The 271,469-nt window shown below is 47.3% G+C and overlaps 6 protein-coding genes and 1 long non-coding RNA gene across 15 annotated transcripts; 3 read left to right on the top strand and 4 right to left on the bottom strand.

Moving 5' to 3' along the window:
- The first annotated feature begins 18,686 nt into the window (after positions 1 to 18,686).
- On the top strand, positions 18,687 to 26,436 carry CRYBA1 (crystallin beta A1). Its single transcript, XM_029082695.2, has 5 exons — positions 18,687 to 18,748; positions 20,382 to 20,500; positions 23,757 to 23,898; positions 25,586 to 25,728; positions 26,167 to 26,436. The coding sequence occupies exons 1-5, from the start codon at positions 18,704 to 18,706 to the stop codon at positions 26,312 to 26,314; spliced, it is 597 nt and encodes a 198-aa protein (XP_028938528.1). The 5' UTR covers positions 18,687 to 18,703; the 3' UTR covers positions 26,315 to 26,436.
- An 894-nt stretch (positions 26,437 to 27,330) lies between these two features.
- Positions 27,331 to 57,661, bottom strand: NUFIP2 (nuclear FMR1 interacting protein 2). 2 transcript variants are annotated; one of them, XM_029082693.2, is made up of 5 exons: positions 57,103 to 57,661; positions 48,623 to 50,341; positions 39,478 to 39,510; positions 36,565 to 36,619; positions 27,331 to 28,221 (listed from the first exon to the last, which is right to left on the bottom strand). In XM_029082693.2, the coding sequence occupies exons 1-4, from the start codon at positions 57,380 to 57,382 to the stop codon at positions 36,567 to 36,569; spliced, it is 2,085 nt and encodes a 694-aa protein (XP_028938526.1). In that variant the 5' UTR covers positions 57,383 to 57,661; the 3' UTR covers positions 27,331 to 28,221; positions 36,565 to 36,566. The 2 variants fall into 2 exon arrangements, with proteins under 2 accessions (XP_028938526.1, XP_001510455.1); XM_001510405.5 differs by lacking the exon at positions 27,331 to 28,221 and having other exon boundaries at positions 36,026 to 36,619.
- Positions 57,662 to 101,132: 43,471 nt separating this feature from the next.
- On the top strand, positions 101,133 to 229,655 carry TAOK1 (TAO kinase 1). 3 transcript variants are annotated; one of them, XM_001510546.4, is made up of 21 exons: positions 101,133 to 101,687; positions 108,918 to 109,035; positions 164,482 to 164,709; positions 171,282 to 171,353; positions 175,852 to 175,953; positions 181,421 to 181,466; positions 182,249 to 182,345; positions 183,351 to 183,464; positions 185,187 to 185,278; positions 189,624 to 189,717; positions 192,098 to 192,179; positions 197,346 to 197,513; positions 199,230 to 199,433; positions 200,836 to 200,970; positions 202,727 to 202,963; positions 203,521 to 203,649; positions 209,076 to 209,279; positions 210,205 to 210,444; positions 214,506 to 214,718; positions 216,090 to 216,272; positions 220,482 to 229,655. In XM_001510546.4, the coding sequence occupies exons 3-21, from the start codon at positions 164,578 to 164,580 to the stop codon at positions 220,941 to 220,943; spliced, it is 3,006 nt and encodes a 1,001-aa protein (XP_001510596.1). In that variant the 5' UTR covers positions 101,133 to 101,687; positions 108,918 to 109,035; positions 164,482 to 164,577; the 3' UTR covers positions 220,944 to 229,655. The 3 variants fall into 3 exon arrangements, with proteins under 3 accessions (XP_001510596.1, XP_028938079.1, XP_007670753.2); XM_029082246.2 differs by lacking the exon at positions 108,918 to 109,035; XM_007672563.3 differs by lacking the exons at positions 101,133 to 101,687; positions 108,918 to 109,035; positions 164,482 to 164,709 and adding an exon at positions 167,200 to 167,291.
- Positions 229,656 to 231,868: 2,213 nt separating this feature from the next.
- Positions 231,869 to 238,237, bottom strand: LOC120638913. Its single transcript, XR_005660956.1, has 2 exons — positions 238,083 to 238,237; positions 231,869 to 232,787 (listed from the first exon to the last, which is right to left on the bottom strand). It is a non-coding gene; the product is annotated as an uncharacterized LOC120638913 (long non-coding RNA).
- On the bottom strand, positions 233,049 to 238,031 carry ABHD15 (abhydrolase domain containing 15). Its single transcript, XM_029081909.1, has 2 exons — positions 236,734 to 238,031; positions 233,049 to 234,142 (listed from the first exon to the last, which is right to left on the bottom strand). The coding sequence occupies exons 1-2, from the start codon at positions 237,582 to 237,584 to the stop codon at positions 233,617 to 233,619; spliced, it is 1,377 nt and encodes a 458-aa protein (XP_028937742.1). The 5' UTR covers positions 237,585 to 238,031; the 3' UTR covers positions 233,049 to 233,616.
- Positions 238,238 to 238,307: 70 nt separating the features above from the next.
- Positions 238,308 to 248,933, top strand: TP53I13 (tumor protein p53 inducible protein 13). 5 transcript variants are annotated; one of them, XM_029081915.1, is made up of 7 exons: positions 238,308 to 238,343; positions 245,945 to 246,010; positions 246,988 to 247,038; positions 247,328 to 247,456; positions 247,541 to 247,717; positions 247,817 to 248,381; positions 248,474 to 248,933. In XM_029081915.1, the coding sequence occupies exons 5-7, from the start codon at positions 247,577 to 247,579 to the stop codon at positions 248,584 to 248,586; spliced, it is 819 nt and encodes a 272-aa protein (XP_028937748.1). In that variant the 5' UTR covers positions 238,308 to 238,343; positions 245,945 to 246,010; positions 246,988 to 247,038; positions 247,328 to 247,456; positions 247,541 to 247,576; the 3' UTR covers positions 248,587 to 248,933. The 5 variants fall into 5 exon arrangements, with proteins under 5 accessions (XP_028937748.1, XP_028937744.1, XP_028937745.1 ...); XM_029081911.1 differs by lacking the exon at positions 238,308 to 238,343 and adding an exon at positions 243,572 to 243,663; XM_029081912.1 differs by lacking the exons at positions 238,308 to 238,343; positions 245,945 to 246,010 and adding an exon at positions 243,572 to 243,663.
- A 49-nt stretch (positions 248,934 to 248,982) lies between these two features.
- On the bottom strand, positions 248,983 to 270,127 carry GIT1 (GIT ArfGAP 1). 2 transcript variants are annotated; one of them, XM_029081906.2, is made up of 20 exons: positions 270,004 to 270,127; positions 259,259 to 259,392; positions 258,762 to 258,874; positions 258,426 to 258,531; positions 257,947 to 258,164; positions 257,568 to 257,662; positions 257,054 to 257,096; positions 255,873 to 255,899; positions 255,578 to 255,626; positions 255,182 to 255,254; positions 254,102 to 254,199; positions 253,377 to 253,488; positions 252,989 to 253,122; positions 252,706 to 252,858; positions 252,400 to 252,624; positions 252,257 to 252,310; positions 251,786 to 251,859; positions 250,708 to 250,890; positions 250,477 to 250,540; positions 248,983 to 250,294 (listed from the first exon to the last, which is right to left on the bottom strand). In XM_029081906.2, exons 1-20 carry the CDS (start codon positions 270,053 to 270,055, stop codon positions 250,082 to 250,084), a joined length of 2,220 nt encoding a protein of 739 aa, XP_028937739.1. In that variant the 5' UTR covers positions 270,056 to 270,127; the 3' UTR covers positions 248,983 to 250,081. The 2 variants fall into 2 exon arrangements, with proteins under 2 accessions (XP_028937739.1, XP_028937738.1); XM_029081905.2 differs by lacking the exon at positions 255,873 to 255,899 and adding an exon at positions 252,078 to 252,164.
- Positions 270,128 to 271,469: the final 1,342 nt, after the last annotated feature.

Here is a 271,469-nt window from a genome sequence, read left to right as displayed (position 1 = left end):
CCTGGGGACTCTGGCCAAAGAGGGCTTGGGGGCTCGGCTGCACTTTCAGGCATCACTAGAGAAGCAGCTCGGCTTAGTGGATAGATAATAATAATAATAATGTTGGTATTTGTTATGCGCTTACTATGTGCAAAGCATTGTTCTAAGCCCTGGGGGGATACAAGGTGATCAGATTGTCCCTCATGGGGCTCACAGTCTTCATCCCCATTTTACAGATGAGGTCACTGAGGCCCAGAGAAGTGAAGTGACTTGCCCAAAGTCACACAGCTGACAAGTGGCAGAGTTGGGATCAGAATCCCTGACCCCTGACTCACAAGCCCGGGCTCTTTCCACTGAGCCACACTGCTTCTCTAAGATAGAGAACCGGCCGGGGAATCAGAAGGACCTGGGTTCTAATCCCATCGCCGCTACGTGTCTGCCGGGTGACCTGGAGGAGGTCACTTCACTTCTCTGAGACTCAGTTCCCTCATCTGTAAAATGGGGGTGAAGAGTGTGAACCCCATGTGGGACAGGGATTGTGCCCAACCTGATTAACTTGTATCTACCCCAGTGTTTAGAACAGTGCTTGACACAGAGTAAGCACTTAACGAGTACCATTATTTTTTTTTTAATTTATCAGAGCCCTCCTTGCCCTGGCCAGGATGGGCACATTATTATTATTATTAGAGTCAGGTTTACTGGCCAGGGTGACTGTAAGCTCGTTGTGGGCAGGGAATATGACTGTTTATTGTTGTATTGTACTTTCTCAAGTGCTTAGTACAGTGCTCTGCAAACAGTAAGCACTCAATAAATACAATTGAATGAATGAGGACCAGAAACGAGAGTGCCCTAGTCAGGGCGGGCACCAGGGTCCCACTGCATTAACTAGGGTGAACATGAAGACTTGGCAAGCATTGGGGAGCTGCCAGGGACAGTTAACAACTTGTGTGCATGCGTGCCTACAGAAAGCACAGACCCATAAAAACTCTACCACAATGATTCCCTACCCCTCCTTGTGTCTCATAAATTCCAGCTAAGCAGGATCCTGGTGCTTCCAGAAAGGATTATGAAACCCACTGAAAGATGGTCAAGGTAGCAGCTCACCATCTCCTCTGAGGCTGGCAACAATTTGTGCCTGGGGAGTAATCAGGCTGAAGGTGAAACTCTGGGCTAGAAAATCAGGTGAGCTCGTTGTTTGGCAGGTAGAATGGAACCAGGAAGTGATCAGTCGATCAATCGTATTTATTGAGCACTTACTGCTAGGGCGAGTATAATATAGCAGAGTTGGTAAATGCATTCCTTGTCTACTAGGAGCTTACAGTTTAGAGGGGGAGAAAGACATATAAATAAATTATGGATATGAATAAATTATGCATAAGTGCTGTGGGGGCTCTTCTCTAAGAAACTGGAATTTTTCTTAGCCAAACTGTAGCTTAGGCCATTCTATCAGAACTAGTAATAGTACCAGCAGAAGAAGAAGAAACTTCCCTACCCTTTCCTACTTGGCTGTAAACGCTTTTCATATCCCATCTCCACTACTGCATCGGCCTCTTTGCTGACCTCTCTACCTCCAGCCTCTCCAGGCTGTACTTCACTCTACATACTCGTAGAACTGCATCTAAGCAAGAAATAATTCCTCGGTTTTCCATTTCCACAGAGAACTGAGAGGAAATGGATTTATATCACAAAAAAAGATTTGGGTTAGACAAATGGAAAAATTCAGAGGGCTTTAAAAAAAGGTATTTGTTAAGTGTTTACTCTGTGCCAGGCACTGTGCTAGGTGCTGGGATGGATACCAGATCATCGGAATGGAGCAGTGTCCTTTGGAAGCCCAGGAAGCATGTGTCTTAAGGAAACCGGGACCGAGCATGCGCGTGGGAGAGAAAAGGGGAAAAAAAAACTATTTAAAACCAGCGTTACTGTCTGCGGCTCCATCTGTGCCTGACGCCCAGACCTGTCACTCAGCAGGCTGACAAGGTTGGAAAGAGAACAAACTTGGGAAAAGGAGAAAAAAAGGCAGATCTCAGAGGAAACCGGCGCAAAACCTAAAATTAACTGAAACGACCTTCATGCCTGCTTTAGAGTTAGATTCCTGAAGGAATCAAAACACTTTCATTTCTCTGATGGTCCCTGGCTCCATCTTTGCCTGATCCAAGCACCGCCTTCCCTCCAAACTCTGCTGCCGCTGCCTCCACCGCTGATTTCCACTGTTTCTCCTCAGGAGACTGAGGTGCCGAGGTCAGTAGGAGGGCTCTGCCAACTCTCTGAAAGGTCAAGGAGCTCAATCCCCTCCGCTCCCTGCCCCCCCTTCTCCATCCAGGTCCATAGAAACATCCAAGGAGATTATCCCAGCCCCCCTGAGGTTGGCAGACCCCCTCACAATCCTGTTAGAGCGAGAGCAGGGGAAAGAGAAGAGGCAAAGGGGGCAAGAAAGAGGGGGACAGTAAATGAAGGCTGGGGGTGGGGGGGAAGGGGAGTGAGAGTCTCCGCTAATGATGGAACCATGGACACACACCTGCCCTGAGGAAATGGAGTGGAGAAATGAAATGGAGGAGAAGAAGGAAGTGAAGGAAAAGGAGGAAGAGGAAGAAGAGGAGGAGAAGGAGCTGTCATGGAAAGCAATGTGTGGTGTTGTGGAAAGAGCACAGAGCAGGGAATCAGAAGGCCCGGATTTTAGTCCTGGCTCTGTCATTGTCCTGCTGGGTGACCTTGATCAAGTTGCTTAACCTCTCTGGCCTGTTTCCTCCTCTCTAAAACAGGGATAAGATAGACTGTGAACTCCATATGGAACAGGAACTGTGTCCAATCTGATGGCCTTGTCTCTATCCCAAGACTTAGCGCATCGTAAGCAGTTTACGCATGCCATCATTAATCAAAAGGAAACAGGCAGTAGGAGGGATTGTGGTTAGATTATGGAAGGATTTCCAGAGTGAGTCACTCGAATGGGGGGGTTTGAAGCGGGTGGTGCCATCTCCTGCCCTGGAGAATCAATCAATCAATCAACGGTATTTATCAAACATTTAGAAAAGCAGCGTGACCAAGTGGAAAGAGCATTAGGAGTCAGAGGACCTGGGTTCTAATCCCAGCTCTGCCATTTGTCTGCTGTGTGACCTTTGGCAAGTCACTTCACTTCTCTGTGCCTCATTTACTTCCATCGGTAAAATGGGGATGAAGATTGTGAGCTCTGTACAGGAGAGGGACCATGCTCAACCTGATCATTTTGTAGCTACCCCAGCGCTTAGTTCAGTGCCTGGAGCTCGGGAGATTACCGTATAACTTTAAGAAGATGGGAAACACCCACCATCTAGGCTGAGAGTGGACTGCCTTGCCTGGAATCAGGTAGAGGATGGATAGGACCTCGGGATTCAAAGGTCAACAACTCCAGGGGGGGCAGGCAGTAGGAAGCGGAGAACATGGATCTGTAAAACGTGGATTAAGACTGTGAGCCCCATGTGGGACACGGACTGTGTCCAACTCGATTAGCTTATATCTACTCCAGCGCTTAGTACTGTGCCTGGCACTTAGTAAGCGCTATAACAAATGCCATAAAATAAATCTGGTCCTAGTGATAAACTCAGGAGATGCTGGAGGAAAAGTAGATCTCTTTGCCGCCTAGTGGCTTCCACGGGGGTGGCTGCCTAGGTTTTCTGCACAGCTATGTGGGAGGCAGAGAGGATGGGGCAGAGATTAGTCTTCTCGTTGTACAGAGATACAAGGCTCAGAAAGGTCAGATGACTTTCCAAGGTCACACAGCAGTAGGAGAGGGGGAGGCAGAGGCGCAGACAGGGCTGCAGCGAGGTCTCCCACGGCCTCCCCCAGGCCTCCAGGTTTCCTCTCTCCCTCTGGTGGTCTGCCAACCCCCCCACCGGGCCCCTGCATTGGCTCCTCCTTTTACTCCCTGCTCAGTAGTCCCAGTTCTGACTTGGCTCAGGGAGGAGAGTCCCCAGCAAGCTCTGCAGCCCAGATCTCAAACCTAGCCCTCTCCCTGCCCCCATGAGCAATATCTCCCCCAAACCCCCCAGCTCTTCCCTTCATTCCTCCCCCTTCAAACCCCCCACCCCCACCAGTCCCGCTCCTTTCTGTTGGGAAGTTCTTTGTTGGGTCTAACCTTAATCTCTCCTGCTGCACTGCCAGGATCAGAAGTGTACTTGGGAGGGATAGAGTTGGCTAGAGACGATGGGCATCCCAGCAGGTCAGGGTAGAATGAAGAGGCTCCAAACCCCACCTTTCCTGCTGCCTGGATTTTACGAGCTTAGTGGGGAAGGGGATGTTGGAGTCAGGGACCTGATGGCCAGGCCGGGGTTGGGGGTGTTCTTAGGCTGGAAAGGATGACCACGCATCCAGTTTTAGCATGGCTTAGAACATAGAACACAGGCTTGGGAGTCAGAAGGACCTGGGATCTAATCCCTGTTCCATTACTTGTCTGCTGTGTGACCGTGGGCAAGCCACTCAACTCCTCTGGCCTCAGTTACCTCATCTGTAAAAGGGGATTAAGACCGTGAGCCCCATTAAGATCTGATTAGCTTGTATCTATCCCAGCACTTAGCACAGCTCCTGATACCTAGTAAGCACTTAACAAATACCAGTAAAAATAAAGCTGGCTTGCCCCAGGCTGGTACAGAGAAGACACCTTTCTGCCCAGTATTTTTACATTTAGATGCCTAGCAAATAAATAGGTTCTGCTAATTCCCACAAAGATGTGTTTCATGTGTGTCCTTATATGACAGAAGTTATGACTGTGGTACAACGAAAGTGAGAGTGGTTGTCTTTTTTCATCATAAACCAAAAGGACTCACGAATGTGGTCTGGAGCAGCATAAATAGACACACTAGTTGTTCTTACAGAATAAATACACAGTGGTTTTTATTTTCAGTCATGTTAATAGCCACTCCTGCCCCTGCTCCTGCCCCAGCTCCTCCAGATTCTGGGAGGGTCAGGTGTGGCTGGACCAGGCTGGGAGAAGACTAGACTGGCCTCTACCGTGGCTTCTACCAGCCCTGCCCCACCTTGCCCTGCCCTGCAAGCAACCCTGGGGAACTAAACTGACTCAGCATCAACTGCCAGTCAGTTAATCTTATATATTGAGCGCTTACTGTGTGCAGAACACTGTACTAAGCGCTTGAGAGAGTACAATACAACAATATTACAGACACATTCCCTGGTGCCTAGGACCTAGGACCAGGGAAGCAGAATGGCTTAGTGGAAAGAGCATGGGCTTGGGAGTCAGAGGACATGGGTTCTAAACCTGGCTCTGCCACTTGTCTGCTGTGTGATCTTGGGCAGGCCACTTTCCTTCTCTGTGCCTCAGTTACCTCATCTGTAAAATGGGCATTGAGACTGTGAGTCTCAGATGGGAAAACGTGATTACCTTGCATTTACCTCCATGCTTAGAACAGTGCTGGGCACATAGTAAGTGCTTAAAAAATACCATAATTATTCATTTTTATTATTGTACCTGGCCCTGGGCTGCAGGTTCCTTCTGGCCCTGTCAGCTAAGGGATACACGTGTGTGCATGCACGCACACACACAAATGCACACACACAAATGCACACACACACAAAAGAACCCCCCCCACCCCCTGCAGAGTGAAAACCTGATCCCTGAACAGAATGCGGGGGAGGGAGCCGACCAGGCAGTTTCAGATTATTTCTAGCCCAGTCCTTAGGGACAGAGCGCGAGGGGCCAGAGGGGTTGGGTTGCAGCCCTCTTTAGGAGTCTCCCCAACCCCGTATCTACCCGCAGCCTTTGTTCTCCCAGCAAGAACAAACATAACCCTAGCCCAGGAACTAACTGTCCTGACAGCAGGAGGGCTGAAGGCTAGATCTTGAAAGACTTATTTGTAATAACACCTGTCTCCCCCTCTAGTCTGTTGGCTTGTCATGGTCAGGAAATGTGTCTGCCAACCCTGTTGTACTGTACTCTCCCAAGCACGTGTACAGTGCTGTGCCCATAGTAAGCGCTCAACAGATCCCATTGATGCTGACGACTTTGAGGTTGTCACCCCACCCCCCGGCTTCTGCCAAGGGCCTGGCTAGAAGCCCTCCCAGAAAATCCATCCTCAATCCTCATGACCCTGGCCCAGGCCCTCTGGGGGAGTAAGTGGCAGGGGGAGAGAGGGCAAGCCTCTAGACCAGGGCCAAAGCCTCTATTCTGGAGGCCACTGAGACCTGCTGCTCTCCTTTGTTTTCTGGGTAACCTGGCATTCTGGATTTCCGCTGCCTTGGATCCATCAGTGTCTTTACCTGCGCCTCACACACACACACACACACTCACACACGCACATACTGGCATGCACTCACATGCACATGAACCCACAGGGTGACTCCCATTTGTAAAAAGACACATGAACACGCTTAGATCCAGATACTACACACAGACTCTTCAAAAACTTTGAAAGAATTGGGACATTAAAAGACAAAAGTAAATATGTCCAGGGGCTGCAAATAACAAACCCATCAGCACAACAGGGGGACAGTCTTTGTGTGTTCACAGAGCGGCCAGGGCCGTGGGAGACCCACATCCTTCTTTTCAGCTCAGGCAGCCATGGATCCATTTTGCCGTCAGCAGCATTGTCTTTGGATACAAAGGACACATATGGATCTATGCAATGCCATTTACACTTTTATGCACACACATCTGAACAGACACACACAGATGCCAACACCCGAAGACAGATGTTCTTTCAGAAACAGAATCCTTCAAACTCAAAAGGACACAGATATATCATTTGAAACCTGTGAACGTACACAGTCACACCCAAACCTAGAGGCACAAAGCTAGATACACTGTGATCCAAAGGCACCCACAAACACACTCTCACATACATAGATTCATGCACAAAGACACACTGAGATAGAATCTTAGAAACACATTTCACTGAACTTCTCTGTGCCTCAGTTTCCTAAAATGGGGATTAAATCCTACTCCCTCCTGCTTAGTCAGTGAAGCCCACATGGGACAGGGACTGGGTCCTACATGATTGTCTTGTACCTATCCAGAGCTTATTATAGGGCTTCCCATATAGTAAGGGCTTAACATGTACTAGCCCATTGTTGGGCAGGGATTGTCTCTGTTGCCGAATTGTACATTCCAAGCACTTAGTACAGTGCTCAGCACATAGTAAGCACTCAATAAATACGATTGAATACGATTGAATGAGTGAATGAATATTATTAGTAATAGTTGTTCTAAGGCTATATAGAGACAAATATGTCTCTCTCTATATATCTGTCCTTTCTCTTCGAAGATGTTACTGACAGTAAGATTGCGTGTGTGTGTGTGTGTGTGTGTGTGTGTGTGCGCGCGCGTGATTGAGAGGCCTGTTGGAAGGAGATTGGGGCTGGGAATCAGGTGACTTGGGTTCTAATCCCGGCTCTGCCACTTGCCTGCTATGTGACCTTGGGTAAGTCACTTATATTTATCTCTGCCTCATTTTCCTCATCTGTAAGATTAAATGTCTTTTCCTTCCCCATTTGGCTGCAAGCTCCTTGTGGGTCAGGAACTGTGTCTGATCTGATGGTATCGTTTACTATGCCCATGAAAATCTAATAGGGCACTGTTTTCAACTCTTGGCCGTTCAAGGGGAGCATTGCATTACTAAGTAGGACCACTGGTGCTGCTACTTTAATAATAATAATAATAATTTTGGTACTTGTTATGTGCTTACTATGCACTGTTCTAAACACTGGGGTAGATACAAGTTAATCGGGCTGGACACAGTCTCTATCCCACATAGTGCTCACACTTCTAATCTGAGGGTCAGAGAAGTTAAGTGATTTGCCCAAGGTCACACAGCAGACAAGTGACTGAGTCAGGATTAGAATCCAGGTCCTTTGATTCCCAGGTCTGTGCTCTATTCTACAGAAGACCAGAGAGGCACAGCCTACGTTTCACGGAGCTTTAACTCAGAGCTGCGGGAAAGAGAAAGTTCAAACTATAGGCAGTAGGAATGCACTTCCTGTGCTTTAGCAGCACTGGGGATGGTCTGGGCTGAGCCATCCACAATCTCTTGCCCTGTCCCCCGAGCTCCGCGCACGTGATCATGAAACAGAAATCCTCATCTCCTAATCCTCACCCATTTCACTGTCATCATCAGTGGTATTTACTGAGCCCTTATGATGTGCAGAGCACTGTACTAAACCTTTGTGAGAGAACAATGGAGCTGACAGACATGCTCCCTGGCCACAACGAGCTTACAGTCTTTAGGGGATTAAAAGCTCTTTGAAAGCCACTCTATTGCATCATATTCTCTCCCCAGCACTTGGTCCAGTGCCCTGCACACAGTGAGCACTTAATAAGTACCATGGATTGATTGGGTAATCAAATATGCACTTATGTACATATCTTTAAATTATATATTATGTTATTCACATATTAGTATCTGTCTCCCCCTCTAGACTGTAAACTCATAATGGGCAGGGAACATGTCTGCTAACTCTGTCATATCGTACTCTCCCAAGAGCTTAGTCCAAGGCTCTGCACAAGTTGAGCACTTAAAAAATACCACTGATTGATTAGGTAATCAAATCTGTACTTATGTACGCGTCTTTATACATCATGTGTACACGAGAAGCAGCTTGGCTCAGTGGAAAGAGCCCGGGCTTGGGAGTCAAAGGTCTTGGCTCTGCCGCTTGCTCACTTCTCTGTGCCTCAGTTACCTCATCTGTAAAATGGGGATTAAAAACTGGGAGCCCCACTTGGGACAATCTGATTGCCTTGTACCCCCCAGCAATTAGAACAGTGCTTTGCACACAGTAAATGCTTAATAAATACCACATTTATTTATTTTTTTATCTCCCCTCCCTTTCCCTCTGCTCCTCCCCCTCTCCCTTCCCCTCCCCTTAGCACTGTGCTCATTTGTATATATTTTTATTACCCTATTTATTTTGTTAATGAGGTGTACATCCCCTTGATTCTATTTATTGCTATTAAGTTGTCTTGTTTTTGTCCGTCTGTCTCCCCGATTAGACTGTAAGCCCGTCACTGGGCAGGGATTGTCTCTATCTGTTGCCGAATTGTATACTCCAGTATTAGTCCAGGGCTCTGCACATAATAAGCGCTCAATAAATACTATTGAATGAATGAATGTTCTAAATTACTTATCTTAGTGTCGGTCTCCCCCTCCAGACTCCAAGCTCCTTACGGGCAGGGAATGTGACCAGTAACTTTGTTGTATTGTAATAATAATGTTGGTATTTGTTAAGCGCTTACTATGTGCAGAGCACTGTTCTAAGTGCTGGAGTAGATACAGGGTAATCAGGTTGTCCCACATGAGGCTCAAAGTTAATCCCCATTTTACAGATGAGGTAACTGAGGCACAGAGAAGTGAAGTGACTTGCCCACAGTCACCCAAGCTGACAAGTGGCAGAGCCAGGAGTCAAACTCATGACCTCTGACTCCGAAGCCCAGACTCTTTCCACTGAGCCACGATGCTATTGTACCCTCTCGAGGGCTTAGTACAGTGCTCTGCGCCAAGTAAGGCTCAATTAATACCACTGAGGGATTGACAGGTCGATTCAGAGACAAGAAAATACACACAATCCCAAGGAGCCAGGCGGGAGCCTCCGTGTTTGGAGTTAGCTCGTCCTCTGGTGGTCAGAGTTCTGAATAGCGTCCTGTTGCCTGCCAGGGCTAACATCATCGTCCCCAAAAGGAAATAAATACCCTTTATCGTGAAAAAATTGCATTTATCAAGCGCTTACTACGTGCCACGCATTGTGCTAAGCTCTGGGAAAATGCAAGACATGCAGATCGGATACAGCCTCTGTCTGACAAGGGGCTCAAAGTCAGTGCTTAGGACAGTGCCCAGTGCTTAGAGCGGTGCCAGGCAGGTAGTAAATGCTTAATAATAATAATAACAATAATAATGTTGGTGTTTGTTAAGCGCTTACTATGTGCAGAACACTGTTCTAAGAGCTGGGGGAGATACAGGGTGATCGGTTGTCCCATGGGAGGCTCACAGTTAACCCCCATTTTACAGATGAGGTAACTGAGGCACAGAGAAGTGACTTGCCCACAGTCACACAGCTGACAAGTGGCAGAGCCGGGATTCGAACCCGTGACTTTCGACTCCCAAGCCCAGGCTCTTTCCACTGAGCCACGCTGCTTAACGTTGGTATTTGTTAACCAAATACCAACATTATAATAACCAAATACCAAATTTGTTAAGTGGCTTAACAAATACCACTTTAAAAAAAAAAAGAAAGAGAGCAGATGTTGAATCTCCATATTACAGGTGAGGAAATTGAGGCACAAAGAAGTCAAGGGCTTACAGCAAGCAAGTGGCAGAGCCTTCACCCCATTCCAGTTGGAGGCTGAAACAATCTCTTCACCAGCCTCCTTGCCTCCAGCCTTATAATAATAATAATGTGGGTATTTGTTAAGCGCTTACTATGTGCCGAGAACTGTTCTAAGCCCTGGGGAAGATACAGGTTAATCAGGTTGTCCCACGTGAGGCTCACAGTTAATCCCCATTTTACAGATGAGGTAACTGAGGCACAGAGAAGTTAAGTGACTTGCCCACAGTCACACAGCTGACAAGTGGCAGATCTGGGATTCGAACCCATGACCTCTGACTCCCAAGCCCGGGCTCTTTCCACTGAGCCATGCTGCTTCTCCTAATCCCCCTGGGTCTCTGAGTGGTGATTTCTCTGGCCTGGAAAGTCCTGGGCCCCCAAATCCAGAAATGAAATCTCCGTTACCCACTTTTCTCCGATGCCCGATGATTCCACCGAATCAACATTCTGCCAGGGCACAATCCCATAGCATCCCCAGAGGGGCCCGGCAGGACGAAAGAAAGAGCAACTGTTGGCCCTGATAGGGCCAGACAGGGCTGAGGGTGCTTCAGAGAATCCAGACTGGGAAGGATAAGGGAGGGGAGCAGAGCCCCAAGGCCATGTTCGGGAGGCTTTCATCCCCAATTGCCTCCAAAATGCCCCTACCTGGTCCCAAGCACCAGTCCTTCTACTTATGGCCCCATCTCCAAGGACAGGGGAAGTCTTGGATAATAATAATAATAATAACAACTGTGGTATCTGTTAAGCACTTACCATGTGCCATGGTAAACTTGGTAAGCTTGGTAAGCTTGACTGCTGTGTGACCTTAGATAAGTCACTTCACTTCTCTGTGCCTCAGCTACCTCATCTATAAAATGGGGATTGAGACTGTGAGCCCTGCTTGGGACAGGGACTGTGTCCACTTATCATCTTCATTCAATACAATCAGGTTGAGACTAGTGCCTGTCCCACATGGGACTCACAATCTAAAGGGGAGGGAGGACAGGTTTCCCCATTTTATAGAGGTGGAAACCAAGGCAGAGAAAAGTTAACTGAATTGCCCAACCTTTTGCCCAACCTTACAGAGTAGGCCAAAGGCAGAGCCAGGACTTGAATCCAGGTCCTCTGACTCCCAGGCCTGTGCTCTCTCTGCTAAGCCACATTGCTAGGAGAGGGGACAAGGGAATAAAACCTCCACCTGTGGGGTAGGAAAGGAGGAGGCAGAGCAGAGGGATGGATACGATGACCTCTCTCACAATGTTTTTTCTCTGATTTCCCCTATGGTCTGGAAAGAGATCCAGTCTCCCCACCCCACCACCTCCAATCCCATCAACCAACTTTGCCATAAACTCTGAGGGGAGGGATTAGAAACCCCTCTTCCTCCTCCCCAACCTCCCTGCCTCTACCTGCAAGATGGCACCCTCAAACTAGTGGTACACTCCAGTCCTCAGCGCCAACCTACTCCCCTTACCTCCAGACTGTAAATGCACTGAGGGCTGTTAGATTGCTCTATTGTACTCTCCCAAGTGTTTTGTAAAATGCTCTGCACACAGTAACCACTCAATACATTTGATTGACTGACTGAACCTCAATCCCATCCTCCTTCTGGGCTGGAATGCCCTCCTCCTTCATAAACAACAGGCCACCTCTCTCCCCACCTTCAAAACCCTCCTAAAATCACATCTCCTCCAAGAGACCTTCCCTAAGCCTAATTTCCCCTATCAGCCCTCCCCTCACCATCTCCTATTCATTCAATCATATTTATTGAGTGCTTACTGTGTGCAGAGCACTGTACTAAGCGCTTGGAAAGTATAATTCAGTAAGAAATAAAGACAATCCCTACCCAACAACAGGCTCACAGTCTAGAACGGGGGAGACAGACAATAAAACAAGTAAACAGGCCCTTGGTTGTGTATCCCTTAAACACTTTGTTACTCAGCCCGACCCCACAGGATTTAAAACGTATCCTTATACTCTACTATTCCCCATCTTCAGTTTATTTTAATGTCTGTCTACCACTGTAGACTGCATGCTCCTTGTGGTCAGGAATCTTGTGTACCAATTCTATTATACTGTATTTTCCCAAGTGCTTAGTATAGGGTTCTGCACACAATAAGGGCTCAATAAATATCACTGATTGAATAAATGAAGGAAATCAGGACCTCTTAGTTGTTGCTCCTGGACCCAAGGGGTTCTTGACTCCGAACCAGCTACCTTGATTTCCCCCCTGTAATCCACTCCTAGGGAGAGGAAGGGGCAGGGGACAGGCAGGAAAGTCCTAGAGGCAGATAAAGACCCCAGCCAGCGCTCAGGTGGACGGTGGGGAGCGGGGGAGGGAGGAGAGGGATGGCAAACGCTGGGCAGGCACTTTGTTTTGTAGCTACACAACAAAGAGCCCAGTGAGGCTGCATTCCAACTCTATTGTGCTCCCAGCAAAGTGCTGACCCTTGCTGACTGACTGTTGAGGCTTCCCTCCCCCAACAGCCAGGGGCTGGGGGGACGAAAGAGGAAGGAGGGCGGAGGGAGGAAGGAGGAGGGCTAGCCAGTATCTAGCCCAGCGCTTAGTACAGCGCCTGGAACTGTAAGTGCTTAACAAACACCAAAAAAAAGAGAGAGAAGCAGGTCCCACCTGGGGCTCACAGCAGTCTAAGAAGGAGGGAGAACAGAGAACAAATAAATAAATGGTACATGTTAAGTGCTTACCATGTGCCGAGCATTGTTCTAAGCAGTGGGGTAGGTACAAAATAATCAGCTTGAACACAGTCCCTGTCCCACATGGAGCTCACACTCTTGATCCCCATTTTACAGGTGAGATAACTGTGGCACAGAGAAGTTAAGTGATTTGCCCAAGGTCACACAGCAGACAAGTGGCAGAGCCGGGATTAGAATCCAAGTCCTTCTGACTCCCAGGACAGTGCTCTAAGGAGAGAGGTCAGAACTGGAGATGGAGATGTTTGTTGAAGCTGGGGGAGCAAATGAATTGAATGATAGTTTCATTGATTTATTGATTGACCGATTGGCCCCTGGATGTGCCAGAGAACCAACCAAGGGGAGAGACTGATGTACTGTACTCTCTCAAGTGTTTAGTACTGTGCCCTGCATACAGAAAGTGCTCAATAAATACAACTGATTGACTGATTGGTTGATTGATTGAGAGAGACTGGCTTGGATGAAAAGGGCCAGAACCCCCAGCCCAGAAGCAGCATGGTCTAGTGGAAAGAGCATGGGGGTGGGAGTCAGAGTGCCTGGGTTCTAATCCCAGGTCTGCCAATTGCTTTCTGTGTGACCTTGGGTAAGTCACTTAACTTCTCTTTGCTTCAGTTCCTCAACTGTAAAATGGGGATTAAGTACCTGTTCTCTGTCTTACTAAAACTGTGATCCCCATGTAGAACAGGCACTGTGTCCAACCTAATTAACTCATACAGCACTTAGAACAGTGTTTGACACATAGTAAGCATTTAACAACTACTAAAAAAAACTAACCCACCAAGACTAAATCTTCAGTGGCATTTAACACCCGGCCCCCTACCCTGGGAGCCCCCTGTGGGACAGGGACTGTGTCCAATCTCCTTAAACTGTATCTACCCCAGCTCTGAGCACAGTGTTTGGCATAGAATAAGTGCTTAATAATACCTCAGTAATTATTCTTACAAGCGAGCACATAGCTCCAGTCAGTCCAGAGGTTGGGGGGATTTTGTCTCTTTGAAGAAATCCAGACAAGGACGCTAGTTGGGCTGAGCCAAGCCAAGCTGGGGCTCAACAGGAAACAAAAGCCTCCGAGTGGGTTGTGCTGACGGCAGCCAGGGGCAGCCTCATGCTCTGGGGATATAAAGAGGGTTGTCCAGAGCAGGCGGACACTCGATGGAGACCCCGGCTGTGCAGAGGGAGTTAGGTGAGTGTGCCTTATCTGCCATGTCCTTCAGGGCCACCCCCACCCGGGACAGAGGAGAAAAGCTTAGCCCTCTCCTCAGTTCAAGGATCTAAGTTCTCCTTTGTTTCCCTTATCTGTAATTCATTTTACTACTAATAATAATTATGGTATTTTTTAAGCGATTACTATGTGCCAGGCACCGTATTAAGCACTGGGTGAGTACGATCAAATCGGATTTGACACAGTCTCTGTCCCATAAGGGATCTTCCAGTCTTAATCCCCATATTACAGATGAGGTACTGAGGCACAGAAAAGCCTAGACCCACAGAGATGAACAGAAGAGGGAGACAGAAAAAGTGAAACAGAGAGGACGAGGAGTATAGTAGAAGCAGTAATAGTAGTAAGAATGATATTTATTAAGCACTCATTCTGTGTTGCCTATTGTCCTAAACACTGGGTAAAACACAAGATGATTTAGGTCAGATTTGGGGGACCCTAACCACTTACACTCACAACCTAAATCGGGAGACAGGGTGGGGAGCTAAGAGATTAGAGTCTGTGGGTGCTGGGGTTGGTTTAAGACAGGGGGACTGATGTCCATCAAGGACTGATGGTGTCAGGAGGATCAGCAGGGCAGGGTGGGCAGCCTTCTGATCCAGGAGGCGGACCCAGACCCAGACCCAGAAACTGTGATGGAGCAGTGTGTACGAATGTGTGGGCTAATGTGTAGGATCACAAGTGTGTGCCTGTACATGTCTAGACCCATGGGTGAATGTGTATGTGTGTTTGTGGTTCTTTCTGCCATTCAAATGTTGCTTCTCACATCACACTACGTGTGTCTCCTCCAGGGCTTAATGGGGGTGAGTCGCCTCTGCACTTTGCCATTTTCCAGTGACAGGCCTATCTGGTCCCTTCTTCCTCTCTCCCATCTTCATCATCATCATCATCATCATCATCATCATCAATGGTATTAATTAAGAGCTTAGTGTGTGCAGAGCACTATACTAAGAACTTGGGAGAGTACAATACAACAGAGTTGGTAGACACTTTCCCTGTCCTCAAGGAGCTTACCGTCTACAGACTCTCCCCTTCTTCTCTCCTTCCTCCACTTCTCCTTTTCCCTTTCTCTTCCTTTCACAAGGCAGCTAGATTGGAAGCTTCTTGGGACCAGGGAGCATGTATACTTAGTATACTGTACTCTCCCAAGTACTTAGTATAGCGCTGTATGCCCAGTAAGTGCTCAATAAAGTATGGCTTAATGGAAGGAGCTTGGGCTTGGGAGTCAGAGGTCATGGGTTCTAATGCCGGCTCCACCACTGGTCAGCTGTATGACTTTGGGCAAGTCACTTGGATTCTCTGTGCCTGTTACCTCATCTGTAAAATGGGGATTAAGACTGTGAACCCCACATGGGGCAACCTGCTTCCTTTGTATCTACCCCAATGTTTAGAACAGTGCTTGGCACATAGTAAGTGCTTAAATTTCATAATTATTATTGATCAATTGGATCAACCCTCTCCAGCTGTCATCCTGCCTCTCCTAACTAAGAGCCTCAGGATGAGTGGAATGGATTCACAGATCATCAAGTTCAGGAGTGACTCGAGTCATTTATTGAGTGTTTACTGTGTGCAGAGCACTGTAGTAAGCAACTGGTTGAGTATAATACAACAGAGTTGCTAGACACAATCTCTGTTCCCAATCTAGTAGGTGTGTTGGTTTAGGCTATAACTGCGCTTTGGTTATATGAGTTTCTGTGAGAGTTGGAAAGTGTTTGAAGTTGCTACGGAACTGCATCCCTGGTTGGGTGCAGATGAGGGCTCTGAACAGGAAGACCTGCTAACCGCTTGACCCAAGGGTGGGCTGGGCTTGTAATTAAGGTTGTGATCCTTAATTCTCACAGCAGCAGACTCTGGGCGGCCCGGCTATAGCTGAGTAATGCTAGTCCCTGCAGGATGGAGCTGGGACGGAGGTAGATTGGGAAGGGGCTGTGAATTGGAGAGAGGTAGGAATAAAGACTTGAATGAATGAAGAAAGAAGTGGTGGACGTCTGGATATGAGATAGAGACAGAAAGAGAGCAGCACAACCTAGTGGAAAGTGGGAGTCAGGACCTAGGTTCTAATCACAGCTCTGCCACTTGTCTGCTGTGTGACCTTGAGCAAATCACTTCTCTGCACCTCATTTATCTCACCTGTAAAATGGGGATTAAGACTGTGAAGCCCATGTGGGACATGGTCTATGTTTAACCTGATTAGCTTGCATCAACACCACCCTCTCTACTGAACTCAACTCACTTGCTCCCCTATCCCTTCATCAATCTTATGCCACTAACCCACATTCCGCTTCCTTTGCTCTTGTGCATGAGCCACAGAGCACCATTGGTGGAAATCTAGCTATCAGGCTGACCTCGTCCACTTCAGGTTTATCCTTACATGCTTTAACTCTGCTCCTCCTCTTCCTAGCAAAATTATTTCTCCATCCTTATTAACACCCAAGCCCACTGCCCTCGCCAGTTGTTCCTGGCATTTAACTTCCTTCTCAAACTCTCTGTCCCCCTGCCTCCTCCATCTCTTGCTGCAATGACCTGGCCACCTACTTTATTGAGAAAATCAAAATTTTCAGGTGTGATCTCCCTAAAATCTCATCTGCCCCTCCCCAGTCCCTCCCTCCTCCTGGTCCTTCTTCAACTTTCCCAGAAGTATTTCAAGAGGTCTCCTACCTTCTCTCAAAATCCACCCTCTCCACCTGTGTGACCCTTTGCTCCTATCAAATCACTTGCCCCCTCCCTTCTTCCCTCCCTAACCACTATCTTCAACTGCTCACTCTAAGATGGCTTCTTCCCCACATCTTTCAAACATGTCCATGTTTCTACTATCCTAAAAAAACCCTCCCTTGACTCCATGGCTCCCTCCAGTTATTGCCCCATCTTTCTCCTACCATTCCTCTCCAAACTCCTTGAGCAAGTTGCCTATACCCACTGTCTCAAGTTCCTCTCCTCCAATTCTCTCCTTGACCCCCTCCAATCTGGCTTCTGTCCCCTTTGTTCCACAAAAACTGCCCTTTCAAGGGTTGCAAATGATCTCTTTCTTGCCAAATCGAATGGCCTCTTCTCCATCCTTATTCTTCTCAACCTCTTAGCTGCCTTCGACGCTACCTGCCATCCCCTTCTCTTAGAAACATTATCCAACCTTAGCTTCACTGACACTATCCTCTCCAGGTTCTTCTCCTATCTTTCTGCTCGCTCATTCCCAGGCTCTTTTGAGGGCTCCTCCTCTGCCTCCTATCCCCTAACTGTGGGTATTCCTGAAGATTCAGTCCTCGATCCCCTTCTATTCTCCATCTACATCCACTCCCTTGGAGAACTCATTTGCTCATACCGCTTCAACTACCACCTCTATGCAGATACAAATCTACATCTCCAGCCCTGATTACTCTCCCTCTCTTTAAGTCCCACTTTCCCTCCTGTCTTCAAGACATCTCTATTTGGATGTTCTGCTGTCACTTCAAACTAAACATGTCAAAAACAGAACTCATCTTCCCACCCAAACCCTTTCCTTCCTGACTTTGCCATAACTGTAGGCAGTACCACCACCCTTCCTGTCTCACAAACCCTTAACCGTGGCATATCCTTGACTCCTCCCTTTCATTCAACTCCCATATTCAATCTATCACTAAATCCTAACAGTTCAACCTTCACCACACAGCTAAAATCTGCCCTTTCCTCTCCACCCTGCTATCACATTAATTCGAGCATTTGTCCTATCCAGACTTGATTACTGTATCAGCCACCTTGCTGACCTCCTTGCCTCTTGCCTCTCCCCACTTCAGTCCATACTTCATTCTGCTGCCCAGATCATTTTTCTACAAAAACATTCAGTCCATGTTTCCCCACCCCTCAAGAACCTCCAGTGGTTGCCCATCCACCTCCACATCAAACAGAAACTCCTTATCATCAGCCTTAAAGCCCTCAATCATATTGCCCCCTCCTATCTCACCTTGCTATTTTCCTATTACAACTACAACCCAGCCCACACACTTCAGTCTTCCAAATCCAACCCTCTCACTGTACCTTGATCTTGTCTATCTTGCCGCCGACCTCTCACCCACATCCTGCCTCTGGCCTGGAATGTCCTCTTTCGTCATATGTGACAGTTTATTACTCTCCCTCACTTCAAGCTTTATTGAAGGCACATCTCCTCCAAGAGGTCTTCCCTGATTAGGCCTTATTTTCCTTTTCTTCTGCTCCTTCCTGCATCACCCTGACTTGCTCCATTTATTCGTCCCCCTCTCAGTACCACAGCACTTATGTACATATCTGTAATTTATTTATATAAATGTCTGTCTCCCCCTCTAGACTGTAAGTGCATTGTGGGCAGGGAATGTGTCTTTTCTATTACTATATTATACTCTCCCAGGTGCTTAATACAGTGTTCTACACACAGTAAGTGCTCAATGAAAACAATTGATTGATTGACAGAGAGTGGGGAGAAACAGAGACAGAGATGGGGGGCGCAGTGGAATTAGATCCAGGCTTTGTGCCTGACATTTGCTTTCTTTTCCAGAAACCCTTTCACCTGCCAGGATGACTCAGACAAACCCCCTGCCCGGGCCTCTGGGGCCATGGAAGGTAGCCGTCATGTTAACGAAGCCTGTGGAGAGTGTCACTGGGCGGGAGCCGGCTGGATCCACAGCTCGGGCCACCGGCTGGGCCAGCTTCATCCTGGGGGGGCGGTGGATGCCCGGAATGACAGGTGCAGGCGGCAGGGCCGCTGGCAGGGGGAAACCAGAAACCCCAGCCCCTGCACTGGGCCATTCCTGCGATGATGCTCTTGGTGCCGGGGCTCACTTCTATGGGGAGGGACAGCATGGCTTACGCATCATAAAAGGGGCTGGGTTTGGGGAGAAGGAAGGAGCAGGGAGTGAAATGATTGAATTGATGACCCTCTGAGATTCACTAGACCATAAGGGGCACCCAGATTTTAACAGGAACCTTGAGATTCAAAGACATTCTAAGCTAATTTATTTCTCCGAAATGGTTCCTCTTCTGGTCTGGTAACTACATTATGGGAGCTTGGAGAGTGATAACATCTCTCCTCCAATGAGAGCATAAAACACTTTCACCATTTTATCATTTATCTTTCCTACAGCCTTTCCCGAGATAGGGGTCGGTTTTCCCTTTCCTGGGGAGGCTCTGAGGCCCAGAAAAGCCATGAGGCTTGCCCAAGTTCACACAGCTTGTTAAGGAATGACAGAACAGGGGCTGGAACACAGATCTTTCAGCAGAGGCCTCCGACACGAAGCGATGCCACCTCTCCTGGGGGCCTCCAGACCCAGAAGGAGCCTGACAGCAGATAGAGCTTCTCTCTCCTCCTGCTTCAGAGCAGAGCACTGGAAAGGAGAGTCGTTCATACACAACCTGTCCTGCTGGATCCAAACTCACAATGAGCCGGGGGGCGGGGGTGTATGTATGCAAGGAGAAGAGGAGGAGGAGGCAGAGCAGCATCCAATAGTAGTAATAATAATAATGATGGTATTTGTTAAGCGCTTACTATGTGCTGAGCACTGTTCTATGCGCTGGGGGGATGCAAGGTAATCAGGTTGTCCCCCGGGGGGCTCACCATCTGAATCCCCATTTTACAGATGAGGTAACTGAGGCACAGAGAAGTTAAGTGACCCAAAGTCACACAGCTGACAAGTGGCGGAGCCAGGATTTGAACCCATGACCTCTGACTCCCAAGCCCGGGCTCTTTCCACGCTGTAATAGCAGCAGCAGGAGTAGTAGCTGTAAGTAGTAGGATTAACAGCAGCAGCAGCAGTAAAACTAGCCGTAGTAGGTTGGGAAGGGAAGTGAGAGGTTATAATAGTCACCTTACTGTCTCCACCATAATTAAGACTACCAAATGGGAAAGATTATTTTGCACCTTGAAGTAAGTTTGAACTCATTTTTGGAACCATCTTCCAAGGTGGGTCTCCATAGTTCAGCAGCTGCAGCAACCTGGTCACATGGATCCCCACTCTGAGAAGGTCGATTCACACCGTTTCCCAGTCTACACTGGAAACACCACTTCCCATTATAAGCCAAGAGGATTAGAACCCTCCTCAAATCTGAACTGTTTCCGCCCCTTGTGGGGCTTTCTACTCTGGCTCTTTCTGCTGCACAGACAGTAAGTGAAATCAGACTGGGGCTCGGTCAGGCCGCCCTCGGTCCCGGCCTCCGATCTCTGGCAGCGCAACCCAGCAGGCGCTGGGTTCTCTTCCAGGTCACCATCTACGACCAAGAGAACTTCCAGGGCAAAAGGATGGAGTTCACGGCCTCCTGTCCCAACGTGACCGAGTGCGGCTTTGACAACATCAGGTCCCTGAAGGTGGAATGTGGAGCGTAAGTAAAGAGCCAGTTGGCTCCCGCTGATGGAGGGGAGAGCCTGGGGCTCCGATTTTTCCCTGCTTTTGTTTTGTACTCTGGAAGCAGCATTGCCTAGTGGAAAGAGCCTGGAGTTGGAAGTCAGAGGATCCGGGTTCTGATCCTGGTTCTGCCACTTACCTGTTGTGTGACTTTGGGTAAGTCACTTAAATTCTCGGTGCCTCAGTTCCCTCATGTGAAGAATGGGGATCCAATACCTGTTCTTCCTCCTACTCAGACTGTGAACTTCATGTGGGACCTGATTATCTTGTGTCTACCCCAATGCTTAGTACAGTAATTGGTACATAATAAGTGCTTAACATATACCATTATCATTATTATTATTAAAGAAGCAAGGCTTCTTGCTGAAGAGCTGATTTTGGAGGCCCCTCCAGCATTCCTCAGACCCTTGGGGGCTCCCCAGGGGGAAGCCTCTCTGCTGGAGGGTAGTGCTTACGTAACCACCACCGGTCTGAGGGAAGTAGCCAGGCTATATTTACCCTGTGGTCTCTGTAGCCCGGCTGGCAAGATTAGGGCACTAGGCACACCATATAAGGGGCAGAGTAATCAGCTCATTGCTGGCAGATCTCAAGTCTGGTCCCTCCCTTAGTTCACCCCACAGGCGATCAGGGATCAGGGCTTACTGCAATGGAGGTGGGGAGGGATCCTTTGCTTGACAACTGGGAGTCCATAATGATGACTGATTCTGGTTGGCAGACCTTATGTCCTGGAGAGAAGGCAAAGAGGTCCCCAACAACACCGGCTTCAGTTAAAATCAGGCCTGGTTTTTTATTCTGAAAACTCCCTCTTCTCACATAAACAAGCCTTGCCACTCACCCCAATCTGGACCAGCTCATCCAGAGGCTGGCAACCCCTCTTCCCCCTGGGGAAGGGCTATGGAGAATCAATCAGTGGTATTTGGTGAGTGCTTATTTGTGCACTGTACTAAGTGCTTGGGAGAGTACAACAGAATGAGCACACACATTCCCTGCCCACAATGGGGAATGAGTCAAAGCAGCCCTCCCTGCTGCTTGCCTGGTGAGTGGGTTGTTTGCAAGCTCAGAGTGAAGTTTTACAGGCCCATGCACCTAGGTCCTTCTCCTCCTCTGTCATTTTGATACCCATTCCCGTCCTCCCTCTCCTATGATCAGACAGAGCAGGTCTGACCTCTGACCCCTGCACAGCCCCCCTAAAATCACGTTGGCCCCCAAATCGTCCTCCATTGCCCTCTTTGGACACTCTACTATAGCTTTTCTGCTCAACGTGTCCCTCCCCTTCCTCTTCTTGCCTTCTGCTCCCAGCTTCCAAGATTAAAAACCGCAGCGGGGAAGGGCATGCTCTTGCCCGGGGTTCTTCACCGACGGTCCTGCTCCTAGTCTGACCACCGGCAAAAGAGGAGAAGAAATGTTCTGGAATTGAATTTGTCCAAGGTTCAAAGGCCAGTGGAAATGGTCCTAACGTGACCTAGGGGAAAGAGTCCGGGCCTGGGAGTCAGAGGTTAAGTGACTTACCTGGTGTTGTTGGGGACACTTCGTCTTCTCTCCAGGACATAAGGTCTGCCAACCAGGATCAGTCATTATTATGGACTCCTGGTCATCATGCAAAGGATCCCTCCCCACCTTCATTGCACCCTCCCCACCTCCCTGATCGCCTGTGGGGTGAACTAATTCCTGCTCTGCCACTTGTCTGCTGTGTGACCTTGGACTAGTCACTTCACTGGGCCTCGGTTCCCTCATCTGCAAAATAGGGGTTCAATACCTGCTCTCAGTCCTAATTAGATTGTGAGCCCCATGTGGGACCTGATTATTTTGTATCTACCCCAGAACTCAGTAGAGTGCTTGACACATAGTAAATAAGCTCTTAACAAAAACTACAATTATTATTATTATCTCTGCTCAGCCTCTTTCAGCTGCCCCCTAGGGCTGAGTCCATCTCCAAGAATCCCCAGCACCCGAAAGTTTCCCCCATTAAAGCTGGGTGATGGTCAGGCCAGGCTGGATTGATGCGCAATAGCCTAGATTTGGAGGACTGAGATGATCCATTTTCCCATTTCCTAAGAGTCTGCCAGACTCTTGATTAAGGGAGAGAATAATGTCACAGATTCTGAAGAATATTGGGTGATGGAAAAGCAGGAGGCAGCTGATTAATTAATTCTGGAATCTGTTAAGCACTTACTCTGTGCCAAGCACCGTACTAAGCCCTGGGGTAGGTACAGGATAATTAGGTTCTGCATTAAGTTCACAGAGTAAATGAAGGTGAGAAAAGGTATTGAATCCCCATTTTGCAGATGAGGGAACTGAGGCACAGAGAAATGACTTGCCCAAGATCACACAGCAGATTAGTGGCAGAGACAGGATTAGAACCCAGGACCTCTGATTCCCAGGTCTGTGCTCTTTCCACTAGGCCATGCTGCTTCCCTATTTAGGCAGCTTGGATAGGGAGCCCTGGGTCAGAAGCAAACTGCCAGTGCCTTAGCAAGATGGCAGGGCAGAGGGGATTTAGTTTGTCTGGCAGCTGGGGAGTTTTAAAACTGAGAGTTATCAGGGGCTTGTTCCCTAGAGAGTAAAATGTACTCTGTGAATAGTGAGTTTTCCTGCTTTTGTTTTTCCACCAAACCGAGAGCACTTAAACCTCCAGAAACTAAAGTTTACAAGTATCAATCAGTCTTAGACTATTGCTGCAAATAATGCTAACTATTTACCAGCCTACTCTTCTCCTGGAAGCCTCGGGTGATATAATGAATGAAATCAGTACCCTCAGTTGCTCATCTGGGGCATACTACTCCTATTCCTACTAATAATAATAATGATGGTATCTATTATGCACTTACTATATGTCAAGCGCTGTTCTAAGCACTGAGGTAGATACAAGCTAAGTGGGTTGGACACAGATCCCCACGCCACGTAGGTCTCACAGTCTTAATCCCCATTTTACAGATGAGGCAACGGAGGCTCAGAGAAGAGAAGTGACTTGCCCAAGGTCACACAAAAGACAAGTGGCCGAGCAGGGATTAGAACCCAGGTCTTTCTAGCTATCAGTCCTGTGCTCTATCCACTAGGCCACGATAAGTATTTGCTTTAGGTGCTTAAGGGGGTGGTTATCAGCATCACCGACTGGACTCTCCACTCAGGCTTCCCGGCCCTCCTCTTCCCCTCTGGGGGGATGGTAGTTCTGGGGTTGAGGACTCTCCTCCCCAAGCTGTTTGGGTTCTGACCCTGGGCCCCTATTGTTGCAGCTGGATTGGTTTTGAACACACAAGCTTCTGCGGGCAGCAGTTTGTCCTGGAGAGAGGGGATTACCCATGCTGGGAAGCTTGGAGCGGGAGCAACGCTTACCACATCGAACGCCTGACCTCCTTCCGTCCCATCTGCTCTGCCGTGAGCCCCGTTGAGCCCATCCTGGATCCTGGGGGATGAGCTGGAGGGGAGGGAGGTTGTGGCAACTGACTGGGCGGAGCGCTGGGGGCAGACAATCACTAGAAATGAGGAGAAGAGAGGGATGAAATTGGGAAATCATTGCTCAAGCACTAGTATAAGTGCAGCTGCTGGGACCTGGAAGAGACTATGGGGAAATGGTGTGGCCTAATGGAAAGAGCACGGGTCCAGGAGTCAGTGGATGTGGGGTCTAATCCCAGCTCTGCCACTTGTCTACTGTGTGACCTGGGGCAAGTCGCATCACTTTTCTGTGCCTCCGTTTCCTCAGCTGTAAAATGGGGATTAAGACTGTGAACCCTAGGTGGGACCGGGACTGTATCCAACCTGATTAACTTGTATCTATCCTAACGCTTAGTACAGTGCCTGGCACATAGTAAGAACCAAAGCCCCTCCGCTTCTCTGAGGTTGAGGGCCTGGGTTGGCTGTGCCACGAAAACTCTTGTGGACTAGAGTGGTCACCTTGAATCTCACTGAGCACAGCTGCCCAGCCACAAAGCAAGACACCCTCCTGGCTCACAATGGACATTTTTCAAGTGGTTCATAAGTCCCCAGAGGTTGTAGGCCATTAATGAAGGAGTCAAGGGAACTAATTTACCAACCAAATTTTCCTTCCATCTTAAGACTGGAAGATCTCAGGAGGCCAATCAAACCTCTCTGTCATTCAATCAAGCAATGGTATTTATTGAGTGCTTGCTGGGTGCATAACACTAAGCACTTGGGAGAGATACAACAGATTTGGCAGGCATTTTCCCTGCCCATTAGGAGCTCACAGTCTCGAATTGCTCCAAATGAGTGCTTCCTTACTCCCCCAAAAAGTCACAGCAGCAACCATCTCCTAGGCCTAATCACCACTGCAGTTAACAAGGTACAGTGGGGGAGGCTGCATTCTAGCCTAAACCCCTCCTGCCGCAACTGCGGCTTGTTTCTCTCAGCCCTTCCTCTCACCGGAGGCTCATTACAGGCAGAGAGAGTGGGACACGGCAACGTGGTTAACTCAAACCCAATTCTCCATTAATGCGGGGGAGCAGGTGGCCAGCAGCTGAGAACACCATGTGGTGATAGGTAAACCCAGCCTGGCTTGGCCAATTAGCTCTCCACCTCACCTCAGATGGCAGGTGAGCTGCTGCAGAAACAGAGCAAGGGAGAATCGAGGGGGCTAGGCTGGTTGCCCTTGGTTTGTAGACGAACTCCAACATCTGTTTAAGGATTGAGGAGAGTGGAGGACTGCAGGAGGGGATAAAGGCAATAAGCCTCTTGTCGTGGTCATTTGTTCATTCAATCATTTACTGAGTGCTTCTGTGTGCAAAGCACTGTATTAAGCACTTGGGAGTGTACAATATACAGATACATTCCCTGCCCACAATGAGTTTACAGTCTGGGGGGAGCCAGATATTAATATGAATAAGTAAATGACATATACATAAGATATATACATAAGTGCTATGGGGCTGGAAGGTGAGTGATGAATAAAGGGAACAATCCAGGTGATGCAGAAGGGAGTGGGAGAAGAGGGAAGGAGGGCTTAGTCTGGGAAGGCCTCTTGGAGAGGTACTTCAAGAACCTCAGTGATACAAGTGTTAAAGGAGGATTTCTGTGCTCATGGGGGTTTAACTCTGTTCCTCGAGTTCAGAACCATAAGGAGTCCAAGATCACCATCTTCGAGAAACAGAACTTCATTGGACGGCAGTGGGAGCTGTGTGATGACTACCCCTCACTGCAGGCCATGGGCTGGCCTAACAATGAAGTGGGCTCCATGAAGATCCAGTGTGGCGCGTGAGTGGAGGGGTCGGGGGGATGGGTTGAGGCTTCCCCCCACACCACCCTCTGCTTCCACATGCTCTGGTGCAGACCTTGTTTCCCAAGACAGAGATTTAGGGGTGGGGTACCATATCCCTGTGATCCTTCTACATAGGGTACCATTATAAGTCAATCTCCCCCAGGACAGAGTTGACAGTGTGCAAAGACATTTTAGCTGCTCTTTCTACAGACTCAGTGATTAAGTGGTCAGGCATTTTGGATATGGGGGTGTGAGTTTTAAGTGTCTTTTCCCCAAAATACTTTATTTTGAGTGAAGAGCTAAAGTAGATCAGACTCTTGACCTGAGGTCTTCTGGCAGGCTTTAGGCTTCGCAAACACCCGTGAAGAACATTCCAGCTTCATGAAGCTTGGGTTGGGGGATACCCCTCTAACCTCACTGTTCGGCTTTTCTAGTTGGGTTTGTTACCAGTATCCCGGGTATCGTGGCTACCAATATATCTTGGAGTGTGACCATCACGGAGGCGACTACAAACACTGGAGAGAGTGGGGTTCTCACGCCCAGACTTTCCAGATTCAGTCCATGCGTCGGATTCAACAGTAGAACTCCACTGCAACCCATCTGGCGGCTGTCAGACGCAGGATGGTGCTGATGACGGGACTTAAGATAAGAAATACATTATGATAGTTTGGTGTTGAGGCTGTTCATGGACCAGAAATTTTTCAACTGGAAACAGCTGCTAAAGTTGCCAATAAATATTAGAAGGAACACAAAATGCTTCTAAGATGAGTAAACTAAATTGCTGGGCAGGGGTGGGGTGAGCAGTGAGTGGGAGCCTGACTGTAAATCAACCATTGGTATTTGAGTGCTTACTCTGTGCTGAGCACTGTACTAATTGTCCTTGGGAGAGGACAATAAAGTAGAAACAAAGCCTGCCCTCTAGGAGCTTACAATTTGATAAGGGAGACAGGCATTAAAATAAAAGACAGATAGAGGAGGGAACCAAATATAAGGATGTATGCATACGTGCCATGGGCCCCTAAGCCCACTTGTTTGGTCCTGCTGCCTCCAGAGCCAGAGGAAGTTATTCATTAGCAAGTGAGATTAATGCCTCATAGACTGCATTTGTCTATACTGTCAAAGTGGGTTATTCATTAGCATGGGGAAGTACTCTGAACACCACTAAAGGTTAAACCAGTACAGATTGCAAGGAAGGTAGAGTTAACTGCAGCCTAGGCCAACCAAACTTGCTCCCCCATCCTAGAGCAGAATATTAGTAGATTCCCTCAGCCCTTCAATTCCCAACAGCCATAAATTCAACCACACTGTTCCTTCAACCAACAATTCTGATTATTAACTGTTGTGCTAGGCAGCAAAATCACACATCAGGACACATCTGTGGCCACCATACTGTTAGGCTTAGCTATATGCTCTGACACTAATAGGGCTACCTAAGGGTTATAGCCAAGACAGAATCAGTAATCCATATTGACATTTATTTATAAATGCCAGGTGGGCCAGCATATAAAGGATTGCAACCAGAGTTTTCTTCAAAATGGGATTTTGGAACACAGCTAAGAACCCAAAAGATGATGCTAAATAGAAGACACAAACACCTCAGAAACTTTAAAATTTTTATTCAACAATTTACAGCACTTGTTTCTTAATTTCTTTGATCTACAAATTTCTCAAGTTTTTTTCTGATAAAATAAGTAAATCTGGGTATAGTTGCAGAGCTGTTGGTTCAGCACAGTAAGTGAAATTCAGATAACTTTTTTCTCTTAAACACTGTGTAAGTGTGACATAAGACATCGATAAAGAAAGACTATGTCATGGAACTGACATCTTCTCCCCTTAAAAATCCATGACATCAACCTTTATCAGACACAGCTAGTAAGCATTTGGCTAAAAGATTAATCTCTGGTCACTGCTCTCCTCTGGAAAATGTTTTAACATTTCAAATGGGGTGGGGTGGTGGTGGATGGGTAGACATATGTGAACCTGTTAAGTGATTTGGTGATGAGGAAAGGCAAGACAAGAAACAAAAAACCTTTTAAACATTGAAGGTTGTCGCATACCATTATCACACTAACAACCAAGTGAATTTTCCTTTCCCCAGATGAAGAGGTAATTCAGCTCCTAAATAGGTAAATCACCCAAATTGCAGTGATCCTTAAGTCCCCAGGAGGCTGAATAAAATGAGAACTGCTGACAGATGCCGAAGAGAAGGCTGTATCCAAACAAGATATCGCCTACTAAACTCCTGCCCTTCCGCCTCTTAAGGCCATGCGTACAAGCCCACCTCAAGTTTGCAGGAGCCAGTTTATTTTTCCACGGCCATTACAGAAGGCTTCTTTTGGGTGTACGTGTGTGTGCTCTTAAACACACTAAGAGCCTTCAGAAAGTTCCGAGGCTCCCGAAGGCGTGTAAAATACACATGTGATGGCAGAGAAACAGCCCTCTTCTGTACACAGGAAAAGCTGTAAAAATAATAAGGATTTCTGCTGCACCTAAGATCATAGGAAAAAAGCGGTTAGTGATACCGACTGCCCAAAATAACCTGCTCTCCTACATGAAGGCCTCGGCTAGTTACACAACAGTCTCCTAAGGATGGTTTAACCAAACCAGTTTAGCACATTGACACGTTTTAAGCACACACAAAAAACTAAAGCTATTTAGTACATGCACTTTGCAGCAATTAGACCAGCTGAGCCCGTACTCCAACTTGCTATAAAAGGACTGTTTTGTTAGGGGATGAATTTCCCCTAACCAGTGTGTGCTCTGTCTGCACACATGTCAAGTTTTAGGGGGAGTGGGTTCAGCAACTGAACTAGTTTCAGGTCCTTCACCTCTAGTCGGACTCTCAACTAGAAGTGGCTGAAGAGGATGGAAAGGTCTAACTGCTCCCCCCTTTAAACCGATCTAATTTCTACCCCAACATCAGAAGCATTAAGCCGGCTCAAAGGCCCCACCTAGACAGTGTTCATTTCAACTCCTCCAGCTTTTTTAGAAAGACTCTTGCCCATTTGGAAGAAGCAACAGCATCAATCAGTGGTATTTAATCAATGGTATTTTTTTTTTAATCAACAGCATCCAGGGAGTTTAGAAAATTGATAATCTCCCCTATAAAGAAGCCCTTTCGGACCCAAGTTAAGTGTTTTGTTTTATGCCTAAAGCTACCGGAAGGATCAGTTTTCCTGCTTCTCAAGTTCCCACTGCCGGAGTCTTTAGCCATATCCTCAGAGTTGGTAAAAGCTCGTGACAGCACAGGATAGCAAAAAAAAAAAGAAAAAAAGGGGGGGATGTGGGCAGATAAGTCACTTGTGGCAATGAGACACAAATTAAACTTAAGACATGTGCATAGCTTTATTCATCTGCTTAAAACTAATCTTTTCACGGAGCTTCGGCAAAAACCCGAGTGTGCAAAATGCATTTCTAAAAGTAACGCAAGCAAAGCTTTCACATTGACATTCGCAGAAATACAGAGTCTAAGAAGTCACACATTAGGGAGAGGGATATGTAATGAAAAAAACAAGAATTGCACAGTTCACTATTTTGAGACAATGGTCGCAGACAAAAAGCATTTTTCTTTATTTTTATGATCAAGGTGCTTTTTTTAATTTTAAATTTTTTTTTTTAACAAAATAAAGAAAAACCTGGAGAGCTGCACCTGTGTAACGGCTCATACAGAAAACCTGAATTCTAGAGTAAAATTGGCTCCGAAACTCCCATGGTTTTATAGACAAAGCTTTTTATAACACCTTTTGTTAACAGGGAGGACAGTAAGTTGGATCTTTTTTTCCGCAAACTAAAATAGGTCACATTACTTAATAAAGATACCATATCCTGGGAAGGGAATTGGGTGGGGGAGTCTTAGAATCATTAGGGACAGCCACTAACGTGTAAAGAAAAGAATACAAATTATTGCCCCAGTCCTTAAGCAGGTCCAGATTGGAATGGGATCTTCAATCAACCTAAAGAATCTACCCTCCCTGCACCTCCCCTCCAGGACCACTACCACATACACTGAAAAGAATCATCCAGCACAGAGCTCCAACCCTGCTAAGTGATCTTTCCAACAGGTTTGTTTTTGTCTAAGATTACCCATGCAAGGCATATTGACATAAAAACAGAAAAGTGGCTAAAAATAAAGAAAATATGCTGAATAAAGGAAGCTGTTAGCTCTGCAATATTTCCATACCATATGCAAGGGCTTTAACCATTCTCCAAAAACATCTGACCAGATTGCTCTGGGCCATGTGTTCTATCCTTACTGGGGCAGGGAGTGTAGCTATTTCCCCGCCCAGTAGGTCTTAATTTAAGTTTCATTAAATTTTCTCTTCACTCCTTTCTAGGCTCAAGAAACGTTCTTGCCCCTCGCCAACTCCCACTGAAAGTCTTCAGAGGTTTTGGCAGGCACACATTTAGTTAGAAGCAAGATGCAAGCAGTCTAGACAAGCACCGCCAAAGCATGCCAGAATGTGCTGATTCTAAGACACTAATGCTGTTGGATAGAAGGGGCTCCTCCTGGGGCTTTCCTTTATCTCAGATCCATGCTCTGACTCCCCATCTCTTTTGCTGACATTGCTCAATTATGGAGGGATGCAGAGATGGAGACCAATCTTTGTCTGATGCTACTGGGTCAATTTCCAGACTTATCTCAATAGGCAACTAAAAACAGCAAGGGTGGTGACGGTTGTTTTGCGGGGGCGGGGGGCGATCTGATGGGCTAGAGGACTGGTTACATGGTTTCCTTTTTTTATGCCCAATCCATCTGAATTCTTATTTGATTGCAAAAAGCTAAGTTTTTTAAAGTCTTTGCTTTCCTATGACGGGCACGCCAAAATCCTACTTCTTTTGCTCTTTAGAACTATCTTTATCCATCTTCCTTTCCCTAGGCAAATTGACGGAAGAATAGGATTCAGTTACAGACTTGGGGAATTTGTTTGCAGTGGTGATTTTAAGCACAGTTTGCATTTCTTTGTTGAAAAGTGGTCCTTTCATCCCCCTCCTCCAGGATACAGTAACAATTTCTATTCACTCTTACAGTTAGTGGCTGTACTCCGGGAAAGGGGTTAAAGCAACCGATAAAAGTACTACGGTAATATGGTCATGTAAAAAGTGCATCACAGTCTTGATTTTCAGTTACTCATAGCAGCAGTAGCATCAATCCAAGACATGAACATTTTGTAGTTTCATTCTTATATGCAGCAATGCTTAATGAAATGTCAAGGTCACAAGCGGATGCTTCTCCAAACGGATAAGAAAAAAAATTCGACTTAAATGACAGGGGGCAACTAAAGAGACACACTATTTACATATTAAAACAACTGAACCAGTCTTGTTAAAATACTGAATCTTTACAACACCTATGGGGGAAAAAATGTATTTTAAGAATAAAGCAGAAATTCCTAAGCAGTATCCGTTTTTTGGAACCCCTTATTTAGCACCTGAGGAAAGACTTGTATGGAAAGCTAGCAGGAAACTGCAAGTTCTACACTAGTTAGTTAAGAGTTCGTAGGCTTGCAGAGTACAATGTTCATACCACAGAAAGAGGCGAAATGAAACCGACTAAAACTTTCTTTAAAATGCAACTGTACTTGTTAATAAGGCTATAGAAAAGGTATACTGCAATGTTACAAAATGGCTTTAGAGCTCAGGACACAGGTGAAGCTTTCCGATTAAGAGTAAAGGGGAAAACACACATCCCAGCACACGTGGGGTTGACATACTTTACAAGGCCTTCCATCACTTAATGCTCCCAAAATGCATGACTAATTGTTACGCTCGCATCCCTAGATACCCACATAACCACACACTCCTCCCCACCCTCTGGCACCCAACTGCTCTCCAACAGAAAAGTGTTTAAGGATGTCAAACAGGCTAAAAAGGGGCAGCGTTACCCTGGTGGCAAAAGACATTGTGCAAATTGTAATTAAGCTCAGTAATGCAGTGCAACTGAAAGGAGCCATGTGACTTTCCCAGTCTTTGTATCAGTCCAGGTTCATGGTGGGTCTGATGCACTTAACCAGAGGGTACAAACTTTTGACTCTAGGGTAATAATGTGACTTATCCTAAAACCCCTGGCTGAATGGGTCACCTTGGCTTCAGAGGGGTCATTCCAACATGTGCTTCTGAGAACTTTTAGCAGCTTTAAACCACTTTGCTCCCCCGCCCACCTCACTTGTCTTGTAAACAGCCCTTCAAAAATTACAAGAAATTAAATATGCAGGAGGGGGAAAAAAATGAAAAAAACCTAGGGTGAATCCTGAAAGCCCCAGCCCTGTACAAATTCACTGGTGCAGCACTCAGCCAGATGTAGTCTCTCTCTCTCTCACACACACACACACACACACACACAACCACTTACTGGCCACACACCCTGTCCTGCAACAGCCATGTTTGAAACAGTTCTGTCTGAATTCGGGGAATCAAGGCTTCTACTGCTAACGGCTACCAACTATTTACAAGGCAGGTTCCTAAATGGTAGCCACAGTCACAGCTTGTGGAAAGCAGCCATCTAATTCCCCTCTCCACACATACACAGGCTCGAGGACTCCCTCCTCACAGAGCTGACGGGACAGCTACAGGGGGACACTCTCTCCAGATTGCAACACAGGGTCATGCAGCGCACATTATTTGCAATTTTACACAAAATGTCTTTTCTGCACTAAAATTAAAAATTCACAGCAATTGTAAAAAGGCAAAAAGGCAGAGCACTGGATGGGTGGTTTAAAATGGGTTCATTGTCTGCCCTGGGTGACCATTTCCTGAAGGAGCATATACCTCCTTGTGGAAAGCTACACAGGTTACTCTCAGGGACTTCATTGAGATTTCTGGTGTTCCTCTCACCCCCAACCAGGACTGTGATGACTGACAGCTTTTTTTTCACCACCGAAGTTTTCAGATTTTCCATGATTGGTGACTGGCTGAATAGATGTTTCAGAGAGATAGGTAAGCTCTGAAACACCAGAGATTGGAGAAGAGAGCCCATTAGCCAGTTTGGGGTTTTGTGGGTTTTTTTTAAATAGACAACAACACACTCAAAGCAGAACTCCTGATTATTGGATGTTCTTCCCCAGGGAGGGGAAAAAAATTAGTCTGCCAGATGAGCTACTTCATAACCCTAAAGTGAAGCCAGTCACTTTGCTGGGGTGACGGAGGGAAGATGAGAGAAGCTGGATGAGTAACTTCAGTTCAGCAAAACAAGGGTGGGAGGGAAGAAAGAAAGAGGATACACACACCCCATCTCTTTTAGGGGAAAAGAAAAATGACTTAACACCTACAGGAATTTTTAAAAAATGGAGAGGAAAAGTGGCATGTGAAGCAGGAACCTACGATCAAAGTACAGATTTCAAAAGAAATCTTCACCCTCAATTAGTATCTTCATAGCTATTTAAAAAAATAGGTCACGGTTTCATTCTTAGTGCCATTTTTCAAATACTACTCTTTTTTAGGATCAAAAACCACCTGACTATGTAATGAAAACAAATGGCACAAAATAAATATACGTTCTTTCTCTGAATACCAATAACATTTTTGAGCACACATTCATCCCCCCTTTTCGATTCTATCTCCCCCCCATCATACACACACGCGCACATTTACACAAACACACCATTTTCAGTCCTTAGAATGGAGGGATAGCACCATGCATCCCTTCTAGACTGTATTTGGTTTATGCTACAGTACTAATACTCTGAGTTGAAGGAAAAAAGTCATTGTATGCAACAGTAACACATTAGCATTATTTCAGTGTACTAAATTAATTACGGTTGAATTTAAACTTTCAGAAGATTACACAAAAATCATCAGAAGACAGATTAACTCTTAAGATTTTCTTTTAATAAGTGCTCTGGAAAGAATTGTGTGTGGACTTAAGGAGAAAGACTGTAGACAAGAAGAGAGTTTTAAGTGTTACTGAACAGCACAAAGGAAGTTTATCCCATGGTCCTGCTTGTCCCCAGGCAATAAAGTCCCAAAACCCTGATACCCAGAAATACTGCTTCTATTAAAAACTGGGAAGACCAAGGCTCCCAGAAAGAGAGGCCTTAACTGCACAGTTCTATGATTCAACCAACAGAATTTTCCAAGTGGGGAAGTCAGAAGGAAATGTTTGCTCTAGAAATGGGACCTAAAAACTCAAGATGTGGAGAAAGAAGCATCCCTACCTTTATCCCCGCCAAACCCCAAAGCAGACAGAGCTAAGAGACGGGGGTCAGGTGGGAACCGAGACTGTACACTCGTTAGCTCATTATGGACAGGGAACGTGTCTGCTATCTGTTATATTGTATTCTCCCAAGCGCTTAGTACAGTGCTCTGCACATAGCAAGCACTCAATAAATACCAATGATTGACTGACTTTAAAACATGATTTTGTCTTTCGTAATTTGTTTCAGAAATTTGAAGGTTCCCTAAGCAGAATTTCCACAGTGAGTTTCACTGCTAAAGTCTGAGGGCCAGATTCTTTTTTTAAATTTTTTTTCATTTTTTGCTCTCACTCTGCTCCTGCGCCAAACCCCCGCAAAATGGTTTGGTGGGGGGGGAAACCATGCGCTAGGGCAGCTTTATATCCTAAACAAGCAAAAATGACAAAGATTTGGAATCAGGCCCTAAAATGGCAAGTGGTTGGTAACAAGGCAACAGGACACATAGCAGAACTTTAAAACCAGTAAAACAAACTGGAGACTTTTCTATCAGCCTTATAATTTTTGATTATTTTTATTTAAAAAATGTATTTAAAAAACACAGACACAGATTTTTTTTTTCACCTCAGTATTAGTTTCATTTTCCAGTTTGTTCAACGCTTTAAAGCTCGAGGATGCCTCTCCTCTTAATTGTATAAGAGGTTGAAGCATCCTAGCTTTTGGCAAGCAGGCAAGAGACTCAAAAGGATTCAAATATAACACCGGCAGACTGGATGTTTGGGGAGGTGGGAAGGGGCATATCTGTAAACATATTATACATTTGAAAATTACAATATTTGTAAAAGTGATACAGATTACAGGTGAAATGAAACTATCCTGGAACTCGCCAAACACAAGTATTTGAACCTGGACTGATACAATAAGTTTTTATATATATATATATATATATATGTATAAAAAAGCTTGTTACATAAAATGGAGTTGGCAATCTTTGTTCATTCTTTTCAAAACTAAGGGTTGAAACCAGCTTACTTAAAAAGGTATTTAGTTTCTTTATCCTACTTTGAATAAGACAGTTTTCTTCCAAAACCACCTTAAGGAAAGTCTTAATGATGAACTGAAACAAGACAACCCATGCACTTAAAAAAACAAACTGGGATATATCTAAGCAAAGAGGGTCAGCCCAAATAAGTTACTTTCTTCCCTAATGCCCTATAGGATACAGTCAAATTTTTTCAGAACTGTCAGTCTAAATGCCCCTATACGTTAACCCTTGACACACATTTCAAATTTCCAATATGATTGGTGGCCAGGACGGGGCCTTTCTCCACCACATGAACGCTTCAAATTTTCATTCCTAAAACCCCCATTTTGCTTTTGTAATAAAATATACTTTAATAGAGATATAACTAGAAGCAAAGTAGCTGAGAAGTACACCAAATGCAGTAAAATATAAAAGGGTGCCTTCCACAGGTGGATCTCACTTCCTCCCCACTGGCTGGGAGGGAACATGGAAGCTAAGGCTCCCATAGGCCTTTTCTCTGTAATGATTTCTAAGAGGGGAAAAAAAAACCAAAACCTCAAAAGGTGAGGGTGGAGGAGAGTTAGGAAGGAACGTAAATGTTTCTCTTCAGATTTTCAAGGAAAACAAGAAAGAAAAACAGCACATTTAGTGTTAGTGACAGGCTGAGCAAATCTGGACCACCTCCAATTGAGAAAGCGGGGGGTAATTCTTTTTTTGCTCCCAGTTATACAAGGACATAAAAGTGTGGGAAACAGCATGGTTTGCTGTATTAGATACCTAAACCGATTGCTTGTTCTGCACCTTGTCTTTAAAAATGACACTCGTAAATGAAATCTTCAGTTTTGAGTGTCTAATGAGTAACCGAAGCCAAGTCAATCTCTAACGCCACCAATTCAGAATTGTAGAATTATAATTTCCTCCCCACCCCCCACCCCATTTCCCACTTTACCTCCCACCTCCCCCAATACCTCCCCCTCCCCACCTTCCCAAAAGGAAAATTTTCCCCAGCACCCAGGTAGGCTGCTTTACTCCTGGCAAGACATGCGAATCATATTCTCCGGAAAAGGCAACCTTGCAAACTTCAAGGCGTTTATCCAGCATTCTCACAGGGTTTCAAAAAAAAAAAAAAAAAAAAAACCCCAACAAAAACAAAAAGAAAAAAAAAGGGAGGGGAGATGTTGAATCAAATCGTCCGGGGTTCCCTGTGATTAGTGTAGCGCTGCAGTCACAGAACAAGAAACAGGGACCTTGTAAGTGGAACTGCCTCTCCAGTGGGTCGTTTGTTGCCCAAGTTGACGACAGCAAGAATTTCAGAACCACACTTGTGAATTGAGTCTGCATTCGTTAATCACTTGCATTCACTCTTTGAAACAAAAACAAAAACTAAAACAAAAAGGGGGGGGGGAAAAATCTACTCAGTACCGGAGATTAAATAACCATGTGTAGTCTCTTGAAATATATTTTCTGATTCCTTAAGAAGTCTAATTACTTTCAGTTGCCTTTTTTATTTTAAATAACTATATATATATATTTATATATATATATTTGTATATATTATCCTGTGATTCTACTTATGGTTCCTCTGCGGCATTGAAGATCTAGAAGGAGCATAAAAGCCTCGTGTCCCTCTTGAACTGCTTTAGGCTGAAGAAAGGTTATGAACAGGCAATCTGTCCTGCTACCTTCATTGATCAGGACTATCCATGGCTTCATCATAAGTGATTATCCTTTTTGGATCTGGAGAGGAGAGGGGGAAGGAAAAAAAAAAGTCAGAGTAAAGCTTAACATGCCAACGGTAAATGAGACAATTCTCTGCTTCTGAATCCCTCTACCTCAGGAGCTGGAGCCTCATCCGCCACAACAGAAAGAACACTTAGCTGCTTGTTACCAAAATTTTCCTCTTTCTCACGAAAACTGCCACAATTTAAAAGGCAGTTTCCTCTTTGCACTGACATGTCACTGATCTACTTCCTCCACACAAAAGAGGCGTTGCAATGTTTCAATGGACTCCCAGCAACCGCACCTCTAGCCAGTGTATTCATGAGCCTAATTGACTCCATGCAGATCAGTGCTTGCTCCCACATTAGCCTCAATACGGGACTGTAGCAAATAAAGGGCACTTGGCATTCACACTGCAAGTTAAACTTCATTGTCACCAATCTGGGAAAACTTGGAAGTGGTTATTTGGATGGGACCTGGCACCCGAGATTCCAGATGTTGGTGGGGGCGGGAGGGGAGGAGTTCTTGGCAGATGTACCAAATTCATTCTAAAAAATCTTTTTTCATGTTTCCCTTGAAAACTGAGACTACTGACTTGATTCCCAACTTCCTTTGCCTTGAATCATGACATTACATGGCAATGCAATACAAAAATGTCAGCATGTTTAATAAACACACAGCACTGATATGGCCTTTATGGCAGCAAAGGCTTTTGAGCGCTTCTACTATGGACTGGATAAAACTAAGCCAAGCTACTACCCTGATAAACATTAAGCCCTCTTGAAGGTGAATTCACATTTTTAGGCTGTTTCTTCTTTCTGTACAGTGCTTAAAAACCAAATGGGGGCATTGCAACCCTGTTTGATAAACCCAAGTTTATTCAACTTTTGCTGCCCTCTTTGAATGCTGCATTACATTTAGGTTAAAAAAAATATTTGAAAGTATAGCCATGAACTGAAGCAAAGTATCATTTCAGTGCCACAGGCAAAATGAAAGAATATCTTGATCTCTCTCCTATAAGTATCTGGGATATATTAAGCAGAGAGATTCAAGTGCAGATACCTTACTGAAATGGATAAGAAATATGATGTTGTTAGATACAAATTAATGGGAATCTGGCCACGAACTGAAAAAGAACAGGGAAGACTGCAACCTCAAAACATCCAGAAATCCAAACTAGTACTCAAACAGTCCCATTGTTGGGAAGACCCCCAAGTCCCCTTGAGAAATCTTAAGAGAACATCTGAAGGTTTAAATGCCAAGCTTGATGCTGACAGAATATCTCCCAACAACCAGCTAGCATGAAGACTCTGATCTTTACCCAACATTAAGTTAATATCTACATATGGCATGAAAACACTACACCTTTCCAGAGAAAGAACTACAGGTAGTTTTCAGAGTCCCTAAACTAGGGAAGGGGTAACTAATTGTGCTAAGCCTGATCCAGCCAGAGTGGCATTTTTCAACTTTGACAACTTTCAGTCTAGGAGTTCTAGAATCTAATACATCCACACATCTGTAGCTCTCTCAACTCTGCACCAAGGGGCATGAGACCCTGAAGATAAAATCTATTATTACTCTGACTAACCCGAAGGGCAGTATAGGATCCAGGACAAATGACCTGGTGCAGGACCCTATGTGGTGGAGGAAAATGGGTGGCAATGAGAGGAGATCTACTCTGCCTCTCTGCACATCTGGCGATGGAAATGTTGGTGAAAAGGAGGAGAGAGATATCTGCTCGTTTCTCCTCTATCCCTTCTGTTCCATGTCGGCAGCTCTGAGGCCAGCAGGACTGAGGCAGAAGCAGTATCGGTTTCGAGGCAGATGCTCATTCTTAAATCACTCCTCCCACCACCCTCCTACAATCTCTGAACACCTCATCTCACACCACCTCCCCATCCACCCTCAAACGGCTCTCGATGGTCCAGGGCTCCAGTGGGCTGGTCCCCAATTTGGCTATTCTTTTACATAGGGTCACTTTGTCCTTCCAGGGGCTCACACCCAATACGACTGTAAAGTTGATACAAAACTAAATGTTTAATAAAAATACCGAAAGCCTATCTTCCGCTTTAGAAAAAAGAAGAAAAACTAGGCTATTTAAAAGCTTTTCAGTTTCTTATTGTCCGCCACAATTGATTCAGACTATTATTTCCTGGTTTAAATACAACCGCACCTCAATTATTCAGAAACCACTTTGGGGATTATTTAGGCCCTGTTGCTCCCAGCCAGTTTGGTAATTACAAGGCTTGTTCTTCATCAACAGCATTTATTAGCACCTCTATCATAGGATGCTCAGAAAGATGCCAAAAACTGCAGTAAAAAAAAAAAATTTTTTTTAAAATCAGTGACCTTTGCCACCATTGGCACTTCTGGGAAAATTTGAAAGAAGGTGCTGAAATTGTTAGATTTTGAGACCAGAGATTATCAACATTTGTGCACCCCAGGGAGTACTTCAAAGCACCGCAGGCCCCACTGCAACCACTGAGGCAGACAATGCAGTAAGCCAAGCAGGTGGGGAGGAGCAAGTGGGGAGAACCCCGCAAGCTTCAAAGCACATCAGAGGCATGTTCCGCTGGGAACGCTTTGAGCCTGGAAGACTCACAATTCCTAAGGGGGAAAAACCTCTCATCTACGCAGATAATCCAAAACTGCCTGCACTAATGGGGATAAATTCAAATAAATTCAAATTTCCTGCTTTGACGCAAACCTCAGGAATGACCTAATCTAGTCTCCATTTGCTCTTTCTCAGCCCTTCCTGTGTGGTAACAAGTACCCTGTGACGGTAAGCCTCATAGTGAAAAAGTCAGCAGAGGTACATCCAGACCCTCCAGAGAATCAATCCCCAATTCCCATTCTACTTCGTTTTTAGTCCTTACCTTGCTTCTGCAAATTCCAAATGGATTCCATTTCTGCAGAGAGAAAATACGCAAAGTGTTACTGCACACGCCCAACATATCAAGCAGAGAAATTCATGCTTTTGCGTTCACGATACAGGGTCGGAGAGCATTTCTCAACTGAAGCAAAAGACTTCAGTTTCCCTGGCGATATGATATGTATGAAGCTCTAACAAAACAAGGTAGTTATAAATGCAGTCTTTTTTTTAGATGTTATTTTTTTTTAAAGTGCTTACTATATGCCAGGTACTTTACTAAGTGGGGGATAGATACAAGCTAATCAGATCGGACACAGTCCATGTCCCACAAGGGGCTCACAGTCTGAATCCCCATTTTACAGATGAGGTAACTGAGCATAGAGAAGCGACTTGTCTGAGGTCACACAGCAGACAAGTAACTAAGCCGGGATTAGATTACGCTCTCACCGTGCCCCGTTACCCAAGTCAGAAGGTTGGAATGAGGTGCACAAAACAGCCCTTCTCTTGACTAAAGCATCAGGTGGCCAAATAAACACAAGGCATGAGTACCGCTCTTGGAGATTTCTGTGAATCGCACTCACACAAACTCCGGTCTTTATGAAAAATCTTGGGGACCCATGTCCAATATGATTTTCAAACTCCATTCTGAATATGAGCTGTTCAACGAACAGATGTTACAGCAGAATTTGATTTGAAATCATTTAAGAAACCAGCAAGTAGTTACAGGTTTCGCTTGTACAACAGAATATTTCATAGGTATCTCTTGGCTGCCTTTTAATAAAGGGCAAAGGTTCTTGAGCTTTTGAAGAAAAATCACAAGCCTTCAAGGATTGCTCCTCTAATGCTTGCTTTTTTTTTTTTAAATGGTATTTGTTAAGCACTTACTATGTGCCAGGCACTGTACTTAGCGCTGGGATAGTTACAAACTAATCATTCAGATTGGACACGATCCCTGTCCCATATGGGGCTCACAGTCTTAATCCCTGTTTTACAGATGAGGTAATTGAGCACAGAGAAGTTAGTGATCTGCACAAGGTCCCACAGCAGACAAGTGGCAGAGCCAATATTTAGAACTCAAGGGCCTCTGACTTCTGGGCCGGTGTTCTTTCCACTGGGCCACCTTGCTTCCCCTTGCCTTAGCACAGTGCTCTGCACCCAGGAGGCGTTTAATATACTAGTATTCACTTGATGGATTCTCTCGAGCTGGGCTCATTTCCTTCTCTCCATCTTTTCCTTATAGCGCCTTTTCCCAAGGCCCCTACACAACTCCTAAAGGCCTCTACAGGTCTCCCGGGGCCTTATCCCAAGAAGCACCCTGGACACACTGACACTTAATAAAAGACTCCAGGCTTGAGGACTATTCTGTGTCACAAATTAAGGACCAGTTTGCTTAAGGATACAGAGACGTATCTGGAAAAGGAATCAGATTAATGCAAATACAAATGTAGCACAATAAACAGTATAAAAGGGCTAATAGAATTTTGCAGTCAAGTGGATGATACTGTACTAGGCTAATAGAATCAACTATTTGCCAAAGCTGTCCCACAGAGGACAAAATCAAATTCTCCTTTTCCTAAAGATACAATTTAGGAAAGATATCTGACCAAAAATAATTCACCAGCACTTAAAAAATAAGATTCAGCACAAGGATTTCCAGCAGGAAAAAGGGGATTTTTCTTAACCCACCACAGTGAACAGGTACAAGTTAAACATCTGAAATAAGAGGGGCAGCACCACCCAAAAATACACAAGTATTTGACAAATTGTTCACACATAAAATGAAGGCAGAGGCAAATGCTCTGTTCAAGGCAATCACAAAAAACCAATGGGGGGAGGTATCTTTGTGACCCCAAATTATCCCCGATTGGCTTTCTCTAGGTAATTTAATCAATTCTCCTCTTGATATGGGGAGGGCGGCTTCAGGCCAGTCTCTATTACAAATACATCATGCCTTCAAGTTTCCACTCAAGTCGCTAAAACACCGAACTCATGAAGAGTTTAGATGCAAAGGCTCTAGCTGGAAACTCAACAAGTGCACAACATCTTTCCGGCTGAGCAATAAAGCAAGTGCTAGATTGATCCCCTTAATCATTGATAGTGCTACTTTCTATTTCCTCCTGTGCCTTTACTAGACTAGCTACAACCCAAATCAGGAGGTTAAGTATTTGCTATCAGAGCGAGACCAGACAGAAATTGCTCTTTGAAGGCAACGAAGCCCATCAAGAAAGTGTCAGAGCCTCCCTAGACCAACCCAAATGACACCTTTTATGCAATCCAAGAGAAAAAACTTGGTTCAGTCAGTGGTATTTACTGAGCGCTTACTAAGCGCAGAGCAATGTTTTTGATTGGCCTCAGGTGCAAACTCCCTATGCAATTTTTATAATGGCATTAATACAGCACTTATGTCCCAGACACTGTACTAAGCACTGGGGTAGATACAAGGGGGTCAGGTTGGATACAGTCCTGTCCCACATGGGGCTCATAGTCTTAATCCCCATTTCACAGATGAGGTTACTAAGGCACAAAGGAAGTCAAGTGCCTTGCCCAAGGTCACACAGCAGACAAGGGGCAGAGCCCGGATTAGAATCCAGATCCTTTCGACTCACAGGCCTGTGCGCTATCCACTAGGCCACACTGCTTCTCAGGCTGCTTCTTCCTTCTTCAGAGTTTACCTAGCAGGGTGAGAAGTATGTGTAGCGTTTGCCACACCTGAGTAGATTGATGTGTGTGACTCAGTAGTGCCAGTGGCCAGGAAATTGTGGACCAAGTGCCCAATTCAATCTGCCCTGCTTCCCTATGAATTTCAAAGAAATATCAAACCTCCCATTTGGGGCCTCTGAGTTTTCTGGGGGAAACTGCCTTCAATCAGAAATGAACCAGCTTCCCTCCTACCGTTAAGTTTTTTGTTTTTTTGTTTTTTAAAAAAGGCAGAGTCACGGCAGACGACAAAGTCAGACTTAATTTTAAGATTAAACTAGACGCATCCCTGCTTGGCTGTGTGCTGGGTGAAGTGTACCCTGCATCTGCTTTGGGATGCTCTGAAAACTATAATTCTGAAAACCAAAAAGGACATTCCTCTAACTTGCTACCCATAATTGAGAAAAAGCATAGCAGAAAACAAAAACAAATCCATAGTCTGCTCCCAGAGCGCCCAGGCAGGAAGGGCGATGTGGTTTCTGCTGCTCTTCCCAGTCGATTCCAGTTCCCCAGGCCTAGGGCGGCCCCCTCCCCAAATCCTTATATTAAGATCGAGCCTGTGGTCCACATCCAAAAATCTGACCAATTTCCAAATTCCCCAAGGTATTTCGCCTTTCTCAATGGCAGACTCCCTAATTCCTAAAGTAGTTAGCTACATCAAGTTTCTCACCTAGCCTAACACGTGCTCCTCAACAACAAAACCCACTAAAACCAGAATGGCCGATCTAAACCTAGGGATTTTTATTTTCCAGTGAATAAGAGTGACGACCCTCCCCTCTCCACTCCATTTAAGCAAAAGAAAGCCCAGGTTAGAATTTGGTAGTGCAATTGCTCCTCTGCAGCTGACAAGAACATCTGCAAAACTAAAATCAGAATTTGGTATCACTAAAGCCCCTCAAGGAAGAGAATATTTAATTCAAAGGTATTCTTTCAATTTCCAAGCCAACACCACAACCACAAAAAATTCAAAATCCTTGGCTGAGTTCTGCTGTTGTTTCTCAGCTAGAAAACCTCTAACTGAAAGCTGATGCTCAATACCACACTATCCTACTGCTTCTTCCCATGAGGGACAGGGTAGCAGCTGAGAAAAATCAACTCAAGTGGCAGGAAATAATGAACTTGTGTGGTTTTTTTTTCCCCTCTAGTTGTCATTCCTATGCAACCTAACTAGGAGACATAAATCTGGATTTCTCCAAGGTACTACGGATCACCACATCAGTTCATTTCAGATCACCCATTCACTAATTGACTCATCATTCGACCCTTCATCCGTCAAAATCCCTTTTCACAATTTGATTAGACAAAGTTGCTCCGGGCCATTTAAAGAGGCCCACAGGTTTTAGTTTGCCATAATGTTCTATACTGAAAATAAACTCTCCCACCAATGAGTCCAGGACAAGCTTGGGAGCAGGCACAAGAGAATAAACTCACCAACACCATTACTTCAAGAAGACTCCAACTCCACCAACATCAGTTGGAGCTGAACCACAAAAGACTCCGTAGACCAGAGCATAAATTGGGGAAGCCCAAAGAGCAGGTTAATTAAAAGACTGATCAATATACCAGGTAAATAAGCTTTTCCAAGAGAGCATTCTTTACCTTTTTCTTAGGCTGCTCTGCTAACCTATATCTACATATTCTCCTTCCTTCATCTGTATTAAGGCCAAGGTGGTGTGACAAAATGCATACCAAGGCCCTGGGTAAGAAAACAAAACATGGGTCCTGCCCTAGGGGGCTCACAGTAGTTTAAAAATACAACTTGGAAAGAACTGCCACATACATGTACCATTTCCAGAGCCCAGAAGCTCTGCTCCTACTTAACCTGGGTGCCAGTTTCCCCCATGGGTTGAAAAAAAATTCTGCAAAGCGAGGGTGGCAAAGTTGAAAATTAATGGAGAAGAAAAATGGCCTCCTTTCAGACTGATGCCACAAGGCTTCTGCTCTGTGAGTAGTTTGGGAGGTAGTAGCTAATTGATGTTGAAAGTCTGTTTTAGCCTATACCTAGGGTCCATTATTTTGCAAGGCCTCATATACAATTATTTCTCTATCATTACATTTACTAAGTGTTGCTTGAAAGACATTCAGGGCCCCCACAAGCCTAGGACATTTCTGGCTTGACAAGTCCAATCCTGCAAATTTCAGAAGTGTGTGTCAAACTCTGAAAAATGGGTAAGTAACCTACTTAGCAGGTACATGTTAATGAGGTTACAATTTTAGAAGTGTACTAGATTTGGGGCTCCATCAGTAACGTTTCAGGGAGCACTCAGTACTAAGGACTAGAGAAATGTGAAATTAAACTTCAAGCTTGATTACACTGTAGGACTTGAATATTTAAACTCCCATTTTTCTACCCCCTTTATGTATGACTATGAAAAAGCCACGTACAGCAAGAATCTTTTAAAGCAGCTTATCCAATCTAAAATATTTTATAAGGTGAGGTAGCTGGTTGAAAGAGTATGGGCTTGGGGATCAGTTGGTCTTGGGTTCTAGTCCCAGCTCTACTATTGGTCTGTATGACCATGAGCTACCACCCCTGTGCCTCAGTTTCCTCAGAAACTTGGAAGGAGCTTGGCCTAGTGGAAAGAGCACAGGTCTGGGAGCCAAAGGACTTGGGTTCTAATACTGACTCTGCTACATGTCTGCTGTATGAGCTTGGGCAAGTCTGTGTCTCAGTTAACCTCATCTGTAAAATGGGATTTTAATCCTGCTCCCTCCTATGCAGACTGAGCCCTACGCAGGACAGGGACTGTGTCCAACCTGGTTAACCTGTATCTACCCCAGCATTTATAACAGGGCTTGGCATACAGTAAATACCTAAGTACCATAATTATCATCACCTTTAAATTGAGAATAAGACCACCAGCTTCTCCCTACCTCTTAAATTATGAGTCTTGTATGGGACTGGAATTATGCCTGATTTTATTATCTTGTATCTATTCCAGGACTTAGCTCATGGTAAGGGCCTAATAAATATAGTACATTAGATTGTTATAGAAAGAGAAGGTCTCTTCATATTCAGTTGCTCTTCACTATTGCAAAAAGTATTTCTAATGCGGATAATTAAGTTACTTTGTGCAAGGAAATCTAATGGGTGACTACGGAAGTTACTGACAGAATACATAACTCTAGCTACTACTTAAAACCAATATTAACAGGGTATTGGTGCCTCTCTTCCATGGAACTCAAAGCAGATTCCGATAATTTTCCAATTAGCACTAAAATAGCTCTCAGCGGGGCAGATACAAGTGAATTGTATGAAGGGGATCTGGCATAACTGCATGGTACATAACAGCTGTTTCAAGAATATAAAATGTATCCTTTGCCTTAAAATCCAAATAATTCTGAGCCCCAGTCTTAAGGGCAACACAAAGATGGCCCTTTTCCTTTCTCCTACATATAGACTCAAGGGGGAATCCAATGTCCCCTCCTGCCTCAGCTGTACTGCCTGGCTTCTGGAGCTGGAAAGTGGCAAAGTGGAACTCTAATTACAAGGCCTTGAAAATGTTGTTTCTGATTTTTTTTTTGTGGTATTTCTTAAATGCCAGTCACTACACTAAGTGCTGAGACAGATACAGGTTAATCGGGACACCCACAGTCCCCATGTCCCACATATAAGGCTCAAAGTCTTAATCCCATTTTTTATAAATGAGAAGCAGAAGCAGTGTGGCCTAGTGCAAAGAGCCTGGGCTTGGGAGTCAGATATCGTGGGTTCTAATCCCGGATCTGCCACTTGTCAGCTGTGAGACTTTGGGCAAGTCACTTAACTTTTCTGTGCCTCAGTTATCTCATCTGTAAAATGGGGATTAAGACTGTGAGCCCCACATGGGACAACCTGATTACCTTGTATTTCTCCCAGTGCTTAGCACATAGTAAGCACTGCTTAACAAATACCATCATCATTATTATTAAATGAGGTTACTAAGGCAGAGAGAAGTGAAGTGATTTGCCCAAGGTCACACAGCAGACAAGGGGAGGAGCCAGGATTAGGATCCAGTTCCTCCAACTCCCAGGCCTGTGCTCTTTCCACTAAGTCACTGGTCCACAGTTGACCCAGCTTCATTGCCGGAACAGACAGGGCCCCTGGGAATTGAAAAACCTGCTAGCTAAATTCCCCAGCTCTCAAAAACCAACACCCGGAGGTGACCAGGGTGTGGTACACTCCAGGAACCAAAAGGAGCCGCTGCAGTGACTATCCCCAAAATAAGGTCACGGATAAGAGATCACAAAAGGTCCCATGAATCAGAACCGGCTTCCCAGGTCTTGTACACCCTATTCTTGCCCTGAGCCCGTAACTCAAGGTGAGCCAGTCGCAAGGAATGCTGATCACACTCTTCACAGTCCACTGGACAGAGGCTGGATCAACTGGGAGAAGTTTCCCAAATTTTTGGTGCTAATCTGTCAGGCCAAGTTTGAAGCCTCCTTCCCCTCACTAGCTGCTCACACACAGATCAGAGTGCCCCTTTCCTTTCTGGACGTAGGGACCCTCCTCCCTAAGCCTCAGCAGTCAAGCATTGACGGAGCCCAGAATTTCCAACCTGGCCCCTCTTAGAGAGGAGCCCCATGTGGGGCAGGGATTGTCTGATTTAGCTATGTTATATCTACCCCAGCGCTTAGTACAGTGTATGAAAGTGGAAAAAATACTACAGTTATGAATATGGGCAGGATTCTCTTACCTGCAAGGTTCTCACCAAGGCAGTGATTCCCAAATGGAATACTGCAAGCTAGGAACCTCCAAGAATTTAGACTGTTCCAATAAAGAGATACCTTCACAGATGATTTCCCCAGATTGATCCCTTCTCCTCCTCCCCACCCCCTAAGCCCATAACTTTCCAACAGGCCACTCTATCAGCTACCTCAGCAGCCGGGTACTTATCTGTTATTTACTTGCTTCTGCCTTGGACCTATTCATTCACTTAGGAATAAATTTCATTCATTTAGGAATGAAAGGGCGAGGGGAACTGTGGCCTACAGCTCCGGAAGGGCCTGGCAGAATCCTCTTCATGGAGGTATGGGATCCGTACAAACCATTTTTCTATGGTATTTAAGTGTTTACTGCATGCCTTCCTGAACTAAGGACTTGGATACAATATAATTTTTTTAAATGGTATTTGTTAAGCACTTACTATGTGCCAGGCACTGTATGAATTGCTGGGGTAGATACAAGATAATCACGTTGGACACAACTGAGGTCCATGGGACTCATAGACTGTGAGCCCTATTTTACAAATGAGGTAACTGAGGCACAGAAGTAAAGTGACTTGCTCAAGGTCACAAAGCAGGCTAGTGGTGGAGTCAGAATTAGAACTCAGGGTTCTCTGGCTAAGCCACACTGCTTCTCTAATTTCATTCAGTGTGACTGTGGATGAGCAGCTAGTGAACATCTTCATAAGAGACCTTTGGGTCTCTTATGACAGGGAGAGGGAGAGCAAAAAGAAGCACATTCTCCAGAATGTGGGGAGCTCTTTCTCAGGAAGTTAAGCAGCTACATACTTTTAAAATCACCTAAATCACCTGGGATTTTAGCACCGCAGGATGTTGCTCTATAGGTGAAGCTAGTTTATATATATCTACATAGACATATATAGATGTGCCAGAACCCTGGGTTTCAGCCACCTTGCCTGTCGAACACAGAGGATTTGCTCCTAGCCTGGGATTTTGGTATGTTGAATTAAAGGCAAAAATGATAGAAGACATAAGGGAAAATTGTACTGTACAAAGGAGGCAAGAGAGGAGTGGCAGTTCCATTAAGCCAATTATTTTTCCTCTCAGCTTTTTAAGAGGGCAGGAGGTGCTAGCCGGATTCCCTAAGTAAACCATATGCCTGCTGCACGTTCCTCTTAAGAGGAGAGAGATAAAGCAGGTGGGCAACTAGGCTCTGAACCACTTTATCCTCTCAACAGTCCATAGGGAAAACCTGGTAATGTTTCTCCATTGGTTGCTTACCCACTCTGATTGCCATGGAAAAGTTTTCAGCTGTTTTGCTTTCAATTCCAGCATGTCCCTGGTGGGAAGAGCAGGGGGGTGGGTATGGAGAGACCTGGGTTCTAATTCCACCTCTACCACCTGCCCACAGGGTGAATTCAAGCAAGCCACTGAACTATTCTAGGCCTCAGTTTCCTCACCTTAAAATGGGGATATAATACCCATTTTCCACCCCTCTTGGTCTGTGAACCCAGTGTGGGACAGGGGCCGTGTCTGATCAGATTATCCAGTATAGCACACCATAAATGCTTATTAATAACAATAATAATTGTTAATCGTATTTATTAAACCCTCACTATTGTGCCAAGCACTGAACTGAGCGCTGGGCTAGATCACTACATACCATTACTTACGTGATGGCCTTAAAATAATACCTAAATTGTAATCATTTTACACCTGGGGGGAGAAAGAAAGGCTTCCTCTATAAGAGCAAATTCCTTAGGGGGGGGAAAAAAAACAGACACATTTACCTTTAGTGTGATATACAATAGCAGCCCTCAGGTCAAAAGAACCCCAGCTATCTTTCCTTTCTAGGCCTCTCTGGTACCTCTGTTCTTTGGCGGAGGCTAACAAAGTGTTCGAAGGAGAGCCCAGAGGGTTGTCTATCTCATAGTCCTTCGAGAGAAACACTAAAGCACCTTGGCTACCCGGGTCTGCTTTGGGCAGATCCCCCGTGTGACTGGGCTCCGAGGAAAAGGCTTCCCCCTCACTAGTAGTCCCCGGCTTTAGAACGCTTCCTGGACCTTGGGGGCTAGTCCGTTTATCCAGCTCATAAGCCTTGGGAAACACAGGGTATTCGGGTCCTGAGGGAATTATTTCAGCACCCTGTGAAACCAAAGCGGCTGGACATTCCCCTTGAAATGTCACTTCCATCATTTTATGATCGGTGGCTTCCCCGGGGCCAGTCTCAGGGCCGGCGCTCGGGTCGTTGATGAACGACAAACCCCACTGATTCTGGAAGATATCCCCCAGATTCTGCTGATCTGTCTGAGTGGGCAGAGCCACCTGTGTCGTGCCCAAAAGCACAGTTTGCATATTTGAAGGGTAGATAAAAAGGCTAGACTTAATTTGCTCCACGGCTGCCGAGGTGATACTCGTGTCCTGGAGGACGGAGTCGACCCCAGGCACGGGTGGTACAGTACTAGCAGCGGCGGCGAGCAGTGGCTGGGTCCCGGGAGAATACAAGCTTCCGTCGGTCCCCGCTAAGACCGGCCCGTTGGAAAAAGTGGCAGAAGTAACAGACTTCATAGCGGACATGGGGACCTGGGACAGGCGGCTCGACGTCTGAGCCTGGGCCTCCCCAGTAGATGACGAAGAGGAGGATGAGGAGGACGATGGGGAGACCGATGAGCTCTGAGCTGCTTTGTTGAGGTTCTCTTTCACTTTGCTTGCATAACTGATTTTCGGAACGATCTTGGCGCTGCTGTTGTCCACTGGGAAAACCGGAGGCGGCTTAAATAGGGTCCACGAGTCCTCTTTGGAGGCCACGGCAGCTGCGTGCTTTCCCTTGGGCCGGTCCTCAAACTTTTTGCTGTTCATCCCGGGTTTGGCATCGGAGTTTTTGCGCAGGATGTCCCCAATTCCAAGCTTCCCACGGCCCAGTCCCCCAGCCCCGGGTTCGTACTTCCAGAGGGGCTTGGAACCATCCATCCGGTTTCCCTTCGGCTCGTTGTAGTCGGGCTTGAAACCGTCAAGTCCCTGCTTTAAGGAGGAAGGGGCGCCGATCTCCTGCTGCATTATTTTGTCCTGCAGTAAATTCAGATTTTCACAACCCTTGGCACTGTTGCGCCTGGCTTTCCGCTTCTTCGGGGTAGTATATCCACTCTCAGACCCACTCCCATCATTGTCTGCCCCTTTGCCTACGTAACCGTTAGTGATGTAGCTGGCGTTATTGGTCACGACGCCATTTGGAATAGATACTGCCTCGGCCTTGTCTATGGATGGGTTTTCTCTAGATTTGCTGTCGTAAGACTTTTCGTTCCTTTTGTCCATACTGTTTTTCTGAATGAAATTCTTGGTCTTAAGTCCCGCTTTTCCCAGGGTACTGGTCTTCACAGTCTGCTTTGGGTTTAAGTTAGTGTCTGCAGCTTGCTGGCTGCCGTTGAGTACCCTGGAAATAGGACTGGTGGCTTCGTCGGAGCCCAGGCTCTTGGGTACATCTCCAGCATTACCATTTATTTCGCCATAGCCTGGAGGGGGTGGTAAAAATAGAAGAGACACCAAAAATTTTTTATCATCTTAACTTTAACCGAGTGGGTCGATTCTCACAGGGAATGGAATGTTAGGCAGGGACTGTGTCTAGAACTTTATTTTGTACTCTCCCAAGTGTTTAGTACAGTGCTCTACACATAGTAAGTGTGCCAGAAGTACAATGGATTGAACATTAAAACCAGATCTAAGCTGCCACAAAAAGGCCAAAGGGAAATGTATTGCCTACTGGAAACCAGCATGGATGCTGGGGGCTATCCTGCATATGCCCCAAAGTCTCTACCCGATCAATATCAGAGGGCGGAAGAGCCAAGGAGAAGGCCAGTCAAGAGCAATCTTGCGGGAGAAGACTCAAAAGACTAATAAGAAGCTACCTACACAACTGGGTGTCTCCAAAACTCAGTCCTCTCCATTTGACTCAGGTGCATTTCTGAAAACATTCCCAGTGATTTACCATCATTACTTATACATTCTTTCCTATTTAACAGTGAGTTGAAACCCAGAAAAACTGTTCAGTCTCAGAGACAGAGCATTAGAAAACCCTACGGACTCAAAGACAGGATAGTAATTCCCAAAACAATAAAGACCACACTTCTAGATCATCTCCTGGTGGTCAGTAGTCATTTTAGGAATTCACTATTAACTTTAATAGCCTGGGCCAGTCAAATCTCAGAATCTCCCAGAACACATTTTGTGTTGGACTCCTGAGCTGTGGAAAACTTGAAGGCAAAATAAATCAATGAATGGCATTTATTGAGCACTTACCGTGTGCAGAGCACTGTAGTAAGTGCTTGGGAGAGCATGGCCTAGTGAACAGAGCACAGGCATGAAAGTTAGAAGGGCTTGGGTTCTAATCCCCGCTCCACCTCCTAATAATAATAATAACAATAATGGTATTTGTTAAGCACCTATGTGCCAGGCACTGTACTAAGTGCTGGGGTGGATGCAAGCAAATCAAGTTGGACACAGTTCCTGTCCCATGTGGAACTCACAGCCTCAATCCCCATTTTGCAAGTAGCAGAGCCAGGAATAGAACCCATGACCTTCTGACTCCCAGGCCTGTGTTCTATCCATTACACCATACTGCTTCACTTATCTGCTGTGTGACCTTGGGCAAGTTACTTAACTTCTCTGTGCCTCAGTGACCTCATCTATAAAATAGGGATTAAGACTGTGAGTCCCATGTGGGACAGGGTCAAACTGATGATCTTGTATCTACTCCAGTGCTTAGAACTGTGCTTGACATGTAGTAAGTGCATAACAAATACCATCATCATTATTATTACTACAACAGAGTTGGTATACATGTTCCCTGCCCATGAGGAACTTACTGTCAGTCTACAATCCTATTTCTATTACTGGCAGGCCAGATTTCCAAAGTTGCCATTGTTTTTACGAGATGTTCTTCCCCTTGACTCTATTTATTGCCATTGTTCTTGTCTGTCCGTCTCCCCCGATTAGACTGTAAGCCCGTCAAACGGCAGGGACTGTCTCCGTTGCCGACTTGTTCATCCCAAGCGCTTAGTACAGTGCTCTGCACATAGTAAGCGCTCAATAAATACTATTGAATGAATGAACCACCATCTTATATGGGGAGATTCATTAAAAAAAAATCACATTAAAAAGGCTCAGCTATCTTTCCATTTAAATGATGCCCACCTAACCATCCTCCCCTCTGTGTTGACTATGGGCAAAGGCTGTCTACTCCATAAGCACTTTGGTTTCATTCCCAGCCCCAGAGGACTTAAATATCTTCATACTCTACTTCCCCTATCCACAATTTACTTTAATGTCTGTCTCCCCCTGAAGATTGTAAACTCCCTCAGGGCAGGGATCTACCAACCCTGTTGGTATTTTATTTTCCCATGCCCCCCAGTACAGTGGGCTGCTCACACTAAGCACTCAAATGCCACTGAGTGAAAGAAAGCCACTTCTTGGTTATTTTTTCCCCCCCTAAAACAAACGCACTTCCATTCCACCCATCCATTATTGTAATGGCAGAGGATTTGATGGATGAAGGTAGTGGCCAATTCCTTTAGAGAAATTAGCAATTACAATTCTTAATGAAACTCATACTTTACTGGTATTTATTAAGCACTTACTATGTGCCAGGCACGGCTCTAAGCACTGAACTAGATACAAACTCATCAGATTGAACACAGTCCAGCTCCCACATGGGGCTCACAGTCTTAATTCCCATTTTACAAATTAGGTAGTTGAGGCACAGAGAAATTTAGTGACTTGCCCATGGCCACACGGCAGGTAAGTGGGGGATCCCAGACTGTAATCCGGGTCCTCTGACTGTCTGGTCTGTGTTTTTTTCATTAAGCCATAGTACTTCTCATGTACTCCAGAAGCCACCTTATTCAGTAAGCATACCACTGGGATTTCCCTAAACAAGTTTACTTAAGTTTAAGAAAGAAAGTGACCACAAATCAGATGGAACAAGTAACAATACTAAATAGCGGTATCTGTTAAGTGCTAGGCGCTGTACTAAGCACTTAGGGTTGGGGGAGGGTGTTTACAGGCGAATTGGTTTGGGCACAGTCCCTGTCCCACATCTCCAAGGCTCCAAATCTTTCTTAATCCCCATTTTAACTGGTGAGGTAACTGAGGCACAGAGAATTTGTCTGGCCCAAGGTCACACAGCAAATGGCAAATTCAGGATTAGAACCCAGGTCCTTGTGACTCCCAGGCCAGTGCTACTTCTTACTGTAAGAGTATTTATAAGGGGAATTATTTTAATTTTTTTAACCTTTTCCTTGTCTAACATTACAGAACTACAGTCCTACGGTCCTTACTGGGTGCAAGTTATTACTACGAGAGCTTTCCAGGACAAGTCCTAATATTTCAGATCATGACCTAATGGAAACAAATTGGGGCTGAAAAGTCATTTACCTGTCTCCCTTGAGATTGTAAGCTCCTTGTAGGAAGGGAACACGTCTACCAGCTGTGATAATGTTCCCTCCTAAGCACTTAATACAGTGCTCTGCACACAGTAAGCAACACCACTGATTGATTTTAGTTCAGGTTCTGTCGTGGGCCTACTGTGTCTCTCAGCATTATTTAACCCCACTGGCATTCAGCTTCTTCCACTACAAGATGGGATAAGATACCTGCTCTCCTTACTTCTTATACCACAAGCCTCATGACAGACAGGGAACTGGTCTACTCATTCTCTTTTATCTATTCCAGAGCTTAGCACAGAGCTTGACACATGGTCAGAACTTAGTAAACACCATCATCTAACATATTGATAATGGGTGAAATTGCCTGCTTTGTATCTACACTTCACTAGGATTTAAATTGGCCCAAGTGAGTTCCCTTCCTAGAAGCATTTGAATGTCCAACAGCTGTAACAGCTCAAAGCTTGAGAAACCCTGACGAAAAGACAAGCATTTTTACAGCCCAGAGGTTAACAAAGATTTGCACTCTTGATCAATTGGAGGTAATCAATAGACTGAGTACTTCAAGAAGGGACACAGTATAATGCAACAGCTGCACTCCACTGGACCAGAATAAGAATTTTGATTTTGTTAACATGGAGAATTAACTTTTTCTAAGCAGAAAATATTCTGTGACTCAGAAATCTGACATCACGACCTAATGGCACAAAATACCAGTCATGAGACCAATGTGCAACAAGAGTAAAAACACAACTGTCTTGGAATTTTTTTTTTTAAATTTGAGATGGTCAGCAGTTTTAATACCGATCCTAATTTTGAGAAGCATTCACAACTCAGCTGTATAAATTTTCCCCACGCCAACCCTTGGCATAGATTTCAGCTTGAGGGGCCTTTTATTATTTATTTTACAGCTACCAATTGAGAAAAATCTATTCAAGCACTATTAAATTATAGAAGTAAACAAAAAAGTGTTCCCAGGTGTTTACCTTGGCTAATACATTTCCAAACTTAAAACTCCATCTTAAAACACATTTGGCAGAACCTAGTCCTTTAAGTCTAAACTGTGGCCTTTGGATATTTTGGAAACTGAACCAAAGTTACTGTTTAATAATGTTCTAGGTTAGCCTCATTCAGCCCTCTCGCTCCCTCTTCTGGATAACTTCATCTAAACCTAGTTAACATGTCAGGCTTGGGCAAAAGGTTATTTTATTCTTGGTCAACAACCAACCACTATCTTTCTTCAAATTAGCCTAGTAAATTACTCCACATTAAGCTTTACGCCATTGCTGGATTTTCAAGGATAGATGCTTCCGCCGGGCAGTCTTATTTGAAATTTATTCTAAATTTAAAAACCTGGGTAACACTAGGGATGATATACAAAAAATGATTCAAAAAAGGGAGTCTCAGCTTCTCAACCACCTCAGGCGAAGTAGACTGCCTACAGTCATGCCACCTCGGGCAAGAGAGAGAGAGAGAGAAAAGTGACTGCTCAGGAAAATGGCACTGATGACTGGCTCACTCTTCCCGCCCCCGCCCCACAGGGCCCAAAACTGAGCACGCTACCTGTAAAGGGAATTACCAATCCAATACCCTGACCTCAATCAATCAATGTTAAGTACAGTACTCTGCACTCAGCAAAGAGTGCTTAGGGGAAAACAATAGCTTTGGTAGGCCCGATCCCTGCCCACAAAGAGCTTACAGCCTAAGGGGGAGACAGACATTCAAACAAATTATAGATAGGGATATGATGGGAGTAAGGAAATGTACATAATTGCTGTGGGGCCGGGGTGTACAGATCCACATGCAGAGGCAACACAGGGCATAGGGAAATCGAGGGCATATTCAAGGAAGGCCCTTTGGAGATGGGATTTTAGTTGGGTTTGAAGGTGGGGAGTGGATATGAGCTGGGAAGGAATTCCAGGTCGGGGGAGAACCTGGGCAAGGGGTTCAAGCAGTGAGCTGGGGGAGATGGAGGCACAATGAGTAGGCTGGTGTTAGAGGGGCCACGGGTGGGGGTTGGATTATAAAAGGTCAGAGAGGTAGGGCTGGAGAGGGGGGAGGGGCTGACTGACCTTCAATACAAAGTAAAATTTTATTTTCTTGGATGGAGCCACCCAAGTCACCATCTGGATAACTAGATTACTACATTTCCATTAAATTGCCCTGTAACTAAATACGGTATTTCTCACCTTTTGTCCCAATCTGATGGGTCCTATTCTGTTGACTGGCTGTTAATGGCTTATCGAGTCCCTCAGATCTTTATAATTGAGTCTCAGCTACATCAGCTTCATTGTTTACCATCTCTCAGATGTAGCTAGCCCAATCCCACCCAAGTCTTTATTTCCCTTTTCAACAGAAAAAGGGGGGGGGGTTCCTTTCATTTGGTTCCAGAGTCCCAAATCCCCTACCTTTCCTCCCTCAAAATCAAGACGAGATAAAGTCTGCGTTTAATTCAAGTGTTTTTTTCTGGGTTGAATTCAAGGGGTGTCCCTAAATCTCCCCACCAAAAAAAAAGGGGGAGGGGCCCATCCACTGTGAGTTATTTTAATTTAACTCAAACACGTCCCCTTCGAAATGACGGCAAGGCCTCAGTGATGACCGACCCTGCTGGTCAGCGCACTTTGAGAATGAAAAGCGGGGGGGTAGAAGGGGGTCTTGTTTGGAGGGTCTCCCTCCTGCCACTGGTATTTGTGGGGGGCCTTCATCGTGCGTGGAGCCCCTGGGCGGGGGAGAGGAATGAATAGGGCTGATCCCTGCCCTCGGGGGGCTTGGAGTCAGGCAGGACTGGAAGTTGGCCTGACCTGGGGTGTGAAGAGGGCCGAGGGGTGATAAAATGGAGGGGCTCCTCCTCATCTGGGGAGGGTGGGGGAAGGCCTGCTGGTCACCCCGGGGTCACCCCGGCCCACCCCGCCCCGCCGCGTGGTTTCCCGCTCCCCTCGTGTCCCGGCGACTCCCCTTCCCCCCACCCCGGGGCCGCCACCGGGTTACACAACCCCGGCCGGCGACAACCGGGAGGGAAGGGAGGGGCGGGGAGCCGCCCCGAGCGGGGGCTGCGGCGGGGAGGAAGGGGGCGGCGGGGCCGACCCCGGGAGCCTCGCCCCGCCGTCGCCCTCCCTCCGGCTCCCGCTCCCGGGCCCAAGGGCCCGGTCGGCGGGCCCTCCCGCCCGCTCGGCGGGGGCCGGTGTCGGTGACAGGAACGGCTTCCAACATGGCGGACAGGAAGCGGCCCAGCGAGGAGAGAACATTCCAGCCGCGCCGGCTCCGGGGGGGAGCGGGACGGGGGGGAGCCGGCCTGAGCCTGGGACCACCGCCTGGGGCCGGTGGGCCTCGGGACCCCCCCAGACGCACACCCACACGCGCTTGGGAGGGGGAACCCCGAGGCCACAGGTGGGCCAAGGGGGGCCGATCGGGGTGGGGGCTCCCCGGTGGCGTCCCACCCTCCTCCAGGCCCCCATCCCCGCCACCGACCCCGACGAGGTCGCCGGCTGTGGGGAGCCCTCCCGGTTGGGGTTAAAGAGAAGGGGTTCAAAGTCGGGAGAAGGGTGGGTGGAAGGAAGGGGGGAGGGTCCCCGTTGGAGAACGCGGCCCCGGGGAGGGGTGGGATGGCTCCAGGACCGGCCCCGAGCCTTTCCCGGCGGGGCGGGGGCCGGGAAGGTCACGCTGGCCTGGCCGGGCCTCTCCCGGGGTGGGGGCGGCGGAGGCGGTGGCCACTCGTCCCGCCCTCCCCAAACCCACCGGCCCTAGAGGCCTCGGAGGCTCCCCAAGCCTGCCGCCCCCCACCTCCCCTGTGTCCCCCCACCCCCAGCCCCACCTTTCCCCCTTCCCCTCCCCCAGACCTGTTTTCTTCTTCGGCGTTTCCTGGTGCTGCTGGAGGGCGTGTTTCTGCTCATGTTTCAGCGGCTTCGGCTGGGCTTTGGGGCTGCCCTCGGCTCCATGCTGCAGGTACTGGTGCGTCTGCTGGTGGTGATGGTGGTGGTTGTGGTTGTAGTAGTAATAATGGTGATGGTGGTGGTGGTGCGGCGGCGGCGGCGGCGGCGGCTGCTGCGGGTGGTGGTGCGGATGGTGGTGGGAATGGTGCTGCGGCTGAGACTGAGGCTGGCCGGGCTTCTCCTCCATTGAAAGCGGCTAGGACTCCGCCTGGCTGGGGGCTGCTGCTGCTAGGACGACTACTGCTGGGACGACTACTGCTGGGACGACTGCTGCTGCTGCTGCTGCTGCTGCTGCTGCTGCTGCTGCTGCTGCTGCTGCTGCTGCTGCTGCTGTTGCACCACCGCCGACCGGCTCCGAGGCTGCTCCCGGGGCGCACACAGTGCATCTGAGTGTGTCTCTCTCCCTTGGAGGGGTGGGGGAGGTTCTGCGCGATGGGCAGCCGGTGCCGTCCAATGGGGGGGGCCTCCGGAGGCTTTGGCCCGCCCCCTCCCGCTTCTCCGTCCCGCCCCCCGCCCCTTCCCCACCCCCCCAGCGCCACTTACCCGGTGCAACCTCACAGGGCTGGGCCTTCAACGTCAGCACTATGGCTCTCTCCCCCGGCCGCCTCTCCTTCAGGGGCCCCTCGTCGGCCAACGGCGCTTTCCACGGCGACCCCACTGGGGTGGGACCGGGCGGATTCCCTCGCCGCCGGGACCCCTCGGCCTCCGGTCCTTGCCGGTCCCCGGGACCGCTTTCCCTTCCCTCCCCCCCCCCCCCAACCATTCCCCATCGGTTCCCGGAACGGTCTGGGGCCGAGACCTAACGATCGCCGTCTCAGTGACCGGTGGGGGGACGATAAGAAGTACAAAGAAATGCCTTTTCGGAGGATCGGGGAGTTGGCCGATCCGGCGGATCTTTCTGGATTCGCATTCGGATGTTAATCTCTTCCTTCCCGCGAAGGAGATTAGGGGGTTCCACTGTGAGATGTCAGTGCTTTCTTCGGAAAGAGCACCGAGGGTTTGAAAACCGGGGCCTTTTTATTAATGGAGGGCCGGGGGGAGGAAAAATTAAAACTCCGCGGGGGAGGTCGACTTCGGGGCCACGAGAAAGCCGCAATTAGGGGAGTGTTGAAAGAGCATTAAGAGTACACGGAGCGAGAAAGGGGAATTAATAGCAACGATTGCTTACTAGGTGCCAAGGACTCTGCTAAACGCTCAGGTAGATACGATACAATCAGGCCAGATGCATCTTGCTACAAGACATAACTTGTTACAAGGTGACTGTAAGGTTCATTCATTCAACCGTATTCATCTTTTTTATTAGTTCCTTTGCATCTATTACAGATAAATGAAGGTGAAATAAAGGAATCCTGCCCTGGGAGAATCAATTTTAATAATACTCTGTTGTATCACAATCTGAGGTTCTGAAGTAAATGTGATGTCACTGATTATTCCCTAGGAAATCGGGAAGGGTCTAGCCGTGTCTGCCGCTGTTGAGGTCTCAGAAATATTCTGCCCCCGACCAAGGACTGCATCCATTTTCCCCACTAGCGGGGCCAGCTTCCAAACTGTAAAGGGTGCCTAAGGGAGGCCAACTTCCATCCGTGAAGAGGGAGTGACTCAGGGAGTAGCACACCAGGGTAGGGGGAAGGGGAAAGCCACAAGGGGCCTTCCAAAGATGGTAACTGCTACCCTTCTCGGAAATAATAATTATGGTATTTGTTAAGCCCTTACTATGTGAAGAGCACTGTTCTAAGCGCTGGGTAGATGCAGGGTAATCAGATTGTCCCTTGTAGGACTCACATTTTTTAATCCCCATTTTTACAGATGAGGTAGCTGAGGCACAGAGAAGTGAAGTGACTTGCCCAAAGTCACACAGCTGACAAGTGGCAGAGCCAGGGTTAGAACTCACGACCTCTGACTCCCAAGCCCCTGCTCTTTCCACTAAACCAAGCTGCTTCTCGTAGCCGAGCAACTTCCCTCAAAGATGGCCACGCCACTGCCCTCCTCAAAGGCGTTGTTGTAGTGTACACAGTAAGGGCTTAATAAATACGATTGAATGAATGGTGGGGTGGAAATGATCTGTTGGTGGGTCATAAATCGGGGTCTTGGAGCCAAGCTGCCCAGGACACACAGGGCATGGCCACGGAGAGTCATCTTCTGCAAAAAGTTGTGTACGACCTCATGACGTTATGTGGCATGCATGAGCAGCACGATGTGAGGGTATCAGACCATATGTGGGGGGCTCGCCCTGCCTCAGAGTGGAGGGATGTCTGAAGCTGGCCCTGCCTCCTAGCATAAAGGAACTGGATGAAAGAGTGTTGATGGCTCTGCGCTAACCATCACCACGGCAGCAAAGGGAAGTGGAGTGTATGTCCCGCTGGAGGTAGGACATCCCTTTTCCCTCTTAGCCCTGGTGTCTAAGTAATGCTCATCCCAAACGACAAGGCCCGTGGGCCCGGTGTGCAAGAATGGAGGCGATTCTCAGTGTGACCGATCCACTCAGTGGATACAGTCTCACTATCTATCGGCTTCTGACTGAAAGACAACTCTACGCATTTTTACTTGACTGCAGAATTAAATTAGAGGGGAGGATGATCCCATTTGTTCCAGCAAATTTAAAAGGGAGTTCAAATACCATGGCTTCAGGCAACCTCCTAATTCCATTCCTTGCCTGCCTAACTCCTCACAATGACAATGGGCCTAATTTCCTCAAGTGAAATTCCGGGAGGTTGAATGAGGAGAAATATTACACTCAGATGCTCTGGTAGTTGGAGTTGGTGCGGTAGCATTACTCCTGAGTATTTGGCAGATCAAATGTATCTTTTTACCAACATGGACTGCTTCTGAGCCGAAAGGAGGAGTTGTGATTCTACATATTAACATTGCATTTTCTTGATGAGACCCACTACTTCACCAGTATACCTATGGTATTTCAATGTTGGGCTTCTGAAGGCGTTTCCAATAAAGCTCATGGGATGACTGAGGAGAAGTGTTCACGCGGTAATGAGGCCGTTATCGTGGTGTGGCGTGAGTAGTATTCTCCTGAGGTGAATCAATGAAGAGAAAACAAAGTTGGTCAGTACTTGGTAGAATACTGACAGTCTCAACACCAGTTATACTTTATGCCTGAAATGTGTCTTTCCTAAAGGCAAGGGGCTGTGCTTTTGCTAGCCATCTATACCTCCATTGTAGCATATTAGTTTTAAATGAAAAATAAAAATGAATATATTCCCCCAGTTAAATCACTTTGCCCCGAGGCTGTCCCATAAATGAGGAGGGTTCAGTTGATCTCCCCCATTAGAATGTAAACCCCTTGTGGGTAGAGAATTTGTCACTCCTTCATTCTGTACTTTCCAAGAACCTAATACTGACACTGTATTAAGTGGGTGCTCAATAAATGTTCCTCCTCCTCCTCTTCCTTTTCCTCTTCTACGTGATGATGATGATGATGATGATGATGATGATGATAATTGTTGGGGTATTATTGTTAAGTGCTTCCTATGTGCTAAGTATTGGGGTAGGTACAAACCATCATCCCCCATGGGGCTCACAGTCTAAAGTAGGAGGGAGAACAGGTATTGATTCCCCATTTACAGATGAGGGAACTGAGGCACGGAGAAGTTAAGCGACTTGCCTAAGCTCCCAGAACAGGCGAGTGGCAGTGCCAGGATCAGAACCCAGGTCCTCTGACTCCCAGGCCTGTGCTCTTTCCATTAGGCTTCGCTGCTTCTCATGATCATGAGGGCATGACTACTTGAGTTTGCGCTTTGGAGAAGATGAAAGACAGGGGGTGGAATTTGATATTCAAATAAGTAGGAAACAGAGAGCACTTAACTTGATGCAAGGGAAGTCCCCAAGCACATTCCTTCCAGGGATATCACTCTTTTTTTTTTCTCAATCTTCGGCCCCAACTGTCAGTCACGCCTTTTCATGGTTCATTAGAATTTTAGCTGGCTGGTTTTACTAAGGGGCTTGTTCGTGAATCAGTTCAAGACCACAGGCTTTATAGCTATTAACCTTACCCCACACTTAAATTCACCCACATTGACTTAACAAATTAAAACCCCCAAGATAGTGTTGAGAAATATTTTTGTCGATATCAAAGTTTTATTAATAGTTGATCAGTTGGGAAGCAGCATGGCCCAGTGGAAGGAGCACAGGCCTGAGAGTCAGGGGACCTGGATTTTAATTTCAGCTCTGCCACTTGCTGGCTGCACAACCTTGGGCAAGTCACTTCTCTGTGCGTCAGTATTGGATGGGGATTCAATGCCTGTCCTCCCTCCATCTTAGGCTGTGAATCCCATGTGGGACAGGGACTGTGTCCTGATTAACCCCAGTGCTTAGAACAGTGCATGAGCATAGTAAGCGCTTAACAGATACCATTAGAAGAAAAAAATTAGACCTCTTAGAGGTAAATGCAGTTAGCTTTCTACTTTCCAAGAGCTGATAAGCAGTAAATTGTAGTATTTGTTAAGCGCTCACTATGTGTCAAGTGCTATATTAGGGGCTTGGGTAGATACAAGATAATTGTGGTATTTGTTAAACGCTTACTATGTGCCAGGCACTGTACTAAGTGTTGGGGTGGATACGAGCAAATCGAGTCAGACACAGTCCCTGTCCCATGTGGGACTCACAGTCTCAATCACCATTTTACAGACGAAGTCACCGAGGCACAGAGAAGTGAAGTGACTTGCACCAGGTTACACAGCAGACAAGTGGCAGAGCAGGCATTAGAACCCATGACCTTCTGACTCCCAGGCCTGTGCGCTCTCTATCCACAATGCCATGCTTCTTCCCTAGGAGTAAAATAATGCTTCTTTATTGATCACCCACTGAATGCAAAGAACTGTATGAAAAAGGTACAACAGAAGCACAATCCCAATCCACAAAGACCTTAAAACCACAATAGTGTATGTTAAAAACCCAAAGAAATCAAGTTTCTCTGCTTGATTTTAGACTGCAGACTAGACTCTAGACTCTAAGTTCATCTGTGGGCAGGGACTGTGTCTACCAACTCTGTGATATTTTACTCTCCCAAGTGCTCAGCAGTGCTCTGCCCACAGTAAGTGCTCAATAAATACGATTGAATGAATGAATGAATACAACTGATTGAGTATAACAGAAACATTTTCTTCATGACCCTGGGCAAGTTATTTAACTTCTCTCCACCTCAATTACCTCATCTGTAAAATGGGCATTAAGACTGCGAGCCCCATGTGGAACATGGACTGTGTCCAACCTGATTTAACTTGTATCTACCCCAGCACTTAGCAAAGGGCCTGGCACATAGTAAGTGCTTAATAAATACCATGAAAAACAACATACAGTTCAGTAAGCACTTAAAGCACTTAACAAATCCCACTAAAAAAAATGAACAATGTTGAAGGGTGTGTTTTTTTTCTGCCTCTTGTTCTGACTGACCAAAACCTTAGACAAATTATTTTGTGTCTTGATTTGCCAATTTTGAAACAGATGACAATTCTTGATGCCCAGTGGGGTACTGAGAGGGCCAAAAAGTACCTGCACGTGTTTTTGTTTTTTAGAAAGCATTACTAATTTATTATACTATTTCACTAAATCATTCTTCAAAATGTACATATTTTCACAAGCGCCTTTAAAATGGCGACTGCTTACACAACTAATGTATTTGTAGTTAGTCATTTTGGGATTTGAATATAAAGTTATGTAGTCTTTAAAATGTACTTTAAAATTTCTTACTCATAAAATGCAAATTATTTTTTACCCATTTTCAACTTCATCTTCTTTTCTTACTCATAGATTTAAATCCTTGTTTTTTTACTAAAAAGAAGTGGGGAAGCAGCTCCATTTGATGGGAACTCCCCTCTATTGTATTTCCCAGACCCCTGCTCTTTCTCATTATGAAACCAGGTAGCACCTTAGAAGTCGGTGTTGGAGAACCCATGTCTGACCTACAATAATTAACTTTCACTTTATACAAATTAAAATACGTCAAGGGCTGTAAAATGTCATTGGTGGGGGAAACTGGCCAGACTGATGATGTGGTAGACGCTTCACTCAGGAGAAGCGTTAGCTGCATCTAGAGTTTCACTTCAGCCCTGGGAGGATTTCATTCATGTTTTTTTCTGTCAGATCTTAGAATTTTGCCCGGAGACCCAGACTTCAAAAGACTTTTGAAAGAACCAATCCAATGTGGATAAATCAGGATTTATATTTTTAGTAAGCAGAGTACAGGGTCTCTCTAGGAAAGGTTTTAAAATTGGGCATTTTTACTATTTGAGAAGTGTCAACTTGTCAGAAACTAAAAGCTACTCTAATCTTTCTATGTCTGCTAAGGCAAATGAGTTTCACAGCAGTCACCTAACAAGTCACCAGAATGTTTGACTTCATCTTCCAGAATTCTGAATTTGGGGTGGGGGGCTCATCTTAAATGAGATTTCCTTCATCTTAAAATCAAGAGCACAGCCAACGATGTGCTTTGTCTTCAGGGAAACGGCCTTCCTAGGACCTAAATTCAATCGAAAGCAAAGATTGCTGAACTCTACTCCATTTTTGGCCAATGAAGCGTACCCCTTTGGGTTCTTAGAAAGATGCTTATCAAACTTCTTTGGACATTGGCAAAATTGAAATAAATACCATTTCCATTCATTTATTTTAAGTACTTCTAAGCATATGGCACTGTACACTGCACGGGGAGTATATGAATTTAAAAAGGCACGATTTCTGCCTTTACAAATCTTATATTCTGGATAAGCACAGAGATGTACCCAGACATTTGGGGTTCCGAGCTAGCCATCCAACTGTACTTCACTCTTGATTCTCCCACCTCCGGCCCTGGTCCACGCTGGTATCCTGACCTGGAACCTCCTCCCCTCTCCAAATCCGATAGATCACAGTCGTCCCTAGGTACAGAGTGTTCCTAAAATCCCACTTTCTCCAACGAATCATCAGTGGTATTCATTGAGCACTTACGCTGTGCAGAGCACTGTGCTAAGCACTTAATGATAATTGTGGTATTTATTATTAAGAAACTACTATTTGCCAGGCACTGTACTAAGCGCTGGGGTAGATACAAGCTAATCGGGTTGGACACAGTCCCCGTCTCACATAGGGCTCACAGCCTTAATCCCCCTTTTACACATGAGATAACTGAGGCAAAGAAGTTAAGTGATTTGCCCAAGGTCACACAGCCGACAAGTGGCAGAATCAGGATTAGAACTCAGGTCTTTCTGATTCCCAGGCCCGTCCTCCAGACTGTAAACTCATTGTGGGCAGGGAATGTACCTGTTTTTTGTTATATCATAGGCACCCAAGTGCTGGTTACAGTGCTCACCACACGGTAAGCGCTCAATAAATGCGATTGAATGAATACTCTATCCACTAGGCCATGCTGCTTCTGGGAGACTACAATACAATAGATTTGGTAGACACTATTCCTGAGCTCCAGGAGCTTACAGTCTAGGATAAAGTCTTCCCCAATTCCCATCTGCCAATTTACATCAGCCTAGCAGCCACCTCTAGCAGTGATGTATCTATTTTTGTCTCTCCTTTTCACTTGTGGAGAAAGGTACAATCAGTTATTCATTTGGATTATTCCATTTGTAAATATCTTTATGTCTGTTTCCCCCATTAGAAGGTAAGCTCATTGAGGGGCATGGAAGGTGTCTCCTGCTTCTTTCCCAAGTGCTTAGTTACCCCAAGTAATACCCCCAATGAGCGCTCTCTCTCTCTCTATATATATACACACACACATATACCATTACTACTGCTATAGAATAACGCATATACGACCAAAATAAAACTAAGCCAACTAGTCCTCTCAAGAGGCTCAAGTTACTGCTTCATGCTAAATGCAGAAATCACAGTGGATTGAAGGGCTTAAAAAGGAAATTTGATGACCTCTTAGTTAATATCCTTCTCTAGACTGTAGGGTCTTGTGGGCAGGGGTGTCTACGAACTCTATGGTATTGTACTCTCCCAAGTGTTTAATATAGTGCTCTCCACACAGTAAGTGCTCAATAAATACCACTGATTGATTCATTCAATGGAATTGATTGAGCACTTACTATGTGCAGAACACTGTACCCAGCACTTGGGTGCATACGATATAACAATAAAATGGCACATTCCCTGCCCACAGCGACCTTAGAGTGTGGGGGATTGATTGATATCAATTTACTATTTGCTCTAACCTTTGCATAGAGATCAAATTTTTCCTTGTATCCAGAGAATTCCAATTTTAGCAACCTTTTTATTTTTCAAATGTATATGCTAATGATCAACCCCACCTTAAGGCAAGAAAGTGTTTTGAGGTTTTCAGAAGAACCACACTCTAAAGACAAGGAATTTTGTACAAATAAGCCCTTTGGGCATTTTGTATTTTCTCAGTACTGGATTTCTGGCAAATGTCTGCCTGAGCTACAAGTGGGCTGCATCTGCCTCATCTTGCAAAAGGAAGGTGGTCTGATTTGTGAATCCCACTGCAAGATCTGTGCCACTCGGAGATCCAGGTCCCCATAAAGCTCAAAAATCCAAATACCCACTGCTGCCTCCCATACCTGTGGAAAGAGGTTTTCCTCACCACGAAGATAATTCCCGTGCTACGCCAAAAATCTCTGACCCTCCAGGGTGAATAATTAAAAAACGAGTTCATTGCCTAGAAAACACTAAAGAGGTGAGAGTGGTTCATTTATACTGTCAGGTAAACCTGGTTGCTCTGCCTTCAGGTAATGAGGAGGTTTTAGTGACTGATTCTGGGATATGCATCGCATGCGGATGCTTTTTAATGCACACATGTTCAAGTGATCACACAGAGATGGACAGCATCTGTTGCTTACTCTTGCCAGAAATATGAAACGCGCTTGCTAAAGTACAACCAGACAATCAAAAGGCCGCCATTTCCATGGAAAAAGAATGACCCTCCAGAGGGCCTGCAGTCCTCAGTCAGTCTGGCCTGAGACAAAATGACTTGGCTACGGTTTCAGAGCACCCGGATCCTCCTTGTTACTTGGCTCCGGAGTGACAATATTATTAGTGTAAGCCCCTTCACGCTCTCTTCAGACTGCTCTTCAATACTCTTTCCTAGTTCCTGCCATTCTGCAAGTAGCACTTATGTTCACATCCTTAAACTCTGTAGCTTCCTCTACCTGTAGTTAATGCTAATGTCTTTCTCCCCCTGTGATACTGCAAGCTGCTTGAGGGCAGGGAGCTGGGCTACCAACGCTATTGTTCTCTTTCAAGCCCTTAGTAAGGTGCTTTGCACAAAACAAGCAATCAGTAAATACTACTGGAGGGGTGACTGCAGGAGACCCTGTTAAACCATAGCCAGGCTGTGTTCTCCCAACCTCAGGCAAGCAACTATGAGCTACAATCTCCAATAATAAGAACTAAGAGTTTATATAGTGCTTAGTACAGTGCTCAGCACACAGTAAGTTCTCAATAAATACCAGTGATTGATGCAGCACTTTCTTCCATATAGCTCAAAGCACACTCACATTTTTATCTCGTTCATTTTCCTAGCATTCTTTTAAAGTAGGGAGGGGAAGGGATTTTTCTAAGATGCTCATTTTGTGTGAGAAGTTGAAATACAAAGAGGTTAACTGGCTTTTCCAATGTGGGCCAGTTAGTGGAGTGAGAATTAGATCCCGGGTCTCTTGCTCAGTGTAGTGGGTTGCCTTGCAGTTCCACTGATCTTGAGAACCTTTTTTTTTTTTTTGGTACTTGTTAAGTGCTTACTAGGTTACTAATGTTGGTATTTGTTAAGCGCTTACTATGTGCAGAGCACTATTCTAAGTGCTCCAGGCACTGTACTAAGCACTGGAGTAGATATAAGCTAATCAGGTTGGACACAGTCCCTGTCCCACAAAGGGCTCACAGTCTTAATCCCCATTTGATAGAGTACCTGAGGAACAGAGAAATGAAGTGACTGGCCCAAGAGCACTCAACAGACAAGTGGCAGAGTTGGGATTAGAACCCAGGTCCTCTGATGCCCAGGTCTGGCCTCTTTCCATTAGGCCACACTGTTTCTCTGGCCAATATCCTTTAGCCAATGCAAAATGATTATGCTCCATCTCAGACTTTTAATAATAATAATAATAATGGTATTTGTTAAGTACTCACTATATGCCAAGCACTGTTTGAAGCAGTGAGAGTAGATACAAGGAAATCAGGTTGTCCCACATGGGGTTCATAGTCTTAACCCCCATTTTACAGATAACTGAGGCACAGAGAAGCTAAGTGGCTTGCCCAATGTCACACAGCAGACAAGTGGCAGTGCCAGGGATTAGAACCCACATCCTCTGTCTCCCAAGCCTGTGCTCTCACCACTAAGAGTTCTCTATGAATTCACTTCTTTATGAATTAAATGTTCCACACTGCAGGTCATCATTACGAAGGGAAAGAAAATAGAGTTCCCTTTAAATTCCACCTGAAAAAAATACACAATTTGTGAAAAATACAAGTAAAGTCAGCATCTATGTAACACAAGCAATTTCATCGAGTTAAAATAGTCCCAGAAACTACATTTCCCAGCATGCAAGGTATACAGGGGCTTAAAGGAAGAGATCCAGCTGGCGCATTGCATGCTGGAATCTGTGGTCTTCACAAGATACCTCTCTAGGTTAAAAGATGAGTGGCAGCAATTTGTTCCATTTGATGCAAATTGCACTCCAAAGTGAGTCCTCAGGCCCTGGGCAGAATGCCAATGTCTTTTCCACATCCTCTCCCTCCCATCCAATATCGCCAGTTGGTGTTACCAATCAGGACAGCCCTTTGCAGCATGTGCCACGACATGGGTGTTGTTGAATGAAAGACAACATATTTCCTTAAAGGGAAACTTTCACCCCGGGCACGACTTGAGGAAGGTGAAGAATGATGAGACTTCGTTAGCATTTTCCGTTTTTCACTGCAGCTGTTGGTGAGATTTTCGGGTGGATGAAACAGATTCATCCTTTCAGACCAGCCTCTTCCAATCATTCTACATTTTGGTGGGTTTTTCAGCTTAAACATAATATAAACAATCAGTCCCTGTGTATGTGTACACGTGTGGAGTGAATACATAAAGGCCTCTCTGAGCCTCGGCTTCATCATCTGTAACGTGTCAGGATCAGTCCTTGCCCTCTCAGGCATGTGTTGTGGATTCAATAGATTACATTTGTAATGCCTCTGAGTCTCTTGGTAAAGGGTTCACCATAAATATACCGTATGTGGTTTTTAAATGAATGCCATATATTTGAAAATACACATTGCGACACCACTCAACAATCCAAGAGAGGAGATGAAGAAGAATATTGAATTTACTGAAGCTGCAGTGGGATTTAGAAGGCTAACTTTGAGTCAGGACACCCACTTTTGTGAACAATAATCTGCTGTTGAACAATAAGGACATTGCATTTGACACTTTCACCAGGAGGAAATTGTGAATTAGCAGTATAAAGAGCCAATATGATTCATCTTATGGCCAGACAGCCGGCAGGACAGAACTGATTGAGCACCGACTGCAGGAAGAGACTTGTAATTAGCCCTGCACAACTTTGGGGAGGAAGAAGACAACCTAGTCTCAATGAACTTGCAGTGTAGCCTCAGCAGGAGAGGCAGTGGCAGCATTCATTATTAATAATAATAACTGTGATATTTGTTAAAGCCCTTACTATGTGCCAAGCTCTGTACTAAGCACTAGGGTAGGTACAAGTTCATCAGGTTGGTCACAGTTCCTGTCCCCCAGTCTAAGTAGGAGGGAGAACGTTTTGCCGATGAGGGAACCAAGGCACAGAGAAGTGGAGTGACTTGCCCAAGGCCAGGCAGGCAAGCAGTGGAGCTGGGATTAGAAACCAGGTCCTTTGACTCCCAGACCCGTGTTCTTTCCACTACACCACACTGCTTCCTACTACTATGTGCACTAAGTACTGGGGGAACATACAAGAGACGTTAAATGCCTTATTACCACCCTCAAAAAGCTCATGATCCAATTATTCACTCAATAGTACCATACTAAGCATTGGGGAGAGTACAATAACTTTTATAAGCACAACTCCTGCCCTCAAGGAGCTTATAATCTTGCCGGAAAGACAGGACCTACCTCTCCTCCCTTCTCTCTTTCTACCACCCACCCCGCATGCTCCGCTCCTCTGCCGCCCACCTCCTCACCATCCCTTGGTCTCGCCTATCCCGCCGTCGACCCCTGGGCCACGTCCTCCCGCGGTCCTGGAACGCCCTCCCTCCTCGCCTCCGCCAAACTGATTCTCTTCCCCTCTTCGAAACCCTACTTAAAACTCACCTCCTCCAAGAGGCGTTCCCAGACTGAGCTCCTCGTCTCCCTCTACTCCCTCTGCCACCCCCACTTTACCTCTCCGCAGCTAAACCCTCTTTTCCCCCTTTCCCTCTGCTCCTCCACCTCTCCCTTCCCATCCCCATAGCACTGTACTCGTCTGCTCAACTGTATATATTTCCATTACCCTATTTATTCTGTTAATGAATTGTACATCGCCTTGATTCTATTTAGTTGCCATTGTTTTTACGAGATGTTCTTCCCCTTGACTCTATTTATTGCCATTGTTCTTGTCTGTCCGTCTCCCCTGATTAGACTGTAAGCCCGTCAAATGGCAGGGACCGTCTCTATCTGTTGCCGACTTGTTCATTCCAAGCGCTTAGTACAGTGCTCTGCACATAGTAAGCGCTCAATAAATACTATTGAATGAATGAATGAATGAAAGGCCCTAAAATAAATTATAGGCAGAAGAAGAGAGTTTCAGGATATGGTCATAAATGCTACTGGGAGGATGGGGGGTGTAGCCAAGGGTTTAGGTGACACAGAAGTGCTCAAGTAGCAGTAGGGAGGAAAATTGATTGTGGAGGTTAGAGATTAATCGGGAAGACCTTCTCAAGGAGATGTGATTTCAGAAGAACTTTGAGGATGGGGAGAGCAGCAGTCTCCCAGGTGTAAAGGGGAAGGTAGGTCCAGATAGGAGGCTCAGGGTGAGCAAGAGGTTGGCAGTGAGAGGAGAATGAGGTTGGCTAATGTCTAATAGGGGAGCGAGCACAAATGCAAATGCAAAGATACAATTAAACCTAAACCCAAATGACAGAACGTAACACCCCAGAAGCCAACAATAACCTCTATTTACAATGACCTATATCCTAAGGGATTATTGGAGTGACTGGACTGGACTGAGCTAGGTGGGGTGAATCTAAGGAGATATCATAAAGGTGGGTTTTTGCAGGGTTTTGAATGGCATTGTTATGGTTTGGCAATAGGGAGGTGGCGAAGGCATTCAGAGTGGGAGGAACCGAATGTGCAATGACTTGAGCAGGCAGGTTAGGCTGGAGTAAAGATTTGCTGCAGGGGTGTAGGAATAGACAAGTAAGAAATGGAGGGCCAGAGAGGGTCACACAGTGTGTGAGTGGCAGATCAGGGAATAAAGCAGGTTTACCTGAGACAAGTTTGCCTTTTCATATCCTTCTCAGTGTTCAGGAAGTCCTTGGCCACAGTAACATGTGATACTATCCACTTCACTGCTTTCAAAACTTGAAGCAGGAGCAGGGTGGAGTTGGGATTTTTCACTGAGCTACTTTCATCCTGCTGGCCAGCCTACCGGAATGCATGGGACCCATGGGATAGGGTCCTATTGTCACTTCTAGATGCCAAGATGATACGGAAGGCATTACGGTATCTGAACCTTGGCCCCTCTGATCCAGCCTGGTAAAACTTCTGTCATTACCAGCAGTACAGTGAGACCTGGACAGAGGAGAGAACAAAGGAAAACCCAACCCAAGAGGCGATGATAATGATTGTTGTGTTTGTTAAGCGCTAACTATGTGCCAGGGCACTGTTCCAAGTGTAGGGGTAGATATAAGATAATTGGGTTGGACACAGTCTGTCCCGCGATAGGGCTCACAGTCTTAATCCCCATTTTACAGATGAGAGAACTGAGGCAAAAAGAAGTGAAATGACTTGCTCAAGATCACACAGCAGACAAGTAGCGGAGCCAGGATTGGAACCCAGCTCCTTCTGACTCCCATGTGTTCTATCTTCTAGGCCACAGTGGTCATTCCTAAGCCTCCTTGCAGCCTAGCTACAAAGACTTTTCACCTGGGAAATGTCTTCAATGGCTACTTCCATGTGGAGTACAAAAGGAGCCTGAAAAGAGCTGAAAGAGCAGCATCAAATTGCTATGGCAACTAGATTTTTGCAAATAAATGAATCAGCAAATGAGAAGCTTAGATTCAGAAACCCAGTAAACATTTCTCAATCATACTCACAATATTTCCATTTCCAGATAACTCATCTAACCCTCTTTCTGCCTCCTCATCTCTCCATTGCTGACCTCTTCTTCCCATCATGAAGCCAAGGGAGAAGCTTCTCTGTGCCTCAGTTATGTCATCTGTCAAATGGGGATTAAGACTGCGAGTCCCATGTGGGTCATGGATTGTGTCCAACTTGGTTAGCTTATAACTACACCAGCGCTTGGCACAGTGCCTGGCACATGCTAAGTGTTTAACAAATACCATTTTTAAAAAAGGTCCTCTTGGGAGCATGTATCCTACCTGGCCAGCGGATCTGAAGTTTGCAGTCATGCCTTCCTGGTCTCTAGCTAGAAAAGCTGCTTGCCAGAGAGCCACCTGACTGCCTTTTGGCTAATGACTTTCTCAGGGCATAGGGAAGCCTGAGCTGCATGTGTCAAGTGTGGCAAAATGCAAATCCATCAAAAGTCCAAAGTCCCCATTAGACCCAACAAGGTCCAGGATTGCTTCAGAATAGAGGCTAATCCACACAGTCTTTCCCCTTATAGAGAAGCAGTGAGGATGAGTGGAAAGAGCAAAGACTAGGGAATCAGAGGCCCTGATTGGGCACGTTCCTTGGGACCAGAGATGACCTAGGACCACCTGGATCTTCAGGGACCTCTCCTAAAGGATCCCCAAGGTAGCCCTGGGCAGAAGCTGTTCTGATCCATACTAAAGGGTTTTGGGTAGAATCAGCCCATCTGTGGAAAGGCAGAGAACCAAACAGGCTGAAGGATGTTTAGCTCACTGCTTTCAACTCCCTGGAGGGCAACCAGCTTGTTAGAGTCAGCAGACATGAAATAGCAATTTCCCCAAAGCTAAATCTGTGTTTGTGTTGCGTCTATCCCTTTTCTCACTGAAATAGGAAATGTCCCTGGAGAGTTATCACGAATTTCTGTCCCTAGTAGGTGCCCATGGGTCTCATGAAAGGCAGAATTCTAGCAGGACTCAAGACCTTGTGGTTCACCGGGAGCAATACAAGGGGCTAAGAGCTCAGCAAAGTCCCACAATCATGAGACACATTCCCTGCCCTCAAGAAGCTTACACACTGATGAGCTGGCCAACCAACTTGTGTCCAGACAATGACTTGCCACATCACCTAATTTCTTTGCCTTTTTTTCCCCTTGTCTGCACAGGACTGAAGCTCCTCTGGCTCACATGACTGTGGTGAGCCTTGAATCATTTACATTTGTAAAGGTCATGGAGGTCCAGGAATGAAAAGAGCTACAGAAGAACCAATATTAGCACATTAGCATATCCACCTCAATTCCAAGGGGAGCCTGTGGAGGAGGCAGAGGAAGGTGAAGCCAAGGAGCACATGTCTTGGGGAAGCTGGACTCCCTACTCCCCTCCCCCGACCACTTGCATAGTCCAGTCCTGCTTTAGTAAAAGGGGCTGGGGGCAGGGAATGGAGGAAGGGGAGAGAGGACCAAGAGGCTCTTTCCCTTTCCTAGGCAACTTGCAACCTTATATTCACTTTAGGATGGGCCCAGGCTCAGTCATAGGGCAATGAGTCTTGGGAAATGGCTTGGCCTAGTGGAAAGAGTCAGGGCACCTGGGTTCTAATGCCTGCCCTGTGACCTTGGGTAAGTAAATTAATTTCTCCGTGCCTCCGTTTCCTCAAGTGTAAAAGGGGGACAAAATACCTGTTCTCCCTCCTATTTAGACTGTGAGCCCTTTGTGAGACAGAATATGTCAGTCAATCAGTGGTTTTTTCCAGCACTTACTTTGTGCAGAGCACTGTACTAAACTCTTGGGAAAGTATAATAGAGCAGTAAACAGACACATTCCCTGCCCACAAGAGTTTACAGTCTAGAAGACTGTCTAGAGCCCAGTCTGTCAGTCAATGGTATTTATTAAGTGCTTACTGTGTACTCTACTGGAGAATACAATAGAGAAATAAACAGACACATTCCCTGCCCACAAGGAACTTATGGTATAAAGTTGGCACAATCCCGGCCCCAGGCCCCTCGTCATCCTCGGGGGAGTGACCACATCGCCTCGTGGGGCCTTGGGTCCAATATGATTAACTTGCATCTACCCCAGGACTTAGTACAGTGCTTGAAACATAGTAAGTGCTTAACAGAATACTTTAAAAATAAAAAAGTGATGGTATGTATTAATCCACCAGTCAATAATATTTGGGGGGAATTTACTGTGTGCAGAGCACTGTACTGTGTGGAATACAACACTATAAAGTCAGTAGATACAATCCCCTCCTTCAAGGAGCTTACATTTACTGCATGCTGCTCAGTGGAAAGAGTACGGGCTTTGGAGTCAGGGCTCATGAGTTCAAATCCCAGGTCTGCCACTTGTTGGCTGTGTGACTGTGGGCAAGTCACTTAACTTCTCTGTGCCTCAGTTCCCTCATCTGTAAAATGGGGATTAAGACTGTGAGCCCCACGTGGGACAACCTGATTCCCCTGTGTCTACCCCAGCGCTTAGAACAGTGCTCGGCACATAGTAAGCGCTTAACAAAATACCAACACTGAGGTAGACCCAAAGTAAGCAAATAGGTCAGAGTTCCTGTCCCACATGGGCCTCACAATCTAAAAAGTGAGGGGGAAGAGGTATTTTATCCTCTCTTTTACAGATGAGGAAACTGAGGCACAGGAACAAAACTGAAGCCCAGGGACGTAAAGTGACTTGTCCAAGATCACACAACTCTCCTGATGCCCAGATGTGCGCTCTTTCCCCACTAGGCCATACAGAGACTTGCCCAAGCCTCGTTCCACACCCACAGGCCTGGACTAGAACCTAAACAGCTTCTGGGGGAGGTGGTCTAGGCAGGTGGCCTAGGGGAGGTACTGTTTGGCAGATCATCTTTGCTTTACCACATTTAGTGTTTCCATGGACACTGGCAGCCCAGCTTCTGGAACGCCCCTGGCTCCTGAAGAAATGCTAAACCAGGCTGCAGGCTGGAAGGGCCAGGAGACTGACTACAGTGATGATCCATTAGGGTGTTTCCGGCCCAACTTCCTCCAGTCCTCATAAGGACGTGGCCTATTGGTAAACTGGAGAGGGCTTCTAGATAGTCAGGGCTTGGCAGAGATATCTGTATTTATGGCAAAGGAAGGGCAGGGGTTAGGAAAAATCGCTTTTCTTCCAAGTCAGGCAGCCACCATTGGAGGAGAGAAATCCAGCAGCCCTTGGGATTGCAGAAGCAGAAAGGGCCAGGTTAGAGGGGTGGATGTTCTGTGATGCTCGGGGCCTTATCTAGGTTTCTGTGTGCCTCTGTCATCTGCCCCACCTTGCCCCTGCCCTCCACTTCCCCTAACCACCTGCCCTTAGCTCAGCAAGGCTGGGAGTAGCTGGGGTGTGGAGAAGGATTCTGCTGAGCGCCACCAGGGACCTATGAAGTCTGCTTCCCACTTAGAAGCTATAGAGCTTTGGGGAGTGCCGATACCTGGGTTTGAATTGGGCACCGGATGGACTGGATCATATGATCTACAGCATTGGTAGAGAAGCAGCGTGGCCTAGTGGGAAGAGTCCAGGACTGGGCATGAGGAGATCTGGGTTCAAATTCCACCTATGCCACTTGCCTGCCGTGTGACTTTGGGTAAATCACTCAGCTCCTCTATGCCTCAATTTCCTCAGTAAAATAATAATGTTGGTATTTATTAAGCGCTTACTATGTGCCGAGCACTGTTCTAAGCGCTGGACTGTTCTAAGCGCTGGGATGAGTAAAATGAGTATTAAATACCTGTTCTCCATCCCCCTTAGTCTGTGAGCTCCTTATGAATGGTACTGTGTCTGATCTGATTGCATAGTATCTATCACAGTGCTTGGCACAGAGTAGACACTTGACAAATACTATACTACTGTTAATCTAATCTGTATAAATATCCTGAATTATGAACAGCGCTGAAATTTAACCCAAAGATTTGCTATCTACTTTCCTATGATATTTAAGTGTTTACTATGTGTCCAAGCACTGTTCTAAGTGCTGGGCTTGATATGAGTTAATCAGATTGAACACAGTCCCTGACCCCATGAGGCTCATAACCTAAATAAGAGTGAGAACAGGTATTCAATCCCCATTTTAGAGCTGAGGAAACTGAGGCACAGAGAAGTGAAGTGACTTGCCCAAGGTCACACAGCAGACAAGTGGCAGAGCTGGCATTAAAAGTCAGGTCCTCTGACTCCCAGGCCTGTGCTCTTTCCACTAAACCATGCTGCTTCCCATCATTATTATCCATTGCCCCTGTACTAAGCCATGCTTTAAGTGCAGAGGTGTCAATCAACCAATCAATCAATGCTATTTATTGAGCACTTATTGTGTGCAGAGCACTGTACTGAGCACTTGGGAGAGTACAATACAACAGAGTTGGTAGACACATTCTCTACCTGCAGAAATCTCACAGTCTAGAGAGGGTGGCAGACATTACTAAAAATAAATAAATAATTTAGAAATATGGACATAAGTGCTGTGGAGCTGAGAGTGGGTACAAGGAGAATGATTTGGAGAAGGTCTCAAATTTGCCAACACATAATAATAATAATTATTATTATAGTGGTACTTGTTAAGTGCTTGCTGTGTGCCAAGCACTGTTCTAAACACTGGGGTAGATACCAGGTAGGCAGGTTGGACACAGTCCCTGTCCCAAATATGGCTCATATTCTTAATCCCCATTTTATAGATGAGGTAACTGAGGCCCAGAGAAGTGAAGTAACTTGCCCAAGGCCATAGAGCAGACATGTGCTGGAGCTGGGATTAGAACCTATGACCTTCTGACTCCCGGGCCCATGCTTTATCCTCTAAACCATGCTGCTTCTCCCCTGTGCAGGTTCCAGAAAGAGCAGGGGCAGGTTTAGCTGTACAGTGATGAAGCAGACCAAAAGGGTGGGTCAGATGGAGGTGGAAACCACCTGAGAGCCATTAGTTGGCAGGCAGAGAGCTGCAAAGTTTGTGTCATCTCCGAATGGGTTTGGACTTCAAAGAGCAGAGTATGACTCAAAAGTCACCAGTTGATCACCTTTGGCCTAAATCAAGCAGTGTGGCCTAGTGGAAAGAGCACGGGACTGGGAGTAATAGGACTTAGGTCCTAATCCCGGCTCCATCGCTTGTCTGCTGAGTGAATCTGGGCAAGGGACTTAACTTCTCTGTGTCTCAGTTACCACACCTGCATAATGGGGATTAGGACTGTGAGCCCTATGTGGCACAGGGAATGTGTCCAATCTGATTATTATTATTAGCTTGTATCTACCACGATGCTTAGTACAGTTCCTGTAGCTTATCAAATACCATTTTTTTAAAAATCACTAGGAGAGAAATGGGTCTCCTGTTTAGACTTGTGAGCTCCTTGAGAACAGGGATCTCATCTATTGGCTCTATTGTATTATCCTCTCCCAAGCACTTAGTACAGTGCTCCACACACAGTAAGTGTTCAAAAAATACCATTGATTGACAGTCTATTTTTAAAGCTCTCCAGGGATTCCACACCCTCCCTGGGAAGTTCATCTATCCAGACAGTCAAGAACTTCTTTCAAGCCTGGGGGAGGGTCTTCTCTTTTTCCATGAAAGCAGATCGAGGAAATGGGTTTAAAATGCAATGGGAGGGGTTTAAATTAGAAATTTAAAAGAATCAGTTCTTACAGTCTGGAGCCAAAAGAGTCTGTGATAGCCCCTCTCCTGGAGGCCTTTAAGAACCAATCATTAGTATTTTTTGAGCGCCTACTGTGTGTAGAGCACTGTTCTAAGCACTTGGGAAAGTACAAAAGAATGAGAAGTGATCCCTGCCCTCAAGGAGTTGACATTCTTCCTCCTTTTGAGAAAACTGAAGGAGGCCTTTCCTGGGGAGAGAGGAGGAAGCCAAGTTATGCAGATTGTGTTTTGGAAGAAGTGTCTTTCAGGACAATGTCTGGGTGTAGACTGCAAAACAGGATCTGTGTGAATGAGGATACTTTCTTGAATTTAAATTAGTGTCTCTATTTCCTTTAGATGACTTGCCAGAGGGAGAGGAGACTGCAAGGGCTTTTGGGTAACATATGAGCTGTTCTATGCCTCATCACTACCCGGGCTGATCATACGTAGTCTTAGAAATGGTATTTATTGAGCACCGACTAGTAATAAGTAACAAATAAATAATAAGTATAATAATAATAATAAATTTATTATTATTTAATTCCCATTTGTAAAATGGAGATTGAATACCTGTTCTCCCTTCCTCTGTGAGTGTGAGCCCCATGTAGGATGGGGTTAAATCTGACTTCCCCCAGTGCTTTATATATTGCTTGGTACCTAGCAAGTGCTTTACAATTCGCAAATTTGTTAGGATTATTACCTACTGAGTGTAACCCATAGTGTTAAGCACTTGGAAAAGTCAGTCAGTTAATTGTATTTATTAAGCTCTTACTGTGGACAGAACACTGTACTCATGGCTTGGGAAAGTACAATACAGCAATTAACAAACACATTCCCTGCCCACAAGGAGCTTACATTCTAGAGGGGGAGACAGACATTAATTTAAATACATAAATTACAGATATATACATAAGTGCTGTGGGGCTGGGGAGGGGGATAAATAAAGAGAGCCAGTCAGGGTGACTTAGAAGGGAGTGGGAGAAGAGGAAAGGAGGGCCTAATCAAGGAAGCCTCTTGGAGAAGATGTCCAAAAGCAGCAAAGCCCACATTCTGGGCCCACGAGAAGCTGACAATTTAATAATCAATCAATCAATGGTATCTATTCAGCACTTACTATGTGCAGAGCACTGTACTAAGCCCTTGGGAGAGTACAATGCAAGAGAATTAGCAGGCACGTTCGCTGCCCATAATGAGATCATAGTGGCCCCTGCAACGAGTCTATTATACTGTTCTATTGTACTCTCCCAAGCACTTAGCATAGTGCTCTGCACACAGTAAGCGCTCAATAAATACCACTGACTGACCGACTGCAGAGACATTTGACTGGAATGCTTTTCATAGTTCACCGCCTAGCGTCCGTCCAAGAATAAGTGGCTGGGAAGTCTGGGTGGCCCTTCTTGGGACAGGCTGGCCTAGACAGCTCTTAGAACAGTGCTTTGCACATAGTAAGCGCTTAAAAAATGTCATCATTATTATTCAAGAACGATCTCGTTCCTTTAGGAGAATGACTTTCCATAATCAGGGTGGATGGCCCCTGTTGAACCACTGAGAGGTGCCCCCACAGGGCAGCCAGTGTCCAAGGGAATTATCCTTTTGAAGCCCAGGAACTGTCCCCTGGCAATTACTCCTCCAACCTTTTTTTTAAATAATGGCATTTGTTAAGTGTTTACTATGTGCCAGGCACTGCACTAAGCGCCGAGGTAGATACAAGTTAATCAGATTGGACACAGTCCCTGTTCCACATACGACTCACAGTCTTAATCCCCGTTTTACAGATAAGGTAACTGAAACAGTATAATAATAATAATAATGATGATGATGATGGTATTTCTTAAGCCCTTACTATGTGTGAAGCACTGTTCTAAGTGCTGAGGGGATACAAGGTGATCAGGTTGTCCCACGTGGGGCTCACAGTCTTAATCCCCATTTTCCAGATGAGGTAACTAAGGCACAGAGAAGTTAAGTTACTTACCCAAGGTCACACAGCAGACAAGTGGCAGAGCTGGGACTAGAACCCAGGTCCTTCTGACACCCGGGCCCCTGCTCTATCCACTATACCATACTGGGAAGCACCGTGGCTAAGTGGAAAGAGCCCGGGCTTGGGAGTCAGAACTCATCGGTTCGACTTCCGGCTCTGCCACTTGGCAGCTGTGTGACTGTGGGAAAGTCACTTAAATGCTCTGTGCCTCAGTGACCTCATCTGTAAAATGGGGATTAACTGTGAGCCTCACGTGGGACAACCTGATTACCCTGTATCTCCCCCAGCGCTTAGAACAGTGCTCTGCACATAATAAGCGCTTAACAAATACTAACATTATTATTATTATACTGTTTCTATCACCTAGAGCTGAATGTATTAGGTTTAATCAATCAATCTCTCGATTGTATTTATTAAGTGCTTACTCTGTGCAGAGGATTTTACTAAATGCTTGAGAGAGTACAATACAACAGAGTTGGAGGCACATTCCCTGCCCACAATGAGCTTACTTACAGTCTAGATGGGGAGACAGACGTTTATGAATTCATTCCCTCATTCATTCCATCACATCGACTGAACGCTTACTGTGTGCAAAGCACTGTACTAAGGGCTTGGGAGAGTACACTATAACAATAAGCTGACATACTCCCTGCCCATAAGGAGTTTAATGTAAATGAAACAAATTACAGCTAGGAAATAAGTGCTGTGAGATTGAGGGAGGGGTGAATAAAGGGAGCAAATCCAAATGAAAAGGAGAACAAAAACAGGGAAGCTTCACGAGAACAAACGGATGAGAATCCAGAGAGGGGGTCAATCTGATTTACAGAGCAAATCTGCATCTCTTCAGGATCTCTTGGCCACAAACTCCAGCTCTCCTGGAGATTAACTCAAATTCCCCTTCCAAAGTCACAATAATGGGATGTGTTCATTTGTGTCAACTGCTGAAGTAGGTACAAGATAATCGTATTGGATACAAACACTTTCCCATGGACTTTAAGGGATGGCAAACTGAAATTTTAAACCTATTTTATGGATGAGAAGCTCTGAAGCAGGGCTAATCACATTGTTCCCTCGAAAAGGTCCGGATTTCACCTTCTTCCAGGGTTGAAAGCCCCATCCCTGAGCCTTTTCTCGGGAAGTAAGCTTTGCTCTCCATTTGATTGCAGTTTGATTGCAGCTTCGCCAGTTCCATTTGAAAGAGAGGTAGACCCAGCCCCTTGGGCTAGGTCCAATTGTAGGTCCCAATGTTCGAATTACCATTCAAAAGGGCATTTATGGGGAACGGGGTTGGGGCAAGGGCTGGCCTAGATCACTACTTTCCTAGACAAAACCCCCTACTCACTTTACAGAATCTGCTTCACCACAAGGGACCCACTGGGTCTAGTAATAATAATAATAATGATAATGATAGCATTTGTTAAGCACTGACTATGTGCAAAGCATTGTTCTAAGCGCTGAGGAGGATACAGCGTGGCTCAGTGGAAAGAGCCTGGGCTTCGGAGTCAGGGGTCTTGGGTTTGACTCCCGGCTCTGCCACTTGCCAGCTGTGTGACTGTGGGAAAGTCACTGAACTTCTCTGTGCCTCAGTTACCTCATCTGTAAAATGGGGATGAAGACTGTGAGCCTCACGTGGGACAACCTGATGACCCTGTATCTCCCCCAGCGCTTAGAACAGTGCTCGGCACATAGTAAGCGCTTAACAAACACCAGCAATTCGGTAACCGAGACAAGCCTTGCCCAACAACAGGCTCACAGTCTAAATGAGGGAAACGGACAACAAAACAAGTAGTCAGGCATCAATACCATCAAGATAAATAGAATCAGAGATCACATCATTAACAAAATAGAGTAATAAATAATATACACAACTATGCACCGGTGCTGTGGGGAGGGGAAAGGGGAAGAGCAGAGGGAGGGAGTAGGGGGAATGGGGAGGAGGAGCAGAGGCTACCCCAGCGCTTAGAACAGTGCTCGGCACATAGTAAGTGCTTAACAAATACCAACGTTATTATTATTATTACAAGGTGATCAGGTTGCCCCACGTGGGGCTCACAGTCTTAATCCCCATTTTACAGATGCGGTAACTGAGGCCCAGAGAAGTTAAGTGTCTACCATCAGCTCCTGCCTTTGCCTTTCAAATTGTGAGGTCCTTGTGGGCCAGAAGCCTTCCCTGAATCCTTCTCCTTGGAAAGAGCCAGGACCTAGGAGTCAGAGAACCTGAGTCCTAATCCTGACTCTGCCCCCTGTTTGCTGGGTGACCTCAGGCAGTCTCTTGACTTCTCTGGGCCTCAAGTACCTCAGCCTTAAATAGGGGATTAAATCCTCCTTAGGCTGTGAGCCTCATGTGGGACAGGAACTGTGTCCAACCTGATTAACTTGTATCTACCCTGGCTCTTAGTACAATGCTTAACACATAGTAAGTGCTTAACAATTTCCATTAAAAATAATTATTACCTTTCTGCTGTACTTAATTCAGGGCTCAGTAAGTGGGCTATAGATAATAACGATACAGAAGGGAAATCTTTTGGTTAAATGTCAGGGCTGTTAATAATTCAGGTATGTTTATACAGATCAGATTGTTTACTCTGTGCCAAGCACTGTGGGTGATACAATGCAATCAGAACAGATGCAGTGCCTTCCACAAGAGGTTCACAGTCTAAGGTGGAGGGAGAACAGGTATTTCATTCCCATTTTACAGATGAGGAAACAGAGGTATAGAGCAGATAAATGATTTACCCAAAGTCACACAGCAGGCAAGTGGCAGTCAGGTCTCCACACTCTCGGTCCTGTGCTCTTTCCACTAAGTTATACTGCTTCTCCACCCACCTACAAGCCATATTAATCCAGTGCACCCGGATGCCCGATTCAAACGCAGGTGTCCCTACTCTCCAACACCCCAAACCTAGACTCCCAGGCCAGATGAGGATCTCAAACCTTTTGCCTTCTGACAGAATTGCATCTAAATTGCCCCTGCCTATCCCTCTCTAGATCATCAGAGTAGATCCCACAATTTATCAGGGATACTTGTTCCAGAAACACCAAGACTCCTGTCTCTCTTCACTCCAGGCTTTACTTAAGTCTATTTCTCAGTCTATTTTTCTAAAATAATGATCAGTCCACATCTCCCCACTCAAGTACCTCCAGTGGTTGCCCATCCACCTCCGCCTCCGCATCACACAGAAACTCTTCACCATCGGCTTTAAAGCACTCAATCAGCTCGCCCCCTCCTATCTTATCACACTGATTTCCTACTTCAACCCAGCCTGAATGCTTTTTGTAAAAAAAAAAAAGGTATTTTTTAAGTGCTTAGTATGTGCCACGTGCTGTTCTAAGCACTGGGATAGATAAAGGTAATGTGGGTGGACACAGTCCATGTCCCGCATGGGGCTCACGATCTTAATCCCTATTTTACAGATGAGGTAACCAAGGCTCAGAGAAGTGAAATGACTTGCCCAAGGTCACATACAGATGAGTGGCAAAGTCAGGATTTGAACCTAGGTCCTTTTGACCAACCCCCCGGCCCAGGTCTGTGCTCTAACCACTAGACCATGCTGCTTCAGTCCTCTAATACCAACCTATTCACTGTACCTTGATCTTGCCCATCTCACTGATGACCGCTTGCCCTCATCCTCCCTCTAGCCTGGAACTCCCTTCTTCATTTAGGACAGACCACAACTCTCTCTACCTTCAAAGCCTTCCCCAATTAAGCCCTCATTTCTGCAACACCCTCTCCCTTCTATGTCACCTATACCCTAGGATATGTTCCCTTTAAGCATTTGATAGTCAATTCACCCTCCTAGCATTTATGTGCATATTTATAATTTATTTTAATGTCCACCTCCTCCTCTAGACTGTAAGCTCCTTGTGATCATATCTACCAACTCTGTTGTATTGTACTCTCCCAAACACTTAGTACAGTTAAAAATAATAATAATAATAATAATGGTATTTGTTAAACACTTACTATGTGCCAAGCACTGTTCTAAGCACTGGGATAGATACAAGATTATCAGGTTGTCCCACGTGGGGTTCACAGTCTTAATCCCCATTTTACAGATGAGGTAACAGGTACAGCGAAGCCAAGTGACTTGCCCAAAGTCACACAATTGACAAGTGGCGGAGCCGGGATTAGAATCCACAACCTCTGACTCCCAAGCCCATGTTCTTTCCACTAAGCCATACTGGTATACAGTACATGCTTAATAAATGCCCGATTAAGAGGCCACAAGGATATTTGTGTTTGCTTCTCCTGTAATTTGAAAATGCAAACTCCTTCTCCTCCACCCACTCTCATGGATGCAGATGCCTCACCCATAAAATGCAAGCAAAGAGAGGAGGGAGACACCCATGCCATGGCAAAGTGAGCATTCATTCATTCATTCATTCATGCATCCATTCATTCAAAAGAATGTACTGAGTGCCAACTCTAGGCAGAATACTGAACTCTACTAGGTGCCTGGGAGAGTACATTCCAAGTAGAACACCTAGTCCTTGGCTTCAAGGAGTTTACCATCTCCTGGGGGCAGTCAGGAAGGCATATTTTCTAGACTGTAAGATTGTCCTCTAGACTGTAAACTCATCAGAGGCAGGGAAGGTGTCTGCTAACTCCGTTGTACTGTACACCCCCAAGTGCTTAGTATGATGCTGCACACATAGTTAGCTTTCAATAAATACCGTCGATTGATTGATTGATTGATTGATACTGTTTACAAATCCTAAGGCAGGCAGAAAAAGCATAGATATAACTGGAAAACTGAATGAATAAAGTGCCGTAGCACCATGACTCAGCAGACCGTTGCCTTGGTAGCCGCTGCGGTCTTCACCAGACACACTAGCCAGTTATTTTTCGGGATTTTCGCTGGGCCTGTCCACTATGCAGAATTATTAAGTGGTACTTCTGTCCAAAAGCTTCACTACTGATGACCCAGTCCCAGCAAGCCCAGCTGGAGCAAGAACCTAGGTCTCTGGATTTCCAGAATGCCCCTCTTTCCACCCATCCAAAGACTGAGAATCTGTTCAGAAGAGTTGATTATAGTGCTAGTGGCTTGTACAGGCCACTTGCACTCTCTCATCCTTGCAGCATTGTTTCCTTCTGGGCTTGGCTTCACTGACTCTGTCCTCTTCTGGTTCTCCTCGTCTCTCCGGCCATTCATCCTCAGTCTCCTTCATGGGCTCTTCCTCTGCCTCCCACCCCCTAATTGTAGGGGTTCCTCAAGGTTCAGTTTTGGGTCCCCTTCTATTCTCCATCTTCACCCACTCCTTTGGAAAACTCATCCGCTCCTATGGCTTCAACTACCACCTCTATGCAGATGAGTCCCAAATCCACATCTCCAGCCCTAAATAAATTCTTTCTTCCTCCAATCTACTAAAATTGTGAAGCAGTGTTGGCTAGTGGTAACAGTGGGGACATGGGAGTTAAAGGACCTGAGCTCTAATCCCCCCTCCACTGGGTCCTTGCTCTGTGACCTTGGGTGAGTCACTTAAATTCTCTGGCCTCAGTTTCCTCATCTATAAAATGAGGATGAAATACAGAACAGGTATATCCCCTATGTAGGGCAAGGTCAGTGTCCAACCTCATTACCTTGTACCTAACCCAGCACTTAGTAAAGTTCTTCAAACAGCTGGCACTTAACAAGTACAATTATTACTGCTCTTTCCTAAACTTATGGATAATGGAAAATGAAATGTAAAACTTATGATTTGCTTATAGGTCATCAAAATGAAGCCTCTAAGGAACCCCAAATGGGCTGGGCCCCGAATCGCCCTGGGTCCTATGATTTTAACACTGGGGGCAACTGCTGCCACCATTTTAAATGGTTACAAAAATGCCCCCTGCCCTCTTCTGTACTTTCTTTCCCTCTGGCTGGATGTTTCTTTAGCCTTGGTTTGGGTAGAAGGGGAGACCATGGTGGTCTTAGAATGGAAGGATGCCAGGCTACCTTACAAGGACTGGTATTCACGGGTTGATGTCCCTACTAACATGCCCTCTCCTCTCCCCCTCCTGACACTGAAGAGGAGAGGCTTCCAACCAGCGAGGGCAGCTCTCTCCTCTGGGAAGGTCCCTTCTCAAAGCAGTAAGAGCGGCTGAGTACGGGAAGCAGCATGGCCTGGGAGCCAGAGGACCTGGGTTATAATCCCAGCTCCTCTTCTTGCCTGTTCTGTGACCTTGGGCAAGTCACTTCACTTCTATGTGCCTCAATTTCCTCAAGTGCAAAATGGGTCTTCAATACCTGTTGTCCCTTCTACTTTGAGCCCCATTTGGGTCAAGGACTGTATCTGGCCTTAGTAACTTGTATCTTCCCCAGTGCTGAGAACAGTGTTTGACACATAGTAAGCACTTAACAAATACAATTAAATAAAAGTGGGGAGTGTGAGGATGGTTAAAAAGAAGGAAGGGAGGCTGGGAGAGATGGAAATGGATCTACAGAACTGGAGAAATTCCAGAGAACAGTGATATAGGAGTCCAAAAAGTAGATTTGCCAGAACAGCTGGTTGAGGAGTTGCTGGGTGCGGTAGGGGCTGAGCATGGAAAGCAGTATGGTCTAGTGGAAAAAGCACAGATGAGGGTTCTAATCCTGCCTCTGCCACTTGTCTGCTGTGTGGTCTCTGGCAAGTCACTTCACTTCTCTGGGCCTCACTTGCCTCATCTGTAAAATGGGGATGAAGACTGGGAGCCCCGTGTGGGACAACCTGATGGTCTTGAATCTACCCCAATGCTTAGAACAGTGCTTGGAACAGAGTAAACGCTTAACAAATACCATCATTATTATTATTTTCCCCCCTAAGGGGGGGACAATGGGGAGGGAAGGGAGGAGGGGGAGAAGGAGGGAGAAGAGGAGAGAAGAGGGAGGAGGAAGAGGGGGGAGAAGAAGGGAAGGAGAAGATGGGAAGGAAAAGATGGGGCTGTGTCCCACCTGATTATCTTCTGTCTACCCCAACACTTAGTATAATGCCTGGCACATAGTAAGCGCTTAACAGGACCGCAATTATTATTCTCCCCTTCGCTCTGGTCCCGCTGCCTGAGACTCTGGATCCTGCAGCTTGCACTAGCGGCCACTAGAGGGTGCACGACGAAAAGGAGATCGGGTTCCCCAGCGAAGAATGGGCTACGATGGACTTCGAGAGGTTATCTCGTCCATCCCCCGCCTCAGGAAAGTGCATCAGACGTGAGCTCTGGCCCACATGATTTAGACATATCCTGGATTAACATGAGAAGCAGCATGGCACAGTGGATAGCGCACGGGCCTGGGAGTCAGAAGGTCACGGATTCTAATCCTGACTCCTCCACTTTTCTGAGTGGCAAGTCACTTCACTTCTCGGTGCTTAGGTTCCCTCATCTGTAAAATGGGGATTAAGACTGTGAGCCCTATGTGGGACTTCTCTGGGCCTGTTTCTTCATCTGCGACAGTAATACTGGTCTCTCTCTACCTCCCAGGGGCTTGAGAAACTCTTTGGGAAAATAACAGCATTCCACCTATTCCAGTTGCGCAGGTATAAAGGGATACGAGGCCTGGTCACTGTTCGGGTTCAAACAATGGGCTCCTTCCAGAACCTTACCTTCCTTCTGCTGCCCAGCGCAACAACAGGCTGTGAGGTTCTGCACTCGTCACCTTCCCCCCACTACAGTCTCCATACCCACAACACAGCCTCCTCCCCTCTGGTGGACCCAGAAGTCCACGAACCTGGAAAGCATTAGCTTCACCCCAAGTGCCAAGAGATTCAACATTAGTACCTAAGGGCTTTCGGACAACTGTCAGAAGGTTTCATTTTGAGTGACTGAGTCTTTTTCCATACAGCCTAGCGCTGAGGGAACTTGGTTAGGTTTAAAGTTAAAGATGGGGTGTATGGATCGTGTTAATTTTGGGGTGGGGATGATTTCATATTTGTTGATTGGATATGTCAGTCCAGGAGTGACCGGTGTTTGCTATTTGATCATTTGACAAATATCAATCCAAGGCTGTTTGGTATTTGCTACTTGATCATCTAATTTAGATAACCCGGGTGGACAGCCCTGGTCCAGACAGGGCACATAAGGCAGTTACTCTGTCACCTGAGCCCATGAAGCTGGTCTGGGCTGGTGTTAAGGTGAACCCACCCATGCTTGGACATGTTTCAAGGCAGAGGAGCCTCAGAGCATAAACTGGACTTCTTGGGCTCTTTCCACGCAGGGACAACTGTCTACTGGGAGAACCAGGAGTTGACTCGGACTCACATCTGAGGAGCATCAGCTCCCATGCCTGACTGTCCCCAGGATTGCTGAGACTACATCTCCCATCAGCCCAGGGGACAACAGAACATGTGCAGTAGCAGAACCCCGACCTGTTCCCCCTCCCGGGGGTTGGCTCACTGTGGTCTAGTTTGGCAAGCATGGAGGCTGAAGTTGGAATCAGGTTGGGTTGGATCAGGCCCTATGTTTTTGATGCCCAGATGGTAACAGGAAGAGGGGGTGAGTCAGGGAAAGCAGCCAGTTTGGGGAGTAAGAGGGGATGAGTCAGGGAAAGTGGCCAGTTTGGGGAGGAAATTGATTCTACTGGCTTCTCTGCTGTGATTGGCAGGACACAGTGACCAATCGGCTCCAAGCGTCACCATCCACAAGATCATCAACAGTATTTATTAAGTGCCTCTTCCGTGCAGAACACCATACTAAGCACTTGGGAACACATGCTAGAAGTATAAACTCAAGCATCGTAGGCTTTTACAGTCCCCATCTGGAAAATCGTAGGGCTGTTCGGGCATGTAGCTCTTGGTTGGTTTCCCCTGGAAGGGAAGGAGATGGGGCTCTTTTATAATGCTCTGGTCACGCTTGGCCCATATCACTGCCCCTCTCTGGGCCTCACCTACAAAATGACTTGGAATCCCCACCCTGCTAACCCCATCCGTCCTAGGGAGGCAGGAGGCTCCGACAGAGACTGAAAAAGAGTTCAGAGGCAAGTGAGTGCAGGGAAGCTCTAATCAGAAGGAAGTTAAGCTACCTGTGGAAAAGGGTTGTGTCTTCCAACTCCCCCACTCGCTTAGTACAGTGCTCTAGCCTCAGTCTGCACTCAAAAATTACCACTGATTGATTCACATGCAAAAGGATCCAGCCCACTGTTGATTTCCGGGGATTACCAAAGGCTCAGTTATCCAAGGGATCTGGTCTGACACTGGCTCTTTGTTCCACACAACCAACATGGGTAATAGTTACACCAATGTGCTTTTGCTGTAGCTGAACCAAAAAGGATCTCCACTGCACCAGGCAGCCTCTGACCTACCTCGCTCTCCAGAACCCGTCTTTCCCGTCTAACCTCATAACCTGTAATTAGCTGGCAACTCCACTGGGCGCAGTGATGATGGGTTTCAAGGGCCGGTCATCTCTCACCAATCCACAACTATGGGCCTTGGTGAGCCCGGCGCTGACGAAGACATCCCAAGGGTCTGTTGCTAGAGCTCTGAGGACTGCTTTAATCAGCCAGGGATGGTACTCAGATTTAACTCAGCTTTGCAGAGAAGGGGTGAAATGAACTAGCCTTCCACAGGGGTGGAGATAATAGAATGGATGGAATGAGCATTCTTGGCCACTCGCCTAAGCCGGTACCGGGCATGAATGGGTGACTCTCGACGCAAAACTTCAGGCCCAGGATGCAACTCACGCTAATGAGCTTCCTGGCTCCTGGGGTCATGTCGGTGGTATGTGTCTGGCTGGTGGGCCCTTTCTGGACCGAAAGCGTGCCAGATGGTCTCGGCTGGCAGATGTTTTCAGAGTTGTGGTATGTGCCAGGGGCTTTGGCAGGCACTTGCCTGCTGTGTGCCTGCACACACATCGTGCCAGTGCCCAGCCCTTGCCGAATGGGATGGTTGATCTAAGCTGGGTTGCTTGGTTAACGAGGCACAGCCAGTTACTTCCCACAGCTGCGGAGACCTACCCCCTCCAAGCCACCTCTCTGGGGCCACACGACCGCAGACCCAGGACCAAGGGAGGTCGAGGGGAGCCATGGCCGTAGTCTGAGGTCAAGGGGGTGTTCGTCCATTCGATGTTTGGATTGTCAGATGTTGCCAGTTCCCAGGCCACATGGCATTAGTCCTGCAGGAAAGATTTTTGCCTGGCAGACTTGGCCGGGGAGTGGGGCCGCACCCATCCTATGTATTAATTCGCCTGTAGATACATACCAGAAAACAAACCCGCCCTAAGGCGGTTCTCTCTCCCTCCCTCCGGCCTCCACCACCGGCAGGGATCACGCCTGTGAGGCTGCAGTGACTGAAGGGAGGTGTGGTGAACTGCTGACTGGTGGGTGGGGAAAGGGAATCTGTCCCTCTCGCTGCCTCAACTACTCCCATTTCTGCTCCCTCCTCCAGACTATATGTGGGGCAGCCTAGATCCCCGAATGAGCCAAAAGACCATGGCCCACTTTGCCCAAGTCAAGCTGGGCCTGAACCGATACCAGCTTTCCGTTGAGATCAGATCCGCCCAGGCCCAATTTAATTTCTGGTGGAAAGATTCCTACGTGACTGTGGAATGCTAATAATAATAATGTTGGTATTTGTTAAGCGCTTACTGAGTGCAGAGCATTCTTCTAAGTGCTGGGGTAAATACAGGGTAATCAGGTTGTCCCACGTGAGGCTCACAGTTAATCCCCATTTTACAGATGAGGTAACTGAGGCACAGAGAAGTTAAGTGTCTTGCCCACAGTCACGAAGCTGACAAGTGGCACAGGCGGGATTTGAACCCATGACCGCTGTCTCCCAAGCCCGGGCTCTTTCCACTGAGCCATGCTGCTTCTCTACTAATCATCTCATCTCTAATCACACCCAAGCTCAAAAGGCTATCCGATGCGTGTGCCCTTGGGAATTGCGTGGCTCAGTGGAAAGAGCATGGGCTTTGGAGTCAGGGCTCATGAGTTCGAATCCCAGCTCTGCCACTTGTCAGTTGTGTGATTGTGGGCAAGTCACTTATAATGTTGGTATTTGTTAAGCGCTTACTATGTGCCGAGCACTGTTCTAAGCGCTGGGGTAGACATAGGGGAATCAGGTTGTCCCACGTGGGGCTCACAGTCTTCATCCCCATTTTACAGATGAGGGAACTGAGGCGCAGAGAAGTGAAGTGACTTGCCCACAGTCACACAGCCGACAAGCGGCAGAGCTGGGATTCGAACTCATGAGCCCTGACTCCAAAGCCCGTGCTCTTTCCACTGAGCCACGCTGTCACTTAACTTCTCTGTGCCTCAGTTCCCTCATCTGTAAAAGGGGGATTAAGACTGTGAGCCCCACGTGGGACAACCTGATTCCCCTATGTCTACCCCAGTGCTTAGAACAGTGCTCGGCACATAGTAAGCGCTTAACAAATACCAACATTATTATTATTATTATTATTATTGGGCTTTGCCCACTGGCTGGATACTGAGTAGCAATAGCATTTATTAAACGCTTACCATGTGCCGAGCACTGAATTAAGTGCTGGGAGAGAATACTCAGGTGGCAATTAGACATAGTTCTGTCCCCCAGGAGGGCTTCACAGTCGAAGAGATCAAGGGTAAAGATACAATCAGGGACTTAGGCCAGCTGTACAAAATATAGGGCAAAATTGCAAGAATTTTGTTTCAAGCGATTAGAAGAGCTATGAAAATATCCTTATTTGTCCCCACCCTGAAAGAACCTAAATCTGTTTCCATGGACAGGGGAGAAGGGAGAATCCACAAATGATGTCCTGTTCCTCTAGGTGGCAGTGCTTTGGAAGTGATTTTTTTTTTTTAAGTAAGCACATGACAGTGACAGTCTGAACACAGTGGTTTCCTTTAAAAAATAAACTGCTTGAAAAACAGTCCCTACTTCCATCAGAGTTGGAAGTCCTGGTGACTGGTCCGGATAGGGAAAAAATGAGAGCCGCCCTCTGAGTTCCGAGACAGGATTGGTTGTGGGCTGCCCAGCTTGGGCCCTGGATCCGTCTAGGCGTGGCTGCCCTGTTTGACCCGCTCTAGTTACACCACCAGAGTCTACAGGAAGGTCCACCAAACCTGTCAACATTTGTCAACGTAAGAGCAACAGTGCTGTTTATAGCAAGGGGCAAGAGGTAGTCAAGGGGCCTATGATGCAGCACCGGGGATCATTCAAAATGGTCCCCATCAATTGCCTGATTTATTTTTTTTAGCTCTGAGTTCTCTCTCGAATGGTGGCCTAGATAAACCTGCATAACGTTGATCCAGAAGAGGTAGACAGCTCTCTCAGACTGATTCCCGGGTGAACAACCAAATGCCTCTTGGCCACAACTCTGACATCACTTTTGCCGCTCATCCATCATTCTTGGTTAAAATACAAAAGACTTGATGCTTTGTCAGCGGGAGTACTGTTTGGAAAACTTTGGAGTACCTTCTCCTTTAGTAGGTAGGGCTTTAGGGGAATTCAGACTGTGTGGCCTGGTGGGAAGTGCATGTGACTAGGAGGCCCAGGTGCTAATTCCAGTTCTCCCACAGACTTGCTGTGTGATCTTGGGCACTTAACCTCTCTGGGCCTCAGTTTCCTCATCTGTAAATGGGTAAACCCACCTTCTCTACCTCTCAGATTATGAGTCCGTTGCAGGACAAAGACTGTCTGATCGGATTACCTTCTAGCCTCCCTACCACTTAGCACAGAGTTTGTCCCATTTTGAGTCCTTAATAAATGCCACTAATATTATTCAAAGTCCCACCACTCCCCCATCTTGGCTTTTGTGTCAATAAAATTTATTTGGTGGCCGCATGACCCCTGTGTCAGGCAGTCGATCAATCAATCCGTAGTATGGGTTGAGCCCCTACAGGGTGCCGTGGACTAATACTAAGGACTTGGGAGAGTCTGATAGAGGGGAAACCATCTGATCCCTGCCCTCAAGGAGTGAACACTTGTATGAGAGAGACAGGTTCAAAATAATTTCTAGTTAGGAGAAAGACTGGCTGGGTTGCTGAGCCGATCATTTACCCTTCATCTGAAAGGTTTCAGCCCTGAAGACAGAGTTGGAGGGAGACGATGGACTGATAAGAACCTTGGGTGGAATGAGCTTCTAGTCTTTTTTTTGATGCTTATCAATCCCACAAGAAACCCTCTCCCTGGCTTCTGGGCTGGGAATCTGAAGGCACCAGCTTCTCACCAGCTGCCACACCTCCCTTACCTCCCTCCCACACACTACCTTGGTTTTATTCTTCCTGGTGATTAGGGAAAACTAGACGATGGAAAGTTCTGGGCACTCCTGCTTCTCCCTGGAACTTTTTTCTTCTGGTATATTATGAACCTGAACTTTGGCTTCTTGCCCCTAAGAATCTTTTATTTTCTCTAGTTCTGCCACAGGTGAGAAGCAGTGTGGTCTAGCTGATAGAGCACGGGCCTGGGAGATGCAAGGACCTGGGTTCTAATCCCAGTTCCGCCACTTGTCTGCTGGGTGACATTGGGCAAGTCACTTCCCTTCTGTGTGCCTCAGTTACCACATAAAATGGGAATTAAGACTGTGATCCCCATGTGGGCCATGGACTGTGTCTAACCTGATTAGCTTGTGTCTGCCCTAGTGCTTAGGACAGTGCCTGGCATATACGTGTCTGCTAATTCTCTTGTATTGTACTCTCCCAAGCACTTAGGACAGTGCTCTGCACATAGTAAGCGCTCAATAAATACCATAGATTAATCCCATAATTTTTTTTTTAAAAAAAGGTAATTCTGGCTTGACTGAATGTTGGAATGCCAGAGACTGAGCGAGAACATGACTACAGGTCTATAAAATTGTGGAGGGCGTGGACAAGGTGAACCCATGACTGCTGTTTACTGGATCCTCCAGCACCCGAGCCAAGGGGCACCCACTGAAGCTTGAAGGTGACAGGTTCAAGACCAAAAGAAAGTAATTTTTCCACGTGGTGGGTGGCATACAGGAGGAGTAGGGCAGGCTGCAAATCGCCATTATTTCAGGAAGCTTTTAGATGAATTCAGATGATCAGAGGAAGCCTTTAGGGATGGTAGAAGATTCATCCGTAACCACTGACCTTTATCCATCTTTCTCCTTAATCTCTCACCTTTCCAGTCCTGCCATCCCATCAGCCACCTTAGCCCTCATGGATTTTTCGCTTTATTCATTTGTTACTTGTTTTTTCACCATTATCTATGTGTCTTCTCACACTCTTAACTAAGGCACCTTCAATCATTTTCCCCTCAAAGTCCAACCCGCCCCTCAGTGATGTTGGAGTGTGGGAAACGGCCTGAATTTGGGGCAGTGCCTGCTGGGGTGAGGCTTGATGGCGTCAAGATTCTGATTGACCACCTAGGGCACCTTGCTCAGTAGGCAGACTCAGCAGAAATCCTGAAAATAGCTGGTGAGTGTGGGCAGCGGAGATTGCAGTGGCTATCGGGGCAGCTACCCCAGCAATAGCCTGCTGGTCTCTGATGCCCCTGCTCAGCCCGGCACTGTGCTCTGGCACTTTGGCCATAAATGGATTTGACTGTACAATTCTGGGTGCACTTTGCAATATGCTGCCCTCCTGCTCATCCGCCACCCCAGCAGGAACAAGACTGGCAGAGAGGCAGAGCAAGTGGCTCTCTGTAAACCACTAGCACTGTAGTCAGTTCTTTTGCACTGGTTCTTGGTCCCCAAGTGTTCTTGATCGGACTACGGCTGCTCGGAATTTTACGACAGGATACTGCATCATTCATCAGGCTACTCAGTCAGTCAGTCAATCGTATTAAGCAGCGTGGCTCAGTGGAAAAGAGCAAGGGCTTGGGAGTCAGAGGTCATGGGTTCGAATTCCGGCTCTGCCACTTGTCAGCTGTGTGACTGTGGGCAAGTCACTTAACTTCTCTGGGCCTCAGTTACCTCATCTGTAAAATGGGGATTAAGATTGTGAGCCTTATGTGGGACAGCCTGATTACCCTGTATATCCCAGCGCTTAGAACAGTGCTCTGTGCATAGTAAGTGCTTAATAAATACCAACATTATTATTATTATTATTATTATTAATTGAGGGTTTACTGTGTGCAGAGAGAGCACTGTACTAAGCACTTGGGAGAGTACAATATAACAGACACATTCTCTGCTCACAATGAGTTTACAGTTTAAAGCCGGGAGAAAGACATTAACATAAATAAATAAAATTACAGGTATGGACATAAGTGATGTGGGGCTGGGATGGGAAATCGATAAAGGGACCAAGTCAGGGTGAGGCAGAAGGGAGTGGAAGAAAAGGAAAACGGGGCTCTGTCGGGGAAGGCCTCTTGGAGGAGAGGTGCCTTCAATAGGGGTTTGAGGCAGGGAGGGTAATTGTCTTTGGATATTAAGAGGGAGGGCGTTCCGGGCCAGAGGCAGGATGTGGGCGAGAGGTCGGCGGCGAGATAGATGAGATCGAGGTAGTGAGAAGGTTAGCATTAGGAGAGCAAAATGTGCGGGCTGGGTTGTAGGAGAGTAGGGAGGTGAGGTAGGAGGGGGCAAGGTGATTGAGTGCTTTAAAACTGATGGTAATGATTTCCTCTTTGATATGGAGATGGATGGGCAACCCCTGGTGGTTCTTGAGGAGTGGGAAAGCGTATCTTGAATGTTTTTGCAGAAAAATGATCCGGGCAGCAGAGCAAAGTATGGACTGGAGTGGGGAAAAACAAGAGGCAAGGAGGTCAGCAGGGAGGCTGATACAGAAATCAAGGTGGGATAGGATAAGTGCTTGGATTAACGTGGTAGCAGTCTGGATGGAGAGGAAAGGGCACATTTTCAATAGTATTTATTGAGTGCTTCTTCTTCGTGGAGCTTGGGAGAGTTCAGCTGAGTTAGTAGACATGGCCCCTGCCCTCAAGGAGCTTACAGTTTAGTGGGGAAAATGCAGGCTAAAATAAATTACAGATAAAGGGAAGCATTAGAGTGTAAAGGTATATATGTACTTATGTGCAATGGGGGCATGTGTGTGGTTGTGTATATGCACGCACCCAAATCCTTAGGTGATGGAGAAGTGCTCAGGTGGCATTTTGGAGGATGTAAAGTGAGATGAGAGATTAATCAGGGAAAGCCTCCTGGTGGAGATGTGCTTGCAGAAGGGCCTTGGAGATGGGAAGAGAAGTGGTCTGCCAGATGTGAAGGAGGTGGGAGCTCCAAGCGGAAGGGTGGATTTAAGTGAGAGGTCAGTGGCGAGAGAGATGAGAATGAAGCACAATGAGTAAATTGTCTTGAGAGGAGGAAAGTATGTGAACAGGGGTGTGGTGGGATAAGATTGTAAACTCCTTAAGGACAGGGTGGGATCACATCTTTTACTTCTTTGGATGTTCCCTAGGCACTGAATATAGGGCTCCTACACCCAGTGGACATTCATTAAATACCGTTGATGAAATTCGGATTAAAAAAAAATGACGGGAGCACTTGCCTGAAGTAAGTTCTGTATTTGTATGGGTATTACCTTCAAATATCATAAATGCAAACTCCTGCAGTTTTCAAGTAACAACTTGGGATCAATCGTAAGTCCTGGATCTTTCTGCACCAGGGACTCGTGAGGGACTTTTTGATTTTAAATTCAGGGTTTTGGAGGTGTTGTGGACCCGATGCTGAAATAGAGGCTTCTCTGTGGAGTGCAGAGATAGGGTTGCCCCATGCAGATGTGTTCCCCTAAACATTTCGTACTAATATGCCTCTGTCCTGAGCCAAGGTGCTGGGCGGCTAAAGACACCGAAAGAGGACCGGTCCCCTCTTGGGCACTGTGCTAAAGGCAGCGCCAGTCTCTGGGCCAAACTTAGCTCCAGGAATGGGAGCTTTTTCATGACTGCTTACCAGGAAGAATCTAAAAATGCCTCAGGCCAGGCGAGACGGACATTAATTACAGGTGAGAATAGGGGAGCTAAGTGTTGGGGTTTGGGTGAAAGGGTGTGTGTGTGTGTCCATGCGAGTGTATGTCAGGGAGGTGTCAGAAAACCCCTACTCCTGCTCCTGGCTGGAGCAGTCTGTGGTCTTGTGTCCTCCAGGGCTCTCCACCTCCTCTCAGGGATGGCATCTGCCACCTGGCAGCACCTGTTCTCCCTGCATCCTTACTCAGCAGTGTCGGAAGTGGGAACGAGCCCAAGACCTGTAAGTATGACTGAACCTAGAACAGGTTACCTTGGGAGGTTGGGGAATTTCCATTTCTGGATCTCTCTCCCCACCTTCAAAACCCTTCTGAAATCACAACTCCTCCAGGAGGACTTCCCAGATTAATTTCTAAGATTCCCCCCTTTTTATAATCCCCTCAACTGCCACTTTGGTGCTGCCTAAACACAGAAGTGCTCACAACCCTCATAGCCTACTTATGTACCTACTTTATGTAGTGTATTACTTCCTCCTACCTGTAATTTCTCATAGTATCTGTCTCCCCACCTAAACAGCAAATTTCTTGAAGGCAGAGAACATGTCTACTTTTATATTGCTCGCTCCCAAGTGCTTTAGTAGAGTGCTCTGCACCCAGCAGGGACTCAATAAATACGACTGATTGACTTAAAACATAAAAGACAAACATCTATCTACCCTGGTTCTTATGAACGTTATGTAAAGGGAATGTGCCTGTTACACTGTTATGCTGTACTCTCCCAAGAGCTTAGAACAGTGCTATGCACAAGGTAAGTGCTCAATAAATATGACTGAATGAATGAAAATGACCTCTTGAAATTGCTTCCAGATCTGTGATTTGGTGAAAGGCTTAAGCCAACTGGCCAGCAACTGCTAGCTACATTTGGGGCGATCATTTCTCTGAGATCTCCTTGCAAACTTGTGACAAGACTGGATTCTTTCTGGGCCAGGGGTTCTTTTGCTCTCTCCAATACTCCAGTTCAACAGTCCTCTCCGTCTCCTTCTTTTCCTAAAATCTGGATGTCATGAAGGAAGGGGCAGAGGCAGCCAGGAACAGAACCCTCTCCAGCTCTCCTAACTTTATCCAGCCCCAAACTCATTTTTGATGCTCTAAATTGCAAGCTTATTGTGGGCAGGGAACATGTCTGCTAATTCTGTTGTACTCTCCCAAGCGCTCAGTACAGTCCTCTGTACATAGTAAGCGCTTAATAAATACCTTTGTTTGATTGACTGGTTATGCCTTTCCCTCTGCATGGAGCTCCCTCCCTCCTCAGCTTCATTAACTATGCTAACTCTGGGAAGCACCTTGGCCTAGTGGCAAAGGCATAGACCTGGGAGTTGGAAGACCTGCGTTCTAATCCCTGCTGTGAGAATTTGACAAGTCCCATAACTTCTCTGGGCCTCAGTTCCCCCATCTGCAAAATACCTGTTCCCCCTCCTACTTAGACTGTGCACCCCATATGGAATCTGATTATCTTGTATCTAATCCAGCCCTTAGTATGGGGCTTGGCACATAGTAAACACTTAATAAGTACCACTATTATCCCCTGCAGCCCAAGTCCTCCTAAAAAACCACCTCTTCCAAGAGGCATTTCCTGCTTAATCCTCCCCTCTGTGGTCAGGTCACCACATTAGTCACTTTAGCACTCGTTTGCATCTCTCTTTATTGTTGTTTTAATTGCTAACTTTTGCACTATTTACATCTGTGCTATTTTTAAAAAATCCACAGGGTGTTTGCAATCTACAGGGCAGGTGACGTCACTGTTTATTGTTGTGTTGTACTTTCCCAAGCACTCAGTACAGTGCTCTGCACACAGTAAACACTCAATAAGTAAGATTGAATGAATGAATGAATGACTCTCTGTTCCACCGCTTCTCTCATTGAACTGTACACTTGAGGACTGGGGCCATGTTGTTTCCTTGGATTCTCTAAGGGTCTGCACTCTGTGGGCACCGAATAAAAACTGTTGAGGATGACGAAGAGGCAACCGAGACTTGCATCTTGGATGTCATACCCTCTTCCAGGCCTCTGCAGACTAAAAAGTATATGTGTACATATTTATTATTCTATTTATTTTATTAATGATATATCTATAATTCTATTTATTTACATTGATGCCATTGATGCCTGCCCACTTGTTTTGTGGTCTGTCTCCCCCCTTCTAGACTGTGATCCCGCTGTTGGGAAGGGATGGTCTCTACCTGTTGCCGAATTGTACTTTCCAAGCGCTCAGTACAGTGCCCTGCACACAATAAGCGCTCCATAAATATGACTGAATCAATAAAAGGTGAGGTTTTGCTCAACTTTGAATGAAGAGTGTTTTCTAGGCCAATCACTCATTCCTGGGCTCCACTGACTGGTTGGCACCGGGAGGCACACAGTAAAGTTAAATGGGACTATTCATTAACTCCGGGGAGGATGGCCTGAGGTTTTTTTTGTTCAAGGTGAGGACCAACCAACCAATCACACCAACCTCTCAGGGGGCTAGAGAACCCCTTTCCCTATAATGTTGGTATTTGTTAAGCGCTTACTATGTGCCGAGCACTGTTCTAAGCGCTGGGGTAGCCTCTGCTCCTCCTCCCCATTCCCCCTACTCCCTCCCTCTGCTCTTCCCCTTTCCCCTCCCCACAGCACCGGTGCATAGTTGTGTATATTATTTATTACTCTATTTTGTTAATGATGTGATCTCTGATTCTATTTATCTTGATGGTATTGATGCCTGACTACTTGTTTTGTTGTCCGTTTCCCTCATTTAGACTGTGAGCCTGTTGTTGGGCAAGGCTTGTCTCGGTTACCGAATTGCTGGTGTTTGTTAAGCGCTTACTATGTGCCGAGCACTGTTCTAAGCGCTGGGGGAGATACAGGGTCATCAGGTTGTCCCACGTGAGGCTCACAGTTAATCCCCATTTTACAGATGAGGTAACTGAGGCACAGAGAAGTGAAGTGACTTGCCCACAGTCACACAGCTGACAAGTGGCAGAGCTGGGATTCGAACTCATGACCTCTGACTCCCAAGCCCGTGCTCTTTCCACTGAGCCACGCTGCTTGTACGTTTCAAGTAGTTGGTCCAGTGCTCTGCACGTTGTAAGCGCTCAATAAATACGACTGAATAAATGAACGCTTGGATGGCTTCAAATCCAACCCCAGATACCCCCCGGGGGGGTGGGGTTGGGGGGAAACCTGTCCTTTTGGGCCAAGGAGAGGAGTCCATCCGGCTCAGCACCAATGTGGGGGTTAATTAATTCAATAGTATTTGCCCCATTTACCACTTGTGGGGGTTTCATTCATTCATTCAATAGTTTTTATTGAGCACTTACTCTGTGCAGAGCACTGGACTAAGCGCTTGGAATGTACAACTGGGCAACAGATAGAGACCATTCATTCATTAGTATTTATTGAGCGCTTACTATGTGCACAGCACTGGACTACATGCTTAGAATGGACAATTGGGCAATAGAGACAATTCATTCATTCAGTAGTATTTATTGAGTTCTTACTATGTGCAGAGCACTGGACTAAGTGCTTGGAATGTAGAGAAGCAGTGTGGCTCAGTGGAAAGAGCTCGGGCTTGGGAGTCAGAGGTGATGGGTTTGAATCCCTGCTCTGGCACTTGTCAGCTGTGTGACTGTGGGCAAGTCACTTAATAATCATGTTCATATTTGTTAAGCGCTTACTATGTGCCAAGCACTGTTCTAAGTACTGGGGGAGATACAAGGAAATCAGGTTGTCCCCCGTGGGGCTCACAGTTTTAATCCCCATTTTACAGATGAGGTAACTGAGGCCCAGAGAAGTTAAGTGACTTACCCACAGTCACACAGCTGACAAGTGGCAGAGCCGGCATTCAAACCCATGACCTCTGACTCCCAAGCCCGGGCTCTTTCCACTGAGCCACGCTGCTTCTCTATGCCTCAGTTCCCTCATCTGTAAAATGGGAATTAAGACTGTGAGCCTCATGTGGGACAACCTGATTACCCTGTTATCTCCCCCAGCGCTTAGAACAGTGCTCTGCACATAGTAAGTGCTTAACATATACCAACAGCGTGGCTCGGTGGAAAGAGCCCGGGCTTGGGAGTCAGAGGTCATGGGTTCGAATCCCTGCTCTGCCACTTGGCAGCTGGGTGACTGTGGCCAAGTCACTTCACTTCTCTGGGCCCCAGTTCCCTCATCTGGAAAATGGGGATGAAGACTGGGAGCCTCACGTGGGACAACCCGATTACCCTGTATCTACCCCAGTGCTTAGAACAGTGTTCTGCACATAGTAAGCGCTTAACAAATGCCAACATTATTATAGAGAAGCAGCGTGGCTCAGTGGAAAGAGCCTGGGCTTTGGAGTCAGAGGTCATGAGTTTGACTCCTGGCTCTGCCACGTGTCAGCTGTGTGACTGTGGGCAAGTCACTTCACTTCTCTATGCCTCAGTTACCTCATCTGTAAAACGGGAATTAACTGTGAGCCTCACGTGGGACGACCCGATTACCCTGTATCTCCCCAGCGCTTAGAACAGTGCCCTGCACATAGTAACCGCTTAACAAATACCAACATTATTATAGAGAAGCAGCGCGGCTCAGTGGAAAGAGCCCGGGCTTGGGAGTCAGAGGTCATGGCTTCCAGTCCCGACTCTGCCCCTTGTCAGCTGGGTGACTGTGGGCCAGTCACTTCACTTCTCTGGGCCCCAGTTCCCTCATTTGGAAAAGGGGGATGAAGTCTGGGAGCCTCACGTGGGGCAAGCTGATGACCCTGGATCCACCCCAGCGCTTAGACCAGTGCTCTGCACATAATAATAATAATGATGTTGGTATTTGTTAAGCGCTTACTATGTGCAGAGCACTGGTCTAAGCGCTGGGGTAGACACAGGGGAATCAGGTTGTCCCACGTGGGGCTCACAGTCTTAATCCCCATTTTGCAGATGAGGTAACTGAGGCACAGAGAAGTGAAGTGACTTGCCCACAGTCATTCAGCTGACGAGGGGCAGAGTCGGGATTCGAACTCATGACCTCTGACTCCAAAGCCCGTGCTCTTTCCCCTGAGCCATGCTGCACATAGTAAGCGCTTCACAATTACCAACATTATTATTACCAACATCATATTATATGTTTATGAATGTGTTATGTTACATAACTAATATTATTCATGTATTATTAGTACCAACAGAAGAAACATAAAGAGGGGACCAGGACGGGCCTCCCCTGGCTCAGTGGGCCGCCTCGGCCTCAGCGCCGGGCGGCGGCCTGGAGGCGCGCATGCGCGCCGGGAGGTGAACCTCGCGCACACCCTCGCGCGGGGCCGGCCCCGCCGGGCGGGAAGTCTCGCGAGAGCGGCGGCCGGGAGTCGGGGTTGGGGGAGGGGGGAGGGGGGGAGCCGGGCTCGGGGAGAGCGCGAGAGGGAGGGACGGAGCGCCTGAGGCGCCGGGGGGAAAGCGGGGCCGCCGGCCGAACGACCGCTCCTCTAGCCCGGCCTGCCGGCGGCCGACCCGGGGACCCGGTCCGCCGGTCCCTCCCCCGGTCGAGAGAGCGACGAGGCGCCGTCCGTCGCGTGTCGTCCCTTTGTGCCCGCCCCTCCCCCTCGGCGGGGCCGCAGCCCCGGAGGGACCCGAGGGAAGGACGAGGCCCCGGCCGCTCCCCCTGAGGCGGCCTCGGGCGTCCGTCGCCCGTCGGTCGGTCCTTCCCCCGGCTCCTCCCCGCGCCATCTTGTCTGGTCCCGGCCGGCCGCCCGCCCCGTCGGGCCCCCCTTTGTCGCAGAGCTCGGGCTGGGCGGCTCTCCGGGGCTCCGGGAGGGGGGGGGCGGCTCGTCCCCGTGCCCCCTCCTCCTCCTCCTCGTCGTCGTCGTCGTCGTCGTCCTCCTCCTCTCCGGCGGACCGGCTCCGGGAGCCCTGCAGGGGGCTGCGCCCGCACACCCCGCCCCGGGCCTGGCGGCAGAAGGGTAAGGGATCCGCCCCGGGGGCGAAGGACGGGACCTCTTAGGGGGGGAAATTAGGACGACAGGACCCTCCCTGCCTCCCCTTGGGGGCACCCCGGCGGAGGGACGTGGGGACACCCCATCTTCGGAGTTGGGCCCACCCCGACTGGGGGACCCCAACCCCCCGTGGGCCCCATCCCCAACTTGTTTTCCGGCTCCCGCCCACCTTCCTTGGTTTTTTTCCCCCCATTTTTTCCAAGGGGGGAAGCGGGATTCCCACCCCTCCTCCCCGTCCTCCACCGCAATGCCGCAGAAGTCCAGGCTTCTTCATAGACCGGGGTGGAAATCGAAGGGAGGGAGAACAGGGAGGAGGGAATGGCGCTTCCCAAGGAAAGCTTCCTCCTTTTCCTCTCTTTTTAATCGATGAGGAGGACCGGTTTGACACCCCCCGCCCCCCTTCCCTCTCCCCAGGTCTGTCAGAGGGAAGGCCCAGGCTCCGTCTGCCTTGGGGAGGTGTTTGCTTTGGAGACAGGAGCCCCTCCCCTCGTAGGGGCTCTTTTGGATGAGTCTGGCTCCCGATATTGTTTTTCAAACACCAGGACGATGGCCTTGTGGCTGTGGCTCCTGATAGTGTTTTCCAACATCCTTGTGAGCAGGTTGGATTTAGAGCGAGAAATCATAATCGACCAATTCTCTCCCTTTGTTACAATCCCCCCGGCAACCCCCATAGGGGTGACTTTCCGTACTTCCAGAAGATTTCTCCCGAAAGATTAATAGTAATGTTGGTATTGAAGTGCTTACTAAGAACAGCGCTGTGCACAAAGCGCTGGGGGAAATATGGGCTAATCAGGCTGTCCCACGTGAGGCTCACAGTTAATCCCCATTTTCTAGATGAGGTCACTGAGGTCCAGAGAAGTGACTTGCCCACAGTCACCCAGCTGCCAAAGTGGCAGAGCCGGGATTCGAACCCATGACCTCTGACTCCCAAGCCCGGGCTCTTTCCACTGAGCCACGCTCCTTCGATTCCAGGCTGGCGTGTCGGACATTTGTACCTCCCGGGATAGTGAAAATAGTGTTCCCGAGCAGGGCAGGCGCAGGAATTTTTTATTATCCAGGTGAGCGACCCCTTCTCCTTTCGCGGTATCGGTTTGTAGACCAATTTTAGTGTTTTGCACCCTACTTTGGGGTGCCCAGTTGGACAGCCTAACAGGATCTAGATTCGTGCAGTTAAATACGTTGGTCCTTCTGTTGTGGTGGTGTTTCTTTGGCTTCTTGTCACAGTGGTTTGAAAATAAATGCTCCCCCAACTTGACCTACTTCAATCCGTTTTGTGGTAGGCCTTTCCCTTTAAGAGTAGGACAGAAATGGTTGGGGGGGAAAAAAGGAAAAATTAACCTCAAAACAGCATCATTCGGGTGGTAGGCAGGTAGGGCCTTTTATAATCTGAGTGTGATTCGTCTTGAAGGCCTTATTGTTATTTTTTTTCCCCTCTAGGAGTGCTCTATTTCTGTCATTTATCATCTAGATATCGAGCAAGGCCTAGCCCGTTTGACTTGCGTTTTAGGGAGTCTTAATGAACGGAACGAAATGTGTCTCTTGGCTTTTGGAAATGCTTTTGTATTTTTATGACAACTTCATTGGGTTTCAGGGTGGGTATACCAACCTTCGGATTAAACGTTATCGATTAAAAATGCAGCGTGTAGGTGGGATATACCGTATTGTGATTTTTTTTAATGTATCTGAGTGAAGGCTATCTTCTGGGGAAGCATTTAATTTCATTCTCCAAAATGTCTTCTGTAGTGAGCATTAGTGTACCTTGTTGAATGTTGTCGTTCAGAGGCCGGAAGAGTTTTCCTTATGTGTAATGCTCTGATGTGTTGTATCTTGCAATGGATAAACTTGTTTTCAAGACCATGACATATCAGCGTGTCTTTAGCACGGTCAATAATGACATGTTTACATCTAAAAGCCATTTCATTTTTAGATTTTTGATATAATTGTACTTCCCGTGGGATATTTTTAGCTCAAATTTGTTTTACCCGAAAGCTAGTTTGACTCCTCATTTTTATTTCATTCAGATTTTGCCTCTGTTCATATCGACTGTTGAATAGGTTCACTGCTGGTGCCCAAGGCCAGAGCTAAATAAAAACTAATGTGATCATTCGTGTTGAACATTGCTCTGGTGATGCGTATTTTCCCGGCCTTCTTTTTGTAGTGATTTTTTCCGGTATGTCAAACATATACGTGTGAATTTCTATTTCATTGTCCTAAGTGTCATATTGTAGATTTACCTCTGTGGTGCAAGTCGCGTTATAAAATCTCTTTTTTCACTTTGATTAAAAATGAGACTTCAAAGGTGTTCCACTGTCATAGTTAAACTAGAATCTAGGAGGAGTCCAGGTATTTAGATGAATGACAGACACATGGCTTTGTTGTCATCACTAGTGGGGGTCCAGATGACAGTGCACCTCCATCACATGTTCTTCATTTACTATTAATGCTCTTTTTAAGTTTTTCCTCCATATATGTAATCTGGGTTAATTGTGTCTGGGGTTATTTCCAGCTTTTATAGATGGGAGAATTTGCGAAACCTAGCTGAGTGGTGTTTTTTTTTTTTCTTTCAAAATTTTTGAAATGGATAAGAATTGCCTTTAAGGCACTGAAACATTTAGGGGCTTGTGAAACATTCAGTTTCTTTTATCGTCATGAATTCAGAAGGCTCTAAATTGAAGGCTAGAAGGGATCAATAACTATATCTACAACGTGATTGTTGCACTTCCTGTATATAGTCTTAAGGAGAACAATAGATCCAACAGTGGGTCAATAACAATGTTCTGATGCTTGGAAAGGAAAGAAAAAGACTTTTCCATGGAAATACATGGCTCATCACTGATCCTGTGTTATCATGCACTTTTAAAGGGTCAACTTCTTTTCTGTCCACCATATAACCGCAGAAATGTTTAGATGTAGTTTCTCCTTGGATCTTCCCAATAGGGCTCTCCATGACTAGCCATGGGCCCTGTACTCTAATTAATCTTGAGAATTTTTGTTGTTGATAGTTAGGCATTAATACCTAATCCCAGTTAGAGTTTTCTGGGAGCCAACTGTTGAAGCAAGATGGGCATTGTCGAGCTGCTCGAAAGAATTTGGATGCATTTCAAAATTGCCATGCGAAAGGGTATCCCGGGTGGCTGGGCCCCTGGCATTGCAAAATTTGCATTTCTAGTTTTTCCTCTGTTTTTAATCAATCAATGGTATTTATTGAGCATTTACTCTATGCAGAGCACTGTGCGAGGCACTTGGGAAAGCCCAATATGAGTAGATAGACATGGTCCCACAAGGAACTTCCAGACTAGCGGAAAGGGTTTGCTTTTTGTTAGCTATCTCTCTGCTGCAGCATGTGATCACTACTTAACTCAAACAATTTATTATTGCAGTAATTACTAATTCGAACTTGTCTATACAAGTGCTTGGGCAGAAATTAGAAGCTGTAGGTATTTGCACATTATAGTTAAACTGGAGAGCATCTTTCAGAGCCCTGGTTGAGTGAACCTCGTTTTCCACCAGCGTGTATCTTCTGGGTAGTTTACAGAATCTAGTCTTATTTATGTAAAAACCCACTCTACAGGTTGGCATTTGAAGTGTCTACATTTGCTCCTAGGTTTTCCTACTTTATACGGGGGGGAAAGGGGTTGGGGAGGGGAACATTTGGGATTTTATTTGTAAAAGCCACAAGAATTTAATGGACTTTTAGGATCGGAAATCTCTAGCCAGGCCCAGTTTCAGCAGGGTCCTGGGCTGCAGCATCTGAGATGGGTCCAGCTCTGAGCCAGTTTCAAAAGGTGAGCCCTGGCTGAAATGGAAATGACCTGGGGGCCTGTGCCCCATACATTGAATTTCCCCTTTCCTCTGTGGGCTGCTTGAATGGTAGTCCTGGGAGCCCAGGGGACAGTGTCCATAGGGAAAACCAAAAAGAGATATCAGTGCTCCCAGAGATGAGGCCCAGGCCATCTCCATTTTGACTTGACCTCAACTGTGACCCAGAGTAGCCTAGCTGCCCAGCTGCACCTCCCTCTCCTTGACTGGCAGCAGGGGGTTTGCAGAAGCACAAGATGGGCATCTAAACTGAGTCTGGGTGGAGGTGACTTTTGTACTGGCGACACCTGGCCTCACAGGGGTCAAATGAGTCCCGTGGGCTGGGCGCACTCAGGTGGGCCTCTAGTGTCGAGAAAGAACAATCGTGTTCCTCATCAGGCAAATATAATAATAATGTTGGTATTTGTTAAGCGTTTACTATGTGCCGAGCACTGTTCTAAGCGCTGGGGTAGACACAGGGGAATCAGGTTGTCCCACGTGGGGCTCACAGTCTTAATCCCCATTTTACAGATGAGGTAACTGAGGCACCAAGAAGTTAAGTGACTTGCCCAAAGCCACACAGCTGACGAGTGGCCGAGCTGGGATTTGAACCCATGACCTCTGACTCCAAAGCCCGTGCTCTTTCCACTGAGCCACGCTGCTTCTCTATTCTCTTCTGCTTCTATATTGCATAGCAATTTTAAAACTCCAGTTGAACAAAAAGCTTTTCCCAAGATTAGTGTCAAGGAGAACTTAGGCATTACTCAGGGAGTCACAGTAGATAGCAAAGAAGATAACACTAGAGAATGGAGTACAGCATATTAAAAAAACAACCCTCTAATGTTGAATTTGAATTTCTTCCAGGTCCTCTTCCTTTACCTACATTAACATGGCTCCCCCGGCCAAAAAAAAAGAGGAAGAAGTTCATTTGAGTTTAAGAAGGGTGTGTCTGTGGGTGGGTAAGGAAGCATAAAGCTGTTTAATGCATTTTTAAAAAAATTTTGCCATAATTTGAATTCTTAGATTCTCCAGGTCCATGTATAATTCCCCTCTGGGTGTTCTCTTCCAAAGCTTAGTACAGTGTTCTGGACACAGTAAACACTTAATAGATATTATTACTACTACTCGAATTGAGGATTTGTGTTCTTACCTCCCTAGGAATTTGAACCAGACTTATCTTTTAGGCTTTTCGGCTAGGGTGAATGGGAATTTTTTATTTTACAGCTCTAGTTTTTCTGTTGATCTGAGCTACCCATGCTTTGTAAAGAAAGACAGAAGGGCATTCAGTATATTAATTGGAACAATTCCACCAATTGTATTTGAAGAAAGTAGAAGGTGAACCTTTTCTTTTTCAGGCTATATTTTTATATGATGTAATTTAAACGAATTAAACTTCGTTATTATTGTGGGTAATATTTGTGGACTCTACATTTGTCACTGTTTACTCATCTAAAATTGGACATGTTGCTGTCTGATTTGAGCTCCGGTTGGCTTGGAAGTGGCCTCAGGTGGCAATTAGTTGGGAGGGTCCGAGAATAGGGAACTCCTGTCCTTGCCATGCTCCACCTTAACCCCTTCCTGTTTCCTGCGGCCCTGCCTCTGAAAGAACAGAGCTGTAGCCACAATGCAGCCCCTGCTGAGCCCTTGGGCGAGTATAAGATGACGTAAACAGGCACATTCCCTGCCCACAATGATCTTACAGTCTTGGGGTGGGGGGAGCTAGACATTAACATTTTTTTTAAAAAAAAGGTTACAGATCCGTCACTGGGCCACACATGCACTTAGGCATCACTACCCACCCATCTGCTCTCGGACACATACACCCACCCGCAAAGCTGCCAAGTCAGTCACACATGCAGCTCAGACCGATATTGACCTGTGGCGATGACCTCAGCGGGATGGAGCAGCATGATGGAGCAGGAGAAAGTGAGGGAGGATGTAGCCCCTGATTGGTCAATTTCCAGCACTGGCCCTGCTGCTCTAGGATTGTTGGCCAGTCAGTGGTCACGTCAGGAACCAGGGTCACTCTTGCATTGGTCTTTTCCTGCTACTTAGCTGCTTAGTTGGCTCTAGACAAGGACGGAATATTGATCCGAGCTCATCCCTTGCTTTCCCCTGTGTCTCAGAGGTCCCTCGGCTGCCCTTTCCATCTTGTCCGCTAATGTACACCTCTTTTACCTGTTTCAAGCATGAATCTTCTGTCATTCATTTTTGTTAATGCCCCCCCGTCCCCCCCTCCCCAGACTGTAAGCTCGTTGTGGGCAGGGAATGTGTCTATCAACTCTGTTGTACTCTCATGTCTTGTATTTGTCTTGTGTCTATGTATCTTGTATCTGATGCATAGTAAGTACTTAACAAATACCATTAAAAATGAAACAAAGAATTTCACTACACATTTTGGAAAGAAAATGCGTTAGTGGCAGTAAGAATGGCATTTATTTAGCACCTGCTATGTGCAATACATTGTACTAAGCACTTGAGGAAAGTACCACAAAAGTAAAAATACAATGAACTTATCTAATGGTTGAGACAGACCCCCCCCAATTATTTACAAATACAGGGAACTTATAATCTAATGGTTGAGACAGATACCCCCAATTATTTACAAATGGTAAGAGCAAAAAGGTCATCGAGTTAATAGAGTGAATATGCCAGGAAGAAATATCAAAATACATCAGAACAAGTAATAGAATGTACAGTTGGAAGATGCATATGCATGTTAGTGCAAATCGTGTATGCATAAATGCAGAGGATAAGTGAATTGTACATTCCAAGTGCTTAGTACAGAGCTTTGCACATAGTAAGTGCTCAATAAATACTGTTGAATAAATAAGTACATAAGTGGTAGGACTGGCTGTTGGGTTGAAACAACTCAGAGTGATGGGAATTAATTGGGAAAGACAGGCTTCCTGGAGGATGTAGGATTTTGGGAGAATTCTTTGAACATGGGAAGGTCCGACGAAGTGATTCCCAGGCTGAAAGAACATGAGCAAGGGATTGGAGGTGGGAGAGTCAGGAGCGTGGTTTATTACATGAGCTTGTAATAATAATAACTGTTACCATTATGTAATAAGCACTTAGTACTGTGCTGTGTACACAGAAAACACTCGATAGATGCCATTGGTTGACTGATAAATAATTGCAGTATTTGTTAAGCATTGCTATATACTGGGTTAAGTGCTGAGGTAGATTCAATCCAATCAGATTCAGTCCTTGTCCCACATGGAGCCCACAGTCTAACGTGGAGGGAGAACGTATATTGAATTCCCATTTTGCAGATGAAGAAACTGTCACAGAGAAATTAACAGATTTGCCCAGAAGGTCACCCAGCAAGGGAATGGCGGAGCCGGGATTAGAACTCAGGTCTCTTGACTCCCAGCCCTGTGCTCTCTCCCCTAGGCCGTGCTGCTTTTCCAATGCTGCTTGTGAGGAGCAGAGAGTGCAAGCTGGGGAATAGCGGTTGAAAAGAGTCGATAAATAAGGTTGAGAAAGCTGGTGGAGAGCCCTGAATCCAACGGTAAGGAGTTTTTGTTTGCTCTGGGGGATTGGGAGGAACAGCCATGGCAAGTTTTTGAGAAGTGGAGAGAATTATGCAGGGCAACATCGCAGGAAGATGATCCAATTAGCAGCGTAGAGGAAAGACTGGAGGGAAAAGGGAAAGAAGGTTGGGAGACCAGAGAGGAGGCTGTTTCAGTAAGCTAATGTGCTCTGGTGAGTGAGACTTAGAACTAGTTGGGGGTTTGGCTGGAGAGGAAGGAGTAGACATGGGAAATATTTTGGGCAGAATTTGGCAGTTGATTGGATGTGCGAGCTGAAAGAGAAGATTCAAGGACGACACCCAGGTTGTGAGTTTCTGAGACAGGATAGATGATGGTGCTATAGACAGAGATGAGAAAGGGGAAGGGCAGGATTTTGGTAGGGAAAATGTTAAGTTGGACATGATGAGTTTGAGGCAAGAAGGAAGGCGAGATCAGTGGTGGGAGAGGGGGCTGGTTCTGTGAATCATCTGCAAAGAGATGATAGCTGAAGCCTTGCAAGCTGAGGAGCTGCCCTAGAGGAGTGAGCATAGTATTTATTGAGTGCTGTATGCTGAGTACTATATTAAGCTTTGGTAGAGAGATTTGGTAGACACGTTCTCTGCCCACCAGGAGAAGAGTAGGGGGCCCAGTATAAGGACTTGTAGGATCCCCAAGTTAGGGAATGAGAGAGGGAAGAGGAGCCAATGAACAGGACTGAGAAAGAAGTAGGAGAACCAGGTAAATACCATGTGGACAAAACCAAAGATCTGGTCATTTTCCAAGGAGAAGGGAGGGTGGGAGTCAGAGCAATGGTGTCAAAGGCACCCTAACGGTCAGAAGTGCCGTTAGAATTAGGACGGAGTAGGCCGTGGCTATGAGAAGGTCACTGGTGACCTCGGAAAGTGTAATCCTGTCAGATTGAATGGGTCAAAAATGAGTGAAGAAGAAATTGGTGGAGAGGAAGTGAAGGCAGTGGGCTTGTATGCGCTCATTCAAGGAGGTGACCAGGACTGGAAGGAAGGAAAAGTCCAGATCGCTGCAGAGAACCGTGGAATCCAGAGAAGGCTGTTGGAGAAGTCGGCAGTTTTCTATGTACAGTGTGTGGCTCCCTGGCAAGAGGGTCATGCGATGTCAGAAGAAACAGTTGTAAAGATGCTCCCAGTGTTGATCCAGGCAAACATATTCTAAAACTCATTTTCCCGAACTGGGGGTTTGCAAGAGTGTAAGCAGAGTGAAGCAAGCCTGGCCTGGTGGATAGAGCATGGGGAGTCAGAAGGACTTAGGTTCTAATGTTGGCTCTGCCACTTGTCTGTTGTGTGACCTTGGGCAAGTCATTTCACTTCTCTGAGCCTCAGTTACCTCATTTATAAAATGGGGATTAAGACTGTGAGCCCCATGTGGGACAGGGACTGTGTCCAGTCTGATTAGCTTGTATCTACTGCAGCACTTTGTACTGTGTCTGGCACATAGTAAGCGCTTAACAAATACCACTGAAAAACAAAACAAAACCATGTTACAGGAGAATTATTGGTAACTGGATATTGTCATTCTAAGTTTATAGGCTTTGAACCTCAGCTGGCTCTTGAAATCCGGAAAAGCCTTGCCTCTTTGCCCAAACTAAACAGCTCTTTGTGTTGTAAGCTTTAGAAAACTACTTTCAAGTAAAACCTTACTAATCCATCGCCATCTGGCCAATAACAGCCCTGGAAGACTGTAGTGAAAAGCATCTTTCATCCTCATGTAGAAATGGAAATTAGTCTTACCTTGGTGATAGGAGCCATATAAATACGTAGTATTTGTAAAACGACATGAGTTTTTCTCAGGGTTTCAAGATTTTAAGTCTGGCTCTGATAGGGACAGTAAAATATGCCCACTTTCTGATTCAGTTGCTGACATTCATTCTCCATCCTCAAGAAAGATGGAATCAGTGGATCAATCAGTGATAGGTATTTTGGTGATTTCTATGTATGGAATACTACTAAGTGCTTGGGAGTCTAGAGAAATAAGTAAAGAATAGAAAAAGATGTGTGCAACTCTGAAGTTGTAAATAGCCCTTTTATTTTCTACTGTTCTATGGACATTTGTGAAATTTGTGAGTATAGTGAAATGTTTTTGTGCTATTTTAATTCATTTTACTTGTTTCTTAACAGAATGCTGTGTAATGCCAAAAAGATTTTAGTGCCTTTTTAAAATCAAATTTAGATGTATTATCTGGGGGGAAAAAAGGAAAATATTTTTTATTAACCATTGGGAGAGATGCAATCTATGTTAACATGATTTTTAGAGATAGACTCAGAGTACTATTTTGTTTCTTGACTCATAAACCTGTGTTTTATTTTGAGTTGAGCTAGTTGTCTAGCAGTGGATTAAAATTAAAAAAACCCCAAAAACTTCTGGAGAGACCCACTGCACCCAAAATCAGCATCCTGTAAAAAATACAGTTAGGTTTCTCTTTGGGGGCTGTGGGGTTTGGTGGAGGTAGGTCTTGCCTATACTGTTTATTTGTTAGGCGGCAATTTGATTATTTTAATCATTTAGGCAATTTCACTGTGCAGGTTTGATTTGAGAAAAGGCTAGCAATGGTTAATAAAGCTGTTTGAGACTGAGAACAAAAGTTAATTTTAAAATCAGTGAATATTTCCCAGAGATGATAAAATAAAATCTAGCATTTTGCAATTGTTAAAATCAGTCAGTGGAATTTGAGTGTCCTCTATGTATTAAGCACCTGGGAGAGTAGAACAGATTCGTTAGTCATGTTCCCTGCCCACAAGGAGTTTACAGTCTAGAGGGAGAGACAGACATTAAAATAGATTATGTTTATGTATGTGAGTGCTGTGAAGCTGAGGGTGGGGTGAATATCAAGTGCTTGAAGGGTACAGACGCAGTAGGGAAGCAGCATAGCGTAGTGGATAGAGCATGGGTTTGGGAATCTGAAGGTCATGAGTTCTAATCCCGACTCCACCTCTTGTCTGCTCTGTGACCTTGGGCAAGTCACTTCACTTCTCTGGACCTCAGTTACCTCATCTGTAAAATGGGGATTGCGACTGTGAGCTCCATGTGAAACAGGGACCGTGTCCAACTCGATTTGCTTATATCCACCCCAGTGCTTAGTACAGTGTCTGGCACATAGCGCTTAACAAATACTATTATTATTATTATTATGAGAGAGCAAGCAGGGGATGAGTATACTGATGTAGATGTTGGCCATTTTGTGTGCAAAGATTTTTTGCACCGACGGCACTAATGCAGCAAGGTTCCTGGTAGTTTGAACTGAGTTTATATCAGGACACTCTGATGGACAACCAACAGGACTGGGCCTCGAAAAGGTTGAGTGTGAAGAAACCATGCCAGAGGGTCTGGGGAGGTTTGGGCAGGACAGGCAGGATGAGTAGGCAGAAATCCCGGTCTGGAGAGTCGGGGAGGCCCTGGTCCCTCTGTAATTCCCCCTGGCTCAGTTCTCCCCAGTCTCACTCACTTCCCCTTTCTCCCACTCCTCTGTCTGTCTCCCCTTTCCTGCTTCCACCCGACTCCAACTACCTTGCACCACTTCTCTCTGGCCACATCTTCCTTGTTCCTTACGGCTATCGCAGTGCTACTTACCTCCTATCCTCCAAAGTGCTGGGACCCTTCCCTCCCACCTTCCTGCCTTTCTTCCCCTGCTTCCCCACTCCTCCCTATTTTCATTTTATTATTATTAATATGGCACTTGTTAAGCGCTTGCTCGGTGCCGGGCACCGTACTAAGCGCTGGGGTAGATACAAGCAAATTGGGTTAGACACAATCCCCGTCCTAGATGGGGCTCCCAGTCTCAGTCCCCATTTTCCAGATGAGGTACTGAGGCCCAGAGAAGTAAAGTGACTTGTCCAAGGTCACACAGCAGAAAAATGGTGGAGCTAGGATTAGAACCCATAACCTTCTGATTCCCAAGCTCGTGCTCAGTCCACTACGCCATGCTGCTTGTGCGGTGAAGCCAGCAGCCTAGTCTAATACTCTTAGAAAATACTGCCTTTTTTTTCTCCTGTTCGTTTACTTTTGGAGGGTGAATTATTCTCTCAAACTGATTTTTTTCTTCCTCCAGTCCACTGTGAAACAGTGGAACTTAGTGAACAACATAGCCCCAAAATTTCTGACTCTTTTAAATGAGTGACCATCTCCATTGTCTTGGAGGGTTGGTTAAACTTTCCTCAAACATCAAAATCTGGGCTTTTTGTGACTTTTAAAAAGTACATCTTCTTATGATGGGTTCTGAGTCCACATTATTAACAGAAAGGTTATTAATATTAATGAGACATGACTTATTCAGGCCAAAAATAAACACGAGGCAACTCTGAAGGTTTGAAACTTAAAATAGTTTTTGTAATTTTCTCTTTTTTTGACATGGTAATACGTTAAAGGCTCACCATCATTTTCTATTTGAACGAAACAATTGGATTAAAAGTAGCTTTTTTAACGGTGTCTCAGAATTCTGAGTTGTAAATTGAGTTCACCCTCTTTTGGTGGTATTGCAGGTTTGTGTTTTGGGGTGGAAAGCAGCAGTTCTATGTTTTTCTCTTTGAAGATTACTGAATACAATTAGCATGTCCAAAATTTGGATGGTTTAATCGGGCTTTGGAAGACATAAAGTAGACATCTTTGTCGATCGGTTACTTTGTTCCATTGTGTGATGGTGCATAATTAAAATCCATGGCACGGTGGTATGTTTTATGAATGCATTGTACTTATTGAAGTATTAGAATAGTTGATGGAATTTGAGTTAGGGGAACTCATTTCACACAAGCAGGCAGTTTTGGTATTGCAAGAGTGTTTAGAAGTGAAGCTGGAATGGAGTTTGGATAATTTTTTACAAAATATGTATTGAAATTTAATCCTCAGAAAATGGATTTATTGAAATCTTGTCATTTGTCATGCTGCTAAAGAATAGGGAGCAAAATAAACCTTAGTTTTGATCACTTTCTAATGTGGTTGTTCAGTGTATTTATATGACATTTTTAACAATACTGTCTGCTCAAGTGGCATTTTTCATCAGTGAATATCTGTGTGCTTTGCTAACATTAAATTTCACTGCACTTTAAAAATAGCTAGAGATTGTGTTCCTCTTTTTGATAGATGAAGAAACAGGTTCAGGGAGCGGTCAGTCTCAGGTTTTGTGAAACACGTGAGGCATTTTCTCATATAAAACATACCGATATATGCTTCAACTTTTTAACTATTTATAGGTTCATAATTTTCCACTTTCCTGTGAGACATTTTCCTTATGAAAGTTTTAATAGCTAGTTCTTTGAAGACGCTCAAATGCTGTAACCATACTGGGGCCTCTCAATGCGCCAGGGTGAATGAGGGAGTCGGGGTCGAGGGAGCCCTTCTTCCTTGCTCGTTTGTTCACCCAAGTGGGGGAGGTGGCCAGATCGTTCTCAGTGACTTCTAGCCTAGGCCCAAAGGCCCCCAACTTGGGTCGAGGGATTAGTGGTGCTGTCGGAGCTTTGCTCCAACTCACTCCATTGTTCCTATCCCATGCGATCATATATCCCTGACTCGCTCATGACACCAGGCCACTCCCCCATTCCTTATCCTTGTAGCTGTCCCTCACTTCCCAAGGAAGGGTTGGAAGGTGGATGAGCGGCCGTCTGGGCATCGTTGACTTCTTCCCTTGTCCCCGGTGGGGCTCTGCCAGTCGGTTCATCTGCCTAAGTGAAATCTGATTTAGTTCTCCAAGGTCCTGGGCTGAGGAGCCTGGATTCAGCTCTTCGTTCAGTGGGGCTTTAGTAGAATGAACAAATGCAGCTATTTATCATTGTGTGAAGAGAAAAGTTGCATCTCAAGAGGCAATATTCTTGATTGCTTCTGTTATGCTATTTCTCTTTTAAACAGTGGAATTTTAGCATTCTTGCTGATTTTTTATATGGCATTTGTTAAGTGTTTACTATGTGCCAGGCACTGTACTAAGCGCTGAGATAGAAGCAAATCAACTTGGACACAGTCTGTGTCCCACATGGGGCTCACAGTCTTAATCTCCATTTTACAGATGAGGTAGCTGAGGCACAGAGAAGTGAATCGATTTGTCCAGGGTCACCCAGCAAGCAAGGGGTGGAGCTGAGATTAGAACCCCGGCCCTTCTGACTCTCAGGCCTTGTGCTCTATCCACTAGGCCGCCCTGCTTCTTTATTTTTCGAGGCAGACTATACCCCAACTTGGAATTGGTAGTGTAGATTAATTGAATTACCAGTGAATTTTGATAATAGCTATAAAGATACTAGGTTATCTTAGTGGCTCTTCGTAATTGCCTTCATCAATATATTTTAAAAACATTTGATTATCCTGAACAGTAATATCCAGATGAGATCATGCATGAATTTTTTCTGTGTACGTTTGCAGTAAGTGACTAGGTATAGCTTTCTTCTGTGTCCATGTGGCCCAACCTTTAGGATCCCAAAGATTGTCCCTCCAGACAGTAATCTCATTGTGGGCAGAGAACGTATCTACCACCTCTGTTGTATTGTACCCTCCCAAATGTTTAGTACAGTGCTCTGCATTAGCATAAGCGCTCAATATATACCTTTGGTTGACAGACCTGGGAGTAAAAGTTCAGATGGGAATGCTGATGTCAACTCTCCTGATTATTGGTCATAGAGGTCTTCTATGCTTAAAACACCCTCGTGTTGTTTCCTTGATGTCAACTCTCCCAATTATCGGTCATACAGGTCTTCTGTGCTTAAAACACCCTTGTGTTGTTTCCTTCCTCAGTACTTCTGCGATTTTGCATAGACCTGGGGGAAATGGGATTAAGCAACTTCCCTCAACCTCTTTTAAACTCTACTATCCATATAAGCCTCAGGTTCCATTTTGTAAATATTGTTAGGGAAAGGAGAGTGCACCTGGATTTGGGATTCACTACTAAGAGTCTTGTGTGACTTGGAAACCTGGGGTCCGGGCCATCTCGACTCCAGCTCCTAAGCCCTGTGGCTGATTAATTAGCTAGACTGGAAGTGGGACTACCCTTCTTGTGGAGGGCTTCCTTGCATATGGGGTTGGCTTTTTGGGTTGCTAAGTATGTGTGCATAGCTCCCGACCCCTCCCCCCCAAAAAAATTAAAAAATGAAGTTGTCCAAATCCTCGAGGCTGTGAGGGTCTGCCGTGGGTGGGGAAACAGCTGATCCTAGCTAAATCAGCCAGGTTTGATTTAGCATTCTTGGGGCCTTTGGGTCCAGCTTGAGTGGACTAGATTCAAATCCAGACAATTTTGGGTGTTAGAGGACTGGGAGAATTAACATGGAAGATCACAGGCAGCCCAAGTGTTTGGGGCTCCACCACCCTGCTCTCCAAAACAGGAGAGCATGTGGTTTGTGGAAATATTTTAAGATGGAGAAAAATCTCTTGCTCTTGTTTCAGATCTGTATAGGTACAGGTAAAATAAAATATTAACATCGAGGCCAGAATGATTTAAAGCTACAGCTTTTGTGATATACCCTTGACTGTGACCAGCCTGAATCAAGCCATAGAAATTTGGCCCAACACCCGGCCTGCAGCTCTGGCTAGGCTTAGTGAGACCCAGCCTCTCTCCCGGGCGGGGCCGATGCTACGTGTGCGCCGGCGTCCCTGTGGATATTCATAATTCCAGTGAGTACACAGGGGCCGCTGTTTGTAGTTTGGCCTGTCATGTATGCGCAAAAACACCCCAACCTCCATCCTGGCCAGGAGCTGGGGTCCCCCACCCACTCTCTAGCTCAGAGGAGGTCTGAAATGGGGAGGAATGTGGGGGCTGGCCTGAGTCCAGCTTCCCCCTTCTGTCATTTCTCCTGTTTCTTTGCCAGAATTACTTTGGAGTTTGTGAAGCAGAAGTGGATGTTACTTATTTATTATCTCCCTGTAATCTCAAACACTGGCCACTAATACTGCTGTGTCAGATGGCATTGTTCATCTTTTAAAAAGTTCGGATGGCGAAGTGACCTCCCAGTACAAATCCCCAAATGAGTGTGAAATTTGCGGTGTCTTAGGCCGATGCAGAGAAAATGACTTTTCTCTTGACTAGTGAACTGCTTTCTGTTTGGGAAGCTAGGTATTTTGATGAGAGGATTTGTGTGTTTTTCATGTCCTCCTGGAGAGTATTTGCTCTCTACTAGTCTGGTGCTATCGGTAGTGGACCTCAGGCCAGCACGGCCTTCCCTCTTCTTGTCCCCCACCCTACATTTTGGGGTGGGATTGGCAAGGAAGTGAGAGGTTGTTCCTGCTCCTTGGACTCCTGCACTCACTACTGCTGCCAGCCACCACTTTGGCCAGCTGTTTTTGCTGATGCCAGATGGGGGCTGAAGTGGCCCAGAGCCCGTTTCTCCCTTGCCAAAGGACCACTTAGTGACCTAGGCTCTGGATAGCAGCCCTTGCTAGCCTAATGGTAGTCCATCCCCTGGATCTTCTCATCGGATAAGAGGTCTCCCATGGTTCTGGCAGCCTAGGTTTCATGCTTGGAGATTAGAAGAAAACTTGGTGAAAGGTGAAGCTTTCTCCTGCCCCTCCAAATATATAGTATAAAACACATGCCCCACATGTATTGGTTAATCGTTAAGATGTGCATATCTGGCAGGGCATGCTGTATGAAAGGGCCCTAATTAGAAGCTTTGGCTCATCTTTATTGCCCTGTTGCAGATTGAAGTTGGTTAAAACTCCTCTAGTCACACGGTTTAGCATTTCTTTGGATTCATACAGATATAAGAAGAGCTGACATTCTCAAAATCACCGTGAAATTATTCTTCGGTACTTGGGTGTGACTTTGGTATGTGTTCTTAAAAACAGATAGAACATGACATCATACACTACTTGTGGTATGGGGTAGTCAGCTCAGATGAATTGCTAAGGAATTCTGTTTTTTCCCAATAAATACCATCAAGATATAAAATGATTCCCCTTTCCTGAAAACATAGTTTTCTTTTGTGGTATGTAGTTATTCTTGGAACCTAACTTTCAGTTACCTTTTACTGTATGGTCGCATGATTTGAGATCATACTGTCTGTGCCTTCCTTTATTCATTCAGGCAGCTGCTGCTTTCTTGCCATGAGTATGCCAGTATACCTAACATCTTGGTTAGTTCATTGAAGAAGTAAAATTTTGAGGTCTTAGCTATTTGCAGTTGTTTTAATTTACAAGTCGTGGCTCTTGGCATTGACTAGTTGATTCTTCAGTGGTGGAAGGAAATGAAGTGGAGTCAGATGGCAGAGGGCCAACAATAATAATAATAATAATAAAAAAAGGAAATGTGATATTAAGCACTTACTGTGTGCCAAGCACTGTACTAAGGAGGTGCTGGGGTTGAGTCCCTCATGGGACTTACATTGTAAGTGGGAAGGAGAACAGATATCAAAAACACATTTTACAGATGAGAAAACTGAGGGATAGAGAAGGTAAGTGACTTGCTCAGGGTCCCACAGCAGACAAGTGGCAGAGCCAGAATTAGAACCAAATTGAGATAGGACATTTTCAGGCAGGGTAGGGCCACCTACCTCCACAGGAACCCATCTGGCTCCTTTCCCTGGCCAAGGATGAGGCTGTACTGCTTGATCAAAACAAGCCAGGTTGAGATAGAAATTTGTCTCAAGGTCATGATTGATAGCTACCAACTTGGGAAGTACTAGAGCTAGTTGCTGTGGAGAAGAAAAAACAATGTGATTCAGTCTTTTTGTAATAATTCTTTTTGCAACTTGAGTAGTAATTTATTTGGGACATAACTACATGAGTATGTAAGGGCTAATGAATGGCAGTGACATGCCATTATTGTCATACCTTTCTATGACTGGTTGAAAAAGACTTTTTTCCCTGTGGATATACGTAAATGCCTCTCATAACTATAGATGTGTTTTTAAGAGGTGGTTATTAGCGAAGGAAGCATTTGAAAACTATCGTTTTAGTGGGAAGAGAACAGTATAATAGAGTTGGTAGGCAAGTTCCCTGCCCACAAGGAGCTTACAATCTACTCTTCCAAATGTTTAGTACACTGCTCTGCCATAGTAAGCACCCAATAAATTCCACTGATTTTTAAAAAATGATATTTAAGTGTTTACTATCTGCCAGGCACTCTAGTAAGTACTTGGGGGTGGGGGGAATACAGGCAAATTGGGTTGGACACAATCCCTGTCCCACGTAGGGTCGGGGTCTCAATGCTTGGAAACACACAAAATTAAATTACAGGTAGGGAAACAACAGAATGCTTGACTATGTATATAAATGCTGTGGGGATGGGGTGAATATCAAAGGGTAGAGACTTTAAGTGCATAGGTGTTGCAGATGGGAAGGAGAATAAGACAGGGAGACAAGAGGTTAGTCAGGGAAGGCTTCCTGGATTAGTTTTGACTTTAGTAGAGCCTTGAGGATGGGAAGAGGGGTGCTTTGTCAGACATGAAAGGGAAGGGAGTTCCAGGCCAGAGGGTGGGTGTGAGCAAGGGGCCCATAGTGAGAGAGATGAGATTAACCTGCAATAAGTGGATTGATGTTATTATTCAATCAGTAGTATTTATTAAACACTTTTTGCGCAACACTTTACTAAGCTCTTGGGAGAGTACAGTGCAGCAGAGTTGGTAGACACATTCCCTGCCCAAATTGAGCTTACAGTTTAGAGTCGAATGTACAGTCCAGAGGAGTGAAGTCTTCAGGCTAGATTGTAATGGGAAAGGAGCGAGGAATACTGTAATTTATAGAGGAGGAAGAGATCTGATTGAGTTCTTTAAAGCTGATGGTGAAGAGTTTCTACTTGATGCAGAGATGGATGGGCCACCATTGGGGGAGATGGGTTCAGGATGATGTTTTTAGAAAAATAGTGTGGGCAACAGAGGGAAAAATGGACTGGAGATAAGGAGCCCACATTATTAGGGTTTAAAAGTAAATTTTTCAGGTGAGAAATCGGTGACCAAGACTGTTGCTTTATATTCTTTCCACCATCATCCCCACAAAACTTATGTACATATTTATAAATTATAATAATGTCTATTTTCCCCTCTCAACTGTAAACTCACTGGGGGCAGGGGACATGCTGTCTGCCAACCTTGTTGTATTGCACTTTCCCAAGTATTTAGTACAGTGCTGTGCACACAGTAAGCACTCCATAAATACTATTGATTGATTTTTTTTTTTGAAGGACTACTGTATTTCCTCTGTGGTCAGATTAAGAACTATCCAAATAATGGTCCCTAAGATATTTCCTGTAATAATCTCCCAAGTATTTATGGTGTCTTAACTATTCATTACTCACCAAGGAATTAATATTCCAAAAATCTGTTATGCCGTGGCATTAAATGTGAAAGATGAAGTGTAAGTATTTGCCTCAATTAGTATATTACCTCAATAACTAGACCCGGGCCCCTGTGGGATGGTAATCCTAGAGGTTTTATTGCAGAGATCCAATCAAGCTTAGCCTTCCCCACCAAAAAATAAATAAATAAAATCTAGTAGCAATCCACAGGTGTAGTAACTGAAGCTTTCTGCTGTTAAAAAGTAGGCTACTGACACATCAACATGATAGAGAAGGTTGTAAGAATCGCCATGAAGGCTATTGAGGATTATGCTTTGTGCTAATTAGGTAAGTCACTTATCCTCTCTGCCTTGTTTTCACATCTTGGAATGTTGATTTATATGTCCAACTTCAATCGTGTTTTTGGAGCGTCTATTGGGCTCAGAGCACTGTACTAACCACTTGGGAGAGTACAGTACAAGAACGTTCATTCAGTCGTATTTATTGAGTGCTTACTATGTGCAGAGCAACATAACAGACACGTTCCCTGTCCACAATGAGCTTACAGTCTAGAAGGGGAGACAGACATTAGTATAAATAATATAAACAACTTCCCACACATGTTGGGAGAATTAATTAGATGTTTCATAAAATGCGTTAGATGTGTCAGAAAAAGAAGCCTGGCAAATGTAGGTAGGCGTGTACTGGGTTCCCTGCATGGTAGGTGGTGCCCAGACACCAGAGGATTGTGGAGGACTTGGGGCATTAAATCTGCATTAGGGCTGCTAGCACAGCTTTCCCCAGACTCCTGTGTGAGCAGCGTGGCTATGGCACCGCAGAAAGAGGGAACCCACTGGAAATGTGGGGGAGGAAGGAGCATGAACATGGAAGGTAGAAATGGCGAAGTTTTTGGTTCTGAGCTCTCGACAGCCACCCACTCCAGTAGGAAATTAGGAGTCATGATCGAAAAACGGCTGGGCTGTGTTCCCTGACTTCTACCAAATATAAGGTGGTATTATTACTTTTGCTTTGATTTGCTTATTCTGCACCGAAATTCCTATTTCCAAATGTGAACTCCCTCCCACTTGGGAAGGAATAGATTGCAAGTGAGGGAGGTCCTGACTAGAATTCTAATCCCCTCTTTTCTGGATTTTACATTTCACCGATGGGGATTGGGACAGCGTGTGCCTTCCGTTGGTCTCTTCATCTGGAGCCACTTAGTGCAAATCATTCATGAATTTTCCTTTCGTGTTCGGGGCCTTATTGTGTTAAGTAGTTGAACGTAGTGTGATTGTCAGAATTTCAGAAATTAAATCAGAATTATTGTAATTTTGGGGAAGAGGGAGTGCCTAATAACAATTTTCCAGGACCCTCACTCACACCCTCTTTGCTGTACCCGAAAGCTCTCCTTAGAGTTCCAACATAATTGTTTTGTATCTGCAGCATAGAAGTCCTTACCCTGAGGAATATTTGCTGAAGTTAGAGGGTTCCATTCCAGTTTGAGAAATAGTGGCAGAAGCTTGCCTTTTCTTACCTTTTCTCTCCGAGGTGTTTCTGTAGTTATTAAAACACCAAAATAGTACTGGGATGTGTTGGGAGTGTGACATACAGGGGTCCACAGAATAATCCTTCCACTGCACTCTGTGTCTGTCAGGTCCATATTAAGCCATCTTATCCAGTTTTGGTCCCCATACTTAAAACGTTTAAAAAAGGATGTAGAGAAACCAGAGAAGCCTCAAAGGTCAATTGCTTCTGGAAAAATAAACCCTTTAGGAAAGGAATTGAGATCGCCTGCTAGTTTAGGGAAGGGAAGGATGAGGTGATCGAATAATTGTCTTCAAGTACAATAAAAGTCTATTTTCTGAGGAGGATGCTAGCCTGCTGATTCTGATGGCCATAGTTAACCAGGCAAGAAGAAATGGATTTAAATTAGAGGAGAAAGTTTGGTTGAAGCTAAGGAAGAGCTGCTTGTCTCTTAGGGTTTGAAGTCACCAGCCTGGGCTATGGAGAGATTTATGTGGAGATCCTTGGAGATCTTAAAAAAAAAAAAAATAGTCCCTCTGTCCTGGATAATTGGGTTTTTAACCTGCCAAGAGGTGGGGGACTAGGCCAAGTGACCTCTTGAGACCTCTTCCAGTTCTGACAGTCCCTCTAGGCTGTAAGGTCACTGTGGGCAGGGAATGTGTTTATTTATTGTTGCATTGTATTCTCCCAAGCACTTAGAACTACACTCAGTAAGTTCTCAATAACATGGTCTTTTTCTCATTTATTCATGTGCTTTCCTCTTCCTGTAGGTATCCCTCTCCTGTCCCCAACTTTGTTAACTTTATATTTTCTTGTCATCCAGCAAAGACAAGAAATTCCAGAATGTGCTTTCTAGTAAACTTAGGTCGTTGATATCCTCTGTGTGATAGGAGGGGGAAAAAAATAGCGCAGTTTGTTGGTGTAGATTCCATTGGAGCCATTTTGCCAATAGGTGAATTTTTCTCTGAAGCACTAAACTTTCCGCTGAGGTTGCCTGAATTTAGAGGAGGCCTCTGCGGTTTATTAGTTGTTCCTCACAGACTAGGAAAGCTGCTGTTGTTCTTGCAACATAGAGGTAGCAGTTCTCCTCCCCAAGGTCACCCACAGCTAAGCCAAGAGCTGGAGTCAGAATGGCCTTTGGCCTCTGTTGCACTGAGGACAGAATTAGCTTTAATTGTCCATGCAGGATTCAAGAATAGCTCATTATACAATTGGAAGTGCACCTGATAATAATATTAATGATGGTATTTGTTAAGCACTTACTATGTGCCAGGCATTGTTCTAAGCACCGGCATGGATATAAGCAAATCATGTTGGACACTGTCCCTGTCCCCTGTGGGACCTCACAGTCTCAATCCCTTTTTTCCAGATAAGGTAATATAGGCACAGAGAAGTGAAGTGATTTGCCCCCAAAGTCATTCATTCATTCAGTCATATTTATTGAGTGCTTACTGTGTGCAGAGCACTGTACTGAGTGCTTGGAAAGTACAATTCAGCAATAAAGAGAGACTGTACACCAGGCTTACATCTAGAAGGGGGGAGACTGACATCAAAACAAGTAAACAGGTATCAAAACAAGGTCACACAGAGACAAGTGGTGGATCTGGGATTAGAACCCATGACCTTCTGACTCCCAGGTCATGCTCTATCTACTACACCATACTGCTTCTCAAAGTTGTGTGTGTGTGTGTGTGTGTGTGTGGAGATGAAAACGCACCTGGAAGTTGGACACACCGACCTACAGTGGCTAGCCCGAATTCAGCAGCTGCTGAGAATTCTAAACCTGGTGGAATTACAACTCTGGTTATGCTTTCACATGTGGTCTTTCTTGATTCAGAAGTGGAAATGTCAGGCAGGACTTCTGGAACTGAAGTTGTTTGAACTACACCGAGTTCTTCCATAAAGTGTGTGATGATTTTGGCTTGTGCTGCCTTTCAAAGAATGAATCACCTTTTCGGCCAGAGACGTGGATCGTGATCTGCATTTCTATATTCATGTGGGTTGCTTATCAGAAACCCTTAGCAGTTCAGGAGTTCCTGACCATTCAGCTTCCACACTGCTGTCCTCCTTGAGAAGCGGAAGGCAGCTGGGGAGAGACCCAGCCCACCTTGCTTCTGGGTGCTGTAGAGGGAAGTGAAGTAGCCCTAGATAGAGAAAAGGCCTTGAGCTTCCTCTCCCCGGGACTGCACCTTCTCCAGTCTCCTCTTCCCTTGGTCTTCCTGCTGCCACCTGCACCTTTCCTTCCCTGGGGGACGGGAACTGTGTCCAAATTGATTTGCTTGTATCCACCCCAGCGCTTCATATAGTGTCTGGCACACAATAAGCACTTAACAAATACCATAATTATTATTGTTATTATTACTGCCACTGCCCCCAGCTTTCCCGAAGACAGGTTTTGTTATTTCTCAGACAGGTACAATCGATGGTCCTCAATCACTCAGTGGTATTTATTGATTGCTTACTGTGTGGAGCACACTATACTAAGTGCTTGGGAGAGGACACATAATAAAGTTGGTAGAGCAGCGTCCCTCCGCACAAGGTGCGTATGGCCGCAGGGGGCAATGGACATTAAAATAAATTACAGATAGGGGACGACACCTTGTGCCCTCATGCCGGGCCCGGTAATGCTGCACATGAGTGAACCTGGCCTGAGTTGTCAGGACTGTGTTGTGAGGACATGGAAGTTCCCTTGCATTCTGGGCAAAATGTTTAGCGAGAACACATGCTATGACAAAACTCAGAAATGTTAAAATGCATAGTTTCCCTACCTGTTTTGGCTTGGATGTTTGTTAGCCATTCGACAGGGCAAGCCTCACTACTTAAAGCGTGCCACACTGTCAGAATAAATAGTTTGTGTGCGTGCCCGTAAAGGAGGACCACAACACAAGTTTCTCTTAACACAGGCCGGATTTTACAAGAACACAACCTCTGCATTATAGGAGAATTGGGTGTACTCAAATCTCTGTTTCATCATGAGTTTTTTTTTTTAATGGTATTTAAGTGCATACTGTATACCAAGCACTGTGATAGAAGTTTATCAGGCTGGACTCAGTCTCTATCCATATGGGGGTCACAGTAAGTAGAAGCATCAGTAAATTGCTGCCTATTTTAGGAACCTGTAGTGGATACTACTAGAAAAAGTTAACTCCTGGTGCAAAAGGACCTAATTTTTAGAAAACTTTTACTCACTTGAGGGAATTTGGGTTTGCAAACACCATAGCATCCAACAGGCTTGCACTTGAAGGATGAATGTTTCCTAATTTCCTAACAATGTTCTAGATAGAATGCATTTTTGCAGAACTCAGTTTTTTGTTTAATGTTTATAAAGCTTTCAGGGTGTATCTTCCATTAAAGAGCTTTAGTTTGCTCATTATTTATGATTCACCATATGTTTTTTTCTCAACAGTAGCATGTAAGCCACCAAAGCACTTTATAAATGTTCATATTAAATATCGACTTGCTTGGACTATTATGTCAGTGTGTCCAGCAAATTTTTAGAATAAAAAATTGATGGAAGTATTTATGGAAGAAATTCCAACAGTGAATTGAATGAACTGAATGATTTAATATAGTTGTACTTTCACCATATATTAAATGAAAAAAGCTGAGAACATGATGCTTAATAAATTGTAAATTAACCTGCATATGCTGGAATTTATTTGGAAGAGTTAAGCAATTTTTTTTTAGTATTTCCATGCCACACAAGTGTGTACTTCATTCCTCTAATTTGGTTTCGAAGCAAAGGACTATCAGTGTGGGAATAAAAGTTGTTAAGCTGTCAAGGCTTCCAATTTTTCAGTTTTTCTGTTTACCATTGAGTTGTGCTTAGCCATCTAATGAATCAGCAGGAGTGTCCAAGGCATATTAAATTAATACTTTTCTGTGTCGCAGTAGTACACTCTCTGTTCTACTAATGTTGACTCATCGCTGCCCGAATCTATTTGCTTACTGTGTATATGTAGGGAATATGCCATGTAGTATTAAATCTGAAAATTCCAGGCTGATGCCTTTGAGTTACATTTTACTTCAATCAGCTGTATTTACTGAGTACTTCGTGTGTTTAGAGCAGTGTAGTAAGCACTTGGTAGGTTACAGTTCAACAGGATTGGTAGACATGATCGCTCCCTTCAAGAAGCTTGCAATCTAGTAGTGTGGGGAGATTGTCAACAAGATAGATTTGTGCACCATTTGATGTCAGACATTTACTTGAAATGAAAATTTATGGAAAATTTTATCCTGCCAAATTTTAATTCAGGACTCGAAAGCAGCACGGCTAGTGGATGGAGCACAGGCCTAAAAGTCAGAAGGATCTGGGATCTAATTCCGCCCCAACCACTTGTCTGCTGTGTGACCTTGGACAAGTCACTTCACTTCTCTGTGCCTCAGTTCACTCATCTGTAAAATGGGGACTAAGGCTGTGAGCCTTATGTAGTGTCTAGAACTTATATCTACCCCAGCACTTAGGACAGTGCCTGGCACAGTAAGTGCTTACCAAATAGTGTAAGCAAACAAAAAGAACCCCAAGTAGACGAGAAGAGATTTTAAGAGGCCTGGTAGCGTTAGCATGTTGATGAGTTTCCCTCCTGCTCCCAGAAAGGTGTGACAGCCCATGGGAATTTGAAAAGTTAAGAAAGGAGAAAATTGATGCTACTCCATATCACCTGAGGTATCGGCAACCTTTATAGCAGAGTTTTCAGTCGGCAGGGCTGAGCATTCCTTTGAAGGACCTGTGCTTGTGACCTTGGTTTCCAAAGGTGTATAGGCGTGAGCCCAAGCGTGTGGAAATTGGGAAGGGCCAGAATGTATTTGGTGGTTACTTTCAGCCAACCAGACACAAGATCCAGGGCTATTTGAAGGGCAACACAGCTAGATTTTCCCCAAAGCCATTTGCCTTTGCTGTAACCCTATCAAGAACCTAAAAGAGTTCTCGTGGACCTGTAATTCATGTCCTCATGGCCTCGTGCTGCCACCTGGATACAGTCTCTAATACTAACTGCATTGTTGGGGATGGTGGGTTGGTTCAGTACAAGCTACCCCCATTATTCACTTTGCACAAATACTATTGATCACATACCCAGATGTCATCTGGAGCCTCTTCCAAACAAGAGACAATGCCCAACACATGCCTATGCAGCATGTTCAGAAAATATCTCTGGCAGTCTCATGGATTGAATTGCGGGGAGGGGCACATTTTGCACTCACAGAGGCATGTGCACCTGCAGTATACAAAGCTAGTTAAAGGGGTGGTACCCAGAGTAGCTGGCTTTCATTAGGAAGTCTAGAGAAAACAAAACAAAAAGTCAGGTTGGTCCCAGGGGTCTATTTGCGCTGGGAAAACTGCCGCCAGCTCCGGTTTCTCCGCCTCAGAAAGTTCCTAACCAAACCACTCTGAGAAGAGCAGCTAGAATGATCACCGTGGTGGAGCAGCTTCCGAATGAGGGGACCTGGAGGGAAAAAAAATTAGGACTCCTCCGTTTGGGAAAATGAAGTCAGAGAGGGGACCCTGGAGGAAGTTTACCAAGCCCTGAGGGGTTTGGAAAGGATGAACCTGGAATTATTGTTGTCCAGATCCTGTTAACACCAGGAATAAGGGGGACCTATTGAGATTTGAAGGGGGTGGGTTAAAAGCAAATGGACAATCTGTCTCGCAGGCAGTGAGCAAGCAGAAAATATCAATAGGTCCAAGAGCGTCTTGGACATTCCCGGATGGTAGATTTGGGGGTTTGAATAGAAGCGGATGGCCTAGGCTTGCTTGTATTTTCTGCCAAAGCCAAAAAATTCTAAAATTATTTACCTACATTTTCTTCCCTAATTATACATCATTTAAATAATATAGTCATTCCAAAAGTAGTCATATTTGCGAACAAGTGGCATGGGAGGTTAGTAGAGGGGAAAAATCAAGGGATACAGAGGGGTATTATATATCCATCTATTAGTGGTATTTATTAAACACTCACTGCAGGCAGAGCACTGTTCTAAGCGCTTGGGAAAGTACAGTACAACAGGGTTAGCAAATATTCCCTGCCCACAACGGGTTTACAATGTAGCTTACAGTATATCCTTCACGGTTACAAATTCCAGGTATTAGCACACTGGTTCACCAAGCATCCTTTGCTACCATTGTCAAACACAGAATCTCAGACCAGATGGACCATCCGATGTTGCCCCAGTGGAGCGCAACATAGAATCAGCCCTTCCTGGCAGAGGAACTTGGCTTTTTGGCCCCAGCCTGCCCTGTCCAAGGTGTCACCATTGAGACCCCAGGACCTTTGGGCCCAGCTTGTGGACAAAATGGAGAGGCTCCCCTCTGCCCATAGGAAGGAGGAGGCCAAATAAAATGAGCATCTGCATTTTCCTAAGTGGAGAATGTGAGCATCTAAAAACCTGAAAATATACAGTCTTCTGGCTCTGCCTTCTAGGTCGTGACAGGGAAGTCTTAGCACAACACCTAGCAGACATGTAAAGGAGGCATGCAGGCAAAAGAAAAATCAATTGGGGGTTTAGGAAAGGAATTGCATTTTTCAGTTCCTATCAGGCATGGATTAAGGAAGGGGTTTCCCAAATTGCGCTCTGAAAAACTGTGGCCTTTGTTGAGCACAACAGGAGCAGGGGGACTGAAAAGAGTTGCCCGTAGCCACTTGGAGCCAAGCCTGGGCCCTCCAACCCTTTTCTCCGGGTTGGCAGAGCAGCTGGTAGCCGAGAAACAGCGGGCCTACTGGAAAGAGCTCTGGTCTGGGAGTTGGGAAATCTGGGTTCTAATCCTGGCTCTCCCACCTGCCTGTTGTGTGACTGTAGGCAAGTCACTAAATTTCTCTGCCTCAGTTGCTTAATCTGTTAAAAAGATTAGATATGAATTCTTTCTCGCCCTTAGACTGAGAGCCCCGTTTTAGGCCAGGTACTGTGTCTAAACTTGTATCTACCTCAGCGCTTAGTTCAGTTCTTGGCACACAGTAAACACCTCATGCCACATTTGTGTTACATTATTTGTGTTGTTGTTATTTTCCTGGTCAAAGCTTGCAGGTGAAGCATGGGGACTCATTCCTTGTTTGTGAATAAAATTCTTGTTGTTAACTATAAAACCAGATAAGCAGCTTTGGGTAAACTATTTTTAGACTGTAAGCCCCCGATTAGACTGTAAGCCCGTCAAAGGGCAGAGACGGTCTCTGTTACCGATTTGTACATTCCAAGTGCTTAGTACAGTGCTCTGCACATATTAAGCGCTCAATAAATACTATTGAATGAATTAACTCTGCCTCCATCTTGAAATGTTAGTACAGTGATTTTATTTGTGTCAGATGTGTGATCTAGTAAGATGTGTGATCTAGTAACTCCATACCAAAGAGAAGTAAGCACAGTCTTGATTTTTGAGTTGTAGTGACAGTCATGCCTGTTGTCTTAAAGCATAAAAATAATAGTAATGGTAAGCACTTACTGTGTGTTACTACTGTACAAAGAATTGGGGTAAATACAAGATAATCAGGTTGGATGTAGTCCCTCTCTCAAATGGAGATCACAGACTGAGGGAGGGAGAACAGATATTTAAATCCCCAATTTACAGATGACAGAACAGACCCAGAGAAGTACAAGTGACCTGCCCCAGATCGCACAGCAGCAGGCAAGTTGCAGAATCAGGATTAGAACCCAGGTCCCCTGCCTCCCAGGTCCATGGTCTTTTGAGTAGGGCACACATCCAGTGATCACTGAGACTTGAGTGACTGGAACAGATTTAGTTTCTTGTTCACTAGTAACTCGAGTACAACAGGGGCCCGTAAAATGATGTCAGACCTGCAACCGTCTTGTAAGGTTTCATTCCTATCACACAAAAGGAAGGGTGTGTTAAGAATGCCCCGATATTTGTTCAATATTGAATAGGGACTAAAATTTTGGAATAACTTAATGATCTCCAAAAGTGGGCGTGACCAGATGAAATCATGGGAAAGTGGTCATCTCACATCTCTGTTTCCTGCTCATTTCCAGTTTGCCTTAGATCTCCTCTTACTTGCACTTCTGGAGTCTCCCTTTCCTTCCGTAAGAAGAGATGATATAAGTTTGTTGAGTCTTTCCCGGTTGCTAGGTTGAGGATTTTCCACTGGTAGAAAGATCTGCTCTGAGGAAGTTCTTCACAAGTGGTGTCTCACAGGAGGCTTCCAGGTGTACCCAAAGAATTGGGCTGGAACCCCAACTTTGATTTCACCACCCAATCAATCATATTTATTGTGCTTACTCTGCAAAGGGCACCATATTAAGCATTTGGAAGAGGATAGTAATAAGAGACACATTCCCTACCGACAGTGAGCTTACAGTCTAGAAGGGGAGACGGACATTAATATAAGTAAATAAATTACAGTCGTGTACATAAGTGCTGTGGGGCTGGGAGGGGGGATAAATAAAGGGAGCAAGTCAGGGCGATGTAGAAGGGAGTGTGGAAGAAAAGGAAAAGAGGGCTTAGGAAAGGCCTCCTATGTTTCTCTTCTATGCCGGAGCACAGTCCATCATCCTGGTTCAAATCAAGGGTGCTGATGGTGCCCATACTGGAGACCCAACCACCACAAGACAGAAGTGGATTGTAAGGAACTCTTCTTCGCTCCCCTGACACTGGGGTTGGGGGAGGGCAGTGGTGGCAGGCTGGCTGCAAGTGGGGGGTCCCCATTAACCCCTCCCCCTGGACCGGGTATGTGCCAGAGCCAAAATATTAAGGCTCTTTGCTCCCAGGTGTCTATAGGGAGAGAGTGAGCAACGATCTAAAGAAAACAGTCATTTTTTAAAAGTCAGAAGGATTTATAAGTGGCATAATAGCAAATTTAGAATTAACTGATGTCTGGTTTTGATTAAAGTTAACTGCTATATTTTATGTAGCCATGTCAACTGATCAAGTAAATCAAAAAGCTGGTATTTTGAGCAGAGTGACTTGAGGTTTTAAACCAAGGTATGTAATTGGAAGATGAACTTTGTAACTCATGTTAGACTTTAGCAAATGTCATTTTATTTGAACTGTCCTTTAATTTGTTTCCCTAACCAAATAGCCAGCAGCGGCAAAGATGAAACAGCTCCCCCCAAACTGAAAATGTAGCCAGCAGCAATTGTTGACCCCAGTTTGATGGCCAATAATCACAGTGGCCTTTGAAGCAATGTGGTTTAATGAAAAGAGCACAGGCCTGGGAGTCAGCAGGACCTGGGCTCTAATCCCGGTTCCACCACTTGTCTGCTGTGTGACTGTGGGTAAGTCACTTCACTTGTCTGTGCCTTGGTTCCCCAATCTACAAAATGGGGAGTCAGTACCCGTTCTCCCTCCTGCTTAGACTGTGAGCCCTATGTGAGACCTGGTTATCTTGTATCTACCCCAGTGCTTAGCAAGTCCTTAACAAATACAATTATTATTATTATTATTGTTACCAAGTCCTTACTGGAGTATGTATAAAATAATTAAATTGGCACAATCCATGTTCTATTTGGGGCTCACCGTCAGAAATGGGGAGAGCAGATATTTTCTTCCTATTTTCAGATGGGGAAAATTAAGACACAGGAAGATCACTTGACTTGTCCAGGGTCACGCAGCAAGCCGGTGATGGAGCTGAGACTAGAATCGGTTGTGTGCTATTTCCAAGAGGTCTTACGTGGATCAGTGGAAAGAGTCTGGGCTTGGGAGTCAGAGGTCATGGGTTCGAATTCTGGCTCTGCTACTTGTCAGCTGTGTGACTGTGGGCAAGTCACTTCTGTGTGCCTCAGTTACCTCATCTGTAAAATGGGGATTCACTGTGAGCCTCTCATGGGACAACCTGATTACCCTTTATCTACCCCAGTGCTTAGAACAGTGCTCTGCACATAGTAATCGCTTAAATGCCAACATCATTATTATTATTATTATTATTCTTGTTGCTTTAGTCACCCTTCTTTGAAAGTATGCAGGAAGTGATCGGAGTTGACTGAGAATTGTGGAAGTGAGACCTTCTTGGTAAATACCTCGCCCCTAGTGGAAACTGTAAGCAGAAGTACATTAGTTGATCTCATGTCATGAGGAATAAAAAGGTGAACGCATTCTAAGGTTGTTGAACTGCCGAGCATTTGAAAGCAACTTTACTTATTAAAAAGGCCAAAGCACTTGTCGTTCTGCCACATGTGAAAATTGTAGACTTCTTTTTAGTTGGAGAGACATTTTCCAAGAAATAATACTGCTAGTTCTCACATAGAAAACACTTAATTGTTGATTTTATTTGTCGAGAATGCCTGTGATTAATTCATCATAATGAGCTCCCTCCTTCGGAACTCTCGAGGGCAACCCAACCGCCGCTGGGAATGGTGGAGCAGAAAACAATCTTAACCGCCCCTCCGGTCACTATTAAGGCAGCCTTGTCATGAGGTGGCGTCCAATCCACTCCTTCCCACTGCTGAAATGTGGATAGAGGAGCATCGGGGTGGCAGAGACCCCCAGATTAGCAGGAGTCTCTACCTACTTTCCCCATCTCCATTCAGACTCCCAAAAAGCACAATATGCCCTCTCTGCGGCACTCCTGCAAGATGCCACAGAGTGCCCCAGTGCCGAGTAACACAGAGATCACTTTCTGCGCTTCGGTCAATAAATGGCATTTATTGAGTGCTTACTGTGTGCAGAGCGCTGTCCCTTTTTGTCTCCATGAGGCAGGGCTCCACAAGTACATTCATATGTTCATCAGTGGCAATTATAAATCAAGGTTGGTCCCATGTTTAATTTCTATTAGCTAATCACAGTCATTTCTGTGCGTATAACATGCAGAACTTTTTTCAAGGGCTGGGAAGGATGCAAGCTCACTGATTCAGACATGTTCCCAGTCCCCAAAGGGGCCTCAGTCCAAAGGGAGGTAGGACAGGCAATGAGAAAAAATCAAGCAGAGAATCAAAATAACAGGATAAAGTCTAACAATCCAAAGCCCAAACCTAAAAATGGTGATAATGTTGGTACTTGTTAAGTGCTTATTATGTGCAGAGCACTGTTCTAAGCGCTGGGGTAGATAGAGGGTAATCAGGTTGTCCCACGTGAGGCTCACAGTCTTCATCCCCATTTTCCAGATGAGGGAACTGAGGCACAGAGAAGTTAAATGACTTGCCCACAGTCTCACAGCTGACAAGTGGCGGACCTGGGATTTGAACCCATGACCTCTGACTCCCAAGCCCATGCTCTTTCCACTGAGCCACGCTGCTTCTCATTCTCATGGTAATTTGTTCATTCGTAGAGGGTATAGTTCCTTGGGTCCTCTCTGCTCCACTCCTGGCAGTCTCCAGGTTCAGAGGGTTGTCATCATCATCAATGGTATTTATAATTATAATAATAATTATTATGGTTTTTGTTAAATGCTCACTATGTGCCAGGCACCGTACTAAGTGCTGGGGTGGATACAAGTAAATCGGGTTGGACACAGTCCCGGTCCCGCACAGGGCTCACAGTCTTCACCCCCCACTTTACAGATGAAGGAGCTGAGTCACAGTGAAGTGAAGTGGCTTGCCTAAGGCCACAGAGCAGACAAGTGGTGGATCCAGGATTAGGACCCTTGACCCTCTGACTCCCAGGCCTGTGCTCTATCCACTACTCCATGCTGCTGCTCTCAGCAGCGTTTTTTGAGCACTTACTATGTACAGAGCACTGTACTAAGTGCTTGGGCGAGTACAGTATAACAGAGTTAGTAGACTTGCTCTCTACCCTTCTTACAGTCTAGAAGGATCACAAACCTGACAACGTTTTAAATGGAATGAGGGTGATTCCTCCTGTCCAGAGCTCCATTGCCCTGGCAGACTGCAGGGGAGGAGACTCTGGGCCACAGGTGCCATGCATCTCCCCACCCTCTGTTCTTATGGGTCAGGGGATGGGAGGGAGAGGGAGGCAGGTAGATTTTGCTCCTGGAGATCTCAAGGGGAGGAGGGGTCCTGCCCCTTCCAACCCCGGGAGCCCCAGTGGTTAAGAGACAGAGTATTAAGGTAAAGCAGCAATCCATGAGGTTTGGTGGAGCAATGTTTTTGTTTAGTGAACTAAGCCAGTGTTTATTGAGCTTTGTCTCTAAGCACCTAGCAAGTTTTATATTCTTGGGAGTAGAATCATTCAAGGAAGTGGATTGGCAGCACTTAAAGATAAGCAGGGATGGATAACCCCAGTCTTGGATGTGAAGGTGTAGGTTTGGGGTGGGTGAATCCTCCTGATGGAACCCAGCTTGCCCTCCAGCCCGTCCTTGGTGTCACTGCAGGGACAGAGAAAGACCCTCAGACTCATGGGCTACCCTGGGGATGCCATCTCTGCCCCCGGAAAGGTTGGCATGGTGGCCAGTGTGGTATTGGCCTCCAGCCTCATGCCAAGCCTTGGGTTCCCTTGCTGCTATTGCTGCCGAAATACAGCCCAAAGTATCAATAGTGGCAGCAGCAGTTGAGAGGCACAATATGCAGCCTGGTGGAAAGAGCAAGGGCCTGCCTGGGAGTCAGAAGGATCGGGGTTCTGATCCTTGCTCTGCCACTTGTCTGCTGGGTGACCTTGGGCAAGAAATTTAATTTCTCTGTGCCGTAGTTTCCTCATCTATATAATGGAGACCAAGACTATGAGCCCTACATGGGACAGGGACTGTGTCCAATCTGATTAGCTTGCATCTACCCCAGCACTTAGTGTAATAAATGCTTGACACCATTAAAAAATACCGTTACTAATAATGATACTAATAATGCAATCTGGAGTGCTGTTGGGCTGGCTATACTGCTTCTGGACCACCTCAGAGAGCTCTCTCTCTCCCCACCTCGGGGACTCTTCCTGAGCCCAGAGGAGGGGAGACTGGAAGCCACCTCCTATCCCTGTCTCTGGGTGACTTCTGAGATAGGGTCAGTGCAGGGTTGCTAAACCGCAGCTCTTTTTGCGTTGCCCTGTGGCTGGTGCATATATGTGGTGTTTGCTGCCCTAGTGGGCTGAAGCATGCCACCACCCCACCCTGCTCATAATAAATATTGTTGGTATTTGTTAAGCGCTTACTGTGTGTCGAGCACTGTTCTAAGCGCTGGGGTAGATACAGGCTAATCGGGTTGTTCCACGTGAGGCTCTCAGTCTTAATCCCCATTTTACAGATGAGAACTGAGGTACCGAGAAGTTAAGTGACTTACCCAAAGTCACCCAGCTGACAGGTGGAGGAGCTGGGATTAGAGCCCATGATTTCTGACTCCTAAACCCGTGCTCTTTCTGCTGAGCCATGCTGCTTCTCATGCGGGGCCTGGCCTGTTCCTGCTGGCTCGCCCCCGCCTCATCTTTCTGCGAAAACCAATATTGGTTATATATGAACCTGTTCCACCAACTCCCCCTGCCCCGGCCCCCCTGCTCTCCCCTCTGATTGTCCAGGAGCGTTATGTTTTGGCTGGATTGGAGGTGTGTGCCCTGGAGCAGGAGTGGGGGGGGAATAGATGGAGGAAGGGCCGTTCCAGACCCCTTTCTACACCTCTTCCTGTGCTGGATCCGGGCTGACTGCCCTGCTTTCAGTCAGTAATCTCTCCCAGTTACATTACGCTACACCACCACCATGACGTCTGAAATGGTTGTTGCCAAAATTCAGGACACCCAGTTCCCCCAAAGTGTGGGCATTATGTGCCTGCAGAACTTTACCCTCTTATCTGACCCCCCCACACAAACTGATCGTTGAACATCTTGCTGCCCAGTATCAATAAGTAGTATCTATGGGGCAATGTATGCAGAACACTGTACTAAGCCCTTGGGAGAATAGAATAAAGATAGTAGAAATAGCTCCGTATCCAAGTTAGTGGTGTCAGACCAACATTCCTGAATTCACTAACAAAGCTCTAGCCAAAATGTACAGTGAAAACACGTGTCATGGTAGGAGAGAGTGTTTACAGCCGTAATTTAAGCAATTTAGGCAAAGCGTTGTATAAATCCTAAAGTAGTTAATTGTGTAGTTCTAAGTTTACTTTTTTCTAGGCTTAAATGTGAATGACATCTGTTTATTTCCTTCTGAGTAACTTCTTCAAGGACCAAATACTTTTCCATGTAATTGAATAAAGAGGGAGACATTTGCTAAAATAACATGGTTAGAACAAGGTGGGAGGAGTTAAATATCTAAAAAAATCCATTGCTAAGACTTCTAAGTACACCTAAGGTGAGATTTTTCAGGATTAAATAACAAATTTGGTATTACCCTGGTGAGGTTTTCCTCCTTTCTGTCCTGCTGCAAGGTTTTGACTACACTGCATTTCTTGTGAGTACTTCCACCCAAGGTTAGCCATGGCGGCTAGCCTTCAGAAATGAAAGCAAGCTAAGGCTAATATGCATTGGCATCTCCTGGGAAGGTTTAATGGGGAAGGAAGGTGGTTAAAGCCAATGGCTAAAAGGAGAATTTGGGATTGATTAAAAATCTGAGTGGGATTTTTAGTGTAACTCATATCTCAGCCAGGGTGAGTGAATGAATTGTATCGTGCAAGGTGGTGTTTCCAGTGAAATTAAGTTCATTCTTATTAAAACAAACAAACAAACAAAAATTAGTGGCGCTGTTTGTGCCTCAACTGATTTTGGGAAGATGGAGACAGATGCTGCCTTTCCCTCTCACCCCCCCCCCCCCCCAACACACACACACCCACACACACCCACGCTCCCCCCCCCCCCCCCAAATACCTCTCAGCTCCAACCAGTTTATACTCGTACACGTGCTCACCATGGAGTGGACCAGAAGAGGAAGTGAGAGTCGACACAAATTCCACCTGCTCTTTTGCTCAGAAGCTGCAGTGGTGAGCTGGGCCTCTACCTCCGGGCACGTTGGGTTAGACACAAGCTAATCAGATTGGATGCGATCCATGTGCCACATGGAGCTCACCCCTTTAATTCCTATTTTACAGATGAGGTAACTGAGGTCCAGAGAAGTGAAGTGACAAATGGCGGAGCCAGGATCAGGAACATTGGTGCCCACACTGCTGCTGCTGCCGCACGCTCCACTTCTTTCCATCCCCCCCCGGAAGGCAGAAATCTAGGGAACCATCAGTGGAAGGCTGTGCCAGGAGTGGCTGCAGTTTCTCTTTTTTCCTTCTGCCACTGAGTTTAAGGGTTTCCTGAGGTTTTTGTCCCGTGGGAACCCATCAAAAATTGGGGCATAGAAGAATGTCTCCCCCCTGCTGGAGCAGTGATGCAGGGAGAGACTGTTACTATCTGAACACCCTTTGGAGGGATGGGAGAAAGTGGTAGGTCATACAGGCAAACATACTCTGTATGCTGCAAAAAAATCTAAAATCTTAGCTCCTAGTATTATATTTTCTTCTTAATTCATAATGTATTTGATCTGTTTCATTATGTACAGAATATAAATACTTAAAGGGTTGAAAGAAGTGACAACATATTTTTTCCTTGCTAAAGCTAGAAGGAAACCTTCAGAGATGTAATCATTTTCCACGTGCTTACAAAGGAGTTTATAAAAGCATTTTAAGGCAAAGATACAGCCTTAGATATTTTTGTTATAACCTATAGCTTGGGAGGGGAATAAGAAAAGAAATCTGGTTGCAATTTTACACTGAGGTGTTATTCCAGGTTTATTTTGCTTTATATTTTAAAAGTAACCAAGGGGTCTCTAAAATTGTTGTCAAATAGCATTCCCAAGTTTCACCTTTTACATGAACGTCTGACAGAGATGCTGGCTGAAACTTTAACTTCACATAACATACATTTGTAAAGTAAAAGTAAAAAAATTATTCATTTGGGGCCTCTTATGCAGTACTTGAAAGTGGTTGTAGATTTAATATTGTATTCTGGCAGCAAACTTACACATTTAAGTGGTGTCAAAATTTCTGTTACAACCCTCATTTCAGAGGGTTGTAAATGTGGCTGTAAAAATTCCCTCTGGGCTGAAACTTGGCATACATTGTTTCATTTGGGATCAGATTTGTTGTGAAATTTGGTGTAAACAATATATTTGGCCATTTAAAAATTCCTTTTATGCTTTAGCTGCTGCAGTGCAGCACATCCATGTGTCTTGAATTGAAAAATCCACTAAATGGGCATCAGATCAGTTGAGAGGTGTGTTTCTGACTGCCTTGGTTGTGTTTGTGAAATACTCTGAAGTATTCATCCAGGCCATTCAACAATCTTCTTAAAATTTATCCCAAATTCTTTGGAATAATAGCCTTCTGTCATTAGGCCAAAAAGTAATTATGGTATTTGTTAAGTGCTTACTATGTGCCGGGCACTGTACTAAGCACTGGGGTGGATACAGCAAATTAGGTTAGACACAGTCCCTAGGTCATGCGGGGTGCTCACTCTCAATCCCCATTTTCCAGATGAAGTAACCGAGGCACAAAGAAGTGAAGTGAGCTGCCCAAGACCACACAGCAAAGTGGCGGAGTCGGAATTAGAGCTCATGACTTTCTGACTTCAAGGCCCATGATCTATCCACTATGCTGTGCTGCTTCTCACTACGCCATAGCTGCTTCTCTTAGTATATAATAATTCCAGTATTTATTAAGCGCTTATTATATGGAAAGCATTGAGATAGATGCAAAATTATCAGGTTAGACATAGTCCCTGCCTCACAGGCCTCACATTTGAAGTAGAACATCTTTTTAATCCCCATTTTACAGATGAGGCAATCAAGTCACAGAGAATTTAAGCAACTTGCCCACAGCCCCACTCAGGCAAGTGGCAGAGTCGGAATTAGAGCTCAGATCCTCTGAATCCCAGGCCTTTGCTCTTTCCACACTAGACCACACTTTTATAATCAATCCAGCGGTATTTATTGACCACATACTGTGTGCAGAGAACTGCAGTAAGCGCTTGGGAAAATACAGCAGAGTTGGTAGACACAGTGACACAATCTAGAGTCTACAGACCCATCAAGAAAAAAAATTCAAAGTCTAAATTAGTGTAGTAATCAGGACTGTTTCTTGAGAACAGAGCTCATTCTCTGTTTTCAACAGATCATAAATAGCAAATGCAAATGACTCACTGCAAGGAAGGGGTAGTTGGGAGGTAAGAATGTAGATCTTGTCGCTGCTGCCGGGTTGCTTGTGGATACTTTTGTTAAGGTATTTTAACTGGCATGTAGATATACTTTTTGAGCATTTTCCTGGTAACCTTGCATAAGAGTTATTTTCAAGAAGCTTTTGATCATGAGTTTGGTATCAAGAAGGATTTTGCAACTTTTCCAAGGGAATGTTCCTGTAGGCAAAGTTGATTACATGTACAAATAATGTTTTTTAAAATGTGTGTCAAGGAATCTTTCCTATTTTCTACTTCCTTATCAGTGGTTCATTAGGCCCTCATGGTTTCTTCTTTTCCAACACTCCATTCTTTTGTAGGCTTACTCCACCTGCTTATTTCAAGGTATTGAAGGTGATCAACTGTTATAAATTCTTAGCCAGGAATTTTACAGACCTAGTTATGAATATGTTTGCGGTTAGCTGCTCCTTTTTGGATTCTAGGTTCCAGTGTTAATGTTATTAGATTTTCAGAGTTTTTGGAGATATTTGGAGAGAAGCAGCATGAGCTAGTGGAAAGAGCACGAGCCTGTGAGTCAGAGGATATGGGGTCCAATCCTGGCTCTGCCACATGTCTGCTGTGTGACCTTGGGCAAGTCACTTCACTTAGTTATCTCACCTGTAAAATAGGGATTAGGATTGTGAGCCCCATGTGAGACAGTCTCATTACCTTGTACCTGCCCAATGCTTAGAACAGTGCTTGGCGCATAGTAAGTGCTTAACAGATAACGAAAATTATTAAATTATTATTGAGGTCGGTTGGGGGAGGAGTAGGTTAGGGAAGAGAAGGCCTCTCCAGTGATCTAAGAGACCAGGTTTCTTGGGACAAGGAATCGGGCCCAGGGCATAAGCCATCCGTCCTTCAGGAGGGTCCCAGTCAAGACCTCGTTCACATTTTCCTGCCCCCATCTGCTGGGGCACCCGAGTGGAGTGCCATCATTCAGGGAGGGCTGAGGAAGAATGGGGGAACGGAGGGCAAATTCAGGGTAGGAAGATGCTTCGAATGGGAGATGGTGGGAATGGAGTGACACGGGGTAGGGACGTTGATTTCTCAGCAGTAAGCTGATGGATTTGGGAATGGGGCTTATGAATCCTGGGTCCTCTGGTATTTAGTATACACCATACCCCTAGGTTATACGTGTTGCGGGGTAGCTGTAAAGGGTGCTACACCTTCACTGGTAATTTTTTTTTACCCTTCCCCCCCAAAAAAGTAAACTTGGTGTGATAATGAATTTTGTTTATCACGTTTTGTGTGAAGAAGTGTTTCCTTTTCATTTTTAACCTGCCACTCAGAATACTAATGGGTAAGCCATTTATGATTGAAAGCAGGTTTGAGAGGAAAAAAGCCATTCATCTGGCCTCCGAAAGACTCTCAGTGACTGCAGATGTGGTCGATCTCTGTATTGGCCTGTGTGTAGAGCAGTAGGTTGCCAGGCACAAGGAGAGCCAAAGTTCCAGCCACTCTTGCTGACAGTTATCTTACATGCGGGACACTTGCTAATGATATCCCTTTTGCTTTAGAGAACCATCGATTTAGGACACATTAAAACTCATGGGAAAATGCTGTTTTTATTAGCAATCCTTAAACTCACAAATATTTCACTCTAGAAGCCCCACTATTTCATTTTTTGATTCTGTATTTAGCTGAGCACCAATATTTCACATTAGCTCTCTCACATGATGTGATGTGTCCTTGCCAGTCATCTTACACCCCCAACTCTAGGCTTTTATTCCACATCTACTTATTTTCCTGTTTTCCACCAGGAAAGCCCATATTTTGAGCCATAGATATTTTGAGCCATAGATATGAGAGTCTGAATTTAGTACAGTCAGATATTATGGGAAAGCAGAAACTTTTCCTAACTTTTGAATTGGGTGTCCTGTAGATAAAAAGAATACTTTTAGGGAACTTTTCCCTTTTAAAAAAACAAAGAAATCTCCAGTTTTTCTTCCACCTGTCTCTTGTTAATTTGTAAAACAGTCATTTATTTCTCATAAAGTTTTGTTGACTCACCGTTGACTCCATACCATCACTTTAAAGTAAGTAAAAGATGCACAAGTGATTTATGTGCATGAGACCAAGACCACTGAATTGTTGGTGCTGGTTTTATTCTTACTCATGTTTGTCTCCACCTCTAGACCTTAAGCACTTATGGGCAGGGAACATGTCTGCTAAATCTGTTGTATTGGGCTTTCCTAGTACAGAGCTCTGCATATAGTAAGTGGTCAATAAATACCATTGATTAATTGGAGGGGAGAAGCAGTTCAAGTCAGACTTTGATTTTTAAAAAATCAAGTGTCCTTTTGCAAACTGTAGAGATTTCAGTTAAAATACAAGTTGGAAATTGCTAAGATTTGTCTTTGTGACCATATGTCATTTTTCTTTGGGAAAAAAATATGTAGGCATGAAAACTCTACATTTATAACCGACCCACATAATTTGGGGAACTCCCTCAGGGTCAGAGCTAAAAGTGTCCCCCAGTAACACCAGAAAGAGGTTATAGATGTCTCGATAACCCAAGAATGGACATGATTCTAAATTTATAGTAGAACATTTCACAATAAAAAGAAGGTAAGAAATAGTGGAACATTATAGCCATTTTTTTTAAAAAAATGGTTGATTTTGAAGTGAAGTAGCTCACCTTTTCTGATTGCTTGTGAAAGAAATTCCAAGCTAGTTTGAGAAAATGGAAAAAAATTGGCCCTTTAAAACAATGCTATTCATATCCCATTTATGCCTGACATACTTCTTAGAGGTTATGACATTTGCACATTAACTTTTCTGTTCATGTGATTGCTGCCAGTTCTCTACCTCTCCACCCTCTTAAATCTATGACCTCTCTGTTATATTTTCTCTTGCCATTTTAAGCCATAGTTTTTTCTGTTGGAGAAATAATTTTGTTCAGGGAACAAGCATTAGTTACAGCAAGCACTATTGCTTTTAGAAGTTCTGTAACCTAAAATTAAATGATTTTCTAAAGGGTGAGGTGTACTGAACACTAGTCGTTAGGAAGGGATCAAAATGAATTTCAAAAAATATGAGAAAGGCATCAAGAGACTGTAGAGAGCAAGTAATTTAAATCTAAATTGAACAACAAATACCAAATACCATTAACAAATGCCATTAAAAAAAAGTTTGAGCAATTATATACCACTGGTTTTGCAAATGAAGTGGCTGAGGTGGGAGGCTTTCAATAAGTACTGTTGGTAAAAGCTAGCAAATGATAGTTTTTTTTTGTGTTTTTTTAAATGGTATTTGTTAAGCGCTTACTGTGTGCCACGCATTGTACTAATCACTGGAGTAGATACAAGATAATCAGGTTGGACACAGTCCTTGTCCCACTTGGGGCTCACGGTCTTAGTCCCCATTTTACAGATGAGGTAATGGAGGCCCAGAGAAATGAAGTGACTTACCCAGGGTCACCTTGGGGAAGTCACTTCACTAGAGAAGCAGCATGGCTCAGTGGAAAGAGCCCGGGCTTGGGAGTTAGAGGTCATGGGTTCTAATCCCGGCTCTGCCGCTTGTCAGCTGTGTGATCTTCGGCAAGTCACTTAACTTCTCTGGGCCACAGTTAACTCCTGTAAAATGGGGATAAAGGCTGTTAGCCCTAAGTGGGACAACCAACCGGATAACTTTGTATCTACCCCAGAGCTTAGAACAGTGCTTGGCACATAGTAAGTGCTTAACAAATACCAACATAATTATTATTATTATTCTCTGGGCCTATGTTGCCTCATCTGTAAAATGGGGATTGAGATTGTGAGCCCCACATGGGACAGGGACTGTAGCCAACCTGATTTGTTTGTATCCACCCCAGTGCTTAGTACAGTGCCTGGCACGTAGGAACTGCTTAATACATACTACAGTTATTATTATTAAAGGCCATTGGCTGGTTTCAGATCTGCCAAGGACAAAGCAAGGGGGAAAAAAGGGAGCCCTCAAAAGTGTCAGCATTGAGCAGGGCTGAGTTTTGGCAAAGAAGGAAACATGAGGGGAGAGGAGCAGGAAGGAGCTCATTCCGATTTCCTGGCCCTGAGGAGACCCGCCGTCCACCAATAAGAGGAGAGCCCTAAGGGAATGTGGCCTTGGCTGCTGAAGCAGGGGTGGGGTGGGGCACATACCAGAGGGAGCCAGCTTGCCAGAGAGAGAAATGAGGTCATCGGTGGCAACCTGGCAACCACATTTTTTTTTTTGGAGCCTTGGATCCAGCTCTCCACCCCTTCAGTCAGCTCCTTTGTCCTCTCTGCCTGTTGCCTGGGGTTGCTCCTATTCTGCTAGAAAGCTGTCAGTGCTCAGGCCCGTTCACTTGAATGCTTCTCCCATAGGGGTGAAAGCAGTCGCTTCCTGTTTTTCTAATTTTTTTCATCATGCGACCGTGACATATTATACCCCTCTTTCTCCTGCCCCATTGCAGTTTATTATTTTTAATTGTACTACTGTTATGCACCACTTTATCCCCTCCCCCTGACCTCCATTTTGCAAATGCAATAGGTACATTAGGGTGGTTCTTAGAAAATAGTTATTTTCCCCCCGTGCATTGCTTGGGATCTGTATTGAAATATGAAAGTTTGGGACAGTTAAGCACCATAATGTAAAATCCAGAATTATCACGATAGACAAGAAGGATGATCTAAGAATAGTAAATGTAAAAAATTGGACTGCTCTTTCCTTTAACATTCTAGTCATGAAATTTAAGAAATTAGACATTGCAGAGGCCATCCGTGTAATCTTAGGTCTCTTTGAGCAATTATCTCCTAATTCTAAGCTACATAAAACATCGTCTAGGCCATGGGATTTTTAAAAAAGTCAAATCAATTATGATAGAAAGGGAAGTAGAATGTGTTCCACTTTGAACATATTTCTTTCAGTTTGTCTTGGAGTAAAATCACAGTGCATTTAAACATTTGCTTCTGACATAGATTTCTTGTTCTATTTCTTGCTATTTTTTATTTCTATCACTTTTATTTATGAGAATACTTTGAGAAGGCAGCAAGAAGGAATTAAGCTTTCTTACATTCAAGAAATCCAAGTCAGTTCAATTTAACTTCCTCCAAACTTATGGTGAGTTGATTTTCAAATCAGTTTATTTGCGAGGTAAATAAGTTGTGCCCCTGTGAACCTACTGATGAAAATTGGTAGTTTCTGTCAAATATGATCCTTTAGTGTATTGAGAAAATCCCTACCAGAGGTTTTTGTGAGAACTCACTAGGGAAGTGTTTTTTCCACAAGACCTTAGAGAGAACAAAGGCAGTGCTTGTCTTCCAACTTATCCTCTCCCCACATATTAGTTAACAAGTTATTCTGCTCAGTCATGTGGCATTAGGAGAGCTAAATAACCAATTGGAGCCTGTCTTGAGCTGGATCAATCACTTTCTTTTGAGGGTAGTATTGGTATGCTGGTAGAAATGTTCACCTGAAACAGATTGTGCACTGTGTGGACGGACCCTCAGAGCACGGACCCCCCAGCAGAGCACTCGGGGCCCTGGGATCCCGGCGGAAAGATGTCACGTTCCTTCAGGAGAGGGTGAGTCTGCTATGAGAGAGTCCAGGGGCTTGTCTGAGGACTTAATGGATCCACTCCTGGAGGGAGCGGGACCGATCCCTTCCTGGATCTTCCCACCCAGCTCAGGCTATCGATTTAGAAAGATTGTTTTCTTTCCGCTTTGTCATTTGCACTTGAAGAAGCTGGTTCATTTTTACAAGGCTACTGAAAAAAATCTCTAATAATAATAAAAATTGCCATATATAATTTTCTTGGGCCACAGTCCTTGGATCAGACTGGCTCAGGACATTCCCTAGTGGTCTAGCATTCATTCATTCATTAATTCATTCTATCATATTTATTGAGCGCTTACCATGTGTAAAGCACTATACCAAGTGCTTGGGAGAGTACAATATAACAACAAACTCATTCCATGCCCACAGCGAGCTCACTGTCTAGAGTCCAGCAGTCGAGCAGGCCTAATCAACGCTTATATTTCTGTGAGTCAGACGATGTTAATGAGCAGATCTCTATTCCAGTATACTGCCAAGCATAAACGCCTTACTGAGTTATTTAGACTGCTTTGCCTCACATGCTAAAGGCAGTGATCACTTCTCAGAATAAAGCCCCAAAGTATAAATACATTTGTGAACCATCACTCACCTCCCTCTTGCACCTGATCTCTGTGATTTCTTTCCTCTTGGCACCTCTTCCCTAGGAGTAGGGTTCCTCCTCTCTGTCTATAGGAAATAGTGGAGGGTAAAAAAAATGAATAAACCCCAATTTCCCCAAGAATTTACTGTATTCTTTTGAGTTAACTATGGCCATAATCCCCTTGCTTCCAGTATGTTTTTGAACATTTCCCTTGTTGTCTCTTCTCAAAGCGTGACCCATCACAAATGTGTTTGACCCAGGTTAAATCGATCTCTAATATCTGGGAACTAAACTGTTTTTATTCTGGTATTTGCTAAGCATGTACTATGTTTCAAGCCCTGTTCTAAGTGCTTGGGTTCTTGATGGAATTCCCTAACAAACCATAACCATCCTTTCCTTCAAAGCTGTCCCCCCAAAATCACCCCCTCCAAGAGGCAGTCTCTGGCACATTCCTTCTGGCTTGCAGGGTTCATGTCCTCCAACTTCATTGTATTGTGCTTTCCCAAATGCTTAGTACAGTGGTGCACACAGTAAGTGCTCAGTAAAAACCATTGATTAATTGGAAAAGCTGGGGATGGTAAATTGTTATTGACAATGGGGTCAAGATGGTCAAAAACTCACAATTTTTCCACCCCTCTAAGCTTCCTTTGATGCCCTTTTTGGAAACTCAACTCTGAGCTAAGTAGATTGTTGATCTGCTCCAGCATTACATTTCTTTTGATCTTGTATCTTTAGGAAATCCAAATAACATTAAAGCTCCTTTAACCAGCAGCTATAACTTTTTCCTTCCACCATGTCCTTTCAGAGCCTATAAGCATATATTTCTGCACCAGTTTTGAAGACCAGGGAAAAAGGCAGACCCAAGCTTTGTGATTTCTGTTTAGTCTTCCATTTTCGAAGCCTGTCAAATTCTGTACCTTACAGATAATTGAGCCACTATCGGGTAATTTCAGGTCTTGTTCATGCTTTAGGAATTTACAGTAGCGTCAGGATTTTGTAAAACAGCTAAATGCAAGGATGAAAGGATAAGTGTAACTGTTTGAACTACATCTAAGTGTTGTTCCCAAATAGCTCCCTTCTCAGTGATTTCACTTCTGTAGCATAGGTAAATTGTTGTGATGGCAAAGGAAAGAAAAGAAACGAAACACACTCCCCACCCAACATTGCAGATGCTGAACTGTTATCATTAGCAGTGCTCTGCAGTTATCTTTAATACCAAATTGCATTTACCCAGCAGAGCTGAGAACAGAATATTCTCTGTGCTGCCAGAATGCAATTAGGGAACAGTCTTCTCACATGCATGCCCGTATGGGTTCCGTGTGCTACGCTACCAAAGAAACCACTGGTGTAAATGTGTGTGGTGTCAAATGGATATTTCTGGCCCTGTATATGTTAGTGATTTCTGCGAGGATTTTTCAGAAAAGCAGTATTGTATAGGAAATGGCTAGGTGGACCAAATTGTGTTGACTTAAATTTTTCATATGTAGATGATGCAGCCTATTATCAAGGCAGCTTTCAGCTGTAATGATTTTAATTTTTGCTACATTTAAGGTTCCTTTCTTGCTTTTTCCTCATCTATACAAAGTTATCTATTCACCCTGCCCACCGGAGAAATGTATGTTGGAGATAGAAGAGGAAGTGCCAAGAGGCAGGGAAAGGTTGAGGACGGGCACCCGAAAAGTTGGGCCGACCAAAAATGTGTGCCAGCCACTCAAGGGAGAAGGCTGAGCTCCTGAGCCACATGAAGTTCATGACCTTCTTAGGTCTTGAGTTCAGGGCTCTACCTGCTTCCCTCTCTCCCTCCCTCAGCAAGGAGGAAGAGAAGTGGGCTTGGCGAAACTCCATGAACCCCGCAATTGAAAGCTTCCTCAGGTGGGTCTTTCTCTGTTTTCCGATGGAATGCTTAGGGATTGCTGCACCAGTTCTGGGACGTAAACCAGATCCAAACAGAGCACGGGCCTGTAAACCAGAGGATGGGGATTCTAATCCCGGCTCTGCCACTTGTCTGCTGTGTGATTTAACTTCTTGGTGCCTCAGTTACTTCATCTGTAAAATGGGGATTAAGACTGTGAGCTCCATGTGGGACAGGGACTGTGTCCAACCTGATTACCTTGTATCTACCTCAGTGCTTAGAACGGTGCTTGGCACATAATAAGCGCTTAACAAATAGCACAGTTGCTGTTATTTTGATTATTAGAAGGAGCATGGATTTTTCCTATTTTGTAGTGGATTTATACATTGGAGATAATTTGGGGAAAGACAGGATCCTTCCCTGAAGACGTAGATCCTCCCCAGCACATCGATTGTCTTTTTCACAAAGCTCAGCGTGCTGGGCAGGGCATGTATGCACTGGGGGAAGGAGCTGGGGCCTGTTCCAACTTGGGGTGGAACGAGGTGAAGCTGGAGGTAGAGTTCTAAAGGGATGGGCGCCGGGGCCCAAGTCTGTAGGCCTGGATCGGACTGACACAAAGCTGAACCTAGTTGGGTTCAAGGACACCTCTGGGGCCTCCTTAGCTCCTTGTTTGGAGCCCAGAGAAGGTCAGGGTGTGGGAGGGGCTGGTTTGTTTTGACTCTGGGCCCGTCAGTGTCTCGACTGTGTCGTGCCTTAGGATCTGGGTGCGGTGCTCTGCCCTGCCCTGCCCCCTGGAAATCCTGCTCAGAGATGCTGTGCTCAAAATGAAACGTCGGCACCCGTGACTACCTGTGTGTGACTACCCGCGTGGGGTAGTAAAATGTCTCCTCTCCACCCCCTCAGCCACCAAGGAGAGATGGCCAAGGTCATCTCAGGTCGGGCTGTCGGCACCCGTGACTACCTGTGTGTGACTACCCGCGTGGGGTAGTAAAATGTCTCCTCTCCACCCCCTCAGCCACCAAGGAGAGATGGCCAAGGTCATCTCAGGTCGGGCTGGAACGCGGAACAATCGTGAACACTGTTGCTTGGGAGTAGAACTCAAGAGACGTGGATTTTGGGCCCATTCAGGGCTCAAGGAGGAAAGGCGAGCATTCCCCGGCACAGAGGCAAAGATCCACTTCCCAACTAGCACCCCGGTTTTTATTACTTTGTTCCCCCCGCCCCACCTCCTCTGCCAACCTATATCCTTTTTATTTCACCCATGAACAATCTTCCATTCCCTCACTGGTTCTTATTTATTCCTGGTTTAAATTACCTTGCAAGCAAAGTGTTTCATTCAGACTGTTCCAATTAAAATTTTTGAAAGCAAGAATCTATTTTGCTCACTTGATCAAACCAGTAATTTAAAAAGCTTCCCTAGATCACAGATCAGTTGATAACATTTACATTAAAAAATATTTGTTTCAATTTGGAGTTTGCAGAGAAAGCGAAAGACATAGCTCAGTGACAGGCTACAGGCCAGTTTCAGGGCTGGGGCAGTAAGGTGAAATTTCACTTAAATAAGGTTCCGTGATTTTCAAAGTGATGGCAAGCTAACCTCATAATGTTTGGAATGGAGGATGAGTAGTTGTGAGACAGTATTGCTTCAATTAGCAACTCTGACCGTCTAGTGTTGGTGAGATGGGTTTGAATGTCATATCTTCTGGGTGTTTAGCCGTCATGATGGTGATAATGATGGGAGCTCCCATCAAGAATGCCAGTCCTGAGATTTCAGGCCCCCGAATGTGTATGGAGGATTTGATTCTAGTGCTGGTGGTTTGCTCAGCACCATTCACCCTCTCTCATCCCTGCCTCCACTCCCCACTTTTCCCCACTGGTCCTCAGAGTGCATCGAATGAGGGTGGGGTGCAGCCCGTTTCTATGGGCAAAAACCCATCTCTAGCCAAGGTGACGGCAGTAAGATGATGTTGCTCCCTAAGCCCGTTGTGGGCAGGGAATATGTTTATTGTTGTATTGTCTCCCGAGCGCTTAGTACAGTGCCGTGCACATAGTAACTGCTCAGTAAATACTAGACCATTCAGTTGGAGAGGCCATGTACATTTTAAATGTTCAGCGCAAGGCGCAGTGAGGCCTAGTGGATAGAGCACAGGCCTTGGAATCAGAAGGACCTGGGTTCCAATTCCGCCTCTGGTGGCTTGTATGTGACCTTGGGCAAGTCACTTCACTTCTCTGTGCCTCAGTTCCCTCATCTGTAAAATGGGGATTAAGACTGTGAACCCCATGTGGGACATGGACTGAGTCCAACCTAATTAGCTTGTATGAACTCCAAGTGCTCAGTACAGTGACTGGCACATTGTAAATGCTTAAATACAATTTTAAAAACCCAGCAAAACAAGTAGGGGCTATGCCCACAGGCATGTGCTTGTCACATAATAAGCGCTCAACAACTACCGTAATTATTATAAACCTGTGTTAATATTATAACGGCATCTTATTTTAATGTTGAGTGACGTGCACTTATAGTGGAACCTAGCAAAGTGGAAACCAAGCAGATGGATGAAGATGTGTGGGCAGTTGGAATTTGTAGTATGGAAGCATTGAATGTTATTCAACATCCCCCCTGCTGCCACTTCAGTGGCACCTTAGCACTTGGGGAGTCACACCCCCACTGTATTTATATGTTCATATCCTCATACTCTACTGCTTCCCTTCTATCTATAATTCATTGTAGCGTCTGTCTCTCCTGATAGATTGTAAGCTCTTTGAAGGGAGTGATCATGACTGCTCATTCTGTTAGACTCTCCCAAGCGCATTATACAGTGGTTCTGTACACCATGGGTGTTCAATAGATACTTTTGATAGAAGATAATCAGAGGACAGGATTGGAATTTGCCAGGTTCTAACTTTGTTTAATGTGCCGTAGCCTTAAACGATCACAATCGTCTTCCCCTGGCACTCCTAACTCTGACGTAGTTTGGATCCAAAAACTGCGAAGAGAAAATGTGTAGTGTAGTGAAAGATTTAGGAACAGTAAAGTATTTGCAGAAGACAGGGATGAGTGGGAAGTGACTGCCGTTAATTATTGTTCCTCTGAATTTGTCGTCTCGGGCTTAAAGAATTAGCCTTTGGAGATCTTGGGCTTGGAAAACAGTGTGTTCAGTTTCATACCTAAGTATAGCAGAGGGTACTTCGAGAATGCATGATTTCACTATGGGATATGGATAGGACACTCTTAGGAGATTAGGGAACATTCCTCCCACCACCCCCACCCACCAGGGTGGAACGTAATGTGATGTCAGAAGAAACGGTTGAATGTATGCACGCCTCAGTCAAGGCGGGCTAATTCCAGGTTTGTCAGGGACGTAACTCCCGTGGAATTGGAGAACTAAGTGTACCACCAGCCGAGCCATCACAAGTCCAGACGTATGGCTTCTCTTTCCCCTCTGCTTGGCCTAGTGGATAGAGTGTGGGCCTGGGAGTCAGAAAGACCTGGGTTCTACTCCTGGTTCCACCTCTTGTCTACTGAGTGACCTTGGGCTAGTCACTTCACTTCTCTGTGCCTGTTACCTCATCTGAAAAATGGGTATTAAGATTGTGATCCCCATGTGGAGAAGCAGCATGGCTCAGTGGAAAGAGCACGGGCTTTAGAGTCAGGGCTCATGAGTTCGAATCCCAGCTCTGCCACTTGTCGGCTGTGTGACTGTGGGCAAGTCACTTAACTTCTCTGTGCCTCAGTTCCCTCATCTGTAAAATGGGGATTAAGACTGTGAGCCCCACGTGGGACAACCTGATTCCCCTATGTTTACCCCAGCGCTTAGAACAGTGCTCGGCACATAGTAAGCGCTTAACAAATACCAACATTATTATTAGTATTATTATTATGTGGGACAGGGACTATGTCCAACCTTATTAGCTGGTATCTACCCCAGAATTTAGAAAAGTGCTTAATGCATAGTAAGCACTTAACAAATACAGTTAATTTTTTTTTTTTAAACCTGGGGACAGCACCGACATTTCCTTGCCAGTATTACAAATTTACATAGATTTGGGGACCAGAGGAGGGATTCATTTCTGACCTTACATCCCGCCACCTGTCCTTGGTCATAAGGTCAAAGCCATCCTTGGTCATAGGGTCAAAACAATAATTACAGTCCTGGCCGGGGACTCTTGATCTGATTATCTTGTATCTTATCTACCCTTGGGGAAGCAGCATGGCTCAATGGAATGCAGAGTGGAAAGAGCATGGGCAGGGGAGTCAGAGGACCTGGTGCTGCCTCTGTTACTTGCCAGCTGTGTGACCTTGGACAAGTCAGTTCACTTCTCTGTGCCTCAGTTTCCTCATCTGTAAAATGGGGATTAAATACCTGTTTTCCCTCTTATTTAGGCTGTGATCCACAGGCAGGGTCTGTGTCCAACCTGAATAACTTATCTATCCCCACACTTGGTATTGTGCTTAGCTCCATTCTTTTCACAGCATAAGAGTGTAATAAGTGCCATTAAATTTTTTTTCCAAAATATGAAGGTGGGTAAAAGAAAATTGGCCTCAGTTCCCTAAAGCAGTTTCCAGGAAAGAAGTATTTAAAAGCATGTTTATAAATTTTGAGTAGACCTCTTAGTTAATTTTGTTAATTTTAGTGCTGAGAAAAAATGGTTCATGAAGAAAAAGATTAAACTTTGTTTTCTTTGTTCTTGTTCCAAAGTGTTGAAATTTGCAGGTCTTTTAATAAGAATAATTTGCAAATTTCCAAGAGCTTTATAAACATATCAAGAAAAACTGCTTTGGTTTGGGGGAAAAAAAAGATGGCTTTGCCACAGACTCTTCCTAGAAAATGACCTGATGTGGGTTCTTGGCTGTTATGAATATTAAAGTTTGCAAAAATCATTCGCCAGCATAAAAGCGGAATGAGAGTATGGATGGAGTCTCTAGGCGAACACAACAGAGGAGCCTCCATCCTGAGACTTCAGGACTGCAGCCTGTCTGCTCAAAGTGCCCAGCTTTGGGCAGCTCCATTTCCACTCTTTTGTCTCTTGCCAGATGTGGGCTGCTGGGGCACAGAGTGCCAGGAGCAACAAGACAGGCACTTTGTTGAGCACTTTGATTTTTCCAAAGCTCTTTCCCTTCAGTTATGTCATTTTTTCCTCCCTCAAAATATCCTTCTGGGGAAGGGAACGGTGAGCTTTCTCCCCCTCTTTCGGACTTGCCCTGGGGTACACAGCTGGTTGGTGGCCCAGATCTCCTGACTCCTAGACTCATGCTCATTCATGCCCTCACTGCCCATTACTGATTACTCATTTTCTCCTGATTCCACTTCCCCAATTCTAGTGAGGGACATTAAACCCCAGGAAAATAATTGGTCGGCCAAGTGAGGACAGTGTAGTGTCTTCTATTTAATCTCCCCCCCCACCCCCGGCCCCAACCACCACCATTCTGAACTGAGACAACCTGAATTAATTGTTATTTTCCACAAGCCAGTTATTCATCCGGGACCAGATAGGCATTTTTGCCCTTGTTTGAAATCCTACACTTGTGCTAGTGAATCATCAGTTGACTTAACTGATGCCTTATTTGCACTCTTAGGTCAAGCTTTCCATCTTCCATGGTGTGAGAGTGAAGCACACCCTTTTATGATTGAAATGTTCTCCGGTATGTATATATATGGAATACAGCTAAAATTCAAATCAGATATGTGTTTGGGAGTCTCATGGTTGTTCTTAACTACCATTCATTCATTCATTGTATTTATTGAGCACTTACTGTGTACAGAGCACTGTACTAAACACTTGGAAAGTACAATTCAGCAACAGAGGCAATCCATACCCAACAATGGGCCTGGATACATTTAAAAAAAATAAGTTTGTGTTTACTATGTGCATGGCACTGTTCTAAGCACTGGGGTAGATACAAGATAATAAATTTGAACACAGTCCTTGTACCACATGGGACTTACAGTTTTAATCCCCATTTTACAGATGAGGTAATTGAGGCACAAAAAAGTGACATATCTTGCCAAAGGTCAAACAGCAGGCAAGTGGCAGAGGCATGATTAGAACCCAGGTCCCCTGACTCCCAGGCCCTTATTCTTTCCCTGAGGCCATGCTACTTCCCATTGTACATTTAGCAGAAAATAATTTCTTTAGGGATGAGCTAGAATCTACTCTGTTCAAGAACCAGAAACCCAAGTAAAACATTTTAGTTTGTGTGTAAACACTGTAATACAATTCATTTTTCCATTCGTGTGTTTTGATCCTCAGTGGAAGTTGCTGTGTTTTGTGAAGAATTATATTTTGGTCAGCCCTCCTTTTAGGTTTCTTTGGTAGTGAAAGCTAAGGCTAAGGTTTTATCTGGGGGTGCCTCTTAATCAGAGGGACCCAGGCCCAAGTTTATCCACTTCACTTTAAAGGGAGATGATCTTAATGATTTTCCCTATTCCCTAGCTCTGGTGTTAAATTTCAGTTAATCGGCACATTCTCCTTCTCCTCAGAGACTTGCATTACTCCTGTAGAGAGACACGCAGACATTTTTGCTTGGTTCAAGGACAGAGAGCTGGAGGCTCCTCTGGTGGGGGAGTGTCCAAATTGTGGGTTAGTTGAAACACCAGGATTAGGGCCAGGAGCCCTTCCTGAGCTCAGGGAGGGGTGGTCCCAAAAGGCCGCCACTTGTGGGGGGCGGGGGGGGGGAGGAGTTTCCGAGCTAGGACAACTGCTGGGTGGAGACGCAGACAGACAGAAACAGAGAAAGTCAAGGGAAGGAGTAGATGGGGAGGATCGGGCTGGGGGTGGAGGGGTGTTGAGGAGAGGGGTAGATAAGGAGGGCTTCGGCTAGGTAGCACTTTACTCCATGCAGCTGTGTGACTTTGGACAAGTCACTTAAATTCCCTGTGCTTCGGTTACCTCCTCTGTAAGATGAGGTTGAAGGCAGTGAGCCCCACGTGGGACAACCTGATCACCTTGTATCCTCCCCAGCGCTTAGAACAGTGCTTTGCACATAGTAAGCGCTTAACAAATGCCATCATTATTATTATTATTTCACATTTAAATCCTTGTATAGGAGATGGGCCTGCATTACTGCCCTCTGGTCATCCTGGCTGGCTTCTAGAATCAGCACTACTTGCTGGCTGGCCTTTCTGGGCAGGGAGACAAGAGGGTGTGGCAAAGGGGAATGGGCTTCGTCCTTGTTGTAGGAGTCCACTCCGGCTGGACAGGCACAGATGGGGACTACAGAGGGTTGGGATAGGCCAAGAATTTTCAAGTGTGTGCAGGGCTGCCTCACTGAGTCTGTCAGCTTCTTAACAAGGTTTCCCCGATGCTGGCAGTGATAAAAACAGGGAAAGCTATGATTCTTTTAAATACTTTAGCCTGGCCTGGTAATCAGAGAACCTGGTTTTTAATCCCAGTTTTGCCATTTGTCTGCAGTGTGACCTTGGACAAGTCACTTGACTTCTCTTTGCCTCTGTTCCCTCATCTGCAAAATGGGGATTCAATACCTGTGCTCCCTTTTACTTAGACTGTGAGCCCCAAGTGGGACATGATTATCTTATTAGCAAATGGTAGCCCAGTGCTTAGTTCAGTTTACCTTGGCACCAGGTAAAAGCTGGACAATTATTATTATTACTACTACTAAAGGAAGATGCTGGCTATCAAAAGGAAGACAATGCAACAGACCACACTTGGGATTCAGTATCTTCCCATTTAGGTTTCTTTCTTGGAAGAAATTTGTGGGGTCTCAAAGATGACAAAGATACCTTGTATTTAATAAGATCGTATTAAGCAGCAATAGAAGAGACCTTTTAGATAACTAGTCTTAAAATGAACATGGAGGTTTTGAGGCAGCAAGGCTGTCTTAGCATTGACAAACCCCTTTCAGTGCCATGGAACATGACCAAAAGAATTAAGGATGCAATTTAGCAAAGAGGTGTTGAATGCAGATTTAGGCTGGGAAATAACCAGTTTCCTTTGAGTTCTGCAGGCCTCCATAATCAGACTCCTTTGATTATACTTCAGTTTTGATTCATTCTTTTCATTGTCGTATTTATTGAGCACTTACTATGTGCAAAGCACTGTACTAAGTGCTTGGGAGAGTACACTAGAACAATAAACAGATTCATTCCCTGCCCACAATGAGCTCTTTTCCAAGACTAGAAAAAATTCAGTCTCCTTTCAGTAACTCTATATACATTAAACTATTTCTACTCCTTTGTGACTATATGCCTTCTAGATTCCGTACTGCTTTCATGTCTGTTAGATAAATGCAGGGATTCCCCTGCCCCTCTTACGTTTGGCGGCGAGAGATGAGCTTTATGACTTGTGGCTGCTGGGGGGGAATTGAGGCAGCCTTGCCTCTGGGGCAGTAGCAGTGATGGGGAGGAGAGGCTGGGACCTTTTGTACTGGGGCCACCCATGGGCCCCCCCCACCTTCCATCCTCCAGTTAGGCCTGTATGGAGGGGAGGGGGATATGGGTCTAGGTCTGGCTAAAGTCTAGTAGAGCCCAAAGAGAAGCCCATTTGGCCTGCTGAGGCTTGAAAATGGGACTGAAAAATATGCAAGAGCGCTTCCTCTCTTAATTCGCCTTAAACGCTTTTGAAAACAAAACAGAAAAAACAAGAAACTATTTGTTCTGAAGAAAATAAGAAAGCTTTGTTGGATTCCTGGTCAGGGAACCTTGAAACTGATTTTTTTTTCTTTAACCCCCTAAACTGCTTCGGGGGGAGAGGAGGAGGGCAGAGGGGAGAAGGAATTGGAGGTGGATCTGTAAATTGAAATGGAGTATAGGTTGTCTTTATTCATTCAATCATATTTATTAATCGCTTACTGTGTGCAAAGCACTGTACTAAGCGTGTGGGAGAATACAATATAACAGACACATTCCCTGCCCACAACAAACTTACAGTCTAGAGGGCAGCTCCAGAGCATGAGAGAGTCAAATAGGGCTGTGGATTTTACACTGGGATTATCAATCAATCGGAGCACCTCACTAAGTGCTCGGGAGAGTCCAGTATAGCAGAGTTGATAGGCACAGTCCCTGCCCACAATGAGTTTATGGTTTAGGGCAGTGTGCAAAAGCAGTGGAAAGTAAATCTGTTTTACCCAAAGAGGAAGTGGAGTCAGGGTTCCAGTCAATCAGTCGATGCTATTTATTCCATACCCCTTCCAGTTGAAAAAACAGCTTCTGTCTTTCTAACCCCCCCCCCCCAAAAAAAATCAGTTTGAATCCGTGTAGGAGAAACATCTGTGTAAAAGCAAAGATGACGTGTATAGTAAAACTTTATATAACGGGAGTTACTCTTGAACAACAGTGTTATGTAAGTCATTTGAGTCAGTGAGAATTAGGAATTGCATTATCAAGGTTTCATATTTTTCACAATTAAACTGTTTTGACATGTATTTAATAGCATCGTAGTTTGAAATGGAAATTATTTGTGCTACCATTTTTATAGTCACAAGGTTTGAAAGAAAATTAAAAACCATACGAAAATAAATAACTTTACCTTAATAATGAACATAAAGCTCCTTAATACCGAAACACTGCTTTGCACAGTAAACATTACATTCTGTGCTTTTGATGCCTTGTATTTTCTGCAGTTTGATTGTCATGCTTCCTCTGATTTTCTGCTCTTGGCGTAATCCTATTCTGTTAGGATAGTTCTGACATCAAAAAGGGTCAGAAAGCCATCAGCTCTGTAACACAGGAGAAGCCTCTACTGAAAGCCAATCCCTACATCCGGGTTTCCAACTCTAATTTTAGATTGCCAAGGCCCCATGATAGTCGAGAAATGGGTGGGTGTCAACCACCTTATCTTAAAATCGTGATCTGCAAAACTATTACGTAAGGATCTGCTGAATAGGTATTCTCCCCCCCCCCCCCCCCAGCAAATTAGCCAGAAGGAAACATGCAGAGTTTTAAATAACCTTCAAATGAGTAAGAATTGTATAATTCTGTTTTTCTTAAAGGATGACAAAGAAAGTGTAAATGGCTAGAACTATATTGCTGTGATATTTCATCAGATCAGATTAGTATTTGATAAACGTATATAAAAATTAAACACTTTCTATGATTGTGCGTTTTTCTAGTACAGATCACGGAGTTGCTTTTTTTTTTTTAGCATTTTGTTTAGGAGAGTAATTAGCTTTAAGTCATACATTTTAAAAATCATGTTTTCTCCTGCCAACAGAGTAAAGGACAAGTATCACGCCAGCTCTGTATAAGTGGATATTTATTTTAATGGTTTATCTGTTGGTTAAAAAGCTTGCCTTGCTGGTGCCTTTTCTCAAGGAAACTCTAAATCACTCCAAGCAGAAACATAGAAGCTGGTTTGGGGAGAGTGGGGGAAAAAATCCAGTGTAATCCGCTTCAGCTGTGTGGATGTGTAGGGTGTTTTTTCTCTCCCTGAAGAGGACATGTGACTTTTGACCAAACTGTCTGGTTCCAAGCCTCGACCCTCTGATTAACAGATGTAGGGAAAAGGGCATTGTGGGATTGCAGCAGTTGCTTTGGAACAACAATGTTCTTTTTGTCAGAATCTGATGCTTCTTAAAAGATGGAACAAAATGACATCATCACCGTTGATCCAAGTAGCATTCCTTCAGTAATACTGAGTGCGCTGTGATGATCAGTTCCCTTCCCCCATCTTTTCTCGGTTTCCTTGCTGACTGATGTTATTGTACATTGTTCAGCTCCCTATAAATGTAAAACAGTTGTCTTTTAACCTTAGCAGTCCGGTTTATGGTAGAGTTGGAGAAAGATATTGGTTGGCCAGTTTTCCTCCTACTTGCCACAGGTCTGTTAGAGCTCAAGTCTTTCGGTGTGAGCTCTTTCACCCAGCTCCAAAATGTGAATTCAGCAAAAGCGAATAGTCACCAGATTAAACTGTGGGATGAGCGCCATCTCAGCCCTGGGCTTGGATTGTTTCCAGCCACTTTGCTGACTGGAGCCAATAAAACCGGATTTTCCTATCCATGTGGGTGTTCCAGTTCCCAACTGGAATCTCACCTGACCTCTAGTCCCTAGTCCCCATTTTACATCCTATGATGAAGGATTTTGAGATGTCTTACTCTCTCTTTTTTTTAAAATGTTGCATGAACCTTTAAAAAAAATGACCAAGATGGGTGTCTGCTCTTATGTGCACACCAAGAATTTAAATACCATTGTAATGTTAGTATTTATTTCGATTTTTTTATTCTTAATTTTTATTCTTATTTTATTCTTTATCTTTTTTCTTCTATTATTTACTCTTATTGTGTATTTCTTTATTCCTGTGAGGTGTTCCAGTTCCCTTTTAATACAGAAGAACCAGAGAATTCATTATATGCCATCCTAAATGTATCTGAAATGGCTTCTGGCTAAGCATGAAATTACAGGTTTTTTTAAAAAGTGTATCTAGGACAGTTACTTCAATCTGGTTTTTGAGTGGTCACTGTATGCAGATCACTCTTGGGAGAGTACAAACAACCCAGTTGGTAGTCATGTGCCCAGTTCACAAGATGCTTACAGTTAAGAGTGGGGAGAGAGACATTAAAGTAAATTATGGATATGTACATAAGTGCTGTGGGGCTGAGGGTAGGGTGAATTTCCTCCATAATGTGGTAGTTATATTTTTGAAGAGGCTCATGTTGTGGGGAGATCACATTATTAGCCATTGATTTAATGAGAATTAATGGCTATGGGGTAGATTGTTCAAAGATTTTCCTTGCCTAACATTTTTCAGTGCAAATATTAATATTATAATTGAGTCGACTAGCAAAATGGTTTACACCCTTGTCACTTATTGAGAAAACCCAAGGTACACGAAGTGTTGTATACAGTATAATAAAGATCTAGATCTGAAAAGATCTAGCAGCATCCAACCTTGAACAAAGCCACATGTTTGCACACAGTCAGCTTTTCTCCATTGACGCTACCTGTGGATTATATCCAGAGCAGATCTGTATTGTGGGAAGAACATTCCCTAATAATTCTATCATGTTGTATACAAATTGTATAATACTGCGAGTGCTCTGATATAGCAGAAATGAGTTCTTTTTGTCATATATCTTTTTGGGTTTTTTAATTGGTATTTCGTAATCAGTTACTATGTGTCAGGCACTAAATTAAGAACTGGGGTAGATTTGGCTCATCAGGTTAGACGCAGTCCATATCCCAAACAGGGCTCACAGTATTAATTCCCATTTTACAGATGAGGTAACTGAGGCACAGAGAAGTGAAGTGATTTGCCCAAGGTCACACAGCAGACGTGTCTGGCGCATAGTAAGCTTTTAACAAATGTTATTTTAAAATAAAAGGAAGTGCACAGGCAGCACAGAGGGAGGGAAGTAGTTGGAAATGAGGGAAGTCAGGGAAGGCCTCTTGGAGGAGATTTGATTTCAGTAAGGCTTTGAAGGTGGGGAGAGAGGTGGTCTGTCAGACCTGAAAGGGGTGGGAGTTCCAAGCCAGAGGGAGGATATGAGCAAGGGGTTGTTGGCGAGAAAGACGAGATTGAAGTACAGTGAGCTGGTTGGCATTGGAGAAGTGAAGAGTGTGGGCCCAGTTGAATTGAAGGATTAGTAGTGAGTAGAAGCCGGGGAGAGCTGATTGAGTTGAAAACTGACAAGAATCCAGTTTGCTGCTGCTGGGGAAGCAAAATTCTGCATGGTTGCATATATAAAACTGCTAATTTTATTGTATTTTCTTTTGGAAGTGCTCCTAGGCTGAGGAGGAGGTGGGGAAAGAGAAGGCAATGGTGTGAGAGAGCGTAGTAATGCAGCAGAACATTGAGCAACACCAGAGGGAAAGGTGCTGCATATTACCCGATTTTCATGAGTAATGCACGTTTGTCCTGATTTGTCACCTTTTCTTTGCAGAGACATTTACTTTAGGAAGATAAAAAACACAAACCTCGACTGGATAAAACAAAACAAGTAAATGAACATGTTCTTTTGGCCAAGTCACTTTAGTTATTCATCTGTGGATCTCATTTTAGAGATGTAAACTGTTGAGAGATACTTAACCCTCATCATCATTTAGTGAACGCTCATCATTTAGTGAACGCCTATTTGCTATTTGTATATAATAGATGCTCGGGAAGATAAAGTAGACAAAGACACAGTCCCTGCCCTCGAGGAACTTGCGGTACTTGGTCAAATAGAAGAAAGGAATAAGCGAGGCAGGCGCATGCATCCTTTCTATCTCCCCCTCTAGACTCCAAGCTCATTGTGGGCAGGGAATGGTGTTTGCCAAATCCATTCATTCATTCGATTGCATTTACCAACCGCTGTGTGCGGAGCACTATACTAAGTGCTTGGGAGAGTACAATACAAGAGTAAACAGTCACATTTCCTGCCCACATCCGATGTGTTGTGCTCTTCCACCCGTACAGTGCAAATAGTTTGTGCTCAATAAATACCTGTTGATGACAAGATGATGATCCCCTGCACTCTTCTCACCTCCCGCCACCTCACCTTGACTTCCTTCCACTACTCTCTTCATTTCACCCTCTTTCTACCTCCAGCACACTGAAAATCAATCAGTAGAATTTATGGGGCACCAAGGTAAGCAGAACACTCTAAAAACACTTCGAGGAGAGAATGGAGGAATTAGTGAAATCCCTGCCCTGAAGGAGCTGACATTCTAGTTGAGAAAGCCAGAGAGAGACACTAAATTATAGGTAGGAGGAAGCAATAGAGAATAAAGATGAGATAAGATAAGGGTATAAGATAAGAGCTGTAAATACCCAACTGTTTGAGTGACACAAAAGTGCTTAAGTAGCCTTTGGGGGGATGTGGAGTGAGTAGATGCAGAATTAATCAGGGAAGGCCCCCAGGGGGTATGATCACCATAACTCGGGATCAGGAAGAGTCAGACACCAGTTGATTCCAGTCCTCCCTCTAGTCTGGTGGTTGCCTGGCTCTAGTATAGACTGAAAGGGATGTTGCTTCTGCCCAACATCTCATTTAGTCAGTGGAATTTATTGAGCACTTATTGGGTATAGAGCACTGGACTAAGCTCTTGGGAGAGTACAGTTCAACAGCGATGGGAGACACGTTCCCCACCCACAAAGAGTTTACAGTCTAGATGGGGAGTCAGACTGGATCCACCTCTTTCTGATCACCCAAACTCCTACCACTCCAACCACAAGGCCTGATCTTAACTGTGGCTAGACGATTATATTATCAGCCTTCTTGCTCATTTCCCAGCCTCCGGCCTTTCCCTGCTGCAGTTTATGCCCCAGGCCACTGCACCGGCCCTCCTCGATCTTGGGCCTGAAGGGTCACTTGGCCCAAATCTGCCTTTTCCTGAAAGCCCTCCACTCATCTCCTGTGTCTCTTCAAGTCAAACAAGAACTTATCACAATCATCTAAAAGCTGACTCTCCACCTACCGATCCCACCATACCTATCTGCTCTCTTCTCCCTACTCCATTCCTTTCTTCTTCTTTCCTTGTGGTATTTCGTAAGCACTTACTATGTGCCAGACACTGTACTAAGCACTGGGATAGATACAAGCTAATCAGATTGGACACGGTACCACAGTCTTAACCCCCATTTTACAGATAAGGTAATTAAGGCACAGAAGATTTAAGTGACTTGCTCAAGATTCATTCATTCATTCAATAGTATATATTGAGTGCTTACTGTGTGCATAGCACTGTACTAAGCACTTGGGCAGCGAAACAGAATAAAACAAAAACAAGACAGTGGTGGAGTCAGAGTTAGAACTCAGGCCTTTCTGACTCTTGGGCATATGTTGTATCCACTAGGCCATACTGCTTCCCCTTGCTCACACTGTTCTTCTGGCTCAAGAACCACCTCCCCTTTCCAGTCTACAGATCACAGGGCTCTCCCCAGAATCAAAGCCCTTCTAAAATCCCAACTCCTCCAAAAGCCAAACAGTAAATCAGTTAATTGTATTTATTAAGCGCATACTCTGTGCAGAGCATTGTATGAAGTGCTGGGGCAGTATAGTATAACAGATTTGTAGACATCTTCCCTGCCCACAAAGAGTAGCCAACTCTCTAGCACTTATGAACTTATTTGTAGCCATCGTCAGCACTCGTGTATATTTTTTTATCAGTTATTTGTTTGGATTACTCTAGCTTTTATGTTTACCTCCTCTGTTCGCTCACATGCACATACTTATTCACTTATTCATTTGGATTACTGTCATTTTTAAAGTGTTTCCCCCATTCGAGTGTAAGATTCTTGAGTGTTGGGAATTCCATTACTTTATTCTGAATTTCCAAATCATGTACTATAATACACTACCCCAATTGGGCACTCAATAAATAATAACTGTACCACTGCTACTGCCATTCAGTCAATCAGTCAGCCGTATTAATTGTACAGTTACTGTGTGCAGAGCACTGTACTAAGCACCTGGGAGAGTATACAGAGTTGATAGGTGTGTTTACTGCCCATAATGAGCTTACCCAAGTTTACCTTCTTCCTCAATCCACTCGCAGGGGGTTGCCAGCAGGCTGATGCATAGTGGTAAGTGCTTAGTTCTGTGTTCTGAGATAGTGCTCAGTGAATACAGTTGATTAATTTGTGAGGGTTTTGGTTGTCAGCCAGCAAGTCATATTTAAGGAGTGCTTACCGTGTGCAGAATACTGTCGCAAGCGCTGGGAAGAGTGCAATATAACAATGATCAGGCACATTCCCTGCCCACAAGCAGCTTACAGTCTAGAAAGGGAGACAGACGATACTGTAAATAAATAAATTACCGATATGGACACTAGTGCTGTGGGGCTGGGAATGAGGATGGATAAAGTGAACAAGTCAGGGCAATGCAGAAAGGAGTGGGTACTACAGTGCTGGGCGTTTGGTTCAGGGTACCTTATGCTGGGCAGATTCTATTCAAAGCAGCTCCAGACAGCAGCTCCCTTTTAGCATAGAGGTTGGGGAAAGGCTGCAGAAAGAACCTCCCCACCCCCAACATCACACCCCTGGGCTGCTCCCAGACCGCTTGTTGGACACTGACTAAAATAGGCTAGGCAAAGAAGGAGCAAAGTGTTAGCCAAGTGGGGGAACATTTTTAAGGCGGGTAGTGGGGGGGAAGGGGAGGAAATCTCCCAAGTAAGAGTTAGTTAAGACCAAAAGAGGTAGAAAGTGTTTAATTTAGCAGACTGCCGGGTAATTAGATTTTCACAGTTGCTAGCATCTGAACCCTTAGCCCTTAAGGGAAAGACCTCTGGATGCATCCATCACAAGGTGCATCATGTGACACCCCCTCCCCCTCGCAGGAGACCTTTGTAGTTGCAAGTTTAGGTTAAATGGATTATTGGTGTGCATTAGCAAGGAAATGTAAAATACTGGCATTTTAAGTAGTTTTCACTTGGTGTGCTGTGTTGATTGTCAAGCAATATGAGAAGCATTAGGAAATGTCTTATTTAGCAGAGTAGTTTTTTTTTTACGGGAAAAGCAGCATGACCTAATGGAAAGAGCACCGGTTCTGGGAGTCAGAAGATGTGGATTGTAATGCGGGTTCTGCCACTTACCTGCTGTGTGACCTTGGGCAAGCCACTTAACCTCTCCGTTCCTCAGTTTCCCTCATCTAAAAAATGGGGATTCAATACCCCTTCTCCCACCTACTTAAACTGCAAGCCCCATGCAGAACCTGATTATCTTCTATCTTCCTCAACAGTTAGTACAATGCTTGGCACATAGTAAACGCTTAACAAAACCCACTATTATTATTGTTATTGTAGGAGAATAAAAGAGTTATGATTATTTACCAAATAAAAAAATATTTAAGAAAGGGAGTGGTGAAAACAGATCAGGTCCTTATTATCTTTTCTTTTTCCACTAGAACAAGGGTTGTTTTTCAACATAAAGAATTTTTGAATCATAGAAGGAAATAAATACCTATTATCCACTTAGAGGGTTCGTGGTTAGAGCAGTTGTTGAAAAATGTACTCTGATTTTTGGGAAGGTCTGATAATGTAGTAAGCCAGTCTGGGGTCAGTTTGTGGAGGCATTGCTCCTCCTGTTCCACGTCATGTACTGAATGTCCCAATTCTCCCACGACCAATTTAATGCCAGCACAGTTTTCATGCAGAAAAATGTCAAATCTCAAATTGGCCTCATTTCTCTACCTGTAAACAGACTTACCTTCTAATTCTCACTACTTTCTTTTATCCAAAATCTATGCAGTTAATCAGGTTCATAATTTCGTTAATAAAAGAATGTCCTGCTTTTTAAATGATTTAAATGTAAATTGGGGGCAGGGGCAAGAGAAGGATAAGAAGAAATAAATTGCTTTGGAAATACTTTCAATCAAGCAATCGTTTATTGAGTATTCCTGCATGCAGAGCACTGTACTAAGCACTTGGGAGAGTACAATTATAACAGAGTTGGTAGGTGTGTTCCCTGCCCACAAGAGTTTACAGTCTAGAGGGGGAGACAGACTTTAATATAAATACATTATGGATATATACATAAGTGCTGTGGGGCTGAGAAATGGGTGAATAAAGGGTGCAAATCCAAGGCAAGGGCGATGCAGAAGGGGTGAAAGAAGACCAAATGAGGACCTTGTATGGGAAGGCCTCTTGGAGGAGGTGTGCCTTGAATAAGGTTTCGAAAATGGGGAGAGTGATTTTGTAGGGTGTAACTGGAGTTTTTGTGTATGACTGCTATTAGCAGTATTTGGTATTACCAAAGTGTTAGTGAGATTCTTTGCCTGGGGTTGTAAAATATGTGTATGTTAGCACGTGCATGTGTGTAGTAATTTGATGTTTGTTACCAGCCTTTGTAATTCTTAATATTCCCTCCACCCTCTCTGTGTTATTTACAGGTGTCCATGCAAAAGAGGCTTCATTCATACAGATGAACGAAGGGTTGAGGCAGCAGTGTAAACCCAGATAGTCAGCGGGCTCGCTGCCCCAGCAGGATGCCATCAACTAGCCGAGCAGGCAGCCTGAAGGATCCTGAAATTGCAGAGCTCTTCTTCAAAGAAGATCCCGAAAAGCTCTTCACAGACCTCCGAGAAATAGGCCATGGAAGCTTTGGAGCAGTCTATTTTGTGAGTAATAAATCCATCCACACATTCAATCTACCATTTCTTCTCTGTTATTTTATGAATGCAAGTGAAGAGGGTAAGAACCATCTTAGGAAAGGTTGGAGGAATTTGTTTTAGTTAAAGTTCTGTTGCTCTTTTTTTTTTTTAACTAAGAGTTTTAAGATGTCATAGTAAGTTAAGTCAGCGGTCGATACTGGCCACTCACCTGTCAAGTCTCCGGGAAAGCTCAACATGGAGATTCAAGGTCTGTTTTGAGAACCTGACAATGTGTATAGCATTGGAATGTGGCCAAACCAAGGTGGAAGTCTCCTAGAATAGGCCAAACACACAAAAACTTCTTCATTTTTTCCTTGAGGCCTGATTTGCAGCTAATACCAGGCATTATATGTCACTTTCTTCTTTAAATGACAAGTCGATCAAGAGGGGTGGCCTGATGCACTTGTCTTATTCTCAAGGTATTTGTGACCACATTTATAATTTTATTCATTAAGCTGGTTTAGAGCAAGGATGTGCTCGAAAACTTTTCAGCACAACCTGGATGCCACTCCGGTGAACAAATTGGGAATGATTTCTTCACTTTTCTCCTTGCTCACAGCTTGCTCACAGAGAATAGAATTGAAGTTCTGTTATGAGAAGTAAAATGCTACAAAAACAATTTACTTAATCCAAATATCTCCTATTTGAAAGGGAACCTTTATATTTTTGCCATAAGAGTGATCTCATGCGGAGATTCCTACTTTGAACTGCCCCTCTGTGGACCATAGAGTAATCATTGCTATTTAAATTACATCAGAGGATTTCAACCCCAGGCACAAGTTCCACTGGAGGACACTTGAGGGTATTATTGGGTGTGGGGTCACTGAGACTGTGGCAGGAGCAGTTTCTACTGCTGGGCTGCTTCTCGTTGGGCTCCCTGACAAGGAAAATTCACCAGGGACTCCAGCTTGAAGCAACCTCCATTGCAAAAGCAGCTTGGCCTACTGGGAAGATCATTCCAGGCCTTCAAGGGACCTGGTTTCTAATCCTGATTCCGCCACCTGCCTGCTGTGTGACTTTGGACAAGTCACTGAACTTCTCTGGGATTCATTTCCTGTTCTCCCTTCCCCAAAGACCCATGAGCAACAGGCACTGGTTCTGACTGGATTATCTTGTATGAACCCCAGCACTTTGTGCAGTGCTTGGTGTATAATATAAGAGTTTAGCAAATGCTGCTATTATTATTATTATTATTGTTATTTTTATGCAGCAGTCCTGCAGCTCCATTGGAAGCACAAGTTATGGGTAGTTGGTGCTATCTCAGCAGCAGGTGTGGCTTCTACTCACCTGCTTTGGCTGTAATTTTTCCGCTGTGGGTGTGAGGAGCAGGGGGATGTCTGGAAAAGCCAGGCATAAGGGGAGGACTCTGCAGATGAAACCATGAAGGGTACAGATCCTCAAAAAACCATCCTTGAATGGCCCCCAGTCACTTGGTTTCTTCGATTTAATGAGGCCCCTGGAATTTTAGCTGCTCTTATAGGAGGCCTTCAAAAGGCCTCCTGGATCTTCAGCTTTCAACTGCCCACCAGATAAAAAGAGTATGTTCTGTATCTTTGAGCCTCAGACTTGATGAATGTCATTAATGACCACTATCAAGTTTATTTCCCCCTGTAGACTTCCACCATTCTTTACTATTTTCCTAAATTGTATCCATCTTCATTTTATTTTTGGTTTTAGATTCTTTGGCCCATTTTAGTTGTGTTTTCTTTCCAAAAAATGTCTTACTGAAGGATGTCCTTTCAAACTAATCTGCAAATCACTTTTTGTATGTCAGTACCCTTAGGGTACGAGAGGATATTTTTTTCCTAGTCTAAAATGCAAATAAATTTGGCAATTTGGAATATTGAGCAACACCTATGTGTTTTATCTTGCCACTTCTTTACTTAAATGTTTACGAAGTTACTCTGCTAAACTGAACTCCGTATTCAGTAATGAAGGGAAGCATTTTTTTTGTCGTCATTCCCTTATACTCTGAGCTTCTGATGCCTTTTGGGAATCAGGTCGATCTCTTTTCATTCAATAGTATTTATTGAGCGTTTACTATGTGCAGAGCATTGTACTAAGCTCTTGGAATGTACAAATCGGTAACATATAGAGACAGTCCCTGCCCGTTGTGCCAGCACTACCCTCCGTTCCTTTTTAGTCACCTGCAAGTGGCCTTCTAAGTCCTCGGGAGTCCCACATTCAGATTTAGAGTCACAATGACAGCTAACGTATGAATGTTATTTTATAATATGACAGTTGCCTATGCTATCTTGAGTGGCTGAGTAGGAATGATGCGTATTCTACACCACAATGGTTATCTTGGGCTTTGCTGTACTCCTTCCCATCTCTTCTGTTGGAAAATTTGTGGTCAGCTTACACTGCATTCTGATGGCAACTGTCTGCAACTGTCTTCAACTGTAAGCCCTCTTGAAGGGTTGCATTGTTACAGACTAGCCCCTTTGAAGGTGCCTGTTGCCGTTTTGGCTCTCGATAAATATTAATTGGTAATGAGGGTTTGTGGTTCAGATACCAGGGTATTACGTTTTATCATGGCCTGTTTTAAGGTAATTCCTTTTCCCAGGACTGGGCACAATCTCTAAATTCCTTTTAATCATTCTAAAGAAATCATGATAAAAATAACTGTCAAGTGAGGTGTGAAAAGTTTGGTACTATAGTATAATCCTACTTTACTCAACTCCTTGTTATTGCAGGATATCAGTTGCCTTCTAAAGAATGGTTCCTAAATCAGGATAAATTTGCTCTACGCTCATTTATGAGGCCACTAGTAATTCTTTGAAGCCTGTTAACTTCATATTTTGTAGTTTTCTCAGAATAGGGTTTTGAAAATTTCAATTATTTAATAGGATTTTTCCATCAACCCTCACCCTACACCCATATTCAAATTCATTTCTTAATTTACCAGTCTCAGCTATAGCTTGAGATTCAATTTATTCTTGAGGAAACTAGATCTTCCAAAAAAAATTCAGTTTTTTTTTTGCCAGTAGAAACATAGTTACTCCTGTTTAGTAGTGACCTTAGTCTTCAGTTTTCAAGATAAAAGAATTACTAATTTAAAGCTAAGTGTGTGGCTTAAAAAGACAATACATTTTCTTCGCCTATAGATTGAGCAAGCATGAAAACTTGGTTTTAACAGAGTCTAGTTCTTACGCCTCTGCTTTCTGCCCATTTCCTTTGGTATCCTCCTTGATACACAGTCAGATGTCAGAGAAGAATGTGGCACAGTATTCTAGGGAAACAATCAGAAATAACTGGACCTTGTTATTCTTTGTAGTTATGTTCTTAGTGTAAATGCCACTGTTAGAATCAGGGAAGGAGGAAGGGGGGAAAATAGTATATTTAATATAAAAATTAATTGGATATCAGAATGGTGTTCTTCAGCCCAAGTTGTCGGTAACTCTTGAAAGCATAATGGAGTGTTTAGTACCCAATAGATGAAGAGGTGCCCTATTTTTATGATATTTTGTATTGGCAGAGCTTTGTCATTTAAGGTCTACTTTGTTTAGTAAATCACAACCTGAGAATTAATGATAGTTAGGGTCATAACTTAGGGAATAACTGGAATTGAGACCAGTTTCCTTGGCGTGGAAAAGAGCAAGGAGGAAGAATACTGGAATTCAGATGGCTGGTCCATGGATTATTCATGATCATCAAAAAATAAATTGGACTGTAACCAAGTGTGAATATAGAGGTTCCTCTTTCAATAGTGAAACTTCTGTCACATAAATTAGCCAGCATTAAAACTTTGAGCCCAGGTCTGTGCATCCAGTACTGAAGGATGCATTTTTATTCATGAGAACATTCACTTTAAAAGAAAACTTGATGAAGTTGATTTAATAACTCAGAGAAAAGCCATTTTGATCACTTTTGGCGCAAGAAAAGGTCATTTGTACATTTACCTCGATTTGCAGTTCTGTGGCAGCAGCTTGTTTTGTAAAATTGATTTAGATCCCAGCAGTGGCAGGTGCATCAAATTAAGCCGCCCCCATGATTTAATGACATTTAGTGATAAAGTATCAGGCTGCCCTCACTCTGAGATCCTTTAGAAAAGTCTTCATATTTTCTGATGCTTGATTATTGTATTTCAATGCATGTTGCTTGAAAAATGATTCAAAAAGTATAATGCCAAACTCATCACGATCATGGAGCCATGAGTGTTTCTTCAAATTACACCTCAGGGTCTCCCTCGGTTTCTTTCAACTAATCTTAACATAGAGGACAAGATTTTCTCCCAGCCCGTCGTCACGTCCACTTCATTGACTAGAAGGATCACTCCCCCGTGAAAAAAATGGTCTCCTGGGTTTGAGTCTTCTGCTTTTAATAATACACTTTGGCCTTGCCAGAGCGAAACAAAAAAGTATGGACTCGTCACCACTCCAGCCTGTTCTGTGCAGTTTTAACAGGATGTCGTTTGGTCAAGTGATCACCCCAAAGTGTGTGCATGACCATGTCGCATTTCCAACTGCAGGCTACCATCCGAAGCGTCATCAGCCTTATAGTGTAGCTCCTGCCTCAGGGAAGTTGGAGAATCAATCAGTCAACCCACAGCTGTAACTAAACCAGAGAGTCTCATGTAGCAGCGGAGGATACTACCTCTAGATAATCAAGTTGATAAAGGATCTTATTTAATTTCCCGATATCCTTAAATAGAACCACCATGATGGGGGCAAGTCGATCAGAGGATAAGAAAGTAGTTTAGTCAAATGGAGGGAAAACTTGTCTGAGATCGCGAAACTGAATTTTTCTAGTCTTGGGGCCCCAGTTGTCAAGTGTTACAGGCACCGAGACTATGACCAAGTCTTGGAAACATTCTGGGCCAGGTTTAAAATTGGGAATATAAATTCCTGCCCTCTACCTTACTCACAAGGGTGTATGAATCATTTTGAATTCACCCAGATATCTTTAGTCCTTTCCCTCTTTAATAGTCCTTAATATCATCATGTGTGAATAAAGCAGAGGGCTTGAGTCCACCCAAACGCGTGGCACATAGTAAGCACTTAACAAATACCATCGTTATTAAGGCAGGATGATAGAGGCAATTGGAAAATATTGGGAAGTGGAAAATACATCATATGTGGAGACATCAGGAGAGCATCTTTGATTACAGTGCCCTTAAATTAAGAAACTGCCTTATATTTAGCAGTTGGTGAATGCGGGCCAGAGATAGGGATTGGAAAGGCAAGGGCATGTGACTTTTAAAAACTCTTCTAGAAACCCAGGGCCAACACTGAAGCATAGTCCCCCTCCTCTTTATGACCATTGCCCTGTGATTACTTGTTGGGGAATGGTGATTCCATCTTGTCCAACTGCAGCCATCATTTCCACTCCCCACCTTCATTTTCTTTCCCCTCACCTCTCTTGGGGCTACTCTCTACCCCACTGGTTGTTGAATTTGCAGGTGGACTAGTTTATACCACTCTCAGCGTCCTGCCCGAAATGAGCACTGCCCATTGGGCCCTGTTAAACAACCTTCAGTCTTCTTTCCTAAGCCCCTAGAGTTAAAAATAGCTTGATTTCTACATTATCTGCTGAGAGAAGTTTGGATTATTTTTAGCACTTGGAGTCTCTGAGCAGGACGAGGTTAGGTTTGCGGTTGGCAGTTGGGGAACAGAAGACAATGTCCTTGCCTTGAGTTATCCTGAAGCAAGGCCCATATTTAGAGTGGTTTTTGTTCACATTAATCAACCAATCATACTTATTGGGTGCTTACTGTGTGCAGAACACAGTATTAGATGCCTGGGAGAGTACAATATAGCCATATAACACACACAATCCTTGCCCACAATAAACATAGCAGTTTTCAACTTGATCATTGGGAAACAGGAAATATTAAAGTTACATAATGTTGAGTACAGTAGGAAAACTCTGGACCCCCACCAGTACCCATATGCCATACCATACCCTTATAATCTCTTCCGAGATTAAAAAACCCAGTAGGTGCTCAGGGGTGTGTTGATGGAGAAGCAATGTGTCCTAATGGATAGAGCCTGGTCCCAGGAGCCAGAGGACCTAGGTTCTTATCCCAGCTCCACCACTTGTCTGCTGTGTGACCTTGGGCAAGTCACTTCACCTCTCTGTGCCTCAGCTACCTCATCTTTAAAATGGGGATTAAGACGTGACATGGACTGTGTCCAACCTAATTATCTGCACTCTTATCTCTGTCTCTGCCTTAGTACAGTGCCTGGCACATTGTAAGCGCTTAACAAATACCATTAAAAAAGAGTGCAGCAGAAGGAAAAAAAAACTTCTGGGCTAGCAAAGGATAGTAGAGGAATCATTCTTTAGAGCTGCTCTACCACCATCTAATAACTGTTCCATCCCTCAGCTCTGATTTGCAGGCTCACTATTGTTGAGGAATCTTTCCAACTCTTCCCCTCACTCCTTCTTACTTCTCCAGTGTTTCACTTAGATTCAGAGCCAGAATCTGACAGTTCTGTGACCTCTTTATGGTGGGGGCCTGGGGGAGTACAGGAACATTAATTTTTTTATATTAGCAATTTATATTATAAAATACTGACTTTTTTTCAATGTTACAGGCACGTGATGTGCGCACCAATGAAGTGGTGGCCATCAAGAAGATGTCTTATAGCGGAAAACAGTCGAATGAGGTATGTGAAATATTTATTAAGCAGATGTGCAGATTGGTATATAATTGTTGACTACAGTGAACTTAGATGGAATTATCAGTGAAACCTTAAAAAGAGAGATGCATTACTCTTTCTACAGAAACGGTTCATTGGAGCTCATTTGACACGTTTTGTAGCATTAAATGAGTTCTCCAGACACTCATGTTATTGGGAATTTTATCATATGTGGAAAAAAACACCCAGAGGATGAATTGAAGTTCGGATTCTCTCAGAGTAGATGGGCAAATATTCCCAAAATCTGGTTACGGGGCAAAGTTTTAAGGAGCAGGCAGTGATATAAGGGAAACAGTGTGACCTAGTGGAACGAGCATGGGTCTGGGAGTCAGAAGACTGGGATTCTTCCCAGCTCTCTCATCTGACCTTCTGGGTGATCTTAGGCAGGTCACTTAACCTCTACTTCAATTTCCCCATTTCTCATTCTTCCTCTCTTAAGATTCTGTGCCCCATGGGGACAGGGACTTTGTTCACTCTGATTATCTTGTATCTACCCCAGAGTCTAGCACCTAAGTATTTTCCAAAATAAATGAACCAGAGGGGCACGATTTCCATCCACTAAAGATGCCTAATTTTCTGGAAAAACTGAAGCCAAGGAGAAAGAAAAACTGGGGGGAATAGACACTCCTTTTTTCCTTTCCAAATTTAAATATTTTATGGCTTTAAGCCCACCACATGAATTACATAGTTAACTTAGAGTTGTACTGTGTGATCTCCTTGTGAAAATACAAAGCTTAGATGCCTCAGCTTTATTAGAAGAATAAGCCAAAGGAATATGTAATTGCCACATTGTCCACCTTAGGGAGCTCCCAAGGGCCCAGGCCCATATCCCCAGGACCCATCGAGGGAAGCCCAGGCTGCCACGGTCTCCCCGGGATCTGTGGTAGAATGTGCCTTGCTGCCTGGATAGAATCTTTCCTGTAAGGCCTTGGTCCACCCTGAGCGCGCTGCCGTGGGTTTGAAGTAGACTCGGCCTGGTCTTTTCCAGACTGCCTGCCCCGATCTGACTGCGTTTAATCGGATTACCCTGCATCTATCCCAGCGGTTAGAAACGGCGCTCGGCACATAAGTGCTTAACCAATAGACAGTTTATATTATCTGAGCTGGATGTCCATGCCCGCGGTCCCCCCGTGTTCCTGTAGCCGGGATCGATCATATTTGCCACCCTGAACCCATAATAGCCCAAATCACCACCTAATTTGGGGACCCATTAATAAGACTCTTCTGAAGTGGCCTATGCTGTAGCTGATTTGGTGGTATTCTCGCTGGTCACAACAGAGCCACCCCTGCACAGCCACCCTTCTCCCCTTGGCCTCAGCCCTTCTGGGCGCACGCTTTCTCCCGCCCCACACCTCTCATCTCCCATCCCAGGCATCCTTCCCTGATACCTTAAATTCTGTTCAGCCCCTTGACAGCACTGACGGCTCTTTTCCGGGGACACAGAATTCAGTGTCTGAATCCCATACTCCACACTGGGAACAGGGAGATCAAGACTGTGAGCACCGCGTGAGATATGGACTGGTGCAACCCAAATAGCTCACATCTGCCTTGATGTTTAGTACAGTACCTGGCGTGTAGTAAGCGCTTAACAGATACCATTGAAAAGAAAACAAATGTCTGGCCTCCAATCCCAGGTTTCTATCTAGGGGGTGGAAAGGGATCCCTAACTTTTCCACAGCCTCAAGTGGCTGGAGGAACTGTCCCAAGGGCAATGGTTGGGGGGAGGTGGCAGTAGCCCAGCAGGCCACTAGGCAAATGACAAATGCTCCAATTCATCTTGATCAGCGCCTCCAAATAAAAAAAAAAAAATTGTTTCTGTCTTTCACCTTCCATTTCAAGTTCTGATTGGGGGGCGAGAGGGAGGACAGCAAATGGAGCAGCACCTTTACCTTATTGCCCAAGCTTAGGGACTTGTGAGGAATGAAAGCAGTGAGCCCTTTTGAGACCACTGCTTTGTGATCGCCTTCCTGTAGAATTTAATAAAAGCAGATTAGAGTTAAAATGCAACCTTTTCCCCTCAACTCATTCTCCCGAAGAGTTTTGTTTGAGAGCCCAAGCAAGTGCACAATAGAAAAAGCAATATGCTGTTGGAAAAGCTAAGCAGGGTTTTGGGCTGAGGCTGAAAATTTTCAAGAGTATTAATAAGAAGCAGGAGGGGGAAAGGCATCAACCCGGCTCCAGTTTAGTTTCTAGATAATCGCTGAAAGTATCAGATTTCCCAAAATGTTCTGATTGTATTTGGATCTTTGAAAAATCAAATAGTTTGGCATTAAATGTTTTATTTATCACAGTTTGTGACCAGATATTGGATTTTTTGCATGGTCTTCCCAGGGAAAGGTGAGAATTTCCCTATTTGAGGTTTACACTGTGACGGAGATAGTTGACTCTGGGAATTATCCTGAACTGGCTAATGGAGAGTAATCAAATGGTGGTAAACTCTGAGACCAGCCCTAATTTTCAGTGATTTTGGGTGATCCTTGTTACTCTTAGGCTTGGCATATTACCTGCAATAATAAGGATTATGCCTATAGACACTCTGTGGTTACTGAAACACTTTCCAGCTGTAAAAGCTGCATGGATGTTAATAGCTTGGGATCCCTTTCTATCAACCACTCTTAAATCCAAAAGTTATTTTACTTTTTGTGGGCTTCCTTTTCGCTGTCTGTTATTGTGGCAATATTCAGTATGCTTATGTGGATACTGATAAAAAGGGCAATTTGAACCCACTTCTTTTCTGGGTGTTTTATTTACCATGGACTATAAATAAGCTATTTTAAGAGAGAAACTCTAGCAGGGCCACCTTAGGAAATAGGTTTTGCTTTTTCTCCATTGGTGTTTAGTGCTTGCAATATTTTTAAACTTTAACATGCTTTTTTCCCTCAAATTTCTGCCTTGGGTTGTAGGTTATAGGAGTAGTTTCTTGCCCAAGTGTGTTTCTAAGGGGTTCTCTTTTGGGAACTGAGCTATGCAACCTACCTGGTACAGCTTTTCTTGTCAGCTACTGAATTTGTACTTCTTCACTTATGATTGAGTCACTTTGCTGGGATTGGTGGCAGCTCTCTAAAAGCAGAGAGCAGTTTCACAAATTGGAGTATTCCATGTGCTCTGTGTGTCTTCTGGTCTAGCCTTGCTTTGGCTGGTTGCAGTTTTACCATATGTGGAAGTGTAGGCTCAGTTGAATATTCTCCAGTGTATTTAAAAAGAAGAATATGGAATTGATGAGGGACGGTGGAGGCGGGTCAAGGGAAGGACAAGAAAACCCTTGTTAAACAGAACCTGAATTCCTTCGTGTATCTTTTTTTGGATAATAAGGTGCTAGGAGGTGGTTGTTGATGTGACAGGTAGAAATGAATGGATTTTTAAAACTTTAATCATCATGATGACGTGAAGATATTTTTGTGTTATATATCTTATACATTTTTGCCCTGAAATAGTAAATATCACAAGTTGCAGTCTCCTGATGAGTCTGGTTTGGGTAAAACAAGCAATCTGGGGGGGGATATATTTTCTAGTCCTCTGTATTTAACATCTCATATAGAGTGTACCTTTTTATGCTGTGTTGTTTTTTTTTAAACAAAAAAGCTAGAAGCATGCTTCACTGATTGCTTTATCCAACTCAGTAAGTACTACAGTGTAGGATTTTGACATCTTTAAGTTCTGGATACACAGATTCCATAACTAGTATAACAGGAAAATGTAATGAAAAATGCAGCCAAACTTTTTGAGTGGTGGACCAAGGTTACTATGAAGTCTATGATTAGGGTTGGTTTGTTATGTTCCCTGACAAAATTTACTGCTAAAGGTGTTAACGGAATGTGTAAAGAAATGTTTTTCATGTTTCATGTCTGCAAATTTCTCCGTGTCCAAATTTCATTTAAGTGCTTATGTAGTGTGAAATTCAATGTCTTGGGATTCATTAGCATTCCAGTGTGACTAGACTGGGAGCTTGTAAATCACTGGAGGAATTCCTTCATTTGGTGAAGACTTTTGGTTATAGAAGGTTTTGAGTGGTGTTTTGTCCTAGAGAGTTTAACTAGGGTTATTGGGCTGTATTTGGAAGGAAGGCCTGGGCCCTACACCTTATTTGTCATTTCTGATTATTTTTTTTTAAGGGGGGGTGGGCATCCCTGCATGAGTGACTCTCTGGCTGCTCAGAACTGTAATTAATGGTCAGAATGATGAGTTCTAATCTTCTTCACCACATGATTCTATCACAAAGTCAGTTGTATGGCAACACAGCTGGCACTCAACATTCTGGCCTTAAATTATAGTCTCAAGTGACACTGTGTTTTCTCATGCCAACACATCCTTTTTTGTTCCTGTGAGATTTTATCTGTCTTCTAGCTGATAATTGATCCATGAAATTTAATCCTGGTAAAATATTGTATTGTGGACAAAGATAAGTTGCCTTCCAAAGTGAGGAAAAGCAGCAATTCATATGTTTCTCCCTGTTCTTTTTTAACAGAAATGGCAGGATATTATTAAGGAAGTCAAGTTCCTGCAAAGAATAAAACATCCCAACAGTATAGAATACAAAGGCTGCTATTTGCGGGAGCACACAGCATGGGTAAGGACCTGCTCTTCATGGCACTTTAAAAGGTGTTTTAGTTAAGAGTGAAACATGTCAATGGTATAAACCATTTCGTGACAAGGACCTGATATCCCTGGTTCATATTGCTGCTGAACTCATTGACCTTCAGTTCTGAGATCTTACATATGTGTTATAAACAATTCATTCAATAGTATAAACAATGAAGCTCAAACTTCGTTTTGAATAGTACCTTATACCTCAACACATTTATTGCTTGTCAAATGCCCTGTTTCAAAAATCACTGATCTATAAAATGCGTACCCCTTTATAGCATGGAACACACCCTCTACTAATTACAAGTGATGAGGCTCTACCTCAGTAGTACAAAAGCACCATTTTAAGGTGGTAAAACATAGTTTGATTCTTAATGTTAATTTTGACTCGTTAAGCTACTTTTCCCTAACTGCATTGGCGGCCTCTATTCTACCTCTTGAGATCTGGTCCCTACCTTCTAAGATTTGATGTACTGTAAAGGTAGAGGGATTGGTTAGTCAAGTTATAGCGCATGCTTTTCAAAACATATTTAAGTGCAATTTGCAGCATAGAAGAAATTGTTTTCATCACCTTTTTGGGTATTAGATTAAGCTGGCTGTTTATAACTGCAATGTATATGTCATTTTTTATTACGCATTGTATATAAAATCAGCATTTTGTGAAAAAGTGTTTACACTATTTAAAAAGACATTTAATGATCAGAAGTATCGTTGAGTATTCATATATATGAATGTTCCAGTGTTAAATATATGCTTAGGTTTATTCCCCTGTAGCCAGTTAATTTTTAAGGGTGAAGATGATATATGTTTTCCTTTAACTCTTTAACATGTATTAAGCATTTAATAAATCTATAAATTATGTAAAGTTAAAGACTGTCTTGTAAATAGTTCCTTGTTGGGGTGGAAGGGGCAATGTGTGTGTTTGTTGGTGGTGGGGAGAAGCCAATGAATATAGAACAGCATGGCCTAAGGGCCAGAGCATAGGCTTGGGAGTGAGAGGATGTGGGTTCTAGTCCTGGTTCCGCCACTTGTATGCTGTGTGACTCTGGGCAAGTCACTTCACTTTTATGTGCCTGTTACCTCATCTGTAAAATGGGGATTAAAACTGAGAGCCCCATGTGGAACATGGATTATGTCCAACCCGATTACCTTGTACCTAACCCAGGGCTTGAAACAGTGCCTGACACATAGTAAGCGCTTAACAAATGCTATTATTATTATTATTATTATAAAAGCATCAAGACAGTCCCTGGGAGGGAGATAGGAAGGACATAGGAGTCCTGAGAAGGTCCGGGGGCGGTAGGGGGAGTCCAGTGAGGTATTAGAGAAAAATGAAGAGGGCAAATTAGAATGGCCAGCTGAACGAGAAGCTGGCAGATGCAGAAAGTAAAATCCAAGTCTATAAACGTTCCACACTTGTACTAGAAGTCTAAAATATAAAGAGGGATAAGTTGCAATGCTTGATGGCTAGTGAAATTATTGGAATATCTGAGCCTTCTAAGAGGGAAGGAAACCAAGGTGATAGGTACTGGCAGGCCTTAGACTCTATAGTAAAGACAAGAATGGGTATGCAGGCAAGAGGTATAGAGTTATGTATAAGGGCCAATGCAAACAATAATAACATACAAATCTTATCCGACAAGAGGCGTGTCATAGAATCTCTTTGGCTAAAATTCCAAACCCAAACAAAAATAATGTAGTAGAACGATTGTATCAACTACCTAAACAGGATGAAGAAATTGAACAAGGAAATGTTAGATGAGATTGGGGAAGCTGTCTAACTAACTAGGGCAGGCAGTAACATTGGGAGATTTCAGTTACCCTCACATGGGTTGGCTGAATAACTCGTCAGAACAAGAAGTGCAGGTTAGGTTTTTTTTTTTAATAGAGTAAATAACTTTTGGAACTAATTCTAGAAGCCACAGGAGTAGGTATATATGGTTGACTTACTAAGGAATAGTAAACGATTCATTCATTCAGTCGTATTTATTGAGCGCTTACTGTGTGCAAAGCACTGTACTAAACGCTTGGGAGAGTACAGTACAACAACAAACAGACACAGTCCCTGCCCATAATGAGCTCACAGTCTAAAGGGGGAGACAGGCATTAATATACATAAATAAATTACAGGCATAAACATAGTAAATAATTTGTGGATATATACATACACACTACTGTTACACAATTACATTGATCAGTTTTGCTTTGAAGGAAAGGCCAAACAAAACCAATACAAGTATATTCAATTTTAGAAAAATGAACCATAATAAAATTTTTACTGTAGAGAAAAATTAAAATTAAAGAGAAGCTGTGTGGCCTCCTGGAAAGAGCACGGGCCTAGAAGTCAGAGGACCTACATTCTAATCTCGACACTGCCACTTGCCGCGGTGTGACTTTAGGCAAGTCACTTAACTTCTCTGTGCTTCAGTTACCTCATGTGTAAAATGGGATTTTAAAACTGTGAGCCCCATGTGGGACATTGACTGTGTCCAACCTGATTATTTTGTATCTACCTCCAGTGCTTAGTACAGTGTCTGGCTCATGGTAAACACTGAACAAATACCATAAAAAATTTGAACCAAGTAGATTTTTTTAAAAAGAGCAACTTAAAAGAAGCCCAGAGGTAAATTTTAAACACTACATTGAGGCCCATCCCAAATATCTGAGAACAAAAAACATGGCCATTCCCAAAAGGGGGGGAAGTTAGGGTGAGGAGAGCAGCAAGTTTAACACTGCATAGCATGGCAGGTCAGGTTCAACAAATATTTAGGTAGATGAAAGCGTAGTTTAACAAGCCCTGGCAGTGGAAGCCGAGGGAACATTGAAAGATTCTTCAAATTCATCCAAAAAAGGAGCTGGCCATAAGATCAACTGGGGTCCTTGATCAGCGTGATAGGAAAGATATACTGAGGGATGAATTGGGGATAGCCAAGAGGCTCACCAAAATTTCTGGTTTAGTCTTAACTGAGGAAGAAGTTAGTGAGAGCCCCACACCCATGTTGTTTCTTGTAAGCCAACAGTCCAGAAGAACTGGTTCAGATTGTGGTGAGCCTACACGATGTTTTTGGCCAATTGATAAATAAATTACCAGTACTGGTTGGCATTCATGAGACATCTGAAAAGAACAGTATGGGGAGATTGAAGGATTCTTGGCAAGAATGCGTAAACTGTCATTACAAGTGTCCCCTGTCCTGGAGGATGGTCCGATCACCATTAAACGCCCATTCATAAGAATGGTTCTAGTGGTGACCCTTGGAATTATAGACCAGTGAGTCTCACTTCTATTTCTGGCAAATTTGTAGAGTCTATAATCAAGTTTAGCAACAGAGTACTTGGACAGAAACAGACTGCCGGGGAAAAGACAGTCTGGATTCAGTAAAGGGAAACTGTTTCACAATTTTGTCAGAAGTCTTTGAAAAGGTCAACAAGCAGGAGGGTAGAAGGAAACAAGTTTATGAAATATATTTAGGTTTTCATAAGGCCTTTAGCAAAATTCCACGCCTTTGACCAGGTTCCACACTTTAAACAAATCCCGAGTAATCATGAGATTAGAGAAACTACTCTGTCATGGATAGAAACCTGGCAAAAAGATAAGAAATGTAGAGTAGGGATAAATGCCCCTTTTTCCAGCATTAAAAGGTATAGCTATTTAGGTCAACAGGCAGTAACATTTACTGAGTGCTTAAAATGTGGGAAGCAGTGTACTAAGCACTGTAATATTACGAATTACATGTATTGTGTAGTGTATTGCATGTAGGTTAATTCACATGCTCTCCCCATTCCTCACACTCTAATAGGTGAGGTTATGGGGTGGGAAGGAGGCGTTTCAAATAAGAAAAAGAGGCAAAATTGACCAATCGAACAGTTTCAACAAAAAATTGTAGCAAAATGTGATAATCCTCAGATACCTCTCACCACTGGCAAATGGGTTTAAGTTATTTGAAAGACAGGCTTCTTCCCAGTGCTTGGGCAGTCCCACACAGGCACAGGGCACCAATGTTCACAGATAGTAGATGAGTTTGTGGGGAGGCTCCTGCCCCCCTTCACTTCAGGGTTCCCCAGTGATCATTATTAGGACCGCTTGTTTAGTAAATTTGAAAATGATCAAAAAGTGGGTGCACAGTAAAGTCTCCAGTTTTCAGATGTCACTGAGCTCTCCTGGCTAGTGAAATGCCATAAAAATAGGAGTAAACTGCAAGAAGATCTTGAGCTGGTTGGTTGGGTGGGAACATGGCAGATAAATTTGAGCAAGAGCAGAGTAAACCTCCTAGAGAAAAGTAAAGCAAAAACTGTAGGTTGTGAACTCAGTCGTGACTTTAAAAAAAGTCTTAATTTTTGTCAACTGTTGCTCCAAATCCCTGGTCCAGGGTTTGTTGGGGTCCCGTAAAATGCCAGGCATTCTCTATCAAGGTATTCATTGAGCACTTACTATGTGCAGAGCAGTGTACTAAATGCTTGGGAGTTTCAGGAGGCTTATTGAAAACAGCCTCACCTGGAGTAATTTGCAGGTTTCAGTTCACTGCATATTAAGAAGCACATGATAGAGCTGTACAAGATAATGCACGGAACACTGACATGATCGCGGAGTGGGGAAAAGGGTCTAAGAGAAGATGAGGATTTTGAAACTTACAAAATCATGGAGGTCAGTCAGTCGTATTTATTGAGCGCTTACTCTGTGGGCAGGGCAAGAAGCAGTAGTAGTCGATATTAAGCACTTGCTGTGTGCCGAGTGCTGTACTGAGGGCTGGGGAAAAAATGCACAGGTGACAATCAGGCAGTCCCACAACACTTGGACCCATTGAAGGGTGGACTGCTCAAAATACACAAAAGGAAACACCTTTTCACAGAGTGGTAAGCATATGGTGTATGTTACCACTCTCCGGAGGCTGGGCGAGCCAAAAATAGCAAAGAGTTGTTCAAGGATGATATGGGTGAATTCCTGGATGAGAGTTTCATGATAGGTTACTGGGGGAAAGCTAGAACTATACAGGGAAGTCAGTCGCATAATTATTGAGTGCTTACAATGGGCAGAGTGCTCTGCTGAGCGCATGGGAGAGTACAGTATAGCAATATAACAGACATTCCCTGCCAACAGAGAGCGTACAGTTTAGAGGGGGAGACAGACATTAGTATGAATAAAGTTAAGGGAGAAGTTAAGCATGTTGGATTTTAACCATTAGGCCGGATTTTGAGGGTGACTCCCGTCAAACATTTTCTCTGGACAACCCATTGGTGGGTTTCGGAAGCACGTTCCTGGGGTGGATAAATTTCAGTATATAGACCCAATAATGGCATTGTTTATTTTCTTATCCCTTTTAGGGACAGATTGTGGTTTCAATACAAGCTTGCAAAAGACCCATAATTGGTCAGGGCCAAGGGCAGATTTGTTTTTAAGGGTTTTTAAGATAATTTTTCTGTTTAATGTTTGTATTATTTTTCTTTCCATGCAGCTTGTAATGGAATATTGTTTAGGATCAGCCTCTGACTTACTAGAAGGTAAGTCTCCTATGTTTAAGATACACACTTTTAAGATGTAAAGATTTTGCTGTAGATTTCAGAAGTAGGTGAAGATTTAATTTTGCAAAATGAAAACTTTGGAACTTTTGTAGAGTATGAGTTTTTTCCTCCACCGGATTTCAGTAAGTATGCCACTATTAACCTGGAAGTTGATGGTTTTCTAGACTTCATAGTGGGCTATGCTGGCACAGTTTACCCACAAGATTTGGGGGTTTTCAAATTTTGGGGGCTGGAAAGTATTGGACATAGTATTGGAGGTTCTTGAGTACGGCTGGCATTCTTCATAACTAGCTGTGTTGTTGCAGTCAGGGTGTTCTAACAGTGGGCTGCAGAAGGGAGAAGAGGGCAACTGCATTTTTAAATAATATTTTCATATTCAATTTTGGGGAAAGCTTGCTGTTAATATGCAGAATCAATTCTGCACCTTGAGAATGGAATGAGCAGTGTGGCTGTGTGTGTGTTTGGAAGTGCTGGATGGTTGGGCGGCAGGCAAGGAGAGAAAAGAGTGGACATGATCCCAAATCTACCCCGAGAATCTGCTGTGGAGATTCCATGTATGGGTAATTGGAAGTGTATTGTACTATAACTGTACTACAGCATGGGGGAAAGCAGAATTTTTTTGTTGTTGCTTCCAAATGTACAGACTCCTCCTTCACACCAGACAGTTTACATCTCTCATTCTAAAAGCTTTGTGAAAATATGTAGGCCTTGTGAATTGCATTATTTCTTTTGCTAATTAGTATCAAATAAACTCTTTTTAGTTCACAAAAAGCCATTACAAGAAGTGGAAATAGCAGCAATTACACATGGTGCTCTCCAGGGATTAGCCTACTTACATTCTCACAACATGATCCATAGGTAAGAGCTTTGAAAATGATTGCACAGGTAATTAGCTTGTTGAATTTATTGAGGCCAGATCAGTCTCGCAATGAATATGTTTATCTGGGAGGGAAGGGAGGAGGAAGACCGTTAGTGACCATGCCCCAGAATTTGTAATTGTGCACAGGCTATAATATGTAGCTGTGGTGTCTCTCCTCACTTGCTTTTGCATCTCATATCTAAAAAACTGCTAGCAACAACTGCAATCTGCTAGGGTTTTAAGCATGATGAAGTAGGATTTCATTTACGATGTTTCCTAATAGTGTAGTATAGTGGCCCAAGCTGCCAAGAAATAACTGAATAACTAAATAGTTGTTGGATTTCTAGTAACCTTGGTTTATGTTAGTTCTCGTTCCCTCATAACTTCATTGTTTCCCTTTGAAGTCACTGTGGAGTAGTTTTCATTCTTAATTTTGATATTTAAAATATTTCAGAGTTACATTATGCATAGAATGTACATAATTTCATTATGTTGGCATGACAGCTTGCTTTCAAATTGTGCCTTTCCAGAGGTTTAAATTTAAAAATGACTCTGGAGGTAAGTTTGGGGCTAATAATGGATTAGTCTGTTAGAGGATTTAGCCTCTTTGTGGAAATCTGGGAATATCTGAAAGGTCAAAAGTAATGAAATGATTGCTTTACTTTTGTTTTTCCACTTCACCCACACATGCTCATTACAAATTTGGGTTTTTCAGAAACCCAGGAGTTGATTTCAAGTAACAATTCATTCTCTCATCATTAACTGGCCTAATACTTGGAAACTCGCAATATAGACCACAACCTGCAATTAAGTGATTTTCTAAAGTTAAATTTTCTTCTTTGAATTTTTCTTTTCCTTCTCATTTCTAAAAATTGTTTAACCCTTTTTCCTTCTAGATATTTTTCTTCCTAATCTGGAATCTTTATTGAGAATTCATTTTGGATTCTCATCATCATCTCAAAAAAGGAAGATCTGTAATTTTTATTTTTGTGTTCCTTAACCAGAGATATCAAAGCAGGAAATATCCTCCTGACAGAACCAGGCCAGGTGAAACTTGCTGATTTTGGATCTGCTTCCATAGCATCTCCTGCCAATTCTTTTGTGGGGACGCCATATTGGTAAGGAAATTTCTTAAGTGTCCAGGACAACCAAAACCAAATTTGTCACCTTGTCAAAGTTAACTCAGTGTGGGGTTATTTCATTTGTGGGGGGCAGGCATAATGTATTTTTTGTTTGTTTCTGGATTTGTAAATGTTGGGTCAATTTGTTTGCATTGTAGAGATTAAAATAATGCCTAATAATAATAATGTTGGTAATGCCTCTTTCCACCCAGTTTATTCACATGTTGCTCTTCCTTTTCTCTCATGCTCTCTGCTTCTGACCATTCCAGGGATTAAGCAGGAGAAGAGAAAAATCATGAAAGTCAAGCCAGTCAGTTTTGCTTCTCGTTAGCAGTTCTGTTGAAATGATTGATAAGTTAGGAGGTCAGAATTCTTCTTAAAAGTGAGGATCGTGATTTTTGGGGGACTTGATTTATCCATGGTCACCAACCCTGTTCCTCATTACTTCCAGAATTGGGAGTTAATTATTCATTAATTGTTATGGTCTATACTTCTCTATCAGTACTGTGTTTTTTTTATTATGCTGTAAGATTCATGTACTGAATGAGAGAGTCTTTTCCACAGCCATTTCAAAGTGAAATGTTAAACCCAGAGTTGCAGATGTTAGCATGCTTGAAAGCCAAAGGCCGATAGTCATTTTGGGGTAGTAGAGACAAAGAAGGCAGATTTTAGTTTTTTGCTACCTTTATAGTACAGATAGTGTTACTAGTAAAACATTTTGTGGAGAGGATAATTTTTGTTCCTACATGGAAGGCTGCAGTCAGCTGTGTGAAACGTGATACAGATGCACTTCAGATAGAATCTGTGTGCTTTATTTCATACATGTCTGATTACTCACTATAGAAGGTCGGAGGACTAATTTCATACTTCATTAACACGGAAACAACAAATGTTTCTTAATTTCGTATTGCTATAGTATTAGAACCTTCTTAGTGTGAATCACTTTAATTGCCACCCAAGCCAGCCAAGAAATGTACTCTGAGTTCACTGAAAAATTGTTCTTAATTACCTTGAGACGGTCTTTAAATAAATGAAGTATATTTTTCTGTCATGAGAAAGGCCAGAATGGCTGAACAAAAGTCATCATGTGGTATGGTTTTGTTTTTCTAACATGCATTTACCACCCAATCTGTGATGGATACAAACTGTATGTCAGTTTTGCCTCACTATCAGAATTTTAACCCCGTGAAAACAAAAGCCAAGTAGCCCGGGTTACCAAGCAGGAGTGTGCAGTCCTGGGAGCTGCAAATTATAAAAGCACACAGGCTTGTTGAGAGTTTTTTTGCAAGCTTGCAGGATGCTGCCTGTAGAGGACAGTGATTGGGATGATTTCAACAGTGAATCCTCAGACCAAACCCCAAGATATTTCCTATGAACTCTCTTATGGTTTTTGTAGCATGCTTAATTTTTTTCTACAGTGTGTTTTTAGTTCTCATTTTGGATAGAGTGCTGTTGAAGAATTAGGAGGCACTCATTCCACAGTGTCTGTCCGTTGAGAGAGAAGTCGGTGTGATCTTCAAAGAACTGTTTTGCGTTGGTCAAGGGATGAGTACTAGAGCATGAGTTTCTTTGGGAATCCATAAAAGAACTGACTGTAATTCTCATATTCAGCAAATGGATTAAATTTCAATATATAATCTCTACAGAGGATATTATATAGTGAAATGTTCATGGATATGTATAGATTTTTTAAAAATAGATTAACGTTTTGTATTTTAGGATGGCCCCAGAAGTAATTTTAGCCATGGATGAAGGGCAGTATGACGGCAAAGTAGATGTATGGTCCCTTGGAATAACATGTATTGAGTTAGGTAAGCCATGCCTTTCGTCACTATGTGTGAGGTTTTTGTAAAAGATGCTCTCTCTCCATTCCCTCTCCCCCTGAATATAGCTCATTTTTTCACCAACTGTTCAAAACCATGAATACAGTTCCTGTTGGGATGCTGGGTAAGGTTTTCTCTTTCATTTCTTGGTATGGGAGTTAATGACAAGGTTAACCCAAGAGCATGGTGAATATGAGTTTATATTCATGCTATGTGGCTCTAAATTTGTCTTATCTTAAAAGTGAGCTGTGCAAAAGCTCTCTAAGGTTTTCATACAGGTTAGACACCCATCAGCCTTTGCTATTTACTTATTTGATTCAAGTTAGCAGATGGGTCAGGCCACTGGGTCTGTCTCCCCTAGCACTGGCCCCTGTTGTTAATCCTGCCCCGTGTGCCGTATCCACTCTGGTCTGGGGTCTCCCCCCAACCCCCCTAAAAACACAAAAATCACATGGTGCTTATTGGAGATGGGGAAGTGACACCGTGACCCAGGCAAGCTGGTCTGCTGTGTGGCCTTGGGCAAGTCACTTAACTTCTGTGTGCTTCAGTTACCTCATCTGTAAAATGGGGATTGCCACAAATAGGTCATGGACTGTGTCCCACCTGATGAGCTTGTATCTACCCCAGTGCTTAGTCCAGTGCCTGGCACAGAGTAAACATGTAACAGATACCATAAAAAAATGAAAAATTAACCAGCCTATGTGTCTGCCACCTCCACTCTTTGTGGGTGCTGGTTCATGACCAGGGACATGAGCAACTGTGTGGGCAGGAAATTTTATTTTTGCCTCTTCCCCTCTTCAGTTTCTTTTCCAAGATTTTTCTAAAGGATTTCATTCAATGAGAACCACTTAGTTTCTGAATAGGAGCATTTGGTTCTGGGGGAGAAGCATTTGGGAATGCTTCGCAGAGAATGCTAAAGACAAGAATGACTTAATTTAAAAGCGAAATAGCTAATTAAAAATAATCAGCGTAATGGGCCTGTGGTAGGCAATCAACATTCTGAAAATCAAACTTTAGCTTAGTAGGAAATTGTACAGCTGTGTCCGACACGCCAGCAATAGATTCCATGGGAAGTGTTCGAATAATCCAGTTTTACAGTGATTATTTTGCCTTGCCATCTCCCCCAACATACTTAAAAAAGACCACCATATCCCATGCTGATCAGTGTGAATTTTTTTTTAAGAATTCACAATATTTGATGATATAAACACTTTAACATCTGAATTAGTAAAATCTCCAAATGATTTATCCCTGTGAAAGAGGGAGAAAACCGGGGTGAAATAAACAACTGCTAGGGAGTCAAAACCATTCCAATGCTGACCGAGTTCTTCCGAACTTTTGGGTTTGGGATGGATCAGTCGTGGCCCGGATTCTTCTGGAGACTGCAGGGAGAAGGAAGTTCTCCTATCATTGGCAGGGAATCTTGAGGAGAAAGGAAGGTTAAGTTCCAGTTTTGCAAGCCTTAAAATTGGTTTTGTGGTTGGAATTCTGGTTGGTCCAGGACCTTCCAAGGACCCATCACCCCACAGAACAGAGTCCATCTGCCCACATTTCTTCAAGCCAAGGTGACAGTAGGACCGAGCAGACTCACTGCCCCACCAAAACAGAACTGGGCAGGACTAGTACTTACCCGAAGTGTAAAGAACCAAAAAGACATCTTAATAATAGTAATAATAATAAAAATATAATGCTGGTGCTTGTTAAGTGCTTACTATGTGCCAAGCACTGTTCTAAGTACTGGGTTAGATACAAGTTAACCAGGTTGGACACAGTCCCTGTGCAACATGGAGCTCATACTCTTAATTCCCGTTTTACAAATGGGGATGTAGCTCAGTGGTAGAGTGCATGCTTCACATCTGTGAGGCCACAAGTTCAATCCCTGGCATCTCCACTCTTCCTCTAGACTTGTAAGCTCGTTGTGGGCAGGGAATGTGTCCGTTTACTGTTGTATTATGCTTTCCCAAATGCTTATTACAGTGCTCTGCACACAGTAAGCGCTCAATGAATACAATTGAATGACTGAATACAGGTGAGAAGTAAAGTGACTTGCTCCAGGTCACACATCAAACATGTGGTGGAGACAGGATTAGAACCCAGGTCCTTCTGACTCCCAGGCCCGTGCTCTCTCTGCTAAGCCGTGCTGCTTCTCATAACATTTGTGACTGCCTGACAAGCAAGGGAAATAAACTTATTTGCCCCCCCAAATAGGTCAGGATTGTTTCCACGATCAAAATCTCCATTTTCCTCAGTCCCAGTCCCCATAAACCACGTGTCTATCTAAGTTGATACTGATTGTCTCAAAGAAACCTGTGTCAGCATCTCCCACCATACAACTCCCCCATTTAGATGGAATTTCTGTTGAGTTCACTGGAGACCCTGGGCAGGGGTGGAAGGTGAGTGGCAAGAGAATTTAAAGGTTGTCAGCATTTCCTGCTGGACATATTTCAGTTGTTAATGGACATACATGAGCCTTTCTTAGATACTGAAATCACAAGCCTTTTCTTGCAACTCAACTGAGAATACCCTAATGGTTCTGTCAGATATCATTACTGTGTTTTAAGCCTTAATTGATTAAAAAGCACTTTCATTGGTGGAACTGCTCAGGAACCCATTAATCTGTGTGAACCTCAGTTTAGATGCAACTGTTATTTAGCCTTTCAAACCATCAACTTAGTTTTACTCTAGTACATATTGTAGACTTTCTTCAGAGTAAAATTTTTATTCTGGCAACAAGGCAACTTCAGGGGGTGTGGCTCCCTTGACATAATCACATTTGGAATTTGGCTCATTCTAATTGTGCTTCAGGAATGTATTTAACTCATGGTCACCCATCTCCCTTTGCTTTTTTTTTTTTCCACACCAAATTTTTGGGTGAAGTGTTATATCCTCAAGCATATATCTGTGACTCAGTTTAGCTAAGAGGTGAGCCTAGAGGTATGATGTCTTGTTTAGCCCTTCACTCTTGGAGGAAACCTACAATTCTCTCATCCAGGTTAAAATAATCAAGGAAAGGATTAGTGATTCAGGAAGATCATTTTTTCTAAATGGATTCTTTCATTATTCAAATCAACTTTGTTCTTGATTTTGGTAGCATTCAGCCCCATGTAGTTTGGACCCTGACTACTTTAAAGGCCACTTTTCTTTTAATCCCCATATCAGTTGGAATGAGATGACCCAGAGCATTAATATTAAGGTGCTTGTTGAGAACTTACTTTGTGCCAAAGCTCACTATTAACAGCTGAAATAGAACATAATCAGATGGGACACAGTCCCTGTCCCACATGGAGCTCATACTATAAGTAGGAGCGAGTGGGATTCAATCCCCATTTTACAAGTGAGGGAACCAAGGTGCGGTGAAGTAAAGTGACTTACTCAAGGTCACTCAACAGATAAGTGATGAAGTTGCAAGTAGAACCCAGGTCCTCTAACTCCTAGGTCCATGCTCTTTCCATTAGGTTATGCTGCTGCTTTGGAGTCACTCGTGAAAAGTCAAAAAATTTTAGAAATCAAATACATTTTAAGAAAGATGAAATGATTTTCTGAATCTTTGGGAGCCCCTCAGCACTAAGTCCTGAGAGTGCACTAATTTTAACCAGTCAACAGATGTGATCTACCATTTTGTCAACAGATTTGCATTTTGATTTGGAGTCCAGGGGAAAGGGACCAAAAAATACTTGAAACATGGAAAAAATGGATCCTGTTCTCAAACATTTTTAATTAGTGTCCTCCTGAAGTACATATTAGAAGAACATTTGTCTCGGGATTTTTTTAGAAAGCACCAGGTCTTTCAGGTTTTGCCCACGTTAAACCTTTCAGAAGAGTCTTAGATTCCATTGTTCCAGTTATATCCTCTTTCCTGTTTATTAAAGTTTCATGTTATTTTAAAGGAGTAATGCAAACCTAAGGGAAGGGAAACTTGAGAATCACAGTCTCAAGATAATAAAGAACTGGCTTCCATTGACCAAGCTCGGTTACAAATATGGTTGAAATGGCTTTTGTAACGAACAATGCCCTCTACCTTCAAGATTTATTAGTAATTATTCTAGTTTTGGCACGTACGCCTTCAGTTGAGTACAAGGGGTTTTTTTTACTTACTGTTAGGTAAGAAATCTCCTCTGAGGTTATCTGCGGGGCTTGAAGGACTTCGAAGGTTGGGAGGAGTTTATTTTTTGGAGAGTTGGAAAGTATGGAAGAAGCATAAGCTGGCCAGCATATCCTACTGCTGGATAGGAATTGGGTGCTGAACTTGCCGAGAAATTCCAAAGAATGGGAGCGAATTAAAAGGGAGGGAGGGAACTGCCATTTTATTACGAAAATATTATTTTCTTTACAGCGGAAAGGAAGCCTCCTTTGTTTAATATGAATGCAATGAGTGCCTTATACCACATAGCGCAGAATGAATCCCCTACACTACAGTCTAATGAATGGTGAGTAGCGCTGAGTGGCATGATGCTGAAAATCGGTATAAATGAAAAATATTTCGTCATGTTGTGTTCTCCAAATGACTTGTGGCTGGCAAGGAATTTTTAAAGAGATATTGAAATAGGTGCACTGGATCTTTGCTTGATTCAAAGATGCATTTTTTGTTTTAAAAGCTTTTTATATCGTGTCAGACTAGAAACAAAGTACAGATGTTACAGTAAAAGCCTAACAGTTTTCTGAGTGGTGCAAGGTATTTTTTCTTTTCTTTGGTGATCATAATTAAACATTAAAATTCAGTTTGCAGAGACTTTTTTTGAAGACTGATTGTAGTTAGCAGTGCTAGCAGTAAGAGTAATGGTATTTACTGAGCATTTAGTGACTTTAACATGTTGTACTAAGTATTTGGGAAAGGGCCACAGAAGCCAAACCCCCCCATTTCCTTTCCACAAGAAGAGACTACTCTTCAAGGGGTTTTTTTAAATTATTATTTTTGAATGGTATTTGTTAAGTGCTTATTATGTGCCAGGCACTGTGCTAAGGGTTACAAGCTAATCAGGTTGGACATAGTCTGTGTCCCACATGGGACTCAGTCATAATCCCCACTTTACAGATGAGGTCACTGAGACACAGAGAAGTTAAAGGTGAACAAAAAGGACAAAATGTTTTGAATCAACCAAAAGCAGATTCCTTAAATTAGCATAGGCTTTTTTTTTATCCATTTGAATTATGAACTAGGGAACAAATCATTCTAACTGTAATCCTGACATTTGGGTTTTTACAGATTGCTGTGCCCTTCATTTTCCCAGAACCTCCTAGAGCAGATCTAATTTGGTTCACTCATGTTTAGAAATTCGTGGAGAAGAACAGATTGACTATCTTAGAAAGCAATGATTTCATTAATGAGAGAAACTTTTAACAAAACCTCAAATATATTTTTATTGTAGAGAGAGGAGAAAAGTATATCAGCAAACTTAAAAAAGTCCAATATCACTTTGATCTTGTATTACTATTATTTTGGATATTCCATAGGTAAGAGCATCTTCTTGAAACATTTCAGATGTGTTCCTCTTTTTTGATTTTGGGACCTCCCTGGACCCAAATCCAGGGGGAAAACAAGTCACAAGCCTTCCCTCTGGCCTCTTTGTGGGAAGGTTTCTTTGCTCACTTGACAGTAAACTCCTTGAAGGCAGGGCTTGTATCTGCCAATTATATCTATATTTATATTAAGGTCTGTCTCCCCTGCTAGACTGTAAGCTTCTTATGTGCGGAGAATGTATCTACTAACTCTGTTATATTGTACTCTCCCAAATGCTTAGTACAGTGCTTTACAGTAGATATCCAATAAATATCGGATTGATTTAACTCATTTGTATTGCATTCTCCCAAACGGTTATTACAATGCTTTCCATAGAATAAGCACCCAATAAATTCCATTGATTGATTGACTGCCCAACCTCAACAAAGAAGTTTTGTGAATTTGCTGTGAACTGTGATATTTAGGAGAGAGAGGAGAAAAGTGGGAAACAGGGAAAAAGGGAAGGGGGAAGAAAGTGGGGGAGAGAGCATCCTTGCACTGGATCGACAGAGTCGGCATTTATGACAGTGCTTCTCTGTTGCTCATGAACATCACAGTTCATAACAAGTTCCCCAGACTTCTTTCCTGGGTTTGGACAAATCAATCAATGGTATTTATTGAGCACTTACTGTGTGCAGAGCACTGTACTAAGCATTTGGGAGAGCGCATTTGAATTGTTAGGCACAATACCTGCCCTCAAGTAACTTAGAATCTAGCATCGGAAATAGTCTTTAAATATGAGGGACGCAACTGACTATAAAGGTGGAAGGTGGTTGGGGAAAAAGATAAGTGAGGAAAAGAAAGGCAAAAAATTAGAGGATGGTTATTCAAAATTATAATGTAAAAGAAGAGTAAACTCACGTATGATGATAAACATCTGAAGGAGGAATAGCTTACTGCAAAGGATAGCATTCCTAGAACAAGCAGTGGCTGTTGTGAATTCATAATAGTTCCACCGTAACGCATCTTTTCACTACGTGCTTTGAATAGAACATGGTAGCAGAATTAGGAAATGTTCTTTTGACTACTCACATCAGAAGAAGTAGTAGTACGGTGAAGTCACAGGGCAAGTCCTAAAACACAGGTTTTCTTCACCACAGCATTTGTCAAGGATGCAGTTATCTCATTCTAGAGACCTGACTTCCTTGCTTGAGGTGCTGGGATCATCTGAGGTTAATTACGATGGCTTCTTTTATGAACTATGTGTGCGGCAGGTTCATGTTGTATATTTGTCCATGTTTTAATGCCTCAGTTTGGGGATTATATCACAGTGAATAGCATTTTCAGCTCACACTTTTCTCTTGCAATAGGTCTGATTATTTTCGCAACTTCGTAGATTCTTGCCTCCAGAAAATTCCTCAAGATCGGCCAACTTCAGAGGAACTTCTAAAGGTCAGTTTTCTTTTTTCACTGATAATGTTTTGTAAAATATCCCATATTTTTATTATCTCCCAGTTCTCTAGACGGGGGGTAAAAAAAGCTAGAGTGATTATCACTAATACTCCTCTTGAGAATTATCCAACTATTTGGCTCAGTCTTTCATGCATTCCTAGCCTTACCACCCACCATTTTTCTTCCAGCGGATGAGTTGATCAGATTATCTTTGGTAGTTCTTAACCTCAGTACCCAAAATGCTTATACATGCTGGCCGTCAACTGTGTTTTCTGTCGTCCACCTGACTACATTTGGGTTGATGTCATTCATTTTGATTTAATGAAAGATCTTCCTTTATTTTTTATTCTTGTTTTTTGAAATTTAATGATAATAATAGTGATATTTGTTAAATACGGCACTAAACACTCGGCTAAATACATGCTAATCAGATCTGGCTCTGGGTCCCACATGGGGCTCACAGTGTTTGTAGGAGGGAAAGCAGGTATTGAATCTCCATTTTTTACAGATGGAGAAACTGAGGCACTGAGAAGTTAAGTAACTCACCCAAGGTCACACAGAAGGCAAGAAGCAGAGTCTAGGATTCAAAGCCAGGTCCTCTGATTCCCAGACCTATGCTTTTTCCACTAAGCCATGCTGCTGAGTGCTCCTTTAGAGATAGTAAGACTTTCATACTGATTAACTGGGCCTTAATATGACAGAGAAGAAAGGAAAAAAACTAGAACAGTTTTTGCCTTATTGATACAGAAAACCCTTACATACCGGAAGTGATGGGGCCAGATTTATTTTAGATGACCGTTAAAAGTTTCTGGACAGACAAGAAGCCGAGGATACTGAAGTCTCATTTTCCTCTCTAGGGTTGGAAACAGGACTTAGGTATCCCCTTGCCCCCCTGCAGTCCTGGATTTCAGGAGTCACGCTGAAAGGAAGCCCCCACCCCTCAAGGTCTTGAGCAGCAGAGATGCAGGAGAGCCCCTGGGCCCGTTCCAAGGTCAGGCACAGGAGACCGTTCTTAGTTCAGGAGTCTGGGCTCATGGAAGGTGCCAAACTTCCATTTCCAGCACGAGATATGGAGTCCAGACAAATCCCCCAGGTTGGAAATAGGATCTAGGGGTCCCTTCTTTTCCCTAATGCCCAAGATTTGGGGTGGCCATGAGCTAAATATAATTCATTCCCTGCTCAGAGTGTGATTTGGGCTGAGTTATCCAGGGCTGCAGGGAGGAAGGGGTTGCTTGTGTTCTGTTTCATCCCAAGGAGCAATCTATGGGACCCCAAAGACTCCACTCTAGCCTAACAATTGAATCCCTACCTCCTTTTCTCTGCAAACCCAGACTGTCAGGAGCGAGGTTATTTTTAGCCAGTCTCCCTTCAGAATTCAGGCTGTTAGGAGGCAGGAGGAGGATGCCTGGCTGCATCAAGTAAACTCCTGCATATCTGAAGAAAATTAGGGTATTTGATATTCAGAAATATGGGTGTTTACCATATTATGCTGCAGGATTTTTAGTATGGTAGTAAAAGTTTATTCTTCTCCTTTGACAATTTTACCTGCATTTCTTAGCCTTAGGAGGGAAAGATATAAATTTAATCAACAAAATAAGGTGGCTTTAAGTCCCCTTTCCAGCCTGGAGAAGAATTTGAACAATCAATTTTGGGCTTGGCTTTCTTGTAAATGGCAAAGCCATCATGTCTCGTGTTTTACTTTAGTTCTGATGAATTATGTATTAATGTTACCCGATACCTTAATATTGAAACTGGAAGTCAAGATCAGTTTGAGAGGCAGTTACTCCAAGCCATCCGTTTCAGAAGCCACCAAACTTGGCGGCCCTTAAAACTGGCTCTTAATGGCTGAGTGTTGGTAGACAATTACCTGGTGCTCACCAGTTGCCAAATTTGGTTTGTGACCCCGTGTTGGTGGTGGTCTAGAGAATGGGTGGCCTGTGCCTCCTGTTTGGCCCTTTAAACTGCCACTCCCTCAGGCTAGGCCTGGGGTGTTGGGACCCCTGACCCCCTGGCTGGAGAGCTGGGTCTGGGGAGGGGAATGATGAAGGAGCAGTTCAACTGCTCCTTGCCTCTGCCAGTGAATAAACACCATCTTGAATTCACCTAACTTCTTCTGAAGAACTTTGACATTTACCCTCACAAGAGGGATAATTGTCCTCATTTTACAGACAATAATAATAATGATGTTGGTATTTGTTAAGCGCTTACTATGTGCCAAGCACTGTTCTAAGAGCTGGGGTAGATACAAGGTAATCAGGTTGTCTCAGGTGGGTCTCACAGTCTTCATCCCCATTTTGCAGATGAGGTAACTGAGGCACAGGGAAGTTAAGTGGCTTACCCAAGATCACACAGCTGAAAAGCGGCGGAGCCAGCATTAGAACCCATGACCTCGGACTCCCAAGCCCTGGCTCTTTCCACTAAGCCATGCTGCTTCTCTAAGAAAGCCAGTAGCGTTGCCAAGTGGAAAGAGAACAGGCCTGGGAGTGAGAGGACTTGGGTTCTAATCTTGACTCTGCTCCTGGCCTGTTGCATGACCATGGGCAAGACGCTTCATTTCTCTCTGCCTCAGTTTCCTCACCTGTAAAATGGGGATTCAGTACTGTTCCCTCTGCCATTTTGACTTTGAGCCCCATGTGGGACAGGATCTGTCTGACCTGATTATCTTGTGTATCTACTCCAGCGCCTCGTACAGTGCATGGCACATAGTAAGTGCTTAATAAAATACTATTACTATCTGAAGTACCAAGTAGCTTTGTGAAATGAAAGTGTATCCGGGATTACCAGGATGCGCATCCTTATCCTATTGATATACCAGTCTTCTGATAGGACATGGTTTGAGGGTCATTTGTGAATGTGTGTGAATCTCCTAAGGGATTGTAGGCCTATTCTTTTCCATATTCATTAGCGTTTTCATTCAAGAAGTAAACATAATTATATCCTTCCAAAGGCGTAAATAGTCTATTTATACACCACCATATTTTCAGTGGTGCATGACAATTTGAAAATGAAACTCTTCTATTATGGAGAATATATATATACTCTCCTTAGGGGAAGGGAGGGGGGAGAGAGAGAATATGTGTGTGAATGTGTGTTTGTGTGTGTTCAGAGACAGTTGAGTAGGTTTTGAGAGGCAATAATAAATGGAGGGTTTTCATAATTTCATTATGGCCTGTGTACTTTCTTGATTTATTGCTATAGCACACCTTAAATCCAGGATTTGAAAATGTCCAGTGAAACTCTATGCCATGTTTACCACAGCAATTAAACAAGGAGCAACAGGTCTAGAAGTCAGATTAACCTGCATTCTAATCCCAGTTTTGCCATTTGCCTGTTCTGTATTGCTTAACTTCGCTGTGCCGTAGTTGCCAAATCTGTCCAATGGGGATTCAGTATCTGCTCTCCCTCCTACTTAGACCGTGAGACCCATGTAGGACGGGGATTGTGCCCTGTAAGATTATCTTGTATCTACCCCAGCAATTAGTATAGTGCTTGGCATAGAGTAAGCGCCTAATATAACCTAAGGGTCTATATGGATATTTACATCAGTGTTTCTCAGATAGGCATGTGCAGCCTAACCTGAGGGGATGAGGAAGGAGAAAAAAAAGCCTCAAATTTCAGGACGCACTTGAATCTCTCTTGAAAATGAGTGGTATTGTGAGATTTTCTAGCCTTTAGGGCCTTAAAGAGATTTTGGCACCCCTCTTCTTACCTAGCACCCCATCTATCACGTGGTCACAACTGGAACGAACTACCAAGTGCGAAAACATTGTTATGCCCATCCTAACTGCCTAACAGAGAAGGGATCTAACGTGCAAAGGACTCAATTTTCCTTGATATTCAAAAAATACATTTCCGTCATGGTAGAAATAATAGCATTTGTTTAACGCTAATTGTATGCGGAGCACTGTACTAACCTCTGGGAGAGAATACCCAAGTGGGCTGTATGCCTGTCAAAGAGCAGGGACTGTCTCTGTTACTGATTTGTACATTCCAAGTGCTTAGTACAATGCTTTGCACATAGTAAGCGCTCAATAAATACTATTGAATGAATGAATTGATTAGATGTAGTCCTTTTCCTTCAGGGGGCTCAAAGGCATAGGCACCAAGTTTTCATTTTGAGCATGGGGTTAAACTTGGGAGGGGCTTCAAGGAGCCACACCCCTTATTCTGGACTCCTTTGGACTTGAGTGTGAAGCACAAAAAAACAACTGGATGTCAGGGTCGGGCTGGTTAGACAGAACCTGCTGTGGATTCCAGAACTAGGGGTTGTCCTGGTTCTGGCCCTTTAGCCCAGTGAGTGCAAGTGGAGGCCAAGGCTGGCCCCAGGGTCTTCTGCTCTCTTAAGTCTCCCTGGCTGGACACTGGAGAGGGGAAACTGCAGTCCAAGCCCAAAGTCTGGCATGGAGAAGATGAGCCTCCCACACTAACCCCCCACAGCCCACTGGGCTCCAGGCCCAGGCTGAAGGGGAGCAGAGCCTCTGTCTACTCCCTCCAAGCAGACTAGTTATGGCTGCCTGCCCTGCCAGGAAGCTGTGTGGGGAAGCGAAGGCGTCTCTCTATCCTTCCAAATTCCAGGGGCCGACGCTCCCCTTCCCCTCTATTGGCCCATCTCTCTCTAGCCAGCCAAATGCCTGCCATCTCTATTCAGATTAGGGCAGGGTTCACTCAGAGTTGGCGGTGCCACCCACCATATAGACAGTACTGCTTTTTGAGACGCCAAAGCCTTTCTTGAGGTCTGGTTCTTTTTAGGGGTTTCAAGCACATCAACCTATTTTATTGTAGTTGTATAACAAAAATGATTTGCTTTTGACGATGCTTCATGTGGTTACAGTGACATCCTTGCAGTAAGGTGGGCTTTGTGGGTGGTGGAAAGGCTATGTAGGGCCTGCCTGCCACAGTAACTGTTGTGCTTTGAATGAGAGGTCCTTCAGCCTTACTGTGAGGCGCACGTTCCCTTTCAGAGTTATTAGGACCACACTGCCAAAACTACATCATGGTTTCTTTAAAATAAGAAAAGGACTGTAAGCTTATCATGGGCAGGAGGCGTGACTACCAACTCTCATATTGTTATATCGTACTCTACCGAGTGCTTAGTACAGTGCTCTGCACACAGCGCTAAATAAATGCAGTTGGTTATTTGAAACATTATTTTCTTTCTTCTTCTAGCACATGTTTGTTCTCCGGGAGCGTCCTGAAACAGTGTTAATAGATCTCATTCAGAGAACAAAGGATGCAGTAAGAGAACTAGACAATCTGCAGTATCGCAAAATGAAGAAACTCCTTTTCCAAGAGGCACATAATGGACCTGCAGTGGAAGCACAGGAAGAGGAAGAGGTGAAAAGAACTATGAAATATCCTTGTTCTTGGGGTATCATCCTGCTGATGGTGACTTGCTCTTTAATCCTGGTGAATTAACCATTCCTCCCTTTCCAAAACTGTACAATTGTAAGTAGCAGTCGCAAAAGTGTTATTAAAACAGAAACCAGATAATTTTCTTCCTTGGATGGGCCAAATATGCTCCCTCTGACATTCTTGGACTGTTCTGGAAAAGTAGCCCAAGGCTTGCCACCTGCCTGAGGCATTGGTGGACCAACTTTTCACCTCACATTTATCAAATATTTTAGGTTCCTACAATGGAGTCAAAATCTTCATCTTCAATTTAAAATTGAATTTCATGGCCTGCCCCATTTTGCTCCCCAAGTTTTTGTTTTTTTTTGATAGTTGCTTTCCTCCCCTTTAGGATGCTAGTAAAATTGTTCCAAAGTAGCGCCCATGTCAAACCGGTTTTGTCTGGTTTTGACTATGTCTTTTTAAGCATAAAAATGCGTAAAGTGAGTGGCTACACTTAGAATTCAGGAGCACAGGCCTCTTGCCTTATACGTTATTTGTGCATTGGTGTTTGTGAGAAGATTTGCTCAGAACTCTCAAGAGTATGCGAAATATTTAAAAGAGTTGGCAGGTTTAACAGATTATAGTTCAGTTAAATACTTTGTCATTGGCAAAGTGGTGGACCAAGATAAGAAAACTTTCATCTGACCCATTGAGGTGCATACCAGTGATTTTGACTTAACGGTGTATTGGGTGCATGGTTTGTTCTACCCAGTTTTTACAGAACCAGGTCTGGCTTCAGGTGGCGAGTGAGGCTGCCACCTCAGGGGATCCCATCGAGAGGCGGCTGCCATTGAAAATTAGAAATTAACCAGCTTCTGTCCACCTGAGCAGATAGCAACCTCTGGGTTATCAGCGGTGTGGGAAGAGAGCTCAATGGCTTGTGAAGAAGTGGGGGGGTGACAGGGGTTTCCCTGGAGAAACAGTTGCTCTAGGTTCAGGAGGACTTCCGAATGACATCATGATGCTGTGCTCTATGCCCGGAGAAATGTGGGGAGAATGGAACGTAATGGCCTCCTAGGGAACAGGAAGGGCTAGCCATTTTTTCTCCACCTCAGGGCAGGAAACTGTCTAAAGCCAGCCCTGCACAAAACTAGGCTATAAACAGCGCTACTGGGATATGGGAGTCTAGGTTCAAGTGGGCTTGGAAACAATAATCAAACACAATCTGTTTTTCCTCTGCAGTTTAATTCAAAAACTTGTTGCTGCATTGTTATTGATCATTGTACTCCACAAGAGGCATGAGTAGACTGTTTTAATAGGGCTGGAAATCCTACTCTGGAGATCTTATTTTTGGAAAATGAGTTGAGGGGGCAGCCTTCACAGTACTGCTTTGGAAAGAATGGGAATATCTCTCTTGCCAGGGAAGAGTAGCCATTGGAAGCGATATTCTGGAAGAAAAGGAGTTAGGGACAGGCATTTTGGTGGAAGAAAGAGGGTGTTGGTAAAAAAAAAAGCAAGGATACAGGATATTGGGAAATGAAAGAGGAACAGAAGAGGAGAGGAAACATGAGCTATACAAAATCTGGGGGGGTGGATATTGTTAGGCATTAGTAAGTTCATATATAACAGCAATCCTGAGTTTCTCTGGAAAGCTCTCTAATGGGCATTCTGTATGGGGCAAAATGTAAAAATTTCTGTTTCAACACTTACCCTTTTTAGGAACAAGATCATGGTGTTGGCCGGACAGGAACCGTGAATAGTGTTGGAAGTAATCAGTCCATTCCAAGTATGTCTATCAGTGCCAGTAGCCAAAGCAGTAGTGTGAACAGTCTTCCAGATGCCTCAGATGACAAGAGTGAGCTAGACATGATGGAGGGGGACCACACAGTGATGTCTAACAGCTCTGTCATCCATTTAAAACCGGTGAGTGTTTGGGTTTCACCAAAACTTATGGCTAGAGAGCCGGGGAGCAATTTGAGTTAGTGATGAGTTTCAGTACTAGGTTAAAAAAAAAAAAAAGTGTGCGCGTCTTTGCAGCTACCTTTCCAAAGTTGGAAATGTGGGGACTAACTGGCCATTCTGGAACATCTGCCTTTGAAAAGAAGCAGCGTGGCTTAATGGAAAGAGCATGGGCTTGGGAGTCAGAGGTCGTGGGTTCCAATCCCAGCTTTGCCACTTGTCAGGTGTGTGACTTTGGGCAAGTCACTCAACCTCTCTGTGCCTCAGTTACCTCATCTGTAAAATGGGGATTAAGACTGAGAGTCCCACCTAGGACAACCTGATAACCTTGTGTCTCCCCCAGCACTTAGTACAGTGCCTGGCACATAGCAAGCACTTTAAAAAATTACATTAAGAAAAATCCCGCCCTGTTTACCATGGCAAAAACTGGCTTGGGGAAGGTGAGCTTCTCTTTTGCTACTTGGCGGTGTATCATCAGGTGTTGTTGGATCCGTGGCAGTTAAACAAACTACTCCCAAAGCCACTTATCTCTCACTTAAACTGTGTGTTCAGGTAATGAACCAAGACACACAGGGAAACAGATATTTTCTGAGCTTGGCATTCCTCTCTAACCACCTCTTCAACTCATCTTGAAAGACTGATTAAAATAAGAACATAACAAAAAACCCTTTAAGCCGTGTTCTCAACAGGGGTCGTGGTAGGAATGGTGAAGCAATTACATTTCTGCCAGTGATGAGAGCAGCTACAGGTTTTATTATCGGATACAGAATAATCAGATGCCTTCCTCACACATTTGGTTAACATAACGGCATGTTTAATTACCATGTACCTCATGATGACTCACAAATTTAAAATATGAAGAATAGACCATGATTGAGTACTGCTGTGACTAGTGACCTTTCTCTTATGGTATCTTGAAAAGTATCCTAATTTGGGGGAGTATGTTAAAAATCGCATATTCTCCCTTATCGTTTGATCATCTCCATGTCCTGCATTTAATGTTTCACATTATGAGGAAATATGAAATGTCAATTTTAGTAAGTCACCAATGAAATGTTATCATTCCTCAATCCTCAGCTGAGTTTTTGTGTTGCAATCGTAAGTGTGTGGTCCTGTTGACCTGAGTTGCCCGTCAGGATGCAATTTTGGGTCTCTGGATTTCTTAAAATCTCCGCTTATAAATGAAAATCATTTGAAAGGCAGGTTAATTCAGTCCTTACATTGTAAGCTCCTGGAGGGCAAGAACTATAACTTTGTCTTCTAATATATGTTCCCAAGCATGAAATGTGGTACACTCAGTACTGCTGTTGTTGGGGTACTGAGATTATTTATCAAATGTGATGTTGCCGTTATTCCTATTTGTCAGGAGGAAGAGAATTACAGAGAAGAGGCAGATCCTAGAACAAGAGCATCAGAGCCACAGTCTCCTCCCCAAGTGTCTCGCCACAAGTCCCATTATCGCAATCGAGAACACTTCGCTACAATTCGCACAGCATCACTGGTATGTATTTTTCCTGCTCCTTTCAGGTTTACACTATAGACATATAAGCTCACTGTGGACAGGGAACATGTCTACCAACTCTCTAGTGTTGTACTCTCCCAAGTGCTTAGTACAGTGTTACTAAATACCATTGATTGATTGACTGATTGATCACCCCAGTTTGGTGGGGGTGGAGGAGAAAGCCATTACAGCAATTTTCAGTCTTCCTAGAACTGAGCTGTCTACTTTCCATTGTCCCTTAGCAATGGCTTGCAGGGCACTCATTCTCTGTTTTTGTTTGCTGTCTCTCCCACATGGATATTTCAGCATCCCATGGATTTCCTTCTGAGTGCCTCTGTGGGGACAAGTCCTAGGGTTTGGTAAAGATGTTGAGGGGGTATTGAGTCCAGGCTTCTCAGCCTGTTATGCCATTACAACTGCTGATGCTTCACAACACTCCTAAGTGCTTTTGGTTCAAGCCCCTTAGTTAAACCATTGTATTCCCTTAGTAAGAAAGGATGATGCTAGTTTGCTTCAGGTTACAATAGAGAGACCAGACAATTTTAGGGTTATTCCTACAAAGCTTTGCTTTATCCTTCTGTCTCAGTTCTCCAACCCACTGTATGAATTCTGTTGATTCAGGATATTTCCTAGAAAGAAGCTAAAAAGCATTAATCTGTGAGACTTAAAACTTATCAATCATTGGTGCTTATTATACTGTACTAAGCGCCTGGGAGAGTATAATCCAACAGAGTTATTGGCACGTTCCCTGCTCAAAAGGAGCTAACTGTCGAGGGGCGTAACGGATTATCTTATTTTTCCCATGACAGCCTCTTTTTCATCATTTTTGTTGTCAAATTTGGTTAAGCCAGTGCCTTACCATTGACATAAAGGAAATATTAGGAATAAACTAGACAGAGTTACTCCAGTTTTGCAAATGAGGGTTGTTTCACAGGATTTAAAAAAATCCAATTTGCCTTCTGCCTAAATAGGAACACTCTTGGTAAAAATAAATGATATCAGATAGTCGAGTTGGCCATTTTAAAGGGCTTAGGTGAGCCAGATACCACATTTTGTTTTGCCACTTGAATTGGAACTATATTTTACTGTTGGTTTATGTTGTTAATTCACGTTCCACTTACGGTTTTGTAATTCTTTATTTTATTTTATTTTATGTTGCCATATGGCTGCAAAGCCAGTTCTTTCCCATCTTGCATTCACGGCATTTATTTTCCTCCAAATCTACATGATCTAGCACTTGGCTTTCAAATTTTTTTCCTGATATTCTGCTCCCTGATTCATTTCATTTTGAGTTCTAATCCTTGTCAGAAAAGAACTATCCATTATGCCCTTCTTAGTGTCGCTATCAAATTTGCTTTCCATAAGGGATGTGTTTAGGGTTTTTAATACCCAAGACCCATGTGGCATACTGCATTCCCTCTTGGAGCATGTGACTATCCCGACCTATGTACTTTTTCCATTGGCCTGGGGTATTCAGTGCTGGAGGAGCAGAATTCTGCCATCCTCAACCTGGGTCTAGTGTTTCCTTACAAAAATATGTAATTGCTCTATATTTTATCTTCCAAGTCTTCGAAGAAATACCTGATACTTTATTGATCCTTGAGGAATTTCATTTAGTCTACCCAGCTTGTCCATTTCTCCTGGAATAAGATGTTCCATCCTGCTGGGTCCCATTTGGGGGTAAAATGTGAAAAAGCACACGGAGAAGTAAACTTAGCTCTGTTTTTCCACACTCTCCATTGTGGCGGCCCTCTAGGTTACCAGGCAAATGCAAGAGCACGAGCAAGATTCAGAGCTTAGAGAACAGATGTCAGGCTATAAACGCATGAGGCGGCAGCACCAAAAGCAGCTTATGGCACTGGAGAATAAGCTCAAGGCTGAGATGGATGAACACCGCCTCAGGTTGGACAAAGATCTTGAAACACAGCGCAACAACTTTGCTGCAGAAATGGAGAAGCTAATTAAGAAACACCAAGCAGCTATGGAGAAGGAGGTAGGTAAACAAAGATTGTGATGGGATACCACCGTGCCCCCTCTCCCCCACCAATTCTCCTTCCTTCTCCTTCCTTTGTGCTGTTTGGTAACAGATCAAGCATAAAAAAGTGGGAGCAGTTTCCTTTGAATTCTCTCCTACAATTCTTTGTCTGTGCAGTTTGAGGCAATAAGCAATGCTGGAGGGTAATGTTTAATGGGGAGGAATGAAATTTTTTTTCTGAGGCTCTGCCCAGGCCCCTCAGGGCAGGAGAGTTGGAAACTGCAGGCTTATCAGCTTTGGGGGACACCTTGCCTGAGGAGAGGTTCATTTGCATGGCCTGTCAATCACTCTTGGAGCACCCCACTCACCTGATGACATCTGGACCTGAGCCAGTTCCCGGAGAGGACTGGGACAAAGGGGATTTCAGCCAATTGGCTTTTAGCCACTTGGCTCACAAACGTTATTTAAATTGAGAGTTCAATCCGAGTTGAAGAGTAGTTAGAAAACAAGAGACTTTAAGCAAATAGCCATGTCAACTGATTTTTTTTTTTCTTTCATTTTTGAATTTTCCGTAGGCTAAGTTGATGGCCAATGAAGAGAAGAAGTTTCAGCAGCATATTCAGGCACAACAGAAAAAAGAACTGAATAGCTTTTTGGAGTCTCAGAAGAGAGAATACAAACTCCGTAAAGAACAACTTAAGGAGGTACTGCATCTTTTAGGGGAGTCATTAAGGGAGACTAAGCTCTTGACTGCTTGTTGATTACATCCAACAGCATCCCACAATTTCTCTTTAACTCTGTAAGCCAGGGCAAGCAGATTTACTTGGTTCTGTAAAGCCATTTCCTCACTATGATATCAGTCTGTGGGAAGCACTGTTTGAAACTGAATTTTCAATGTAGACCAAGATTATACTGGTGACCACTGCCTAGTAGCTGTTTAACTCTGGAAAAAGCTAAAGCTTCCATACATAGTTTCTTACTGCAGTCATCTAACAAACAGGCCTTTTGTAAGATTCCACCCCAAAAGGGAACACTTCACAGCTTCCCTTGAGTAATCAGGACTTTTTTTTCCTAATAATGTGATTCCAGAACTCTACCTAGTTCTGGCTCAGATGCCACAGAAGCATGTATAGTCTCTGTAAATGCGGGACAACTTAATGTTTCCATTTTAAACCTCTTGTATGCCCTCGAATCATTTTGTTGTAGAGGTAAATTAATCTGTCCTGTTAGAATCGTGAGGAAGTTTCAGTCTAACTCAAGATATCATTGGAATGATTCATTGGAAATTTGGTCTTAGAAAAATTGGATGAAAGTTCTGCTCTAATGCAGTAGTATTCTTAAAGAACTTATTGTTACGTGGAAGTCACATTGCAGGACTTAGGCCTTAACAGATGCCTTACCCATGGATGCAACCATTTCAGTCAGTGGTATTTATTAAGCATTTACTGTGTGCAGAGCTCTGTACTAAACACTTGGGAGAGTACACTACAGTGGAGTAGGTAGACCCGGTCCCTGGCCAAAAAGAGCTTTCTTCCTACATCTACTCTCCAAAGCCACCGTGAATTGGATTATACCCAGAACAGGCTCACATTGAGAAAAAATGTTCCATAGTTCTCAGTCGCATTCTATTCAAATTATGTAAGGCAAGCACAAGTTATTGGAGACCTGACTTGCATATAGTAGTTCTCCATATTCAAAGAAGACCCTACTGGCAGTGAAAGTTACTTATCACTGCGTGGGTGACTGAAAAGGCACTGAGGCTGTCACTTGCTTTGTTATGTTTGATTGCAGCCCCTGGCACTGTTTTCTCTTATACTTCCTTGTCTCTGGTTCCTTAAAAGCTTTGCTCATAAAGAGCCATTCCTCACTCCTTCCCTGATAGCCGTTTACCACACTGGTCTGTCTTTGGCAGTGGATTTTCAGTTTTCAACTGGGATGCAGCAATACCTTGAGATATTAGGGTGGATTGAGAGCAGCTGATCACAGACTGAATTAGTCAGCAGTGAAGTGTTGTTATTAGGAAGCCAACATGGGGTGGAATTTATTAACCAGTGAATGACATTTTAACTCCAGAACTTGAGAAGCAGCATGGCCTAGTGGAAAGAGCCCAGTCCTGGGAGTCAGAGACCTGTGTTCTAATCCCAGCTCTGCCATTTGTCTGCTGTGTGACCTTGGACAAGTCACTTCACTTCCTCTGTGCTTCAGTTACTTCATCTTTGAAATGGGGATCAAGACTGAGCCTCATGGGGTACATGAACTATATCCAACCTGATTAGCTTGTATAATAATGTTGGTATTTATTAAGCGCTTACTATGTGCCGAGCACTGTTCTAAGCGCTGGGGTAGACACAGGGGAATCACGATGTCCCATGTGGGGCTCACAGTCTTAATCCCCATTTTACAGATGAGGTAACTGAGGCACAGAGAAGTTAAGTGACTTGCCCACAGTCACACAGCTGACAAGTGGCAGAGCTGGGATTCAAACTCATGACCTCTGACTCCAAAGCCCATGCTCTTTCCACTGAGCCATGCTGCTTCTCTACTACCGCCAGGGCTTAGTACAGTGCCTGGCACAAAGTAAGTGCTTAATAAATACCATTATAAAAAAATAACTCTCCATAGACCCTGTGGACTCTGCATTTGAAAGATCCTCGTTAAGTATTCTGTCCAGTTTTGATCACTGGACTCCATTTTGACTGTGGAGAAATTGGAAAGGGCCTAGTTTAGGATTGGGCAAAGTAAGACCTGCCAGATCTTACTTGACTTCCAAGCTAGTCGAGTCCGCCCACGATGACTCCTAACTGGCCTCAAGTAGGTGCAGATGCAGTTGTGACCTCCCAGCAGACTGGCATATACAGTGGCACACGGAAGTCATCATCTGAAACCGCAGCTGATGGGAACAGCCACAGGCAGAAGTGGTGGGATTTATAGTTGCCCGTGTCCACCATATCCTCTGCCTGCCAACTGACAGGCTTAGAAAAGGTGACCCTTGGGCTTTAAGTGAAGTCTTGGTTAATAGGGTGTTAAAATGCTAGAATAGATTGCCACAGGAGGCTAAGGGATCCTCCTCCGTTGGAGAGCTTGCAAAAAAGTCTGGAGAACAGTCCATCATAGGTGGCTAAGTTAGGCCACTGTCTGAGATAGGGGACTGTCCCAGATGATCTCTTCAAGTGCTAAGCGTTCTAGGACTCATCAGGAGCCAGCCAATTAATGCGACACATTTCCTTGGGGCTGAAATATGTTGGCCATTTCATTTTGATCACTTACTGGATACCAAGAGTGACTTGTCTTATGCTTTCGAGTCATCTCTGGCCCATAGCGACACCATGGACACATCTCTCCCAGAACACCCCAGCTCTATCTGCAGTTGTTCTGGTAGTATATCCATGGAGTTTTCTTGATAAAAATACGGAAGTGGTTTACTGTTGCCTCCTTCCGCGCAGTAAACTTGAGTCTCTGTCCTCAAGTCTCTCCCATGCCGCTGCTGCCCAGCACAGGGAAGTTTTGACTTGTAGCAGATTGCCTCTGCTTGATTCTCCCTCCTGCTGGAAACTCTCCTGATGTGACCCTGAAATGGGCTTACAGTGTCTAGAAGGATGTTAACTGCAAAAAAGCATCCTCCCATATATTGTGAGTGACCTCTCTCATTATAAAATAGACAGTTCTCTTGTCAGTCTAAACTGCAAACTCTTCATGGGCAGGGAATGTGCTTACCAACTCTGTTGTATTATTCTGTCCCAAGCATTTAATAGAGTGCTCTGCACATGGTAAGTCCTCAATAAATGCCACTGATTGATTGATAAGGGAACTGGTCTCTGGTAAGGCTGTGAATAATATTGACCCCTTTCCAATCAGTTGGTAGTGTTTATCAAGCATTTACCAGGTGCAGAGCACTCTCCTAAGTACTTGAAAGAGTCCAGTAGAGTTAGAAGACATAATCTCTACCTTCAAGTGACTTACAATCTAGTGGACTGGAAAAATTCCTATGTACAAATCCTGCCCATCAGGCAGATTTTAAAGTATCTTGGTGATTGTAGGGTTTTAATTGGTGCAGCCATGGGCTACGTGTCCTACGTGGGACAACTTTCTGAGAATGGTCAAGGTCAGTTTCTGACCTGAACTTTTAAGCATCTGTAGTGAAGAATTCCTTTCAACCTTGAGCTGAGAGATAATTCAGTTACCGAGGTCCTGATAAGTAAAAAGAATTCTGATTGAAGTTCAAAAACTATTTTGCTCAAATATTGAAATAGTGAATGAGGTCACCGTTAAATGTAAAATAAATTACTCTTACAGGCGTGATGGGCTTTTGGAGGGAGTTTAATGGGAATTTGACAATATAAAATCATCTTTTATTAAGGGGTTATCTATTTCGAATTTTGTGAGATTATTTTTCATTCTCTTTTCAGCTATTTAAGGTGATTATCATGTCCACAGTTTAGTTTTGTCTTTTAGAAACCAGAATTTTTTATTGTTGCCAACGCTTTGCTATTTACCTGCTTTTTACTTCTGCTAATAATAATAATAATAACGATATGTGGTGTTTGTTAAGCCCATAATTATGTGCCAAACAATGTGCTAGATAAAGAGTAATTCATTGAGAGACAATCCCTGACCTACATGAGGCTGAGAGATGAGGAAACCAAGGCACCAAGAAACAGCATGGCCTAGTGAGTTAGAGCCCAGGCCTGGGAGTCAGAAGGACCTGGGTTCTAATCCTAGCTGCGCCACTTGTCTGCTGTGTGACCTTGAGCAAGTCATTTAACTTCTCTGGCCCTCACTTACCTCATCTGTAAAATGGGGATTAAGACTGGGAGCCCCATGTGGGACATGGACTGTGTCCAACCTGATTAGCTTGTATCTACCCCAGTGTTTAGTACAGTTCCTGGTACTTGTTAAGCACTGAACAGATACCATTAAAAAAAACCCCAGTAAACTGAGCAGTTAAGCAACTTGCCCAAATTCTCACAGCAGGCAAGTGGCGCAGCTAGGATTAGAACTCAAGTCCCAACATAAGCCTTGTGTTCTTTACCCTAGTTCTTGGGGTAAAATGCTTTAAACTCAGTTCATTTCTTATGTGAATTTTATTTTGAGTTCTATGATATTGTCTTGACTGCATGATACATTGAGTTTTTAATAATTTAATTGCAAAACAGTATAGGTGACTTTTAAGAATGGAATCATGTTGTGCACAATGACACCCTAATGTTTTTCTATGCATCCACTGCAAATTACTCCTGCCCAAGGTGGAAGGTGTTGGCTGAGTCACGGACAGGGTAACACGGGGCCCAAGCAGTCAAGTTGGCAACCAGCTCAATTGTGTGGGCCCCATGTTTTCTCAGCTGGTTGGCAGCTGCAGTAGTTTGCCACTAAATGGAGACTTTCACCCTCTCTCAGCAATCCTAATTTTTCTGTTATTGGAGTTTTCTCAATTTGGGCCAGATATTACTTTCATCAAATTTGAAGGAAATCCTCATACCATCGGTGGTTGTAAAATCACTGTAAGATTACTCTGAGGAGTGGGGAAGCACTGCTCCTTTTGAAGCCGTAGAGACTAGGAAGCAGGGCTGCAGACCTCAAGAAATTTGGCTTTTATCAATCAAGGTATTTATTGAGCACTTACTGTGTGCAGAGCACTGGACTAAGCACTTGAGAGACTGCAACATAAAGTTGGTAGACACGTTCCCTGTCCACACAAGCTTGCAGTCTAGAGGGAGAGACGGACATTAGTATAAATAAATAAATTACGGACATATACGTAAGTGCTGGAGGGGTGAATAAAGGGCGCCAATCCATGTAGAAGGGGGATGCAGAAAGGAGTGGGAGAAGAGGAAGTGAGGACCTAATTAGGGAGGAGATGTACCTTCAATAAAGCTTTCAAGCATCTGAAAAGAAGGGCCATGCTAGGTGTTTTGTGCAACCTGCTTCTGTAGCCCACAGGGGTGTGATTATCCCATTTTTCAGGCCTGAAAATGATCTTATTCCAGAGATGTCACGCCAGCTCCCCGAAAGAATTCTTTTTAGTTCCCAATCACAGGAGGGCAACAGGGTAAAAACATCTATTCAGACTGAGGGATAACTGGCTCATTTGGGGCCTTAATTTCTCTTATGCTGCTTTTCTGTTTTCTCTCAGGAACTGAATGAAAACCAGAGCACCCCGAAGAAAGAAAAGCAAGAGTGGCTCTCGAAGCAGAAGGAGAACATCCAACATTTCCAAGCAGAAGAGGAAGCCAACCTTCTACGGCGCCAGAGGCAATACCTGGAGCTGGAATGCCGTCGGTTCAAGAGACGGATGCTCCTTGGTCGCCATAACCTTGAGCAGGACCTTGTCAGGGAGGTAGGTTTGGTAGGAAGTTCAGTACCCATCAGAACTCTGGAAGGAAAGACAATGGCAATTATTCAGTGCTTATTATGTGCTAAGCACTAAGGTAGATATCAGTCTCCATCCCAGATGGAGTGTATAAAAGACAAAGAAAATAACAGAACTTCTGCTACCTCTTGGGCCTAAAATGTGCATCAAAAAATTGAAGGTTGTGCCAGGTCTAGGGTGTTTGTTAAAATCCAGCAGAATCCTTTTAATTTGCTTTGGCTGCCAATTTCCTCATTAATTACCAGGGGCCCCTGTATGTGGAGAGATTCATTTTCATTCTGTGAAATGGTGTAAAAAATATGCTTTGTGTAAAGCCAGAGTGCCTTAAACCTGTTAATGTAATTGACAGATGTAAGAGCAAGAAACAATCTAAAAGACTTTACAGTGAAAAAATTTTACTGCCCCATGTCAGTTTATACCTGGCCTAGAGAAGTAGCGTGGCCTACTGGAAAAAGTATGGGCCTGGGAGTCAGAGGCCCTGTGTTCTAAGCCCTGCTCTAACACTGGTCTCCTGTGTGACCTTGGGCAAGTCTGTCATCTTCTCTGTGCCTCAGTTACTTCATCTGTAAAATGGGAGTTAAAACTGTGAGCCCCATGTGGGATATGGACAGTGTCCAATCTGATGAGCTTATATCTGCCCCAGCAGTAAAAACAGTGCTTGGCACATAGTAAGGACTTAATAAGTAGCATCATTATTAATAATTTTATTACTCCTGCTCCGTAGAGGGAATTGTCAAGGCCAGGTCTTCGGGTTTGCCATTTTACCAATATGGAGTCAGAGTAGTGAAATCTATCCAGTCCAGGCTGTTTCTTGGGGCGGGGGTTGGGGGGAAGGTCTCAACCATGCGCTGCAACGACGAACGCCAACACCTTTCTCGGTCTCCTGGATTAGGAGTTGAATAAAAGGCAGACCCAGAAGGACTTGGAGCACGCCATGCTGCTGCGACAGCACGAGTCCATGCAAGAACTGGAGTTCCGCCATCTCAATACAATCCAGAAGATGCGCTGTGAGCTGATCAGATTGCAGCACCAAACCGAGCTCACCAACCAGCTGGAGTACAATAAGCGGCGAGAGCGTGAGCTGAGGCGTAAGCATGTAATGGAAGTCCGACAGCAGCCCAAGAGCCTGAAGGTAATCCCGGAGCCCCTGGGCGTGCTTGACAACAGGGTGGGGGAACGGGCCAGAACTTCAACAGACCTCCATCTCTCGGGACTTACGAGACTCCAGGCCCCTGACCTAGAATAAAACGAACGATCTTCTGTTGGGTTTTCAGGGGAATTTCTATTTGTGGGTGAACGCTGAGTGCCTCCGCTTGAAAGCTTATGTTTTTGTCTGTAGGCAAGATGGGGAGCAGGAGGGGACGAGTGGGATATTGCTAAGCGTGGGCAGAGGCAGTGAAAAATTTGGGGAAGCGGGGAATGCAGATTTTGTTTTTAAACCTAATGTTGGAACCAACATGAAGTTAGGTCCCATTCTTTGGTGGAAAACATAAGGTGTGGAAGTTGTGCTGCTGTAGTTTGTACATTATTATTCTTGGTTTAAATTGAGATCCAGGCAAACAGGAAAGGGGAGATCCTCTTGCCCAAGGCAAGTGCACTGAATGGCAGTGTACCTCTACGCTCCCTCCACCTTTGCTGCCTTGCAGAGGAGCCCGCACAAACCCCCGTTGTGCCCTTCCGGCAGGGACAGATGGGCGCATGGCAGAGGAGGTGGGTGGCAGAGGTTTATTCTTCGTGTTCCAGGCTATTTTGATGATCGGAGGCTGAGTAGGGACCGGATTGACGTCCAATTGACTTCTGCTAGTAAAACGTTCACCGAAAGCTGACGGCTCATGAAAGAGAGAATAGTATTTTTTCCATTGGATAGCATTCGTGTGTTCAAATCAGCAATCCATAGCCCCGTTTATGAATTGGACGGTGACTCTCTTATAGTCTATAGCTGCCCTCTAGACTGTAAGCTTATTGGGGGCAGGGAATGTGTCTGTTGTTATATTGTACTCTCCCAAGCGCTTTGTACACTGCTTTGCACACAACACTCAATAAATATGATTGATTGAATAAATGAATGCCCTAAGTTTAGGCAAATGGAAGTGGCTGCTGAATTGTTTGGTCCTTACAAAGTGACCCTGAATCATATTTTTTTTTTTCTTCTGGAACAGTAAGCTACCCCACACCAAAAATTTTGATATGCTGTTTTTCCAAAAGGGGCAGCTGCCTCTGCTCACCTCTTAACTCTGTTCCATTCCTATCGGAATGGGATTTAGACTGTGAACCCCACGTGGGACAGCCCGAATACCTTGTATCTACCCCAGTGTTTAGACCGGTGCTTGGCACATAAAAAGCACTCATTTATTATTTCGGAGGACTTGGGGCGCTCGGGCCCGAGAGTTCCTTAGGCCCTTGGGCCTCTGGCAAGGAGGGAACCTTTTTTCTCATTTCCTTGTCCGTTGGTCCAGTGTCGTTTAGTCCAGTGTTCTCTGTTCTCACTAAAAGGAAGCAGATGTACGCTGCTTGGCTTGGCTGTTCAACGAAGGCTTCCCCCCAGAGAGTGAGGCTTTCACAACACAATGTCCATTATTTGTTGGTTTTCTAAAATCGGCAACAACTGGACGATCATCTAAATTTTAAATATCTGATTTGTACTTTGCTTTCACCGTCACCCTCTCCCTCCCCTCTCAATTTGGGGAAGGAGAGGTCAGAATGTGATTGTCAGAGGTGACAGAGAACCTTTCCCTCTCTCTTTTGTTTCTTGATAAAGCCTTTCAGATTGGAGGCAGTAAACAGGGACTGGTCTCTAAGTGATACTTTGAGAAAGTGAAGAGAAAAGCTTCATTGTTCATTAGTCACATCCAGCTCTCTTGTAGAAGCATGAAATCGCTAAACACCTCCCTCTAATAAGAAAAATGGATTCCTGGTTTTCCCGAGATGAAATCGCTCTATTAATTTATCACGGTGGGTCAGGGGGGCCGCGGGGGCGGAAATTGGCATTTTTCTGTCTAGGATATGCCCTCTTTATTAGGGCAGACAGGGCAGAGCTGAGTGATATATACGCAGCCTTATACCACTTGAAAACCAGACCCCTCTGCCATTTCTCCTAGAATTTTTAAAGGACAAACCCAGAGGTCATAATAATGCAAACTGCTTGGTTTGGGGTATAGAGCCAGGGTTATGCTTGGTGCCCTCTGGACTTGAAGCTCAAGTAGAAGAAGGGAAGCATCAGAACTCCTGCTGAGCAGGCTTGCAGCTCCTCTGCTAGCCTCTCTCCCCAGCTGCTGATTGAGTGATGTCACCATCTTGCCCAAGAGGAGCTGCCCCGGCTCACTTCCCCCTAGGCTCTCTCTTAGGCCAAGTACTGGGAAGTTTGTTTTTGGGTGGTTGGGTTTTTTTCCCTTAGCAATCCCTTGCAAATTTCCTGTTTTTTAAGCAATCTTACTCCATTTGGTCTGGTTCTACAGTTAGGTCTATATGTAGCCAGCTCTGCTGGTCTCCTAGAGGCAGACCTCTTACTGGCTATGACTGGGAGGACTTCTAAGACCAAACTTACTGATGCCTGGAGCAAGGGTCAAGCCTGGCCTCCATCACATTGAGTTTCCATTTGGCTATAGGAAATTGTCAAGTTCTCAGGAAAGATGGCCATGATCGAGTGCCACAGGGAGAGGGCAGAAAGTCAGGAAAGAATAGAATGCATTCAGTAGGTGTTCAGTAATTACCATCAACATCGTCGTCGTCATCGGTCTTATTTAGTGAGCACTAACTGTGTGCAGAGTACTGAACTGAGCGCTTGGGAGAGTACAGTACAACAGAGTTGGCATTCACATGCCCTGCCCACAACAAGCTTACAGTCTAGAGGGGGACTGCTGGTTCTGCGGCTGCTGCTGTTACTAGTATTGCTAGTGACATCACAAATACCAACATTATTATTGTCATGCTTCAGGTCATGCTGGTGAAGCTTGAGCCAACCAGATTGTGTCTGCCAAGTTTTCAACAGTCATCTAAAATAGAGCCCCATTGGAAAGTCAGATTACCAGGCCTTAAAATTTAAAAGCAAAAATTTCTCCAAGCATCACCTTAAAATGGCAGCATAAGATGATGCAACCTTTATCTCTACATAAGAAGCAGCTTCTCATTCCCCTCTCCCCCCACAACAAAATGGGTTTAGAACCCTTACCATTTGAAGACAAACATTTCCAGTTTGATGCCTAAAATGGGGGAGGTGGCCAGGTGTCTTGAGACACCCTGGACCCAGTCAAGTTTGACCTTTGCCAGCTTAACCTCGCCTTGGGGCTCAGAACCACCCCGTGAGCAGGACTCTTCTGCTGTGAGATTTACAGATTGGAGCAGCTCTTTGAGGTGGTTGCTGTTTTTCCTGGGGCCAAAAAAGCAAGCCATAGGTGACCACCATGGATTATGAAATTGAACTCAGAATGCCACATTGAAGAGCATGGAAGTCTAGCTGGGTGAATACTACCCGACACTTCCAGAAGTTGTCTGTTGTCTCCAGCTGGGGACAGAGATAGGGTACAGAGCTGAGAGAGAATACCCCAGGCTGCTTTGCTGACTGCAGGTTTGATTTAAGGCCACAAGAGGTTCTGGGGCAAAGGTGTACACCTAAGATTTGTCTCAAAGGGAGCAGATCTCGATGCTCATATTTCTTGTTCACGAGTGGATTTGCTACTTTTGGCCCATAGCTACGCTTGTAGTCATCAAGCGAGATGATAGCAATTCACTGCCATCCTGGCAGTGCTGCCGAGAGAATCCTGTGATAAATGAGGCCCTTTGTACATTTAACCATATTTAAGTTGGAGCTTTGTTATGAAAATGCCTAAATTCCAATTGTTTTTGCCTAGAGACAGAGAGCTGACAGGGCCGTGGCAATGTGCTATGTCTGTGTGTGTGCTCTGTCTGTGTGTGTGTGTATGTGCGTGTGCACGCATTTATGTGTTTCCTTCCTACAGTCATAATTTCATATAGGTTAGTAGTGTTTTGCATTAATTCTTATGGGATGAGTACCTCAAGCAGTCCAGATAGATAGCCAGGAAGAAAAACATCACCTGGATCTTCCCAAACTCCCTTTGCCTCTGTCGTTGACAAAAGACTAGGCTGGATGGACCATTAGACTGACCCACTGATGCCAGTTCTGTGTGTGTGTGCGTGTGTGTATTGTGATTCATCCTTTCCTTTTTCTTCCCCTAGTCAAAAGAGCTGCAAATAAAGAAGCAGTTCCAGGATACGTGTAAAATCCAAACCAGACAGTACAAAGCGCTGAGAAACCACCTGCTGGAGACGACACCAAAGAGCGAGCACAAAGCTGTTCTGAAGCGGCTCAAGGAGGAGCAGACCCGCAAGCTGGCCATCCTGGCCGAGCAGTATGATCACAGCATCAATGAAATGCTCTCCACCCAAGCTGTGAGTTGCTTTTTGGGGTCTAGAGAGGCCGGGCTAGGATCATCCCCTTAGAGAAATTCGAGGCTTATCGCAGGCCAGTTGAGCCCTCCTCAGACTGCAGCCCGCTTTCTGCTCCCCAAGTTGTCAAGGGGATGTTCGAAAGTGCCCCGTGTCCCTTTCTCTCCCCCGACCCCACGGCACAAATCCATTATCAAGTCCCTTTCTGGCCCTCTTCCTCAGATCTCTGCCCCTTGCTTAATTGCCCACTGAAGGTGAGTCTGCTTCTCAATTCACACCTTACAAAATTTGGGTGAGGTTCACCTCACACATGGAACTCTCAAAAGTGCCTCTCAGCTTTGAAAGTGTTGGGGACAGGTCACCTCCTAAACGAAGAAAAAAATGGAGTTCCGGGACCTGGCATTTAATCTGGTCTGCCTTTTGCCAAAATTCCTTTCTATCTGTACTTTCCTTTCCAGCTGGAAGCTTCTTTGTGCGAGGAATAATAAGATAGTGTTTGAAGAGTACTTTTTTGGTTCCAGCTATAAGATTTGTATCTTTTTTGATGGGTCTGTAAAAATAGAAATTTTTTTCATCATTAATACTGGGCAAGTGAAATTGACAACAGTGACTTCATACTAGATTGAGCTTGAGGTGCCGCTTTCTAAATTATATACCCAGTGGAAGGGCTTTTCCTTCAAAGAGCAGAATAGCTACAGGAGGTTGGGAGCAGAAAGAAAACGGGGTGAATTCCTCTTTCTTTCAGGTCCCATACCCCTGGGAAATGAACGCTCTTCTTCTATGGTGTCTGAGATACAGAGATAGGGAAAATGTCTGTTTTTCCTTTGGGCAGGATTGGCAATGAAATCATTGAGAATGACCCAGGGCCATAGCTATTTCATTCCCACTACCGCCCATTATGCATCCCAAACTGTCTTGCTGGCTGAAAGCCAACTGTCTCCCTGCTGGGTCAGCCTCACCTCGACTCCCTCGGTGGATCCCATCTGCCTCTCTAAGATAAGGGCATCCACCCTGAGGGGTGTAATTTGAGGGCAAGGGTGCATTGAGTCACTGGAAGGTTAAACCGTCATCATTTGAAGGCAAGACAGCTTCTTTCAAGTGATGTTCCTTCTGGTGAGAGCCGTGAAGACGTTTTCACCATTTAGTCAGTCTCCACGTTTTTCTCAAGTGAATCGAGGCTGTAGCTTGTAGCAGCTATGTTGTCTCACTGCCTACAGCACCAGCTGTTAGGCCTGCCCCATTCAGAGATGCAAATAGCAAGGGAGCACAAGTGTACGGCCTAGAAAACAACCCAGCCTTCCCCCACCTCCTCCGCTGGCATGTCTTGAGTGGCTACCCCATGGTAAGATGGGTCTATTGTCTAATCCCTCCCAGCTGCGTTTGGATGAGGCACAGGAAGCAGAGTGCCAGGTTTTGAAGATGCAGCTGCAGCAGGAACTGGAGTTGCTGAATGCATATCAGAGCAAAATCAAGATGCAGGCTGAGGCCCAGCATGACCGAGAGCTCCGGGACCTCGAACAGAGGGTCTCCCTCCGCAGAGCCCTCCTGGAGCAAAAGGTAAGGCCAGAAAGAATGAATACTGAATGCATTTGACATGCCCCTCCCCTCTTCAAAACAGTGAGCAAGTAATATCTTTGGCATGGCTAGCAGAGGTGAGGGCCGGCTCATCGCCAGAAGAGAAGTTGCCAGGGTATGAGTGTCTTCATTTCTGAGGAAGGGGAAGAAGGCTAGTGGAGAAATTGGATGCTCTTCTTGTCAGTTCTATGAGACAGCTGGTCTCGGAGGCTCAGCGGAGAGGACTTTGTTTTACCCAGAGGCAGTTTCCAAGTCCTTCTGTGGTATTGATTGATTGTATAAAAAGGGATAACCTGGAGGCATTAAGGTAACCTTAAGCCCTGTGACTCTGATTATATCTGTGCCAGCACCCTGGTAAGCATTCCGACGTAGGTTTGAGAGGCGGTTGGGACGTCAAAACAGAGAAATGAAGTTGTTCTGTCACCGAAAGACAAATCAGATTGTAACTGGGCGAGCGAGCCATTCCAAGAGCTGCCTGGTGTAATGCTCCAAAGCGCCAATCAGCTCCCAGTTACTTCTGCCAGAATGCAAGAGTGCCGAGTCAGAGCTGTTTTATGAGTCGAATGTTCCCCGATAGGTCCGTGCTGGGGTCTCCAGGGATGTGAAGAAGCCGATTCAGGGACCACTGGGTTTCCTCTGTGGCCTGGTCGCAAACCGGTTATTGGAAAAATACTCCCGGTTTTCCTCAATTCCTTATTGATAGCATCTGTTTCAACACTAAGTGCCACAGCAGCTAGCTGTCAGTCAGGGAAATCGAAAAAAATTTAGTCCTGCTGACTAGCAGCCATCTTTATTTCCTGGACCCTGTGACTAGGATTCATGGGTTCATTCATTCGCTTTTACTGAACATCTACTGTGTGCAGAGCACTGAGAGAGTACAGTGAGAGTAACTGTCAAGGTCTCTCTCTACCTTTGACCACAAACTCACAATCCAGATGGGGAGACCTGCGTGGGAGAGATTGGGGAACGAGAATAGAAACATAGCTACAGTTGAGAAAAACAAGGAAGAAAGTAGCACATAAAATAAACACAATGAGCAGATATTTTCTTCCTCTCAGGAGCTCGAGTAAAATCAAGTGATTGAATTTTTGAAGTTTCTCAAATGATCACCGCCTTTCTGTCTTGACGGTCTTTCTTGCCAACTCCTTCCAGAGGGCAGTTGGCATCAGCCACTAAGCCTCAATCACCTTTATTAAAGTTTTTCATTCAGAATGGGAAAGCCCGAAGCAAATTCCCATCCTAAGAAGCCCGTTTTTCCCATGCAATGAATAAATTAGTAGATCCAGGACCTTTGTCTGACAAGCCTTCACAAGCCATGTAAACAGTAGGCATTTGCAAAGTTCTTTTGTTTAATATTTTGTTTAATTTTTTTTTAGGGGGTTGGTTTGTGGGGGGTTTTGTTGTTTTTTTAAGTCCCTGGAAAATTGTAAAAGAGGCAACCTTAAACAGTTCACTCTGACCCAATCTTGAAGAGACTTGGGGAACGAGAATAGAAACATAGCTACAGTCGAGAAAAACAAGAAAGAAAGCAGCACATAAAGTAGACACAATAAGTAGATATTTTCTTCCTCTCAGGAGCTTGATTAAAATCAAGTGATTGAATTTTTGAAGTGTCTCAAATGATCACCGCCTTTCTGTCTTGATGTGAGACGGAGAGACTCACACTGAAAATTCTGGAGTTGGATGTGTAGCGTCACCTAGTGGTACCAGGTCTGATCTCTGTTGTTGATTTTAATCAACTATTGTCTTCCTTTCAGTGAAGGAATGACAAACCCAAATTTTTTATGCTGCATTAGGAATAATTTACTGAAATTGGCAGAAATAAAGAGACCTTAAAAATACTGAGAGAAGGATCCAGATGATCAAAAAACTCTCCAATTGTGGGGTGCGGGGACGGAGAGGACTATCCCTGCTTTTAAGCAGCCCTTGTTTTTTTTTTTTTTTTAAGGCAACTTTCTCCCTTTAATACCTGACCAGGTGGTGCTCTGGTCAGTTGACAGTAATCTAAAACAGCTCTAATGTACCATATCCACCCCTGTTACTAACCAGCAAAGAGAAGCCTGGACTGAATAAACAGAGAGGCCACCTGGTCCCAGCTATCAGTTGAATTGGCTTTTCAAACAAAGGGTGCCCACCTGGAAGATAAGCAGAGGCCAGACTAAAATGGACACTAGTTGTTTGTTGGAGGATGATGGTTTCTGCAGCCGAAGTGTCTTTAAACCTTTAACAGTTTGGAGGGTTCACTCAGGCTTTTGGATGTGACTGCAGGCTCGGTACGTGTATGAATTTGAATTCTCATTTTTCCTATACTTCATTTAGAATCAACTCTCCCATCCTTAACCCAATAACCAGCCATACACACACCCATACATAGATTTGTACCATTAGCAGGGCCATCTTCTGTGGCTAAGCAACACAGGAAGATACCGTGGTCAGGTGGAAAGAGTTCTGCCACTGACCTATGCAGAACAATACTGCTGGTAGGGGAAGGGTGGAAACAAGGAAAAATGAAGATATGTGCATATAGCTCAACGGAGATTTTTATATCTCTTTCTCATGTATTATTTGCAAGTAATCTAGCGGCCTCTTTCCAGGAGACGTTATAAGGTTGCGGAAACCTGAATTTTAGTTTGTTTTGAACTCCAAGGATCCTACCAAAGGCAGTATGAAGTAGTCTGCCCATAATCATCCCCATGTTTCAAAGCATTCTATTACTAATGGCAGAACCACAGCATTCTAAAGTTGGCAGGGCCTTGGAAAGGCAGACTACACTGTCTCCTCCTCCTCCCCCCTCCCCCCCAATTCTCCTGCAAGCATAATCTCAGGGTGCATGGGAAATACAGAAACAGTTGCTCAACAGATGGCCAGTTTCTGTACCTGCTTTTTTAGTTTAGAGAAAGAAAATGCCTTCTGAAAGGCCAGTAACTTTAATTACAATCTATCGTATGTATTGTGGCTTACTATATGAGAGCACTGTACTAAGCGCTTGGGAGAGTACAATACAGCAGAATTAGGAGAAAAATTCCTTGCCCAAAATGAATTTACAGTCTACAAGCCTTCAAAAATGTTGTTTCTGAATTTTTTTTTAAATGGTATTTAAGCACTAGGTTTGATACAGGCTAATCAGGTGGGACATGGTCCATGTTGCATATGGGGCTCACAGTCTTAATCCCCATTTTCAGATGAGCTAACTGAGGCAGGGAGAAGTTAAGTGACTGGCTCAAGATGACACAGCAGAGAAGTGGCAGAGCTGGGATTAGAACCCAGGTCCCCGCAGCTGGGGTTAAAGTTGATGGTCAAGCTGGTTTTATTTTTGAGGCAAATCAGGGAGGAGACCACATAAATCTAGCTCTTTGCCTTCTTATCAATGGGCATTAGGTATGTTGGCGCCAGGAAAATAGGTGGTGGTTGATTCTCTAAACCATTACATTGGGTAATTTAACTGCAGGTTACCCTCAAAACCATCCCCAAATCAGACCATTTACTCTTCTTCCATCTTGAACTTCTTTAAAATGAAAGGGGCTCTCTGGTTTTAGCTTTTAGTGGAAACTAAGAGAATGCAGGTTTCAGAAGCTTGGCATGGTTTAGGGGAGGGTGAATCCTGGTCCACAGCTGGGCACCAGACACGTGACACATGGATGAGGGAGGCCTTTGGCGGTGTGCAAGGAGCTGCCCACTGGGCAGTCCCTATCTACTTCCCTGCTGGGCTCACTGCAGCTCCTGTACATTTGCAGCCCAGGCCTGGGGCACAAATCAGGTATATTGAGGGAAGGAATGCATGCAGCAGAAGAATGGCTGAACTGGCAGGCGGAAAGTGGGTGTACGGCCTCAGTTCTTGTCCACACGTGTCTAGTGGAGCCAGCCCAGTGGCCCCCAAGATAGCCGGGCTCAGTTAATCTTTGTGCCCCTCGGGAAACAGAGGAGTTTCCCTTTTTCCAGATCGTCGGTTTCCCTGTGCCCAATTCAACGCCTCCTTGAAAGGGGCCGCCGTCCCTCTGATCACCTGACCCCGGTGGTCGCCCTCCTTCCTCACCCCATGGCCTCGCCTCACGAGAACTTGCTTCCGCCACCAGTTCCAGTTAAGGCAGTATCCCTTCCTCCCTCCCTGGGAAGCGGAGAAGCTCTCCCAGCATCATCTCAACGGTCTCGCCTTTCCACAAATTGTTTCTTCTTTTTCTTTCCCCCTGCCAGATTGAGGAGGAGATGTTGGCTTTGCAGAACGAGCGCACGGAGCGGATCCGGAGTCTGCTAGAGCGTCAAGCCAGAGAAATTGAAGCTTTTGACTCTGAGAGCATGAGGCTAGGTTTTAGTAACATGGTCCTGTCTAATCTCTCCCCCGAGGCGTTCAGCCACAGCTACCCGGGAGCTTCTGGTTGGTCCCACAATCCTACTGGGGGCCCGGGGCCTCACTGGGGTCATCCCATGGGTGGCCCACCGCAGGCCTGGGGCCATCCGGTGCAAGGTGGCCCCCAGCCATGGGGTCACCCCTCAGGGCCCATGCAAGGGGCACCTCGAGGTAGCGCCATGGGGGTCCGCAACAGCCCCCAGGCTCTGAGGCGGACGGCTTCCGGGGGACGGACAGAGCAGGGCATGAGCAGGAGCACAAGCGTTACTTCACAAATATCCAATGGTTCACACATGTCTTATACATAACTTAAACAATAATTGAGCGTGGCAATTCCACTGGAGCTGTCTGCCAAAAGAAACTGCCTACAGACATCATCCCAGCAGCCTCCTCACTTTGGTACTGCAGTGTGGAAGCTGAGTGCACATGGTATATTTTATTCATTTTGTCAAGCGTTTCGTTTGTGTTTACTAATTGGTGGGATGTCATAGTATTTGGCTGCCGGGTTTTTTTATTTTTCCTCTGGGGAGACTTGGAGAGTGGGGCCCAGGGTGAGGGAGGTGGGATGGGAAGGGAAGGGAGAAGGGGGCTGTAGTAGAAAAGTAATCTCTTCTGCAAGCGGAGAGAGGAATTGGCTAGCAGGAACACTAAACAGGCTGAACGGCTCTTGGAGCGGGCTCGCGTGGCCGGCCCCTCACCCCTACCCCTTGAGCCTCTTGAACCGTAGAGGCTTATGGCCGCCCTCCCCCCCGTCCCTTCCCCCAGGTACTCCCACGACCCACCCCCCGGGTGGGCAGGGTGGACTGAAACTGAGCTCGCATGAGGCACGACAGACTCCCCTCCCCACTTTCTTCTTTGGTTAAGCTGGTCCGGCTTTAAGGTCTTGCCTCGAGCAGGGAGAGGGCTGAGGATCCCAGAAGGTTGGCCGTTTTCAGGTGTGGGAGTGACTTTGCATGATGCTTTTTTCCCCGAGAGCCGCTTGAGCTTGTCCGTGCCACTGTTCGTCTAGGTGTACTCTCTCTGTGGTACGGAGATGAATTTGCTCGTGCAGTTCACACACCCTTTTCAGGGGAATTGCATAGGCAAATCTGTTTGCTTCCAAGGAGAAGTCCAGAAGCCACAAAAACTCCAGCGGGTGTCTCTGCTCCTCCGAAAGTCGGCCTCATGGTTGTGTGCCACAGCAGCAAAGCGAGGAGGCAGGGTGTATAAATACCACACTCATGTTGCTCATACTTTGACATCTCATCATAGCTAAGCACCGGAGGAACTCAGAACACCCTCCCTAATATTTTTGCTCTGTTATTAAAAGACACCAAGCCAATGCAGATCCAGTGCCGGAGGTGTTTGAAGGATGCCATAATTTGCAAACTGCCATCTCTTGGACTTTTCATTACACTACACATCCATCAATTTGATTTTTCTCTCACCCCTCACCCCCTCTTTTGGCTTGTTGCAATTTCCTGTTTACATGTAGTGTAGCCAATTGTTTAAAATGTTTTAGTTGCCATAGTGTCCCTGGAGTCGCCGAGCCAATGACTTGACCAGCTGCTGACTAACCCACATCACCACTGTCGGTTCTGCTGCATGTGCGGCCCCCCTTTTGCCTTGCTGTTTTGGTTGCTGCGATACTTTCTACAACCTTCTAGTTCAGCGAGACTTTGTGATGGTTGGCAGCGTGTTCACACCACACCATAGGAAAACACCACTTCTCGAGGTCTTTAGCCCAGTGTTGCTGTACTACTGAAAGGGAACCGGGAAGTTTGGCTTTTTGGGAATGAATCAGTAAATTATAGTGGTCAGGGAGTCTGTTGACAAAAATCAAGTGTGTTTGTGTTGGTTTCTTTTTTTTTCTTTTTTTTTTTGGATGATGATGATGGTGAAAAGGATCAGCTAAATGCTGAGCCAGAAGCTCCCATGCCCATCCTTCAGGGTCAGCGAGGGGAGAGTTCAGAACTAGCCAGCCCTAGGGAGTTAAAGCCAACGGGGGTCAGATTTGGCTGGAGGTAAAGATGCCCTTTCCTTTCCCCCCAGGCAGGTTAGAGGTCCTGGTACGCTGTTCTCCTCCCTTTTCCCCGACTGCCCCCAAGAGAGCACGGGCGACAAGCGCCCTGACAATTTAGCTGTCCGATATCTCCTTCCCCTCCCACCTCCCCAAAGGCAGGCTTTCTGAAGGAAGCCAGGCCAGTGCGAACTCTGTACTTGAACCCAACTAAACGATCGCTATTGAGATGGTTGGTTTCCTCAGCCGAATTAAAGGCCTCACCCCAGCAACCTGGTGGCAGGCCAGTTTCTTGGGCACCTCCAGACGGAGCGGCAGGCAGATCTCAGAGAAACCGACCAACCGTGGGTGAAAAAAGAGAAGTGATATTGCCCCTCGGGTCTTTGGGCAGGCCAGAAAACCAGCCATAGGGTGGGGGCTCGTTTGGCAGGTGGCCGGGACGTGGCCGGACCCCCTCACCGTCCTCAGCCTCGCCGGCTCCCTGGTAAACACCATGGCCGTTTGTCATATCTATTTAGAGAACAGATGTCTCGTTTTCCAGCCATCTTTTATGCACTAAGACGTCACGCAGATGCTTCAGACCCATCGGGCCACTCAGCCTATGTTTTCCTAGCAGGGTGGGGGGAGGTTTTGCAGTGGGATCAGAATGGAACACCTCAGTGTGGGTATGTCCAGAAATTCAGTTGCTAAGAGAAAGGAGAAAAAGAAAGGAAAAAAAAAACTTTAAATGAACACCCTGAACTCCATGCTCCTTAAAATTCTGAATAGTAACACTGGTATATTTTAAGCCGCAGTTGTGTTATTATTTCACTGCTGTTGTGGACTGAATTTGGTCAAAGTTTCTGGCTTAAATTGAATTACTTCCATAGAATTCACTCAGATCATGTGTATTTGTAAGCATGATTGAATGCTGAACCCAATTGTCTCTCCATTAGGGCTTTGTATCCAACCTAATTGTGTGGTAACCAGTTTTACATGTAGGTCATGTGCAGACCTGGATTATTCCATTAAGTTAATATTTTAATTAAAAAATATATAGTTTGCAAAAACTGATTCAGATGAACTGGTCTGTGTTTGTGTGGGTGTGTGTGTGGGTGTGTCTGGGCACGAGTAGACGCATCGGTCTTCTGAACAAGCGTGTGTAACTAAAAATCCTCCCTGGCTAGCCATGTGATGGAGATGCGGAGCGTTTGAGAGCCTGAAGGGAAAAGCAAGCACTTTCTGAATCAGTTTGCAAACTCCAGCCTGCGATTGAGTGGACACTGTGACCTCCAAAGGACCAGTGAGCACTCAGACCACGTCTGTTGATGACCATAGTGTAATCTGGAAGTGGTAGGAAATATGTCCAGTGAAGCCAAAGGTTGTCAACACTGGGTTTGGCATCCAGAGCCTAGCAGAAGAAAGCGTCCCGCGTTCTCTTCCTCTTCCCTTCCGAGACCAGCCTTTTCCAGCAATTGCTTTTAAGACTTTCTTTTTTTAAAAAAAAAATCTCAGTCTCATCTCCCCGCTCCATCCTCCCTAGGCAAAGCTCGGTCTCCAATCGCCCAGATAGGGAGGTAAATTTGGTTCACTTTTTGAATCAGGTGACACCTCAGCCTCACATATCACTGTGATTTTGATTTGAAGCTGCTGTTTTCACTTGGTGCGTGGGTGAGATCATGCCTGGATTTGAATCCACACTAAAGAAGGCCTAGGGCTTTGCCCTTTGGGCAGAACAGTCACTGGGACAAGAGGATGCTTCAGTAGGGTGGGGGTGGGAGGGCCCCTCCCCACCCCAGGAAGGGGCACTCTACCCATCTCATTTCCCTCCTCTCACCCCCGACAGGCCAGACACTAAAGGCTTACTCTCTTTAGTAATCTCTTGAGCTGCCTTCTACAAACCGGGGGACTGACGGGTCAGTCTTTTCACCTCAAATGAATCATTGGAATATTTTATCCGAGATTGAAATAGTTGGTGTTTTCCAGGTTCTTGCAGAATGAATTGTCGGGCACCAAAATAATACAATTTATTTGCACCTGTGAAAGTGATTTTCTTGTGCTGGAGATGCTTCCCAAGTGGTACTCCCTTGTGTCATACACTGGTGGAAATAAATTGTATTATACTAGGATTTTCTGAGCTTTTGAAATATGCACATCTGTGGAATAGCTGTATCATTGGTATGTATATACTGAATGTATATATGTATATATGTATGTGTGCGTGTGTGTGCGCGTGTGCACGTATATATGACAAGGCTCTTGCTGTACTCTCCAGCAGGGTGTTGGAGGTCCGTTCTTGTTATTTACCTTTCAAAGTGAAGGTAAATGCCTAAAGGTCTCTCTCAGCAGCCTGTGTTCTTGCCAGTGTGGCCAAATTTGCACAGGAGAGCAAACGCTCTCTAGGCCAAGTGAGTGTTTCGCAGGCCCTGCGCGGTGCGGTCTCCCTGAGCCGCCAGAGCACGAGCCGCGATGAGGAGGGAAGCCGGACCAGCCAGGGCCAAGACTGCTCAGGAGCGCTTTGGGTGGTGCCGGCCAGAGGCACTGCCGCAGGAAGGCCCCTGGGAGAGAGCCAGTTGGTGTCAGTGGAGGAACGAGATGTGGGTATGCAGTGGGATCCTGGATCCCCCCCAACTGGCCCCTGAGGTCTCAGGGGCCTCAGTCTTCCTGGCTCAGCCAGAATCCTGCCACCCAGGCGTCCAGCTCGATCTGCCACCGGTGGGAGAAAATGTTGCCATCCCAGAACATGCCTCGCCTGGCCCCACGGAGCCAGACAAACATGTACACTGGGGCCATCCATCCCGTGCCACCCATTCACTGCACCTCAGCAGGGACCATCCCAGGAAAGAGAGCCAAGGCCTGACGGCACAGTTATTCCACTCCCAGCCTCTCCCATCTCTGTGGGCTTGATAGCTGTAAGCTTCCTGCCTCCCTCCGGCACCCTTGGACCATCGCTTCTTGAGCAGTGACCCGTCCCCAGCTGCTTCCCTTTCCCCACTGGTGGCAGGGGGCCGGCCCCCGTTTGAGCTCCGTAGTGGTGACCTGAGGAGGCTGGCGGGGAAGAGATCCGTTTCCCACCCTTATGAGGTTGGAGGTGGGCAGGGAGGGCTCCCCATCCAGCACCTCTTGGCGAGTGGGGAGGGTTGAAGGTACCCACATTCTCCGAGCTGTCCCGTGCCCAAAACCCACCCCGGCAAACCCTCTGCAGCGAGGCTGCCGGGTTCCCGCCACGGCCGTGCCACACCGTCCCCGTGCCGCCGGAACCGGTCTCATAGGTTTAAGGCCCTGGTGCACCGGCCCTCGGTCCAAGCTTAAGACCCCTTGGGGAGAAAGGGCATCGTCTCCAACTGTAAACCGTGAGAAATGTTTTCTCTCCGCTGGCTTGTGGAGAAGAGAACAGAGGAGAATGCTTGGAGCCTGACTCTTGTATGCAAAGACTACTGATTGAAGTCTTCTATGCTGTATGTCTGGCCGTGGTGTCTGCACTTTTATGGAATCGCTACAGTTGGATCCCCTGGGAGGGATTTTAGGGTGGTGGTTTCGCTTCGCTCTAAACTGGTCATCTATAAAGCAATCAGTGAGTTGCTTTATGGAGTCCGAGAAAAGCAAAACTGAGAACTCCTGTGGTACTGTGCATCTCACTTGGTCCTGAGCTCTGGTAGCTCTGGCTGTCTCCTAAAGCCACGTAGGGTGACCTCCCTCGAGGTTTCCGACCCCTTCCCTGCACTGGTGCAGGGAAGGACTGGTCAAGGAGGAGTGGGACTAAGTACGTGGCCTGGCTAATCTGCACCTTATCTGCCCTGGGTGGGTCTGGGAATGCTTGCACTTCTGACCCAACTGCAGGGGATGGAGTGGGGGGAAGAGGAGAAAGACAAGGGGTGGGAGGGATGGGGACAATGTTTAGTTTCCCATTGAGCCACCGAGAAAGCTTTATTTAAAAAAAAAACAAACTACATCCAGGATGCTTACTCATATATAAAAAGGGGCTCCACCAGCTCCTTCTGAAAGTAGCCAGATGACCATCGCACGTACTCATCTGAAAACCTGTGGGGAGTTTGCCAGGAAGGGGAGGAGGGAAGCGGATCGGAAAGGGCATCTTCCTCCCCAGAGTTCCCCCTGAAGTACGGGTACCTGAACCGGCACAGTTTTGGTTTTCGCTTATGAACGTCTAGCAGCTGTGAGTGAAAATGGTGTAATTATCTGTAAATATGTAGCTAACAAATTGACCTAGTTTCTGTATTCTTTAAGTTTTTGTACTACACTTTATTGGTTTGGGCCAACTAGAGAGGAGCTGCTGCTGCCATTACTGGTTGTGGTTAGCAGCTGACCCCTGAAACACCTCAGATGACGCTGTGGGAGCAAAGCTTCCGTGTTTGAGTGGGGGAAAAGGAGGCTCGGTTGTGTGCCCGGCAGGACTTTGGAGGCCGAGACTTTCCGCGGAAGGCGATCGAGTCCCCCGCCGCCGGGGTCCCGGGTGGATTGAGAGTCTCTGGGACTAGCGTCCGGGGCTGCCAGCGTGTCTCGTGCCTCTGAAGCGCAAAAGCGGCTTAGTGCTTTTGCTGATGATGGTGCAGGGGATGCCGGGGTTAGCCTGGAGCTGCTTCTGGGGACCTGACATTGTAATTGGGATGAGCTGGGCCTTGGCTTGGCCATAGAGTCAGTTTGTGCACCATGATTCCCTTGGCAGTTACCTATGGGGCTGCTTCCTGTTTCGCTCCTTTTCTGCCAGGGCTTCCGGCCTAGGCTCGTGTAGATGGGTAATGAATAAAAAAGAAAAAGGACATTTAAAAAACAACACAAAAACCAACCAAAAAACATGTCATTTGCCTGCTTTCAGTGCCCAGGGAACATGTTTCTATGGCAACTCTGAAGTCAGCAGAGTTTGGAAATGAGACACCGGTGTTAACGAGAGGGCTGTAATCTCTGCTTTTGCATGGCTTCGCTTAGCATCCGAGAGATATTGGGTCCCCTGGATGGGATGGGAGTCGAGGGGCACGGAGAGAGAGCTGGGTCCTTTCCAGGTGGCACCTCTGGATTGTACCAAGATCTGCAGAGTGTCCAGTGGTGGGGGAGAAAGGTGGTCAAGCAGGAAAACGTGAGTTGGCAGAAAGATCATTTGAGGATCCACTGCAGGTTTCTGTAGGGACTGCCTGTGGTGGTGTCAATATGTTCCCAACCAAGTTCGGGCCCTGATTCCCACCTCGGGAGGGAGCATCCCCTGGCATTTAATGAGCATAATGCAGACTCTTGGGGAGACATCTGGTAGGGCAGGTTGCCAAGGTACCTTGGCACGAGAAGGGCATCCATTAGGAAATGCTAGTGGCAGAGGGCTGAGCTAGACAGAGAACAGGAACGGCGGGAGAGCAGGAAGAGGAAATCACTTCAGACTCACCTTCCCTTTCTCTAGTGCAATGCATTGGCTCAGAGGCTCCTGAACCCCGTGGGGGCAGGAGGGCGTGAGGGGGCTCGAGAGACTGAGAAGATCTCCAACCCGGTGAGGAGAGCCCAGCCTGACTTGGTTGACTGTAAACGCTTGAGAAGTTTTTATTAACACTTGTGTTGCTAAATCTTCTTTCCTCCGAGTCTGTGGAAATCATTAACCCGTTTAAAAATCGAAGACAAACACTGACAAAACTCATGGATTACTTTGACCAATTTAGCTGTCAGAAACCCCCTGGTGAGCAGACAGGACCCATAGCACTAATGTGCATTTAGTGAAGCTGGGAGAGACTCTGAGAAATGTGTATAGTGTATAGTGTATACAAACAGCTTTGCTTGTATTGTGAATTTTAAAACAAACTTGAGATTTCTAACATAACTATTAACACAACTTTAACATAAGTTATCCCACTGGGTTAAGAGCATCTTGAATGTATAACCCTTTTGTAACTCAGATTGGTTTCTGCTTCTACCAGTCGTCCAGATAGTCTATTTATATTTTTTATTTTATATATTCATTTCCCTTTATTTTCAGCCTTCATTTCCAGCATTTTTTTTTTTCACAAGTAGTGTGGAAGCATAAAAGACCAATTTACCCCTCTCTCGTGGTCCTGGATTTCCCTCCCCTGGTTTTAAAGGCCATAGTATTCCGTTTGCAGCATCTGTGCAAATACCAGGGTTTTGGGGCGGGGGTTGCCATTCAGCTACAAATGCTTGAGTCAGTTGCTTTTTGTGTGTGTTTTTTTTTAAAAATAAACAAAAAAACTCACCATATCTGTCTGGAGGCGCAGATGGGGACAGCAGGGGGTGGGGTAGAGGGCTTATGCGAACTCATAACAGCCCCTGCCCTCCTCCCAGAGTAGCCTGTCCCTCTGGGGAGCTTCCTCCATTAGGAGCTTGCACTCCTGCCCCGTGCTCCCCCGTGTTTCCCGCCCCAGGTCCTTGGGGGACGATGACGTGCAGGGTCCGGCTCCCACCTGGCTTCCAGCCTCCCTCCTAGGCCCGCAGCTTCCCTTGCAGAGAAGGGTGGAACCTCCCGGGATTCCAGATGAGGTTTCGGGGACTTGCCCGCTCCCCCGGCTGCCACCTCCACTCGCCGCTCCGGAAACCTGGGTGCCTCCGTGCCCTCAGCCTGCAGCCTTCCCCGTCTGTGTCCTGGCCGGGGGAGGAAACGGGAACCTCCCTCAGGGTGGGGCAGAGGGACCGACGGCATCGCGTGAATCACCTTGTCTCCGAATCGCCCCTGCCGTCGGTCCCCTGCCTCCTGGAGCCTTCGGATGAATCGGGGTGGTGTGGAGTGGGGGCCCTGAAAGGTCGGGCTGGTGGCCCAGGTCTGCACTGGATTTGGGTAGAAAAGATCCCCCGCGTTAACTGGTCAGGCTTATTGTACAGTATATTGTCAGTATTCTTCTGGTTCAACATACATTATAGCTCATATATAACCTGTATTAATTGTATAGATTGTGCATTTAAAGCTGTTACCAAGTTGTCAGAAAATAAGAGAAAACAAGTTCATATGTAATATTTTGTTTGTAAGTATCCTTTGTATCATAGCAAAGGAAATGTTAAAAAAAAATCAACTGTAATAAAGTAATTTTAGTACATAGAGTGTCTGCCAAACTTCTTTACAGTAATTTTGTTTCTCGGCTGGAGAGAGGCAGCCTACCAGACGTTTCAGTAGTCAGAAAAGGCCCTGAAGGCAGGGCTGCAGCAGCCTGGCCCGGTGGTCTGGACTCTAGCCATGGCTGCTTTTATATGTCCCTTGGGGACAGGCCCCAATCCCCAGGGAAGCCCAGGAGCTCTCATCGCCCCATTTGGCGAAAGGCAGATCGGGAGTGAGGGTGTGGGAGAGAAAGATGTGTCCTTTGCCCGCTGGGCGACCTTGGCAAGTCACTTAACTTCTGTGGGCCTCGGTTTCCTCATCTGTAAAATAGGGATTTGATACTATTCTTCTTCCTCCTTAGACTGTGAGCCCTACGTGGACAGGGATGGTCCAACCTCATTATCTTATGTCTACCCTAGCCTGGTATAGTGCTGGACATGTAGTAAGCGCTTCACAAATACCATAAGTATCCTAGGTCATGGGGCTTCCCCATCATGACTACAGGACTGCAGGGGGCGTTTCAAACCTCCTCTATCGTGGCAGATTTCCCATCTGTCTCCCTTGGGTAAGTCACTTAGCTTCTCTGTGCCTCAGTTACTTCATCTGTAAAATGGGGAATAAGACCGTGAGCTCCACGTGGGACAGGAACTGTGTCCAACCCGATGATCTTGTATCTACCCCAGTGCTTAGTAGAGTGCCTGGCACATAGTAAGCACTTAAATGCCATAAAAACACTCTCCTTTTGCTCAATTGCCCCTCTACACACACCAGCCCCAGCCCAACCTTCCATGGCTCGGCAGGCCAGGGGACTGGGAAGGGGACCTGAGGAGAACAGCCTCTGGCTGGTTGGCCAAGCCCCAGGCCCTACAAGCCCTGACCCCACAAAGGCATTCATTTAGCTGAAGATCCCCTAGAACAGGGCCCAGCCCTGGCACCCAAGCCCAGTTAATAGGACAGGTGAGTCAGATATGCACCAGAGGAAGATGCCAACTGGTGGACCCTTGTGGGATGGATGAAGGGGCTCCTGGGGAACAGTAGTCAAAACAACCTTGTCTCCCAGCTCCGATGATTACTGACTCCTGGGGCCAGCAGGCTTCCTGTTATAGCAAGTCTTTGCCCCCCCCCACCATCTGCTGTGACCTGCCTTGTGGTCGGAGGTGCTCCACCACTAAAGAGCAACAAGTTTCTTTGAGATTCTTATCCACCTTGGGGAGCAGTTGTATTTCACAACCTTTCTATGAAATGGCCTCCCACTTATCCACAGGACGCCTGACAAGGGTGAGCAGGGTGGGGGAGAGGCTGCTGAGCAAATGGAGAAGCAGCTCAAGCCCTGCCCACCCCAGCATGACGCCCCCTCCACACACACACACACACACCTCTCCACCAGTGGGGGGTGGAGCCCACCTCTTTGGCTCCAGGAGGTCCCAGCACCCCCAGCTCCGGATCTCCCAGGGTTCTCATGCCCTTCAGCATCAGGTGCTAAAACCACCCTCCTAACCTTGTTTCCCCTCACTGTGAAGTCTTAGGATCTGAAGACCCGCAAAGACGTCACCTGAAGCAGATAAACCCAGTAGTCCGGGCCATCTTGGGCTGCTGGAAAATGATTAGCCGGGGCTCTGGTTATTGATTAAACAGAGCTGTGGCCAGATTGGTTTGCTGGGGTGGGCTGCATGGAGAGGGGCTGCAGACAAGTTTTGGAGTCTTTGTGACTCCCTCAGAGTGGTGAAATCCTCCTCCTTCAGGCCGTTTCGACAAAGGGGCAGCTAGAAGACACAGCCTGTATTACAGTCTGGGGCCAGAACTCATCCGCTCCCGCCTTTCAAGTCTTGATTTTTCTGTATTGAGGCCAAGAACAAAGATGATTTTTGGGTGGGTGAAGGTTGCCCACTGCCACCTTTTGCTGGCAGCCCAGGGGCAGGCTGGGGGCTGGAGGGGCAGGTGAGCCTTGAGCCAACCCTGCCTGCCAACATGGGGCCAACCTAGCTTCTGAGGCAGCCGGGGAGGCCGTGGGCTGCAGGTCCACCCAGGGCCCGCTCTGGAGGCTGAGTCCAGGGTTTCCCCTGGCCAGAATGCAGTAGCTGAATCCTCCCTGACTCACATTTCCAGGAGGAAATATGTTTTGTTGGAGGATAAGCTCTTTGTGGGTAGAAAGATTCCAATTTTGTCCTTCCCAGCCACCTAGTTCAGCACACCGCATTCAGTGAATGCTCAATAAATACTACTCCTACTGCCAACTTTATTTCTGTGGCAGATTTTCCAACTCCCAAGAGAAGCAGAGCTGTTCCTCCCAACCCCTGGGAAAAGACTGTACCCTCCATTGGAGTCTCCTCTCCTCCTTGGCCAGCTGCCAGCCCGGAGCCTGGGACAGAGGAAGAGAGAGGTGGGGAAGACCTGGGTTACTGGATGCCCGAGATAGGGGCAAGGCCCCAGAATGCCTGGTTTGAAGAGAAGGTCAAATCTGAGTTGAGCTGGGTTCTGGGGGGCCGGGAGGTTGAAATAGAGTGATACGGCCACGGTCCAGGCCAGGACCCCAGTTCTTAAGCTGGGAGCAGGCACAAACCTGCACTGACTCACAGCCACTACCGCTTCCTGAAACTCACATGTCCGACACGGAGAACCCTCTGCCCTGTGTCTCTCACCTGCCACCCTGGCCTGGCTCTGCCCTGTCCTGGGCCACGCTCTGGGCCACCCCCATCCCACCTGAGGTCACCCCTCAGGGCCGTCCCACAGGCCCTGCCGCAAGACTGCTGATGGGGAGGAAGCAGGGAAAGTCAGACAGCCTTTCAATTGGGCGGGAAACGAGCGACCTGCACAGGGGTCACATAAGCATGTGCCGAGTGAATCGGGGGGCTGGGGTGAGGGGTTGTGGGATGAGGCAGGCAGGCCAGAGAGGGCATGAGGGGACTGGGGTCAGGCCCTGAGGTGAGAGCTCAGGATGGACTGAGGCCTGAGTCTGCCCACTTACCCCAGGAACGGAGGCTCTCAACACGGAAAAGTCTGGCTCCAGGTCAGGGTCAAAGGGGCCCCGAAGCACGGTTCCACTCGGCTCCGTTCTTGCTTGCCGATTCCTGGAACACTCCTGGAGGTGAGGGTGAAGGACGGGGGTCTCCCTGCTCCAGGTTTCCATCAGCCTTTCTGAAACCCAAACAGCCTGGGCTGTGGGAATCCGAAAGATCCTGGGCCTGGGAGTCAGAAGACCTGGGCTCTGATCCCAGTTCCACCACATGCCGTTGCGTGACCTTGGGCAAATCACTTAACTTTCTTAGTACCTCAGATTCTTCATCTGTAAAATAGGGATTCAATACTTAGACTGTGACCCCCATATGGGACAGGGACTGTGTGTAAACTGATGATATTGTATCTACCCCAGTGCTAAGTACAAAACTTAGCACATAATAAAGGTTTAAGAGATGCCACCATTATATTAATAATAGCTGTAATGATGATGATGATGTAATCTCCCAGCAAACACTTTCATTCGGGCTCAGCACAGTGAGGGAGGAAAGAGCAGAGAAATGATCCTCCCCGGGGTCACCCCTGGCCCCGAGGCCTATGCTCCCATATCAGGCCATTCCCTCGCTGCCATTTCTAGGAAAACAGTCTCCGCCCCGCCACCCTCCCCCAGCCGCAGTCCACCCCAGCCCCAGTCTATCCCAGCCTCTGTCCACCATGGCCATTCCAGGGCTTCCCTCTTCCCGCCCTCTCCAGCTGCCTGGCCCTGTGCTGCTGACCGAGGAAGAGATGGCAGCTGACCCAGCGGGCACTCCCTTCGGATCGAGCTGGCCGGGGGAGCCCAGGCTGCCATTTGCTGAAGTATCCATCCATCTGGAGGTGGTTCTGGGTCCCGGAGGCAGCTTGCAGCCGGAAAGAGCCAGGCCATGGAGCCAGCCGGCCCCAGCCGCTCAGCAGCACGAGACCTCGGTAGTGGCGGCGGTGGCCCCGGCTGTCCCGTCGGGCCGGCCTCTCATCTTGTGTACGAGCGCTGCCAGTTAAAGATCTCCTGGAGGCCCGAGGGCGAGGAGGCCTCCCGCCGCAGCAGGGTGCCCCGGCGCCGCCGGCCCCCCAAGAAAGAGGCCCGGCGCTGGGCCATCCCCTTCAGCCTCTCTTCGGCACGGAAGAAGTCGCTCACGGCCCGGAAGTAGTCCAGTGTGGCCTCGTGGCTCCAGGCCGGGGCGCAGGCCTCGCGCAGGAAGCCACAGTGGCCCCCGTGGCGGCTGAGCAGCAGGAAGAAGTAGGGGTTGCTCAGAAAGAGCTCGGTGGGCAGGGTGCCCGCCGGGGGCCCCCGCACAGGGTCGTCGGCACTGCAGATGCACAGCACGGGCACGGCGGCTTCGTCCACATCCCGCAGGGGGTCATTGACGTCCCAGTAGGCGTCCCAGCTCATGGGAAGGTGCTTGGTCTGGCAGAAGAGCCGCTCCTCAAACTCCCGCAGCGAGCGGCTGCACAGCAGCTTGGCCATGTCCACGGTTTCCGCCAGGGCCGTGGCGTACCTGAGAGCGTGAGGCGAGGTCCGGGCCGGGCGGAGCCGGGGGGCAAGGGAGAAGGGGAAGGCACAGGCACACAAGGAGGAGGGGAGAGAGAGAGAAAGCTTGTCAGTCACAGGAAAGGGCAGTTTCTCCTTCCCACTTCCCCATTCTCTGTCCAGAAGGAATTGGATGTGGTTGACCCATGTGTCTGGAGCAGAGGCGGGTGGGAGCCAGCTGGGCCTGTGGGTCTGCAGGCCTGTACAGGGGGGTTGGGGCTCTGTGTCCAGGAAAGATGGCCACTGTGAGGGAGAGGTCTCCATCAAAATCTGAGAAGCAGTGAAAGCACTGTGACCTAGTAGAGCATGGACCTGGGAGTCAAAAGGACCTGGATTCTAATCCCGGCTCAGCCACTTGTCCACCGTGAGACCTTGGGTAAGTCATTTAACACCTCTATGCCTTAATTCCCTCAAGACTGTGAGCCCCATTTGCGACACGGACTGTGTCCAACCCGATTAGCTAATATAAAACAGTGTTTGGCATATAATAAGCACTTAACAAATACCATCATTACTATCTGCCCAGCACTTATTACAGTGCCTGGCACATAGTAAGCCCTTAACAATTACCATTTAAAAAAAAAAAGGCAATGTGGTCAAGGGTCCTGACATTACAGGTCGGAGGCAGCCCCACCGATGAGGTGCCAGCTTGGGGTGGCGGCCGTAGAGCAGACTGAGCCGAGCGAGGAGTCAGCCCCTCCCTGTTATCTGTCATTTTCAGGGTGGAAACCATGACAACCAAGGAGTTTGGTGAGCACCTGGGCTGGATGTCCCTGCAGTTGCCATGGCTGCAGCTTCGGGCGCTTGTTGTTGGCGCTCGGTACAGGGTCTGCATGTCCCTGGAAGGGGAGGGTGTCGGGGCGAAGACAAGCCCTTCAGATCTGCCCTATCTCTCCAGAAGGAGCCCGCTGGTGCCTGAAATTCCCTGGGGATTCCAAATTTGGGTGTGGCTAAGGAGTGGAGGCGGCGCCCCTGGCCACCTCACCCAGTACCTCAACCAACCAGTGGTATTCATTGAACGTTTACTCTTTGCAGTGCACTGTACTAAGCACTTGGGAGAGTACCATACAACAACAGAGTTAGCAGAAACGTTCTCTTTCCACAACAAGCTCCTGAGACACCTCTTCCCACACCCTGGAGTCTAGTCAGAGGATGTTTCAGCATTGCTAGTTCTGTTGGAAGCAGGAGCTGGAGGCTTGTGTTCCTTGGCCTCGCCAGGGAATGTGGTGGGGAGTGAAGGAAAAGAAGAAAAAGGGGAGCTTGGCATATCCTGGGGCCTGATCTAAGTTTTTGCCCCTTCCCCTCTGAGTAGCTCATGCTGGGTAGCACTGTATAGGATTCTAGGAGCTGCCCGGCAGGAGTCCATTCCATTCTTTAAATGGTACTTGATAAGCCCTTTCTATGTGCCAGGCTCTGTACTAAGTGCTGGGGTAGATACAAACTAATCATGTCCCACATGGAGCTCACAATCTTAACCCCCATTTTAGAGATGAGATAACGGAGGCACAGAGAAGTGACTTGCCCAAGGTGATGCAGCAGACTAGTGGCAGACCCAGGATTAGAACCCAGATGAAGTGCTTAGTACAGTGCTCTGCACATAGTCAACGCTCAATAAATACCTGGGTTCTAATTTGCACTTGCATGGAATTCCCCACTGTTATGATTAATAATGTTGGTATTTGTTAAGCGCTTACTATGTGCCAAGCATTGTTCTAAGCACTGGGATAGATACAGGTCATCAAGTTGTCCCACATGGGGCTCACAGTCTTCACCCCCATTTTACAGATGAGGCAACTGAGGCACAGAGAAATTAAGTGACTTGCTCAAGGTCACACAACGGACAAGTGGCCTCTGTACCTACTCTGGGGCTCAGAGGGAAGAGGGGGTCTGTAGGGGAGGAGGGTGAAAGGCCAGGAAAGAGATGGGTCACCGTCCCTACCCTTGCCCCGCAGGGCAGGCTCCTCGTTTCCGACCCCCCTACCACACCAGGCCTCCGGCGTCAATAGGCTTGCAGTGAATGACCTCTCACCAGGTCCTGACTTCTCCCACAGCCAGAGCCCAACTGCTGCTCCTTCAGGGCTTCCCTCCCCGTCCCGGGGCCCACACGACTCCTCTTTGCCCAGGCTGGCTGCAGGCTGCCCAGAGAGATTGGTGCCGGGAGGCAATAATCCTCAAGTCAGTTTGGGCAGGGTGGGAAGCTAGTCCACCCCTCCTCTTGGGCCCCAAGTCGAGGCCTTGTGCTGGCAGACCAAACCTCCCTGACGGCGGTTCTGGGAAGCCAACCTGTCCAGGCCAACCCTGGCCTTCGCCCTGGGCTGCGCAGGCCGGCTGGTGCGGGCTGTGGGGTGCACCCGAGGCTGTGTTGGCCCAGGTGGACTCCAAAATCCAGGGTTGGGGGTGGTCCTCTGCACCCCAAGGGGACCGGGAAAGGGGTAGAGGTTTGCAGGGCTGAAAGCCCCCATCTCCCTGCCAGTCTGAGGGCCTGGGCCCCCGGGGGCTAGCCGCGGCCGGGAGGTGGTGGCCACGGCATTCGGGAAGGGGTAGCCGCGAAGCACCCACCTGCTGAGCTTGGCCTTCTGGAGTAGCAGGAAGCCGCGCTCGTAGGCCCAGGGCAGGCCGGCCTCGAACCACTCCCGGCAGCGCAGCACCGGCGAGATGCAGGCGGCGCCTGTCACATAGCTGGACGAGCCGCACTCGCCCAGGTAGGCGAGCAGCAGGCCCGAGCCCGAGCCCTCGCTCACGGCGAAGAGTGGCGCGGCCGGGTGTCGGAAGCGGATGTAGGTGACCGCCTCCTTCAGGTCCGACGGGTCCCCGAAGGGTTGCAGGCGCGGGCTGGCCAGGGGGCAGCCGTGGTGGCCGCGCCGGTGGAAGATGACCGGGTAGTAGCCCCGCTCCAGGGCCAGGCGGCAGAGGCGCAGCACGTTGCGGGTCAGGAGGCCCCACGCGTTGGGGATGATGAGCAGCACCGCCGGGGAGGCGGACGACGAGGCGGACGGCGAGGCGGGCGACGAAGTGGACGCGGGGGTCCGGCGGCCCCGGGCCCACGGCCCCACCACCCAGTCCAGGGCCACCAGCCCGTCGTCGGCCAGCTGCAGGATCTCCCGGGCCAGCTCGGGCCCGGGGCCGGGGGGCAGCACGAAGTGGCAGAGCGTCTGCAGGTGTGGCCAGGCTCGCCACCAGCCCGGCCGGGGCCCCGGGGCGGCCGAGCGGCGGAGGGTCCGCAGCAGGCACTGCGCCAGCGCCGACGGCTTGCAGATGAGGCGGCAGCCCCCGGGCAAGGGCTCCTCGGGCACGGTCGCCCCGTGGGCCTCCTGCTCCGGCCACCTCCGCCTCCTCCGGGCCAGCAGGAGGACGACGGCCAGGGTGACCAGAGCAGCCAGCGCAGCCAGGACGGGACCCCAGCCCGGCATGATGGGGAGGCCGGCCGGACGGCCTTCTGTCTGTCCGAATGGGCCCTTTGCACAGGGTTTCGTCAGCGGGCGCCGAGCTGGGTGAGGGGTGATGGGGGCGGGGCGGCACGTGGGTGGGTCCCCGGACTTGGGGGGGCGGGGAAAAGGGGGAGGGCAGGATGGACCGCCCGTAGAGGACTCTCCCCTCGTGTCCCTTCCCCTTCGACCCCGGCTCCCTCGACGAGCTGCCCCAAGCCTCGGAGAAGTCCCCCGCTGAGGACTCAGTTGGCCGGACAGTAGTCCGGCCTCTTTCGTCCCTCCTTGGCCCCGGGGCCGGGGACTGGTTATAAACAAGCCAGGGGAGGGGAGAGGAGTCAATCAACCGCAGGCTCCGGCTCGGCTTGTGTTGCGGGAGCTGCAGCTGCTGCTGCAGAAGCCAAGGGCCCGCCTCCCCCTGTCCATCCCCATCCCCCTCCCCCAGTCCCTGTCCACCCAGCTCCTCCCACCGCACTCTCTGACCTCAGGGATTGTCTCCGGCCCCGCAAACCCCAGGCATCGGGGCCTGGACTGTCCTGGGCTGGGCCGTCCTGGGCTGTCCTGGGCTGGGCCGTCCTGGGCTGTCCTGGGCTGGGGTCCTCGGAGATGGGGGAGGGCAGCAGGAGCTGACACCTCACCCTGGCGGAGAGGTGGCTTGGAGGACGAGAGGAGGAAGAGGAGGAGGAGGAAGAGGAGGAGGGGCGGGGACCTGTCTTCTTTCAGTTCCCGCTGCCCGCATCCGAGGTCTGAATGGGAGCCCGAGGGGAGGAGAGGGAGGCAGGGGAAAGACGAAGTTGGCAACAAATCCCTTCGGGGGAAGGGAAAGAAAGACCTTCGCCGGGTCTACGGAGACCCCTCCCACCTGCAGAAAATCTCCTTTAATCACAGTAAAGACCCGATCTCTTCCCGGGCCCGGGGTAGGAAGGGAGAGATTCCCGTCCTTATGGCCGCCCCCCGAGAAGCAGCCTGGCCCAGGGGAAAGAGCACGGGACTGGGGGGGGGGGGTCAGGAGACCTGGGTTCTAAGCCTGCTTCCACCACTTGCTTGCTTCATTATTATTATTATGGTATTTGTTAAGTGCATTTGTTAAGCACTCACTATGTGCCAAGCTGGGGTGGATACAAGCAAATCGGGTTGGACACTGTCCCTGTCTCATTTGTGGCTCACAGTCTCAGGGGGAGGAAGACCTGGTATTTAATCCCCATTTTCCAGATGAGGGAACTGAGGCATAGAGAAGTTAAGTGACTTGCCCAAGGTCAAACAGCAGACAAGTGGCAGAGCTGGGATTGAGCTAGACTCTAGACCGTCAAGTTTGTTATGGGCAGGGAACGGGTCTGCTAATTCTGCTGGACTCTCCCAGGTGCTTAATAATAATAATGTTGGTATTTGTGAAGCGCTTACTATGTGCAGAGCACTGTTCTAAGCACTGGGGTAGATACAGGGTAAACAGGTTGTCCCACGTGAGGCTCAGTCTTCATCCCCATTTTACAGATGAGGGAACTGAGGGATAGAGAAGTTAAGTGACTTGCCCACAGTCACACAGCTGACAAGTGGCAGATCAGGATTCAAACCCATGACCTCTGACTCATTCATTCAATAGTATTTATTGAGCGCTTACTATGTGCAGAGCACTGTACTAAGTGCTTGGGATGAACAAGTCGGCAACAGATAGAGACAGTCCCTGCCGTTTGACGGGCTTACAGTCTAATCGGGGGAGACGGACAGACGAGAACAATGGCACTAAACACCGTCAAGGGGAAGAACATCTCGTAAAAACAATGGCAACTAAATAGAATCAAGACGATGTACAATTCATTAACAAAATAAATAGGGTAACGAAAATATATACAGTTGAGCGGACGAGTACAGTGCTGTGGGGATGGGAAGGGAGAGGTGGAGGAGCAGAGGGAAAAGGGGAAAATGAGGCTTTAGCTGCGGAGAGGTAAAGGGGGGATGGCAGAGGGAGTAGAGGGGGAAGAGGAGCTCAGTCTGGGAAGGCCTCTTGGAGGAGGTGATTTTTAAGTAAGGTTTTGAAGAGGGAAAGAGAATCAGTTTGGCGGAGGTGAGGAGGGAGGGCGTTCCAGGACCGCGGGAGGACGTGACCCGGGGGTCGACGGCGGGATGGGCGAGACCGAGGGACGGCGAGGAGGTGGGCGGCAGAGGAGCGGAGCGTGCGGGGTGGGCGGTAGAAAGAGAGAAGGGAGGAGAGGTAGGAAGGGGCAAGGTGATGGAGAGCCTTGAAGCCTAGAGTGAGGAGTTTTTGTTTGGAGCGGAGGTCGATAGGCAACCACTGGAGTTGTTTAAGAAGGGGAGTGACATGCCCAGATCGTTTCTGCGGGAAGATGAGCCGGGCGGCGGAGTGAAGAATAGACCGGAGTGGGGCGAGAGAGGAGGAAGGGAGGTCAGAGAGAAGGCTGACACGGTAGTCTAGCCGGGATATAACGAGAGCCCGTAACAGTAAGGTAGCCGTTTGGGTGGAGAGGAAAGGGCGGATCTTGGCGATATTGTAGAGGTGAAACCGGCAGGTCTTGGTAACGGATAGGATGTGTGGGGTGAACGAGAGGGACGAGTCAAGGATGACACCGAGATTGCGGGCCTGCGGGACGGGAAGGATGGTCGTGCCATCCACGGTGACGGAGAAGTCTGGGAGCGGACCGGGCTTGGGAGGGAAGATGAGGAGCTCAGTCTTGCTCATGTTGAGTTTTAGGTGGCGGGCCGACATCCAGGTGGAGACGTCCCGGAGGCAGGAGGAGATGCGAGCCCGAAGGGAGGGGGAGAGGACAGGGGCGGAGATGTAGATCTGCGTGTCATCTGCGTAGAGATGGTAGTCAAAGCCGTGAGAGCGGATGAGTTCACCGAGGGAGTGAGTGTAAATGGAGAACAGAAGAGGGCCAAGAACTGACCCTTGAGGAACTCCAACAGTTAAAGGATGGGAGGGGGAGGAGGCTCCAGCGTAGGAGACCGAGAATGATCGGCCAGAGAGGTAAGAGGAGAACCGGGAGAGGACAGAGTCCGTGAAGCCAAGGTGAGATAAGGTATGGAGGAGGAGGGGATGGTCGACAGTGTCAAAGGCAGCAGAGAGGTCAAGGAGGATCAGAATGGAGTAGGAGCCATTGGATTTGGCAAGAAGGAGGTCATGGGTGACCTTAGAGAGAGCAGTCTCGGTAGAGTGGAGGGGACGGAAGCCAGATTGGAGGGGGTCTAGGAGAGAATGGGAGTTAAGGAATTCTAGGCATCGATTGTAGACGACTCGTTCTAAGATTTTGGAAAGAAAGGGTAGTAGGGAGATAGGACGATAACTGGAGGGGGAAGTGGGGTCAAGAGCGGGTTTTTTTAGGATGGGGGAGACGTGGGCATGTTTGAAGGCAGAGGGGAAGGAGCCCTTGGAGATTGAGTGGTTACCCAAGCCCGTGCTCTTTCCACTGAGCCATGCTGCTTCTCTGCTCAGTACAGTGCTTTGCCCATAGTAAGTGCTCAACAGATACCATCGATTGATTGATCTTGGGCAAGTCACATAATTTTTCTCGACCTCATTTTCCTCATCTATAAAATGGGAATTAAATACCTGTTCTTCCTTCCCCTGAGACTGTGAGCCACAAATGAGACAGGGAGAGTGTCCGATCTGATTTATTATATCTACCCCAGAGCCTTAGCCCTTAATACCACACTGTTGTCGGCTTCAGTGAAAGGATCAATCGTGACCTCTGCCTCGTCCTCACCAGCGCTTAGGACAGTGCTCAGTGCTTAGAACAGTGCTTGGCACATAGGAAGCGCCAAAAACCCTAACTTTCCCAACACTGGAAGGCACAACCAACTTTCCCATCTCACAAGCCCGCAACCTTGGTGTTATCCTTGACTCCGCTCTCTCAACCCATATAATCCAATCCGTCACCAAAGCCTGCGGATCTCACCTTCACAACATCGCCAAGATCCGCCCTTTCCTCTGTATCCAAACCGCTACCGCCTTGGTACAATCACTCATCCTATCCCGACCGGTTGACTGCATCAGCCTTTCTCATCTCCCAACCTCCTGCCTCTCCCCACTTCGGTCCATACTTCACTCTGCTGCCCGGATTATCTTCCTACAGAAACGTTCTGGGCATGTCACTCGCCCCCCGCCCAAAAATCTCCAGTGGTTGCCTATCAACCTCTGTAGCCAACAAAAATTCCTCATTATTGGCTTCAAAGCTCTCCATCCCCTTGCCCCTTCTTAATAATAATAATTATGGTATTTGTTATGCACTTACTATGTGCAGAGCACTGTTCTAAGCGCTGGGGGAGATACAGGGTAATCAGATGGTCCCTCGTGAGGCTCACATTTTTTAATCCCCATTTTTACAGATGAGGTAACTGAGACACAGAGAAGTTAAGTGACTTGCCCGAGGTCACACAGCAGACAAGTGGCGGAGCCGTCACCTCCCTTCTCTATTTCTCCAACCCAGCCCGCACACTCCGCTCCTCCGGTGCCATTAACCTTCTCACTGGGCCTTGTTCATGCCTGTCCTGCAGCTGACCCTGGTCCACGTCCTACCTCTGGCCTGGAACGCCCTCCCTCCTCAAATCCTCCAAACAATCACTCTTCCCCGCTTCTAAGCCCTACTGAAAGTTCACCTCCTCCAAGAGGCCTTCCCAGACTAAGCCCTCTTTTCCTCAGCTCCCCCCAACTCCACGTTGCCCCGACTTGCTCCCTTTGCTCTACCCCCCTCTCCCCGCCCCACAGCACATGTGTATATGTGTATGTATCTATAATTCTATTTATTTATATTGATGCCTGTTTACTTGCTTTAATGTCTGTCTCCCCCCTTCTAGACTGTAAACCCGGTGTGGGCAGGGATTGTCTCTCTTTTTAGTTGAATTGTACTTTCCAAGCCCTTAGTACAGTGCTCTGCACACGGTATCCACTCAATAAATAGGATTGATGGAAGTAGCATAGCTCAGTGGAAAGCGCACGGGCTTGGGAGTCATGGGTTCAAATCCCGGCCCTGCCGCTTGGCAGCTGTGTGACTGTGGGCAAGTCACTTCACTTCTCTGGGCCTCAGTCCCCTCATCTGTAAAATGGGGATGAAGACTGTGAGCCTCATGTGGGACCACCTGATGACCCTGTATCTCCCCCAGCGCTTAGAACAGTGCTCTGCACATAGTAAGCGCTTAACAAATACCAACATTATTATTATTCTGAACGAACAAGTACCATTATCATAAAGTATTATTATTATTATTAACAAGCCAACCGATCCGACCCAGGCCGGCAGGAGGTGTTGCAAGCGCACCTTTTCCGCAGGTGTGGAGTGGCAGAAGAACGACGCCTTTGTGGAGAGAGAGCGCCCGGACCCGTCCCCTTGGCCTCCTGGATGGGGCGGGGGGGGGGGGGTGTCGTGACAGGGAGCAAGTCGGGGGAGTCGCGACTGGAGACTGTGCCCCGCCCCCCGTGCTCGGGGGCTTGTGAGCGCGAGCCCCGCCCTGCCGGTCGCTCCGCGTCACTGCGGACAAAGTCCAGCCCCCCCCCCCCCGCCTCCACAGCGCATGCGCCCGCCTTGGAGAGTCACAGCGGCCGCCGAGCGCCCCCTAGGGGAGCCGCCGGGGAAGGGGGCTGAGTGGGCCGGAGGCGCGGGGGCGGTGTTTCTCTCTCGGCCGCCGCGCTCCGCCCCGAGGCAGCCGGACCCGCTCCCGGGAGCTTCCTTGAGGGAGGCCGCCATTTGGCCGGCCCGGCCCGCGGCGCGGGGGTGGGGTCGGAGAGACGCGCGCTGGAAGCCCGCGGGCTGAGCCCGCGGGGCCGCCGTAGCGGCGCGCGCCGGCCGCTCCCCTCGCGCGCGCGCGTGCGCGCTGCCCTTCCCCGCGGCGCGCGAGGGCGGCGCGCGAGGGCGGCGCGCGAGGGCGGCGCGCGAGGGCGGCGCGCGAGGGCGGCGCGCGAGGGCGGCGCGCGAGGGCGGCGCGCGAGGGCGGCGCGCGCGCGCCGGGTCGGCCATGGGGCAGGCGGGGCCCGAGCGGCCGAGGCCGGGCGGGGATGGCGGGGCCGGTCCTGCTCCTCGTGCTGGCGGGGCTGCTCTGCGGGGCCTCGGCCGAGGTAAGCGACCCCCCGCACCCCATCCCCATCCCCTGGAGACCCGCCCCTGAAGGGCCAAGGCGGGGGCATCGAGCAGCCTCTACCCTAATAATCCTAATGATAATGTTGGTATTTGGTAAGCGCTTACTATGTGCAGAGCACCGTTCTAAGCGCTGGGGGAGACCCAGGGGGCATCAGGTGGGCCCACGTGAGGCTCACAGTTAATCCCCATTTTACAGATGAGGTCACTGAGGCACAGAGAAGTTGGTATTTGTTAAGCGCTTTCTATGTGCAGAGCACTGTTCTAAGCTCTGGGGCAGATGCAGGGTAATCAGTTTGTCCCACGTGAGGCTCACAGATAATCCCCATTTTACAGATGAGGTCACTGAGGCACAGAGAAGTGAAGTGACTTGCCTACAGTCACACAGCTGACAAGTGGCAGAGCCGGGATTTGAACCCATGACCTCTGACTCCGAAGCCCAGGCTCTTTCCACTGAGTCACGCTGCTTCTCAAGCAGCCCATCCCCACCTCCATTTGGGCCCCGACCACGGCTAACACCCCCCCGGGGAAACTGAGGCAGAAAGCGACGCCACCTTAGCGTGCCAGCAGCGCGGGAAGAGCCTGGGTTTGGGAGTCAGGCCGTGGGTTCGAATCCCGACTCCGACTCTTGTCTGCTGGGTGACCCTGGGGAAGCAGCGAGGCTCAGTGGAAAGAGTGTAAAGGCTTCAGAGTCAGAGGTCATGGGTTTGAATCCCCGCTCTGCCACTTGTCAGCTGGGTGATCGTGGGCAAGTCACTTCACTTCTCTGTGCCTCAGTTACCTCATCTGTAAAATGGGGATTAAAACTGTGAGCCCCATGTGGGACAACCTGATGACCCTGTATCTACCCCAGCGCTTAGAACAGTGCTCTGCACATAGTAAGCGCTTAACAAATACCAACATTATTAAGTCACTTCTCCGGGCCTCAGTGACCTCTTCTGCACAAAGGGGATTAAAAATGGGAGCCCCACATGGAACAATAATAATAATGTTGGTATTTGTTAAGCGCTTACTTTGTGCCGAGCACTGGTCTAAGCGCTGGGGTAGACACAGGGGAATCAGGTTGTCCCACGTTGGGCTCACAGTCTTAATCCCCATTTTACAGAGGAGGGAACTGAGGCACCGAGAAGTTGTGACTTGCCCAAAGTCACACAGCTGACAAGTGGCCGAGCGGGGATTCGAACCCATGACCTCCGACTCCAAAGCCCGTGCTCTTTCCCTTGAACCACGCTGCTTCTCAATCTGATCAGCCTGTTTCTACCCCAGCGCTTAGAGCAGTGCTCGGCACATAGTCATTCAGTAGTATTTATTGAGCGCTGACTATGTGCAGAGCACTGGACCAGGTGCTTGGAATGGACAATTCGGCACCAGAGACCATCCCTGCCCAGTGACAGGCTCACAGTCTAATCGGGGGACAAAAACAAGACAACATAATCACGATAAATAGAATCAAGGGGATTGGCATTTGGTATTTGTATTTGTTAAGCGCTTACTATGTGCAGAGCACTGTTCTAAGAGTTGGGGTACATACAGGGTGATCAGGCTGTCCCACATGGGGCTCACAGTTTTAATCCCCATTTTACAGATGAGGTAACTCAGGCACAGAGAGATTAAGTGACTTGCTCACGGTCACACAGCTGACAAGCGGTGGAGCCGGAATTCGAACCCATGACCTCTGACTCCCAAGCCCAGGCTCTTTCCACTGAGCCACGAATTGTTATTAATCCCCACAGTCTTAATCCCCATTTTACAGATGAGGTAACTGAGGCATGGAGAAGTGAAGTGACTTATCCAGGGTCAGTCAGCAGGCAGGGGGCAGAGGGGGATTAGAACCCAGATGCTTTTGACTCCCAGGGTCGGGCTCTACTCACTAGTCCATGCCACTTCTCAAGGTCTGGCCTTGCCATGGCTAGAGGCGGCCACTTCTGTTGTCTCCAGTTTGGGTCAGTCCCTTTAAGCCAGCACCCTCAAGAGGCTCCCATTTGGGGATGGCTGGTTTCAGCAAATCTGTAAAATGGGGATTAAGATTGTGAGCCTCACCTGGGGTAACCTGTATCTACCCCAGTGCTTAGAACAGTGCTGGCCACCTAGTAAGCGCTTAACAAATACCAACATTATTATGCCCTCCAACCAAACACCAACCCACTGTTGCTTCCTAGAAACCCACTTTCATCCCCCTAAAATCCCCGGCTGGAAGAAGGAAGGATTACCCCCGAGGGGACAGTTAGGCTGTCCCTTATACCCTTGGCTTTGGATTTGCAGGTCAATTTCGAGCTGGATAAAGTCCCCCCCCAGTGCCTGGGAGAGCCGTGGCCTCTGCCCCAGGAGGTAAGAATTGAGAGAGACTGGATCCGGGGAAGGGGATAATAGTAATAGTAATGGCATTTGTTAAGCGCTTACTATGTGCAAAGCACTGGTCTAAGTGCTGGGGAGGATACGAGATGATCAGGTTGTCCCAGGTGGGGCTCACAGTCTTAATCCCCATTTTACAGATAAGGTCACTGAGGCACAGAGAAGTTAAGTGACTTACCCAAGGTCACACACTTGACAAGTGGCTGAGCCGGGATTTGAACCCATGACCTCGGACTCCCAAGCCCGTGCTCTTTCCACAGAGCCACGCTGTGTCTCTAAGCAGGGCAGGGCCAGGAGTTTAGGGAAAGCACGGAAGCCAGGTCCGCTTCTGCTCATGGTTGGACCCTAGCTTGTCTCTCTACTGCACTGACCCATCTCCTCCCTGCGATACCCCTCACTCCCACAGTTGGGGAGTTTGAAGATCCAGAGGGCCCTTTAAGCTTGACCCTCGAGTCGAGGGATGGAAGTAGAAGAGGGTGGATGAAAGGTATTTGGTTTTTTCTTATGGCATTTGTTAAAAGCTTACTGTGTTTTGGCACTGTACTGGGGTAGATACAAGCTAATCAGGTCGGAAACAATCCGTCCCACGTGGGGATCACAGTCTTAATCCCCATTTTACAGATGAGGTAACTGAGGCACCGAGAAGTGAAGTGACTTAACGAGGGTCAATCAGCAGAGCGGGATTAGAACCCAGATTCTTCTGACTCCTAGGCCCGGGCTGTACTCACTAGGCCAGGCCACCTCTCAAGGTCTGGCCTTGTTATGACTAGAGGCGGCCGCTTCCCGTTGTAGTCTCCAGTTCTGGCCTTGGAGGTCAGTCCCGTTAAGCCAGCACCCCGGCTCCCATTTGGGGATGGCCGGTTTCAGCAAGAGAGCAGGGGCCAGGGTGGCATTGACCCAAGTCCAGTCTTCTCCCAAACTGCCCCTCAGTTTACCCATCTTTTCCTGGACAGGTGCCCCCAACTGTGGTCACGTTGGACACAGGGCAGAGTTACGGGGACCAGGTAAGAGCAGCAGGAGATGGAGATTGGGGTTGCTTCCCTTACCTGTGAAGTATTTTAGTGTCTCCCCACTAGACTCTATGCTCTGTGAGAGCGGGGTTTGTATCTACTTACTGTAATTGTTCTCCTCCAAGTGCTTTAGTACAGTGGCCTGCACCCAGTAAGCGCACTCAGTAAATACCGTTGATTGGGCAGGAGGAGAACCCCCGGGGAGCCGCCTGGAGGGGCCGGAACGGGAGGGGTGGACCCTCTGGTCTCGGCCGGTGTCCCCTTTCTGCCACCCCCCCCACAGGGCAGAGGCATCGCCTTCATCTACCACCCTTGTGCCCATCCCCGGCTGCAGCGCCAGCTGACGTTGCTGGCCCGAGCTTGTGTGCCCAGGCCCATCCTCGCCCCCGCTCTTGGGCTCACCCGTGAGCGGGTAAGTAGAGGGGAGGGAAGCTGGGCACGGAGGGCACCTTGGGGGAGGCAGCCTGATTGGCTTTTACTGCCATGTCTGCCTTAGCCCCTGGCCCTGGCAGGCTGGGGGGTTGTGCTGGAGATGGCCCGGGTGGAGCCGGGCCAGGCTGCTCACTGGCTGTGGAGGAGAAAGAGGAGAGCGCTTGCCAACACCCTTGACCCCCAACGCCACCCCACGCTGGCCTGGGGCAGGCAGCGTCTTTGCCCAGGAGAGGCCATGCAGGTGAGGAGCTGGGAGGTCAGGTGAGGGACTGTCCCCAGGGCTCGGAGGTCAGGGATCAGAGTGACCGCCTGCTCCTGGCCCTTGTTTGATTTCCCCCAGGCCCTGGCCACGGCCCTCACCCTCCAGCCCTGGCGCCTTCCCGGGAGAGAAGCAGTGCGAGCCCCACCCATTTCCGCCAGCATGGAGCAGCCCGCTCCCCCTGGGGCCAGGAGGAGGCCACCCCGCAATGCCCAGGAGGCTACCCCCTCCCCTGCCGACTCCCTGGGGAAGACAGCGAACGCGACTGCGGTCACAGAAGCCCCCGGGCCGGCCCGACCCACTGCCCAACGGGGTGACGCCCTGCAGGCTGAGGAGGGAGAGGGCGGCAGCAATGGGTCCAGGGCTCAGCTCCTGGGGCCGGGGAGTCGGGCAGGCTGTGTGTGCCCAGAGAAGGCCCCCCCGGCCTTTCAGGTGGCCGTGGCCCCGACCCCAGCCCCAGCCCAGCGGGCCCGGGGCTCCACCCCCCGCACCGAGGAGGCGGCCTGGGCTGCCACGGCCCTGACGTTCCTCCTGGTGGTGCTGACGCTGGCCGTGCTCTGCGCGCGCCTGCACCGCAACTTCCGCCGGGGACACAGTCTCTACTGGGAGCCGGGCCCGGCCCTGGACGGCCAGGACACCGTGGCCGGTGAGCCGCCCAAGTGGCCCTTCTCGACCCCCTTCCTCATCCTTTTCCCCCGGCCCCCTCCTGACGTCCACACTCTCCCCCTCGCCCTGCAGCGGTGCTGAAACGACGGATGCTCTCCGGCCCCGGGCGGCACAAGCGCTGGCGGCGCTCCCGCCAGAGACCCCTCCTGTCCTCTACCACAGACGGCGACAGCTCCGACGACTGACCGGCCTCCCCAGGGCAAGTGGGGCAGCAGAACCCCTTGGGGCACCAAACTGCCAAGGTCTGGCCCGAGGGCGAGCTGCCAACCTCTGCGAGGTCCACGGGAGGGCTAAATGCCATCTCCGGCGAGGGCGGGCCAAAGGGCGAGCTGCCACGTGGAAGGTGCAGGGGCGCCCCCAGCTGTCCAGCTCCGGGAGGCTCCCGGCTCCTCCCTCCGCAGGGTGGGAGGCGAGGGAATCTGGAGGGATTCTGGAGGGATTCTGGAATGATTCCGGGCCCAGGGTGCACTCCCTGCTGGGGGCTGGCGGGGAGGAAGGGAGCTGGATTTCCAATTAAATTATTTTGGTAGAAGCCCAGGACTCTGTCCCCTTCCTGATGATCCGACGTGGGCAGGACGGGGTTAACGCTCACTTATTTATTTTTGATACAAATGTACATTACACTTATCTTGACAGTCAGACCACCCACCACCACCAGCACCACCACCACAGACACAGCCAGCTTCCAGCCCCGTCCCCGGGCTGTCTGGTTCCTCTCTACCAACCCAGGGTCGGGGGGCGGCCTCGGTCCGCCCCTCCGGCCACCCTGTCATGGGTGCGGGGCTGAAGCGGCTACTGGGGAGCCAGCCCCAGCTTGGCCTCCCAGACCGAAGAGGGCAGCCCTTGTCCGGCACAGGCTGGCCTCAGATCCGGGGGGACCCGGGGAGGGGGGTGGGGAGGGCTGCGGCCCCCTCTCCGACAGCACGGGAAAGAGGTGAAGGGAGAGAACTAAGGCTGGGAGTGGGGTAGGGGACGACTGAGTACAGTGGCAAGACCCTGGAGGGAAGGAGGGAGGGGCTATCGGGGCCTGGGTCTGAGGGATGGCCCGGCCAGCGCCTCCCCCTGCCCAGTAAAAGGGAAAGGAGAAGATGAGTGAGAAAGAGAGAGAGAGAGTGGGTGTGCTGGTGGTGGTCCCCTGGCGGGCCAAGGGGCCAGAACCATTTGGCATGAGAGGGCTAGCAGCAGGGGGGCTGGGAGGAGGGAAAGAGGGGGCTGCAGCCTGGGGCCAAGGGGACAGCCACCACAGAGACTACGGGGGAGGCAGGGAAGGAAGGGGAAGTGCCCCCCGCCCAGCCCACGGCGGGGGCTGAGCCGGCTCATGGGGGTGGGGAGGAGACCCTGGGCCAGAGTGGCCCCAAGTCTGTTCTGAGGGAGCCCGGGGAGGGGAGGGGGTGGCCCTGCCCTGGTCTCTGTGCTTGCGGGGTGGGGGGAGGAGAGGGCACAGATGGGGGCACTATTTACAGAGGAGGAGTTGGGTCCTGCTGCCTGGTCTTGCTTCACGTGTGTCGGGGAGGGGCGGGCTGGGGGGAGGCGCCAGGGCTCATGGCCACCGGGCAAGGGTGGCAGCTCTAAGGACACTTACGCCGGCGGCTCCTCTCCTGGGGGTGAGGGGAAGGAGCGGGACCCCGGCCCCTCCAGCCAGCCGGGACCCAGGGAGTGAGGGGAGGGGCCGGGGGGCAGTCACTGCTTCTTTTCTCGGGTGGTGATGGTGACCAGCTGCTTGGCAGCCTTGGCGATGTCGTAGGCACACTGGATCACCTGCTGAGTGAGCAGCTGAAAGTCCACGGGGGCCCCCGGTTCGGGGGGTGCCGTCTTGCGGCACTCGCTCTGCAGCCGGTAGGCGCTGGCGTTCAGCAGGCGGAGGGAGCTGCGCACGGGCTCCAGGGCTGGCCTCTGGGGGCGGAAGGAAGGGAGTGGGGGTGGAGGGTAAGGCTCCCTTCTCCTCCACCCCCCCGCCACAATCCCGGCTCCTTTCCCCCTCCCCCCAAGCCTGAAGCTGGGCTTCCCGGTGGGGTGAGGGGTTCGAGGGAAGGGTGAGCGCCCCCACCCCCATCCACCTTATAGTCCCTTCCCACCTTTGGAAAGAGAGAGGCCATCTCTGTCACCGCCACATGGATCTTCTCTGAACATGGCACAAAGCTGGGGGCATGAGGAGAAGAAGAGGCTTGAGTCAGGCTCCCACCACCATCTCCGTGACAAGCCGGGGTGGGGGCGTGGGAGCACCCCCCTCGGCCACAGTGCCCCTCCACACCCACGTCCAGCCCCCTCTGCTCCCCACTGCCTCTCGGCCCCGCCCCACACTCAACCTGTCGTGCTTGAACTCCTGTGCGGCGCGTAGAAGCTCCTGGATGTTCTTGGTGACCTGCTCCGTCTTCAGGATCACATCTTCGGTGCTGGGCAGCCCGGGGTCCAGCTCCCCTTCCGGGCCATCCAGCTCAGCGTGGAAGTCCTCGTCCTTGCCCAGGTCCAGGAAGCGTTTCCCCTCCAGGCTGTGGGGAGAGTTGGGGGTAGGGAGGATCCAGGAGGGAGGAGCGGTCGAGCCCTCGACCCCTACCTTCCCTTCCTCTCCATCCACCCCGGCCCAGGCACTGGTCCACACCCTGGCTTGGTTCCTGCCTCAGCTGCCCCTCTGACCTCCCCGCCTCCAGCCTCTCCAGGCAACCAGTGGTATTTATTGAGCACTTACTGTGTGCAGAGCACTGTACTAAGCCCTTGGAGTACACTACAACAGAGTTGGTAGACTTATTCCAGTGTCTACAACCTTAGTCCATATTTCCTTCTGCTGCCCAGATCACTTTTTCTAAAATATCCTGCACACATTCCCCCTCCAAAAAACCTCCAATGGTTACCCATCCATCTTATTAAGCAACATCTTCTGACCATTGGCTTTAAGGTGTTCAGTTAGCTCACCCACTCTCACCCCATCCCCTCTCTTCTACCACACACCTCAGCTCACACTCTAGTCCGCCAAAACTCTCCCCTCCGCCATGTGTCTTGGTCCCGATTCTCCTGCCTCTCAGCCCTGGCTCATTCGCTTTCACCCAAATCGAGCTCCTTCTCCTTTCAAATCCACCGCTCCTCAGCTCTTTCCATCTTCAAAGCCCTTCTAAAATCCCCCCGCCACCAGGAAGCCTTCCCCAGTTAACTTCCTTCACCTCCAGACTCCCCCGCTCAAAACCTCCCATCACCCTTTTCTACATGTTTCCTTTCTGTCCTCTGCTAAACACTTCCTCCTCCTTCCCGTGACTACTATTGCCCCTGTTCCCCATTAGATTGGCCGCTCTTCGTGGGGAAGGTCAGGTTGTTTAGGACAGTGCTCTGCACCCAGAAGGCGCTCACTTCTGCGGGCTCCCAGGGGCCGTAAGGGGCAGACCCCACTCTTACCCAAGCAGTGGCTCCCCGCTCTGGGTGTTGTCGTAGTCGCTGTCGGTACCGCTTCCGTGCCGGGACAGCTTGCTCTGGGGGTGGGGAGGGAGTGTGGGCATCAGCCCCTCTGAGAGCCCCTCCCACCCTCGCCCTGCCCGACTCCCTCCCTTGGCCACACAAACCTCCAGTCCCTCTTGCCCTCACCCTGCCTTTCAGACAGCCTCCCTTGGCCACATAACCACACACACACACACGCACACCCATCCCTCCCTCCCTCCATCCATCGCTCCCAGGCCCGCGGGGTCGTCACCATGTGGCGGCCCCCATCCGACGGGCAGGAAAGCAGCGGGGAGGAGGGCGGGAACGGCCCGGCTGAGGCAGAGACTCCCTTCCGGATCTGAAACCCACAGAGCCCGATCAGCCCCGGGCCAGGCCCCGGAGCGGACAGGCAAGGCGGGGCCGGTGGAGCACGGTTTGGGCACTGCTTACCCGGTACAGGCTGGGGGGGATGTGGACAGAGTACATGGCGTCATCTTCCAGTTCCTGAGGACGAACCAGGAGTTGGCGTGGGGGGCTCCTCCACCACGGGGAGACCCCTCCCTCTGCCCCCAGGGCCCCGAGCCCGCACTCACACTGCCGTGGAAGGGCTGGAGCCGGGTGGCTAGCTCGTCCCCGGGCTGGGCACCAAAGGGCTTGAGGGCGGTGCCTGGCTCATACATGGAGAACGCCTGGCGGTCCCGGCGGTGGGCGCCCACGTTCAGGTGGCCGTGGTCGGTCCGGTCGCCGGACCCGGGGGCCGGGGGCGCCGGGCCAGTCTGCTGGCGGATCTGCGAGTTCTCGGCCTGCAGTTTGTGGATCTGGGGGCGGGGCGATGGTGGGGTCACTCCCTGTGCCCCCCGGGGATGCTTCCACCCCACCTGGGTGAGGTCCAGACTCACCTCCCGCTGCAGCCGCCGCAGCTCGTCGCTCAGGCTGCTGTTGACCTTGAGGAGCTGCTGCACTTTGGCTTCAGAGGCAGCCAGGGCCTTCTTGAGCTCCAGGTACTCCTGCAGGGTGACCGCCCCATCCGACAGGTCCGACGAGTCCATGCTCTGCGGGGGGCACCGGGAGGCGCACTATCAATTGCCATGCCCGCCGGCCCCCTGCGCCCACAGGAAGGGGCCGGGGTGGTGGTGTGGACGGGCGGGGGGACGGGGCACGGCCTCACGGCGGGGCACTCACTCGGGCCCGGTTGTTGCGGCCGGCGTTGGCGCTGCGTAGCGGCTCCTGATCCGTGTCCTCGTCGGATGCCACGCTGTCGTAGTCGTGCTGGTCGTCGGGGTCGCTCTGGCTCCGCAGCGAGAAGTCGAGGTTGTCTGGGCCAGGGAAAGGCGGTATGTTTGGTGGCTACCAGCGGCCCGGTGCCCAACCGAGACTGGGGAGGCTGGGTTGGAGGGGTCCCCAGGAGGGGGCCCGATTCGGTAGGAGCCAGAGAGAACCCTGCCCCCCACCCCTGCAAGCAAAGACATACATGCCCCGAGCTGACCCCTACAGATGGCCTCCCCTACCCCCAAACACCCTTCTAACGTCCACTGCCCTGTCTTCCCCCTGCTCAATGCCCTCACCACACCTGTTGGGCTACCCAGGCTCTTGCCCTGCTGCCTCCGCTTGGCCTCGCTGAGGATATCAATGATCAGGGTGGCGAACTCACGGGCATTGAAGCGAGCTAGTTTCTGTCGCCCCTGCCAGAGAGAAGGGAAACCGAGGCCAGGGTCAGAGGGCTCTCGGGGCCTCTAGCCGGGACCCCAGGAGGGGACAGAACTAGGATTGACCACGTTCGACTGCAAGCCCCAGCCATGAGAGAATGCCCCACCAGCTCCCCGGGGTGGGGGTCTGTGCTTGGCAGCCCCTATGCTTGGAGAAGGGGGTGGGCAAGGCAGAGGGGGTGGGCAGGGCAGAGGGGGTGGGCAGGGCCTCTCTCTTAGGCTGGCACACCCTGGTATCCAAGGGACATCCCACTCTGTCCCTGGGCCAGGACAGGCCATGGGGCCTGTGGGGGGAGGGGAGGAAAGGAGGAGGAGTTGGCACAGCCCCCAGCCCGGACAACAACAGGCTGAGTAACGGCACAGACCGGAGGCCTCAGAGAGAGAGAGCGGGAGGGGAGGGGGATGGTGGGGACGGGGACAGAGCGGGGTGGAGGGGAGCGGAGAAGGGCAGAGGGGAGGGAGGGAAGGAGGGGATGGGGGCAGTCCAGGGCCCAGTCTGACCTCAACCATCCCCAGCAACGGCCAAGGTACTCCCCTCCCCCCGCTGCCCTCCCCCTCCAACCCACACAGTGCAGCCCCCGCCTCTCACCTGGTTGCGTGTAGCCGAGTATTCCGGGTTGACCGGTAGGAAGGGCACAGCACTGCGCTCCGTCACCAAGGTGCTGTGGTTCTGTGTCGCCAGCCACACTGCCGGGGGGATAGATGCCCGTCACAAGGCTGCCCGGCCCGCTCTGGGCAAGGGGTGGACTCCGGGGAAGGGGCAGCCAGTGGGTGGCCTCTCCAACTTCCACTCAACAGGCTGGTGGCGGGGGCAGCAGGCGGGCAGACAGGCGGGCGGGCAGGGAGTGTGGATGGGGGATACGGGGCTTGGGGGGTAGGATGGTGGCTGAGCCCTGGGGGCTGTCCCTCCCTTCTCCACAAGCCCGGCCCAGCCCAGCCCAGGGTTTGGGATAGAGTCAGCGCTGTGGCCAGGAAGGAATGAGGGAGGGACGAGGGAGGAGGGGAAAGCTGGGGAAGGAGCCAGGAAAGAGGGGGCGGGGATGGGGAGACCGGGAGAGGGGAAGGAGAAAGGGGAGAGAAAAGGGGAAAAGGAGAGAGAAGGGAAGCAGGGAAGGTGAGGGAGAAAAGGGAAAGAGGGAGACGGGAGAGGAGGAAAGGGGAAAAGGGGAGAGAGGAGAAGGGGGGAGAGGGAGGAAGGAAGAAGAGGGGAGCGAAGGAGCTGAGACAGGACAGCAGGGAGACACTGGGAAGGGAACTGATGGGCTGGCTGGCTACCTCTAGGTCTCATTTCACTCCTTCCCACTGCGGCCGCACAGGCTGACCCCCTCACTTTGGGCAGCTTCCACCCCCTCCTCTCCCCAGAGACCTTTCCAACCCCCAACTCTGGCTTCCGGCCTTGGTCCGCTGCCTCTGAGTCTGATAAATCCTGCTAGGGGAAGAGGTTGGGACTCCTCTTCCTTCAGCTCCTAGTGGTGCCCCTCAGCTGGGCACAGCAACTAGCCTGGCTTCCCTGCCCCCTCACACCACCCAGGAGCCATAGCACAGGCCTGGAACCACAGAAGATCCCACCCCAATCTCAGGCCATGGGCCCTTGGCACTGCCCCCTCCACCATGACCCTGGGCAACAACCCACGCTGCCTCCACTCTCCCCCTGGGCAGCATCCTTCACCAGCATCGTTCTCTCGCCGGTCCACTTCATCATAGACGTCCATGGCCAGTTCCTCAAACAGCCGGTTGCTGAGCTGGAGGTAGAGGGGACTGGGTCAGAATCAAGCCAGGGGTGCAGGGGAGGGGAGGGGAGCTAGAAGAGGGGTGGGGCTCTAGTGTGGAAGGAGGCCTCACCCAGGCAGATGTGCCGGGGAGCCCCGAGCTGGAGAAAAATCAGGCTGCAGGTGAGGGGATTGGGGCTGCTGAGAAAGCTGCACAACCCCTTCCCCCACAATTTCAGGGGGCAGATTACAGGTGCCAAGTTGCCAGGCTGCCCCTGGATCAGAGGGAGTTTAAGGGGTCCAGACTCAGGGCTAGCCCCCTTTCTCCGAAGTTCCCCATCCCCCTCTCCACTCACCGCTTGCAGTTTCTTCTTGGCTGCCTTAGCCAACTCTGAGAGGTCCAGGCTGTGGGGGCCAGAGGAGATGCACGATGAGGAGGTGCAGGGGTGGTCCCCAGGTCCCAACCCATCCCCCCGCAAACCATTGCATGCTGGGTCCCTGCGGGGGTGGCGCAGATCCAGGGTCGGAGCCATCGGGGAGGGCCTCGAGGCCTCCCGGAGGTCTCGAGACGTGTGTGGCCTAACACAGACGGACCCCCAGACCCTCGCCCGTCCCGCCCCCTGGCCGAGGAGCCTGCCCCGGGCACAATACCTCTGAGACATGCACTTTTGCCGAGACCTAACTCCAGAGGAAGGCAGCAGAGGGAAGAACAGGACAGAGGCATATGGGTTATACCCGACCGCGGGTCAGCGCCGGGGCTGCCCAGAAGGCCCCTCGCCCCCGCCCCCCTGCCCCGTGCACGCCGAGACTGAACAGACACCGCTTTGGGGAGGAGGGCCTGGAGGGGTCTGCTGAGGTGAGGCGTGGGGGGCACTCTCCCCTCCCTAAGTGTGCCTAGACTTGAGGAGGGGACAGCTCTTTTCTGTCCGGCGGTGGGGCCTCGGTTTCCAGTATGGGAAATGGGCGTTAAGCCGCACCGTCCCAGGCCAGGCAGGCAGTAGGCAGCGGCCTCGCCCTCTTGTGACCACAAGGTGGCAGCAGCGCCCGACTGAGGAGCCCAACAACGGGCCCAGCTAGTGGGTCCATTGGGGTTGGGATGAGTTGGGGCATCTCTGGATGGGCAGTGCGGCCGGGGCAGTTTCTGGCCCTGGGTGCTGGGATTCTGACGCCTGGTTCAGGATAAGAAGCGGTGAGGGGACTGGGTTGCCTTCCGGGTCGGGGGTGATGGTGCCAGGGAAGTCTAGGCCTCCTGGGGATCTCCTCAGGACACCAGCCCCGGGAACACTTCCCGCTACGGGTCCCCGTGGGCACCAACGCTGTCCTCCCCAGCCCTGCCCTCAGCCACCGGGCAGAGGGGGGAGTCCCACTAGAGGTGCCCTAACCCCACCCAAAGCCGACATCCAGTCCCAACCCAAATGCCAGGCCCCTCGTGAGGACCGGGACGCTGCCGGGACACTGGGTCTCGGGTGCTTGACCTTCTGGGCCACGCGGCGGGGCGGCTCCACCTAAACTCCCAGGACCCCTTCCGGCTTCAAGGGAGGGACGCGGCTGCAAACCGTTGCCGGGCTGAGTTTGGGTTTGCGAGTTTGGGGGACCCTAGGGCCTGGCTCCCAACCTTTCATCCCAGGCCCCACGATAGCCTGAGAAACCCCTAACTCGAGGCCCAGGCTCCCGGCCCCTCACCCACCGGGGCATGGGACCGAGGCACACCCGCTGCTCATGGGGCTGAAAGGGGTCACGGTTGCCTCACCCCAAGTCTTTCTCCTCTGGAGAGCCCCCAGCCCTCCCTGGATGCCCCTCGGTGTCCCTTGCTGGCAGGACCGGTCACTCACCTGTCAGCCATCTGGGGGATGATGTAATGCCCATTCTTGTGGTCTGAGCAAAATCAAAACAGCCAGTCACCAGTGGGGAGGCAGGAGGCTGGACCCTGGGGCCAGAAGCGCCCCCCTCTGACCTCCCCCTCCCCAGCCCCCCTCCACGTGATGGGCTTGCTCCCAGCTGGAGGAAGATGGGAGAGGAGGGCAGAGCTCACCCAAAGGAGGGGCTGGGCCCAGGGCATGGGGGCGCTGGAACTGGTGGACAGCCACGAGGGTCCCGGAGAGGGGTATCGGGCAGGGGGGCGGGAGGCTTGGCCAGTTGTGCACACTCATCGCTCCCCCACCCCCACCCCATCCCTGCTCCTAGCTGAGCCTGAGCCCAAGGCACTTTCACAGGAGCCAGTTGCCTAGCAACATCGTTCCTCAGCTGGCTCTGTCGCCATGGCGCCAGCTGCCGGGGCGAGGCCGGGGCCACGGCCCCTCCACCACCCCTTCCTTCTCCGGCCAGCCGTGGGGGTCTGGGGCTCACCTGGCTTGCGTCCACAGAGGTAGAAAGCCAGCCGGTCGGTCAGCTCATACTGGCACTCCACCAGCCGGTCAGCCAGGTCGTGGTGCCCGGCCTGCCTGCAAGGGGATGTCGGAGGGGTGGAGCTCAGGATGGATGGAAGCCACTGTGCCCACCCAGCCCACCTCCTTCAATCAATCAATTGTACTTCTTGAGCGCTTACCGTGGGCAGAGCACTGTACTAAGCGTTTGGGAGAGTTCAATAAAAACAATATAATAGACATTCCCTGCCCACAATGAGCTTGCAGTCTAGAGATGATCTTACAGCCCACCCGGTCTCCCCTTTCTCTGCCCCAGAGCCCTCCCCATGTCCCAGCTCCACCGGTCGCTCCCCCGGGCTCACCTGGCATAGTCAATGGGGGTGCGCCCGTTGACGTCTGGGGCACCGGGGTCGGCCCCGTACACCACCAGCAGCTCGGCCTGCAGGGTCTGCCCAGCCTTGGCTGCCACGTGCAGGGGCGTGGTGCCTTTCTCTGGGTGGAAGAAATTGGCCTGGGCGCCCAGGGATAACAGGCGGAGGCAGGTCTCCAGGTTGCCCGTCCGCACACTAGAATGAAGTTGCTGCGGGGGGAGGGGAAACGGGAGGGCTCAGCTGGGACCCCAAGACTGTGGGCCTGGGGAGTCACAGGAGGGGAAGCTGGGCCTGGGGAGCCACAGGAGGGGAAGCCTTATAGGGGCTTCGGGAAGGAAGTGGGTGGTCTGGCTTTGGGAGCGGATAGGGATAGGTTAAACTCGAGAGGGTCAGAGGTCCTCCTCTGGCCCGGCAGGGGTCAGTCACTGCTCCCCACCCCTAACCCCCCCAAGTCCCGTGGGCATGCCCACCTTGCTGAGGTCCTTGGCGGTGACCCCGTCATCATCCCTGCAGGGCAGCTTGTGCACAAATGCCAGCATCTGATACTTGGCCCGGATGAACTCTGACTTGGTGGGGCTGGGGGAGTGGGTGGGAGAGGAAAGAGGAGAGGGGTGGCAGGTAAGGTTCCCAGACAGCTCATCTCCATTCCAGGCCGCCAGCTCGCATCCCATCCCCCCAACGCCCCCTCCTCCCAACGTCAATCCCCAGCCTCCAGCCTGCTCCCAGCCCCGCTCCCACCTGGCCCCCACCCTCCAACCACCTCCCCAACAACCCTGCTCCTAGCCCCTCTCCCCGCCCCCACTCACTGGACTTTGTCCTGGGGATTGGCCTTTCGCCGGCCACTCTGCACCTGGGCGGGGTCCAGCAGCGAGTGTTCCCAGATAGAGTTGGCCCCATTGCTGGCGAGTGTGTGGACCATCTAGGGAGAGGGTGGGGAGTGCTGGGGGTGGGCCACAGCTTCAAGTTGGGGGTAGGGACTCCCACGGCTGCCCCCGGAGCCAGCGTCCTGCTGGCTAGGGAGGGCGCGGGAGGAACAGGGGACCCCAGAGGGGCTTCGCTGGGCACGGTGCCCCGGGGCCCCCCAAGACCTCCCAGAGCGGAACTCCAGCCCTTCCTTGACCTTATAACCCCAAAGGCCCGGCAGCCTTTGGGGCCGGGGCAGCCACGGAGACAGCGTCCTGACCAGTCTGGGGGAGGGATCCGGCTCCTCTGATTATTCCAGCCCTTCCCGCCCCCGCCCCTCACCCAATCTGGCCGGCGGGGTTGGGGTGGGGGCTGGAGGGGAGTGCCCTCAGCCTGGTACCTGCAGCAGGGTGGGGGGCCAGGGACTGTGGCGCAAGTGCTTGACGATGGAGATGTGGCGGCCCAAGCTGCGGTGGACGCTGCAGCATTCGTCGCAGACCAGCACACCCCGGTTGATGGAGGCCCAGCCGGGGTCTGAGGAGGGGACAGGGCACCCCTTTGTCAGCCCCTTCCGCAGCTTCCCCTGGTGGCCTAGGACTTGGATGGGGCTGCAGCAGCCCTGGGTGACTAGTGGTCTGTGGCTCTGTCCCCTCAGTTCCTTCCTCTAGTCCAGGAATCCGAGCTAGGTGGGGCGGGGTGGGTGGGAAACTCTGGGAAGATTGGAGGATGGGGAGCCACTGGACCCAGGTTTGATGCCGCCCCCGGGGCTACGGCTCCCCATTTCCTTCCCCAGCACTCCCCCGCTGCTGCCGCCAATTCCGGCTCTCTCAAGCTGGGCCCTGGCACGGCCACCTCCCCGTTTGGGGCACGGTGCCACACTACTGCCTCCCGACGGGATTGGGAATGACGATGGGGTGAATTGTCCATTCAAAGCCCTCAGAACCCCTGATCCCCCACCTGTCCCAGAAACCTCTGTCTCTCCAGCTGCCCTGGCCCTGAACCATGGGGCTCCAAGAAGAGCCAAATCCGGGCCAGCTCTCCAGAGACCCTGGGCCAGGGGAGTGAGGCTCATGCCTAGACTTGTTCTCTGCTGGGCACTCTGCCCCCTCGCTGACACCAGCACCTGCCCAGCACCAATGCCCGCAGACCAGCAGTGTCTCTGAGCAGCCTGGCTCTTGGCAGTGCCTCGGGCCCACTCCCTTCCCCTCACAGAGCCGCACACCCGCCTGCTGGGCCCAGGAGAGAGGGCTGACCTCCGGGGTGAGACACTGGAGACTCCATCCTTCCACGCTCAGGGCTCCGGAGGAGGCTGCTGACTGGCTTTCCCTGGTGCACTGGGCTCCCCAAGGGCCCGGACAGCCCGAACTCCATGCCGGCTCCCTGGGCTTGCAACTGCCACTCCGGGCACTTCGTCTCTCCCACACCACCGTGGGCAGACAGCAAGACGGACAGAACCCATCCATGCTACCCCTCCCCACCCTCCTGATACACCTGCCAGGCCCAGATGGTGTTGGGAGACCAGCGGTCAGTGAGTGCCACCAGCCATGCAGTGGGGGTGGGGGGGTGGGGGCAAGCGTATCTCTAGGGCTCCTGCTGTGCCAAGCTTTCTGTCCAAACCCAGCATCCCCGCCCGGCCAGGGCCCCTACACTGCCCTCTTCCCTTCCCCTAAGTGAAATGATATTAATAATAATGAACGTTTTCAAAACAATCAGTCCCTTAACAGGCCGATCAACTGGGGCCAGCCTAGGGTGAGCTGGCTAGGAATGGGGGCCACCAATCTGGACCTGGCCCATACCTGATGCCACACATTCTGGGGTCCCTCCTCTGGAGGCACTTAGCTCCCATTCCTCATGATTTAATGGACTCCCTGACCCTGGCAAGGGGACAGTGCCCCCAGCGGAGTCCCCAAATCTTCCAGGGGGCTCGGGTGAGACCTCTACCTGGGGGTCTCCGAGGAGCAGTCGGGACTTGGGACTCCCCTGCCGCTCCCAGCCAGAGAGAGGGATGCCCCACCCCCTCCCTGCAGAGCTTGACCCCAGCCAGAGAGAGCGGCATCCCCGACCTGACCCCCTGCCACCCTGAATGCAGAGACCAATGGCAGTCACGGAAGACTGAGGGGAGCAGGGACAGAACTCCCTGCCCCAGGCCCAGCTGGGCCTTCGGGGGGGAAAGAAGGGCCGCTGGGTCCCAGGGTGGTGCCCGGGCATGCAGACTGCCCTGCCAGATGGATGCCACACAGCTCTCATTCTCCCTGCTCCAGGAGCGGGTGCCAGCTGTCCCCTCCTCTCCAGCTTGCCGCTCCAACACGCTGCTCTGCCGTCTCCTCCCCCTCACCTCCAGTCTGCTGTCTCCTTCCTCTCACCTCCCTCCTCCTCCTCCTCCTCCTGCCCCTGCTTACTCCCCCTGGCCGAGCTCCCTAGAATCCAGACTTCCACTGTCCAGGGGAAGCACCTTGGCCTAGTAGAAAGAGCATGGAATTGGGGTCATGAGGCCCAGGGGTTGGTCCTGGCCCTTCCACTGACCTGCTGGGTGACCTCGGGCGAGTCACTTAACCAATCTATGCCTCAGTTTCCTTATCTGTAAAATGGGAATAGGATGCCTCTCAGACTGGGAGCCCCACGTGGGCCGGGAGGACTGTTTCCGACCCAAAACAGTGACTAAGCACTGTCATTACTACTCTTGGGTGGTCTCGGAGAAGGGCCGGTGAGCAGGGGGCTTTGGGTCGGGGGGGGGCGGGAAGTGGTAAAGAGAGAGAGAGTCCTCGGACAACTGAGCCAAGCCCTGCACCTGCAGGAAGAGAAGCCACGATCCCAAACTCAGGGTCCCGCTCTCCTGCTCCCCCAGTATCTGGAAGAGCAGGAAGCCATGACGACTCCCTCCCCTGTGCCTTTCCAGGTTGGATTTTGAAGGCTTAGGCTTGTCCCGGCCATTCCCCGCTGGTAAGGGGCCAAGTTAAAGAGGCGAACGTCCATGGTGGAGGAGTCGGCCACCATACCTGGCTGACCCAGGGCCAGGGCTGGGGGAGAACAGGCCGAGGGAAAGAGTGCGAGTCCGGCTTAGATTGGGAGGTGGCGGGGTCTCCTGAGCAGCAGGTGTGCAGGGTGGGGGAAATCAGGCTAATTCTGTTTGGGCCTTCTATATAACATTCCCCTTCCTTCCCCCCTCCACCCCTAAACACACGCACCCTCTGGATAACACTCCCCTTCCTTCCCTCCTCCAACCCCAAACACACACACCCTCTATGTAGCACTCCCCTTCTTTCTCTCAACATCCCCCCACCATGCGCCCTCCCTTCCTCCCCCCCACACCCTCCCCAACACACTACCACCTTGGAGGCAGGCTGACGGTTGTCCCGGCAACACACAGACTGGGGCCTTCTCATGCTCAGGCTTCCCTCCCTGGGCCTCCCTGCTGCACCCTGAGTCAAGGCCCAGAGGGAGGGGGAGGCCACTGCTGACCAGTCCCCAGGGCAGTGCCCAGCCTCTCTGGAGGCGTGATGGGGAGGGGGGATGCCTCGAGGCTGCACGAACCCCAAGGAGGGGTCTGCTGGGGCAACTGCTAAAGGGGCAGGGCTGACCCCCACCCCCACTGGGAGCATGGAAGGAGGGCCCACACCCCCTCCCCCAAGGAGATCGCCTGCCCGGCCCCCGGGACAGAGACAGCTGCTCCGGGCTGCGGCCACAGCAGAAAGGTCACGGGAGAAAGCCGGCATTGTGCTCTAGCTCAAGAACTGGGAGTGTCCTTCTGGCCCTGAGGTTCTCCCTGCTGCCCGGTCCCAGGGGCCTCTGCTTCTTCTCCCTGCCCTGAGGGTCTCCCTGCTGCCCGGTCCCAGGGGCCCTCACTGCCTGTCCTGGCCCAAGGCTCTCCCTGCTGACTGGTCTCAGGGGCAGCCTGCTCCATTCCAGCTCCAAGGCTCTCCCTGAGGCCTCGGTGGGCCCATCCCCAGAGACTATGTGCCCATCCTCTACTCACCCCGCCCACTCCACCATCCCCACCCCACCGTCTGCCCAAGGGCCATCCGGGGGAGTGGACCGGGAGCCCTATACCGAACCATCATCACCTTTAGGGCCTGGCCCACTGAGGGATCCCTCAGGGTGGCCGGCACTGAGGAGGCCTCTGCAAAGGATGTCCTGGGCTCGGGGACCTTAGAGTCCAGTGGGGTCAGAAAGCAGTGATCACAGCCCTCTCAGTCACGCTGATTCTTCTTTAGCTCTATCCTCAATCCTGCCTGCAACTTAAGCCCGCTTGGCAACGGCTGAGACAGTCCTGTTCGCGGGGGCCGCTTGTGGCCACGTCAGCTTGCCAGGAGGCTCCCACTCCTCCCACCTGCGGCCTCCCACGGGGAGGGGGACCCACTGCATAGCAGTGTCAGGGGAAAACACGGCAGAGAGGACCCCATTCTCCCTCACACCAGGACAGCCAGACTCCGCCTCCCTCCTCCAGGCTTGGGGGCTTGGGGCCAATCTGGAGGTGTCCTCAGCTCAGAAAGGCCCGGTGCAGGGATGGCGATGAAGCCTGGCAGGGAGGGGGCTTGGGCATTCCTCAGAGGGCACCTCTTGCCATTTGCCAAACTGCCCATCCTTAATAATGACAATAATAATGGTGTTCGTTAAATACTTACTCGGTGTCAAACACTGTCCAAAGCCCTGGGGTAGCTAGAAGTTAATCATCTCGGACACAATCCTGTCCCACATGGGGTTCCCTGTCTCATAGGAGGACAGGTAATACTCCACATTTTACAGATGAGGAAACTGAGGCACAGAGAAGTTAAGTGACTTGCCCAAAAGTCACAAAGCAGACAAGTGGCAGGGTCAGGATAGAGTCCAGTTCCTCCGACTCCCAGGTCCAAGCTCGTTCAACCCGCCAACGCTGCTTAAGGGCAAAGCCTCCCCCAAGTCTTGACTCTCCACTCCCTGGGCCGCTCCTGGCCCCCGTCCCTCTTCCACCCGACCCCTCCGCCACCCCACCCCCTCCCCCAGGCAGCTACAGCCTCCCACCCTCGCCCAGGAGCAGAGAGGACACACACCAGCCTGCCCAGAAGCCAAACGAGGCCTCCCCCACAGCCGCCTCCGGTGGCCAGGCTGGCAGGATCGGTGTTCTTTCTCTAGACTGTGAGCTCGCTGTGGGCAGGGAACGTGACTATTAACTCACAAGAACTTAGTACGGTGCTCTGCACCCAGTAAGCGCTCAATAAATACGATTGATTCATCTTTCTAGGCCCAACCCGAACCAGGCCAGGGCTGGTACAGGTGAGTCAGAGGGGTTCTTAAGCCTCCTGCCTCGGGGCTCTCATCCATTCCAGCTAGGCCTAACTCCCCTCCCCCGTATCCCAATGGAAACAGGAAGTCCTCTTCCCTTCCGCTCTCTAACTGCCCCTAGCTCATGGAAACCTCTGACAAACAGGTCCAGGCCCCAGAGGTCAACAGGAACCGGGACATCCTTTGGATTCGGACAACGGACTCAGCCTGCAGTGAGACGGATCGAGGTTAGACAGAAGAAAGAGCATCCAGGCAGGGTAAGGCCTGCTGGCACAAAGGAGATGGGGGGAATCTGGGAAGGGTTTCAGGGCACTGTGCCCAGAGGTGGGAAGTTGGACGGAACGATCTCTGGAAGCCCATTCCAGCATCTGGTTTCCTTGGGGGTGACCCGAGCACCTGCAACACGGTTGCTGCCAGGGCCCAGCCAGCAGGGGGAGCTCTCAGCTCCACATTTGGGTAGAGGGGCAATCAATTAATCAAAGGTATTTATTGAGCGCTTACTGTGTGCGGAGCACTCTACGAGGCACTTAGAATACAATGTAAGAGAGTTGATAGATACACTCCCTGCCCACAACGCGCTTAGACTCCAGAGGGGCAGCTGGGGTCTTCCCCAAACAAGAGCCCTGAGCTCCCTTTGAGGCGAGGCCCACAACTGGTGGCGGAAAGAGGTGGTCGGGACTCCCAACCCCTGCCCCAGTTGAGACCCCGGTGAGAAGGCAGCGGCACGAGCCCCCTCCCGCAGGCGGTCCGGGCAGGAAGCTGGGGAATGACGCACCCTGAATTCCTCCCGGCCAGGTTTCCTGTGAGTGGCGGTGCTCCCAGACGGCAGGCACAGGCCCGGATCGCTCCCCGCCGGGTGGACTCTGCTGCGCCACCGCCGCCACCGCTGCTGTTGCTAAATCCGGGTGGCGCCGGGGGCGGCTCGGAGAGCATCCGTGTACGCGTACCCGGCTCACCCCCTCCCACGGGCTGCCCACCCTCGGGCCCCCCGCCACCTGCGACTAGGCGCTCCCGAGGAGGGGAGGGCTGTGCCGGTTGCTCCAGGATGGGACTGGCTCCCAGGAAATGGTCAGCCGCTGGGCAACCCTGCCCTCTCCCACCCACTGAAGCTCAACTCCCACCCAGTGGCTTCATTCCGCAGCCTCAGACCAAAGAATAGAGTGGACCTCCGAAGGCACGATCCCCGGCCCACTGCCCGTGGATGTTGGGGGGGATCCTGGATCACGTCCCCTATCCCATGGCTGGGATTCCTGGATTTCCTTAGTTGCGCTCCTTCCCCGGCCTCCGCTTTCCGCCATCGGCTCTGGCCAGTGGACCGGGAAGCGCAGGGCACTTGGGATCCCGGGGTCTGGGGAGGGAGGCAGGGTGGCACACGCTGCCGAGGCCCCTCCGGCCGGACAGCCCTGCTCCAGGCCAGGGTGGAAGGCAACGGAGGCCAGAGGCTGTTCTCGTGCCCCCTTCCGTGGGCGTAGGCCATGCAGCCAGAGGGATGGGGAAGGGGAGCTATGGTGGAGGATGGGGGGGGGGGCTCTGAGCTACGGCTGAACAATGCCGGGCGGAAGTCCTGGCCCAGCTACATTGTTTGCCAGCTCAGCGCTTCCCAAGCAATAGAGGAATGGAAAACACACACACATTCTCCCCCGACCCCCCCCCACGCCCCCTCTCCAAGCCAGTACACCCTGCTAGTTTCCCACTCCCAGGCAGGGCCATTCCTACATAGCCCCAATTTCTGGGCATTCAAGTCCAGTCCTAAGCTCCAGGACTCTCAGGCCTGCAGGGGCACAGCTTGGGGGAATGACAAGCGTGGGAGTAGGTGGAAAGAGACAAGGGCTCAGAGAGGGGAGGGGAAAGAGGACAGCAGAACTGGAGGTGCCCTTACCCAGACCCCTCAACCCCAGCCTCACTGGACTGGAGAAATCCCAGCACCCGGTCTCACCTCTGCCAGGGGTCAGTCAGCCCAGCCAAGGCCCAAACGAGTCTTTTGGGGGAGGAGGGGCACAATCTAGGGGTCCCACCAGCCGGACCTCTCCTGCAGCCCATACCTGACTAAATCCCCAGACGGAGCACACATAGGCCCGTCCCCCGGTCCCACGGTCGAGGACCAGACAGAACATACTGGGCTGAGCTCACGCAGTCTCTCCTTGTGGGCGTCCATCCCCTGGTCTTCCCGCCAGCTCAGGTATGCAGTCTCCCCTCTGAGTAGTGGGCACTGCTACTGTCACCCAGGGCACCCAGAGAGATCAAAGTAGTACAGCTCGATCACCTCCCTGCCCCGGAGAGGGGGTGCTACCCTCACTCGGTACCCAAAGATGGCTGTGGGGCTGCCAGGGCAGGACTGACCCAGGACAAGGGAGGCAGCTAGGACCAGTGTGCCTTGGACAGAGCAGCAGGGCCCAGAGGTGGCCACGAGTGCCAGCTCGCTGGAGCCCGTGACCCAAATGGGCTGCTGTGCCAGCCAGGCCCGTTCCAGGGACTCTGAAGGCTCAGTCTTGCTCCCTAGAGTGAGGAAGGAGATCAGGATGCATGGGGGTCCCCCTCTACTCCCAGATCTGGCCTTGAGGTTGGTCACGAGGTCTTCCCTTGGCACAGATGGCTCAGAGATGGAACAGGCCGCCTTGGTGGTGAGACTACGCACGTCTCTGGGGCTCAGTGCTCATGCTCACTGCTCACCTCCTGCAGGCCCGGCCGGGGTCTCAAAGGGAGGAGAAAAGGAAGTCTCACCTGGGTTCAGGACCCCCTTCCAGAGGAGGCTGGGAGAGAGGTCACTCTCAGGGTCCTGTCGTTTCCCCCGACCCATCCCAACAATCACCATTTCTTTGGTCTCTACAGGCCCTACTGCTCTGCCCTGACTCTTGGGAGGCTGAAAGGCACAGTCCACAATTGGGGACCAAGGCCCGGACCCTCAAAGGAGACAGCATCTCCTGACTGGGTAAGACCCAGCTTTGGGGTCAGCGGCACCCAGAAGGGCCCCCTTTTTTACCAGCTCAAGCCCTGGCTCCCTGAGAGAGTCAGTGGGGAGGGAAGTTGTAATTAATCCTGCCAACTCTCCAGACTTTCACCCCAGGCCCAGAAGGCTCCACCTCAGCACACCGGCCCCTCCCACTCCCAACAGTGACTCCAGAGAGCCCTGGCTCCCAGCTGACCCAGGAGCAAAGGGAAAGGAAACCGTCACTTGGGATGCCCAGAGGCCTTCAAGCCACCTCATTCAGCACCAAAGCAGAGGAGGACAAGGGGATGTGGGATAAGGAGACGTGGGGCTCAGGACGACCATTAAAGCTTTAAGATAAACAGCTCCAAGGACAAACCAGATGCTGAGAGGCAGCTTGGCCTAGTGGATAGAGCACAGGCCCGGAAGTCAGAAGAACCTGGCTTCTCATCCCAGCTCTGCCACTTGTCTGCCGCGTGACCTTGGGCAAGTCACTTTACTTTTCTACGTCTCGATTACCTCATCGGTACAATGGGGATTAAGACTGTGAGTCCCATGTGGGACATGGACTGGGTCCAAATTGTATCTATCCCAGCGCTTAGTACAATGCCTGGCACATAGGAAGTGCTTAAATTCCATTAAAAAAAAAGAAGAAAAGATGCCTTCACCTCTTGGGCCAAGCAGCGTTGCATGTCACGTCACCCAATAGGCTGCTGGGGAGCACGGAATCAGGCCCAGAGCCCGGGCCTTGCTGGAGATCTCCCACCAGTGAGTCGATTATTTCCCCCATTAGGGATCGCTTAGGTGGGGAGACAGGTTGGGGCTCTGGACCCTGTCTAATCGATGCTCTGTATTTATGGATCGCCTACCGTTGAAGCAGCAACATGCTAAGCGCGTGGGAGAGTGCGGTACAATAGAGTTGGTAAGCACGATCCCTGCCCTCTGGGAGCCGACAGTCTAGTAATCAGAGAGGGCATGGAAACCCAGGAGGCTTCCCCAGTCTCTCCTAAATACCCAAGGGAGGCCCACCCCCAAGACATCACGAAGCTTTCCTGCGACTGCTGTTCCACCACCGCTCTCACATCCGGCACAGCAACGCGGGAAGGCCACGTGGGGAGGGGGTGGCACCCAAAATAGTCATTAACCAGGAGCCCTCTCCCCCTTGCCAGCTGGCCCCCCCTCCTAAGGCAGGCCCAGTGGCTCCCGAGGAGGCCTAGGAAGTTTGGGGGAACACTGCTGGGAGAATTTTACTGGCCGGGAGCCCCAAACCCGCCAGTTAACTCTGGGGGAGAGAAAGCAGAGTGGCCTAGTGGACAGAGCACGGACTGGGAGTCAGAGGACCTGGGTTCTAATTCCAATTCTGCCAATGGTTTGCTGTATGACCTTGGACGAGTCACTTTTAACTTCTCTGTGCTTCAGTTTCCTCAACTGTAAAACAGAGATTAAATACCTGTGCTCCATCCTTCTTAGGAGGGAGCAAGACCCATGTAGAACAGGGACCTGTGCCCAACGTGATTTGCTTGTATTTACCCCAGCGCTTAGAACAGTGCTTTATACGTAGTAATAATGATAACAATAATAATAACAAGGAGACATCCTCTATGCCTGCCCATGTTCCCCACCCAAACCTGCTGCGGCCCTCCACCCCCGCCCCGAATCTGCAGTGAACAGCCTCTCTGACATCTGCCCCTCACTTCCTCACGAGGGCCAGGGCGGGCAGACAGGAGCAAATTTCCATGCCGAACGGAACTCCCGGCCAGAGAAGGGAAATATAACAGTAAATAGAGCCGGGCAGGAGCCGGGGCTGGGTCACCCATCCCCAGCAAGGACGGTCCTGGCACCCGAAACGCCCCGTAACTTACGCCACCGGGGTCTCCCGCCGCTGAGGGGCCGAGGTCCCTCTCTCACGATGGGGGAAGCCGGGTCCCTCGGGTCCGAACCCCCTAAACATCTGTTTCCTCCCCACCTCCTCCTCCTCGGGAGGGCCACTGATTCGGGGCGACTGTCAGCCTGGTCCAGAGCCACCCACACATAGAAGGATCCTGACCCCTGGGCCCACTGCTACTCCAGGGTCCCGATGCCCAGTGCCCAGGTGCCTGACGTGGGTGTCCAAGGTGAGAGATGGGCCGCCCCTGGGCACGTGCCACCTGCCCTCCCCATATTGGGTTACCTCTCCCTCCCCAATATTTCACAGGAGCCCCAAAGCGGCCACCACCTTGGAGGGTGCCCCCCTCCCCCAGTGCCCTCGGCAGCCCGGGCAGGGCAGAGAAGGGCAGATGCAAGGTAAGGCAGCGGCAGCAGCAGCTCAGACACCAACTAAGCACACACACCTCGCCTCCCTCCCCCATTTCCCCACCACCCCGCGGCCCATCTGCCACCTGGAAGGGTTGGGGGCGGGGGGAGCCCACAGAGGGAGGCAGCTCTGCTGGGCCCAGATCCCCGCCCCCCTCCCCGGGGCTGGTTAACCCAGATTGGAGGGGGTGGGAGGACCAATGTGGGGGTGCGGGGGAGGAGGGGGTCCCCTTCCCACCTTCCCGTTTCTCCTGCTGCTCTCCTCCCGGGGCAGGGGGCCCACACCCCCTCCCCGTCCCCTCCCAAGGACACGGGGCTCTGCGGTGACCCTCCAAGCCCCGCGATCGCAGCCCCCTCCCCCTGCCCGTGCCGGGGGTCCCCGGAGCCCCCGGATTGGGGGGGGGGGGGCGAGGAGGGGGCTCCGATCCCGGCCCCGGGGGTGGGGGGGGGAGAAGACGGGGGGGCTCAAGGCTCCTTCCCGGCCCAGGCCCCGGATCCCGCTCCCGGCCTTGCCTGGGCCGCCTTTCCCGGCCTGGCTGCCGCCCCTCCCCCAGCCCGGCGTCCCGGCTCCCGGAGGGGGAGGGGAGGTGACCGAGCTTGGCGGCGGCGGCGGCGGGGCCCCTCCCCTCCCCTGTCGGCGGCGGCGGCGTCGTTGGTCCGGTCCTTACCCGGGGCGCTGCAGTCGGCGCACACCTCGGCCCGCGGCACCTTCCGAGCCATCCTCAGCGGCGAGGCGGCCGCAGCCTTCTGGGCCAGCGTGGGGGCGAGCGGCGGCTCCGTCGGTCGGTCGGTCGGTCCGTCCCCGCGGGGTCCCGGCGGGTCGGGGGTCGCGGTGGCTCCGGGCCGCTCCCCGCCCGTCGGTCCGTCGGTCGGTCGGTCGGTCGGTCGGTCCCTGCAGCGCTCAGCTGCTCCTGCAGGAAGCAGCGCCGGCCCCGCCCACCAGGGGGCGTGACCACCGCCCAACCACGCCCCCTCCGTGCGACCCCCTCCCACCCGCCTCTAGGGGGCGTGGTCTCCCCGCGCCTGCGCCCGAGACCCCCTCCCCCGCGCGCGTCCCCGCGTCTCCCCCTCCCCGAGCGCGCGCCCCCCCCCCCCTCCAGACCTCTGCTTCGAGGGTCTCAGGCCTCCCCCGCAGCCTCGGTTTCATTCATTCAATAGGATTTATTGAGCGCTTCCTCTGTGCAGAGCACTGGACTGAGCGCTTGGAATGGACAATCAGGCAACAGAACAATCAGGCAACAGATAATGATGTTGGTATTTGTTATGCTATGTGCAGAGCACTGTTCTAAGCGCTGAGGTGGATACAAGATAATCAGGTTGTCCCATGTGGGGCTCACAGTCTTAACCCCCATTTTACAGATGAGGTAACTGAGGCACAGAGAAGTGAAGTGACTTGCCCACAGTCACGCAGCTGACAAGTAGACCATCCGTTCATTCAATAGTATTTATGGAGCACTTACTCTGTGCAGAGCACTGGACTGAGCACTTGGAATGGACAATTAGGCAACGGATAGACCATTCATTCATTCAACAGTATTTACTGAGCGCTCACAATCTGCAGAGCACTGGACTGAGTGCTTGGAATGGGCAGTTCAGCAACAGACCATTCATTCATTCAATAGTATTTATTGAGCACTTACTCTGTGCAGAGCACTGGACTGAGAGCCTGGAATGGACAATTAGGCAACAGATAGAGACCATTCATTCATGCAATAGTATTTATTGAGCGCTTACTCTGTGCAGAGCACTGGACTGAGCGCTTGGAATGGACAGTTCAGCAACAGAGACCATTCATTCAGTAGTATTTATTGAGCGCTTACTATGTGCAGAGCACTGAACTAAGCGCTGGGAATGTACAATTGGGCAATGGATAGTCACCATTCATTCATTCAGTAGTATTTATTCAGTGCTTACTATGTGCAGGGTAATAAATAATATATACAAGTGAGCACGGTGCTGAGGGGAGGGGAAGAGCAGAGGGTGGGGGAGGCGACGGGAGGGGGAGCAGAGGGAAAGGGGGGCTCAGTCTGGGAAGGCCTCCTGGAGGAGGTGAGCTCTCAGTAGGGCCAGATTGGGGAGGGGGAGACACCTGACTCCCCTTATCTCTTCCAGATCACTCTGGAGCCGGGTACCC

This window comes from Ornithorhynchus anatinus, chromosome 17 (genome assembly GCF_004115215.2).
Source record: "Ornithorhynchus anatinus isolate Pmale09 chromosome 17, mOrnAna1.pri.v4, whole genome shotgun sequence".
NCBI classification, from domain to species: Eukaryota; Metazoa; Chordata; class Mammalia; order Monotremata; family Ornithorhynchidae; genus Ornithorhynchus; species Ornithorhynchus anatinus.
This window is presented reverse-complemented; position numbering and strand designations above follow the sequence as displayed.

Coding starts and splice junctions, on each gene's coding strand:
- NUFIP2 (XM_029082693.2), bottom strand. CDS start 57,382: ATGGAGGAGAAGCCCGGCCAGCCTCAGTCTCAGCCGCAGCACCATTCC. Junction 39,511..48,622: donor TATTGTATATCACACTAAAG/GTAAATGTGTCT, acceptor TTCTCTCTGCAG/AAATGGAATCCATTTGGAAT. Junction 36,620..39,477: donor TTGGAATTTGCAGAAGCAAG/GTAAGGACTAAA, acceptor TCTCCTCTCCAG/ATCCAAAAAGGATAATCACT.
- ABHD15 (XM_029081909.1), bottom strand. CDS start 237,584: ATGCCGGGCTGGGGTCCCGTCCTGGCTGCGCTGGCTGCTCTGGTCACC. Junction 234,143..236,733: donor CAGAAGGCCAAGCTCAGCAG/GTGGGTGCTTCG, acceptor TCACGCTCTCAG/GTACGCCACGGCCCTGGCGG.
- TP53I13 (XM_029081911.1), top strand. CDS start 243,604: ATGGCGGGGCCGGTCCTGCTCCTCGTGCTGGCGGGGCTGCTCTGCGGG. Junction 247,039..247,327: donor GGCAGAGTTACGGGGACCAG/GTAAGAGCAGCA, acceptor CCCCCCCCACAG/GGCAGAGGCATCGCCTTCAT. Junction 247,457..247,540: donor TTGGGCTCACCCGTGAGCGG/GTAAGTAGAGGG, acceptor TGTCTGCCTTAG/CCCCTGGCCCTGGCAGGCTG.
- GIT1 (XM_029081905.2), bottom strand. CDS start 270,055: ATGGCTCGGAAGGTGCCGCGGGCCGAGGTGTGCGCCGACTGCAGCGCC. Junction 257,663..257,946: donor ACCCCCATTGACTATGCCAG/GTGAGCCCGGGG, acceptor ATCCCCTTGCAG/GCAGGCCGGGCACCACGACC. Junction 253,489..254,101: donor ACTCGGCTACACGCAACCAG/GTGAGAGGCGGG, acceptor TCTCTCTGGCAG/GGGCGACAGAAACTAGCTCG.
- TAOK1 (XM_029082246.2), top strand. CDS start 164,578: ATGCCATCAACTAGCCGAGCAGGCAGCCTGAAGGATCCTGAAATTGCA. Junction 182,346..183,350: donor TCTCACAACATGATCCATAG/GTAAGAGCTTTG, acceptor TTCCTTAACCAG/AGATATCAAAGCAGGAAATA. Junction 192,180..197,345: donor CTTCAGAGGAACTTCTAAAG/GTCAGTTTTCTT, acceptor TTCTTCTTCTAG/CACATGTTTGTTCTCCGGGA.
- CRYBA1 (XM_029082695.2), top strand. CDS start 18,704: ATGACTCAGACAAACCCCCTGCCCGGGCCTCTGGGGCCATGGAAG. Junction 23,899..25,585: donor TCCGTCCCATCTGCTCTGCC/GTGAGCCCCGTT, acceptor CCTCGAGTTCAG/AACCATAAGGAGTCCAAGAT. Junction 25,729..26,166: donor ATGAAGATCCAGTGTGGCGC/GTGAGTGGAGGG, acceptor CGGCTTTTCTAG/TTGGGTTTGTTACCAGTATC.